The sequence below is a fragment of the Rhinoderma darwinii genome, chromosome 2 (assembly GCF_050947455.1).
Source record: "Rhinoderma darwinii isolate aRhiDar2 chromosome 2, aRhiDar2.hap1, whole genome shotgun sequence".
Taxonomy (NCBI): Eukaryota; Metazoa; Chordata; class Amphibia; order Anura; family Rhinodermatidae; genus Rhinoderma; species Rhinoderma darwinii.
The window spans coordinates 451495920-451784277 of NC_134688.1; the positions used below are offsets into that span (position 1 = coordinate 451495920).

The 288358-nt window shown below is 42.9% G+C and overlaps 4 protein-coding genes and 2 long non-coding RNA genes across 6 annotated transcripts; 3 read left to right on the top strand and 3 right to left on the bottom strand.

Annotated features, from left to right (window-relative positions):
- Positions 1–227: 227 nt before the first annotated feature.
- MRPL39 (mitochondrial ribosomal protein L39) lies at positions 228–74485 on the bottom strand. Its single transcript, XM_075850926.1, has 10 exons — positions 74319–74485; positions 73692–73898; positions 42860–42999; positions 38084–38183; positions 27024–27091; positions 20573–20685; positions 16886–16951; positions 15758–15911; positions 11670–11717; positions 228–352 (listed from the first exon to the last, which is right to left on the bottom strand). Exons 1-10 carry the CDS (start codon positions 74422–74424, stop codon positions 311–313), a joined length of 1044 nt encoding a protein of 347 aa, XP_075707041.1. The 5' UTR covers positions 74425–74485; the 3' UTR covers positions 228–310.
- Positions 74486–75179: 694 nt separating this feature from the next.
- Positions 75180–87087, top strand: LOC142741558 (uncharacterized). Its single transcript, XR_012881195.1, has 5 exons — positions 75180–75602; positions 79449–79511; positions 84052–84136; positions 86545–86623; positions 87055–87087. It is a non-coding gene; the product is annotated as an uncharacterized LOC142741558 (long non-coding RNA).
- A 22746-nt stretch (positions 87088–109833) lies between these two features.
- Positions 109834–206913, top strand: JAM2 (junctional adhesion molecule 2). The gene is made up of 10 exons (XM_075854513.1): positions 109834–109977; positions 166262–166327; positions 171198–171314; positions 172814–172963; positions 179428–179618; positions 182009–182111; positions 183418–183525; positions 198988–199000; positions 200924–200957; positions 203747–206913. Exons 1-10 carry the CDS (start codon positions 109926–109928, stop codon positions 203777–203779), a joined length of 867 nt encoding a protein of 288 aa, XP_075710628.1. The 5' UTR covers positions 109834–109925; the 3' UTR covers positions 203780–206913.
- Positions 206914–215625: 8712 nt separating this feature from the next.
- ATP5PF (ATP synthase peripheral stalk subunit F6) lies at positions 215626–229561 on the bottom strand. The gene is made up of 4 exons (XM_075854514.1): positions 229454–229561; positions 219088–219270; positions 216796–216920; positions 215626–215733 (listed from the first exon to the last, which is right to left on the bottom strand). The coding sequence occupies exons 2-4, from the start codon at positions 219255–219257 to the stop codon at positions 215705–215707; spliced, it is 324 nt and encodes a 107-aa protein (XP_075710629.1). The 5' UTR covers positions 219258–219270; positions 229454–229561; the 3' UTR covers positions 215626–215704.
- A 5117-nt stretch (positions 229562–234678) lies between these two features.
- Positions 234679–238592, top strand: RDH14 (retinol dehydrogenase 14). The gene is made up of 2 exons (XM_075850927.1): positions 234679–235119; positions 236536–238592. The coding sequence occupies exons 1-2, from the start codon at positions 234763–234765 to the stop codon at positions 237151–237153; spliced, it is 975 nt and encodes a 324-aa protein (XP_075707042.1). The 5' UTR covers positions 234679–234762; the 3' UTR covers positions 237154–238592.
- A 12032-nt stretch (positions 238593–250624) lies between these two features.
- LOC142741561 (uncharacterized) lies at positions 250625–251228 on the bottom strand. Its single transcript, XR_012881196.1, has 3 exons — positions 251126–251228; positions 250909–251037; positions 250625–250804 (listed from the first exon to the last, which is right to left on the bottom strand). It is a non-coding gene; the product is annotated as an uncharacterized LOC142741561 (long non-coding RNA).
- Positions 251229–288358: the final 37130 nt, after the last annotated feature.

Below are 288358 nucleotides of genomic sequence, written 5' to 3' on the forward strand. Positions count from 1 at the left end.
GCGTTAAAGAGCGGTTGAATACAGTCCTAGAAGACCTCAGTGTCATACACGACTTGGCAATCAGCTAACTTTTGATTTGCAACATATTTATTTCGGATGAATCTGAGAGCCGGTTTGATAGAAATGGACGTAAAACTAATTTTATGAAATTCGCTCACCTCTGATAATTATAACAATGTATTCAGGACACACAAAAAGCAACATATAAATCATAATAAGCATGAATCTTAAAGGGGAAGTGGTTTATTTGGAGTTAACTAAAATACAAAAAAAGAAAAAAGGGGAAAAAAACACAACCATGTTATCTGAATTATACAGCAGCTTCTGGCTCTTGACTCTGCTTCTCTGTGACCTGCGGGAAAGAAAATAGAATTGTAAACATACTTTAGCAAGTAAAATTATAAAGTTGTAATTATATATTCACGCCATGAACTATACGATCAAGCTTCCTGCCAAGGAATTTGTATGGGAGCGGAAGGGGGACACGAGAGACTGATATTCAGTTAAATGTAACAAAAATTGGCACACGTGGAAACGGGCTTCTAACCGCCCCAGTCACCCGGCCAAATGCAATTCTTCTACCTCCAGCCACGCTTGCAATATTTAATTTTTGAATCATAAATGACGTGCACTTCAGTACTATCAAACACCTCAGCAGATAAAAGCTGGAACACGATCATAGACCTGAAAGCTGCGGTGCCAAAAGCTGACCTAGAGATGCCGTGTGGGGGGTTTATACTTAGGCCTTATTCACACAAGCGTGTTTTGTGCTGTTTTAACAACGGACAACACACTGACCCATGCGATTCAATCGGGCTATTCACACATCCGTGTTTTATAAGATAGCGTGTCTGTTGCGAGAAACTGTTTTTTGCAGATGGGGAAAAGAAAACGGACAGCACACGGACGACATCCGTTGCTACAGAAATTACGAGAAAAATAAAAGTGAAACCAGGAAGTGCTCGCAGAGCAGTAAGATGGACGAGAAAGACAGAAGACACACAAAAACCACACGGACAGTCATATGCATGACAAGCTGCCCTTTTTTGCGGACTCAAATCGGACACACTCGTATGAATAAGGCCTCAGGCCAGGGCTACACCAAGATTTTTTTGTTAGGCTACTGATTGTTTTCAACTTTTAACCCCAAGGTGCACTCCGAAGCAACTGTATGTCCTGGTGGCCAGTGTCTTAGCGCACGAGGACGTACAGTTAATGCGTCGGTGACAGTGTGCACCGGGAGGCCAGCTGTCCCCAACAGCTGACACTCCACTGTTGTCGATCAGCGTCTCATTGCCGCTGATTTTTGCAATTAACCCCTTAAATGAGGCGATCGATTGCAATCGCCTCGTTTTAGGGGTTTCTAGCACATCGGCAAACCTCACAATGAAATCGTGAGGTTTGCCAATGGTTAGCAAGGCGACCGGAGGCCAAACAACGGCACTAGTGTCTGCCATGTACGGATGCCTATCAGGACCAGCCTCCCGATAAGCTTCCTGTCAGAGTGACAGGAAGTCACTGTGTCGTTCCCGATGCACACTGTCGGCAGCACCCATGCAATTGTGGGGGTTGCCAATGGTTGTGATGGCATCCGGAGGCCAGACAACGGCCTCCAGGTCTGCCAAGTATGGAAGCATATGAGGACCAGCGCGACTTTTTGTGTTAAGGTCTAGGATGGTTACAGAAACAGCGGAGGATGGCCACCTCTCCATTCATTGTCCTCCTGGATGTGGTGACTGCCTCATCAAGATAAAACAGGTCAGTAAGGTAAAGTTATAGTTGTGGGGTGAGATCCACTTTCAGGATGTGACTGAATATTTGCCACATGGAGTGTCAGTCTACTACTGCTCTGATCACCAACATCTCATCAGAAATATCTGGACATCGTATCTCTTAGTCGCATGGAGATGAAACTACCAACACATTTAAAAAAAAAACAACTCACATCCTTTGTAATGCTGGGTCCAGGACGTCCAGTGATTGTTGTAACCTGCAGCAACCTGCCAGTACTGATCCGGTCATTTCAGGCATTGACCGCATTTGTTGCTCTAGATTATGCAGAACGTTTATAGTGTCTGGACTATTTTGGAGACATAGCCGTAAAATATGCAGTAAATTATTCAAAAAGCTGCCGCGTCCTGTCAGCTAAACACACCCAAAATCGGGTCCTCTCAGCCAAACACGCCACTAGCTGCCTGGTCCTCTCAGCCAAACACGCCACTAGCTGCCTGGTCCTCTCAGCCAAACACGCCACTAGCTGCCGGGTCCTCTCAGCAAAATACACGCCACAAGCCCGATCCTTTCAGCCAAACAGGCCACAAGCTGGGGCATCTTCGCAAAATACGTCACTAGCTGGGGCATCCCAGTAAATGCACAAATTAGCCGAAACATTTCAGTCTTCGTTGCACCCCTTAAAAAGGCTCTGTCACCACATTAGAAGTGCCCTATCTGGTACATAATGTGAGCGGCGCTATAATGTAGATTACAGCAGTGTTATTAATTTGGAAAAACGATCATTTTTTATGGCGTTATGACCTATTTTAGCTTTATGCTAATCAGTTTCTTAATGACCAACTGGACGTGTTTTACTTTTTGACCAAGTGGGCGTTGTGGAGAGAAGTGTATGATGCTGACCAATCAGCGTCATAGACTTCTCTCAATTCATTCACTTGAGTAACGATAATGTGTATGTGGCTGCACATAGTGATCTAGTAAGATCACTATGTGCTCTGTAAATGAATGGAGAGAAGTGTATGACGCTGATTGGTTTTGAGGTGCGTGGAATAGATAGACTCTTCTTGGGGTGGAGAGGTGGGGATGTACGTTTGGCATTACTGAGGAAGGAAATTAAATGGATCACGTTACTTAACACTGTGGCACCGTTTGGTTTAAATGAGGCCACTAGTTTCAAGCCCTTTTTGTAATTTACAACTTTGCGTGAATTTTATTCCTCTAGAGGTTTTTTCTTGATATTTTTTATTTTACAGAGTATTTATTCAAGCTAGTGGGACTGTCTTTATGTGAATTCTATCGGATTGGAGAATAAGAATGCTGCTGCAATTCAAGCTGGTTTACTAATAAAGGACTGGATATGACTGTCTGTAAACTGTATATTAAGTACTTATTATATATTGTATGTGTATCTCTTGTACATTTGGCATATATTGCTTTGTCATTTCCTGCTTGCTGTAAACCCTGAATTGTGTTTTAGCTTTCTATATTTTTATTTTGAGTATTGTCGCTGCTTTCTCCTTCTTTTGGGGGATATTGTGTTACATCATGTTATATCAATTGTTCTCTAATATTGTGGCATTGATTTGGGAAACTTAAGCCGATTACAATAATTCAAAATAACTACAGCATTGAAGTGGAGACTCTTTCCTTTGATATCGGTTTGATAATGCAATACATTTTTATAGGCCTTTCTGCCCCGATCTTTATTTTTGGGCATTTAGTGCCATATCGTCTTAGTTTTTAGATTTTAGTTTTTGGTTTGCCTGTCACATGCTCATACATGTGGGGTAGACTTTCATATCAGGTCATTCAGCATGGTTTCCTTTCATTTATGAGGGTATATAGAGTATATTATTCATCGGATTGCTTTTATTTCTAAATATACATGTTTGTTTTATATTTATTTTTATATACATTTGTCTCCTGTCGTACATTGTGGCATTTGCCACATTTTGTCATTTAGAGACATTTATCATATATTATAATTCACTTATTTAATACTAGTCAATACGGTTATTTCACTTATGTACTTTATTACAAAATACATGTCTATATGTGTCATATTTTTAGAATTCTTTTTACATATATTTGTATGTTTGATATATTTTTATACATCTCTATGTATTTATTATGTAATTTGATATTTTGTCATTTATATTTTCACTATTTTCACATATATAATATATTAATTATTATATTCTTTGATGTATCACTACACATTTATTCGAGTATATATTTTTTATCACGATGAAATGCTTTTTGAGTAACTATATAGCACGTTTTTTGGTTTTGTGTCACATTTTTATTTTTATTGTTTATTTAGTATGTGCATTTTATTCACATCATTCATTTATTATTTATTCATGCATTTATTATTTCACTTTATAACATTTTTCGTCACTTCACTTTTGTATCGTATGAGCTGTATTTCATAAGTATATACCAGTTTCTTTTCTTTTTGATCTCTCATTCACATGCTCATGTTTGGGCATATTATTTCTTTTAAGGATATTATAATTTTCCCTCATCCCCCATATTCCATATCAGTCCCATTTATTGTAGTTCCCATACTCACATCGTGTGTTCTGTCATTTTGGTTGTCTTGACTGCGGTATGTGCACAGACGCTCGATCGCGCATGCGCTGTGGGACCCGCATCCGTGAGTGACGTTTAGTGTCTGGAGTTGTCATGGTGACTCATGCTTGAGGTCAGCATGCGGCACCTTGTTATCCTGACGTGCGGCGCGTCCTGTGATGCGTGCGTCTCTCGGCGGGCATGTCGAGCGCCGATTTGCGCTCATCACAGGTGAGCTTAACCATTCTTTATCTCTATATAAACCCATTAAGTTTTACTTAATGTAGCCTCCTGACGAAGCCAGTCTGTAGGGCGAAACGCGCGTCGAGGCGTTTATTCATCCATCTCCTTAGGAAGCCGGTTCCGCTCCCCATCATGTCTCAGGGTATGTGTTTGCCTTCATTTTTCTATCATTGATTTTTCCTGACGACTACCCCAGTTCATCGCTCTGGCTTCTTGTGCCTGTTTTTTATGTCAGGATTTTTCATGTCTATATTTGTGCACTATATAGGCAGTTAGGCGGCACTTCATTATATGTGGGTATGGTTATTCCATACGCACGTTTCATTGATCTCTCCCTGTGTGTTATGTGAGTGGTTCTCGGCCACTTATGGTTGGTTGACTCGGTTTGCCTATGGTCTTTTACATCTGACCTTACTGTTTATAAGGTACTGCATATATGCTTCATCCTTTTTTATTCCGTATTATATTCAATAAAGATTTTCTACTTTTGCATATAATTTAGCATATTATTTTATGTTCCCTTGTGGTTCGCGTTTAGGTTGTCTACTTGTATAAAAGGCACCCCCTGTTTACGCCATTGTTTTGGTTAGAGGTTCTTGCAGGTTGTTCACTTCTCTCCACAACGCCCACTTGGTCAAAAAGTAAAACACGCCAGTTGGTCATTAAGAAAGTCATTAGCATAAAGCTAAAATAGGTCATAACTATCAAAAATGATAGCTTTTCTAAATAAAAAGCACTGCTGTAATCTACATTACAGCGCCGATCACATTATGGGGGGCATACCAGTAATGGTATGTTACCACACTAAATACCTAGAGAAAGCCGACAGCTAGTGCAGGTCAGTAGAAGAAAGCTGCTTTGTGAGTAAGTTAACAATGGCAGAATGCGTTCTGATCTCAGGCAGATAAAGCCAGACATATAACGGAGGTACATTTAGGATTTCTCCGGGTGTTGGCCCATAGCTGTAATCTTACACATAGTATCAATTAGAATATAGGCGGTTTAGTAATGAAAAGTGAAATGGAAGGATATCACAATCTAAGGTAAAGCAAAAACAAAGAAAATACATGTAGAAATGGTGAAATGCAATGCTGGGCGCCTACAAACATAAAGTGCATTCTGTAGACTGGAGCTCGGCTTCTGCGGCTTCTCGGTGAATGTACAACTAATGTTTCCTGACAGGTCGCGCTCGCCTCAATCAATTGTTGTTTACAGACACAGTGAAATCCAGACAGACTCTTCCTTGTCAATAGTATTTCTGCCTCCAGCTATTGTTCCCAGACTCTTCATTCTTAAGTGCAACTTCAACAAACCTGAGAAAATATCCAAGCGGATCATTCAGATGGCTCGAGATAACCGAGACCGAAAATCCTCATTGTCCACCATTGATATATGTCATGCACACAGAAGAACGCGTGCATATCATTAGAGCACGGCTGCATGGATGAGAACGGATATTTAGCTGTCGAATGCTTATCCAGGTCATAGCAATCCATTGTATGAAGTGTCACTCAGTATCAGATGAAGCATTTGGTAAAATTGTGAAATTCATTGGTGAAGTGTAGAGGAGAGGTCAATAAAGTTGCAGGATTAAAAATCTCTCAAATGTTTAAAATCGTGGCACTAAAGAAAAAAAAAAATCAATAATCGTTGGTAACATTTAGTCAATAATGAATGGACATTACAACGTTTCAGCTACGGACGCGCAGCCTGAAGACATTGGGACTTCTGTATTAAAACTGGTGCAGATAAGAGAAGTTGCCCATAGAAAACAAAAATTATTTTTTTTTTTTATTTTTTTTTACCGCAGTTCAAAAGATGAAAGAAGTGATCTGATTGGTTGCAATAGGCAACTACTCAACGTCTTGTCTACACTAGACTTTATACAGGACGCCTGTCTTGCTCAACACTGCAGTCGTCCTTGGGGCTACAGACAGTCGAGCCGCCAACTTGAAGATGCCATGCCCTCCTCAGTGTATAGACCCGACATGACTCAGGGTCTCCTAGTAAATTTGTGGGTGGCTGCTCTTACGTGTTACATAAAAGTGATGAATCTCAGTAAGAAGAATTTCGCTGCCAAACTGAAGTCCTGACCAGTTATTCGTATTTATCTTTCAGCCAGGTTTCTATAGAACTAGTCTGGCCACCGTCTAATAAAGAGGTCTTCCCACTATAGACATTTATGGCATTTCCATAGGATATGCCATAAATGTCTGATAGATGCGAGTCCCCCCCACCGATCAAGAGAACGGCGAACGGAAGACATCCATACTGCCTGGTGAAGCGGCCACCGGTTCCAGGCAGGGTGTGAATGTAGAAGTGGCCGCACAACTTTTTGCGCTAAGGTCTAGGATGGTTACAGAGACAGCGGAGGATGGCCACCTCTCCATTCATTGTTCTCCTGGATGTGGTGACTGCCTCACCAAGAGAAACGGGAGTTAGGGGACCAGAGTCCTCCCAAAATGGTGGGGTCCTGTATGTGTAATCACTAGCTAACAGAAATTAATGTCATTTTAATATGCTGGAGCTATATAAGCAACAGGAAATAAACCTCCCGTGAATATGCCGTAAAGGTCTATGGCAGAACCAGCACTTTAAAGTTAGAGAGCCCCATGGGGATAAAGTCATACCTGTAATACCAGAGATACAAGAAATGGAAATCTTGGGCCCTGTTCACACTGAGTTTTTTTGCAGGCAGAAAATTCTGCCTGGACAAAATCAGCTCCGGTTTTTTAAAGTGGTTTTGCACCACAGGCGTTTGAGGCGTTTTTTTTTTTTGCCTCTTTCTTCAACAGTCAGGCTGTGTTCACACAGTTTTTTGCAGGAGGAAAATTCCTCCTGCAAAAACTGCTCCAGACGTTTTTTGCACAGGGGTTTGACAAAAACTTGTCGAAACACTCGTCGAGGCGTTTTTTTCCCATTTCTGACTGATTGCAATGGGGTTTTGGAGGCGGAAACCGCCTCAAGATAGGTCATGTTGGTTCTTTTTACCGCGAGGCGATTTTTCCGCTTGCGGTAAAGAAAACTCGTCCGCCTCCCATTGAAATCAATGGGAGGCATTTTCGGGCGGTTTTTGACTAAAAAAACCCAGTGTGAACAGGGCCTCAAAAGGAAAAAACCGCGAGCATTTTTTTTCGCAAAACAAATAAAAAAAACGGCACGCCCGTTTGCTGCGTTTTTTCCCATCTCCCATTAATTTCAATGGGGTTTTTGAGGCGGAAAACGCCTCAAGATAGGGCATGTCGCTGATCTTCCCCACGAGCAATTTATTCTGCTCGCGGGTAAAAAACGCCTCCCCCTCCTCCTTATAATAACCTCTGCCTTTTTACAACGCATAAGTAGCAAATGCCTAATAAATTGTTATCATATTAGGGAGCACTTCAAGAATAACTTTCCAGGCTATGTGGAATGTGACATTTCTAGTGGTTTCCCTGCAGAACGGTCAGCACTTGGTTTCACTGCAGCTTATGTTAGAAAGTTCACGGTCAAACCACAGGCCACCAAAAAGGGAAACTTCTATTCTGCCGACAGGACTGCAGGGCAAGTGTGAGGGACCTGAAAGTCCTCATACTGCAACATGTTGATTTTGGGTTACTCCAGGGGCTATAAGGATCAAATTCAATCGTAGATTATATTAGGGCATTGACATTTTTGCTGTTATTTTACATATTTTTAAAAAGCGGCTCCAAGCTGGACCCCCATTAAGAGCCAACCTTTTCTCCGATCTTACTGATGACCCTCCATCCCCGTCACATAGTGATGTGAATTACACGGTTTTGTTACAGATAAATAACATGTCAAACTCTCTAAGTTTTTCTCTTGTGGCCAAAGTTACAATGAAGCCCAACACCTTACATTGCCAATCGACATAGTCCACCAAACACTGTGCGGCGCTCTCCTGTAGCGATGCATCATGGAACAAAGACGAACTTCTGATCGAAAGAACTATAGAAAATGGCCAAAAATTGGATGTGTCCAGAATCTCCGCTCAAGGCAAACCACATATCTAAACGTAAAGGCCTTTGAAAGTGATTTTATAATAAAAAGGTCGATCAGTTTGTTTTGTGCAACTTTATAATTCGTTTATTAAAAATTATTTGACTCCCTATTCTGTATACAGAGCAGCTGTATCTTACGCTGAATCCTGTACCCCTCACGCTCAGGATCCACCTGTTATCCATCACATTGAAGTTCATAAGTTAGATGCGATCGATTCCAGGTGGATCCTGCGTGTAAGAGACACGCAGGACCCGCTGACACTGAACCCGGCAGTCCCGCGGTCCTGACAGATTCAGATCTTCGCGCTAGATACAGCTGCTCTGTATACAAACTAAAAATAATTTTCTAATTATAAAGTTGCACAAAACACAGACCTTTTTATAAATTAAAAAAATAAATAAAAGGTTTCGAAGGATTACATAGCATTTAAACTCGGTCTACAAATCTGACTGTTCAGTACAAGCATCAGAGAATAGAAAAGACTTGTTAGATCTATTTCATGATATGAGATCCCTCTGTGCACAGATTACATTCTTACACTAAAACAAGATATGTGTCATAAAATACAGGCAATAAACGCAATTGTGCCCTAAAGGGATAATAAAATATATACAAATATATATCATCCCCATGTCAAATAAAGGGAACATTTAAAGAAACTTCCTGAGTGTGATTTATGGTCACCGGTCAGGACATTATACAAGATCATATTATTTAGCAGCGTTAAAAAAGGGGTGGGGCTCCGACAACCTCTCTGAGTGCGCTTACACACATTACCCCTTTTCAGGTTCGGTAGGTGTCCGAGCAGCCAGGCTCACACTGATGACATTTTAAGGCGTAGCCAGTTAAAATGAAAGATCTAGCTAAAGTTGCCGGCCCACCCCCCAATATTCAACTTTCTTGCAGGTCTCTCCTGAAGCCTCTCACATCATAACCCACCTGGAGACCTGTATAGGAAATAACTTTGTAGCCAGTGTTATTTCTTGTACAGGTTTCTGAGCGGGTCAGGACAGCCGCTTCCCAGGACTTGAGAGTACAGGCCGGCCAGAAGACTACGGAGGATCACTAGGTTGGAATGGATTTGGTGAGTGGAGGGGGCATCTTAAGTCCTGCCGCTTTCACAAATCTATCGGGTCTCCAGGAAGAAAAGTTGCCCATGAGAAGTTATATGAAGCACTAAATAACATCATTCTAAAATAATATATGCATTTTGAAATAACCTACAGAGCAGTTTTGAGGCCGCTGACACCCTAAAAACCTCTGACGGATAGGAAGGACAATCCCAGAGAATCCTCCTCAGCCTGATAAATAGCAATTATATAATGTAAAGTTATGTATTTGTAATATATTATTTAAAGGGCTGGTCTCACAACAGACTAACTCTTTTATATGGCGATCATCACATCACAGTGGGTCTGGCTCTTTAACCCTCAGGCAAACTGCTAGTTTTGCTGGAGAAAGCCACGGCCAGTTAGACAAATGTAGACTAACACGTCGGTTAACTTAGCTTTGTTATTAGTCCTGGAAATGTATGAATAAAATTGACAACTTGGGAGTTACCATTCCCCTTGTCAATTAGGCGTTTCTCTGCAAAGTTTGATAGTGTCCAATCAGTGCAGACAGTATCAGAGTGTGGAGAGACACCCCTTTTGGCTAGAGTAATGGTAATGTCCAGTGGTCAATTTCGTCATGTTTCCTGGAGGAATAACAGAGGAACGGCAGAATGTAAAGAATACATTTACTGAGTCATGTCCGGATAGATGGCACGTCCTTTTCAAAGCAATCTCAAAGACTAAGCTTCCATGTTAAAGAGGCTCTGTCACCAGATTTTGCAACCCCTATCTGTTATTGCAGCAGATCGGCGCTGCAATGTAGATTACAGTAACGTTTTTATTTTTAAAAAACGAGCATTTTTGGCCAAGTTATGACCATTTTTGTAGTTATGCAAATGAGGCTTGCAAAAGTCCAAGTGGGTGTGTTTAAAAGTAAAAGTCCAAGTGGGCGTGTATTATGTGCGTACATCGGGGCGTTTTTAATACTTTCACTAGCTGGGCGCTCTGAAGAGAAGTAACATCCTCTTCTCTTCAGAACGCCCAGCTTGTGACAGTGCAGATCTGTGACGTCACTCACAGGTCCTGCATCGTGACGGCCACATCGGCACCAGAGGCTACAGTTGATTCTGCAGCAGCATCAGCGTTTGCAGGTAAGTCGATCTTACCTGCAAACGCTGATGCTGCTGCAGAATCAACTGTAGCCTCTGGTGCCGATGTGGCCGTCACGATGCAGGACCTGTGAGTGACGTCACAGATCTGCACTGCCAGAAGCTGGGCGTTCTGAAGAGAAGAGGATGTTACTTCTCTTCAGAGCGCCCAGCTAGTAAAAGTATTAAAAACGCCCCGATGTACGCACATAATACACGCCCACTTGGACTTTTACTTTTAAACACACCCACTTGGACTTTTGCAAGCCTCATTTGCATAACTACAAAAATGGTCATAACTTGGCCAAAAATGCTCGTTTTTTAAAAATAAAAACGTTACTGTAATCTACATTGCAGCGCCTATCTGCTGCAATAGCAGATAGGGGTTGCAAAATCTGGTGACAGAGCCTCTTTAAGTGACCTCTTTACATACACAGCTGGTGGCAGCCACTTTGTTAGCGCCACCAATACACAAGAACATGGAGCCAACCAATCGTTGTGAGTAATCCTGAGCGATGCCACTTCTAGGTGATGGGTACAATATAAAGGTCTCTAATACCAAGAGCGAATAAAATTCAAGCAGAATGTTGTTCCTAGGAATAAACATTTCCTAGGATTCAACTCCGGTTATTTTTGGTAGCAGAAGAGATTTTATATGTTACTTTACTACAAACTGTCTCATTTTACATGCCATGGGCAATAAACGTGAGGAATTATTCTGCTGCAGTCGGCATTGCCTATAACAAAATGCACTAAAAAAAAAGTCATGCAATCCGGTAGGCCATTTTATGGCTGCTCTTTTTTTTATCTAATTTCTCTCTGCGGTAGTTTATTTCATTAGAGTGTTTCATTAATCCTGACACAACAAACATGTCACGGCTTCTTTATCAGAATTTCATTGCCAGTTGCGTCATCTTACCGGTTTCTGGGCTCTCAGTCGTAATTTATTCCACACGGTGTGATGACCCTGCAGCAACAATGCGACAATTAGTCATGTTATTATCAATCCGAGCAACAACACAATATAAATACAAGACTTTACCACCGACCTTGAAAAGCTCCTTGATCGCTCTATAGAAAGCAGTGTTCTGGATTGTAAGACCCTATTCAAATTTTACAGATTTGACAAAGATAATGCGTCTAAATCCCCAAACTCCCTAACATCCCACCTCCAATGCAGCGGAAAGCAAATAATCAGCGAGAGGAAGGAGCATGTTCATTCTTCACATTGAATGCTGCTAATCCTGGTGCGGATCTGCGCTACATCCACTGCACGTCCGTGGCAGAAATAAGAGTGTCAGCCTCGGATTACTGCCTTTTGTATATACACGTCCGTTACGTACTGAACATACTCCTTATACGGTGAGCACAAGAGAAAGATGCGTGCACGGATCATATAGAGTCCCCAAGGGTCCATATATTACCGACCCATGGGCACTCCACGTGCCGCCATATGGTGACTCCGAGAGTTCCAGAAAACCATTCACTTCTCTTCTGCTCTCTCCACTTAAACAATCCTCCCTTTTCTCTACAATAAACTGCCTGCTCAGCGTGATCCTACAAAGCACGCAGAACAGAATCGCCTTCAACACTCAGAATTATTGAACCATATATAGAGCCTCTTGTATCTTATTAACCAAAGGAAAAAAAGCAAGAACAACAAGTGCGTTATTATTGCTCCCAGTACAACTGCACTCAGCAACAATCAAAAGAGTCAAAAGCTCGACCAGTCGGGGTTATCTGGAGTGTTCGTAAACAAATGTCCTATGTAATTACACCAATGGAAAGTAAAGCCAAAGTGTTACCATTCACACAATACAAGACTGATTGGAATTGTACTGAATAGCAAGACTGCAAAAATTGAGAAAAAAAAAAGTATATTAAATACTAAGTTATACACCACGTTCCAAATTATTATGCAGATGTTATTTTTCGCAGATTTTCCTAAATAGTCGATGCAAATGACAGTCAGTATAATCTTCAAGCCATCAACCGTTGGAGTATAATGCAAATTTTATTGAACAAATCTCCTAATGATAACAGATTTTTTTAGAAGTAAAAAACTCAAAATGCACTGTTTCACATTATTATGCACAACAGAGATCAAAACATTTTACAGGTTGTAAAGAGAACTAAAATGGTAATTTGTTGAATTTGCAGCATCGGGAGGTCATATTTACAGAAATCAAAAGCTCATTCAATAAAAAAAAAACTTAACAGGCCAAGTTACATGTTAACATAGGACCCCTTCTTTGATATCACCTTCACAATTCTTGCATCCATTGAATTTGTGAGTATTTGGACAGTTTCTGCTTGAATATCTTTGCAGGATGTCAGAATAGCCTCCCAGAGCTTCTGTTTTGATGTGAACTGCCTCCCACCCTCATAGATATTTTGCTTGAGGATGCTCCAAAGGTTCTCAATAGGGTTGAGGTCAGGGGAACATGGGGGCCACACCATGAGTTTCTCTCCTTTTATGCCCATAGCAGCCAATGACACAGAGGTGTTCTTTGCAGCATGAGATGGTGCATTGTCATGCATGAAGATAATTTTGCTACGGAAGGCACGGTTCTTTTTGTACCACGGAAGAAAGTGGTCTGTTATAAACTCTACGTACTTTGCAGAGGTCCTTTTCACACGGTCAGGGACCCTAAAGGGGCCTACCAGCTCTCTCCCCATGATTCCAGGCCAAAACATGACTCCGCCACCTCCTTGCCGACATCGCAGCCTTGTTGGGACATGGTAGCCATTCACCAACCATCCACTACTCCATCCATCTGGACCATCCAGAGTTGCATGGCACTCATCAGTAAACAACACGGTTTGAGAATTAGTCTTCATGTATTTCTGAGCCCACTGCAACCGTTTCTGCTTGTGAGCATTGTTTAGGGGTGGCCGAATAATAGCTTTATGAACACTTGCAAACCTCTGGAGGATCCTACATCTTGAGGTTCGCGGGACTCCAGAGGCACCAGCAGCTTCAAATACCTGTTTGCTGCTTTGCAATGGCATTTTAGCAGCTGCTCTCCTAATCCTATTAATTTGTCTGGCAGAAACCTTCCTCATTATGCCTTTATCTGAACGAACCCGTCTGTGCTGTGAGTCAGCCACAAATCTTTTCACAGTACGACGATCACGCTTACGTTTTCTTGAGATATCCAATGTTTTCATACCTTGTCCAAGGTATTGCACTATTTCACGCTTTTCGGCAGCAGAGAGATCCTTTTTCTTTCCCATATTGCTTGAAACCTGTGGCCTGCTTAATAATGTGGAGCGTCCTTCTTAAGTAGTTTTCCTTTGATTGGGCACACCTGGAAAACTAATTATCACAGGTGTCTGAGATTGATTACAATGATCCAAAGAGCCCTAAGACACAATACCATCCATGAGTTTAATTGAAAAACGAATAATTAAATGTTTATGACACTTAAATCCAATGTGCATAATAATTTGGAACACGGTGTATGTACACTTCCTACAACTTACATCTACCTACTGTACAAGATGCTCTTCTCTTAGTAGCGCAGCATTTTACTTTTTATAGCAGCAGTTTACGCTGTAGAGATACTGTAAAGATAGGTAGGATAGAAAGGATAGATGGCAAAAACTTTTTTCATCTGATCACCTGGTCACCCACCTACATACAAGTAATACACAGGCACTGCCTATGGTTTCCTCCATTCTTCTCTGCGTTCCACATCGGTCAATCTTGTAAATCCTACCCTCAGTCTTTTATGCCAAAAAATGTATCCCAGCACCAAGTTTCTTTATTCTATAATCTTATTTATTTTTCTGAACCTTACTTTCATTCACGCGGCTTATGCAAGTTTGCATATTTTCCAGATAATAAAAAGCCAAAGTTTTTTTGTTATTTATTAAAATAAGACAGTGTATCAGTGTGTTTGGCGCAACATTGTAATTACTTTTTATTAAAAATTATTTTTACTTTTTGAGACACAACTGCTCTGTATTCTATATAGAGAGCAGCTGTATCTAGCAGACCAGCGGCACTGACAGGTTCAGTGAAAGCGGGTCCTGCATGTTCATAACTCAGATATGATCAATTACAGGTGGATCCTGTGTGTCAGACACGCAGGAAACGCCGACACTGAACCAGTCAGTCCCGCTGACCTGGCGGATACAGGTTTCAGTGCAGGATACAGCTGCTCTGTATACAGCACACAGAGCAGCTGTATCTTAAAAAGTAAAAATTATTTTTTATAAAAAGTAATCACAAAGTTGCACCAAACACATTGATACACTTTTATTACGATTTTTTTTTATAATTTAGATATATAGTTTTCAAAGGTAGCCTTTAATGGCTACAAATAACAAAATACTAAGTACTTACCTGTTCTTTCCCCCCAGCAATCCAGATCACTGCGATTGTTTACATGCAGGCAGCGTGTGACCATGACCACTGCAGCCAATCAGAGTGCTGGGACCCCCACCGATCACGAGGACGGGGTTCTGAAGGGTTCCTCCTTACTGTACCCCTCCGTAGTGAGTAGCCTGAAGGGTGTGGCAGTCGAGCATGCGCCCACCACTCTATTTAATGTCTATGAGACTGAAGGAAACAGCCAAGTTCAGCTCTCAGCTGTTTCATCCATTCCCATAGACTTTGAATGAAGCAGCAGCGCAAATGCTCGACCGCTGCTCTATTCAATGTCGTTCGTGTTAAGCAGTGAGGAGGAACAGGGGGTTCGGGACCACCATTCTCACGATAGGCGGGGCAAATCAGACAATTATCACCTATCCTGTGGATAGGTGATAATTGTCGGTTCAAGGAATGCCCATTTAAGAGTTTGGCCTGCTAAAGAATCTGGATCAACTCGTTTAAATTTGTAGACCGAGTCCAAGACCCCCCCCCCCCCATCCCATATATATTTTTGTATTTTCAGGTAATCTATTTTGGTAAGTATTCTACACCAGTGAGTACAGATCACTAGACCCCTGAGGTTGCAATGTGAATCATGCATCATGGTTTATACAGACAAAGTGTCTTACCTTCAAGTGTCTGGGCAAGGAAAGACCCTGGAAGCGTCTAACATATTCGGAGGAGATGGTGGACAGGGGGTGGTGCGCAGTCACCTCATACTGCAAGCAAAAGCCGGTCCTGGGAATATGGGGACCATCACTGAGATCCACAAACTCGCCAAATCTGGATAATGACATGGATGTGCAATAAGTCTGCAAGCCTGAAAAAGATTCTTGTAATAGCTACTGTGTTTTTCTGAATAGAAGACTCACCAGTGTGTATATGAAAAATGTGTTATAAAGCAGGTCAAGTCTATTATAAGTCCATAATTAATAGAAACCGAATATGAAAAATCAGCTCAACATAGTCCATCATACCAGGGAACGCCACAAAACAACTAGCTGAAAAGAGTGGGCAGCCTCCTTGGGCAGTTCAGTCATTTTTGACGGCAAGAATTGTGCAGCATGCAATGCTATTCGTTCCGTAAAACGACAGAATCCTCAACAGAACCCTGATGGACCCCATAAGTCAGAAGCCACGACACAGATGTGAACAGGGTGTGATATTGCGGTAAAAGGAAAATGTCATTGGAGTACTGATAAGTTCTCCTTCTTTGCCCTTCTCTAATCTAGCATTTACTTAAAGGGGTTTTCCCACGAGGGGCATTTATGACATATCCACAGAAATATGGCAGAATGGCTGTTTTTTTCCCATTCCACACAAATATTTTTTGTTTTTAGTTTCCCAGTACATTATATTATTATAGTACCATTAAAAACTACAAACCATCCTGCAAAAAAAATAAAAAATAAATTTAAAAGTGTCGACAGAAAAATAAAAGAAGTTATGGCTCTTGGAATAGGAAGATTGAAAAAAAAAAAAGAAGAAAAACACAAAACTTGGCTGTTACTCCAAGGGGTTAAAATGGCCACTGGGGGAGGGAGGGGAGGGTGTAATTGCGCTCAGTAGCTCAGCTTTGATAGGGCCATGTAACCTTTCATGATTAAAGGTCGCCTTTAATATCAGTAATGTGTACGCTGATGCCTATGTACGCACAGCTAGGAATGCTGGGAAATTCTTTGATATTTTCTGCACAATTATATTTCGATGTTCTGATTTTCCCTCATATGTTCATGTAGATTCGGATAAATACCAACCTGTGCAGAGTTACCTTTCCCTGGGGGTGTTGTGCGGCCTTTTCTTCCAGCATCAGCAATTTGTATCTGAGGAAACAAAAAAGTCTCCGATTATTACAATGTATGATAAAACCCGCACAGGAGACTCGCAACCAACGGATGAGCGATGCCACAACAACGCCTGCAAAGTCGCCAGCGCCAGTTACTCATTCTTTTACCACTGCCCCCAGTTCTATTGATCTCTATTCATTTACCTAAACATGGACGCTGGGTATTTTTTTTTTTTGCCGACCTTAATATAGGTGTATTTTTTTCTCGTCCTATAATGATAGCGAGAATCTGGGGCACTTTGACAATTGCAGTTCAAACAAACTAGGGAAAATCTGCCAAAAATAATGGTCAAAGGTTACTCTTAAATATTCTGCAAAGATGACCAAAAGCGGGTCTGTCAGCAGAATATACTGACCTATGTAACATGTTGTCCCAATTGGATCAAATTGGAGCGCTGAAAGAATACACCGGACTCAAAGCTATGATGCCAATGGATTTATGAATGGACCCCCCCCCCCCCCGCACATCTCTGCGCTGACGGACAGGCTGACGTGTATAAATATATACACAGCAGCCTGTAAATCACCGGCCTGAGGGGCTTTAAGTGGGTTGTCCATGATTAGAAAAACATGGTTTCTTCTTCCAAAAACAGCACCCCACCTGTCCATGCGCTGTCTCTGCGATTACAGCTGTGCTCCATTGAAGAGGATGGGGCCGAGCTGTAATACCACACACAACCAGTAGACAGGTGTGGCACTGTTTTTAGAAAAAAAAGCAGCCATGTTTTTGTAATGCTGGACAACCCCTTTGAGGGACCTTTTACAGGCCCGACATGGGCCGTGAAAACTTGCGCTGATCGACAATACAGCGCGTCAATCGGCTGGTTTACTCCTTTCACAAGGAGCAATAAATCGGTAATGTATGGGGACAAATGATTTACTCGTCTCCATACATTTGCATCATGTTGGTAGCACATCTCATTGCTTACACAGGGAGATCTGCTGCCGACAAGCGACCATTTTATTGACCGCGTAAAAGAGCCGATCATCCGATGAACGGTTTGGTCTGGTTTAGATGAAACAATAATCGGGAACAAGCGCTCATATAAACGCTCATATAAACGCTTGTGTGCCCGAACATTGGCCCTTAAGAACATAAGAAACCCTGTCTGAAATAACCTGTGTAAGGCCGAGTTCACATAGAGGATTATTACACCGGGAATCTGCACCTAAATCAGGACAGAATACGCTGCAATTCTGCCACAAATTTTATACTAATAAATAGAATAGACTATTTTAAGACTTCAACCAAGTTTAGAAGGGATTTATAGATTTTTAATTTTTTTATTTTATAGGGAAAATGTTTTTTAATACACGGAAATCATTAAAAGACAGTATGAATCATTCCCTCTGATGCTCCAGCCCCCATTACTGCACGTCAACACAGAACGCCATGTGAACGAGGCCACAACAAGATAAAGTACAGTAGCTTGCTCTATGCGAATATGCTAAGCTGCGTCTGAAAGACCCGGATTTCCAGCTGCGCCCCTGATGTCATGTCACGTTCCTACAGGATTATAGATGGTAATAATATGAACAGCTCTTTACATCTTCCATATCGCTGCTTCCATGTGTCTAGAACCGTAATGGTCGTCTGTAGCAATGCTCATTTTACAGTAAAATTCCAATAATCCAGCATCCCTGGCACATGGAGACGGCAGGATTATTAACCATTAGACGTGTTGGCATTGCGAATCCTCGGCATCCCTGAAGGTATAGCCTGCATTCTCGTCTCTTCCAGAAGCCATGTGCGCTGGCGAGTGCAGGCGTGTCTTTCTATGAGGGTCTGCCCGCCAACATCAGCGTTAATCGGCATAGCAAGATGAGATGGTGTGGACTTTCCAGACTATGAGGCAAGTCTCTGTTAATCCGACACGGGACTATATTTGTCTGGTGTCATTATGGATTTTCCAACAATCAGGTTCCAGACAAATGTACGAGTCATTAGTGTCAATGCAACAGGATGTAGAGAGATTACAGCCGCACCGGGATACTGAACCTGACGGAGTCCAGCGTCCTCCCTGCCACATACAGAGTGTGATGGTTTGGGTGAGGATCCTGGTATATGTTTGGCACTGGGGGCACAGAAGCCTCCAGCTCAACTCAATCTAGTTCCGTATCAATACATTGTCCAGTCCTTTAAGACTAGGTACATTTGTCAGATTGGAGTCTGAGAAAACTTGGAGACAATCTCTGTCAGGACTGTAAGGGTATGTGCACATACACTAATTACGTCCGTAACTGACGGACGTATTTCGGCCGCAAGTCCCGGACCGAACTCAGTGCAGGGAGCCGGGCTCCTAGCATCATACATATGTACGACGCTAGCAGTCCCTGCCTCGCTGCAGGACAACTATCCCGTACTGTAATCATGTTTTCAGTACGGGACAGTTGTCCTGCAGCGAGGCAGGGACTCCTAGCATCGTACATAAGTATGATGCTAGGAGCCCGGCTCCCTGCACTGAGTTCGGTCCGGTACTTGCGGCCGAAATACGTCCGTCAATTACGGACGTAATTAGTGTGTGTGCACATACCCTAAATGTCAATTTTTAAGATGCCCGACAGTCATTTCTCCTGACTCCCCCATAAACATTCAGACTCGGGCAAGCCTAAAAAGGTTTGTTGGTTTTTTTTTAACGGGGAGAGCAGAATAAGCTGCTGAGACCCCTCTGGGCCTATGTCTGATGGGAACTAAGGATCGGGCACGTTGACGTCCAATATGCCGATCCTTCTATCCCCCTGTCGTTGTGAGAACCCTGTATACATTAGATTGTCTTATGTCATTGTTGCCACCTTCACCCATGGACTGCACTCACACATACTACATTCATGCATCATTCTTAGGATTTATTACGGGAGAACGAGAACACGAGAACACACACACGCGCACACACACACACACACACACACACACACACACTTTTAATGCCATTTACAGTGCAGTATAAATAACATGGTAAGATACCAACGCAGATCGGCTCCCGCCCTAGAGGACCAGGCGCATCCATTTATTATATGAACGGCCAATGATTTGATACATTTCCTCTGCAGCGACATTGTCGGGGGTGAAAGAAGCCGAACCCGCTGCTTCATTTAAAAAAAAAAGGGCTTTGTTTTTGTGAGACAACCCTATAAAAGACTTGCAATAATCCACCAAGGTGAAGCAAGCAAAAGGCGGCAGCGTTAGGCTATGTTCACACAGAGCTTTTTGACACGGAAACTGCACCAAAAAAACTCGTCAAAAACGGCCCGAAAATGCCACCCGTTGATTTCAATGGGAGGAAGGGGCGGTTTTCTTCGGGTGTTTCCGCCTCTGACCTCCCATTGACTTCAATGGAAGGCAGAGAAAGCGTATTTCGCGGCGTTTTATGCCCGCGGCTCTCATTGGCCGCGGGCGAAAAACACCATAAAAATCGGCGTGCAGAGAGAGGAAAATCTGCCTCAAACTTCCAAACGGAATTTTGAGGCCGAAATTCCGCCTGCAAAAAACTCTGTGTGAACCCGGCCTTCTTCTGCACATTATCTTCCACATTTATAACAACACTTATGTGCTTGTTCTGAAGAACAACCATTATAGTAAATGGTTTAAGTAACTTACGGATTGTATTGGAAGATTTCTCTGGCAGTTTTTTCCTCCATTTCCAAACACTCAAACGGCAAATCTTTGCTTATAAGTTTAAGCGCATCCTTGGTGAATGAATGGAGATTCTCCTATAGGAGACAAAGAAACAATATATACATTTGTGTCATATATTCCGTGAAGAGCAGTCATCTCCCACGACATGTCTGTTATAGGAAAGACTTCCCTATCAAATCACAAAACTGGAGCATCTTTGATAAGGCCCTGTTCACATAAGATTCTTGGCCGCTGCTTTAGCATAGATGCCATACATGTTAAAGTGAGTGTCACCAGAAATGTTCCTCTCAAACTAGGAATAGTGTAATATAACGTAGGCTCACCTCAATCTAACGTTATTTTTCCTTTTTCACATGGAGAAAACCATTTTATTCAGTATATGCAAATGGGTATTTTGGAGCAACGAGGGCGTCACCGTCGCTCCAAAATGCTCTGTCTTCTTTCCCCAGTCCAACCCTCCCTCCATTCCTTCTTTCAATGATTGACAGGGGCCCGGCAGTGTAATAGGCGAGTTCACGCCTGACCCTGTAGTCTCCTGAACAAGCGCGGCCCAGCTTCTTACTTGGCGCATGCGCAGTACACCGTTGACGTTCACCGGTCTAAATCGGCAGTAGTGCGCATGCGCGGATTACGTCCGACTACACCCGGAAGAGACCGAAGGGTATTTTCTCTCTAAAGGAGTCACTCATGTGAAAAAGGAAAAGATCGTTCGATTCAGGTGAGCCTACACTATATTACACTGTTGGTATGACTATGACATGCCAAACAGTGACATCCATCACCCATAGACTATTACAGCACACTTTTGTATACGTCGTGAAATGGTAATGAAGAGCGAAGGACGTAAATGAAACGTTTAGCGGATGCTTGTGTCGTAAGCCCAAAAAAATAAAAAATAAAGGACACTTTTGTGGCCTCCGTCGGGCCCATGCAGCCCTTTAGACACATTTAGCTTAAACATTGGGAGCTTTTCCTGGCATACATGCTACATCTAGGGCAAAAATGTGATGTGAATGGGACCTTAGACATCTGCATTGAGCTGTTTCTCGGTTATTCCTCCTGGAAATGTATGAAAAAGTGAAGTGGCTGAAGTGATCGCTGCTGTAGTTGCTAGAGCCCTATATACAGATCGCTGCATTGTGGGGTGGGAATATAATACAGATGGTATCTATACAAACTCTATTCAGCCATTTCTTAGAATTTGCTTTTATGGCTTACAATTTTTAATTGTCATTATAGCATTTGTCACTGAGCCTTCTCAGACTCCTCAATGGCATTCCTAGTACCTGGAAACCATCCCTCTGAGCCCTTCATGAGAAAGTGAATTAAATAATAAAATTCCTTTTGCTAGCACTAGAGGGAGCTCATGCAATACGGTTTTATTATTGAATTTAATAGGAGCTGTATAAATCCCTATGCAGTGAGCTCCCCCTAGTGGCAGTTGCGGGCAAAAAATAATTGTATCATTCAACTCTATGGCCATTTGTAAGGATTTGCAGATCTGTATTAGAAAAACAGAGCTCTGACCCCTGCCCTATATTACCTCCATTGAACCCCTGAAGCAACTGAAACCACTAGGAATATTAGATATTAACCACCATCCCCCAGGATAGGGGGGGCATGAAACAACATTTTTTTGCAAGTTGAAATTAGAAGACAACATACATTACTTAAGAGGACATGGTTCTTAATTTGCCTTATAGTCTAACTAGCTTTTATACCCGGCGTTGCTCGGCAGGTTGACTTAGGGTATGGATAGAGTAAAAGCTGACTATTTAAATACCGCTCAGTATGAATTTAATTGCTACCTCTCGATATACTAGAGAGTGTAAATAATGTTACTGGAAGCATAAAAGGCCTAAATCTGTAATGAATATATTGCTTCATTTAATTTCTAATTCACACGAGCGTATTTCACGTCCCTGTTACCCGCGTGAAAATAACGCACGTTACACGGACCTATGCAAGTCAATGGGGCCATTCAGACATCGTGTTTTTCACACAGTGTGTCCGCTGTGTGAAACTCACTGCATGTCCTATACTTGTGCGTTTTTTGCGCATCACGAACAGATTGAAGTCAATGGGTGCGTGAAAATCACGGACAGCACACGGACGCATATCAGTGTGCGGTGCGTGATTCACGCAACAGTTGCTAAAGGAATGATGAGAAAAAGAAAAACACCTCCTTCAGTTTATTTTGCTGGCGTAAAAAACGCATGACATACGGGCGTAAAAACCGCTGACAAGCACCATACACTGATGTCACATGGAACTGCAACGCAGGAAAAACGCTGCATTTTTTTACGCGCACAAAATGAACACGTTCGTGTGAATAAGGCCTTAAGCCTCATGCACACGGACGTAAAAACGCCCGTAATCACGGGCCGTAATTATAGGCACATAGACTTCTATTGGCCACTGGTACCTTCCCGTTTGATTACAGGATGGTGCCCGGGCCGTTGAAAAATATAGAACATGTCCTATTTCAGGCCGTGATTACGGCATGGGCAGGCCCGTATAAGGCCTCATGCCCACTTCAGTCTTTTTCTTCAGGGTGCTAGTCGTTTTTCAGATGGCTAGCACCCTGACCCATTCATTTCAATGGGGCCATGCACACTTCAGTTTTTTTGACGGTCCGTTGCTCCGTTCCGACAAAAGTAGAGCATGTCCTACTTTTGTCCGAGATTCCGTGACCGTGAGGCCCATGCAAGTCAATGGGGCCGTCAAAAAAACTGAAGGCACACGGAAGGCATCCGTGTGCCGTCCGTGTGTGACAGAGCCGTTGCCTAGCAACTGCCAGGCGGGCAGAGGTACACATACAGACAGATACTGCACTGCACTAAATCGGCAGCCCCTTCTCTATGTCAGCACGGATAGAGAGAAGAGGCTGCTGATCAGTGCTGGAACGCAGCGATATTAAGAAAAATAAGTTCATGCATACCCCGGCCGTTGTCTTGGTGACGCGTCCCTCTTCTGACATCCAGTCCGACCTCCCTGGATAACGCGGCAGTCCATGTGACCGCTGCAGCCTGTATAACTCTTTCATAACCCTGGACAGTGACTACCGCTGGACAGGGAATAGCATGTGCGGCGCTCACAATATCGTCTGCATAGTGTGAAAGGGTTTCAGTTTCCTCTCGGAAGTGTACACGGAGTACACACGGGAAGCACACGGTTCCAATCACGGACACACGGATCCGTGAAAAACAGCCGTGAAAACGGTGATGGAAGTGTGCATGAGGCCTAAAGTCTATAACGCTCCCGTAATTACGGGAGCGTTGCTAGGCGACGTCAGGGGATAGTCACTGTCCAGGGTGCTGAAAGAGTTAACTGATCGGCAGTAACTCTTTCAGCACCCGGGACAGTGACTACCGCTGGAGTTAAAAGTATTAAAAGTTAACTTACCCAGAACTCCCTGCTTCTTCCTCCAGTCCGGCTTCCCGGGATGACGTTGCATCCCATGTGACCGCTGCAGCCAATCACCCGCCAATCACAGGCAGCAGCGGTCACATGGACTGCTTTTAAACCAATGAAAAAAAATCGGGCTTCAAACAAACTTTCCAAAATATATATTAGATTTATTCCATTGTCCAATCTGAAAAGCAGCCGTATAATCAAAATGAGCTTTATTATCACGTCCATTTATTTGGGAACACAGGATTTACTTTCCCTTTCAATATTAAAATATTACATTTACCACCGTGACCACCAAAAATAATCCTCTACAGCCGCTATGACGGGGAATTAAAGCGCCCAGTGTAATTACTGTAGCAATATTTGTATTGAGATTGGCTATTGAAGCTGAATTGCTGCCTAAAATTAAATGAATTAAAAGGTTTTTTCTATTACTATATTTTTCTATTGTTACTATTCGGTAGTCAGAGGCCATTTCTACAGCAATACTTATCATATCGAGATGCTGCACTTGTAACTGCTATTTCTGGAGCACATATTATGGGTGTTCAGACTGAAAGAGCAATAGGGACACCCGCTGGAGGCACAAAATGAAGAATATCAACCTTTTTTCCGAATGATAGAAGCAACATAAAATGCATGAGATGCGGTACCAAAATAATTCAGAAAACAATCTTTTAAAAGTGACTCTTTACTCAAAGTGAATCTCCACCTACTAACATCATAATTTTTAGGTACCGCAATCTATGCTGCTCGATTTCTAATTATATTGTAATAAAGTTTGGGGCTCAGTTTTTCTGATGCAGAGTTCTAAATCTCCTACATAGATGTAAAGTTGAAAAATAACATGCCTGCAGCCACCACAAGAGGGAGCTAACTGCATAGTATCAATACATTGAACTCCAAAACAGTATGCAACAAGTGCCCTCTAGTGGTGGTGGCAGGCATACAATTTTAAGGCTCTGACCACATGAGCGTCTTGGCTACCATTTATAAAGCTGCTCTGCTGGATTCATTGTATGACGGGTACCAAAGGTGCCCAACACACCCCAATGACTATAAATGGGGTACATAGTGGTGTCTGTCGTTCTGAAGAATAGCACTGACAGAATTTGTGATCGAAGATTGGAATGGAATGTGTAAAGAGCGTTAATAAGATATAGCTCAGCAGAGAATTTGACAAAAAACAGAAAAAGAAAATTAAAAATATATATATATACATATGATGGTCATGGGTGGCAAATACATTTACATTTTCATATTGAAAGGGCAATAAGGTAAAAGTTCTATCCTGGGCAGAAAACGTTGTAGTCTCCATGCAGTACGTTGCCTCAAATCATCATTGTCCCAATTTTCTAGTCGACAAAAACTACATTTAAGCAAATATATAAAATGTAAAGATCCACTTATCCACAAAGATTACAGGCAAATGGCACGGTATCACCTGTAGAGCGTTGACCCAGCAGGCACCGGCTTTTTTGGAATAGAAATTAAAAAGTGGTTCTCCGCTTTGGACAATCCCTATCAGAAGGGTCCATTAACAATAAGCAGATCACAAGGGGTCCCGCAGTTGGGAACCCCAGCAATCAGGTGTAGTTAGCGGGAAAATGTTGGAGTAGGTGTTCAATTACTCTGCAGCGTCACCACAAGAGAAATTAAACATAAGGCCTCATGCATACGGCCGTGCCCATAATCACAGTCATTATAAAGTATAAGCAAAAGATAGGACATGTCCTATCATTTGCGGAAGGTTTCTACGGCATGGACACCTGTCCGTGAACAATATAAAGTGAATGGGTCCGTAACTGCGGATTGTAATTACATTTCGCAATTACGGACGATTTTTACGGTCGTGTACATGGGGCCTTACACAGTGCCCATTTATATAAATGGGTTGTCTGTTTAATGCAGGACAGGGCAGGCACTCCAGAGCGAGAGACCCTTTTTGTATCCGCTCTCTACTCTGGCCAAGACATGAGGATCGTGAACAGAGGACCCCCCCCCCCCCCCCTCTATTAACTCAGAACTCCCTAATAGGGTATATAAAAATGGGTTATGTGTCACTACACAAATTCAGCAGTAAGCGAGAATATTTAAGGGGGGTAGGTGTTCCCAGAAGTGTGTAATGTATGTGAAAGAGTGCGGCCCTTTTTTCCTAAACATAACTAATATTTCAACTTCAGGACTTTATTTGCTTTTACGTCAGACGCCAGAAACAGGCGCCAATTCTGAAATCCTGAATAATATGGGCAATCTCCTGCCACTGCAAGCACGCTGTCACTGAGAAGCATTACTCTAAACAGACAGCCACAATTATTGGCTCCAGCATCCTTGGAATCTGGATATAGCTGGTTATGGCCCATCTCCCCTAAGGAATCGCTTGGCCGTGATGAAACGCGTCGGGAGGTATTTCCACATTGAGAGAGGTTCCCCGGTCCCCTTACATCAACACAAATACGGATGACATCTAGCATCTAAATGGGTAGGGGGTATTGACCCCTGATCTTCAAGTACTCCATTAGTATTTGTATAAATGAAATAGAAGGGAAATATTCAACTAAATCCCGGTGAACACTCATTTTTCATTAAACCACGTATGAATTGCTGTCTAATTGGACCATTCAACCATATTGGATATACGCCATAAACAAATGCAAGAATCCATTAGCCGTGACTTTTTAACATATGTATGCACTATAGGTTTATGTTAACACTTTCTAAGACATTTTATGTGAAATTACAGTCAAGGTTATATTTTATACATAAACTCTGGATCTATTTTTTCTTTACTTGCCTTTAGACAGATCTTAGAAGTTAAAAAAAAAACTGCCCAAGCCCAGCAATGGAGTCAGAGCAATATAAGACGATCATCCAGATTAAGCTGTGTTGATGGCACCAGCGCACATCACCGCAGCTGTGATCACAGATAGTCCGTCTCATGAGTAGTGAAGACTGGAGGAAAAAAAAAATCTTACTATGCAAATTAAATCCCGCTCACCTTTGTCGGATTCCATTCGTCTAACCGGTTGTCCAGCACCACGTCATAGCAGAACGCTCCGGAGATCACTGCACAGAACACATTCAAGCGCACGTTGTTAGATGGATAACATTGTAATATTTGCTGCCACTAAATCTGGATTAGCTCGAGCGCTGGCGCGAACTAATGCACTGGCAGGAAAATAGAATGTGCTAAATATACATGTAGACATGCTAGAGGCTGCCAAGCTAAGCCTGTCAAAATGAGATTTGTCTAATGAAGAAGCCAGGCTTAGGTGTACGCAGGGCAAAGCGGGACATTTATCTTTCATGTAACAATATTTGCTAAAATACACACAGTTCTAATAAGCCATTTTCAGATTTGTGAATTTCAAGGAATTCAATGGAAAAGATTTGGGATGCTTTATACTTAACCCCTTCAGAACAAAGCCATTTTTTTTTTTTTTTTTTTCGTTTTTACAGCTTTTACCATGCAGTAAAAACGACAACTTAACTTTATTTTGTGGCTCAATACGATTACGGCGATACCAAATTTATATATATATTTTTTAAATATTTTACTACTGCTCCGTTCGGGGCCTCAGTCGCAGATCCGGCAGGGTTTACCGGAGAAAATAGCACAGCATGCTGCGCTATTGTGTCCAGTAAAATCACAGACACCACAACGGAATGCCGACGGAACCTAGTAAAGTCAGTGGGTTCCATCGGCAACCGGCGGTGTCCGTTGGTTCCGTTATTCCCTTGTTCTGCTCCTCTGACAGAGCCAAAAAATGGAATGGCACAGAGCAGGTGTGAACATAGCCTTATCTACTCTGCTTGCCTACTCTAACACTAAAAGGCACAGGGAATACAAAAGTATATACTTTCTATATACTTTGTAAATGTGTGTGTATATATATATATATATATATATATATATATATATATATATTACGCTTTTCTCTTGCCTTCTCTCAATCAGTCTGATTAGTTAATCATGGTGATCACATGCTCGGAAGCCAAACCAATTGGTTCGGCTAAAAGGGAGCAGGTTGCTGAGGACACTCACACTGCTGGCGTCAGAGCGCTCTCCTCAGCGCTATGCCAGCAGAAGCAGATGCCCCCTTGCTGCACGGGGTATATGCGGCTAGGATGTGAATCTACAGATTGTCGGCATGAAAGGGTTAATATAGAGCTGTCCCGTAGTAATCAATCAGAGGTGTAACTTTTTAATACGAAACTCCATCCTGATTTTGCATCTATGCACCAATTGCTCTGTGGGACCATTTCTAACACGGGAAAACAAAGTTGTAAGTAAATCTAACCAATTTAGTTGACTACTTCTGTCATGTTATTTTGATTCAGCCATTTCTTACACATTGCTTAGGCATATACCACATTGTCATAATTGTAGAAGAGAGAAAAGAGGAAGGTGGAGAGATAAAGGGGACGAGGAGGGATGAGGCTCTACTTTCTGCCTTTGTCTGAGATTTATGCTGTGAGAGGGGAGGGGGTGCAGCAGGGGCAGGCAGCAGATTGGCGAGAGCACTCCCCACCAAACATAGAGCGAAAACAAGCAATACAGAGGGGACAAAGAGACTCAAAATATGAAGTTTACACCAGTATATTCCAAACAACATTTCTGGCTGCTCTACATCTAATACAAACCTACAGCTGTCTAAAGCGACTATACACACTAGTGATTTTAACCGGCCGTTTTCCGAATGACTCCTTGTTCACAGTTGGTCTGTGAAGGCTATCGTTTTGGACCAAAATGCCTTAAGTTAAAAACAACAAATCGCTGATTGATCTCTGCCTTGATCTGTGGCCTTGTCTGGGCTTTCACTGTTGGCATGCCTTTCTATGGTTTGGAGTGAACGACACCTGCACACAACTGAAAAATCCAACACAGCAGATCAACTTCTGGACAGATATCAGTCTACAGTCAGGTGCCTGTCAAGCTCGTTAGGGTCACATATATGTCAATCTGCAGAAAACAAAAAAAGTCTAAATTGGCCTACTTGGACGCCTGAAATCTCGTGTATTGCCAGCTTGAGAGTGTTCATTGAAGTTATACTTAGCACAACTGTGGAAAATTATATAATTCCCTAAGGTTATAACCCATCTGTATGTGACATGTCATTCGGGATACACATCCACGGGGCTACTAATCATTTTTTATGCCATATATTCTTGTTTACTGCCTTCCTTTATTATCCGCACATTTTGAAAATCTGAACCAGTGATAAATAAGATTAAAAAAGTTAAAAGATAAAATCAAAACATTATTTACATCCTCTCAGGAGGAATGGAGATGTCAGACAGACATAAATAAGCAAGTCTCACCAACACAAACAATAATGAGCCAATGAACGGCCAATCTTCAAGGCCATCAGGATGAAGATCACAATATTTGAACAATTCTGAGCCAAAAAGTTGGATCGGGCGGATGTGGACTGTGAATGGCTTGCCTAAACCTCACCTTTTTATCTACTCTCTCTTTGAAGGTTAGCACCAAATGAAGTGGTTTTACGGGAGGACACCCTGTTGAGATATTGAGGATGACGTGTGAACTGTAAGCACAGGTGACGGGTCATGGAAGGGGAGTTTTTGTAAGTAAACCATCAAACTGCAATGATTTTCTACAAACAATGGCGTTCTGATCTGGATATACTTTTCTACCCAAAAGATGGCTGGTAGTATTTTTGCTCTCTTTAGGCAAACCTAGTCATTTTGACAGCAAACAAAAGAAAAAAAAGAAAAAGAATGATAAACCAACGGCCGTGTGGAACCTCCAGCCTTCAAGTAGAGAAAGAACTGTAAGAGAAAGGATTTCTCCTTTCTTGTCTAATAACACTACTGTACGACTACAGATATCAAACATAATATCACAACACACAAACCTAAATGACTGAGGACTTCTGCTTTAATCTTCCGATCTCCTGTGAAGTTTGAAGTGTATTTACAGAAGGGCACTCTTTGTATGGAGGGAACAAGGCTGCGCACGTTAAGCGATTTGAAACACCTTGATCATCTCTCGCACACAGTACTACTACGCCCCCAACGAAAAAACCGAAGACTAGAGGAATCTTCTAAGTACAGGCGTGGGGATGGCAGATGAAGCCTTCTGATGCTTGTAAATCTGTCATTAATTAATAATGTATTGCATTTCATTTCTTAATTCTGCATCGGCGTCGGAGATTATCAATTCTTTATAACACGCTGTTTATTGTTTTCATTACACAGATACAAAACAGACTTCGCTGCATGAGACTTCAAGGATTAAAAGTTTTCTTGTCTAGACTAAACTATCCTTACAGGCAGCCAGTGTAACTGGAATATGCATATGCACCGGACAGATGGATTTAAAGTGAAAATACTAGGGTCATGTAACATATCAGGACCGTAGATTCTTTCATTCTGGTTCTCCGTTTGCAAGTTTCCATAGTACTTTGCAACCTATTGGTACGTAACACTGCAGGAAATAACTACTGGAGAAGTTGCCAAAACAAGGCCCCCTTAGCACATCACTATTCAGCTATTGGCTGAAACTGCTCCTCGCAGACTTCCTGCTGTTCCCGCCCCCTGCATACACACAAAACGGATAATACTGAAAGTTCTCTACTTCATTTTAGCGGCTTCCTCTTGCATTTGGATCAGAAAGCAGGGAGAATTACATGGAAGAAAAATGGGTGCAGTGGGCAGGTAGAGAAGGAAGTCTGTGGGGTGAAGCTTCAACCAATCGCTGCAGAGCACTGAGTGATGTCAAAAGAACTCTCCAGTACAATACAGTTACGCAACAGTTTTGTTACAGTCTGTGGTTTTACTGGGGTTGTCTCAATAAAGAGAACCCATTTCATATTGGAGTCTTCACAGGTCTGGCTCCTGGCACAACCAAGAAAACAGCTGATTTGCCAGGTGAAGCTGCAGCCAGCCAGATGGAATACATAGCTGGCTAGAGTCTACCAGATGTGGTGCTTGCCTACCTGCATAACAGATATTAAATATTATAGAAACTGGTTTAAAATCTATTAAAAGATTGTGCCATGTAAAAAAAACTTCCTATTACCGAGATGAACTGAGACTGTACTTCTGTTATGCTGCTGGCAAATATTTCCTGATATTTGACCTGCTTACTAATTGCTCTCTTGTACTTCTAATCGCTATATGTGATCCAATAAAATACTTTTGCATACTTACTACAATATTGCTGGTCCCTATTGTCATATCATCAATAAAGTTTTATAGGTTATTTGTGGGAAAAAAAAAACATAAGAAATAGACCCTAGTAGCAAATGATTGGGTCAAAAGTCATCTCTAAATGTGGTCATCTTCTTCTGGAGTTTTAAAGTTCAATACTATGTAAAAGCCTGAGCCCAGCAGAGTACCTTTAGTACTCTGGTGGGCCATTCCGACCCTGGGAAGATCGCAGCATCAACAAGAGGTTTTCCCGACAATACAATGGTCTATCAGAGTCTCCAAATAATCCAATATCTGGTGTCAGCAGAAAAACTACATCAAACACGTTGGATTTTGCCTGTCCAGTCCTTTTGAGTGTACAGGTTCATGGGGACTCTGCGGTTTTAAAATACTAATAGCTTGTCCTGCTAGCAAAAAAATAGTAAAAAAAATATGTAACGCAAATAAATAATATTAAAAAATGTATAAGAAAGTACACCAAAAAATAAATAAAAAAATAAAAGTATTATTTTTACCATCATGCACATGAACACCAACACAGTTATATAGGCAGAGTTGTTATTCTTATTGCAAACCTGATGGCATGAACACTGTAATAATGTGCCAATCTATATGTACTAGAAACATCACCATTCACTGGCCACAGCGGTCACCTAACGTGTTGTCACTTTGGATGTCATGTCAGTGCACATGGAGGGAAGACTGCTGTGCCAGGGCCCCTAGGTCTGCCGTCTTTCTGCTCCTAATCAGCCAGATGCAGGGATTAATAGGAGCAGATGTAAAGTATCATACACTGCAATACAAAGGATCGCTTGTTCAAGTCCCCTAGTTAGACTTTAAAAAAAAAAAAAACCTTCTACCATTTTCCTTTTAAAATAATGTTACAAAAACAAAACAAAAAACACAAATACCGTAATTGGCATCGCTGCGTCTATAAAAGTACAAGCTATTCTAACCAGGTTATAAAACCTGCACGGTGAACGCCGTAAAAAAAATAAAAAATGAGAACCGCCAGCATTGCTATTTGTGGGTCACCTTAGCTCCCCAAAAAATTCAATAAAAAGCAATCATAATGACAACTGTAAATATTGGTGGAGGAGGGATAATGCTATTTGTTTTTCAGGGGTTGGTCTAGGTCCCTTAGGTCAAGTGAAGGGAAGTCTGAATGTTTCAGCATACCAAGACATTTTGGACAATTGTCTGCTTCCATCTTTATGGCAACAGTTCGGGGAAGACCCTTTTCTGTTCCAGCATGACTGTGCCCCAGTGCACAAAGCAAGGTCCATACATAAAAGACATGGTTAGGGGAGTTTGGTGTGGAAGAACTTGACTGGCTGCACTGAGCCCTGCCCTCAACCCCATCAAACACCCTGGGATGAGCTAAAACGGAGATAGTGAGCCAGGTCCTCTCATCTAAGAGTGGAAGCGGTTTAAGCTGCAAACGGGGGGGGGGGGGAGCAACTCCATATTAATGCCTATGGATTTAGAACAGGATGTCATTAAAGCGCCAGTAGGTGTCAATACTTTTGTCCATATAGTGGAGATCAGCGGCGAGAAAGAGCTTCTGCACTCAAACTGCAAAGTCTCAATGTATCCTAAGTGATGCAGCTTCACACTGCTCTCCCTGCATCCTGCTTGTGACATATTTCTCTGTCACTTCAGTCTTCACACAGGAAACAGTGATAAGTAGCATCTCCTACAAATACACTGGACTCTCTTCTCTGCACACAGTATACACCAGGGGTCTCAAACACGTGGCCCCTGAGACGCTCATCTGCAGCCCGTGGGGCACTGTAGCTCCCACGGGAGAGGAGAGAGCAGTCTGGAGGAGCATGCCAGCCTCCTTCATACCATCACACAGCCACCTGTAGTAGATGGCTCTATTGGGGCTCGCTCTAGGAGTGGAATCGCCAGCCAGAGCATTGCCGACGCTTTGGCCGGGGATTCCTCTGCTGGAGGAGCACCTGAAGTCACTGTCCACATATGGAGACTGAAGTCAGGGGCTTCCCCAGAGAACGAGTCCCAGAGCAGAGACTATACCAGTGCCCTGCTCTGGGGAAGCCACTGGCACCACTGTCCATATATGGACAGAGATGTCAGTAGCAGAGCTGGAGTCCCAGGAAGATCTGTTCAGGACTCCGGCTCTGGAAAGCCCCTGATATCACTGTCCATATATGGACAGTGATGTCAGGGGCTTCCCCAGAGCTCCGGAGCAAAGACTATACTAGCGCTCTCATCTGGGACTCCGATTCTGGGGTTTCCCCTGACATCACTGTCCATATATGGACAGTGATGTCAGGAGCAGAGCTGGTGTCCTAGGCAGAGTGCTAGTACCACTATGCCCCGGACTCCAGCTCTGGGGTTGCCCCTGACATCACATTCTAGTCCACGAGGATCTCCTGACGTCACGGTCTATGTACAGTCACGGTCTCTGGACAGTGACATCAGGGGCTCTTCCAGCAGGGGAATCCCCGGGCAAACTGTCCGCAACCCTCTGGCTGGGGATTCCACTTCTAGAGGGAGCCCCAAAAGAGCCATCTAAAGGGGATGGGTGCGTGCGGCCCCATCGACGGGGGAGGGGATGGGTGCGGCACCATCGACAGAGTGCACTGTGGCACCATCTAGGGGGAGTGGCACTATCTAAGAAGGGGCCAACTGAGCCGCCAGACTGCTTTTAGCAACACTTAAACTGGATTGTTAAAATACAAGTGGAGTAAACTCACCAATTTAATGAAAGTTTAAAGCTGCCAGGAGGGATTTGATGGGTAATGACGTAATCCTGTAGTTCACAGGAAGTCCTTCCTGTCTACACTATTTTGGTGGTCACACTGAGATTACATGACACCGGTGCCCATAAATAATACAAGGATGCAACGGAGCTGGGAAGAAAGAAATTACACTGCTAGAATATTGCTTACGAGTTAGCATTATATGTGCAAAAACACCATTGGCTGGAGTGCTTCTTTAATTTCCTCTGTGGTCACGCAGCAGGGTAATTGCACTCTCACTGCCAAGTTTCTCAACAGATTACGACTCATCACTGGGGGTTCCAGCAGAGGGACACTGTGATCAGATTATGGTCAACTGACCTTTGTAACAAATAGGGATTGTTCAAACTCAAGAACCCCTTTAAGGAATTATAAAATGGTCATGAACTAGAGAAGCAAAGTATATGATAAAATTACATATCTTTCATGACTGGACAATCCCTCTAAAAAAAAATAATATATATATATATATATATATTTAAATACAAATGGGGTGGTGCATAACAAAAGGATTTAAAGAGAAAAAAAAAAGACCAAATAGAATCCCTGTGTCATGTACTGCCCCCCTTCAGGCCATGGAAAAACACTGTATCCGTTTTACCAGGATAGTTGACTATGGAAGTCTGCAGTAAAAAAACCCAAAAAAACAGAATAATAATAAAAGCGGAGCGCCAAAGAATTAGATACCACCCTAAAAATAAAGACAACTTTGTTTTCCTGGTGTAGCCATCTAATCCATAAGCAGCATAAACCGTTCACCGGTAATGATCATAGAAAACATGAAACATGCCGGCTGTGCCTCGTCAATAATGTGCACGGGCGATGGCGTCAGGAGTCTGTAATAATATGTGGGAGAACAATCTCGTTATGCCAAATAGAGAACAAAAAACACAAAGGAACAACCCGTGACCCCAATCATGTCAATATGAAACGTGACAATTACTGAGGGAAGCATCCCAACACTGCAAATATACAAACATCCTGGAAGATGAATTATAAAGTGAGCCGGGTGAAGGCCTCATTATGACAGATGCCGGGTACAGGACGAGTAATGAGAAATCACAATGTGCAATTTCGCTTCCCTGGCACTGCCCACCTCATAGTACCCCTCTAATTACCAAGTCATTAGATTCCTTGTTTTCATGAACGTGCAGTAATAACCATGATAATCAACACCGCACAGACTCCTCACATTATTTCACATCATTCTCGATTTGTTTTCCATTTCTTTTTGCAGATTTGTACCCAATGCTGAAAATGTCAAAGGAAATTTCAGCAAATAAAAGCTCGTTTAATAAATAGTGATACAATCTTCCATTCCAATATACTTTCTGCATCAATTCCTCACGATCTTCAAAATCTCTGCTTGCAGTCATTAACCCCTTCCCGAACGCCTGGTGTCTTTTGACGGCATGTGGTGCAGGTCCCCAGTCTACAGCGACGTCTTTTGGCATCGCTGCAGAAAAGGCGTACAAGTGCTTCTGCGAGCGGTCGTTCTCTAAGCAGGAGCTGTAACTAGCCGTTCCTGTACTTCGAGAAGCCTTTTGAGTACAGCTGGGATCGGAGAAAAATTCAAACCCCAGTTGTTTAACCCTTTGAATGCTGTGGTCGCATGATAAAAGGGCAAATCTCCTCTCTTCGATCAGAGACTGAGGGAACCCCCTAAAAAGGACCCCAGAGCGGTTTGCCCAGTAAGCCTACAGTTAGGGCAGCACACTATGTGTTATAGTAACAGAGTATAATGTATTAGCATACAGGGGTACGCTAATACATTAGAAGTAGAAAATAAAGTTGTAGGGAAAGTTATCCTTTCATGGGATATAAAAAAAGAAAAAAAGTCTAAAAATTAAACAAATTATTTTGCATTAAATATATTTTATTGCCCATACTTTACAACAAAAAACCTACATATATGAGATATCTACACGACCGTAATAACCTGTAAAATTAATTAACGGGATAAAAAAAAAAAAAAAAAAACGCTTTTTCCTATATTCACACTGCAAAAATAAATTATATAACTTACGCAATAAACTTTTTCTACCCCCCCCCCCCCCCCAAATGCGCAGAAAAAAAACTACGAGTTGTCCCACATAAAACAAGGCCTCATATAGCCACATCAATATAAAAAAAAAAAAGTTATGGCTACTGAAAGGCGGAGAGGCAAAACCGAAAAAATGTGACAGTTATTATGGCCCTTTCAGGTCCTGTCATTAAGGGGTTAAAAATGACCCCTAAAGATTCTGGTCATGTTATGGACACAGGTGTGGGACGGATTACAGTATTTGTTTTAGGATAGGAACACACAACGTAGCAGCAATGTGGGTGAGATTTCAACAAATCTCATCGCCACACTGCGGTAAATGTCCGCCGAAATGTCCGCACATAAACTGACCTGCGGTGTGGTTACTTCAACCGCAGCAGGTCAATTAATCCTGCGGATACGCAACTCTTCTGTTGCGGGTTTACCGATTGAATTCAATGGGGTGCGTAAACCCGCAACAAAGCAGTGTGTGTTGTGATATTTGCGGCAGAATCACACCCATGCGTCGTAAAAATCGCAAGTACTAAAAAAAAAAAGATATACTTACCCAAAGTTCGCTGCTTCTTCCTCGGTCCACCCTCCCTGGATGACGTTGCGGGCCAAGTGACCGCCATGTAACGTTGCGGGCAATGTAAGTATGAAAGGTTTTGGTTTGTTTTTTTGGGGGAGGGGGGGGTGTTTCCGGCATCGCTTTGCAGCGGAAATTCCGCCGGAAAAACGCACCACAACGTGGTGCCATTTTCCGGATGCCATTCCCTGCGGGGTTCAGGGCTGATACGCTGCGCAGCTTAACGCGGCGCATCAGCACTGAATGCGTTGTGCGTGTTCCTACCCTTAGAGCGGTGTCTTGAAGCAAGCTGTGCACCTGGGAATCCATCACATGACCAAGAACAGAAATTTATCCCCAGGGAGTACGCAATAAAAGTGTCTATTGAATGACTGCAAGCAGAGTTCTTGACAATTTTAAGGAAATGAGTGTTTTTGGAAAATTCTATAACTTTTCATTACACAGTAAAAAAGGTTTTATTACATTTTAATTCCCCTTTAAACTTGATATCGCTCTCAATCCATTTAACCTTTTTAAAACCCCAATAAGCGCCACATGGTACAAAAATGGAGAAAGTGACATGTGACATTCTAAATCTTGCTCAGCAACGTACGACCGATATGAAAAAATGCACCAAATGGTTACACCATATTTATTATTGACACAATATAGTGGAATACATGCAATATATGTTGTGAGTTTTGCCAAATCTACTCTGTAAGGCCGCATGCACACCACCGTAGTTTTCATCCGTAATTACGGATAAAATTGCGGACCCATTCATTTGTATGAACTATGAACACCTTTCTGTATATTTACGGATGGGTGTCCGTTCCGTAGAAACGATTCGTAAAATTTAGAACACGTCCTATTATTGTCCGTAATTACGGCACGGACTCCCCATAGAACTCTATGGGCGCTTCCGTAATTACGGATGTGCAACCGTAGCCATCCGTAATTACGGAAGCGTTGCTATGCGAAGCCAGGGGATCACTCAATATTCCTCCCTGGATTTTTTTTGCGGATCTGTAAATACGGATGAACTACGGATGCACTAAAGACCGAATTTTCGGACAGCGTGCCGTATACGCGGAAGAGTTGCGGATGACTATAAATGGCTATAGATCAGTATTTGCGGACAGTAAAAATCATTACGGTCGTGTAAATGAGGCATAAAAGAGACCGGATTGCAGGATCAGACTACACAGAGTACTGAATTGTAGTCTGTAACCATGGCGACACATAGGACTGCATGTGGCAGGAAATTTTTTAATCAAGACGATTTGCTCTAACTGGATGAATTGAAGCAATGAAAAAAATGGCTAGAAAACTATACATATTTTTTAACATAATGAGAAGTTATTTATAGTATTGGGCCTCCAACTTCATCAGCACTCATAAGAACGTTCCAACTTTTTTTTTTTTTTTTCATCCTTCACGCATACTCAAGATTCTTCTGTCAAACACGTCAGTTCGTTCTACATGGAGTTCATTTCGTATATAAAAATAAAGCTGAACCTGACCTGGTATTTCTGGAGCTCTGACAAGAGTCACCATGTAGTCATCTTTGAACGCTTGCTCCAACACGTGTCCCAGTATGGCCGCACAGGAACGCCAGTAAGCCTGAAACCCACAACACCATTAATATGGCAAACGCATTGGTTTATTGGAGGAGATCTCTTAGACTTTATCAAACAAACACAGCAATGGCCGATATAAAAAGGAGACCACTATATAGTAAAACAAAGCTACACAGTGGAGTAAACTAAGAACAAATAAAACATTTACAGTGGTCCCGCATTATATTAAAATGGTATTCTAACTTCAAACCACATTCAACTTATAATGTCACATGTGATGATCTCCGAAGTATACAATTGGAAAGAGAATTGAGGAAAAACCCGGTTTTAGGCATTTTTCATTGAAACATCCCATTGTTCTGTTTCTACAGCTCCTATGAAGATCAATGCATATCCATTAGCATCCTTTGTAGTCTGATCCTGCAGCCATACTCCCTTCTATCGGTCCCCTACTTTTTACCAATGCACTTTCGGTATGCGGACAAGAAGTAGGGGACGGATAGAAGGGAGTATGGCTGCAGGATCAGACTACACAGGGTTTATTTGTAGTCTGTTACCTTGGAGACACATAGGACATGTTAGAGTACCACAGTAGGATATTTTTAATTTTAAGACAATTTGCAAAGTTGCTTCATTTTTCATTTCAGATGCTTAGGAGCAATTAAAAAATAAATAAAGGTTTCCAAAATTGGACATTAACGGCATACGCAGAATCCGGATTTCAAGTGATTCACGTGATTTGAATGGTAAATCCAAGTCTTTGTGAGGCTAATCTGCGTGTGGATCTACCACACATCCGTATCAGAAATTCAAGATCCGGCAGTAAGTACTTAACATAATCTTAGGTTACCATGTTTCTATGGACTTCTGGTAGAACATATAAGAGCAATTCCATAAAGCTGCCCATACATCGGAGACAGTGGTTGGTCTTTTCAGCTTACAGTTGTTGTTTATTTCATTAGAGAGAGAAAAAGAAGCCATTTCGAGATGCCTCGGTCAGTGGATTACCTTCTGTAGGAACAAAGATTCGGGTATGTTGATAGGCAACATGCTTGATTTCTTTTTAACCCAACATCTGCCGTCGGTGGACACGCAGATGGTCCCAATGCACGAGATGGTCAGCTGGCCCCTTCACGATCGGTGGGACGGCCACATTTTCGCTCATGATTTTACGTTAATAAAGCTTAATCACTGTATAAATAAACAGTTCTACAACTATCAAAGGCTGGCCATAAATTTTAGATAGATCTCGCCAACAGCTATGACTCCCCCAAACACAATAACGCTCGACTCCACTGTGTATGCGTGTGTTCCCAGAAAGAAAGTCGCTGTCAGACTCGTTTGGCAGCAGCTTATCCGATGTCAAACGAAAAGATCGGGCATGTTGAAATTCATTATGCCCGACCCATCTCTTCCCCCGATGGCAGAGGTCGGTGGAGAGAAGGGTCAGACATGTTGAATTTCTTTTTGTTCGTTATTGGAAAAGCTGGGATTGGATGAGTTGGGACACCGCCATACGCAGAGTGCTGGTCCTGCCGACATACTTCTAATGCATATGGCCAGCTTAAGGCTCTATTCATATCTGAATCTAAAAATTCCAGACAAAACAGCACAGCTTGCAGCGCTATTTTGTCCAGCAGAATGACGGGACCCATCAGTTCTTATGACAGAACAGAAAAACAAAAAACATATATGTGAACATAGCAAACTAATCTGGAAAATGGTGAGGAATTGGAGCACAAAGCACATGACCGTAGTGTTGCGGCCTCATACCATCCGCAATTGCGGACAGTATAGGACACATTCTATCCTGTGGGCCAGTGCACACAACCGTGGTTACCGTGGTCCGTTCATTGTCCGTGAGCCTGGACCGCAAAAAAAATAGGACAAGCCATTTAATGGGCCGCATTTGTGTTCCGGGCTCCTTAACGTCAATGCACATCTTGTGTGTGCACGGTCCGTGATTGCGGATGGCCCACAGATGACACTCCTCGGGCCGCCTGTGCCGCCGTGTGCATGAGGAATTTATTCAGCTGTTAGTGAATGAGAACACTTGTTTACATTCAGAGGCTGCAAACCCTGTACATACCTAGTTCTAGAAAAGTGGATACAATTGTAGTGCTCTGTGAGCTACACAGTCTTGACTCCCCAACTGATACAGTGTAGCAAACTGGCAGAGAGATTTGTGAAGTAGTTCGCTCACAGAGCATTGCCCAGGCTGGATATACTTCTATCCACTTCTCACCTGAGAGCAGGGCTATACATATATACCGTTTGCAGCCTGTGAATGTAAAATTCTCATTCATTGACCGCAAAGTAAAAAGGTCTTGAAAATGGTGAGGAGTTTAAAAACAAAGTATAATAGAAAGTTCTAGAACTTGTTCCCTTTTATAGGTCGGTGTAAACATGGCAGCAATCGGATGACAAACGAGAAAACGCAGGTTTGTTGCTGATCAAATCTTTTTATGCTGCCATAAACATGACCGTTGATCGTCAGCACATCTCCCTGTTTAAATGGGAATGAGCGGACAATATGCAAACTGTGTGGAGACGAATGACTGAATTACCAATCATTCATCACCATATAGCCACGATCATTGCTCCAGGTCAATGGTGCAAACAAACGCCAAGCTGTTATAGTCAATTGACGCTCTTTTACCAGGCAACGACCTATGTATAAGGGTCCTAACTCTTTCGTTTTATAAAACCGGAAATCCCTTTAAGGCCCCAAATATGTTGATAATATCCATTTCTAAGAAAAAAATTCATCATGCAACTTATTTTCCAATGATTCGATGCACAACAGCACTGCACTATTTGGGAGGATCCTAAACCTCTGGTCATTCGGAGCCTCCTGGTTCAGGAAAACAATGCCCGAATTGTAGCACTTCTGTGTAACCCACACAGGCAGAACAGCAGAACCAAGGGAGACAAACGTGTAACTAAAAAGCAGCATATTAGCCCCCCAGATCATCTGCGAACAGTGGTCCCGATACAAGGAGAAGACAGGAATACTTATCCTACAGTATATTATCACCTTACACAGCGCACTTACATCCAAACACAGTCCAGGTATTGATAATTGGTCAATAGAGACGATCGTTTATTCCCGCTGACGCGTTTGTTCCCATTTGTAAAACAGAACCATATCAAATCACTGCAACCGCATGAGAAATGTCGTGTGTGATTATACACAGGACTATAGGACTTCCTATTGAACAAAATGACACAAAAGGGAGACATGTTGGTAGGGGAGATTTGCACAAAAAATCCTATAACTGATCGTTGTCAATTATCCTGTTGCATTGATCACAGCGAGGAGTGAAAAGGTCTTGTAGGGATCAGATACCGGTTAGTCCTATTGAGGTTGTTGGAAGCCTTTGTGTTTCTAGATGAAGTGTTGATAAATAACCTTATAGACACCTTGTTTACCGGCAGAAATCTGCCACAGGGACAAGTCGTGTCAGAAGGGAGGAGGGGGTACTGCTCACAGAGCCGAGAATGAGACACAGCAACGGAAGATGCAGCAACGGAAGCTGATGAACATCTGGGAATGGGGGGGGAATGATATCGGAGCTCACCAAAGCACTGCTTTAGGAGGAAAATATATTCCTAAATTATTAGCTTTGGTTTGATAATTTGCTTTAGAAACAATTTTCTGTGTGGGGAATACCCCTTTTTAAAAAAAAAAAAAAAGCCGTGCAAAGCTGGACATACACTTCTAGTAAAAAGCCAGATTTCTGCTACCTTCTTTATCCCCCGAACACAGACCACTAGATGGCAATCTTTATACAGCCATATATGGCTTCTTCTGACATACAGAGCGCCCCCTAGTGGTGGCAAGTCTCCCATAGAGACGGATCGAAACGTTACCTGCCTGGGGTGAATAAACACACCACTTTCCTTGGAGTGCGGGCGCTACATTTTTTGGGGGGGGATTTTGGGATTTCACTAACAAGTGTTCCTAGCCTCAACCTAGGAGGCCTGCACCCACTGCGGTCGCTGTGCTGCTTTATTCTTTTGCTCAATATATATATGCATGCTTGACAAAGATCCCACTGAGTTGGATCGAAACGTTGCCTGCCTGTGGGGTGATTAAAACACATCACCGTTTTCATCCTCTACTTTGGAGTGCTGCCTCTACACACATACATACGATATTACTGCAGTAAGGCATCCTGGTGTTCATTAAAGCCTTTGTCTAGTGGAATGCTATGGAGAATAAGGCCTGATGAACATGACCGTGTGTGCAGTCCGTTTTCACAGACCCGATTTACCCTCTAATGTGAATGGGTCCGTGAAGACTATCGGATGCCGTGAAAAGCAGCCTGAGTGGCACTCGTTCGTGTGCAACTAGCCTAAGGACATTGTAGGGGGGGGAACCTTGCTGGGCAGGGGGCGGCGCCAACAAACCACTATGCCTTCTGCAGGGTATTTCAATAATTTCAATACAGGGCTAGGGCAGCAAACTGAATCTTTGCCCTTGGTGAAGAAAGACCTAGCTACAACCATAGCTGTACTCTATTAGTACATATCAGTTCTGTGGAGTATTAACAGGACACATTTCTATTTCACCACCATGAATATTTCCGGACTCCAGGAGTCCAATGATATCTGAAACAAATATTAATAGGACTGAGTAAACAGCTTCAATGTTTTTACAGCATTCTCCGATCACATTTCATAAGGCACAATGGGGAGTACATTACATATACCGACCTTATTCACCTCCTCTGGATCGTCATCCTTGAATGTAAGAAACTGTATATTGCAGGATTTAGTCAGAGGTTTGTACATATCCCAAAGCTCTCCATTGACCAGGGCCAGCACAGATTTTGTACAGTACCACTCACTGAGATCTGTAACCAGAAAAAATACCATATTACACAGTGAAAGGACACGGCTCATGTAACACCCACCCCACAGCTTCATAGTCGACAACAGAGAGTGAACTCAAAACTTTTACTCCGCTGGATCAACTTTTAGGTTATTACTGGAATTAAGCCACACAAATTTAAAGTTGAAAAAATGCAAAGCAACAGCACGACGCCACCAGGGGACGGACAGAGCGAAGGCACGGTGCCACCAGGGGACGGACAGAGCGAAGGCACGGTGCCACCAGGGGACGGACAGAGCGAAGGCACGGTGCCACCAGGGGACGGACAGAGCGAAGGCACGGTGCCACCAGGGGACGGACAGAGCGAAGGCACGCTGCCACCAGGGGACGGACAGAGCGAAGGCACGCTGCCACCAGGGGACGGACAGAGCGAAGGCACGCTGCCACCAGGGGACGGACAGAGCGAAGGCACGCTGCCACCAGGGGACGGACAGAGCGAAGGCAAGCTGCCACCAGGGGACGGACAGAGCGAAGGCACGGCGCCACCAGGGGACGGACAGAGCGAAGGCACGGCGCCACCAGGGGACGGACAGAGCGAAGGCACGGCGCCACCAGGGGACGGACAGAGCGAAGGCACGGCGCCACCAGGGGACGGACAGAGCGAAGGCACGGTGCCACCAGGGGACGGACAGAGCGAAGGCACGGTGCCACCAGGGGACGGACAGAGCGAAGGCACGGTGCCACCAGGGGACGGACAGAGCGAAGGCACGGTGCCACCAGGGGACGGACAGAGCGAAGGCACGGTGCCACCAGGGGACGGACAGAGCGAAGGCACGGTGCCACCAGGGGACGGACAGAGCGAAGGCATGGTGCCACCAGGGGACGGACAGAGCGAAGGCATGGTGCCACCAGGGGACGGACAGAGCGAAGGCATGGTGCCACCAGGGGACGGACAGAGCGAAGGCATGGTGCCACCAGGGGACGGACAAAGTGACAGCAAGCTGCCACTAGGAGGCTCATAGATCGAAGGCAAGCCACCAGGGGGCTCGCAGAGTGACGACACGCTGCCAACCAGTGGACTCAGAGTGACAGCAAGTCGTTACTTGTATAGGGTGGTGGCTGAAAATCTTTACAGCTAAACTTGCTTAGTAAAAGCTTTCCAACATATATTAAACAGGAATATAAATTAAAAAAAAAAAAAAGAACAGACCCTGTTGATATGGATGAAAGAGTGAAAACCTACTGATCTCTCCCAAGTATTTAAATTTACACTTAGAAGTAATTTTGTTTTCGCTCTTATTCCAGTCTGGCACTTCAGTTCGCTGCAGACATGCATTATGAATGCTCTATACTCTGCTCTCTGCCTAATTTATGTTTTTAATTCAGATTACATAATATTCTTTTTACATCTTCTGTATTTTACCAGCCTTTTTGGAGTAAATAGAAACCGCTCTTCTGCTTGGCGGAGAGATGGCCCCTATGAACAAAAGAATTCACAGCATCCAAGATTGGGGAAATCTTTACATTAACAACAAAACAATCAATTTTAATTATGGAGGTGAACCTGGCTAAACAAGATTAATTGTATCCGTCAATAGGCCCCACCGGACACACATGTAGATGTTAAGTAACTGCTTAGGGATCATTGACCCATCATCTTGATGTAAGGAAAGCAGCAAATTTGTGGTCTGAATGAACCAAACATCATCATTAATCACTTTTACTTTAGTCACAGATGTAAAGAATATATTTAATTACAAAAATGTCCATATGTCCTTTTCTCGATCTCCGGTCATGATACAGGACTATCACAGTGATTTGCAGTGTACCTCATTGGATCAGGGTGGCGAGTGTCACAAAATATTTTTATCTATCTGACTTCTATTAAAGCGGCATCCAGAATTTTTTAAAAAAAGTTCTTTTTTTTTTTCCCAGAAACAGCACCACTCTTGTCCCAGGGATGAGTCTGGTATTGCAGATTAGTCTCTTTCTGCTTGGATGGGGATGAACTGCAATACCAGACACCGCTGATGGACAAGGGTGGCGCGGTTTCTGGAAAAAAATAAAAAAGCAGAGCCATCTTTCTAGCCCTGGAGGATCTTGCAGGCAGAAAAAAATATCTGCCTCAAAATTCTTTCAGGAATTTTTAGGCAGATTTTGACCTGCCTGCACTTTCTTGCCGCGATTTTCACGGCGTTTTTCACACGTGGCCCTCGAAGAAAAAAAAAGACGCACCGGAAAAAATGCTTTCAATGCCTCTCATTGATTTTAGTGGGAAGTCAGAGGCGGAACCGCACCAAGAAAGAACATGGCATTTATTTTTTTCCCGTGAGCGGCTAAAAGCTATTGAAAAATCAAAAGGAGGCAGTTTCGGCTGTTTTTTGGCACCGATTCTGACCCGTTTTCCGCATCAAAAGACTCTGCGGGAAATGGGTCTTAGGCTGGGTTCACACGACCTATTTTCAGACGTAGTATTATGCCTCGTTTTACGTCTGAAAATAGGGCTCCAATACGTCGGCAAACATCTGCCCATTCATTTGAATGGGTTTGCCGACGTACTGTGCAGACGACCTGTCATTTACGCGTCGTCGTTTGACGCGTAAAAATACAGCCTCGTCAAAGAAGTGCGGGACACTTCTATACATTATATGCGGGACACTTCTATACATTATATGCGGGACACTTCTATACATTATATGCGGGACACTTCTATACATTATATGCGGGACACTTCTATACATTATATGCGGGACACTTCTATACATTATATGCGGGACACTTCTATACATTATATGCGGGACACTTCTATACATTATATGCGGGACACTTATATACATTATATGCGGGGCACTTATATACATTATATGCAGGACACTTATATACATTATATGCAGGACACTTATATACATTATATGCGGGACACTTCTATACATTATATGCGGGACACTTCTATACATTATATGCGGGACACTTATATACATTATATGCGGGGCACTTATATACATTATATGCAGGACACTTATATACATTATATGCGGGACACTTCTATACATTATATGCGGGACACTTCTATACATTATATGCGGGACACTTATATACATTATATGCGGGACACTTATATACATTATATGCGGGACACTTATATACATTATATGCGGGACACTTATATACATTATATGCAGGACACTTATATACATTATATGCGGGACACTTCTATACATTATATGCGGGACACTTATATACATTATATGCGGGACACTTATATACATTATATGCAGGACACTTATATACATTATATGCAGGACACTTCTATACATTATATGCAGGACACTTATATACATTATATGCAGGACACTTATATACATTATATGCAGGACACTTATATACATTATATGCGGGACACTTATATACATTATATGCGGGACACTTATATACATTATATGCAGGACACTTATATACATTATATGCGGGACACTTATATACATTATATGCGGGACACTTATATACATTATATGCAGGACACTTCTATACATTATATGCAGGACACTTATATACATTATATGCAGGACACTTATATACATTATATGCGGGACACTTATATACATTATATGCAGGGCACTTATATACATTATATGCGGGACACTTCTATACATTATATGCAGGACACTTCTATACATTATATGCAGGACACTTATATACATTATATGCAGGGCACTTATATACATTATATGCAGGGCACTTATATACATTATATGCAGGACACTTATATACATTATATGCGGGACACTTATATACATTATATGCAGGACACTTCTATACATTATATGCGGGACACTTCTATACATTATATGCGGGACACTTCTATACATTATATGCGGGACACTTCTATACATTATATGCGGGACACTTCTATACATTATATGCGGGACACTTCTATACATTATATGCAGGACACTTATATACATTATATGCGGGGCACTTATATACATTATATGCAGGACACTTATATACATTATATGCAGGGCACTTATATACATTATATGCGGGACACTTATATACATTATATGCGGGACACTTATATACATTATATGCAGGACACTTCTATACATTATATGCAGGACACTTATATACATTATATGCAGGACACTTCTATACATTATATGCAGGACACTTATATACATTATATGCGGGACACTTCTATACATTATATGCGGGACACTTCTATACATTATATGCGGGACACTTCTATACATTATATGCGGGACACTTCTATACATTATATGCGGGACACTTCTATACATTATATGCGGGACACTTCTATACATTATATGCGGGACACTTCTATACATTATATGCGGGACACTTCTATACATTATATGCGGGACACTTATATACATTATATGCGGGACACTTATATACATTATATGCGGGACACTTATATACATTATATGCGGGACACTTACATACATTATATGCAGGACACTTCTTTGAAACGTAATTTGAGCCGTTCTTCATTGAAGTCAATGAAGAGCAGCTCAAGATTTACGAGCGTCAAAGACGCATAATGCGAGGAGGAGCTTTTACGTCTGAAACGAGGCAGCTGTTTTCTCCTGAAAACAGTGTCTTTTCAGACGTAAAAGCCTCTCATCGTGTGCACATACCCTTAAGGTTTTGTCTCATCTAGACAATAGTTTATATTTCCTACTAGGGCATATGAACGCCTTACATGGAGGTCTTCATCTCCGACCGAGTGGAGAGCTCTGGCAGACTCGTGGGGGGGGGCTGTATTACATGGTCGTTTACTTAATTTACTGCAAGGGGAATGTGCAGGGGTAAGCTGCTTCTCCTGGCAATAACAGATGAGCGGGGGAATATCTGGGTGCTAGAACCATCATCTCAGCGGGGAGAGGGGTGGAAATTAAAAGTGAGTTGTCAGGACGAGACAGAGATTCTTGGAACATGTATTTTGTTTCTCTCCTCAGTCATCCATGCAGCACGGTATTACCCCTTGAAGAAAGGCTTCTAGACGGGAATCTCTCTTTTTTCATGTAAAACTAGAGAAACACGGGGAGCTCCTAGATTTAGAAGGGCACAGTAGTTGGGATTTGCGTGGCATAGATTTTTAATCTGGCATGGTGCATAATAACCTAAACCCTTAACGACACAAGCGATTTTGGCTTTGAGGAAAAGCCATAAAGTTTTACTTTGTGATTTACATACGTATATGGGAGCTTGTTTTTGCCAGAATTTGTATTATCTATTAGCATATTTGGGGGGAGGTGTAAAAACAGTAACAGGGATACTAAATATGTATCGTTTCTTTAGGTTTGATCACTGGAAAAAAAACTTATTTATTTTGGTTTATTTTTTTTAACAACTTTATTAACCCCTTCCCGCACCTGGACGTAACTGTACGTCCAGGTGAGCAGTAACTTTGCGCACCTTGGCGTACAGTTACGTCCGCGCTTTAACAGTTAACCGCCGCGCGGCGCTACACCGCAGCGGCGGTTAACTGTGCAGGGTGTCAGCCCTGCTCTCCCCGTTGCCGATCAGCGGCCTGTCGCCGCTGAAATCGGCAATTAACCCCTTCGATGCGGTGGTCGATTGCGATCACCACATCGAAGAGGTTTACAGCGGATCGGCAGCCCCCCACATGTATTTGCGGGGGCTGGCGATCCTTATCACGGCAATCGGAGGTCAGATAATGACCTCCGGGTTGCCATGTACGGAAGCCTCGGAGGATCAGCCCCCGGCCGGTCCTCCGATGCTTCCTGTCAGTGTGACTGTCACGTCACAATGACAGTTAGAACACATTACACTACGTGTGTAGTGTAATGTATTCCAGCAGCGATCAGAGCTGCCAGTCTAAGTGTCCCCTAGTGGGACAAGTAAAAAAAGTAAAAAAAAGATAATAAAAATGTTTTTAAAAAGTGTAAAAATAAAAGTTAGAAGTGACATAAACAAAGAATGCTTTTTTTCCTATAATAAGTCTTTTATTATAGGAAAAAAATTAACACGTTAAAAAAAGTACACATATTTGGTATCGCCGCGTTCGTAACGACCCCAACTATAAAACTGTAATATTATTTTTCCCGCACGGTGAACACCGCAAAAAAAATAAACAAAAAACAGTGCCCGAATCACAATTTTTTGGTTACCAACCCTCCCAAAATATACAATAAAAAGTGATCAAAAAGTCGCACGTACGCCAAAATGGTACCAATACAAACTACATCCCGTCCCGCAAAAAACAAGCCCTTACATCGCTTTTTTGACTGAAAAATAAAAACGTTATGGCTCTCAGAATAGGGTGACACAAAAATGTATTTATTTTATAAATAAGTGATTTTATTGCACAAACGCTGCAAAACATAACAAAATTATATACATCTGGTATCGCTGTAATCGTATCGACCCGCAGAATAAAGTATAATGGTCATTTATAGCCCAGGGTGAAGGCCATAAAAAAACGAATAAAAAACATTGTCAGAATTGATGGTTTTTGGTCACCTTGCTTGCCAAAAAATGGAATAAAACGTGATCAAAAAAATTTCTGGTACCCCAAAATGGTACCAATGAAAACTACAGATTGTCCCGCAAAGAATAAACCCTCACACAGCTCCGGTGGAGAAAAAATAAAACCGTTCTGGCTCTCAGAATATGGCGATGCAAAATGTGCGGAGTGTTCCAAAAGCAGATAAGATTGGGCGCCATTTACCAGTGCGACACCGGCCACACATCTGCGGATTATTATTTATTTACTGCATTATTATACCCTCTTATTATACCCTGATGTACCCCGCACAGATAACATGTACCCTGATGTACCCCGCACAGATAACATGTACCCTGATGTACCCCGCACAGATTACATATGCCCCCACATAACAAACTGAAACACCAGTAAAACCCCAAACAGAACAACTACCAAGCTACATCTGCGCCCCAAAAGCCAAATGACGCTCCCTCCCTTCTGAGCCCTGCAGCGTGCCCAAACACCAGTTTACGTCAACAGATATGGCATCGCCATACCCGGGAGAACCCGGTTAATATTTTATGAGGTATTTGTCTTCAGTGGCACAAACTGGGCATAACATATAGTGCACTAAAGTGGCATATGAGTGGAAAATTGTAATTTTCACTCCGCACCATGCGCTGCGCATTAACCCCTTCGCGCACCACAACATAGCATGTCTTAGTGTGGGGGGTGATGTATGGAGCGTCTCACGTGAAAAATAAAGAATTTAAAACGGCAAAATCGCTGTTTTTTTGGTCACCTTCGCTCTAGCTAAAAATGTAATAAAAAGTGCTCAAACAGTTGTATGTACCAAAAAATGGTACCAATAAAAACGACCGCTCGTCCCTCAATAAATAAGCCCTCATACCGCTCTATTGACTGAAAAATAAAAAAGTTGTGGCTCTTCGAACGCGGGGAGGAAAAAACTAAAAAGGAAAAGAAAAAAATGGATCAGTCCAGAAAGGGTTAATTACTTTCTAATGAAAAACCATTTATGACCACACGTGGGGTATTGCCGTACTCGGGAGAAATTGCTTTACAAATGTTGGGCAGCTTTTACCCCCTTTATCCTTTGTAAAATTTAAAAAAATGCAACATTTTAGTGGAAGAAATGTTGATATTCATTTTCATGGCCCAATTCTAATAAATCCTGCAAAAGACTTGTGGGGTCTAAATGCCCACTATACCCCTAGATAGATTCTTTAAGTGGTGTAATTTCCACTTTTGGTGGGTTTCCACTGTTTTGGCCTCTCAGGGGCTTTGCAAATGCGACATGGCACCCAAAAACCATTTCAGCTAAATTTGAGCTCCCAAAGCCAAATAGCGCTCCTTCCCTTCTAAGCCCCGCTGTGGGTCCAAACAGCACTTTATTACCACATATGGCGTATTTACGTAATCGGGAGAAATGGTTTTACAAATGTTGGGGTGCTTTTTCGCCTTTATTCCTTGTAAAAATTAAAAATGACTACCTTTTTTCAGAAAAAAAGTCGATTTTTACCTTTACAGAATAATTCCAATGAATTCAGCAAAACAACCGTGTGGTCAAAATGCTAACTTTACCCCTAGAAAAATTCCTTGATGAGTGTAGTTTCCAAAATGGGGTCACTTTCCGGGGGATTCCACTATTTTGTTCCCTCCAGTGCAATTCAAACGCGACATGGCACTGAAAACTATACCAGCAAAATCAGAATTTCAAAATCCAAATGGTGCTCCTTCCCTTCTGAGTCCTGCTGTGGGTCCAAACAGCAGTTTATTACCACATATGGGGTATTGCTATAATCAGGAGAAATTGCTTTACATATGTTGGGGTGTTTTTTCTCTTTTATTCCTTGAAAAAATTACAAATTTCTACGTTTTTTCAGAAAAAAAGTAGATTTTCACCTTCACAAACTAATTCAAATAAATTTAGCAAAAAAAACTGTGGGTTCAAAATGCTAATTATACCCCTAGATAAATTCCCTGAGGGGTGTAGTTTCCAAAATGAGGTCACTTTTGGGGGTCTTTATTGTTTTGGCCCCACAAGACCTCTTCAAACCTGACATGGTACCTAAAATATATGCTAGAAAAAAGGAGGCCCCAAAATCCACTAGGTGCTCCTTTGCTTCTGAGGCCGGTGTTTCAGTCCATGACCGCACTAGGGCCACATGTGGGGTATTTCTAAAAACTGCAGAATCTGGGCAATAAATAATAAGTTAAATTTCTCGGGTAAAACCTCCTGTGGTATAGAAATTTTTTTATTACAAATGAATTTTGTAAAAAAAAAATGAAATTTGTAACTTTCACCTCTACTTTGCTTTAATTCCTGTGAAACGCCTAAAGGGTTAATACACTTTCTGAATGCTGTTTTGAATACTTTGAGGGGTCCAGTTTTCAAAATGGGGTGATTTATGGGGACTTTCTAATATATAAGGTCCTCAAAGCCACTTCAGAACTGAACTGGTCCTTGTAAAAATCACCTTTTGAAATTTTCTTGAAAATATGAGAAATCGCTGCTAAAGTTCTAAGTCTTGTAACGTCCTAGAAAAATAAAACAATGTTCAAAAAACGATGCAAACATAAAGTAGACATATGGGTGATGTTAACTAGTGACTATTTTGTGTGGTATTACTATCTGTTTCACAAGCAGATACATTTAAATTGAGAAAAATGCAAATTTTTGCAAATTTTCTCCAAATCTTGGTGTTTTTTACAAATAAATATTGAATTTATCAACCAAATTTTTTCACTAACATAAAGTACAATATGTCACGAGAAAACAATCTCAGAATCGCTTGGATAGGTAAAAGCATTCCGGAGTTATTACCACATAAAGTGACACATGTCAGATTTGAAAAATCGGCTTCGTCCTGAAGGCCAAAACAGGCTCAGTCCTGAAGGGGTTAAAGTGTACCTAAGTTTTCATAATACATGGTCATAAGTAAGTGTGTACATGAGCAATAACACTACTTCTGGCTATTATATGACTTGTATTCTGCATTAATTAGCAGTTTTCCCCTATGCAGCCTATGTCTCTAATTTTGTTTTCTTTGAGCTAGTGGGCGGAGCCTAGCTGCCATCACGCCTTCTATACACTGCACACAGAGATAGGAGAGCAGTATTCTACTCTTCTATATCTATCACATATTTATATACTGGTGCAGCAGCATAGATATCATACATGAGCAGTGTAGCTGGGAATCCAGCACTGGCGCGAGATATCCCACTTACCAGGAAGCTGCATTATCGGTCTTTGTATTTTTCATTCTGCTCCTACCTCCCCTGTCCATAGACTTGTATAAGCAGTATATCTCTCCCTGCTTCCTACTCCCCTCTCCATAGACTTGTATGGGTATTAGGTCTGTGTCTCTCTGTCTCTCTGTCTGCTCCTCCTGCTACCCTCTCCATAGACTTGTATAGGCAGGCTCTGAAGAGACACCCACATTTCATACAGTCCGTCTTCTTTGCTCTGCAACCAGGGACAGATTTTGCATGACAACAGGGGGTGGACAGCAGATTACAGGAAGGAGGACAGCTAGTGACTTCACACAAAATTTGAATGGATGAAAACACAATTTTATCAGTAAGTAAATTACAAAGTGGATATAGATCATGTATATTATTCGATTAGAATAAATTGTTTAAAAGTTAGCGTCCATTTAAACGTTATCTTTTTTTTTTTTGTCCTATTAGGGAACTTTTACTTTTAACAAATAACGCGTGTAATACCGCTGTATTCAAAGGTCTTCGTGACTGTCCACGAAAAACTGACACGCACCTTGCAGGCAAAGCCTAAGTCACGGCCTAATTTGCAACTATATATAGCAGACATTGGGTCTTTTCTAAGGTCCCTGGCTGTCATATTTAGACTCGGCCCAGAGATTGAGTTACTGAGGGAGACGATGGAGAGTTGAAAAGAGCCTGGGGTTGACCACAGCATCTAAGGAATTGAACGGCTGAGATTTGAGGTCTCTGATCTCAGAAGTTGATGTTAATCTATGTACATTTAAGCCGGTGGTCCTCTATGGCAGGCTTCCAGCTCCATAAATGCATGGCGGCCAAGTGGTTAAAGAATTCTCTAGGAAATAACACCATTGGCTTATCCTTAGGAAATGTCATTAATGTGTTATCTGTAGGAGTCAACCGCAGTCCCTTCATTGCTGTCCCTATGAATGCAGTGGTGTCTGGTACTGCAGCACAGGACCATTTAAAGAGGCTCTGTCACCAGATTTTGCAACCCCTATCTCCTATTGCAGCAGATCGGCGCTGCAATGTAGATAAGAGTAACGTTTTTTCTTTTTCAAAAACGAGCATTTTTGGCCAAGTTATGACCATTTTTATATTTATACAAATGAGCCTTTCTTATGTACAACTGGGCGTGTTTAAAGTTATGTCCAACTGGGTGTGTATTGTGTTCGTTACATCTGGGCATTTTTACTTGTTTTACTAGCTGGGCGTTGTGAATGGAAGTGTATGATGCTGACGAATCAGTGACCAATCAGCATCATCCACTTCTCTTCGTTACCACCCAGCTTCTGGCAGTGCAGACACACAGCGTGTCCTCGCTCATCCGACGCGATGAAGTTCCAGTGGGAGGAAGTGAGTGACGTCACAGCGTGATCTCGCGAGGACACGCTGTGTCTGTGCACTGCCAGAAGCTGGGTGGTAACGAAGAGAAGTGGATGATGATGATTCGTCAGCATCATACACTTCCATTCACAACGCCCAGCTAGTAAAACAAGTAAACACACCCAGATGTACACACACAATACACACCCAGATGTACACACACAATACACGCCCACTTGTACATAACTTTAAACACGCCCAGTTGTACATAAGAAAGGCTCATTTTCATAAATATAAAAATAGTCATAACTTGGCCAAAAATGCTCGTTTTTGAAAAAAAAAAACGTTACTGTTATCTACATTGCAGCGCCGATCTGCTGCAATAGGAGATAGGGGTTTGAAAATCTGGTGACAGAGCCTCTTTAAGTGAATGTTGCTTTCTGCATTGCATTCAACAAAACTCTACAAAGTAAGCTCCCCCTAGTGGTGGCTGCAGACAGCCATACATTTATTATGCAACTATCAATTCATTTCTATTTCTTGGTGTGTTTTATATATTTATAGATAAAAAATTGTTATGGCCTGAGACTAATTGAATGGCACAGAGATATCGTTGCTTACCAGTGAATGGAAAGGTTGCTCTACATAAACATTAGGTCTCAAAAACAATACCTCCTCTATTTGCAGGCCATACAAATAATTTAACACGGGATACTATGCTAAGGACATTTAATATTCCGATTTACTGAGATTTAATGTTTTTCTATCACAGCTGTACAAAGGAGTCGTAAATGCTGGTGTGAAACAGTCTTTTCTGCGGAGTGAAAGTATTTATTAATGCCTTTCTATAAAATCCTCTCCACAGAATTCCCCCAAGGGCAAGATGATTTGAGCCCACACGATTGATTGAAGTGATTGCAATTAAAAAAAATAAAAAATTTCCCCCCAAAAAATTAAAAATAAAATAACATTAGCTGGAAAGAAAACTCAACTGTAAAGCAGGTTTGGTATAACGGCTAACAAAAATTAAATTAGAAATTTAATTGCATTTTTCTGGTAATATTCATTTAATTAACCGTTGCTACCTAATTAATTTGGAATTATTAACAAAAGGCCAGTTAACTGAACTATGAAAATTTTACAGGAGGCGATAGCCATTTCTGATATATTTGGCTGCTCCCGCGTAAGTATAGGTCACCGAACGCGGTATTAACACGCTAACAATATTACATTTTCCCTCTACGTATTATGAATCCAGACTGAGCCAAAGCATTATTCAATTGTATCGCAATAAAAAAGGATTTTTAAAGCTTTTTACTCCAAAGTCAGTCAATGACATTGGTCGAGAAGTATATAATCTGCGAGATGTTATTGTGGGAGAGGGTAATTAGCAATCCTAGGAAAGTGTGGTATAAATGACCATAGTATAAACAGGCGAGTAAGAGGTACAGACAAAGAATAATGGGAAAAAAAGATATAATAATAATAAAAGTCAAAGTGCTGCATGCAGCTCCACAAGATCTCTGAACCCGGCCATTATATTACCCAAGGATTTAACGTAGAGAAAAACTATTTGATTTTTCTTTTTATTTCTTGTTTTTTTCCTTTAGGCCAAATTCACACTTTTTGGCAGTGGAGCGGCGCAAAGCAAATACCACTACTACCTAGAAAAATAATGCGACAAAAACCACACATTAAAACGTTATTTTTTGGCCACAGCTCTGTCTATAAAGGGAATGTATCATCAGTAATTAACATATTTGAATCAGTTTCTTTTATTATGTTACTATCTTGTCTCTGTAGCCCACTTTTCAGCTTTGCTGCGCAGACTGGGAAAGTTCAGCAGAGTCATCTCATAATTAGATAGGGGATTTAAAGCACCACAACTTTCCATCAATGCGCCTCCCACCCGATTATCTATTCAGCACTGGACTACTTTTATGTATATTGTACTCAATTCCCTTCATTCCAGCCTCCTCTCTGCTTCTGATCAGACACCATCATGATTTTTAGATTTTACCTCATTCTGCTATCAATCCCGTGATGAGCATCACATGAGCAGCTAGAGCCAGTACCATTTCAGTCTGCTGGGGGGACAGTGTAATTATCCTTCCCTTTATATTCTCCTAAATAAGCTAAGAGACCATTAGTATAGAGTCAGGGAGGCTGAAATATGATCTTCTCCATTAGAATTGTGACAGGAGTCTTTCTAATGATCAGCAGTAACTCTGATAGGAGATTGTCGTCCCCCTGTGGAGAACTACAAAATCATCATACAGGAAGTTCCGATGCCCCGAGATAGTGACCACCTGGAGAGAACAGAAAGACAAGTAGTGCACGTCACTGAGATTATGTGTCCAAAAGAAGGAGGATTCCTTGTGTTTTAGGATAGAAAGGAATAACCAAATATTGTAATACTAGCAGAGTTATATCTATTGGGTGAATAGTTACATAGTGAAAGAAAAATCTGTTTCACTGGAGTGATTTTTTTAGGCCTAGTTCACACAGTGAAATTTTTTCAGGCAGAAAACAATCTGCCTCAAAATTTCTTCAGGAATTTTGAGGCAGATTTTGAATTACAAGCGTTGTTTTGATGCTTTTTTTTCCCCACGTTTTCTTGAAGCGTTTTTTGCCCGCAGCCGCTGAATTATTGCAAAAATGGCACAAAAAAAAAAGAACACGCTCAAAACAAGCGCCCCAGGTTTTTTCTGCCTCCCATTGATTTAAATGGGTGGTCAGAGGTGGAAATATATATATGATACTGTTTCGATACTGTTTCGATACCATGCACCCTGAAACGGTTCAATACCGTTATTTTATGCATTTCGATACTAAGCTGTGCGGCCGCAGCTTAGTATAGTAATACATGCATGTAGTTAGAGCGGGGCTGCGGCTGTGTGATCCAGTCATTGCCCCGATCCCGAGTCCTGACAAGTGCGCGCGTGGTCAGCTTGATGTGATGCGACCAGCACTGCACGAATGAGAACCGGCACTGAAGACAGAAGATGGCGGCCACACACTGATAAACACCCCCATGTTCTGTCTTCAGTGCCGGCGCTCATCAGTGCAGCGCTGGCCGCATCACCTCATGCTGACCGTGCGCACACACTTATTGTCAGGAGCGGGGCAATGGCTGTATTACACAGCCGCAGCCCCGCTCTAACGGCGGAGATAAAAGAAACCAGGGCTGTCTGATAGGGATGCACGATGCATCGAAACTTCGATACTGTTTCGATAATTTGTATCCCCAAACGGTTCGATACCATTGTTTCATGTATTTCGATACTGATCTGTGCGGCCGCACAGCTCAGTATAGTAACACATGAATGTTTTTAGAGCAGGGCTGCGGCTGTGTAATACAGCCATTGTATCGCTGCGGAGTCCTGACAAGTGCACGCCGTCAGGATGATGCGATGCGGCCAGCGCTGCACTAATGAGCGGCGGCACGGAAGACAGAACATGGCGGGCGCACTACAAAACACCCCCATGTTCTGTCCTCAGTGCCTGAACCGTTGCTCATTAGTGCAGCGCCGGCCGCATCACCTCATGCTAAACGTGCGCGCACTTACGGTCAGGAGCGAGGCAATCACTGTTACACAGCTGCAGCCCCGCTCTATAACGGCGGAGGTCAGAGAAACTTCTTATCTCCGCGGCTAATCCCCTGAATGCTGCGATTAAAGCGGACTGCAGAATTCAGAGGTAAATGAGAAGGGGGATGGCCCTTGGATCGTGTCACAGGGAATTCCTGTGACACGATTGAGGGACATACCATATGTGGGCAGACATCCCAGGGTCCATTGAAGGCCCCCAGGGCGGTCTTACCATATTTCCTGTTAGGGCATACTGAGGTATGCCCTAACAACTGCCTGTGTACTATCCGTACACCAGCTAATGTACTGGTATATAGATATAGGCCAGTACATTAAAGTTTAAAAATAAAAGTAAAAACAAAGTAATATTAAATCAAAAAAATACACACACACACTATTTTTACAATAAACATTAAAATAAGTCTCAATACATAAAATACACATATTCTGTGTTTTGCGCGGCCATAATAACCTTCACAACAATTTTTTTGCGTCATTTATGAGGTGTACGCTGTAAAAAAAATAATAAAAACTGCTTTCTATCACTTCTTATTGTGAAGCGCGTGGTGATATGAATTTAGTACCTCCATGTGCCTCACATTAATAGTAATTAACCCCATCATGTACCTCACACATTAAGCCAATGTTGTCCATTATGACTGAGGAACATGATGGGGTTAATTACTGTTAATGTGAGGCACACGGAGGTTCAAAATACCTCACACCTCGCGCCTCTCATCGGAAAATGAAAGACTTTTTTTTTTTTAATTATTATTGTTGGCAAAGTATAGTTTTGGTATCGAGTATCGCAATACTACACAAAGTATCGGTATCGAAGTCCAAAATTTGGTATCGTGACAACCGTATAGCTACAAGTGGGAGGAGATTCATAAGAACTGGTGACAACTTTCATACTAAATAGAATCTCTTAAGCAGCGGGCAGGGAATAAAGTGCTGCCGGTAATCTCCTAACTGTCCAAAAGTCTCCGCGACCCTACAAATTTATGCACAAATTGATTCCTGGCATTTTGGAGGCACAGCAGTAAAGTGAAGGTGCCGGACTCCTCGCACATTTATGACAAGAGATTTACAAATTGTACTTCTGAATGTTTCGCTGCCATCAAGAGCAGATAATACAATGTGCTTTTGTCTTCTCCTTGCTCTGAAATATTAACAATTTCTGGGCCTGTCATGAAGTAGTTGAGTGCTCTGTGCAGAGCTGAGTGATGTGACTCGGGCATTTCCTGTCATTGTTCTATACACGAGAGCCTGCCTCGTGCTATTTGTGCTAGCGGCCTATAATGGAAAGTCAGTTTGTGAACACCGCTGACCCGCACTATAGAATTGCCGTAAATTTCCTCAATCAGTGACAAGTAAGAAATTCAAGGACGGCCATTGTATGAAAGGCTAAATTTACGAATGGAAGGTCCAACCCATATAGAGAAAGAACATTTTTTTTTTATAAAGAAACATTTCTGTAGTGCATCATGGCCTTTTATTATATACCTGCATATTTAAGAGGGGTTATCCGGGGACCAAAAATTGCTTTGCATTCATATTTTTATATAAAAAGAAGTCACTTACGAATATACTATAATTAAAAATTCTGTACTAAATGGTGCTGTTCAAACCCAGTGAACTGTTCCCGGAAGTACTGGAGCTTTTCTAATATTGATGACGTGCCGACACGGCCCCTGAGGGCTTGCTGCCTGTGCTGTCCGTGTCGGCATGTTATTAGTGATGTTCTGCTCGGGAACTCCAGCTATAGGAAATCCCTGAAGTCATTGTCCATATATGGACAGTGACGTCGGCAGCAGTAGTGGAGTCCCCGAGCAGAGCATCAGCTGATGCTCTGCTCGGGAACTCCAGCTATTGGAAACCCCTGAAGTCATTGACCAAATGTCAGGAGCAGTGCTGGAGTCCCGAGCAAAGCGCTAGCTGATGCTCTGCTCGGGGAATCCAGTAATAGGCAATGTGACTGCCCCTTGCGGTCATGTCATTGGTAACACGCCAACACGAAACAGCACAGGCAGCAAGCCCTCAGTCACGTGGGGCCGTGTCGGCGCGTCATCAATCTTAGAAAAGCTCCAGGACTTCCGGGAACAGTTCACCGGGTTTGAACGGCACCATTTAGTACAGAATTTTTAAAGTACATTAGTGACGACTTTTTACATAAAAATATGGTCCCCAGATAACCCCTTTACAGTATTTCCACAAAAAATATAAAGCAAGCAGAACTCATGGATTAAATTTTAAAAAAATGCAACTATCATGATTCAATATTACATTTCTCAGTTAGATCTCCCAAAAAATAAACGTTACCAAAATTTGTGACTGTCCCATTCATCTGAATGGAGCTTGCAGAAATCCATGTGCTTGCCACCAAAACAACCCCATTCACATGAATGGAACAGATTTTCTGGTACAGAAATGTCTGCAACAAATCTGGCATATATGAATATAACCTGAAAGATAAAATGTGCATACCTGAGACTTTATACCCGTCTGAAAAGATATGAGAATATCCCCACCGATCACTAAGGGGCTTCGAGCAGTGAGGAGAAGTTTGACTGGATCGGTGGTCAAGCATGCGCAGTGCTGCTCCATTCGAAGTCTACGGTACTGATGGAGAGCGCCAAGTACATCGCTCGGCTCTTTCCGTCAGCCCCATAAACATTGAATAGAGCGGCACCGCTCATGCTCGACCGCCAATCCAGTCAAACTTCTCCTCACTGTGATTGGGCAGTGAGGAGGAACAAGGGGCTTCCTTTCTAGTTATCAGTCCGGTTCCCATATCCTTTAAATAGGTGAACAATTTAAATTTCTGGAAAATCCCTTTCTCAGGCCCTGAAGTAGACATAAGATAGGGCATACATTTTCTGAGAGGGTGGTGCATGACACTGGGATTCTCTCTTTGGCGTTCTTTGACATGCGTCGCCTCCTCAGTCCATGCACCAGGCATAACACATTTGATCACTTCATTACAAATGGCTTTTTTGTATTATATATTCAATACAACTCATATAATGCATAAGATAGCATTCACGTGTAATATTCAGGGTCAGCACGGCAAACTCTCCTGAAGTATTGTGTTCTCAAGGACACCCGCCATCATCAGGCGCTAACCGGTCTTTCAGCATGATCAGTACTCTCCTGTGGGCTGACCATGACACATAATAGGGCTCACAAAGTAAATGACATGTCATATTGTTCCTGAAGTGATGTGCATTTATCAAGTTATGGCAGAAATGTACGCCAAAGTATCTGAAGCTACACAAGTCATTTGTATGGAAACTTACGACGTTTCAAAGCCATAGAACTATTGAGCTCCACCATTGGCTCTTCAGGGGCTTATTATTAAATCACAAGTTTGTCTAAAAGCATGGAGGTGACGGACAATAATACTTGTGTTGACGCGTAGGAGTTCAAGGTTGTTTGATTGTAGGGAGTAAAATAACTTTTATACCTTGGCCAGATGATGTCATATAAAGCAAATTTTACATTATAAAGCATAGCTGTCTATTCTTCATTAAAGAACCCCCTCCATTACTCTGCCAGTCAACAGATACAGGACATGTTGATTTGGGTAGTAATTCCACTGTTTTGCTGCATGAAGGAATAAGTGCGGTTGCTGCAGGACTCACCACACAGGAGATGACATGGAGGCAAGTACTAAATGTACCTACATGTTTTACAGGGAGAGGCAGAGACAGGGAGGCTAGTACTATCTGTGCTTACATCATTGACAGAGGCAGTACTATCTCTACCAACATCTTTACAGGGAGAGGGAGAGACAGGGAGACTAGTACTATCTGTGCTTACATCATTGACAGAGGCAGTACTATCTGTACCTACATGCTTTACAGGGAGAGGGAGAGACAGGGAGGCTAGAACTATCTGTGCCTATATCCTATTTAAGAAGAGACCGGGGGCAGTACTATCTGTGCTTACATCATTTACAGAGATAGAGGCTGTTAGATCTGTGTGCCTACATCTATTACAGCGATAGGTGGAAACGGGGAGGCAGTACTATCTGTGCTTACATCATTTACAGAGATAGAGGCTGTTAGATCTGTGTGCCTACATCTATTACAGCGATAGGTGGAAACGGGGAGGCAGTACTATCTGTGCTTACATCATTTACAGAGATAGAGGCTGTTAGATCTGTGTGCCTACATCTATTACAGGGATAGGTGGAAACGGGGAGGCAGTACTATCTGTGCTTACATCATTTACAGACAGCACTATCTGTGCCTAAATCCTTTACAGAAAGAGTACTGCCTCCATGTCATTCACTATATGTGCCTATATCCCTTACAGGGAGAGGTAGAGACAGGGAGGCAGCCCTATCTGTGCTTGAATCCTTTACAAGAAGAGACCGTGATGTATTACTATATATGCCTACATTATTTATTTTTTACCGGGTCCACAATTCTCTGGAGAGTTATTGAAATTATACATCTAGAAATCAGAGCTCCATTCTTCTTTTATGGCGCTCTAAATCCGGTTTCCTTGCACACAGCAATAAAATTCTGGCTGTCTACAGCCACCACCAGGGGGAGCTCACTGAAGTCTGATTTATACAGTTCATATTAAAACGTAATAATACATCAGTCTTTAGTAAGCTTCTATGTAGCCCCCCAGTGGTGGATGTCAGAATTGTATCATTTAGAACGAAGGCTTTGTGAAAGTAAGCAGGGGGTCAGGAGCTCTAAAGAAAAATGTAAAAAAAAAAAAAAACACGCAGAACCGACCCCTATAAAGACATATTATGGAGTGAACCACCACTAAAGGTAGCCCCTTGTTCCTGAGCAACTGTAGGGTTACCAGATACTTGAGTAGGCAGGAGCTAGAAATTCATATTCACTTGCCCTATGTTTGCTAGCAGAATGCAGGCTGCCACATCACCCCAAAAAAATATTATTCATAATGTGAAAGCTACTGCTATACAGGGAGAGGTCCCTATACTAGGTATATATTAGTGAATTGTATGGATTATTATATAATGTTATAACAACTAGATTACAGATAACACAGTAAATGTTAGTTTGTGCTGCGGTGTAGAGTACATGTAATCTAGGAAAACAATGCATGAAGAAATGTTCGGGGTACAAAGAAGTTAATTTTATAGACTTCTTGTATATTTGTGCACGGCTCTAGTCTACAGTTATACCAAACCGTGGGAGGTGAGCGCCCTCAAGTGGCAGTCTCAGGTACTATTTATGCTTACTGCCTATTTGTAGAAAGATTTTAAAATGCTGAAAGGCGCTGTTCACACTAGTGCTGTACTGCATTAACGTCAGGTTTTGTTTCCTATTTGATAGAAAGAGTAGAGTAGTCTGCAGTCCTATTCTTACAGAAAAAAGAAAGGAATCCTGGCGGACCCATTAAAAGTCAAGTCAATAGGGTTCATCAGGATTTGCTGGGATTCATTTCAAAATAGATTCATCATAGCGGACATGGCATTGGTAAGAACTGAAGCCTTGGTGCTAATGTGAACAGAGCCTTACTCTTATTTATAATCGGCATTACATGGGGTAACTAATTCTTCCTCAGATAAGACTTTCTAGATGGGACCCAGTTCCTATTAGGCGCTATTCACATTAGGTTATGTTTTTCCAGAAGCCCCGACAGAGCTGACTGCTTCACACATGGAGGTTAAACAGTTTGGGGAGGGGGGTAACAGAGATCATGAAGCATTACATGACATCCATTCAAATCAATGGGCTGTCAGGGCATAAGGATAGATTTTTTTTTTTATTTCGATGCATCTAAAATGAAAAAGTGGAGCAACTTTGTCTTAATTAACCCCTGTTCTACAGCGGACACCCATCTGCAACGGCCAGGATCGGAGAGAACTCTGATCCCAGCCATTCAACAACATAGATGCCGTGGTAAATAGTGACCGCAGCATTTGAGCAGTTAGAAAGAGGAAGGCGGCGTCCTCTGTCCCCCATGCATGTGTATTGCATGAGCGATCCATACAGTAAAACAAAACTAAAAAAAGTCATTAAACTAAAACAAAAATAAATAAAATATAATAATAATAATACACACACACACACACAATGTAAAAAAAATAAAACCTATATGGCCATTTTTCACAAAAAATAATGTAAGCAATAAAAAAACAAAAATGGTACAGCTATAGATGCATCCATAAAAGTCCAAACTATTCAAATGTGACTTTATTTAGCCCGCTGGGTGAGCGCCGTAGGGGGAAAAAAAAAAATCTAATTGCTGTTTTTTTCTCACCTTGCATCCCAAAATAAATGGATTATAATGTGATCAAAAAGTGGTAACAAACACTCAGCTCGCCCCGCAAAACAACAAGATCACACTCCACTCCATCAACTCAAAAATATGTTATATGTCTCAGAATAATTCTCAAAGTGTTTTTACTTTGCAAAAGTAGTAAATGATTAAAAAACAAAAAAAAAACCACACTATATCAACTTGGTACTGCCGTAATCGCATTGACCGAACAGTAAATTCCATAAAAACGAAATTCCAAAAACTATGGTGGCGTTGCATTTCTTTCTAATGCCACCCCACAAAATAATTTTTAAAAAGTTTCTCCGTACATTATATGGTACCATTAAAAAAACACAACTCCTACCCCAAACAAACGGGATCTTGCCTTCCACAAACTTCTAAACTGACCCACAAACTCCAAGGGTCAAATTTCTCTATTTCAAAAATATTTACATCCCCCCCCCCCCCCCCATAGATTAGAGAAACTTTACAACAGGCTTTTTAGCATGGCTACCCTCCTTTCCCCAAACCCCCTCCCCTCTGTCAGATACATGGAGAGGACTACAAACCTTCCATAGGTCTTACATTTCACCGACCAACCAGGGGAATCAAAATGGTGATCTAACCCATGGATACCACTTTGGCAGACATCACACATGGTCTACGGTCATGTGAGACCCTCCAGTCCTTCTAAACTTCGTAATTTTACTCAAACACCTGACTAACTTTGTGCCCTTTGATGTTTTTTGGGGCTTAGGGTGGACCCTAAAATATATATATCTCTGTTACTGGGGTACAAAGAGACTACTACACATGGTTTCTGCTGCAGCTCGAAAATAGATTCTGCAGACGTGAATAGCTCCCCATATTCTCCCCCTTGCAAATTGTTCCTCAAAAAACTTTTTTTTTTTATTTAGGATCGACTGGGTGGAGGCAACAATTCAAAAAGCACAGTTCAAACGTTCTTTTAAGTTCGGGAAACTTTCATATCTTAGCCCTTTTTATTCAGGCTAAGATCAAGGAACACTTTAACAGGTTCCCGACCGCTGGCTGTGTTTTTACGGCCAGCGGTCAGGGTCTCTGAAGTCCGCCGTATAGACTAATAGTCTATACGGCGGCACTTCAGAGAGTGTGCACGCGCGATCGTATGAAGCCCCTCTCCAGATTCTCCTTATTGTAGGCTGACATAGACTGGGTCTTAGGCAAGGAGAGAGGGTATACTCTACCGCGAAGAGAAGACGAATCAGGAACCAAGTCGATAGGGGAATCATACGCTCGATGTGGAGGCAATGACTCTGCTTCCTTCTTGTTGAAGACATCTGAGAACAGAGAATAACAAGGAGGCAACCCTGCCAGTGACTGAAGCGGAGGAGACTGAGGCAGATGGACATGCACCAGACAGCGGTTCAGACACTTGGGGCCCCACTGGAGAACCTCTCCAGAGTTCCAATCCAAGACTGGGGAGTGTAGACGGAGCCAAGGCAAACCCAGCAGAACGGGGTTGACGGCCTTGGGCAGGACAAACAGGGAGATGAGTTCAAAGTGAAGGACTCTCACTTGGAGTCTAAACGGCTTGGTCACAGACAAAACTGGGTCAGGCAAAGGCAGTCCATCTACAGAGGCAACGATCAACGGCCTTTCCAGCAGAACAGTGGGCAACTGAAGAAGATCCACAAGGTCTTGGCAGATGAAATTGGCTGCAGAGCCAGAGTCCAGGTAGGGGCTTCTCGCCAGCAATGATGATCACGGGAACGAACAGTTTGGAGGAGAGTTCTCGATTAAACGCAGTATCGCCCAGGGTTGTCTCTCCAACCAATCCTAGGCGTTGGGGTTTTTTGGCTTCTGAGGACACAGACGCACGACATGGCCAGCGAGGCCGCAATATAAACAGAGTTCAGAGGGGCGCCTGCACCGTTTCTCTTGACCGGACAGTTTAAGCCGATCCACCTGCATCGGGACCTCGAGCGGAGCAGAAGAAGAAGGCAAGAGGGGTTGCTGGAAGTTGGGCGCCAGTCTAGGGAGCCATCTCTCCTGTCGAACCTCTTGAGATCGCTCTCTGAGCCTTTTGTCCACTCGAGTAGCAAGTAGCATCAGGTCATCCAAGGCAGCTGGTAGATCTCGAGCAGCAAGTTCGTCCTTGATCTCGGGCGATAGGCCATGCCAGAAGGATGCTACCAAGGACTCATTGTTCCAGAACAATTCTCCTGCCAGGGTCCGGAACTGGATGGTGTATTCGCCCACGGAGGCGTCCTCTTGGCGAAGGTTAAAGATAGCAGTGGCTTCCGATGAGACTCATCCAGGCTCTTTGAATACGGTACGGAACTAGCGCACGAACGCCTGGAAGTCTCGGGTCCCTGTCGTTCCCAGATAGGATTCGCCAACGCCAGGGCCTTGCCGGCAAGTAAAAGACATAATGAAGGCGATCCTGGCTCCGTCCGAAGGAAATGCTAGGGCGTGCAGAGTGAAGTGGATAAGGCATTGGTTCAGAAACCCCTTGCATGAACTTGCGTCTCCATGGAACAGAGGTGGCAATGGCAGCGAGAACCGAGGATCTGAACTGGAGCTGCCGGGAGGTGTAGCAGGAGGGTCGATCGGAGGACCTTGAATAAAAGCAGAGAAGGAAGTAGCCAGAGCCCCTAGCTGCTGTGCTATGGAGTCTACTGCCACAAGAACTTGATCCTGTCGTGCTCGCATGGCTTGGGAGGGTGACAAGACCTTGAATTGACCGGCGGTGACCATGGCCTGAGCGTACTGTCACGGTGCGGTGTGTGGACCCACTGGGCCGTACCACGTAGCGGGATAGCAGCTGGCCAACTAGGTACAAAACAATGTCTATACTCCAGAAAGGGTACCTGAGGCAATGTAGACAGTAGCGGAAGACACAACTTGACTTTCACTGTAGATGGCACAGTAGATACGATAGCACGGGATACAGGATACAGCCAGTAGGAACGGGTAACACTGGGAACTGGAAAACACTGGGAGACCATTTGCAAGCCAACCTTAAGGTATACAACAATGCTCAGGCAAGGATTAAGTGAGGAGAGCCCTTTTTATAGTCCAGCAGAATTATAGGTTAATTATCGACTAATGACAGCTGGACACGTACTGGCCCTTTAAGGCAGTGTGGGCGCGCGCCCTGCGGGAAACAGTCCCAGAACCCAGAAGTGAGTGCTGGCGTCTCCCTGGAGGGAGATTTCGCCGAGAACACAGATGTCCATGGCCGGGGCCGTCAGAGGGTAAGTCTGAACGACGGCCCTCGGCCATAGACGTTACACTGTGTGGTGGCCTCCGGGTCTGCCATGCACGGAAGACTATGAGGACCAGCCGGAGGCTGATCCTCATATGCTTCCTGTCAGTGTGACTCTCAGCGTCACACTGACAGTTTATAACACGTTACACTACCTAGGTAATGTATTATAGCAGCGATCAGTGCTGCCAGTGTTCACGTGAAAAGTAATACAAATGTTTTATAAAAGTGTAAAAATAAGTTACAAAAACATAAAATGCTTTTTTATCATAGGAAAAAAATGAAACCGTTAAAAGTACACATTTGGTATCACCGCATTCGTAACGACCCAAACTATGAAACTAGAATATTAAATTTCCCGCTAGGTGAACACCGCAAAAAAAATAACAATGCCAGAATCACTTTTTTTTGGTCATCACCCCACCCAAAATATAGAATAAAAGTCATCAAAAAGTCACATGTACCCCAAAATAGTACCAATAAAAACTACAACCCGTTCCGCAAAAAACAAGCCCTTACACAGCTTTTCTTACAGAAAAATAAAAAAGTTATGACTGTCAGAATATGGCGACAGAAATTGTGCAGAGTGTTTCAAAAGCGGATAAGATTGCGCACCATTTATCAGTGCGATATTGGCCACACATCTATGAATTATTATATATTTACTCAATTATTATACCCTCTTATTATGCCCTGATGTACTCTGCCCAGCTTACATATACCCTGATGTACTCCGCACAGCTTACATATACCCTGATGTACTCCGCCCAGCTTACATATACCCTGATGTACTCTGCACAGATTACATATACCCTGATGTACTCCGCCCAGCTTACATATACCCTGATGTACTCTGCACAGATTACATATACCCTGATGTACTCCACACAGCTTACATATACCCTGATGTACTCCGCACAGATTACATATACCCTGATGTACTCCTCACAGATTACATATACCCTGATGTACTCCGCACAGATTACATATACCCTGATGTACTCCTCACAGCTTACATATACCCTGATGTACTCCGCACAGGTTACATATACCCTGATGTACTCCGCACAGATTACATATACCCTGATGTACTCCACACAGCTTACATATACCCTGATGTACTCCGCACAGATTACATATACCCTGATGTACTCCGCACAGATTACATATACCCTGATGTACTCCTCACAGATTACATATACCCTGATGTACTCCGCACAGATTACATATACCCTGATGTACTCCGCACAGCTTACATATACCCTGATGTACTCCGCCTAGCTTACATATACCCTGATGTACTCCGCACAGCTTACATATACCCTGATGTACTCCGCACAGCTTACATATACCCTGATGTACTCCGCCTAGCTTACATATACCCTGATGTACTCCGCACAGCTTACATATACCCTGATGTACTCCGCACAGCTTACATATACCCTGATGTACTCCGCACAGCTTACATATACCCTGATGTACTCCGCACAGCTTACATATACCCTGATGTACTCCGCACAGCTTACATATACCCTGATGTACTCCGCACAGCTTACATATACCCTGATGTACTCCGCACAGCTTACATATACCCTGATGTACTCCACACAGATTACATATACCCTGATGTACTCCACACAGATTACATATACCCTGATGTACTCCGCCCAGATTACATATACCCTGATGTACTCCGCACAGTTTACATATACCCTGATGTACTCCACACAGATTACATATACCCTGATGTACTCCGCACAGCTTACATATACCCTGATGTACTCCTCACAGCTTACATATACCCTGATGTACTCCGCACAGCTTACATATACCGATGTACTCCGCACAGCTTACATATACCCTGATGTACTCCTCACAGCTTACATATACCCTGATGTACTCCTCACAGCTTACATATACCCTGATGTACTCCGCACAGCTTACATATACCCTGATGTACACCACACACTTACATATACCCTGATGTACTCCTCACAGCTTACATATACCCTGATGTACTTCGCACAGCTTACATATACCCTGATGTACTCCGCACAGATTACATATACCCTGATGTACTCCGCACAGCTTATATATACCCTAATGTACTCCGCACAGCTTATATATACCCTGATGTACTCCGCCCAGCTTACATATACCCTGATGTACTCCGCACAGCTTATATATACCCTGATGTACTCCGCACAGATTACATATACCCTGATGTATTCCGCACAGCTTACATATACCCTAATGTACTCCGCACAGCTTATATATACCCTGATGTACTCCGCCCAGCTTACATATACCCTGATGTACTCCGCACAGCTTATATATACCCTGATGTACTCCGCACAGCTTACATATATCCTAATGTACTCCGCATAGATTACATATACCCTAATGTACTCCGCATAGATTACATATACCCTGATGTACTCTGCACAGCTTACATATACCCTGATGTACTCCGCACAGCTTACATATACCCTGATGTACTCCGCACAGATTACATATACCCTGATGTACTCCTCACAGCTTACATATACCCTGATGTACTGCTCACAGCTTACATATACCCTGATGTACTCCGCACAGATTACATATACACTGATGTACACCACACACTTACATATACCCTGATGTACTCCTCACAGCTTACATATACCCTGATGTACACCACACACTTACATATACCCTGATGTACTCCTCACAGCTTACATATACCCTGATGTACTTCGCACAGCTTACATATACCCTGATGTACTCCGCACAGATTACATATACCCTGATGTACTCCGCACAGCTTATATATACCCTAATGTACTCCGCACAGCTTATATATACCCTGATGTACTCCGCCCAGCTTACATATACCCTGATGTACTCCGCCCAGCTTACATATACCCTGATGTACTCCGCACAGCTTATATATACCCTGATGTACTCCGCACAGATTACATATACCCTGATGTATTCCGCACAGCTTACATATACCCTAATGTACTCCGCACAGCTTATATATACCCTGATGTACTCCGCCCAGCTTACATATACCCTGATGTACTCCGCACAGCTTATATATACCCTGATGTACTCCGCACAGCTTACATATATCCTAATGTACTCCGCATAGATTACATATACCCTAATGTACTCCGCATAGATTACATATACCCTGATGTACTCTGCACAGCTTACATATACCCTGATGTACTCCGCACAGCTTACATATACCCTGATGTACTCCGCACAGATTACATATACCCTGATGTACTCCTCACAGCTTACATATACCCTGATGTACTGCTCACAGCTTACATATACCCTGATGTACTCCGCACAGCTTACATATACCCTAATGTACTCCGCACAGCTTATATATACCCTGATGTACTCCGCCCAGCTTACATATACCCTGATGTACTCCGCACAGCTTATATATACCCTGATGTACTCCGCACAGCTTACATATATCCTAATGTACTCCGCATAGATTACATATACCCTAATGTACTCCGCACAGCTTACATATACCCTGATGTACTCCGCACAACTTACATATACCCTGATGTACTCCGCACAGCTTACATATACCCTGATGTACTCCGCACAGTTTACATATACCCTGATGTACTCCGCACAGATTACATATACCCTGATGTACTCCTCACAGCTTACATATACCCTGATGTACTCCTCACAGCTTACATATATCCTGATGTACTATGGACAGCTTACATATACCCTGATGTACTCCGCACAGCTTACATATACCCTGATGTACTCCGCACAACTTACATATATCCTGATATACTCCTCACATATTACATATACCCTGATGTACTCCGCACAGATTACATATACCCTGATGTACTCCGCACAGCTTACATATACCCTGATGTACTCCGCACAGCTTACATATATCCTGATATACTCCTCACATATTACATATACCCTGATGTACTCCGCACAGATTACATATACCCTGATGTACTCCAAACAAAATACTACCAAGCAAAATCTGCGCTCCAAGAGCCAAATGGTGTTCCCCTGCTTCGGAGCCCAACAGCGTGCCAAAACACTAGTTTACATCCACATATATGATTTTTTATATCTGGGAGAACCCGCTCAACATTGTATGAGGTATTTGTTTTCAGTGGCACAATCTGGGCACAACATACTGTGCACTAAAATGGCATATCAGTGGAAAATTTTTAATTTTCACTTTGCACCATCTGCTGCGCATTAAGCCCTTCGCGCACCACGACTTAATAGCATGTCGTGGTGCGGGGGGTTATATATGTAGCGGGCTCACGTGCTGAGCCCGCTCCATATGCTGCAGGTGTCAGCTGTGTATTACTGGTGACACCCGGGAATAAGGGACAGGAACAGCGATCGCGCTGTTACAGGAGCCTGTAAAAATGACATTATACTGCAATACATTAGTATTGCAGTGAATTGTACCAGCGATCTAATGATCGCTGGTTCAAGTCCCCTAAGGGGACTAATAAAATGTGTAGAAAAAAAAAAAAACTAAATAAAGTTATTAGTGAAAAAAAACCCTTTCCCATTTTTCCTCTAAAGTAATGTAAAAAATAAAAAAGTCAACAAAATTGGTATCGCTGCATCCGTAAAAGTCTGAACTATTACAATATAGCGTTATTTAACTCGCACGGTCAACGACGTAAAAAATAAAGAATTTAAAATGCCAAAATCAGTTTTTTGGTCACCTTTAGCTTTTAAATTTTTTTTAATAAAAAGTGATCAAAAAGTTGTATCTACCAAAAAATGGTACCAATAAAAACTACAGCTCGTCCCACAAAAAATAAGCCCTCACACCGCTCAATCGACCGAAAAACAAAACAAGTTCCGGCTCTTGGACTGTGGTGAAACAAAACGCTTGTTTTTTTAATAAATAGTTTTTACTTTTACCGCGGAGTCGCAGCGAATCCGCCTCAAAAATCGCAACTCAAGGAAAAATTAAAAAAAACGTACTTTCCCAGAAGTCTCTCCTTCTTCCTGCAGTCCGGCCTCCTGGGATGACATTTCATCCAATGTGACATGCTGCAGCCAATCACAGGCTGCAGCGTCACATGGTCTGCAACGTCATCGTAGGAGGCCGGACTATGCGCAGAGAAGAGGGAGGGGGTAAGTATGAACGTTTTTATTTCTCCAGCACTTTTTTCCGCTGCAGAAATTTAGTTCGAAAAACCGCACCACAATGTCGTGGGATTTTTCAGACGCAGTGTGCTGCGGGTTTCAGGTCGGATACGCTGCGCAGTTTTTACACAGCGTATCCGACCCGTGGGAATACGGCCTAAGGCAATACCAAGCATGTGGTTTTAAACTGCTGTTTCGTAGACAGCAAGGCTCAGAAGAGAAGGAGCGCAGATTTTGCCGGAATGGGTTTTGGACACCATGTCGCACTGTAGGTAACAGTACAATGGAAACCTCAGAGAAGTGACACCTAGGGATGTAGTGATCACGTTGACCTTGCAGGTTTTGCAGTAATTACTGCACAATGGATGTTGCAGTGTGAAATTTGCAATATTTTCAGATATGCTATTCAGTGTCCAAATTGTGCCCTTGTGAAACGACAGCTCTAATTATTATGCAGCGTTTCCTGGTTTTAGAATCACCCTACACGTAGCCCTAATCTTTTGCCCGGACATACGACAGGGCTCAGAAGTGAGAGAGGACCCTGCACATTTCAGGCCCATTTTGGTGATTTACGCAGTATGTGTTTACAATCGCAGAGGCTCTGAAGTGAAATCATAAAAGAACCCCCCAAATAGTGACCCCATTTTAAAAACGACACCCCCTCAAGGTATTCATCGACTGTTTTTTCACGGCTATAGAACATGTCTTATCTTTCCATGGGTCACGGACAGGGCTCGGGCGGCACACACAGTCGTGTGCATTAGGGCTTACACAGAGAGGGCTGTCAATCACGGAGTGGGACCGCCCACTGGACTCCTAAGCTTATAAACAGCAGGGATTTAAAAGGTAACTAAACGTTCAACAAACTTCTGACATGTCATAGTGACATGTCAGAAGTTTTGATTGGTGGGGGTCCGAGCACTGAGACCCCCAGCAATCGCTAAAACGAAGCAGCAGAAGTGCTCGTGTGAGCGCGCGGCCGCTTCGTGTCTGTTCGGCTTTTTCCGGAAATCAATGTAGTGGTGTACGGACTCAATAGAAAGTCTATGAGCCTAATACTCCGCTACATCAGCTTTCCGGAAAAAGCCGAACTGACACGAAGCGGCCGAGCGCTCACACGAGCACTTCTGCTGCTTTGTTTTAGCGATTAGTGAGAGTCTCAGTGCTCGGACCCCCACCAATCAAAACTTCTGACATGTCACTATGACAACATGTCAGAAGTTTATTGAACGTTTAGTTACCCATTAAAGGCATAAATTACAAGTTATACTGAATCTTTCTCGCAAACTATAGATCAATCTTCTCAGCTCCACCTGCTTTATAACATAATGTCCTCAGATCAGACCACATTTATAGCGGGACAGGCTCGCGATACAAATAACAGGGATACTCACGCATGGCGCAGTTGAAGGGTGTGGACAGCCCTTTGTTCATCACAAACACGGTGCCCGGATCGATCTTTCCAACATGTTTGACCTCGATCTTCTCAGTGCGCGGATAAAGAGATAACTGCCTCTCCTTCTCCTTGTCGTACAGCTCGGACCGCCGCAGGAAAACTTCAGCCGCAGAAAGTTTAGTTGCTGTGGCCACAGAGTAAAATCCTGGAGGAAACATAAACATTAACGCAGATGTATCACAAGAACGTAAAAAACAAACTACCCAGAAGTCCAGCGCTGGTCCCCGGCCTCCATCTTCCTCTTACTGGCAGCCACAACCAGGGCTGCATATGAATAAGAGCAACCGGCACGTGACTGAGAGGATCTGCAGCACAGGGTTGTCACCCACAGGCTATATCTTTTGTTGCTAGGCAACATATTTGGGCCAAGTGGATGAAAAATTATTCTGAATGGTGCCTTCGATCCCAGCAGTCAGATATATCTAAAAACTTGAATATTATAATAATGCAGCATATATCCGGGCATGCTGGGACTTGTAGTTTTACAGGGGGAGATCCACAAGCTGCAGACCTCTGTATACACAGCTGAGTTATTACAGATCATAGCGTCCTCCTCGTCACTTACTCCTGCCACGCAGTACGCAGCTCCCCGCCATGACCGCTCCGCACCACATCCCGCACCGGCTTATACTGTTACTGTGACATTCACTGACAGCAACAGACACACACATGTACACGAGTCCGTACGCTAAACCTTCCCTCCCGGAAACAGAGAATCGGTGTGTAAGGTTCCGAGGTTCGCCATGCTGCCACCAGAGGGCGCGCCTTACCCGCAAGTGTAGGGAAGACACACGCTTCATAGCGTGTGACTCAAGGAGTCCTACAAGTGACACAGCTCGCAGCATACTTATAATATTAGGCTATACCCTCCAATATTCAGTAAGCAATAATAGTTGGTACACTGCCTGTGATTAGTAGCTCTAAGGTTGCTGTAAAAGAGAGTAGGATCCAGAACAGCATGCCAGGTCAAAATGACCCAAAGAGTTCCAACCACAGTTGCTCCATAATAATATGCCAGCAATAGATGTCCCCCATAACAGGGTGCCAGCCGCTGATGTCCCCAAAACAGGGTGCCAGCCGCTGATGTCCTCCATAACCAGGTGCCAGCCGCTGATGTCCCCAATAACGGGGTTCCAGCCGCTGATATCCCTACAAAGTGGTACCAGCCACAGATGCAGCATAGAAGCCCCACAACAATGCTTCAGCCTAGAGACCCCCCCCCCCCCCCCCCCAATGTTCACATAACTGAACAAAAAAAAAAGTTGAAGAGCTAAGGATCCATGACCTGCCATCCCTTATAAAAGGCCTTCATCCATTTTTTTATTTATTTAAGTTATGTAGCCGCTAAGGTGTGTATATTGATGTTCTGCAGCAGCTGGGGCACAGTACTCTATGCACAACTAAGAGTTGAACTGCATGTCAGTCAATCGGATTCACAGGGAAGGGATTTATTGCAAAAGTGATCTGCAAGACTGCAACAGACTGTTATTGCAGAGAGAGATAAGTAACACCTATGTAGCACCGCTTATCTCTGTAATCATCAGGCTCTGACATCAGAAGGTGGTGTCCGATATCTACACAGTTAATAAAACATCTACACTGAATGGCCACTTTATTAGAGACACCGGCCCTTTCACCATTGGAGCTTCACTTTATGGAGATTAGACCCGTGACCCCCGGATGCAGCATAAAATCAAGTGAGCACGTTTTCCGTGGATCAGTTTCAGTGTGAATCCACATTAGATTGGGAAATTTCAAGCGATTTGAGCGACTTCGAACGAGGTGTCTTATCATTCCTCCCAACCGTCCAGTATTCCGGACGGTGTCCCGCTGTCCCGGACGGCCGAGGGTATGTCCCGCTTTCAACTGTATCTGCATCCTCAGGATTTGGGGGCATTATATATATATATATATATATATATATATAATGTATATAGCGCTGAATCCTGTATCCGTCGGGTCAGCGGGACTGACTGATTCAGTGTCAGCGGGTCCTGCAGGATCGAGCTGTTACCGATCACATCTAAGTTCATAACTTAGATGTGATCGGTAATAGGCGACCTAATGGATTCAGGTCTCAGCGCTATATACAGCTGCTCTGTATACAGGATAAAAAGCAGCTGTATCTCAAAAAGTAACAATAATTTTCAATAAAATGTAATTAAAACTTGCACCAATCACATTGATAGGTATCTTTTTTGATATATATATATATATATATATATATATATATAAATTGTTTTTAAAGGTGTACATGGCCTTTAAACTGTAACTAAACTTTTATCATGTCATAGTGACATGTCCGAAGTTTTCATCGGTGGGGGACCGAGCACTGAGGCCCCCACCGATCGCTAAAACGAAGCAGCAGAAGTGCTCGGGTGAGCGCTGTGCTGCTTCATTTATGATCGACTTTCAGCCGAGTGAGCGATGTACGGACTCCTAGACTTTCTATTGAGCCCGTACACTGCTCCAAGGAAAGCCAAACAGAATTGAAGCGGCACACGCTCACCCGAGCACTTCTGCTGCTTCGTTTTAGCGGCTAGTGGGGGGTCTCAGTGTTCGGACCCCACTGATCAAAACTTCTGACATGTCAAATGTTTTTTAAAAAGTTGTTACACTTTAAAGAGAATCTTTCACCTGCCCATAGATGTGCATTTGAGTGCAGCATGTAATGGACAGGGCTGCACTCAAGTGGGGCACTTTACATTTTTTTTCCTACCCTCTTTCCTTACTTAGATATCGGTGCCGTAATATTTGACGCCCGATATTTAAATAACCCCATGAACTGCCAATGGGGCGGTAATTGGCAAGCGGGCGTGTAACATCGCTGTGACACTGTCCAATCAGCTACGTACAATGTCAACAGCAAGAGCTGGAGAGAGGAGAGCATGTGCACGCGCACGCTCTCACTCCAGCTCTCGGCAGGCAAGTACAAGACTGTGTGATCTCTCGCGAGAGATCAGTCTTATCGTCCTTGTCTGCCGAGAGCTAAAGAGTGAGAGCGTGCGTGCGCGCACAGCTCCGATGCCATGAAACAGAAGAAGGAGAATTCACACTCTTCTTCTCCTCATCTGTTCCGTAGTGGTGGCGGAGCTGCGCGCTCGCGCGCACGCGCTCTCTCTCCAGCTCTTGCTGTGGCACTGTCCGTAGCTGATTGGACAGTGTCACAGCGATGTTACAAGCCCCCTTGCCAATTATCTCCCCATTAACAGTTCATGGGGTTATTTAAATATCGGGCGCCAAATATTACAGCACCGATATCTAAATAACGAAGGAGGTTAGGAAAAAAAATGTAAAGTGCCCCAGAGTTTGTGCAGCCCTCCCCATTACATGCTGCACTCAGCTGTACATGTATGGGGAGGTGAAAGGTTCTCTTTAAAAGAAAGGTGTTATAATTTTTTTGTTTTATTTTATGGGCCTAATTTTTCTAATTATTTTAATATGTTCCCGAAGGTAGCTATTTATTCATATGTTTGTACTTTTGTGGGGGCAGCCATCTTTATTTTTATTTTTCATACTGCTCATTTTTGTTTTGCAGGTTCCGCTGGACTATTTGGACTACGTCTCTGTTTTTTAATACTTCATTACCGCCTTAGTAATGGCAGCTGTCTGATCGAGAGCGTCCATTACTAAGAAAGGGCTTAGTGTTAGCCAGTAATAAGGCTATCACTAACCTCTATTATTACCCCGGTACCCACCGCCACCAGGAGTACCAGGAAGAGCTGGGTACGATCCAGCACCCGACCGTCTGAAGAGAAGGGCGGGTACTGGGGTGGCCGCAGGCTGGTAATATCAGGCTCGGAATGGGCAAAAACCGTGGCCCTTCCCACCCTGGTAATGCTAGGCTGCTGCTGCTTTATAGTATCTGGCTGGCTATGAAAAATAGCGGGGATCTCACGTAATTTGTTTTCTATTATTTTGTTTTTTTTTAAATGACGTGGGGTTCCCGCTATTTTTCATAACCAGCCAGATACAACAAAGCAGCAGCAGCCTAGCATTAACAGGGTGGGAAGGGCCACGGTTTTTGTCCCTTCCCAGCCTGGTAAAACCAGCCTGTGGCCGCCCTGCTGCCTTACCATCGCTTCAGATGGTCGGGTACTGGATCGTACTCCCCTCGCGGCAGTGAAAACCGGGGTAATAATAGGGGTTAGTGATAGCCTTTTTACTGGTTAACACTAAGCCCCTTCTTAGTAATGGACGCTCTCAATCAGACAGCAGCCATTACTAAGGCCATAATAAAGTATTTAAAAAAAACGAGATAATAACAATTTTTTTTTATTGAAATCTAAACTCCCCCATGCAACCCTCTTTCACCATTTTATTTATTTAAAAAAAAAAAGTAGAACATCGAAGTAGTCAAATGAATCTACGACGAAGTCCAAACGGTCCAGGGGAAGCTACCAAAAAAGTTAGCAGTATAAACATTTTAAAAACTTGAATTTGTCACAATAGAAACTAGAGGTCAAGGAAAAATAATTTCCCTTCATGTAACTCTGCTTCCTGTCAACTGAAAAGTCATCCGCCAGAGGGAAAAATATTTCCCCATGGCGGAGTACAAGAAAGTCTAATTCCCAGGTGAGGCTTTCTTGTACTCCGCCATCAAGAAACATTTTTCCTACTGGCGGATGATCTTTCCATTGACAGGTAGCAGTGTTCTTCCGCAGCCTTGTTAGGGGGGTAAACCCGCCAATTGCCCAGTGCCCCCATATGGGCCGCTACTCTTGGGCCAGTGCTATGTGCTTGCCCCGCAGACTAAAATTTGCCAGCCAATCCCTGGCCATTGGCTCCCTGCTCCGCCATTTGCTCTTGTAGGCCACAGCCTGGTTTAGACCTGAGGCCTACAAGAGATCGGGAAAGAAATAGCTATTGCACCTTATCTTGTGTGACACAGAGGTTCTCCAGGCAGTTTGCAGCTGCCGACCGTGCCAGCCACACCATGTCCATGAGATGTTAATATACACCACATCTCAAATGCCACGCTAACCGACTCTGTACAATTTTAATCCATCGCAATGTTGTACGTTTACTCTTTTCTTATGGCACTCTATTTCTAAAGTTAAATAATAAAAGTTATATTTTAATATACTCAACAATTCAAATAGCAGCTGGGAAATTGGGATTTTTGTGCCTCTGCACACCTATTTGCCTCTTTACAAGAGATCGGGAGCACGCTGATGACATCAACTGCCCGGCCCGATGACATCACTGCATCATGCCGTCTACGCCGGGCCACTGAACTCAGTTAAAATTCATAAGTCTATTAGGTAATAAAAAGGGGGCATAAAAAAGTGGCATACAAAAGGGGGCATCCTTATTGTGGGGGCATAAAGCAGGCATTTGAGTGTGGCCGAAAAATTGGCATTAGTACTGAATGGGGGCATAAAAGGCCGCATTACTACTGAGTGGAGACATTATTTCTGTGGGGACATAAAGGGGGTATTAGTACTGAATGGGAATTCTTTTACTGGGTGAGGGTCCTAAAAGGGGCTCTATCACTGAGTAAGGTATAAAGGGGACACTAACACTGTGTAGGGGAACAAAAGTAGCACTTACTGCGGAACAAATGGGTGTGTGTACTATTACTGTGTGGGGCACCTAGTATAGTATGTATAGGGACTTTGTGTAAAGGTAGGGAATAGTTAGGGAGTGCGCTAGAAAAGCAAGGAGCTAACTATATCTGTGTCATATTCTGCAGGGCAAAGGAAATCGTGTCCAGGAGAAGTTGTCATTGCGTTCTTGGCTGGATGAAGAAGAAAAGGTAAAAGTGATCGACTTCAGTCTGAGAAGACGTCACCTGTGAGACACTCAATGTAACTATACTGTAATCACTTATATGGTCTTCAGATTTCCTGTTTATAACTGGCATCTACCTTTATATGGTCACTGTATGGTGGTAATATGGTGGTAATATATATCTATATATAGTGTGTTTTATTCACTAACAGTATCGTGGGTTTTTTTCTGACACTGTGTTTTAGTGATATGTGATCTTGTTTTTTTTCGGTATCAATATGGGGGTATTATTCAATCACTATATGGTTATGGTGTGGCGGCATTAATCAGTAACAGTATGGGAGTATTATTCAGTAACAGTATGGGAGTATTATTCAGTCACTATGTGGTTATGGTGTGGCGGTATTATTCAGTAACAGTATGGGGGTATTATTCAGACACTATGTGGTTATGGTGTGGCAGTATTATTCAGTAATAGTATGCTGGTATTATTCAGTCACTATGTGGTAATAATATGTTCTCATGGAGTGGAGGTATTATTCATTAACACTATGGTGGTATTATTCAGTCACTATGTGGTTATGGTGTGGAGGTATTATTCATTAACGCTATGGTGGTATTATTCAGTCACTATGTGGTAACATGTTCTCATGGAGTGGAGGTATTATTCATTAACGCTATGGTGGTATTATTCAGACACTATGTGGTAGTAATATGTTCTCATGGAGTGGAGGTATTATTCATTAACGCTATGGTGGTATTATTCAGTCACTATGTGGTAACATGTTCTCATGGAGTGGAGGTATTATTCATTAACGCTATGGTGGTATTATTCAGACACTATGTGGTAGTAATATGTTCTCATGGAGTGGAGGTATTATTCATTAACGCTATGGTGGTATTATTCAGACACTATGTGGTAGTAATATGTTCTCATGGAGTGGAGGTATTATTCATTAACGCTATGGTGGTATTATTCAGTCACTATGTGGTAACATGTTCTCATGGAGTGGAGGTATTATTCATTAACGCTATGGTGGTATTATTCAGACACTATGTGGTAGTAATATGTTCTCATGGAGTGGAGGTATTATTCATTAACGCTATGGTGGTATTATTCAGACACTATGTGGTAGTAATATGTTCTCATGGAGTGGAGGTATTATTCATTAACGCTATGGTGGTATTATTCAGACACTATGTGGTAATAATATGTTCTCATGGAGTGGAGGTATTATTCATTAACGCTATGGTGGTATTATTCAGACACTATGTGGTGGTAATATGCAGTCATGGTGTGGAAGTATTATTAAGCCACTATGTGCTTCAGTAACAGTATGGCGGTATTATTGGTAATGTTGGTCTTACAATCTATGTAAATTACTGTGGTGGGGGCTGTGGGGAAGTGTGAGTGGCAGCAGATGATCAGGCTAAGAGACAGTCCGCAGAGTGGCATGTGATGTACTTTGACATGCAGGTGATACTTACGTGTAGTGTGTGGGCCCATAACTTGTGGACCGCACAGGGCCAAAGATCATATTAATCCACCACTGGCATCGAGCCAGCACAGTCAGACCACAACTATAGAGAAGGTAGAGCAAAGAAACCAGCCCAGGACGTGCCGCTTCAAAACAGCGCTAAGCGCGACCCGTCCTGGACTGGCCTGAATGTAATTGCAGAGAGTGAAGCCGCAAATGAGACTGGCTGCCGAGGAGAGATATGGGGCAGTGCAGACCGTACTATTTGAACTGCACTGATTGGTAGTAAAAATAATTCTTGAAATCTTTTCTATACTTCAAACAGCACTTTAACAAATAAACATCAAATGTTTTCCTATTTAAAAAATTTATATATTGCGTGTTTGTTGTGTAAAGCTCGTAATGCAAAAACTCCGATAGATTTGGGGGGTGGACGCGCCTTTTTATAGTTCGCCTCAGGCAGCAGAGGGGCTAAGTTCACCCCTGCTCCAGGGGACTTGGTTAAAGCAGCCCATTTGGGGGTAGCCCAACAAAGGGGAATCGGGCAAGTTTTATTTCAATATACCCGATCCTTTTTTTTCTGTGAGAGATAAATTACCGCCAGAAGGATCTAGCAGAAGCTTATTCTCCTCACCCTACTGACGATCTTAGGGTGTATGTTTATAGGGGAGTCAGGAGAGATAGTTTCAGCTGAACAAATGTCCAATTATTATGGTCAGTTTTAGATAAATAAATATTATATTTTACAATTGCAGTTGTTACAATTTTGCAATCAGGCTACATGCACACGTTGCGTATTTTGCTGCGGAAAATATGCACCAAAACCGCAGCAGTACGCAGGAAATTCGCACATAAAAACCCCACTGGATTCTGCGTTGTTTGATGCGTTTTTTGTTGCGTTTTTGTGGGGGGTTTTAAGCGTTTTTCTGGGCGTTTTCATGTTGCGGGTTTTGGTCCGATTTTCCATAGCACTAGGCACATACAATTTGTAAGCGGAAACGCAAGATAAATTGACATGCTGCGGATTTTAAAATTTACGTCCTGAAAAATGCCGCAGCTTGTACATGAGATTTCCAGGAATCTCATTGACTATGCTGGTACTGTATGACGATGCAGATTTGCCGCACACAAATCCGCGCCGAAAACCCGCATGTAATACACATCGTGTGCATTGATCCCCAGAATGAGCACTTGTACGCCACCATGATGCAGTTTGATGGAAATATTATTTTCTGTCTACTTTAACTGTCAAGAAATGTAAATGCGCCGAGATAACGGCTGAAATCGAAGACCCTTGTACTTGACATAAAACCTCAGCGGTAACGTTATGTGCAGCGTTGTAACCAGCATCCCGGCTCATAGCAGTGTCCTAAAATAAGCCCCGTGATGTTTGTGTTAATATCCTAAATATTGTGTCTCCCTCTGAGATATGACTTAAACATAGAAATGACGCGTCTGGTCTTTGTCAGCTTGTATATAGCTACACTCGCTCCGTGTTTATGTATGGTAAGTCTATATGTAAGATGATGAATTCTCCTTAATTATTCTAAATGGCCTCTTTATAATTGGAGAATATGACTGGGCTTGTAGTGGCTGAAAAGTTGTAGGAAAAGCCATTCGACTTACATGTTTGTACATGTTAAGAAATACATATAAATATATACAGTGTGTATGTGGATAGATATATATATATATATATATATATATATATACAGTGAGAGAAAAAGAGCACAGAAGCAGCACTCAAAGAAAAAATGTGAAGTTTATTCACCCAACAAATGCGACGTTTCACTTCCTCAATGGAAGCATTTATATACAGTATATGTATATATATTGTGTGTGTGTATTCATGGGATTGATGATAGTCTTGCAGGGCTTATTTAGGGATTTTTTTTATGCAGTGATACATATTTCATGCGTGTCGGGGGGGGGGGGTACATTCAAATCACAGAGCCCTATAGCAAAAGTCAGATTTACATAACCACTCCCCGCCAAAAGAAGCACGATCAGAGACGGGGTCAACGTCTTCTCTGATTGTCGGCGTTTCCATTTATTTTTCCTCAGCATCTGGCCCAGACCTTCTTCCAGGCATCTTTCAGCTATGACTCACCTTCTGCCACCCCCAAAATTGGGTCTTCTGTGCTGTCCCCTCGGGTTAAGTTCACACATATCGGATTTGCTGCAAAAAAAAAAAATGCCCCTAGAAAGCCATAAGCAAATCCGCAGCTGCAAATCCGCACAAAATCATGCAGGATTTGGCGAGGATATCCCTGTAGTCAAACAGCTGGGTGTCTCAAAAAAACTATACTCACCTCCCTCTTGCTCCCGTGGCAGCCCTTACCTAGTCCAGTGCCGATCTCCGTACACTCCAGCAATGACAAGACACGTCAGCGCTCGAGGCTAGGTGTACAGACCGAGGATGCGTTGCCACGTTAGCGCCAGGGAAAGTGAATATAGTTGTTTTTTTTACTCAGATTTTAGTATAGTGTTCTTTTAATTTTAAACTTATCTGGACTAGCGGATTTTGCTGCAGATCCGCAAGTAATCTGCAGCGAAATCCGCGACAACAGGATCTTCTTCTGGATTTCTTCTTCCCTATTGAATTTAATAGGGAAAATTCGCAACAAATCCCTGCACTTTGCGCAGCAGAATTTGACATGCTGCAGATTTAAAATTCTGCACTGCAGGTCAGTTTCTACGTGGAAAATTTCCACAGCATGTGGATGACATTTGAATCCCATCCACTTTGCGCCACATGCTCGAACAGAAAATCTTCAGCCAAACCGTCACATGTGAACGTAACCTAATATTGTGCTTGTTGTACCGCCTTGCACCCTGCCCGCTTTGCCCTGTGTATGCATAAAGGGGGCCCCCCACGTATTGTGCTTGCTGCCCCACCATGTACAGTACCTTTGGTGGACCAACACGAATATATAAAAGCGCATTTCCTTCTAAAAACAAAACTCTGACAGTCTCTGTGGCATATATAATGGTGGTTGTATTAGTCATCCAGCTTTTCTGAAAAAAAAAAAAAAAACGTAGAACTAAGAAATAGCTGAATTTTTTTTATTTCTTTTTTCGTTTTAGAACAAGAGATGAGAGATGACAACAATATGGACAATGCATCAATCAATTTCCGTGGAAGGGTCAATTAGAAAAATGGAGATATACAGTAAGCAAAGTAGCAATGAGAATATAATCAGCTTGCATTGTAATAGTGGGGTGTGATAGTGGAGACCCTGCAGGAATGTCACGGTGACACATAAAACTAAGCATGAAGTTAGAGTGCCGACTTTAACTTTTACTTTGCATTTAAAAATAGATACAATCCTTTTGCCGCTGCTAATGGTAGACACGGCCACATGAATTTTGGACATTTCTTCCCACTCTGGGAGGCACAAAAATTGGTTCTGAAAATGATGTACAATCTTCTCACTACTGGGACGCTCTGACTTATGATTCAGCTAGGCAATATGGCTGGCTTGTTCCGATGACACCGGCAGATGTTGGGCTGAGTGCACCCCTCCTTGATACAAGGGCTATACTGCCTTAGGCAGGGGCATGGCTAAGGGGGGCAGGCGGGCCCGGGCGCAACTAGGAGGTAAGAATGAGGGGGTGCTGGGTCGGGAGGCACAGGCATAGTTGCTAACAGTCCCAAATTCGCCGGACCTGTCCTAAATTTGCAGAGACAGTCCTGGCAAATTACTGTTCCGGACGTGTCCCAGCAACTGCCATATTCAACTTTATCTTTGTCCTCGGGATACAGCTACACTTGAATATTATGACAGAGGAGGAAACTATCAGCTCCCTTTTCTGCCGTTTACCCATCCTGGAGCAGAATCTCCAGCCAGAACGTTGCGGTCACTCTGGTTGGGTATTCCACTCCTAGAGGGAACCCCTGATGTCCCTTTCCATATATGGACAGTGAAATCAGGAGGTCCTCCTGGAGCGGAATCCCCAGCCAGAGGGTCGGCAACGCACTGGCTGGGGATTCCACTCCTAGAGGGAGCCCCAATGGCGCTATCTACAGGTAGGGCTGTGTAGTGCTGTCTATAAGGGGGAGATGTGTCAGTATCTACAAGAGTGGGAGTGTGGCAGTATATACTAGGGGGGATTGTGGAAGTATCTACTAGGGGGAGTGTTGCAAAACCTAGAAATGGGGGGTATGTTAGGCACTATCTGCAAGGGGGTGTGGCAATATCTACAAGGGTGGTACTGTGTGGCAGTATCTACAAGAGGGGCTGTATGGCAGTATCTACAAGGGGGGTGTCGCTATCTACAAGAGGAGGCTGTTGATTATGTCACCATATTGTAATGACGGGGTAGGGAGACAGACAGGTGAGCCCTAATCTACCCGCCACTCAGTCCCTGCCTACTTGCAACGGCCCATCCTAGGCGACGGCGTACAACTTGGCGACGGTCCCTACGCTCAATAAGTGCACGACAGACAAACAGACAAGGGTACACAGAAGCTAAGGGAAATGAGGCAGTTGCCCACGGCAACACAGTGAGCAACAAGAGTAGTGAACGAGCCGAGTCAAACCAGGAGTGCACGAGGTACAAATCGCAGAGCAGGAGCGTAGTCAGTAAAGCCAGGGTCAAAAATGAAGCAAGGTCAATAATCATAGCAGGAGCAGCAGAGCCAGGAAACAGAAAAGAATCACTGGCAAAGGAGGAGCAGGAAATGCAGGTATAAATAGACAGAGGGCGGGAGCTAGCTCCGTCTGGCCAGACTGTGATAGGCTCTCCCACTCCTAAGCCTCCCAGCCTGACTGGTAGAAGATCGTGTCACTCTCTCAGACTTAGGAGCAAGTGCAGACTGATTACCCATGGGCGAAACAAGTAGAAATATCGAGGCACTCACCGGATTGCAACAAACTTCTTTATTTCTGGATCTCGGTCAGGATGTGGAATTAATTCCACATCCTGACCGAGCTCCAGAAATAAAGAAGTTTGTTGCAATCCGGTGAGTGCCTCAATATTTCTACTTGTTTCATTCAAGTTCCATTGTGCTGTACTGATCGATGAGCACCCCTAGGCAACGTAGCTGTTACCATCAGCAAAGATAAGAAGACCATTTTTATATGCTCCGTTTATACCAGTGATTCTGGTTCAGCAGTGCCAGCCGTTTTTTCCTTCTATTTAACCTGATTACCCATGGGCGTCGACACAGAAGCTGTGTCTGGCAGATCCTTTACACATATAGTCTCATTAGCCCCAGTTAAAAGAAAAGAAGTTGGGGGGTACCAAACTGAATCTTTGCCCCGGGTTCAAGAGAATTTAACTACGCCTCTAGCCTTAGGCCTGGTAGGCCTCAAGATGGTGGCTGCTACTGCCTGCTTTCGACCTGCAACCCCCTGTGTTCACCATCAACCTCAGAGTAGTAATTGCAGTCATAAAATGATGTCCAGACCGTACAGCCCAGCGCCTAAAATTTACAAGTGAACAGGACAAGCACCTGCCTAACTGGTTAAAAAAAATTCAAAGACAATTAATGCATTTTGCTTACGGAGTCTTTGTTGTTAGATATACACCATTGCAGCTACTTCATTTTCTAAATACTGTGGTTTTATTCCCCAGATGTTACAGAATCATAACCAAACCTGCATTTAAAAAATCTGCACGTTTCGGAGCTGAAATCTCCCTGTGTTCGTTGAGGGTCAGTATCTGCTTGTTCTGTGATTTGCATTCTGGGATTTTTTAGCCTATGCCGCATACACTGGACAGTATTCTGTTTCAGGAAAACCTAACTACATTATAGGAGGTCAGATAAGATGATTGGGGGTGTCTGTCTACAAGCTTGCTGACTATTTCTAATAATAAATCGCAGAATTGTGAATGCAGCTCTGGACTATAATATAGGCTGTAACTCTGGATCAGTACGAGATAAGTAAAGAAGAGGCCGTACTGAAAGAAGAAAAAAAGGAATAAGGGAAGGCATCCATGACTAAAATAGATGGGAGGGACACAGAGTTGGCTGGCCTATGAGAGGAAAGGGGGGGGGGGACAGCAGGAGGGCTTGAGTGAGAAGGGGTGGGGATTGAAGGGGATGTACCTGTTTCCTGTTTGTGCTCTCCCTCTCTTCGCCAGGACACAGAAGCAGGAACATGTTCCCGCCCGCCCGCCCTGATGTGGATCGGTTGACCGCGGCAAAAGGTTGCTGCGGATGGTGGTTCTTCTCGTCAAAGTTTATTTGCTTATTGACATTTGTCTTTGGGGGAGGTTAAATTTTGTCATTGCAGCTGCGGGGGGGAGTCCTTGAAGTAGGTCGTAAAAAGTGGTGGGGGGGAATGCATCACGGGATGCACCCCCAATTTGTCGGCTTCTTAGGGTGTTACCCCTTTTGAAAGCTGGGTTATATATATTTATATATATATGGTGGTCATCTGCAAAAAGGTAATTTGGTGCTCCTGGGCCGGGTTACGGCTGGGGGTAAGGTATTTGTGGGCAGATGGCCAAAATTAAGTATCGGTGGCTTCAAGGACTTGCCCCTGTCATTCTGGTTGGTTTATAATGTTATGACCCTGATAGGGTCGCAGTGGGTTATTTGTTGTTATGATGTATCCCCTTTTTTGGGGATTCAAAAATTATGGTATTTAAAGTTATTGTTATTTAAATAATAAACGGCTGCTGTGGCCATTAAAATCCAACTCTGTTTCAGTGTCTGCTTTGGGAGGGTAGATTTACATAAGGGGAGAAGCGACTCGACTTATTTGAGTCATGCAATGTGTTTACAAAGTTACTCATCTTTTCATGTAGATTACATCTTAGAACTTGCCTTATTTGTATTCCATATCTGTGATCCTATGACAACACAGACATGGTACATGTAGACAGGGCCGCCATCAGGGGGGTATTAGGGGTAGTGGTGTGAGGGGCCCGGCCAAACCTAACTGAAAGGGGGGCCCGGCAACTGCCGCAACATTCTTTTGGTAGGAAAAAACGGGCCCCTGTAATGGGGCCCGTTTTTTTCACCAAAAGAATGTCGTGAGCTGCTGCTGCTGCTGCTGCGGGCCCCCTCCCCTCGTCATGGGGGGCCGTCAAACAGTCCGCCCGCAGCGCGCACCCGATCGCGCGCACAAGGAAACTCCCGCGCGTGCGCACTCGCGAGCGCGCACCCACGAACGCCCGCACCCGCGATCGGCCGCGCGCGCACCCGCGATCGGCCGCGCGCGCACCCGCGATCGGCCGCGCGCGCACCCGCGAACGATGCGCGCGCAGCCGCGGACACACATGGACAAAACTTACCTGGAGCCTGGCTGGAGGTGAAGGACTGGACGTCTGGACCGAAGACCTCGCCTGGAAGACATCGCCGGAAGAGGACTTGAGTGGGAGCAGCTCTTCTGACACGGTGAGTAAATTATCTCAAAGTGCTGTTTATGTATGGCCCTGTTCACACAGTATTTTGCAGGCAAAAAAAAATCTGGCTCAAAATTCCTTAAAGAATTTTGAGGCAGATTTTGACCTGCCCACACTATCTTGCCGCGTTTTTTTGCTGTGTTTTTTGCTCGCGGCGATTGAGGACAGCAGACAAAAAACGCAGCGAAAAATGCATTTTCTGCCTCCCATTGATTTCGATGGCAGGTCAGAGGCGGAACCGCGGCAAGAAAGGACGTGCTGCTTTTTCTTTTTTCCGCAACTGGCTCCCATTGATTTCAGATTAAATCAATGGGAGGCGGTTTTGGAAGTTGTTTGGTGCTGATTCTGACGCAGTGTCCGGGTCATTATCAAGGCCCAAAAACTCTGTGAACTGGGCCTTATTGTTAGGGCTTATTCAGACGAACGTGTAGTACATCCGTGCAACGTGCGTGATTTTCACGCGCCTGGCACGGACCTATGTTACTCTATGGGGCCGTTCAGACTGTCAGTGATTTTCACGCAGCGTGTGTCCGTGTGTCCGCTGCGTAAAACTCACGACATGTCCGATATTTGTGCATTGTTCGCGCATCACGCACCCATTGAAGTCAATGGGTGGGTGAAAATCACGCCCAGCACTTCCGCAGCCGTATAAACTATGAATGAAAACAGAAAAGCACCACGTGCTACAAACATACAAACAGTGTCATAATGATGGCGGCTGCGCGGAAATCACACAGCCGCGCATCATACGCTGCTGACACACGGAGCTGTTATGACCTTTTGCATGCACAAAACGCCACGTTTTTTGCGCGTGCAAAAAGCACATGCTCGTGTGAATCCGGCCTTAGGGTAGGAACACACTAGGCATGAACACTGCGGATTTTATGCAACACATTTTATTGTGGATAATCCGCAGCGTATCACAGTCGCAGCAGAGTGGATGAGATTAGAACAAATCTCATCCACACGCTGCAAAAAAAATGGACCTGCAGTGTGACTTTTGGCTTTTTAAGCCGCAGCATGTCAATGTATTCTGTGGAATCGCTGCTCCTCTGTTGCGGAAATGCTGCGGTTCTGCCGCAAAAATCACACATGAGAAGAAAAAAAGGTACTTTTTTAAATTGATAAAGTTTAGACTTACCCCGGCCGTAGTCCTGGTGACGCGATCCTCTATTCTTAGCGCAGCCCGGCCTCCTGTCATGACGTTTCATCCCATGTGACTGCTGCAGCGGTCACATGGTCTACAGCGTCATCCCAAGAGGCGGGGCTACGTTCAGAAGAGAGAGATGCGTCACCAGGACTACGGCCGGGGCAAGTCTAAACTTTTTTTTCCCTGCAGGATTCCCGCAGCGGACACGCCTCACCAAACCTGAGCCACTATTTGGTGCGGTTTTGCTGGCAGAATTCCCTGCGGCTACCGGGGCGGATAAGCTGTGTCGCTTTACTCAGCATATCCGCCTAGTGTGTCCCTTATGATGTCGCTCCTGGAGCTGCTGCCGGTCTCTAAATAGGCAATTGGTTCAGTAGAATTTGGAATTATTTTTTTTTTGTGAACCAGCTTAAAAAAATACAAAACTTTTGTGTTAGGGCCTGTTCACATCACCGTTCGCTTCCGTTCCGGGGTTCCGTCTGAGGTTTCTGTCGGGTGAACCCCGCAACGGAAAGTGAAAGTGACAGCACAGCTTCCGTTTCCATCACCATTAGCGCAGTCGACTGCGCTATTGATTCCGTCCGAAAACCAGCCGGAATGGTGACGAACGGAAACCATTAGCGATGTTTCCGTCACCATTGAGATCAATGGTGACTGAAACGGAAGCTGTGCTGTCACTTTCACTTTCCGTTGCGGGGTTCACCCGACAGAAACCTCAGACGGAACGGAAGCGAACGGTGATGTGAACAGGCCCTAACACAAAAGTTTTGTATTTTTTTAAGCTGGTTCACAAAAAAAAAATAATTCCAAATTCTACTGAACCAACTGCCTATTTAGAGACCGGCAGCAGCTCCAGGAGCGACATCATAAGGGACACACTAGGCGGACACACTGAGTAAAACTACACAGCTTATCCGCCCCGGTAGCCGCAGGGAATTCTGCCAGCAAAACCGCACCAAATAGTGGCGCAGGTTTCGGGAGGCGTGTCCGCTGCGGGAATCCTGCAGGGAAAAAAAAGTTTAGACTTGCCCCGGCCGTAGTTTAGGTGACGCGTCTCTCTCTTCTGAACGTAGCCCCGCCTCCTGGGATGACGCTGTAGACCATGTGACCTGCAGCAGTCACATGGGATGAAACGTCATGACAGGAGGCCGAGCTGCGCTAAGAATAGAGGATCGCGTCACCAGGACTACGGCCGGGGTAAGTCTAAACTTTTTTATAAATTTTAAAAAGTGCCTTTTTATTTTTTCTCATTTGTGATTTTTGCGGCAGAACCGCGGCATTTCCACAACAGAGGAGCGGCGATTCCACAGAATACATTGACACGCTGCGGCTTAAAAAGTCACACTGCAGGTCCATTATTTTTGCAGCGTGTGGATGAGATTTGTTTAAACCTCATCCCCTCTGCTGCGACTGTAATACGCTGCGGATTATCCACAATAAAATGTGTTGCATAAAATCCGCAGCGTTCATGCCTAGTGTGTTCCTACCCTAAGGCCGGATTTACACGAGCGTGTGCTTTTTGCACGCGCAAAAACGTGGCGTTTTGCGCTTGCAAAAGGTCCATAAGAGCTCCGTGTGTCAGCAGCGTATGATGCGTGGCTGTGTGATTTTCGCGCAGCCGCCATCATTATGACACTGTTTGTATGTTTGTAGCACGCGGTGCTTTTCTGTTTTCATTCATAGTTTATACGGCTGCGGAAGTGCTGGCCGTGATTTTCACGCACCCATTGACTTCAATGGGTGCGTGATGCGCGAACAATGCACAAATATCGGACATGTCGTGAGTTTTACGCAGCGGACACACGGACACACGCTGCGTGAAAATCACTGACAGTCTGAACGGCCCCATAGAGTAACATAGGTCCGTGCGAGGCACGTGAAAATCACGCGCGTTGCACGGATGTATTACACGTTCGTCTGAATAAGCCCTAACAATAAGGCCCAGTTCACAGAGTTTTTGGGCCTTGATATTGACTCGGACACTGCGTCAGAATCAGCACCAAAAAACTTCCAAAACCGCCTCCCATTGATTTAATCTGAAATCAATGGGAGCTAGTCGCGGAAAAAAGAAAAAGCAGCACGTCCTTTCTTGCCGCGGTTCCGCCTCTGACCTGCCATCGAAATCAATGGGAGGCAGAAAATGCATTTTTCGCTGCGTTTTCTGTCTGCTGTCCTCAATCGCCACAGGCAAAAAACGCGGCAAGATAGTGTGGGCAGGTCAAAATCTGCCTCAAAATTCGGTGCGCGGTTCCAGGCGGTCGCCGGTGCGCATGCGCGGGAGTTTGCGGGTGCGCGTGATCGGTCGCACGGGCGGCGGTGTTTGACGGCCCCCATGACGACCCCCATGCTACCCAGGGCCGCCATCAGGGGGGGTATTAGGGGTACTGATGTGAGAGGCCCGGCCAAACCTAATTGAAAGGGGGGCCCGCAGCTCATGACATTCTTTTGGTGAAAAAAACGGGCCCCATTGCAGGGGCCTGTTTTTTTTCTACCAAAGGCAAGTCGCGGCAGTTTGCCGGGCCCCCCTTTCAATTAGGTTTGGCCGGGCCTCTCACATCAGTACTCCTAATACCCCCCCCTGATGGCGGCCCTGGGTACCATGATATAGTGCTGGACGGAGTACCGTTAACAGGCGGTGCCACAGTAGGGGGGCCCCGAAAATTTAGCTGTAGGGGGCCCTGAAATTCCTGATGGCGGCCCTGCATGTAGAACAGAACAAGAATCTGCTGTGTCCTACAACAATTATCTGTAATCCCTGTTTTGTTTTATGAACCTAAACTATATCTGGAGCTGCTCATTCCTGCTCCGCACAAGATGTCATTGCGGTAAATGTAAACATCTCACGTCTCAATCTATACTGCACTAACATGGGCCGGAGAAGTAAACTGTGCCATTTCTACTGATAAATGATGCTGATTATTTTTTTGCTTAGGTCTGAGTTTACTGAAGATTTACAACTTGCACTGATGTGTTTTAGGAAACTGTACTAGACTTCAAAAGGGCTCTGCAAAAATAAGTAACAAATTGACTTTAACTGTGGGGTTTACTAGCATAAATTAGGAAAGCTCACTGAGATTTATGCTGAAATTTACCATAAAGCACATGACATGGAAAATAAAGGCAGCACGTACCTAGTTTGAAGCATGGATTGTGCAGCATGGTTATTTTGCACCCAGTAGGTGGCAAACGCATACCTACCAACTATCAAGTATTGCAGAGACAACAGATGTGTAAGCCACACCTCAAACCCCGCCAAATCCCCACCAATAAACACCCAGCTCAGCCCACGCAGTATAATGCCCCCATAGAACCCCCCACACACAGTATAATGCCCCACACACAGTATAATGCCCACATAACTGCATCAGATACAGTATAATGCCCTCATAGTGCCCCACACAGTGTAATGCCCCCATAGTGCCTCCCACACAGTATAATGCCAAATAGTTTCCCCCACGAACTATAACTCCCCCATAGCTGCCCCATACAATATAATGCCCCATAAATGCACCCATACAGTATAATGCCCTATAGATAACCCTATACAGTATAATGACCCATAGCTGCCCCCATACAGTATAATGCACTCATAGCTGCCCCATACAGTATAATGCCCCCGTAACTGCCCCATACAATGTAATGCCCCATAGCTGCCCTATAAAGTATAATGCCTCATAGCTGCCCCTATACAGTATAATGCCCACACAGCTGCAACCATACAGTATATTGCCCCCATAGATGCCACCATACAGTATAATGCCCGCATAGTGCTTAATAAAAAATAAAACTAAATACTCACATAGCACTGTTCCCATGACAAGAGGAGTACATTCCTCTGCTCTTTGCTATGAATGGCTCGGCGCAGACAGGAAGTAATGTCACTGTATCACGCCTGTCTGTGTCGAGCCACTCACGGCCGGCGTTCAGTGGCTATAGGGGTCGCAACAGTCACAGTTGCAACCAGGCACCTAGGAAATAGAAAACACAGCGCCACATAGTGTAGATTACCCGGGCAATAGAGGTACAATATCCAAAAATCCAAATAGGTGCTCACCTAGGATAAGAGGACAGCGGACAGTTGAGAGAATAGTTGCTGCTGCTGCCAGGACTCAGTGCTGGTGTTCCAAGGAAAACCGCAGAGGATATGCTGATGTACAGAAAAAACAGAGTCTCCAAGGGCGCTGCTGCAATTATCCTGCACTGCTCCTCCACATCTTCCGCTCACACTGGGCCGAAAACCACTTTCGGCCCAGTGTGAGCGGAAGATGTGGAGGAGCAGTGCAGGATAATTGCAGCAGCGCCCTTGGAGACTCTGTTTTTTCTGTACATCAGCAAACCAGGCACCTAAGCGCTGACCGCGCTGTTCCCACTCCAACTGTATCTGCATCCTCAGGAAGCAGGTACATTTCAATTCAATGCTGGAGCATCGCTCCAGCATTCACAGTGCCGTGAGCGGCTCGGCGCAGGCAGACGTGATTTAGTGATGTCGTCACGCCTGTCTGCACCAAGTCACTCACAGCACAGTGCAGAGAAGAAGGATCTTCTCCCCCTGTCGTGGGAACGGGGATAGGTAAGTAATTATGTTATAATTTTTCTATTAGGTACATATGGGGGCTGATATGGTAGCTGCTGAGGGAGCATTACACTGTACTGGAAAGCTATGGGGCATTATACTGTATGGGGCATTATACTGTATGGGGGCATTATACTGTATGGGAAAGCTATGGAGGGCATTATACTGTATGGGACAGCTATGGGGGCATTAAACTGTATGGGGCATTATACTGTATGGGGCAGCTATGGGGGCAGTATACTGTATGGGGGCATTATATTGTATGGGACAGCTATGGGGGGCATTATACGATATAAGACAGCTATGGGGGCATTATACTGTATGGGGCAACTATGGGGGGCATTATACTGTATGGGGGCATTATACTGTTATACTGTATGTGGCAGCTATGAAGGCCATTATACTGTATGGGGGCATTATACTGCATGGGGCAGCTATGAGGGACATTATACTGTATGGGGGGAATTACACTGTATGTGGCAGCTATGGGGGGCATTATAGTGTATGGGGGGCATTATACTGTATGGGGCAGCTATGAGGGGCATTATGTTGTGTCACGGTATGTAGACCCACTAGACCGCACCACTGTAGCAGGGAGGCAGCTGGCCAAATAACAGGGAACCCCAGCAATACAAAGTCCCGCATAAGGGTACCTGGATAGGTCAGACAGTGGCCGCAGCTCTGGCACGTATGGAGGTGGGTGCAGCAGGTAACGCCAGACGTGGAGGATAACAGCAGGTGCCGCAGGTTTGCGCCAGACGTGGCAAATCCCTCTGGACGTGGCAGATGACACAGGACGTGGTGGATGACACAGGACGTGGCAAACAACAGCAGGTGCAGTAGACACGACTCCAACTAGTAGGCACAGGAACAAGAACACAGCACGGGATACAGGAACAGGTAACAGGGCACGGGTAACAACTGGAACGGGAAACACTAAGGGACCATTTGCAAGACAGACTTGGTATATACTAATAACGCTCAGGCAAGGTTCAGACGGGCTGCGGCCTTCTTATAGTCCAGGAAATCGTGTGTTGATGATGATGATTTTCTTTATGTGCGCGCTGGCCCTTTAAGAGCGGGCACGAGCGTGCGTGCGCACCCTATGGGACACAGCGGACCGGAGCAGAAGTGAGCGCTGGCGTCTCCTGGGAAGGAGATGGGGACCAGCGCTCACAGATCCATAGCCGCGGACGTCAGGAGGTGAGTAGACCCGACAGCCCACTGCCATGGACGCTACATATTGCATGGGGTGCATTATACTGTATGGGGAGAGCTATAGGTAGCAATATACTGTGAGGGCAGCTATGGGGGGCATTATAGTGTGGGGGCAGCTATGGGGGGCAGTACACTGTGGGGGGCAGTATGGAGAGCATTATACGGTATGGGGCAGCTATGGGTAGCAATATACTGTGGGGGCAGCTATGTGGGGCATTATAGTGTGGGGGCAGTTTTGGGGGGGCATTATACTGTGTGTGGGGGCAGCTATGGGGGGCAGTACACTGTGTGGGGGGAGTATGGAGAGCATTATACGGTATGGGGCAGCTATGGGTAGCAATATACTGTGTGGTGGCATTATACTGTGGGAGCAGCTATGGGGAGGCAGTATACTGTGGGGGCAACTATGGGTGGCAATAAACTATGGGGGCATTATACTGTGGGGGCAGCTATGGGGGCATTATATTATGGGGGCAGCTAGGGGCAGCATTTTACTGTGTGGGGGCAGCTATGGGGCATTATAATGTGTGGGCAGCTATTGGGGGCATTATACTGAGTGGGGGCAACTATGGGGTATTATACTGTGGGGGGCAGCTATGGGGGGCATTATACTGTGTGAGGGCAGCTATGGGGGGCATTATACTGTGTGGGGGCAGCTATGGGGGGCATTATACTGTGTGGGGGCAGCTATGGGGGGCATTATACTGTGTGGGGGCAGCTATGGGGGGCATTATACTGTGTGGGGGCAGCTATGGGGGGCATTATACTGTGTGGGGGACAGCTTAGTACAGCGCCGCTTGCAGGTCAACAGTGATACAAAGCGACATATTTTGTAAAAAAACAGAAAAACATTTGTAATTGAAAGTGATGAAATAAAAAATAATAAATTACTTACAAGAAAAATATGTAGGGGAAAATTATTATTTTTAAACAATTAAAAATTTTAATACAATTTTTAAATTTGAGTGAACTTGGGAATAACCCTTTACTCGCCATATTACCATATAATGTAAGCCAACATTGCAGAATGGAAACGTGGAACAAGATTGTCTACAGAGCCGCAAGAAAATCTGAAGAGTCGGCTTCAACATTCATGTGACATAGAACCGAACTGAGAAAACAAAGCAAATCATCACGTGACTGAAACATGAGACAAAGTTTACACCGTCTGATTGAATAATCCCCCTCTGCTGAGTTATAGATGTCAGGGACCAATTTTCTAGCCTAGAACTTTCGTAAACGGCCCAAATTCTCAAAGATTTAGACTTTTGGGCTGTTTCCACTGCTCTTGTCACTTTAAAAAGGTGGGTGGTGCTTTTCGAAATGAGGTGTGGTCATCCGCAGCTCGCCGCATTTACTCTAATTTGAGCGAGAAACTAGATTTCATAAAGTGACGCAAAGAGAGCCGAAGATGCGACACATTTATTAAGAGGTGTGTACCTCTTAGGGTATGATAAATGGCACATGCTAGGTGGAGGGTCCTGTTACAAATTTTGCATTGGGGCCCAGGAGCTTCAGCAGAGGAGAGAATAAAGAATAAAGAAATACATCAGAAGTGAAAGTCAGAATATATACATCCCACTGAAGCCTATACTACTGTGTGCATTAGACACAGTATGTATAAAAACTGCTTATAGGAAGTGACCTACCGACCCTATAATACTGCACACACAAAATCAAAAACGTCTGAAAATACGGAGCTGTTTTCAAGGGAAAACAGCTCCTGATTTTGAGAAGTTTTTTAAGCCACTCACGTATTTCACGGCCGTTTTTGGAGCTGTTTTTCTATAGAGTCAATGTATAACTCATCCAAAAATGGCTCAAGAAGTGACATGCACTTCTCTTTCGCAGCCGTTTTTTTACGCGGCCGTTTTGACAAACGGCCGTGTAAAAAAACAGCCTGTCGGAACAGAACGCCGTTTTTACCATTGAAATCAATGGGCAGATGTTTGGAGGCGTTCTGCTTCAGATTTTTCGGCCGTTTACGGCCCGAAAAACGTCAGAAAATAAGCTGTGTGAACATACCCTCAATAAATTTGTTACATCTTAGGGCATGGCCACACGTGGCGGATTTCCTCCGCAACTGTCCGCATCAATGCTGCACCTAATCCGGGTTGCGGATTACGGCTGCGGATCTGCCCAAAATGTGCAGAAAATTGATGCGGACTGGCTGCTGCGGACTGCGGAAAAAGTGCTTCCCTTCTCTCTATCAGTGCAGGATAGAGAGAAGGGACAGCACTTTCCCTAGTGAAAGTAAACGAATTTCATACTTACCGGCCGTTGTCTTGGTGACGCGTCCCTCTTTCGGCATCCAGCCCGACCTCCCTGGATGACGCGCCAGTCCATGTGACCGCTGCAGCCTGTGCTTGGCCTGTGATTGGCTGCAGCCGTCACTTAGACTGAAACGTCATCCTGGGAGGCCGGACTGGAGACAGAAGCAGGGAGTTCTCGGTAAGTATGAACTTATATTTTTTTACAGGTTGCTGTATATTGGGATCGGTAGTCACTGTCCCGGGTGCAGAAACAGTTACTGCCGATCGCTTAACTCTTTCAGCACCCTGGACAGTGACTATTTACAGACGTCTCCTAGCAACGCTCCCGTCATTACGGGAGCCCCATTGACTTCCTCAGTCTGGCTGTAGACCTAGAAATACATAGGTCCAGCCAGAATGAAGAAATGTCAAGTTAAAAAAGCAAGACGGATCCGCAGCACACATAACATGTGCATGACAGCTGCGGACTTCATTGCGGAAATTAGAATCTCCATTGAAGTCAATGGAGAAATTCCGCCATGAGTCCGCCACTGCTCCGCAACAGACAGAGCATGCTGCGGACACCAAATTCCGCTCCGGAGCCTATGCTCCGCAGCGGAATTTTACGCATCGTCTAAACGAACACTGCTAAATTAAAGTGGAAGTCAATGGACAAACGGCTCCGCTGCGGATTAACGCTGCGGAGTGTCCGCAGCGGAATTTAAGTGAAATTCCGCCACGTGTGAACCCAGCCTTACTATAGCTTGTTTCTTTTTAAGACTGGCGCATAAGTCTCCCCCTATATGTGTCCTGTTAGGGTATGTTCACACGGCCTATTTTCGGCCGTTTTTCGGGCCGCAAACGCACGAAAAACGGCTGAAAAATCGGAAGCAGAACGCCTCCAAACATCTGCCCATTGATATGAATGGGAAAACGGCGTTTTCCGCGGTGTTTTTTTATGCGTAAAAAAACAGCCGCGAAAAAGAAGTGCAGGACACTTGTTGGGACGTTTTTGGAGCCGTTTTCCATAGACTCTATTGAAAAAAGCTCCAAAAACGGCCGTAAAAAAACGCTGCGAAAAACGCAGCGAAAGTCGCGAGTGGCTTAAAAAACTTCTGAAAATCAGGAGCTGTTTTCCCTTGAAAACAGCTTCGTATTTTGAGACGTTTTTGCTCACTGCGTGTGAACATACCCTTATAGGTAAGGCCTTATGCACACAGCAGTATTTTGGTCAGTTTTTGCTCCAGTATTTGTAGGCCAAAACTAGGAGTGGGTCCAAAACACAGAAGAGGTGGAAATGTTCCTCAGTGTAGGTTGCACTCCTGGTTTTGGCTTACAAAGGCCCAGTTGAGACAGTGTTTTTTGGCGTGGAAACGCAAAATCGGTGCAAAAAAAGGCATGCGGAAAAAAAGTGTCATGCCCATCTTAGAGCGATTTCCACCTCTAAACGCCCCCTGAAATCAATGGGAGGTAGAAAAAAAATGTACTGTCCGTTTTGAAGTTTTTTTTAAATTGTTCTTTGACCAAAAAACGCCTGAGGTTTTTGCATTTGCTTAAGGGATTATTTACACGAACGTGTAATACTTCCGTGCAACGCGCGTGATTTTCGCGCGTGTTGTACGCACCTATATTAGTCTATGGGGCCGTGCAGACAGTCCGTGATTTTTGCGCAGCGTGAGTCTGTTGCGTAAAACTCACGTCATGTCCTATATTTGTGCATTGTTCGCGCATCACGCACCCATTGAAGTCGGTTTTCATCGGTGGGGGACCGAGCACTGAGGCCCCCACCGATCGCTAAAACGAAGCAGCAGAAGTGCTCGGGTGAGCGCTGTGCCGCTTCATTTATGATCGACTTTCAGCCGAGTGAGCGGTGTACGGACTCCTAGACATTCTATTGAGCCCGTACACTGCTCCAAGGAAAGCCAAACAGAATTGAAGCGGCACACGCTCACCCGAGCACTTCTGCTGCTTCGTTTTAGCGACTAGTGGGGGGTCTCAGTGTTCGGACCCCACTGATCAAAACTTCTGACATGTCAAAAGTTTTTAAAAAAGTTGTTACACTTTAAAGAGAATCTTTCACCTGCCCACAGATTTGCATGTGAGTGCAGCATGTAATGGTCAGGGCTGCACAAACTCTGGGGCACTTTACATTTTTTTTTCCTACCCTCTTTCCTTACTTAGATATCGGTGCTGTAATGTTTGGCGCCGATATTTAAATAACCCCATGAACTGCCAATGGGGCGGTAATTGGCAAGGGGACGTGTAACATCGCTGTGACACTGTCCAATCAGCTACGTACAATGTCAACAGCAAGAGCTGGAGAGAGGAGAGCATGTGCGCGCGCACGCTCTCACTCTTCAGCTCTTCACTCTTTCACTCTTCAGGTGAGAGATCAGTCTTGTCGTCCTTGTCTGCCGAGAGCTAAAGAGTGAGAGCGTGCGTGCGCGCACAGCTCTGATGCCATGGAACAGAAGAAGAAGAATTCACACTCTTCTTCTGTTCCTTAGTGGTGGCGGAGCTGCGCGCTCTCGCGTGCACGCGCTCTCTATCCAGCTCTTGCTCTGAAACTGTCTGTAGCTGATTGGACAGTGTCACAGAGATGTTACACCCCCCCTTGCCAATTACCTCCCCATTGACAGTTCATGGGATTATTTAAATATCGGGCACCAAATATTACAGCACCGATATCTAAATAACGAAGGAGGCTAGGAAAAAAATGGAATGTGCCCCAGAGTTTGTGCAGCCCTCCCCATTACATGCTGCACTCAGCTGTACATGTATGGGGAGGTGAAAGGTTCTCTTTAAAAGAAAGGTGTTATAATTTATTTATTTTTTATTTGATATGTTTTATTTTATGGGCCTAATTTTTCTCATTATTTTAATATGTTCCCGAAGGTAGCTATTTATTCATATGTTTGTACGTCTGTGGGGGCAGCCATCTTTATTTTTAGTTTTCATACTGCTAATTTTTGTTTTGTAGGTTCCGCTGGACCATTTGGACTACGTCGTAGATTCGTTGGACTACTTCGCTGATTTAAGCTTTTTTTCTTTTTTTTTTTAATAAAATGGTTAAAGTGGATTGTGTGGAAGAGTTGTCATTTCAATAAAATAAATGTCTTTATGTCTCTGTTTTTTAATACTTCATTACTGCCTTAGTAATGGCTGCTGTCTGATTGAGAGCGTCCATTACTAAGAAGGGGCTTAGTGTTAGCCAGTAATAAGGCCGTCACTAACCCCTATTATTACCCCGGTACCCACCGCCACCAGGAGTACCGGGAAGAGCTGGGTACGATCCAGCACCCGACCGTCTGAAGAGAAGGGCACTTGGGTGGCCGCAGGCTGGTACTATCAGGCTAGGAAGGGCCAAAAACCATGGCCCTTCCCACCCTGGTGATGCTAGGCTGCTGCTTTATTGTATCTGGCTGGCTATGAAAAATTGAGGGGATCTCACGTAATTTTTTTTTCAATTTATTTTAAAAAAATGACGAGGGGTTTCCCCAATTTTTCATAACCAGCCAGATACAATAAAGCAGCTGCAGCCTAGCATCCCCAGGGTGGGAAGGGCCACTTTTTTGGCCCTTCCCAGCCTGATAATACCAGCCTGCGGCCTAACAGTCGTTTCAGATGGCCAGGTACTGAATCGTACTTGACTCTTCCCGGTATCACTGGCGGCAGTGGGAACCGGGGTAATAATAGGGGTTAGTGATAGCCTTTTTACTGGCTAATGCTAAGCCCCAGCCTTAGTAATTGAACGCTGTCAATCAGACAGCTGCCATTACTAAGGCCATAATAAAGTATTAAAAAAAAACAGACATAAGATTTTTTTTTTATTGAAATCAAAACTCCCCCATGCAACCCTCTTTCACAATTTTTTTTATTTTTAAAGTAGATCATTGAAGTAGTCCAATGAATCTACGACGTAGTCCAAACGGTCCAGCGGAACCTACCAAAAAAAAGTTAGCAGTATAAAATGTAAAAAAAAAAATAATTTGCCACAATAGAAACCCCTGCTCCGCCGTTTGCTCTTGTAGGCCACAGCCTGGTTTAGGCCCGAGGCCTACAAGAGATCGGGAGCACGCTGATGACGTCAACTGCCCGGCACGATGACGTCACTGCATCATGCCGTCCACGCCGGGCCACTGAACTCGGTTAAAAATCATAAGTCAATTAGGTAATAAAAAGGGGGCATAGAAGATGTTAAACCATTTTCAGTGTTAATGCTGCGTTGCTGATCTATGATACTAAAGTAATACAGTAAAAAGAGTTCTTTAAATCTTCTCTATACATTAAACAGCACTTTACGAATAAACAACAAATGTTTTCCTATTTAATTTTTTTTTATATATTGCGTGTTTGATGTGTAAAGGTAGTAATGAGAAAACTCTGATAGATTGGGGGGGGGCGCCTTTTTATAGTTCGCCTCAGGCAGCAGAGGGGCTAGGTTCACCCCTGAGTGCAGGACACTTCTTTGAAACGTAATTTGAGCCGTTCTTCATTGAAGTCAATGAAGAACAGCTCAAGATTACGGACGTCAAAGATGCCTCGCATAATACGAGGAGGAGCTTTTACGTATGAAACGAGGCAGCTGTTTTCTCCTGAAAACAGTCTGTCTTTTCAGATGTAAAAGCCAGTTCTCGTGTGCACATACCCTCCAAAATCAGCCTGAAAATAAGCCGTGTGAACATACTATGAGGGTATGTTCACACAGCTTATTTTCAGACGTTTTTCGGGGCGTGAACCCCCCTGAGAAACGGCTGAAAAGACGGAAACTGAACTCCTCTAAACATCTGTCCATTGATTTCAATGGGAAAAACTGCATTTCGTTCCGACAGGGCCCCGTAAAAACGAAGTGCATGTCACTTCTGGAGCAGTTTTTGGAGCTGTTTTTGTGTTGTGTCAATAGAAAAACAGCTCCAAAAACGGCTGCAAAACACGCATCAAAATACATTTGATGCTTATAAAACGGCTGAAAATCAGCTCCGTATTTTACAGCCGTTTTTCGTTTTGCATGTGAATATACCCTAAATGTGAGGAATTGCTTGGAGTACATACACGCATGGCACATTTTTTGCAAAATTTACTACGATTTTCCCATACATCTGAATGGGGTTTGTAAAAATCCATGCACATGCTGCAGAAACAACGCAATTGAAATGTATAAAAAATATTTTTTTAGTTGCAGAAATTTGTGTAACAAATCTGCTTTATGTGGAAACAACCTTAGGCCACCTTTACAAACATGATTTTTAGCGTTGCTATAATTGCTAAAAGTGAATAAAGATACTCCAGATCTCCCCATATCCTACCAGATCTCTCCTAATTTCATAATAATCCCCAGATCGCCCACCCATTGCCCCAGTGAAATTACGAACAATACCCCCAGATGGCCCCATCATTACCCAGTGAGAGGACATTGAGCCGAGTCAGTGTCCAGTATGACCCCCCAGATCGCCTGCCTTAACTGTTGCTGTGGCACCTACAGTGACAGTTTTACACAGTGACCCAGTCAGTTCCATCCCGCTCCTACATTTTTGCGAGCACCAGTTTTTTTTTCTAGTTCATAAAAAATAAAAATAAAAATGATATAAAATTTTTTTTTCTTAGGGACTGTTACATTTTAGGGTTACGATAAAAAACATAGATACACAGTATAATATATATATGTACAGTTAGGCCCATAATTATTTGGACAGTGACACAATCTTCATGATTTGGGCTCTGCTGCCATTTCAAATGAAACAACTGAGATGCAATTGAAGTGTAGACTTTCAGGTTTAATTCAAGGGGTTGAACAAAAATATCCTGTGAAACGTTTAGGAATTGCAACCATTTTTCTACACAGCCGCCTCATCTCAGGGGCTCAAAGGTAATTGAACAAATTAACATTACCGTAAATACAATGTTTTTTTTAATACTTTGTAGAGAATCCTTTGCAGGCAATGACGGCCTGAAGTCTGGAACCCATGGACATCACCACACGCTGGGTTTCCTCCTTTGTGATGCTTTGCCGGGCATTTACAGCCGCGTCTTCAGTTGTTGCTTGTTTGTGGGTCTTTCTGCCTTAAGTTTTGTATTAAGCAAGTGAAATGCAGCTCGATCAGGTGGAGATCTGGTGATTCACTCGGCCATTGCAGAATATTCCACTTCTTTGCCTTAAAAACTCCTGGGTGGCTTTTGCAGTATGTTTTGGGTCATTGTCCATCTGTCCTGTGAAGCGACGTCCAATCACCTTGCTGCACTTGGTTGAATCGGAGCAGAAAGTAAATCCCTGAACACTTCAGAATTCATCCAGCTGCTTCTGTCTTCAGTCACATCATCAATAAATACTAGTGACCCAGTGCCTTTAGCAGCCATGCATGCCCATGCCATCACACTGCCCCCACCATGCCATCACACTGCCCCCACCATGCCATCACACTACCTCCACCATGCCATCACACTGCCCCCACCATGCCATCACACTGCCTCCACCATGCCATCACACTGCCCCCACCATGCCATCACACTGCCCCCACCATGCCATCACACTGCCTCCACCATGTTTTACAGAGGATGTGGTGTGCTTTGTATCATGAGCCGTTCCAAGCCTTCTCCATACTTTCTTCCTCCCATCATTCTGGTACAGGTTGATCTTAGTTTCATGCTGTTCCAGAACTCGGCGGCTTCTTTACATGTTGTTTGGCAAAGTCTAATCTGGTCTTTCTATTTTGAGGCTGATTAATGGTTTGCACCTTGTGGTGAACCCTCTGTATTTGCTCTCATGAAGTCTTCTCTTTATGGTAGACTTAGATGCTGATACACCTACTTCCAGGAGAGTGTTCTTCACTTGGGTAGATGTTGTAAAGGGGTTTTTCTTCACCATGGAAAGGATTCTGTGATCATCCACCACTGTTATCTTCCGTGGATGACCAGGCATTTTGGAGTTCACGAGATCACCAGTACGCTCTTTTTCTTCAAGAATGTAGCAAACTGTTGATTTGGCCAATCCTAACATTTGTACTCGCTCTCTGATGGATTTCTTCATTTTTTTCAGCATTGGTCTGTTTGTCTTGCATTGAGAGCTCCTTTGACGTCATGTTGTGGGTTCACAGCAACAGCTTTCAAATGCAAATAACACACCTGGAATCAACTCCAGACCTTTCACCTGCTTAATTGATGATGGATTAACGAGGGAATAGCCCATGCAGCCCATTAAATAGCTTTTGAGATAATTGTCCAATTACCTTTGGTCCCTTGAAAAAGAGGCAGCTACATATTAAAGAGCTGTAATTCCTAGACCTTTCCTCAAATTAGGTTGTGAAACCCTCAAATTAAAGCCGAGAGTCTGCACTTTAAGCCCATTTTGATTATATAACTGTATATTCAATATGTTTTGGTAAACCGCTAAAACGCCAAAACTTCTGTCACTGTCCAAATAATTCTGGACCTAACTGTATATATATATATATATAGAACACACACATAAAAAAAGTTTATACTTACAAAATTATATCTGTTAGATTATAGTATAGTATACATTACTGCAATATGGCGCAGAAATGTTATAGCCCAGAGGGGGCATACGCTATGTTGTGCTTGGATACAGACTCTGCTAGCGGGGAAGAAATGCAGTTCGCGCTGACATCTTCGACTAGTGAATCTGATGAACCCCCCAGCGGTGCAGAAGAGTTGCTGGTTCTGATCTGCCAGACGATAGTGAGGCGATATGGATGCCTGATACAAATGATGCACCCCAGGTTCCTGACTTCACTGCATCCTCGGGAATCCAAGTAGAGACCATAGGGTTCAGAGACAAATTTTTTCAAATAATTTTTCTCCGCTGAATATATCAATTCAATGGATGAACAGACCAGTTTATATGCAGAGCAATTTCTCGCCCGCAAATCCATGTCCTATTATATCAAAGGAGAAATTTGGATCCCCACAAACTCAGAGGAGCTTTGCAAATTTTGGGGCCTGTTACTGAATATGGGCCTCATAAAGAAACCCAGCATTAGGGACTATTGGTCCTCTGATGTCCTTTATAATACCCCCTTTATCGCACCATTATGAGCAGAAAAAGATTTGAGGACACCCTCAAATTCCTGCACTATACGGATAATACCCGCTTCCCACCCCCCGATTATCCAAATTATGACAGGTTATATAAAATAAGGCCTGTCATCAAACATTTTAATTTTAAATTTGCACAGATTTACACCCCAGATAAAAATATTGCGGTCGACGAGTCTCACGTAAGTTTCAAAGGGAGGCTCCACTTCCGTTAATACCTCCCGAATAAAATGGCCCAGTATGGAATAAAACTATATAAGATCTGTGAAAGTGCCACCGGGTACAAACATTGTTTCAGAATTTATAAGGGAAAGGATTCCAAAATTGATCCCCCAGAGTGTCCTGACCCCCTTCCCTGGGTGTCAGCGGAAAAATTGTCTGGGATCTTATACACCTGCTACTTGGCCAGGGATATCATGTCTATGTAGACAATTTTTATAATAGCATCCCTCTCCAAAGGGGCCTTTTATCAAGAGCGACAGTAACCTTTGGCACAATAAGAAAAAATCAAAAGGGCCTCCCAAAAACCCTCCTGGACCAGACTTTGCCAAAAGGAGAGAGCAAAGCAATGTGCAGCGAGAATATGCTGCTAGTGAAATATAAGGATAAGAAAGATGTCTACATTTTATCTAGCTTCCATAAGGATAGCCGCATCCACGTTCCAGTTCATGGCTCCAGCAACACAACTTCCAAGCCTGCCTGCGTACTGGATTATAACCGCTTTATCGGTGGGGTAGATCTATCTGATCAGGTCATAAAGCCGAATAGTGCCATGCGGAAAAGTAAGACCTGGTACAAGAAGCTGGCAGTCCACCTCACCCAAATAGCAATGTATACTGCGTCTGTGGTGTTCATATACGCAGCCAATCAAAATACTTTTGTCCAATTTCAGGAGACAATTATGAAGGCCCTTTTATTTAGCAACACAGAAGGGAGGGCACTTCTTCCTTAGGTTCCAGTTGCCGTATAATCCCAGGCCAGCACTTTCCCTCAGTAATACCCCCACTGAGAACAAGGCCCCAGAAAAAATGCCGAGTGTTTTCCAAAAAAAGGCTTTAGAAAAGACTCTATCGAGCCATGCCCCACAAAGCCAGGCCTATTCATCAATGAATGCTTTAAAATTCACCATACCTCCACAGAGTTTTACATTATTTTATTTATACACCCATTCATTTAACAAATTGGCCATTCTAAATTGATTTTTGAAGCTGAGTAATTTTATTTTCATATATTTTTGTCCACTTACTACAATTTAAAAAACGTAAACAAAACTAAAAATTCTCACTATACCCCTAGATGAATACCTACGTGATTTCACATTATAATGTCACACCAAATGAAAATATTTTTGAAAAGCCCCTAACAAAATTTCTCATTATACCCCTAGATGAATACCTTGAAGGGTAGAGTTTACAAAATAAGGTCAGTTGGAATCACTGAAATACCATACTGGAGATAAAAATTGAATTTTTTATTTGACAGCATCATTTCATATAAATGTAATATTCCTTCAATACATAATTTTTGTCATAATTTTACTGAGTTTGCCTATTATTATAACTATGTCCTGCCATATAAAGCTGTTCTATTAATTCTTATAAACTGTTTGGTGATATGGGCATAGTTCTTTATATTTGGAGGTTACTCAATTTACGAGCTGTTCCTGATCAATACGTTATGGGCTTTTTTTATTGTTTTGTTCATGTTTTTGTACAACCTGTTAAACCCGAAAATACTTCCAGGAAAGGTGACAATATCTTAGGGGAGTAGTGATCCTTTACTGTCCATAAAGATGGTGTTGGACACTGCCCTTTTATATATTCTGTAGGTGATTGGTTGTTTTGCGCAAATTACAGTTCCTACTTTGACGGGCAGGGACCTGTAATGCTGTGCCAACGTCCCTTGGCACGTTCGTCTCTGATATAGAGATTGATGGGGCTAAAGAGACGTTGTATGACCAGTCCCTTTGAAAAAAAGAAGTGACATTATAATGCCCTGTTCTTTCGTCCTGTGAACATGCTCAAGTTCTAAACTTTTTACTCCAGTTCTCAAATATATTGCCCTTCAGTCCAATACAGTTCTAATTTTAATTCTCCCTGCTTTAACTGTTCTTAACAGCTGTGGACTGACACATTTGTTGGTCATCTGCTTTGTTGGCACGACATAGTTATATACACTGGCACTTCTACGGGTTAATATGCTGTGGAAGGCAACCATGCCCCAAAAATAATAGATTTGATTAAAAAAAAAATGACCACCTAAATCCCATGATTCCGGCTATGAAAACCTAGCGGTCCAAACACTCATTATACCACTAGATGAATATCTTAGGGGGTGTAGTTTCAAAATGGGGTCACTTCTAGGGGTGTCACATCGTTATGCCAGCTCAAATCCTTTACAGGCATGGAGTGGGGCCTAGAAGTCAAAGTCAAGCTAAAATTATGTCCTGAAAAGCCAAAAGGAGCTCCTTGGCTTTGGGGCCGCACTGTGTGGGCATGCAGCAGATTACGGCCTAAGAGGGGGCATTTCTGAACACAGGAGAAAGTGGGCAATAAATGTTGGGGTGCCTTTAATCCGTTTCATGTACTATGTTGGAAAAGTATGTCCTATAAATGACGAATTTGTGAAAAAAAATGAAAATGTAATTTTTTACACCAACATTACATAAATTCTTGCACAGTCTTGCACAAAAATGTTGAGCTGAAAAAATGCAATACACCCCCCATTACGGGGTGTAGTTTTAAAAAGGGTATAATTTTTGGGGCGTTCCTTATGTTCTGGCACCTCGAAGCCTCCGCAAACCTTGCTTGGTGCATGAAAACAAAGTGTTCTTCAGAATTTTCAAAATTACCTTTACAAATTGAAGCTATGTCATACATTTAAACATTGAAAATATTTCAAATACATTGCTGTTAAAATAAAGTAGACATATGGAAGTATACATTTTATAACACATTAGTACATAAATATGTGAGATATTAGAGTTTGATAATTAATTCACTGTAAGATTGATAGAGAATGTCGTTCAATATATTTGTTAATAATAGATTCACCGCCTGAAAGAACGATTAAAAGAAAAATGTAAAAATTTATTATTGGTTAATTTAAAATATGGCTCAACCGGCCACTATATCCAGAAAACAGGCACAAGCAAGTGGTAGGCGAAAGGGAAAGTGTCCAGGGGTGATGGTGAGTATCTAACACCCAGAGACCACCTCTCCCTACTTGTTTTATAAATATTCGCTACACTCTTGCCAACAATTTCAATTGACCCTACGCGTTTCACTATCACCACCAGCGTGATACATCATCAGGGATTCATAGAAACATTGATTCTTTATTTTTTTTAAACGGAACACCGGATATCACTGTTCATGTGCTGATTTGAGCCTCCAGGCGCGTGTACGACTCTGATGTAATGGCAGCCGGTTGAGCCATATTTTAAATTAACCAATAATATATTAGAGTTTGAAATAGAAAATAAATAATTTTTCCAAAAATGTTTCCTTATTTTTGCATTTTAATAAACAAATACAAATCGGCCTACTTTTACCACATGAATATAGCTCAATATGTCACACAAAAAAAGAACATTGTCAGAATCAACCGGGATACACGAAGGCATTACAGAGTTATTTTGCAAAATGTTCACGCAGCCCAGATTTAAAAAATAATCTATCTTGGTCCTTGAGGCCAAAACAGGCTCAGTCCTTAAGGGGTTAATCTTGCACTGCTTTTGAAGTTTCTGTGATTTTTGTTCTCGAGTCAAAAAGTAACAGTAAAATTCCATTGTCTCTTTCTTGGAATCTGTATGTGCGAGCTATTGCTTTATGTTACCATCCAGACAAATACCACAGGGACACATTTTTGGCATATGTCGAATCCATAGAAGTCTATGAATACATTCAGAATACCTAAGGCCCCATTCACACGGCAGTATTTTTTATAGATTTAAGAGAATAATATCCAATTTAATTCTCCCATTGTAGTCTATGGACTATTGAACCATGAAAATTAATTCACTCATTTCTACCCTGGTCATGAAGTGGTTAAAGACCTTTAAAAATCATTTCCAATCCCTCTGAGCCCCCCTCTGAGCCCTCCACCATGGTAAAGCCTGCCGGCGAGCCCCTGTACTGCACAGCCCAGCTGACACTTGTGGAATCCGCAGCGATGCAATGCCTAGATGTAGCTGTAGAGGGCGCTGCGGAGCCGCATTCCCAGCGCTTCCTATTCATGCTGTTAGACCTCCCCGTTAGAAGCCGCAGCAGTGTCGGTCGCATTGACTCTCAGTAGTGGCTGCTGCCCTGGATCTGAACTCTCTGCTCCTCTGTCCTCACTTATATCTCGGGAGAAGATGTGGCTCCCGGCTTGGCTCTTCTTTCTGGGACACTTTGTTGCTCTTTGCTGTAAGTTTTTGGGGGTTTCTCTCTATTTTTCAGGGCTCCTTTCACTTTGTGCTATTGAGTTGTGAACAGGTCTCTGCTTTGTGTTTCTACCATTGTCCTGGGAGTGGGGGGGGGGGGGAGGGGGGGCAGCTAGAAGGGGGGAAAGACCACAGCAAGCTCCGCTACATACAATCTGGCAATATGTAAGCATGTGTATCACTTGTCCTGCTGAAATATGGAAACATTGTATCCTCGCAATCTATCATCCTATTATATTATGCTGACTTGTATACAGTGTCATGTAAATGAAGCTATGCCAGGCTCTGCGGTGCGCAGTCATCATATCAGAGGAGGTGGCATAGACTTCACTGGCAGCTAAGGGGTTAACACAGTATTTTGGCGTATTTTCTTTATTATTAGACCTGGACTGTATGGCAACTTTTACATAAGTCCCACAAGGGTCTAACAACTTTATTTTAGAAGACGGCATGTTGGGCAGATTGTGCTACTCATTGCATTCCTAGGACCAAAAGCATTTTGCCCCTTTAGATGCCCGTCCAAAGTTCTGGTGTAGCCCAAGCTTTATTTTTGTATTATGATTATATTAGAGGATTATATACCACAGGCAGAATAGGGTTAAAAATAAGCCCTATGCCCATTGTTAGGTGCTTGGTTGTAGGTGGCATGATGGGATTTTTGTGCCAATTCAGTTGCTGCTTTTTGTTCTGCAATAGAATTCAATGTAAAAGTCGGGTTAATGTGACTTATGGCCATGAACGATGCTTGACTTATGATGCCACACAATATTGGGTACCCAAGATCACCATGCCGCCTTAGTCTTATGGCTAGTTGATGACCTAAGTTGCCACTAGATCTATGGCATCATGTATTTTGTCATATACCCGGAGTGCCCTTCGCGGTAGAATACTTGCTGCAAATATATACGTTGTACCAGCTGCACGTTACATTTATTACTCGAGGGATTCCATTACTATAATCCACAGTCCTGCGGCACGGTTGCATGGAGCAATCGGCACTGATATGTCACCATGTGGTGCCTCCGCGTGCCATCATATTACAGAGGTATTCTCCCCTAGAAGCACGTACAGTGGCCCCATGGATTTTTACAGGTACCATATCACAACTCGGAGCTCGTACGGGTCCATGATACGGTCGCGTGCGTTAGACTTTATTTTGCGCTGCTGCAACATCAAACTTTTTCCTTTTGGGTCTAGGCCAATATCGGAAATGTAGTGAAGTGGCAGAGAAGGGGTTACATGCGCCTGCCGTCCATTATATGAAGTGCTCGGTTCTATACTGATGTGCGTCTTGATTTATTACTTGGGTGATAAAGCGCAGTCTGTGCTAAAACTGGATTTGGTATCCGTGAATTGGATTCTATTGCAAGAGGCTCTGAAATTCTGTTATTTCTGTAGAAATGCCGTCTAGTAGAGTCTTCTAGGGATCGCTGCCCAGAGGAGTCAGCGCCAGCTTAGCTTGGCACATCTCTTTATTCCGAGCTGCTGTAACATCACACATTTTTCTATAGTCGCAGATATTTAGTGTGCACTTCCAGTAAACCCACTTTTTCCACCGCCCCCCCGGCACTAACTTGCAATAAACTTTAAGCTAAATCACGTGGCGGAAAGCCGAGCCTGATATATTAAAGTGAAGTCCTCAGTGTCACAGGAAACGGCGTTATAAACTGGCACAATACGGTGCTGGTCTTATACAGGAATAAGGAAACCTTTCCCTGAGTGATGGACGAGAGATCGTGCTATTCAATGATTCCGCTTTGCAACACAGGATTTATTCTGATTAAGTGATTTAAATGCCATTAAAAAAAAATAAAAATAAATGCAGGACATATTGCCAATGTGTTTTTTGGATCAGGCAAAAAATCAAACTATGGAGGTCTATGTAAGAAAAGCGCCAGTAACTAGCCAAAAAACCATCAAACCAACTGCATGCTGCGAATGCAAAAAACGCAAGACAAAAGAGAAAAAAACTCAACAAAAAACCTGCACTGTTTGTAGTACATTTAATATTTCCCCGTTGACTTCCAGCTACGATCCGGCCATTGTATATTTTGCCAAACAAAAACGGCAGGGGAGAATCCACAAATAACATGCCGTTTTCCGTGAGGACGCTGTGTGTGAACACACCCTTAATGGCAGCTAAGAAGGGTAAGTGGGTGTTTGGGTGAGAGCGCACATAGCAGCCGATGTGGGCAAAAAAACACAATAGCCTGTATTTGTACCGCAAATCGGCACGGTTTTGCAATTCCGCTTTATACCTGTGTGTTTTTTGCAGGTAAAAAAACTGTCCGCTACTTGTGGCCTTACCCTAAACCGCACTGGCCATACCTCAGCCAATAGGCCGCACAACTTGCATTTTACAAATAAAACAATGCCTAGAGCCCCCCTTTATGTCATCAGTGTTGTACAGTCCAAAGTAAAAGCAAAATCATGACATGAATCAGCGGTGATATCGGCCTTCATCTGATCACACGGAGGCCTTAAGCTTTCTCACTCATGTGTGATCCTAAATATGCTGTTTGGAAATGTGACCCCCGAGCTTAACGCCGTCTGCGGGATTCCAATCCGTGGAATGAAATAGTCCCAAATAATTACCCGCAGGTCCCCCCAGACACACTGCACATGTCCTACCCTCACATTCAGCAATGGCAGAGACAACTGCTCTGCTTGCAATTGTCCCATTGTCACCTTGTATTTGAATAATTTGTGGAATGTCGAGCGTCTCGTGGTTTGTCTAGTACGATGCTGGATGTAAATATGTGACAGAATATAGTGGTGCTGAGGCGGCGGAGAGCGAGCGCTTCTTTATAACCGGCAGCATCCTGTGGTGTGGAGGCTCTGTAACACTGACTGGAAACCAATGACCAGACATTTCTAAAATATAAAAGTCCCCGACATCCTTACTACTGGATACTGGACGCTGACATCATTCCGCTCACACACAACTGCGCATAACCATGTGTATGGATGAACATGTTCTCTAACCTGAGGCGTTCCAAAACTACAACTCCCATCATTCTCTGAGAGCTTGCAGCTGTATTTTTATTTAGACTAATTGTAACGCTGTGATAAAACCATGTCCAGTTGTGATTTGAAAATGTTATATATGTCATAACTTCAGACCGCATGATTAATTTATTTTTTTCTGCAGCAATTCCGTTGTGTGTGGACAGGCCCTAATACAGACCCAGCAAAGTAAATGACATTTCAACAAATCCCTACATGTTGCAGATTTTTTCATCTGCACGTAAATTGACCTGCGGTCCGTATTTTAAAATCCACAGCATGTCCATTTATCTTGCGTTTCTGCTTGCGAATTGTATCTGACTAAAATCCACAGCATAAAAATGCACCTATTTCTGCATTAAGGGCTTGTCCACACACAACGGAATTGCTGCAGAAAATTTCTGCAGCAATTCCGTTGAAAAACGCAGACATTCCGCTGCGGCAAAAAGGCACTATTTCCTGCGGTTTTTACGGCCGAAAATTGTGCGTATTTTGCTGCGTTTTTTTCACAATGTTGGGAGATGGAGACGTCTCCTCTGAAAAACGCAGCAATTCTGCACACGTTCCTGCTGCGGTCCGGAAAATACGCACCACAGGTCAATTTCTGCTCAGAATTTTTACGCAGCGTGCGGATGAGATTTGTTCAATCTTGTCCACTATGCTGCTACTGTGTTCTGCTGCGTTTTTTCTATCCGAAATTGCAGCCAGAAAAAACGCGTCAATTCTTCAGCGTGTGGACGAGCCCTAAAAATGTAAAAAACCGCACCTAAATACGCATAAAACAAATGCACTCTTAGGCCGGATTTACACGAGCGTGTGCGTTTTGCGCGCGCAAAAGGTCCATAACAGCTCCGTGTGTCAGCGGCGTATGATGCGTGGCTGCGTGATTTTCGCGCAGCCGCCATCATTATGACACTCTGTTTGTATGTTTGTAGCACGTGGTGCTTTTCTGTTTTCATTCATAGTTTTTACTGCTGTTGCGCGAATCACGCGCGTCCCACGGAAGTGCTTCTGTGTGCTGCGCGTGATTTTCACGTACCCATTGACTTCAATGGGTGCATGATGCGTGAAAAATGCACAAATATCGGACATGTCGTGAGTTTTACGCAGCGGACACACGCGTGAAAATCACGGACTGTCTAAACGGCCCCATTGACGAACATAGGTCCATGCGAGGCGCGTGAAAATCACGCACGTTGCACGGACGTATTATACGTTCGTCTGAATAAGCCCTTAGGTGCAGATTTTGCCTGTGGAATTACCTGCGCTTACTTGTGGTTTTTATGACGATTTTCTGCACCAAATTCTGCAACATGCGCATGTAGTCTGAGGGGATGTTCACACAAACTATTTTCAGCTGTTTTTCGAGTCGTAAATGCCCCGAAAAACTGCTAAAAATACGGGGGCTGAACGCCTCCAAACATCTGCCCATTTATTTAAATGCGAAAAACGGCATTCCGTTCCCACGGGGTGTTTTTTTTACGTGCCGTTCTTACAAATGGTGCATAAAAAAAATGCCCCGTTACAAAAAACCGCATGTTGCTTTTTGAGACGTTTTTGGAGACGTTTTTCATTGGCTCAAATGAAAAACAGCTTCAAAAACGGCCGTAAAAAACGCAAGTTGCTTAAAAAACGGCTGAAAATCAGGGGCTGTTTCCCTTGAAAACAGCTCCATATTTACAGCCGTTTTTTGTTAAGCGTGTGAACATGGCCTTAGGATGGTTTTAATCCCTAGGTCGACATTCAGTCCTCAAAAAAGACATAGTGATGATATGTTGAGTTGCACCAAATGACAACCACAGCTCTGCTACACCATTCGTGTATAGGAATGTGTATTCAGTCATTTCTTGCCATGTACCCAGAGTTTGAAAAAAATAAATAAATTAAATTCTAATTTTCTAAGCGCCTTATACCCAAAATGACTGGATTTTTCAGACTATGTTAATAATTATTGGTTGCCCCAACCACTTAGTTATCCCGTCCATCCTTATATACCATTGAGTATAAGATAGTTTAAATTCCTTTGAATTAGTTGGACATTTTTGGGGATAGTAGGGGGGTGGTAGTGTTTTTATAGCTACTATTTGCAAACAGATGTCTTGCCGGCCCGTCAGACTGGGCTAAGAAAGGCGGCGGACACTGGTGGTGGACAGGTGGCTACTCGTGAGGTTTAGATTCATCCGTGTTCCCATGTGCAGTGTGTGGCACATATCAAAGTACGAGGGACAATGTTTAGGGCCAAATGATGTCGTGTGGACTATGGAAATGGCAAAAAGTGGCATGATTGTGTTGTAATGAATTTGATCTATACGAGCAGATATATCGGGTTTATTCTGTGTAATGGCAACGAGTGTAAAACACGTAATTGTTATGTTGTTAGATTAGATGACTGCGTAGTAATGTAATATAAAATAATAGTGGAATGATGGTATACGGCTCTGAGAAAAGGAGATGGAGATTGTATGTAGATCACATTTAAATATAGTTTTAGAGGGACAATAAAGTTAGAAAGGACCTGTGACCTTTCCGGACATGACGCTTTTAGTAATTACTTGTATTTGCCATTAAATCACAATTCTGGGACATGTTGTTAGAACTCTGCGTTGTGCCATTCCTCCTGTTATTCCTCCTAGAAATTTATAAAAATATTGACAACTGGGTGTTACCATTCCTCTTGTCAAATCGGAGCTTGTCCCTAGACAGCCTCACTCTGTCAGCACTGACTAGACAGGGTCAGTCTGTATGGGGACAAAACCCCAACTGGTAATTCACAGTTGTCAATTTCATCTTAAATTTCTAGGAGGGATAACAGAGGAACAGCACAACGTAGAGTTCTAAGAAAAGATGCTCTAGATTTATTATTTCAAGGGAAATACAAGTATTTACTAAAACAGACATGTTAGGGCCAGTTCACACAAGTTTTTTAACAATTTTTTTGACGCGGAATCTGCGTCGGAAAACCCGTAAAAAACGGCAAAAAATGCCTCCCATTGATTTCAATGGGAGGCGGAGGCGTTTTTTTCCCGCAAGCGGAAAAACCGTCTCGCAGGAAGAAGAAGCGACATGCCCTATCTTCGGGCGTTTACGTCTTTGACCTCCCATTGACATCAATGGGAGGCAGAGAAAGCGTATTTCGCTGCGTTTTTTGCCCGCGGCTCTCAATGGCAGAGCAAAATCTGCCTCAAAATTCAAAACAGAATTTTGAGGCAGATTTTCCACCTGCAAAAAACTCTGTGTGAACCCAGCCTACGGACCTTTGTAATTCAATGTGGCCGTTCACACAGCCGTTGTTTCAATGGACCGCGTGAAGGGTCCGTGAGAAAGTAGGACATGTCCCATTTTTTCACGCGTCACGCATCCCTCCATAGACTCTCATCTATGAGGGATGCGTCCTGCAGCGCAGAGCACGATGCACCTCGGACGTGAAAAACTACCGTTCCGGGATGCGCAATGCTCATGTAAATAAGGCCTTAGAAGAGATGACCGATCCTCTCAAGAATAAATAATACTGACAAGACATGATATTATCTCCCTCTCTATATATTTATATTTAGTCCTTCTTAATTAATTAGAATATCATCAAAAAGTTAATTTATTTCAGTAATTCAGTTCAAAAAGTGAAACTCATATATTACAGTGAAGGAAATAAGTATTTGATCCCTTGCTGATTTTGTAAGTTTGCCCACTGTCAAAGACATGAACAGTCTAGAATTTTTAGCCTAGGTTAATTTTACCAGTGAGAGATAGATTATATTAAAAAAAAAACAGAAAATCACATAGTCCAAATTATATATATTTATTTGCATTGTGCACAGAGAAATAAGTATTTGATCCCTTTGGCAAACAAGACTTAATACTTGTTGGCAAAACCCTTGTTGGCAAGCACAGCAGTCAGACGTTTTTTGTAGTTGATGATGAGGTTTGCACACATGTTAGATGGAATTTTGGCCCACTCCTCTTTGCAGATCATCTGTAAATCATTAAGATTTCGAGGCTGTCGCTTGGCAACTCGGACCTTCAGCTCCCTCCATAAGTTTTCGATGGGATTAAGGTCTGGAGACTGGCTAGGCCACTCCATGACCTTAATGTGCTTCTTTTTGAGCCACTCCTTTGTTGCCTTGGCTGTATGTTTCGGGTCATTGTCGTGCTGGAAGACCCAGCCACGAGCCATTTTTAATGTCCTGGTGGAGGGAAGGAGGTTGTCACTCAGGATTTGACGGTACATGGCTCCATCCATTCTCCCATTGATGCGGTGAAGTAGTCCTGTGCCCTTAGCAGAGAAACACCCCCAAAACATATCCACCTCCATGCTTGACAGTGGGGACGGTGTTCTTTGGGTCATAGGCAGCATTTCTCTTCCTCCAAACACGACGAGTTGAGTTAATGCCAAAGAGCTCCATTTTAGTCTCATCTGACCACAGCACCTTCTCCCAATCACTCTCAGAATCATCCAGATGTTCATTTGCAAACTTCAGATGGGCCTGTACATGTGCCTTCTTGAGCAGGGGGACCTTGCGGGCACTGCAGGATTTTAATCCATTACGGCGTAATGTGTTACCAATGGTTTTCTTGGTGACTGTGGTCCCAGCTGCCTTGAGATCATTAACAAGTTCCCCCCGTGTAGTTTTCGGCTGAGCTCTCACCTTCCTCAGGATCAAGGATACCCCACGAGGTGAGATTTTGCATGGAGCCCCAGATCGATGTCGATTGACAGTCATTTTGTATGTCTTCCATTTTCTTACTATTGCACCAACAGTTGTCTCCTTCTCACCCAGCGTCTTACTTATGGTTTTGTAGCCCATTCCAGCCTTGTGCAGGTCTATGATCTTGTCCCTGACATCCTTAGAAAGCTCTTTGGTCTTGCCCATGTTGTAGAGCAGGGGTCTCAAGCACGCGGCCCGCGGGCCGCATGCGGCCCCTGGAGCTGTCATCTGCGGCCCGCGGGACACAGAGCCGCTAGTATCGGCTCTGCTCCGAGACTCTGGAATTCCCTGACATCGCTGTCCACATATCAACAGCGATGTCTGGGGCTTCCCCAGAGCCGGAGTCCCAAGCAGAGCACTGGTGTCGGCTCTGCTCCAGGACTCTATGGAATTCCCTGACATCGCTGCCCATATATGGACAGTGTGTCAGGGTCTTGCCCAGAGCGGAGCAGAACGCTGGTGTCGGCTCTGCTCCTGGACTCTGTGGCATTCCCTGACATGGCTGTCCACATATGAACAGCGATGTCTGGGGCTTCCCCAGAGCCGGGGTCCCGAGCAGAGCGCTGGTGTCGGCTCTGCTCCGGGACTCTGTGGAATTCCCTGACATCGCTGCCCATATATGGACAGTGTGTCAGGGTCTTCCCCAGAGCGGAGTCCCGGGCAGAGCGCTATTATCGGCTCTGCTCCGGGACTCTGGGGAAGCCTCTGACATCGCTGTCCATACATCGACAATGATGTCAGGGGCTTCCCCAGAGCAGGAGTCCCAGTGATGTCAGGAGCACAGCTGGAGTCCCAGGAAGAGCCTACTGCCTGGGACTCCAGCTCTGGGCAAGCCCCTGACATCACTGGGGCAGCCTCTACAGAGGGCACTGGGGCAGCCTCTACAGAGGGCACGGGGGCAGCCTCTACAGAGGGCACGGGGGCAGCCTCTACAGAGGGCACTGGGGCAGCCTCTACAGAGGGCACTGGGGCAGCCTCTACAGAGGGCACTGGGGCAGCCTCTACAGAGGGCACTGGGGCAGCCTCTACAGAGGGCACTTTGGCAGCCTCTACAGAGGGCACTGTGGCAACCTCTACAGAGGGCACTGTGGCAGCCTCTACAGAGGGCACTGTGGCAGCCTCTACAGAGGGCACTGTGGCAGCCTCTACAGAGGGCACTGTGGCAGCCTCTACAGAGGGCACTGTGGCGTTATCTACAAGTGGGTGTGTGACAGTATCTGAAGAGGACACTGGCATTATCTAGAGGTGTGTTGCATTATCTACAGAGGGCACTGTGGCCTTATCTACAGAGGGCACTGTGGCCTTATCTACAGAGGGCACTGTGGCCTTATCTACAGAGGGCACTGTGGCCTTATCTACAGAGGGCACTGTGGCCTTATCTACAGAGGGCACTGTGGCCTTATCTACAGAGGGCACTGTGGCCTTATCTACAGAGGGCACTGTGGCCTTATCTACAGAGGGCACTGTGGCCTTATCTACAGAGGGCACTGTGGCCTTATTTACAGAGGGCACTGTGGCCTTATCTACAGAGGGCACTGTGGCCTTATCTAGGGGTGTGTTGCATTATCCACAGAGGGCACTGCGGCAGCATCCACAGAGGGCACTGCGGCAGCATCCACAGAGGGCACTGCGGCAGCATCCACAGAGGGCACTGCGGCACTATCTAAAAAGGGGCTGCCCAATCTTGACATGTGTGCTAACTGAGCCGCCGGACTGCATTTAGCGACACTTAAACTGGAAACCTGGATTGTTGAAATAAGCACGTGGAGAAATATCTCAAATTTTAAACCTAGCGCTATTATTATAGTAATGTAGTATTATTATTCTAGTAATATAGTGTTATAGTAGTTCAAATAACTACTTGATTAACAATAATTTTGTATTGTATCAAATTTGAAAGTAATGCGGCCCGTCAACTTCCCATTTTTTCTATATGCGGCCCACTTACCCGGCCGAGTTTGAGACCCCTGTTGTAGAAGTTAGAGTCAGACTGATTAATTGAGTCTGTGGACAGGAGTCTTTTATACAGGTGACCATGTAAGACAGCTGTCTTTAATGCAGGCACCAAGTTGATTTGGAGCGTGTAACTGGTCTGGAGGAGGCTGAACTCTTAATGGTTGGTAGGGGATCAAATACTGATTTCTCTGTGCACAATGCAAATAAATATATATCATTTTGACAATGTGATTTTCTGTGTTTTTTTTATATAATCTATCTCTCACTGGTAAAATTAACCTAGCCTAAAAATTCTAGACTGTTCATGTCTTTGACAGTGGGCAAACTTACAAAATCAGCAAGGGATCAAATACTTATTTCCTTCACTGTATATAGATTCATTACACAGTGATCTATTTCCAGCATTTTAATGTTGATGGTTATTAGTAAGTGTAAGTTCGTGCACTTAGCAAAAAAACATCTGAACATACTGAACTGTTTTCAAAGGAAAACCGCTCCTGATTTTCAGCCGTTTTTTATTCAAACTTGCGTTTTTCGCAGCTTTTTGTAAAGGCGTTTTTGGAGCTGTCTTTCTATAGAGTCAATGAAAAACGGCTTAAGAAGTGACATGCACTTCTTTTTCGCGGGCGTTCTTTAACGCGGCCATTTTCTAAAATGGCCACGTAAAAAAAACGCCCTGTCGGAACAGAACGCTGTGTTTTTCATTGAAATCAATGGGTAGATGTTTGGAGGCGTTCTGCTTCCGATTTTTCGGACGTTTACGGCACCAAAAACGTTCGAAAATAAGCCGTGTGAATATACCCTTGCAGTTAATGAAAACCCAAAATGTTGTGTCTCAGAAATAGGGATGGCACGATACCAGAATTTGGACTTCGATACCGATACTTCGTTTAGTATTGCGATTTCGATACCAATTTCGATACTTTTGCCAACAGTAATAAAAAAATAAATTCTTCCATTTTCTGATGTGAGGCGCGACGTGTGATGAATTTTGAACACGCCTCACATTAATAGTAATTAATCCCATCATGTTTCTCAGTAATAATGGGTTAATGTGTGAGGTACATGATGGGGTTAATTACTATTAATGTGAGGCACATGGAGGTTAAATTCAGCATCGCACCTCGCGCCTCACATTAATAAGTGAATGAAAGCCGTGTTTATTAATTTTTTTTACAGCGTACGCATCATAAATGATGCAAAAAAATTGTTGTCCGCGCCATTACTGAATGTGTATATTTTATGTATTGAGACTTATTTTAATGTTTATTGTAAAAAAGGCGAATGTGTATTTTTTTTTAATTTGAACAATATTTTGTTTTTACTTTATTTTTAAACTTTAATGTACTGACATATATCAGATATGTGCCAGTACATTAGCCTGTGGACAGATAACACACAGACATATATCAGATATGTGCCAGTACATTAGCCTGTGGACAGATAACACACAGACATATATCAGATATGTGCCAGTACATTAGCCTGTGGACAGATAGCACACAGGCAGTTGTTAGGACATACTTGGGTATGTCCTAACAACAGGAAATATGGTAAGACAGCCCTGGGGTCCGTCAATAGACCCTGGGCTGTCTGCCCATATATGGTATGATCGCGTCACAGGAATTCCCTGTGATGCGATCCAGGGGCATCCCCCCCTGCTCATTTTCTCCTGAATTCTGCAGTCAGCTGTGATCGCAGCATTCAGGGAAATAATGGCGGAGAGGAGAGGTTTCTCTGATCTCCGCCATTATAGAGCGGGGCTGCGGCTGTGTAATACAGCCATTGCCCCGCTCCTGAAAGGAAGTGCGCGCGCGGTCAGCATGAGGTGATGTGGCCGGCGCTTCACTAATGAGCGGCGGTTCAGGCACTGAAGACAGAACATGGGGGTGTTTTGCAGCACGCCCGCCATGTTCTGTCTTCAGTGCCGCCGCTCATAAGTACAGCGCTGGCCACATCGCATCATCCTGACCGTGCGCACATGCTATCAGGACTCAGGAGCGGGGCTGTGGCTGAATTACACAGCCGCAGCCGCGCTCCCATACATTCATGTATTACTATACCGAGCTGTGCGGCTGCGCAGCTCAGTATCGAAATACAGGAAATAGCGGTATCGAACCGTTTAGGGATGCAAAGTATCGAAACAGTATCGAAGTTTCGATGCACCGTACATCCCTACTCAGAAAATGTGAATATTATATAAGCCCAATTTAAAAAATTATTTTTTATGCGGAAATGTTGTCCTACTGAAAAGTATGTCCAGTATATGCCCTCAATACTTCAGCTCGTCTGCATTGTTGGGTCTGGTCTCTCACCTTCCTCTTGACAATTTCCTATAAATTCTCTATGGGGTTTAGGTCAGGCGAGTTTGCTGGCCAATCAGGCACAGTGGTACTGTGGTTAATAAACCAGGTATTGGTACTTTTGGCAGTGTGGACAGGTGCCAAGTCCTGCTGGAAAATGAAATCAGCTTCTCCATAAATCTTGTCAGCAGAGGGAAGCATGAAGTGATGGAGAATGTCCTGGTAGACATATTTTCTTTGTTAGGATCGTGGTTGAATTTGTGTTTTTCGCTGTGAATCACGGCAAAACCTCACCATTTTGTCGCAATTTTACAAAAATCATGGCAAAAAAAAGCACGCATTTTGCAGCAAACATGCATTTAAACCGCCGCCTGAGTACTCAGCCTTAAACGTTTCATATTCTGGGTGTAACACCCAGACCGCCTCGGTTCTACAGCGATATCTATGGTACTATAAATTGAGTTCAGTCCACGGGGGTCCAGGTGTTACATCTGGAATACGGACAGCCAGGCATGGGTACAATATGCTTGTCTAAATGAGGCTATAGGCTACTTTATGACTGGGAGGCAGCTTGCTATGGCAGAAACCTTCCGCCCACTGTCTACAATGGCGACCTAGATAAACGAACTCCTCGCTCCATTGTCTTTACAGCTGCGCATAAGAGAAGCTTTTTTTTGTCTTTGTTTTTTCATTCTAGATTTACTTTCTCTTTAAAGGAACTCGATCATGAAATCTCACATTTTTATATAATAGTGTTTTTAAAAACCTTTCTCTTTGCTTTCCACATGACAATTTTATATAAAAAGAAATTCCTGAAATACTTTGTTTCCCACCTGCTGCTTAACCGAAATAAAGTCTGCAGGTTCTGAACCTTTAGTTTATAGGAACAGCTGCTCATGCCATTCACTAAAGCCGAATTCAGACGACTGTAGTGTATGTCCGTGTGACGGCCAATAAAACAACGGTCATCACGCGGACGCATGTATGTCATTGACATACATGCGTCCGCGTGATGGCCGTTGTTTCAACGGACCGTGTGAAGGGGCCGTTGCCAAATAGAACATGTCCTATTTTCTTCCGTTTTCACGGATCCCTCAATAGACTCAAAGCTATGAGGATCCATGAAAGCGGGACCCACACGAGTGCAACTTGGATGTGAAAAACTCCCGTTTTTCACGTCCGAGTTTGCACTCGCAATTGAATCTGACCAAATATGTATGTTAATATTTCCTGTCGGTTTTTTTCATTATAGAAATGTACGGTAGCGGTCATGGGGGCAGGGATTTTTCTGGATTTCACGTCTGTCATCCCATTGAAGAACACTACAGTCAGCCTCATTATTTCCGGCTGTGCTTCTGTAGCACTCTCATTTTTTGTTTTTAATTACAGCATTTTTATACTCGCCCCTACCGCCAAAAAATCAAATGTTTACTGGTATGGTACATATGGAGGTAGCACACATGTTACGTAGCTTTAATGACAACAATTCTTGGAACATTTCTGAAAAATTTATAAAAAAATTCATCAAAATAAAACCATGAATAAAAAAAATGAAAAGCCACAAAAAACAATAAATAATACATAAAATTTTTAGATCACTTATCCTGGTCCCGGCACGAATTAGTCCCACACTGTTTTGCGTTTTCACGTTACTCTGTTGGTTCAGAAAAGGATGATGGGAGTCATTGTGAAACTTGTCGCTTATGTTTAGTGTTTGCTCACAATTCCCAGAATCCCCCCTGGTTGTGCCTCTTAACAAGAGGATGAATGAATGATTGGGCTGGTTCTTTTGTATTGTCCCTTTTTAGGCCAGGGCGGTCTATGGGAATGTTTCCCTGGACACTATAGAACATGTCCATGACATTTTAGTGTTTTCTCACTGATCTCCCACTGGGAATGTCCTGCCCCCCCCCCTCCCGCATACGCTTTGAAGAGCAGGTCGTTTACAGAATCGTTATATTCTATAATATCCATTGTAATATTATATGTAAAGGCACAGAACGATATCGTTATCAGCAATCGCTTAGTTCTATTAGACACCTAACAAATGGTACTATAATTTTCCATTCTTACACTGGAGAGCATCAAAAATTTAGGTAAAAACAATCCAAAATAAATGTTGTAGTTTAGCGTCTACTCAATCACTCTAATAACATAAAGCAATTCTTGTTACTTTTAGTTATTTTGTTTAATTCTTACTTATAATCACTAGGGGAGGGGCATATTATTTTCTTTTTAATTCAAATTTTATTGCAGTTTAAGAAGCAGACAATAAAAAATACAAATTATAGTCGATATACAAAAATTTGATCATCTGAAGGAAAAGTACAATACGATAAAAATTTGCAAATGTAATGATAACATTTTGTAAATGACAATAATAATCTTTATTTAGCGACCACAAATTCGAAGGTGCTTTAACCCCTTAATGACCAGACCATTTTGTGCGTTAATGACCAAGGATTATTTAGTTTTGGATGCTTATAATATATCGATTAACTTTTATTTTAGGAGAGTTTTGAAAATAAGCGGCTATTCCAGCATTGATTTTCATGTTATAAATTTACGCCGTTTACTATGCAGCGTAAATAACATGTTACCTTTATTCTATGGGTCGACACGATTACGGGGATACCAATCATATAAAGGTTTTATATGTTTTCTTACGTTTGAACAATAAAAACCCTTTTAGAAAAAAAATTCTTGTTTTTTACTTGACACATTCCAAGAGCCGTAACTTTTTTATTTTTCCGTCAATGTGGCGGTATGTGGGCTTGATTTTTGTGGGGCAAGGTGTAGTTTTCATTAGTACTATTTTGGGGTACATGGGACTTATTGATTGACTTTAATTTTATTTTTTTATGGGGGGAATGAGAGAAAAAAAAATGTTGCCGTTGTTTTTTGCACTTTTTTTGGGACACCGTTCATCCTGCGGTTTAATCAATGTGTTCATTTTATTGTTCGAGTGGTTACGATCGCGGCGATACCATATTTGTCATTTGTTTTGACACTTTTACTAAATAAAACCTTTTTTTTGGGGGGGGGGAAGTGGTTTTATTTTATTTTTATTTTTTTCATAAACTTTATTAAATTATTTAACTTTTTTTTTGTCCCACTAGGGGTATACCAAAGCATTATTGCCCATCAGGGTAAAACTGACAGGCAATATATTAGGCCACGCCTGTGGCAGATGCTGAAGGCAGACCTGGGGGCCTATGTTAGGCCCCCGGCTGCCATGGAAACCAAATGGCGCCCCGCGATTTCTTTGCGGGGGTGCCGTTGGGTAACAGAAAGAGCTCCCTCTGTCAAACACATTAGATGCCGCTGTCGCTATTGACAGCGGCATCTAATGGGTTAAACTGCCGGAATCAGAGCGCGCTTCGATTCTAGCAGCTGGGGCAGGAGCCAGGCTGTGTATAACAGCCGTGCTCCTGCCGCTGATCGCATGGGTACATTGGCAGAGGACAATGAGAGGACGGATATATCGTCCTTATGTGGGAACTAGCTCCTGCATAGGACGGACATATCCGTCCTTCGTCGTAAAGGCATTAAAGGGGTTCTCCGCTGTGGACAATCCCTACTTGTTAGAAAGGTCACTTGACAATAATCAGTTTGCAAAGTGTCCCCCTAATATATATGCACCCCAAAATGGTGCCTAAAAAATGACAACTCATCCCATTAAAAGCAAGTCCTCAGCTGTGTCAGTAAACCAAAAAGCAAAAAAAGTTATAGCTGCTTAAATGGAGCCTCAAAACACGAAAACTCATCTTATTAACAGCAACGCCTCATTCAGCTGTGTCAGCGAAAAAGTAAAAAAAGTTATAGTTGTTGGAATGCGGGGAAGCGAAAACCCCAAAAAATATTTTTGTCCTAAAAGGCTAAAATTGGCCACATCCTTAATAGGTCCCTCAGTTGTCCTGTTTTTGGATGTTAAAAATGCTATTGAACCGTTCCTGGGAATGTTGACGACAAACAATACAGTCACTATCAGGGCACGTTCAGACGTGGCGGAATTTCTCCGCTGCAAATGTTGGTGCAGATTTGGGGCATTTACGCAACGAATCTGCACCAACATTTGCATATTTGACAGGTAATTCAGACGTTGCAGAAAAGACAGCGAACTTGCCACAGATTTCAGTTTTTGCATTGCAAAGGCTGAAATACGCAGTGAAATTCCGCTTCTCCGCAACAGACAGTGCATGCTGCGGAGGGAAATTTCCGCACCACAGCCTATGGTCCGCAGCGGAGTTTTCCGCAACGTCTGAACTAACTTGCCGAAAAATGTATTGAAACGAATGTAAAAGACGGCCGCTGGAGAATTCCACTGCAATTCCGCCACGTCTGGCCGTGCCCTTACAGCCCCCACAGGGGTTATTACTTTCCCAGACTTTTAAACAAACTCACTTTTCATGTAGCAATGCATGCATTAAATATTTGTCACTCAGGACTCTAGGAAAGCTGAGTGACAATCCTTATTGGAAGGAAATTGCAGCTATATTGGTTGTGATCCAGGTTTCCCTGAGACTGATGTAAGTAAAAAACGACTGCATAGAATTTTTAACAACTGGTGATTTCTGAAAATGAAATCTTCTGGGGGTCCAGATATGTCTTTTCACACCAGTCCTATAAAATAAGATCTCGCCTGAAGTGAGACCAAGATATAGGGCCAGTTCACAATGACATTTTTGGTGCTGATTTTGATTGGCGTTGATTCGGAAACTGCGTCGGAATCCGTTCGAATAATATGGCAAAATCACCTCCCATTGATTTCAATGGGAGCCGTTTCTTTTTTCTTTTTTTACTGGGCTCGCTCGCAGGGAAAAAAGCGACATGTCTTTTCTTGCCGAAGTTCCGCCTCTGACCTCCCATTGAAATCACTTTTTGCACACGGTCCTCAATGGCTGCAGGTAAAAAAACGCAGCGAATAACGCCACAACAGCCAGAGCAAAAAAGAGCAGGCAGGTCAAAATCTGAAGGAATTTTGAGGCAGATTTTGACCTGCCTGCTCTTTTTTCTCTGGCTGTTGTGGCGTTATTCGCTGCGTTTTTTTACCTGCAGCCATATTTAAAGGGGCGGAGTTTGACAATTTTGCAGGAGCGCAGGCGAGGGTATAAAATAATAAGCGAACAGGAACTCACCCTTTCATACAGCGCGGCTCCTGCGCTGACAGCCCCATTCGCTGCCACTCCAGTCCCGGAATCTCCAGCTGCGGTCACGTGCAGTACATCACTGGCCTTATAGGTGATGCTGCCATGAACGGTATGTGACCACTGGGGTAGGTGACTGGCTGCAGTGGCACGTGACCATTGAGTGCCACATGAACGCAGCAGGATCTTTTAGGACTAAAGCAACGGCTAAGGTAGGGTGTCAGCGCCGGAGTTTTGCCCATTTAAAAGAATGAGTACCTGTTAGTTTATGATTTTATACCTTCCCCTGCCCTCTTGCAAAATTTTCAAATTCCCGGATAACCCCTTTATAGAGTAACTGACCTTTCACATAACACTTGATATGTCATAGGGACATATCACAAATTTTGATTGGTGGTGGTCCAGGTGCTGAGACCCCCACCGTCGTTGAAACAAGGGTGCAGAAGCGCTCAGCGCCTATGTGCAGCCTTCAGCCTAAGGAGGGGCGATGATCATAGCCGAAGGTTCACAGCGCTAAGCTGACCGCTTCTGCACCTACGTTTCAGCGATTGTGGAGGGTCTTAGCACCTGCACCCCCACTGATCAAAAATAATTGATTCCTTCTAATAAAAGCAGCACATTTCTTAGTACAAACATATTCTTATTATTTTCCAACCGCGACGAGGAATACCATCTTCAGTAAGCGCGTTTCTCGTCCTTCTAGGTTTAGTACATATTAGATATCATTATAGAATATCACTTGTGTACAGCGGCATCTTGTCCTCGCTAAGCATGTCCGAACATGAAATGCCATGCCGTTCTCATGCTGATATACTGACATTTATATATAGTACCACTTCTACCAATGCCCACAGCAATGTCTATATATATGAAGAGTATATATATATATAACCAGTTAAGATTTTTTTTTTTTAATTCTTGGGCTGGAGAAACATTTAAAAAATGTAGCGAGCTCGCTTGGTTGTACATGATGTATGGTGGAGGGGGAGATTTCAGCATGCATCAGGACAAGCTGTCAGCTATATGCATTTAAGAACATGACGTGGACATGTAAAGCTAATTGAAAGTGCGGTTTTATTAGGGTCACCTACATAAGTAAACCACTTTCGTTATGTCACGTCACCCAAATCCATACATCATCATTGATGGATGGGTGGAAGGTTGGGAAGAAGAAGGGCCAACAACATCATAAATCAGCAATTCAGTAGTCTTGACATTGTGTGGCCCATAGTAACCTGACCCCCTACATGTACTGTATACAGGGATGAGGCAATAATAGTGAAGAATATTACAGTCATTCCTTTCTGTAACATATTGACACATCTAAACAAATCTGTCTGCTATTAATTTTTCTATAATCATTATTGATCACAAAACCACAGGATTAGGTGATAAATATCTGATCGGTAGGGGTCCCACCACTGAAACCGCTACCGATCACAAGAACAGGCTGACCATGTTGTTCCTCGGAGCCTTCTAGGAATGGAGCGGTAGTGCCATGCTCAACCACCGCTCCATTCATTTCTATGGGGCTGCCGAGCGCTATCTTTGGCAGCCCCAAAGAAATGAGTGGAAGGTTGGCTGAGCATGCCCACTACCAGGCGCTTCAAGAAACGGCAAGGTAAGCTCGTGATCGTGCGGGTCCCACCAGTTACCCCCCCCCCCCCTACTGATCAGATATTTTATCACCTATCTTGTGGATAGGTGATAAATATTGATTATGGGAAAACCCCTTTAAAGGAGTTGTGTTTTAAAGACAGCCCCTTTACAATTGATTCTAGCCAAGCTTCAGAAGCCCCAACAATCCGCTATTATCATTTGGGTGAAGCTGTGTCTGTTCACACATTTGTCCTGCAGTAATCACTATGAAAGAAATGTAGCATTACAATCCAAATGAACGAGAGCAGCTCTTTTGCTCATAGAGGTGTTGCCCCTGGTAAACTGTTCATAGGGCATATATAAAGGGGTTTCTCCAGCTTTCCCACATTCCATTTGCTTGCTCTCAGTTCCCAACATTACAATATCTATGTTGTACTGGTCCTGAGTTATGGCCTGTATTATACTCTACAGCTTCATTCACAATTCTGCTGGTTGTTATTGAAAACAGTCAACAAACTGGTTGACAGACACACCCTTAACAGCTTAGCTGAGCTCCCATAATGCATTGGAATAGTTTGTTTCTCCTACATCAGATTACTGTACCGTGCCAATTATTATAGATGACACTTCCCAGAATGCAAATCACCAAAGTAAGCTTTATTCAGTCACTGAGCCACCAAGGAATGCTGAGAGATGAAGCCTTTAAAGTCTGCAGTATTGTGAATGCAGCTCTGGAGCATAATACAGGCTGTTAGTCAGGATCGGTACCAGATCGTAATATAATATGTTTAAAAAGTGACTCAACTTTTTATGTAGCGTGTATAAGGGTATGTGCACACAACGCCAAATACGTCTGAAATTACGGAGCTGTTTTCAGGAGAAAACGGCTCCTGAATTTTAGACTTTTTTACAAGTGCACGCGTCTTTCGCGGCGTCTTTTACAGACGTAATTGGAGCTGTTTTACATTGGAGTCAATGAAAAACGGCTCCAATTACGTTCCAAGAAGTGTCCTGCACTTCTTTTCCACGGGCGTAATTTTACGCACCGTCTTTTGACTGGTACGCGTAAAATGACAGCTCGTCTGCACAGAACATCGTAAGACCCATTGCAAGCAATAGGCAGATGTTTGGCGACATATTGGAGCCGTCTTTTTAGGCGTAATTCGAGGCGTAAAACGCCTCCATTACGTCTGAAAAGAGGTCGTGTGCACATACCCTAATGGTTAACATATGTTTTAAATAGAAAATTGATATAGTGTCAGCTTGTAAACAGTGTATAGTACTTAGATCACAGTCTGTATAGTCATTTGTGTTACTTGCAAATTAACACTTTGATCTGACCATATCATGTTAACATCGTGTATCTGGACTTTGCTAGAGATACACTTATTATACAGCGAGTAGAGAAAAAACCTGCAGTAATTAGGGAGAGTGGCAATAATTCAATCAACGGCGACTTATTATGCAGCTCCTCTTAGTCAGCAAATGCAGAATCTTTCTTGGATTCTAGATTTTAATTAATAAAACTGGAAGTGAATGGGTAGTTACCTATTTTCTTAGCCAAATATGCACATTGTTCTGAGTTACAGTAGATCATTAGACTTAATGGATTTCTTAAGAAAGGTTTGTGTTTCTTAAAGAGGCTCTGTCACCAGATTATAAGTGCCGTATCTCCTACATAATCTGATCTGCGCTGGAGTTTAGATAACAACACTTTTTTATTTTGAAAAACGATAATTTTTTAGCAAGTTATGAGCAATTTTAGATTTATGCTAATTAGTTTCTTAATGCCCAACTGGGCGTTTTTTTACTTTTGACCAAGTGGGCGTTGTAAAAAGGAGTGTATGACGCTGACCAATCAGCGTCATACACTTCTCTCCATTCATGTCCATTTGTATTCACAGCACAGCGTGATCTCGCGAGATCACGCTGTGCTGTCACATACACCCACATTAACTTTACTGAAGTGTCTTGAGAGTGAATAGACATTGCCTCCAGGCAGGATGCAATGTCTATTCAGACTCCCGACACTTCGGTAAAGTTTCTGTGGGGCTTAATCACACAGCACAGCATGATCTCGCGAGATCGTGCTGTGAATACAAATGGACATGAATGGAGAGAAGTGTATGACGCGGATTGGTCAGCATCATACACTTCTCTTTACAATGCCCACTTGGTCAAAAGTTAAAAAAACGCTCAGTTGGTCATTAAGAAACTAATTAGCATAAATCTAAAATTGTTCATAACTTGCTCAAAAATGATCGTTTTTCAAAATAAAAACCACTGTTATCTACATTACAGCGCCGATCACATTATGTAGAAGACAGGGCACTTATAATCTGGTGACAGAGCCTCTTTTTTTTTTTTAATATCTTTTTTATTATCAGTTTTCACATTTTCTTACAAACATTTCACGTAACAGTTACATCATGAGTGCGCAGCACTCTACTGTCATGGAATTAACTTTGAATTAACTTCAACATAACACATAAACATATAAACACATGAACATGGCATAATTGTCTATCTTCAGATGGACCGAAAGCATGACTTCCCCCAACCCCGACACGACCTAGGTCATCAATAAGTTTCTACTCATCCTTTTTCCCCCAGCTGATTCAGAGTTGCAACCCCCCTAAAGTGCCTGCCAAGAGCTGTGTACAATACCACTTTGTGTACTGGAAGGGCCTAACAATTTCCGCTATTTCGGCTGCTGTACATTGCGATTCTATAAATGTTTGCCACTTATCAAATAGCTTCTTGGTTCCCATTTCCTTCCTCCTTTCCACCTCCACCCTCTCAAGAACCAATAACTGTTTCAGCCGCGACACAATCATTTCTAAACCCGGCATGTCTGCCTCTAGCCATTTACTCAGGAGGCATCTCAAGGCTACCAGTAGAATCGTGTGCACCAGCGCTGGAGGTGATCTCACTCCTCGAACACCCTCTTCCTCCGGCGGCCGCGCCTGATGGAATAGTAGCGCTTGCGGCGTCATTGGGAGATTCGTTTTCCAATGGTCCTCAATATACTTCTGTACCATCCCCCAAAATCGTTTTGTGTGTACACACCCCCACACCCCATGCCACAAATTCGTCAGTGGTGTATTGCACTTGGGACAACTTGTAATGCGGTCAGGGAAAGATTGTGAAGGCAGAATATTAAAGCCATATATAGCTGCATGCATCAACTTAAAATAGGTTTCCCTCCAGCTCTCATTTATCACACTCTTCCGTACCGTCTCCCAACCCCCCAGTATGATCTCTCCTATACCTGGATCCTGAGTCCACCGTTCCCAGCTTTTAAAAACGAATCCTTGATTGCGGCCGAACAAAACCATCTTTCAATGCTCCATACAGTCCCGAAATGGTCGCCCTCCCAGTTGTTGGACCCATGACCTCATCCAGAGTGTGCGAGGTAGCTTCCTTACTCACATCCCTGAGCCTGGAGGTGCAGAATGCTCGTACCTGAAGTACTTGCAAAAAATTGACCCTCCCTGCTATGTGTCTGAGTTTAGTGGTGATTTCCTCCCCAGTTAACCACCTCTTTTCCTCTGTGTGCATAAGATCCCCTGCATTGCCCATGCCTACCCTCCCCCATGAGGCAATTCCGTCCCCCTTGTCTATTCCCGGTAAGAACTCTGGATGTCCGCTTAACGGCATATATTTCGAGACCAGGTGAGGCAGCCCAAACTGCTTACGTACCACTTTCCAAGCTAGAACTGTATCTCTCAATACAATGGAGGTTTTGAGACGGCACGGAAGAGAAGCAACTCTACAATGTAACAAAGCTTTTAGGTTCCAGGGTGAGGCATACTCCCCTTCTAGATCTAAGTTGGAATAATTGCTTGTCTCATGAAGCCAATCTACTACATGGCGAAAAAGACAGACCACGTTATAACCCCTGACATTCGGAAAGTTCACACCCCCTTCTTGTTTACCCATCATGAGCTTGGTAAGTGCTATGCGCGGCCTTTTTCCTGCCCATATAAATTTAGTCAATGAAGCCGTCAGTTTCGAGACATCCACATGCTTCAATAATAGAGGAAGGGTTTGAAAGGGGTATAGCAATCTGGGGAAACTAACCATCTTAATCAGATGGCATCTTCCCAGGAGGGACAACGGCAATTGCCCCCATCTAGTGAGTTCCGCTTGTATTTTTTTAATTAACGGGGGATAATTTAGGCCATACAGAGTGTCTGGTGCCCTCCCTATTTTGATACCCAGATAAGTAATGCAGTGCTCAACCGGTGATATCCCGCAACCCAATGATTGCCAAAAGGTGTTAGGCAATGGCCTGCCCAACTCCAGCAGTTCGCTCTTAGCTATGTTGACTTTATATCCGAACAGGGCTAATTTCACTGCACAAGACCCTACTTGAATGCCTCTGAACATATCCGATTCCTCCAGGTATCTAGCCATAGGTTCCAATGCCAGATTGAATAACAGGGGTGATAGGGGGCAACCCTGTCGTGTTCCTTTATGTAATTGGAAGGGATCTGATAGGAACCCTGAGGAGTGAACAAGTGCTTGCGGGCTATTGTAGACTCCCTTCAGGAAGACCCGGAAGTCTCCCTGAATGTTCATTTTGTCTAGCACCATCCCCAGCCATTCCCATTGTATATTATCAAATGCTTTCTCTGCGTCTAGCGCTAAAAGTGCCGGCCTAGTACCTGGCTGCGGATCATGCCTGACTGTTTCTAGCACCGTCAACACCTTGCGTAGATTTGTCACTGCTGCCCTGCCCTTTACAAAGCCTACTTGTGACTTTCCCACCAGTATGGGTAGATACATAGCCAGCCGATTGGCCAAAATTTTTGTAAGTAATTTCTGATCTTGGTCTATCAGTGAAATGGGACGGTACGACCCCGAGTCAAGAGGATTCTTCCCCTTCTTGGGTAGCACCTTTATATGCGCTACTTTAGCCTCTGCTGGTAAAGCCCCCGTGCTTAGTAAAATATTATAGTATGCCACCAAGGTAGGGCTGATTTCTTCTCTCAGAGATTTAAAAAACTCCCCTGTGAATCCATCCGGACCCGGGGCCTTTCCGTTAGATAAGGTCTTAATGGCGCTCCAGACTTCCTCTAATGTAATCTCTGCGCTCAAGTGACAATTTTGCTCCTGGGTGAGCCCTGGCAACTTCACCTTCTCCAAAAATTCCCTCCCTTTTTGGAGATCTATGGGTGTTTCTGAGTAAAGGGCTTGGTAGTACTTACTTAATATGGTATTGATATTTTTGGGGTCTGAGGTAGAAGTCCCATTTGACTCGTTAAGTGTTGATATGTGCGATGGTGCATACCTCCCTTTTGCTAATCGCGCTAATAATTTGCCCGCTTTATTGCCGAAACGCATTAAATCGGCATCAATTTGGACCGGTAAATACTCTCTCTTTTGTCTAACCATTGATCAAACTGTCGCTTGGCTTCCCTCCATTCCTCCCTCAATGGCAGTGATGGAGAGTGTAGAAATGCTGTGTATGCACACCGTAATCTGTCGCTCGCTGCCTTGTATCCTTCGGTCGTCTTACGTTTAAGATTAGACATATATTGCATGATTTTTCCTCGTATTACCGCTTTAGCTGTACGCCAATACAATGACGGTTCCGAGCGATGTGATACATTATCCCCATCAAATTCCATCCACCACTCCTTAAGCTTCTGTATAAAGCCCTCGTCCTTTGCCAGAAAGGCGGGAAACCTCCAGATAAAATCCGTTCCTCTAGCTACTGTGTCGGCCAAGGTAATGGTAACCGGAGCATGGTCCGAAATGACTAGATCTTCAATTGTCGCTTCACGTAAACGCCGCGATAATGCGTCACTAACTAGCAAGTAATCAATACGCGACCATGACTGATGAACATGGGAGAAATGTGTATATTCCCGCGCATCTGGGTGAAGACTCCTCCACGCATCTATTAGGGCCGTGTGTCTTAAAAAGTCGGGCAAGATCTTATCTCTATTTCTCTGCGAACTAGTCCCTGCGCTCCTATCTTCCTTTGAAGATCTTACAGTGTTAAGGTCTCCCCCTAGAATCAAAAACCTAGTGCGATCCTGCTGGAGTTGGGTTTCCAAATGACCAAAAAAAACAGTGTTAACCGTATTTGGGCCATACACATTATGAATACTGATGGTTTCCCCTGCATGCTCCATCACTAGATGGATCCAACGGCCCTCGTCATCCCGCTCCTGAGACACCAGTGTAAACACAAAATTTTTATGTACCAAAATTATAACTCCCGCCTTACCCTCCCTTGCCGACGAGCCAAAAACCTGCCCCACCCAGAATTTTTGCAAATACTTAAACTCCGGCTCGGTAAGGTGAGTTTCCTGCAATAGGGCCACATCTGGGTGCAATCTTTTCATGTGTCGTAAAAGTTTGGTCCGTTTCTGTGGGGATCTCAGCCCTTTAACGTTCGAAGAGACTATTTTCATGTTATTGGGCCATGTATAAGATGAGCTAAAGTGCCTAAAAGTCGTGCGGAGTTCGGGGAGTCAGATCCGTCTTTTTCCAAGAGCCATGTATAAACATTAACAACATAACCAAAACCCGGCTTATAAGCCAGAACCAACAAGGCCAACTGGCCCTTATCTAACGAAACCCTCAAATCACCTGCGGCAAGGGTTAGCAGCCCCTTCATACCCACTGGTGTACGTGACTTCACTTTTTTCTGTTATGTCAGAACACGCCCCTCCCTCCCCCTCCCCCCCAGCCTACACCTATGACTCCTTCCCTGAGGAAGTAACACCAGCCCTTGCCCCCTCATTACCTCTTTGTCGCCTGTGCACGCTCTTATACATTTCCATATCATCAATTTTAACATCCTAGCGTCCATTTGGATTATATCTTCATGACTTTTATGCAAACAGACTTAAAATCACATATCCACATAAATCTTGCTTTGCCTCAAGGTTTCCCTACCTCCTTTTCCCATATCTTCTATCACAATTTCCCCCAGTCTGCCATCTGTGACAGATACAGCTAATCCCTTGCGTGGGGGAGGCATTGTCTCATTCCCGGTCAGTCCCACCCACAAGGAAAAATCTCAGAGCCTGATCTAACTCCCTCACTAATCTCCTGTAGTGAAAACGCAGGGAAATACCAGAGTGCATACATTTCAACCTTATAACATTATAACAATAGGCCAGCTGTTGACCGGTACAGAGTGCCGTATACTACCGCCAACTATCTCCCTCAAAACTTTCAAATTATCTGTAAACTTATCTGTATCTGGTCAGAATCTGCAATTGGTCTACAGCGTCCACAAAATCATCATCACATCAGCTTAAATAAAATGTGTTGAAAAGATCTTCGTCCTTCAATCAGGAGACGTGGATCGGGTGCGGTCCCGCGTACGCCTCTGCGGTTTCGGAGAGTCCCCTCCATTTCCGGCTCGACCCCCCCGGGATCTTCCAGGTGTGGGCATTAAAGCTTCTGTCCAGGTTCGCTCCATATTTAGTCGGTTCCGTTTGGCTTCTCTCGACTTGCGGTTCGGACTGTGTACTGGACTGTGACTCTCCTCTTCCTGTGGTCTGCGCCTACAAAGCTCCGTAAGTGCGTCCTCCGCTTCCTGTGGCGTGGTGAAAACCTTGTTCCGCCCGTTCTCTTGAAACACCCGCAAGATTGCTGGGTACTGCAGTTTAAAACGTATTTTCGCTTGGAACAGCGCGGTGCAAATTTTGCTGAAAGCCCGCCTTCGTTTTGCAACTTCCGCCGAGAAATCCTCAAAAAGTAGCACTTTCATGCCCAGTATTTCCAAGGGACGCGATCTGCTGCGGAAAGCTTTCATAAGTGCCACCTTATCATTGTAATCCAACAGTTTAAAGATTACTTGTCTGGGACGAAGCGAACTGTGGTCGTCTGTTGCTGGGAGGTTTCTGGGGTCCGGCCCCACTCTGTGCGCCCTCTCCACCCGGCAGGGACGGGGAGGACCTAAAGCTTCTGGCAATGTCCTCTCACACACTCGTTGCAAATCAGAAGATATCACCGCTTCTTTCAGCCCCACCAGTCGCAGGTTGCTCCTCCTGGAGCGGTTTTCCAGATCCTCCACCTTGTCCCCCAACTGCGTAGTAACAGACAGCACCCCTCTGAGTTTGGATTGCAGACGCTCATTTTCCTCCTCCAGCAGCGTCATACGCTGCTCTAACTCATCAGCTCTGATAGTGACTTGTGCCAGCTCCGCATGCACGTGGTTTAGGGAATCTTGCACAGTTTTTTCCAGCGCCTTTTGCAGGTCTGGCGCTATCTGTTTGGCTACTTCTCGGGCCAGGGCTACATAATCAATGGCTGCAGGAAGAGCGGACATTATGTGCTCTGTCGGGCTTGAAAGCTGGGACTGATGGTGCTGCAGCTCATCTTCCTGTGTGTATAGCAGGGTCGCAGTGGCGGGAAGCGCCGCCATCTTACCTCCCTTTACCACGGCCGCGGCTGAGTCTTCCATGGCTGGCTTCTGCGCGCTTCTGAGGAGGTACCTGTCCATACAGGCACCACCTGTGATGATTCCGTGTGCAGGGCTGGTGACTTCACCGCTGATTGTCACCGCCGAAGCGACTATTATAAGCAAATAGGCTGGACGGGAGCGGGAGCTCAGTCACTCGCGTCCTGCATCTCCAGCGCCGGAACCGGAAGTCGTCGACAGAGCCTCTTTAAAGCAACTGTCCAGACGTGAGCCTTAAAATGATACGTAAGTTAGTACCTATAGCTAATGCTTACCTGATATTTATTTTCTGCAGTGCTTGCTACTTGGCTTCTTATTAGCTTGGCTACATTAGGGTAGAGCTGTGATCTGTGACTACAAGTTATAAACCGTGCCTAAAGGGAGTCTGAGGTAGTCTGAGACACGCCTCCTGCACCATCATTGGTTCAGGTCTTTGCTATCTTCCCCCCTGATTGGCTGCTGTGTATAAACGCAAATCAGGTCACTTCATAGAGAGCTGCATTATATTACAGTAATGGTGGAATACTAATAAATTACACATATTAAACCACCAGTTGAGGAAAAGATGAACATCAGGTCTTGCTGCACATATACGGAGCCTGGAGAGTCGCTTTAATAAATATCTTGTTTGTAGTGTTTTCTTGTGATGTTTCCTGAGGCCCATAAGACAGCTGTGCTACATTTGCCGTCCCTACGGTTGGACTTCTATCTGTCCATGTAAGGTCAGACTTATGTCTTCTAAAGTGGCACGACAGCTGATTAACTCTGAATATGCTGCACATCAGTCTCTTCCAGTCTTGACCCTCGGATGTATCTCACATATATAAGAGCTGTGATCATGTATTAAAATAAGTGCTGGAGGCTTTTCTTGTACTTTAAATGGGGTGGGGAAGCAGTACGGAACGGCATGGTGCTAAATGCGCCCGGGTCACTTTGAGGGCGGTCTTGACATTTCTGCCAACTTGAAAATTATATTCAGAAATAATCGCTTAGAAAATTGAGATCTTAAACTATCTTCTGCACAGTATCCATCTGACAGCCAGGAGGGATCAAGGACGGAGAACGTGATAAGTGCCTCAAGTCACTTGATGCTTATATGGAGGTGACGGAATCCTTCCTTGAGCCAATGTGCTGCTTGTATAGCTATGCACAACTTTTATCTATTTATTGAGCTTGAGTGTTTCTCAATTTACAGTCCTCAAGTACCCTCAACCGATCATGATTTGAGGATATCCATTCTTCGGTTGGACCAATATTGCGTCAAAGCCTGGGTTGACCGAAGGACCCTCAAGTGATTGATCAGTCCGACCCTGCTATGACGATTAATGGCCTGTGAAGGCAAAGCTCTATATTTCCCATAATGATGATGATAATCAGGCTATCTGTAGACACATTTTTCTTGTTGGAGATAATTAGGACTACATTTTTAATTTAGGCAATGTTCCTCATCCACCTACCCATGCGCAAGGTGCTGAGTCCAACAAACCTACAGAAAACATCTGCCAAATATAAGTGAATGATGTGATGTTGACCTTGAGTGAATAGGGTAACTTGCTGTTAACATAAGGTAGTAATTGTCGTCTTCTCATGGGAATCCGCAGGATGGTTTCAGATGTTTTCTCCAAGTATGTTGGACTGTGTGGTTAATATAAGAAGATTATAAGGTCTGGGCTCTTCTTGTCCTCCACCAAGTATGGTGAACTGTGTGGCCCTTGGGTAAAGTGATTACTTGCTCTGGGCTCTTCATCTCCTCTGTTTCACATACATTACTCACATTTAAATATCTTTTCTTCTAGTAGATGATATGGACTATAGAGTATTAAAACCTTTCTTGACTGCCCTTCTCAGAGGGCAGACTGGCCATATGAGGATACATTATATCAGCCAATGTTTCATAACCTCTTGAACAGTCCAAGGTGAAGAAGGAACATGGAGGGGTTATCACAGTTGGACAACCGTATCACAGTTAGGCCAGAATAAAGCTGGTAGCATCCCATAAATTCAGGTCAAACGCAGATGAATGGGGTTTCCCAGAGCCCATAACGGTGTTTGCCTCTAGCTAATAGAAGGGTATCCAGAATGGGCGACCTCCTTCTATCATCTCATCATACTAATCGGGTGTATGGGATGGGGCTGCCATAATCCTTTTTGAATGGAGTTCAAAAACTTTCCAAAAATTTTGTTCTCTTATTTGGACCAACATGAAGTGGGTTTTATGGACAAAGTAAATTCTGGGTCACAGCATTTTTTTTAATTCTGATTAGTAATAATTAACATTCTTCATGAAAGTCTTCATTTCCTGAGTCACTTTAACAGATGTCATAAACATAAATTTAGTGGGGTTTTTTTTAAATTGCAATTTTAGACATTTACACATGGCTATGAAAAAATGATTGCTGCGTTGACAAGCACTTTGATTCCATCTCCCATCCTTGTTTTCCGACCGTAATAAAGCTAAATATGCAGATTACAATGACATTGAGAGAGGTGGAGTTTATTTTTAGTTTGTTTAAAATTTGATTTCCATAATGTATTCTAGCGTGATACCTATACTGATCCGAACAAACTCACAGGCTCATACATGGTTAGACTTACCAAAAAGAGTAAAAATCTGTATGTGGGCAGTTCCCATCAGTTATGTATCATTTTGGATCCAAATCATATTGTTACACTTTTTTTTCTTTTTTCCACATTTGTACATTTTCACCATTTATTGGAGAGACCGTTGTGGGAGGACGACTCCGTACTAGATTTATAACTCAACTTAACCCCTTAATGACCAGCCTATTTTAGACCTTAATGACCAGGCTATTTTTTACGTTTTTCCATCGTCGCATTCCAAGAGCTGTAACTTTTTTATTTTTGCATCGACATAGCTGTATAAGGTCTTGTTTTTTTGCGGGACAAGTTGTATTTTTTAATAGCACCATTTTGAGGTACATATTATTTATTGATTAACTTTTATTAACTTTTTTGGGGGGGGGATAGAAAAAAATCTGAAATTTCGCCACTCTTTTTTGTCCTAAATCTACGCCGTTTACCGTGTGGTATAAATAACACAATAAGTTTATTCAGCGGGTTTTTACGATTGCAACGATACCAAATTTGTATAGATTTTGTATGTTTTACTACTTTTACACAGCAAAAACACATTTTTTTCAAAATTATTTGTTTTTGTGTCTCCATATTTGAAGAGCCGTAACGTTTTTATTTTTTCGCCGATGCAGTTGTATGAGGGCTTTTTTTTGCGGGACGACTTGTAGTTTTTATTGGTACCATTTTGGAGTAGATGCGACTTTTTGATCACTTTTTAATCACATTTTTTTAAAGTCAGGATTCACAGAAAACAGCAATTTTTCTGTCGTTTTTTATTTAATTTTTTACGGTGTTCACCGTGCGGGTTAAGTAATGTAATAGCTTTATAGTCGGGGTCGTTACGGACGCGGCGATACCAAATATGTGTAACTTTTTTACTTTATTTTGGTTTTTTAATAGTAAAGCAGTTTCTAAGGGGAAAAAGTGGGTTTTTCATTTTTTTTTCACATTTGTTTTTTAAATTAACTTTATTAAACTTTTTTTTTAACTTTTTTACTAGTCCCACTAGGGGACTATAATATGCGATTCTCCGATCGCTATTATAATACACTGCAATACTTTTGTATTGCAGTGTATTACTGCCTGTCCGTTTAAAACGGACAGGCATCTGCTAGGTCATGCCTGCGGCATGATCTGGCAGGCATTCATTACAGGCAGACCTGGGGGCCTTTATTAGGCCCCCCGGCTGCCATGGGAGACACTGACACTCGGCGATCTTATCGCCGGGTGTCGGTGGGATGAGAGGGAGCTCCCTCCCTCTCTCCAAAACCACTCAGATGCGGTGCTCGCTATTGAGCACCGCATCTGAGGGGTTAAACGGGTGAGATCGATACTAATATCGATCTCCCCCGGCAGAGCAGGGACGCCCCCAGCCCTCAGCTTCCTCTGGCAGCTGAGAGCAGTGAGATTTGACAGCTCCCTGCTCTGTTTACTTATTCCGATGCCGCGACGTAAAAAGGCTATGGCATCGGAATAAGGCCCATTAGTGACCGACGTAGAAACACGATGGGCCGGTCACTAACGGGTTAAAGGGAATGTCTCTAATGTATTTAATATTAGTTTCAATACTTAGATTTACGTATGTAGAAGAGAAATAATGTTTTGTTCTGTGTATTTTCTTTATTTTTTTAAATGTAACTATTTTTTTTTTTTTTTAATTATTTTCAGTACAGCAGGGTGTGTTCTTTATGGCCGCTCAAGTGAATGGGAGTAAATTGACAGATAAGTGTCATAGATTATTAGTCTCCAGGAAGTGGTGCAGTACAGTCCCTGTCCCAAACAAGGATTGATGGGGGAGCAGCATACAGAGCCTTATCTGTGTGTATAGATTTACTAACCTGCGTTATCTAGAACTCCATTAGTATAACCGCTGTCTTTAAGCTGCTCTTCCTCTAATAATAATGAGATGACTTGTCTCATGCTGTCCCAGTCTATATAGCAAAGCTGACAAGTGAGCTACAGAAGAAGGAAGCGTCCGTTCATTGTCTGCTCTAGAGACCAGTGTAAAAACGGGAATACTTCAAGATTTTTTTATTAAAGTGGAAACTCAAATAAAAACGCCACCAACATTCTTTTAAAAATAGGTTTATAATAGAAACCTGATTTAAATAATATGTAACCTTCTGATCATATATTCTCTTTAAACTATTTGATGGTCATTTGGGCTAATTGAACTGTTTAAAAAGGATCTGTCAGCTGTTCTGAAATGTCTATTTTAGTAAACACTTGTATTTCCCATGCAATAACAATTCTGAGACATATTTACTTAGAACTCTGAATTGTGGCATTCCTCTATTATTCCTCCGGGAAATGTATGAAAAAATTACCAACTATGCAATACAATTCCTATTGTCAAAAAGGTGTGTTTCCAAACCTTTTAACATAGAGAAACTCTTGGGAAAAAAAAAATCTTATCTCGGGGAACCCCTGACAATTAATAATTTTCAAAAGAGAAAAAGTCTAAAACAAGTAATACAAATAAAATAATATAAATACAACCTTTCCCACTTTAAAGGGGTTATCAAGGTTGGGGGCTATTTTTTTTATACTGATGACCTATCCACCTATAGCCTGTAGAGTAGCGCCAGGTAAAAGAACTTTAAGGGCACATTTAGACGTGTCAGAATTTTTCCGCTGAAAATGTTTCTGCAGATTCTTTGTGAATTTGCCGCAACATTTTAATATTTGACAGGTAATTCAGACGTTGTGGATATCACGGCAGACTTGCTGCAGATTTCAGCCTTTGCAATGCAAATGCTGAGATCCGCAGTGAAAGTCCGTTTCTTCTCCGCAACATAATGTGCATTCTGCGGAGGGAAAATTCTGCACCGCAGCCTAAATTCCGCACAGTTATTTTCCGCAACGTCTGAACTAACTTTCCTAAAAATGTATAGAAAACAAATCTAAAAAACGGCTGCTGCAGAATTCCACTGCGGACTGTCCACAGCACTGTGTAGAAGAGATCAGAGAAGATAGAAGCAGTGAAAGAGACCCGACATTCAGCTGCCCGATCGCTCAGGCAGCAAGCTAAAACACGCGCCGTAAATAGTTTATGGCGCGGGCTTAAGGACCCTGACTGCCGGCCGTAAATACACAACCAGCGGTCGGGAACCGGTTAATAATACTCACAAAATGTCAGGTACAAACAAGCATATCAATTTTAAATCACGGCAGGCCAAGTAACTGCCCAACCCTGGGTCAGACATTAGACTTTATCGGCTGATCGTTGCCCTGTTTACATAGGGCAATGATCAAGAATGAGCGTTCATGTCAGTGGCCCATGTGAAAGTGACTTAAAGACTATGTACACCTTTGAAACCGTGTTTGTGTTTTTTTTTTATAAAAATGTCTATCAGTGTGTTTGGTTCAACTTTCAAAATACTTTTTATGAAAAATGTATTTAACTTTTGAGATACAACTTGTCACGTAGGGTTTGTGGACCCACTGGGCCGTACCGCCTTGGCGGTATGGCAGCTGGCCAACAGGGCGTAGGTCAAAGTCTATAGTTCGTATAGAGTACCTGTGGCAGCTCGGTCAGTAGCAAGGCAGGCTCGGCTAGGACTAGACAGCGGGTAGACGTTAGGCGTGAAGTAGCAGGACAGGCGTAGAATACAGCACAGCATGACTACAGCACAGCACGGGACTTGACCAGGATAGCACGGGATACAGGAAACACTGGGAACTGGAAAACACTGGCAGACAAACTAGGAAATAACAAACAACAATCAGGCATCGAAGCAAGGGGCTGAGCCCCTCTTATAGTCCAGGGCACTCATGGGAGGATTAAACATTAAAGTCCGGTGCGCGCGCTGCCCCTTTAAGGGCGGGCACTAACGTGCCTACGGGACCCGGCCGAGGTGAGTGGAAGTGAGAGCTGAGGAGGAGACGGGCCAGCGCTCGCAGACCCATGGCTGCGGCCGTCAGGAGGAGAGTGAACCTGACGGCCCGCAGCCACGGACATGACACAGCTGCTTTGTATCCTGTATACAGAGCAGCTGTATCGTGTGCTGAGACCTGAATCCATCAGGACCGCGTCACTGACCGGTTCAGTGAAAGCGAGGATCCATCTGTAATCGATCACATTTAAGTTATGAACTCAGATGTGATCGTCAAGTGCTCGATCTTGCGTGTTAGAGACATGCAGGACCTGCTGACACTGAACCCGTCAGTACCGCTTACCTGACATACAGGTTTCAGTGCTAGGTACAATTGCTCTGTATACAGGAGACAAAGCAGCTGTATTTCAAAAAGTAAAAATAATTTTTAATAATATGTAATTAGAAAATTGCACCAAACACACTGATAGACATTTGTGTGTGTGTGTGTGTGTGTGTGTGTGTGTGTGTGTGTGTATATATATATATATATGTATAGTGTGTGTCCTCAGTGACTTTATTTTATTTACTATAACAGACCACTTTCAGGGAATTCACAGGTTTTTTTGAGACCTGTCAGAGAATATTGGTGGTGTTCCATGAACTAAGTCCATGGATGTCCTGAAGAATGTTTTGATGTAGTTGGTAATGCACAAAATATAATTTTCGGATGTAGGGCCGGTTCACATCAGCGTCAGGCTTCCATTCATGGGTTACGTTCGACCTTTCCGTCGGAGGAACCGATGAACGGAAATCCAAACAGAAAGCATAGCGTTCCGTAAGGTACCATAACGTAGTCGACTATGTTTCTGCTGAAGAAAGAAAATCTTACAAAACGGAAACAAACGGAAACCAATTGCAACGGAAGAATTACCACTGAAATCAATGGTAATGTAAACGGAAGCTATGGTTTCTGTTTGGCTTTCCATTTATCGGTCCATTGACGGAAAGTTCTAGCGGAACCCATCAACGGAAGCCCGACGCCGATGTGAACACACCCTAATTTTAGGGTTTAGGGTAAACTGCAACTTCTTTGGCAGCAGTTGGCAGTTTGTTTTTGTTCTCTTCTCTATATTGCACTTGGCTATATGTGTGTTACCCAATGCAGTGTCTATGGGTTAGTATGGTACATAGGTGGCAGTGGTACCACCCTGCAGTGGCTTCTGGAACAGTGACAGCACTTGCCAAAAGTGATACAGTACACCGATTCAGATAGTGGTCCCTTTGTGCACTATTGTCATGTGACTTGTAGGCTTCTCATGGTTTAGGTTCTTAGGCACTCTCCGTTTTCCAATCATTCCTTTTTGCCCCTGAGGACAAAATTGTATTTAGCTGCACATCGCAAAATGTATTGGCCTGTTCAGAAACTGTGTATATGTACAAACATTTCTCATCTCTGTGCACAAATCCATAGTCTTTTGCTAAAAAAAACCAAACTAACATGCACAAACATAGTCACGGAAAGATGCTGCACTGATACTGTGAAATGTATTCAACTTTTTTCAAGCTTTCTGTGCATTCACTTTAGTGCCGAGACTAGCGTTCTGCGTGAGAGGGTGCCCAGCGGGAGAACCTCAGGGAGCGGCTCCGCTCCAGGACTATGTATTTATCAGCCAGGTTGTGACCACAAGTCGTTATGAGGAGGGAATGTAATGAATAACAAAATAAATAACTATAAATAGGATTATCGTCCACAGATCAAAAAATAAAATATATTTTGTATAGTGAAAAAATATACAAATTTCCAATATACTTTCTGCGTAATTTTTTCAAGAGCTCTTCTTGCTGTCCTTCATTATGAACCTTCATTGTTAACTTCTAGGGGGATAATAGTCTGCCCTGGTCATGTACTCCTTACAAGACAGTCAATTTTATTTAACATGGGGATCCCATTAAATGACTGCAAGCAGAGATCTTAAAAAACACGAGGAATTAATACAGAAAGTATATAGAAAAGTTGTATCATTTTTTTTTTCCATTTTACCAAAAATATTTATTTGCTTAAACTGGAATACCCCTTTAATAATGGGTGTTGGGGCTTTGAGCGGGTTTTGAACTGGCGTATAGTGAATTTTGTGATCAAACTTGGATGTAGCTGCTGCTGAAGTTATTATGATTTTAGAAGCCTGGCTTTGTCGATTGAGAAAACAAAACATAGTCGACCTAGTGGAACAATGTTGGACCTCAAGTGGAGCATACAGCTTTTATAGCCGGCATTTCAAAGGATCTATGCAGTAACCCTGCTCCCTGACCAAACCGAGAATAATGTGGGCCCTTTTAATCACTGCAGTAAAGTAAGTGAGTCATGTACTGGCTCACCGTCAAACACTTTATTTTATCTTTTTTCTTCTTCTTCGCTGTAGCATGTTGGAAATTTAAGAACTAATCTAAAACACTGAGAGTAAATGATAAAAAGTTAAAGACGAAATCAGACATGAGACATAACCTGAAGCTCTTGGGCACCAATGCAAAATCTGTAATAGGGGCCCCCCTATCACCCTTGATTTGTAGTATTGGTATCCTTATATGGAGCAGAAGGACCCAGATGGATTTTTTGGGTTCCCCTCCTGCTCCTGCTCTCCCTCCGCACCCACTATAGTTACGCCCCTGAATATCTTTTAGAATGTTTCACTGGTTTTAAGCAAACAAAAATATGCATTTAGATACGAAACAATTTTAGTGGAAGAAAGGCCACCCATGCCTGTAGAACTACTTGAGAAATTCTGCACTGCTGGACCCTTCAGTTTCTGGGCATCACTAAGGGCCACTATTCCTATACCCTCACCAACGTAATTTTCTGATATTCATAAATTTGAGTACACATTAGTTCAGCCTAAATGCATTCAATGCTGGAAAATTCAGGTGTGATTTCAATTAACCCTAATATTCCACTCCTGACATGTCACACTAGTAGGAGTCCAGGAAGCTAAGGTACGAGGGGCTGTTTGTAGAGCTGCTATAGCTGTTCCTGTGCTTGCTGTGACATGGAGGAAACAAGGTGGTCACTGGTGATTTCATTTTCCTGACTAACAAAATAATAACTGTACGGTTCACGATTGTTTTGTATTTCTTTTATTTTTTTCTTTTAACCCCTTAATGACCAGCCTATTTTAGACCTTAATGACCAGGCCATTTTTTAAGTTTTTCCATCGTCGCATTCCAAGAGCTATAACCTTTTTATTTTTGCGTCGACATAGCTGTATAAGGTCTTGTTTTTTGCGGGACAAGTTGTATTTTTTAATAGCACCATTTTGGGGGACATTATTTATTGATTAACTTTTATTAACTTTTATTTGGGGGGAAATAGAAAAAAACCTGAAATTTTGCCACTCTTTTTTTGCGTCCTAAATCTACGCCGTTTACCGTGTGGTATAAATAACACAATAACTTTATTCAGCGGGTTGTTACGATTGCGACGATACCAAATTTGTATAGTTTTTGTATGTTTTACTACTTTTACACAGTAACAACGCTTTTTTTTCTAAATGATTTGTTTTTGTGTCTCCATATTTGAAGAGCCGTAACGGTTTTCTTTTTTCGCAGATGCAGTTGTATGAGGGCTTTTTTTTTGCGGGAAGACTTGTAGTTTTTATTGGTACCATTTTGGAGTAGATGCGACTTCTTGATCACTTTTTATCACATTTTTTTAAAGTCAGGATTCGCAGAAAACAGCAATTTTTCCATAGTTTTTTATTAAATTTTTTACGGCGTTCACCGTGCGGGTTAAATAATGTAATAGATTTATAGTCGGGGTCGTTACGAACGCAGCGATACCAAATATGTGTAACTTTTTAACTTTATTTTGTTTTTTTTTAATAGTAAAGCATTTTGTAAGGGGAAAAAGTGGGTTTTTCATTTTTTTTCAATTTTTTTTTCAAATTAACTTTATTAAACTTTTTTTTCACTTTTTTACTAGTCCCACTAGGGGACTTTAATATGCGATTCTGCGATCGCATTTATAATACACTGCAATACTTTTATATTGCAGTGTATTACTGCCTGTCCGTTTAACACGGACAGGCATCTGCTAGGTCATGCCTGCGGCATGATCTAGCGGGCATTCTCTCCAGGCAGACCTGGGGGCCTTTATTAGGCCCCCGGCTGCCATTGGAGACACTCAGCGATCGTATCGCCGGGTGTCGGTTGGAGAGAGAGGGAGCTCCCTCCCTCTCTCCAAAACCACTCAGATGCGGTGTTCGCTATTGAGCACCGCATCTGAGGGGTTAAACGGGTGAGATCGATACTAATATCGATCTCACCCGGCAGAGCAGGGACGCTCCCAGCCCTCAGCTGCCTCTGGCAGCCGAGAGCAGGGAGATTTGACAGCTCCCTGCTCTGTTTACTTATTCCGATGCCGCGACGTAAAAAGTCTATGGCATCGTTAGTGACCAACGTAGAAACACGATGGGCCGGTCACTAACGGGTTAAATATTAAAGGCTATGGACACCTTTTGAGGGCATTTTTTTCCCATAAAGATCAGTCAGTGTGTTTAGTGTAACTTTGTAATTAGTCTTTATTAAAAAAATCGTTTTACTTTTTGAGATGCATCTGTTCTGTATTCTCTATACAGAGCAGCTGTATCACTCGTTTTACACTGAATCCGTCAGTCCCGCGGACCTGACGGGTTCAGTGTCGGCGGGTCCTGCACCTCCTGTGACACGCAGGATCCACCTGTAATCGATCACATCTAAGTTATGAACTTAGATTTGATGGATAATAGGTGGATCCTGTGTGTGAGAAGCATGCAGGACCCACAGACACTGAACCCGTCAGTCCTGCGGACCTGACGGGTACAGGATTTAGCGAACTATACAGCTGCTCTGTATACAATTTCTGTTTTAGTAAAAACTAATTATAAAGTTGACTGACACACAATGACTGACATTTTTATTTAAAAAAAATACATAAAAATGCCTTTTAAAGCTATACATGCTCCCATTTAAGAGCTTCTTCTCCTCCTATATTACAGTGACACAGTTTTGTGATTTACGGTTTGGATTTCAGGCCCAAGATGCATCCAGATGAGGCTCCACTTACAATATATTTCATTTTATATATATATATATATATATATATATATATATATATTATAATGAAATATATTGTAGTCAATAAAACCGATCCTGCTGGTAAAGTGGTGGCAATCAAATTTCACAGACTGCCCACTCATAATTGTTATTGCCTCTTCCCGGAACGCACGGCAAAATCTATGGTCGCAATGCATAGAGACACTCAAGAAGTAAACACTTACACTCCCCTGTCATAACAAACTTAGAGATGTTTGACATGTGAGCCTTAATTCACGGTATATCCGATGCACGTGGCATAAATCGCTACACTTGATTAATGAACACGGTAATGGAAATTCCCCTTTAGCGTTTAACCCCTTGGATACAATGTGTAATCTCATCCGTGCCTGTGTGTGTTTTATAATAATTCAACGTATATCTTGGCTTCTGAATAGCTACAAATGCAGCTCATGTAGTGACCAGAAAAGGGAAGCTGTTCTCAAATAATTCATAACTTCATTTACAATTCATAAAACACAATTCAAAAAGTATCTTTTAGTCCATAATGCAAAGAATCTGAAAAAAATAATAGTCCGTCTCAGGCCATAGAAATCCGTTATCCCTAATGGAACCAATCTAAACTGCCAATCGATTTATACACATAGAAGTATCCCACATGCGTAATATATCTAGTAAAAATCAAGAGTCATAGATCCAAAATGGCAGTAAAGTACAGAGAGCGCAAAAAAGTTAATGCAGGGATAGAGTATGACCTGGGGCTGACTGGACAACGATGCCTCGACCCGCGTTGTGTCGTCTGCTTATTCAAGGTGTGTGTAAATGAAATAAGTGTGAAGATGACTCGTTTCTTGGAGACTTCCCAGGCTTTCGATTGGTCTCCTGTAGTTCTAACTCTGCAGCTTTTTTGTTTTTTCACTCACTTGTATAAGTAATGGCACAATGTTTTTATAGAGGAGCTCCAAAGATCCTGAAGAGGTATGTACTGCATATTGTATTTTGAGTAAACTTGGCAGGAATAGCGTTGGGGTCCCGTTCTGACGTTCCGTCAGAGCATTCCGTCAGAACGGGACCCTGAACAGACACAAACTGACACAAACAGAAACCAGAGGTTTCCGTTTCCATCACCATTGATTTCAATGGTGACGGATCCGGTGCCCATGGTTTTCGTTTGTCTCTGTTGTGCATCGGACTCCGTCGTTTTGCCGGAAGCAATAGCGTAGTCGAAAGCAGTTGTTCCATTGCATGAAGGACACAATCGGTGCCCGACGGAACCCATGGACTTTAACGGGTTCTGTCTGGTTTCCGTCATGCTGTCTGTTGTTTTACTGGAAACAATAGCGCTTCATGTGAACAGAGCCTCCAACGCAGATGTGAACAGTGCCTTGCACTCACAATCCGCCTGTTAGGCTGAGCTTGGAGGGAGCTAATACAATAAAGAGATTTATCAGGAATACACATTTATAGCCTATCCTTAGAATAAGTAATTGATGTGTGATTGGCGGGTGACTTGGGCTGTGCTGCATCTGGAAAGACGGCAAAGGGGCTACGGCCCTTTCACTTTACTGATTGTTATAGGTTACTGACATAAACGCATTGGGCCCTGTCATAGCCCTAGAAGCCATTGCTCGGTCTCTCTCTGCTTCAGCGTAAGTTCAAGGTAAATCTACGCTTTAAAGATTAGTAATCCGTTACTGTTTTTGTGTGATGATAAAGGAGAATATATTCACATTGAGGTACAGTTGAGATCAGATCTAGAAGGCCACAATTGCATTCTTACATTAATAATACAGTCGTGTGCCGTTCCGCAGCTCATACAGACATCAGGTTATTTTATACGTTATATAGTCCTGATGCTGGTAAAATCCACTTGGAAATGACATCAACAAGATTTTAACGCATTTCAGAACAGCCATGTTTTCTCTCACAGTTATGAGTGTTTGAAACAATGATCTTACATGAATGTGGAGATGTAATGTTCCCTGGGACATATTTGGAGATAGCAACTTTGCTAGTCCATTTCTTTGTATTAATTTCATGACCTTCTAGGGAACTTTGTCTCGTAGGATCTTTCTTCATCTAGAGATGACTAGGAAAAGTAAGAAAAATAACCTGCAGATATCAGGGGTGTTAAAACTCAATACCAAAGAACATGGGATCCATTATAAAATGGCTGCAACCACTGGGTCCAGATGTAACAGGAAGAAGTAAGACTATCCCCACTCCTGAAAGATCTGTGTAGACCCCATGATGTGCCACAATCGGAGACAAACTCCGGTCTACGAGGTAACAAACGTTACATTAATATATAATCAGAATCCAATAAGAAAAAAATCTCAATAAAAGCTTTGAAATGAGCATTAAAAGGGTTGTACACCCACCGATCGCGAGATCCTGGGTCCTGATCCCCACCGCTCCATTCAATGTCTATGGGACTGACGGAAACATCCAAGCACTGTACTCCGCTATTCCATCATTCCCAGAGACATTGAATGGAGCAGGAGCACGCATTCTCGACCACCGCTCCATTGAATGTCCTCCTTACTGCGGTCACGACCCCCACTCTCGTGATTGGTGGGTGTCCCAGTGGTGAGGCCCTCAGCGATCAGACCATCAACACCTATTCTGCAGATAGTTGATAATTATCGAATCTGGTACAATTCTTTTAAAGGGGTTCTTCCGTCAAGACAACCTCAGTTTATATGACTTATCATGGCATATGAATATCATAGAGGACAATCCCCATCTGTAGGCTAGAGTGAGGAGCTGCTAAGTAAAAGCTACTCCTGCCCTGCGGGACTTTGTCCGGCCATGTATTTGTATGAAGACCATTTTAACAATCTCAGACGAGCCCTTTAACCCCATGACACATTATCACATACATATACGTGATAAGCGTTATAGAGAAGTATGGAGCACGCTCACGGGCCTAATCGCGCTGTTTCTGGTCGTTTAACCCCTCAAATGCTGCAGACCATCGTGACCGCCGCATCTGAGGCGTTGAAAAGAAGGGGGCGGCCCCCTCCGACAGCTCATCGGGGGTGCCGATGGTTGTCATGGCAGCCCAGGGGTCTAATGAAGGCCCCCAGGACTGCCTTAACTCTGTGTCTGTTAAGCTGTGTCTCAGAAGCCTGTGAATATGACAATATACTCCAATACATTAGTATTGAAGTGTACTGTCTAACGATCGCTGGTTCAAGTCCACTAGGGGGGCTAATAAAATGTGTAAAAATAAAAGTTTAATAAAGTTATTCGTAGTGAATTTATATTTTTTTTTAAATCCTTTTCTCATATTTCCTCTAAAGTAATGTAGAAAAAAATAAAATAAACAAAATTGGTATCACTGCGTCCATAAAAGTCTAAACTATTATAATATAGCTTTATTTAACTCGCACAGTGAACGCCGTAAAATACTAATTTAAAACTCCAAAACCGCTTTTTTTGGTCAGTTTAGCTGTCAAAAATGTTTTAATAAAAAGTGTTTAAAAAGTCATATGTAACAAATGGTACCAATAAAAACTACAGCTCGTCCCGCAATAAATAAGCCCTCATACCGATCAATCGACAAAAAAATTACAAAAGTTATGGCTCTCGGAATGTGGTGAAACAAAACCATTTTTTTGAACAAATAGTTTTTTCTTTGTGAAAGTAGTAAAATATATAAAAAAAACTCTATAAATTTGGTATCTCCATAATCGTATTGAGCCGCAGAATAAAGTGAAGTTGTCGTTTTTACCGCACGCTAAAAGCTGTGAAAACGAAAACCCCAAAAAAATTTGGGAATCACAGTTTTTTCCAATTTCAGCCTGCTAAGATTTTTTTTTTTCAGTTTCCCAGTACATTATATGGTACTTTAAATGGTGTCATTAGAAACGACAACACCTCCTGCAAAAAATAAGCCCTCGAACCACTCTGACTGAAAAATAAGTTATGGCTCTTGGAAGGCTGGGAGTGAAAATGAAAAATAAAAAAATGGCTTAGTCCTTTAGGCTGTTTTCTTGGACCGTCCTCTGACATCCATATACCCTATTAGGGTTTGTCCAGATGGTACAAACCCTTTAATTACTATTTTATATGTTATTTCTATACAGGGTGATGTCATCACTTGAAACAAAGCCATGAAAGGTTAGATGGTACTGTACTCCAAAAAAATTCTCCTGTTCTGCTGTGTTTTTTTTCTTTTATCATGCAATATACACATCACATATTGTGAAGAAGTTTTACTTTTAGTACATTAAGGTCTGTACTGCCAATGCATATGCCCTGCTATATCTCCCTGGAAATTACTGATGTTGACAACCATGAGAAGGGTAATTAAGACCTATGACGATCATTCTAGTGATCCTAAATTCCCAGGAAAGTGGCTTTTTTAATGACCCCTGTCTTTAACGTTGTTTTCATACCATGACGGGCTATTTAGGTCTGACTGCTATGTACTCCACACTAAGTGATAACACACGGGACCTAAATTTAAACACAAAACAAAAGAAAAGTGTCACATAAAATATGCCCCGTCACCAGCTGTTACATTCCTGTCTAGGAAGCAAAAGAGGAGGTAAAAAAAGGGAATATTCTAGTCTAGAGCAAAGTTTCCTACGGACACAGACAAGAACCACCATCTACCAGGACTCAAGCTGACACTTCATTTAGATCATTTTCTTGTTTAGCCTAATATTTGGAAGTAAAATCAGATTTAGGGTGACCAGATTGCTGAGATGCCTTTTGTGGCTGGCATTCCTGGGCTTCTCCACATACCACATAGTTGTGATGAGCCGGTAGCAGCATCTTGACGCATTCCTCAAAATCCAAGGATACATTTACGGCCAACGTCATTAGAGATGCCACCTGGCCCTAGGTTTAGAGCAGAACATACGTCACTGGCTGCTGTCGGTATCCAAATCAAGTGTTCCGCTGAATGCCAAGCCTCCTGGTCTAGTTATGGAGTGTAGAAGGTTCCTCCATAAAGCCTTGATAGGAAGGAGATGGTCATTTTCTGAAGTCAACCAGTATTCCGATCAGGCTTTATTCACACTTAGACTAAAAGATATGGAATTGGATAACTGATGTTACAATATTATCTTATGTAAAACAAAAGTACATTACGTGTTCAGTTTTTTTTGTATAGGGCTATATTGTATAACATTAAAAGGCTTTTCACATCACAGACAGCCGGTCTGGCACCCTTGACCCCAGGAAATATCAAATTTTCCCTGCAACGGCCACTAAAGGAGAAATGTAGTATTACATGTGGCCGTTCAAATTGTTAGTGACTTTCCTCTCGGGCTCATAGTAGGGGTTTCTCTATAAAATATATTTTATCTGTCAGATTGTCAAGTGTGTAGTGTCTTACAAAGTAAGACAAAAGCCGAGGGGCCCCTGCATGTTGGCAATGCAAGGAAATTTCTACAAATGGTAAATTTGTTGCACAAATGTATTTAACTGAAATCCGTTTTTCACATCTGAATGGGGCTGTTTCTGCAGCATGTGCATGTATTTTACAAACCACAGTCACAAAAATCACTTCAATAAATCTGCCCTGTGTGAACATATCGTAAAAAGTTTGTCTGCTTTAGACAATCCCTACTTATTAGAAACGTACTTTGGCAATACGCTGATAATAAATTTTCACCTGCCGGAACTCCCAGCGATCAGCTTTAATGAATTGGAAACCTGGCAGTAAGTGTTCATTTTCCCTGCAGCGCCACCACAAGGGGAAATAAAATATCATATGCCATTCAAATCAATGGGTCGTCTAGGTAATAGAGGACAGGTCCTCCACAGCGAGAGATGCTCTTTGTAATCGCTCTTCATTCTGACCAAGTGATGAGGATCCTGAACAAGGCCCCCTACTCTATGAACTCAGAATTACATAATAGGATATATAAAAATGGCCTTTCTAAACTGGACAAGCACTTTAAGGGGAGTAAAACAATAGGTACAAGCTTTGTGCATTGGAACAACCATTTGCACCAATGTTCTAGTGGCAAAACTACCGCAGTAGCAGATATTGCGGCCGGGGTCTCAAGTTAATTTAAAAAAAGTAATTGTAAGTAAAAAAAAAAAAACACGTGCATTTTTTCAAATAAATAAACTTTATTAAATATAATTTTTAAAATAGAATATACACATTCGGCAACATATAGCTACGCCAAACAAAAAATAAAGTTACGACCGCCGGAATGGCAAGAGAAAACACAAAAAAATTGTCCTGGTCCTTGAATGGAGCTGATAAATGTTTATGCTTGAAAGGGGGGGGGTCATTCAAAATGTAATACTAAAAGTTCTCCGTTATGTCCACTGCTAGAGAAATGTGCGGCTATCCCCAACTTCCCCTGACGATAACAGCAGATCGGTGGAGGTTTCAGCAGCGGGCACTCATTAAGAGAAGACCTTTAAGCTTAAAGGGGTTTTCATCACCATGGCGACAAGAAACAAACAAATCATAATTTATTCAAATATTTATTCAAATATTATTTTTGTAATTTTTGATTTACAACCAGCTTATATTCTCTTACATTAAAAAGCCCTGATGTTGCTGAATATTTTATTTTCTTGTTTTCTAAAAGATAAATTACGTCAAGGAAAATGACACTTGATGAGATCTGCAGTTCTCACCCGTTTCTTTGTTCGGCTTAGGTCATTCAAGGTTGATACAAAAATGTAACTGGAAAATGTGTTGTATTTTTAGCAGGTGTTAATTTCACTTAATATTTCATGTGATTTTCAGAATGATATAAACCTTTACATCTGTAGACTGGTTATACGTTTATCATCTTCACATTTTCCCTGATACCTTCTATGTTTGTCATGGCTTTATCTATTTTAGACTACCCTTGACTTAGGGTATGTGTGATGCCAACAATTTGTTGTTGGGGCCCTTGAATTAAGCATTTATCCTATACTTAGGTGGTCCGACCTTTCAGTCTGCCCTATTGGCATATAAGAGAACTCGTGTTGGCATCTTTCTGTTCCAAGTGCTTTTAGAAAATCTATAGCTGGCATTAGACATTACATTTTTGTCGATGGGATCCACCAACAATGTATGGGACAGCCTCCCTGTCATGTCAGGGGAAACGGGGATCGCACCGGTTAGTTTGGCAGCTGCTTATCGCTTATTCTTTATGGAATTAACAAACTTAGCCAAACAGACGTATCAATAAGTGTGTCAAGAAGATCGCTGGACAGGTGTCTTAGTTCTATGGTCAGCATTATCTTTGTGTGCAATTATTACAGCAGAGTTTACAATGCAATTAAAGAGGTTTTCCCACTATCGGAAGTAATGGCATATTCGGTAGTGGTCTAACTACAAGGACCATCATCGATGAGAAAGTGATGGTCATTGTAGTTGGACCATCACCAATGAGAAAGTGATGGTGGTGGTCCAACTACAAGGACCATCACTTCTACATCCGTGGTGGTCCCTGTAGTTGGACCATCACAGATGAAGTGATGGTGGTCCAACTACAAGGACCCCCACTGATCCTCAGAATGAAGAGGTGCAATGCCAGTTAAGCGTTGCCGTTCCTTTATCAATTTTCCCTGTACAGCAACTCTCTCAGCCATACACTGAGATGAAAAATTTCATATTGGACCCCTGTCCATTAATTTTCAGGATCATCAGAGGTCCCACCAATATGCCACTTGCAATATGCCATAGCAGATGGGAATACCCCATTAAAAATGGACAATTACATATCTTGCATATCTATTTGGTTAATCATTTCTCTGAGCCCAAAGCATCCCAGCCCAACACTGTAGCTGGAGGTAAAGATGTAGCAGAGCTGTAGTTGTTAATACAAGTTTAAACATTTATGTTTATACATAAAGATAACCTATTATGTTAAACTGCAGTCCTATGTAAAACCACATACAAGACATGTTTATATCTCCATAAATTGTGTACATTGCTAACCTCAGCTCTGCTACATACCTATCAATATCAGAACCTGTTTATATTATCTATATGTAGAGACTCATTCTAACTTGTTGAAGATGTAGTTTGTGAAACCTGCTTCTCTTTCTATATATGGAAGGATTGTTCTTGATATACAGACCCTGTATATGTGTCCCGTCCTCTCACGCGCACCGTGCAAATTTATTTACTGTGCTCTGACAAAAATGAGAACATAAGACTGGTGAGGACAAGACTTCTACTGGGAGAACTTCATACGTAGAGCACGCTGGAATAACACATCCCGCCTGGTGGCAAAATGATTCTCTGCAGATTATTCTTCTTCTGTCGTGACCCAGTGACAGTGAATGTAAGGTCTGCTCCGAAATCTTTGTTTATATGTAAAAAGAGATAAAGATGAGAGAAAATTCCTGAGGATTCAGAAATAGGCAAGAAATGTTTATAAATATCAGGGGTCTGTTACCAAGGACTCCTGGACACCGGTGTATTTGATATGCATATTTTATTCAGTGGAGTCATACACATGGTCAGATTCAGGGGCATAATAAGTAACCATAGGGCCCTCTAGACAAACTTGGAATAAGGCCCGACTCCACCATGACCGATTTCTGGACATTGAATGCTCATGGTTATTTTGTTCTCCGCTCACCCACTCCCTACTGATTTTTCTTGGTCTATCATTAATCTGTGTTGAATTTTTCACTGCCCCTTCCTTTGTCTAAAGTGACCACTTTTGGCCCCTAGTGGAGATGGACTCCCTTGGCTGCTAGGCCCCATAGCAGCTGCTATTCCGGCAACCCTGTTAGCTATCCCCATAGCCAGATTTTTTTTACATCTGTATTTAAAATATGTAACGTCTTATTTTTGGTCATATTATATCTACTGGTCTGGATTACAAACCAATAGTGGACTTGTAAGAAGGTCAGTGTTTAGTGAGTGGGGCCCTTAACCCTGACACGGGAGCCCACCCGAGGATGGTGCAGTAATGGAAGACACTGTAAAGTTCAAAGAAACAAGACTTTAACTCTGGCTGGAGCACAAAACTTAATAGACAACAGTGGTACTTAGTGTAGCAGTTGGGTTGGCACACAGCTTGGTGGTTAAAGTCTCAGAAGGGCAATTAGATTGGCAGTTAGTCTCTGAAGGGCGCTTAGCTTGGTGGTTACAGCTATGGTCCTCGGTCACACATGCAGACAGGGGGGACTAGGCCTTCACCCGCCCACAATACAGGATACACACTGGGTGAGGTCCAAAACCACATGCAGGATACACACACAGAGCGTCTTCTGGTCACTGAGCACTCTCGCTGGCACACCCAAGTTAGGCCCCATGCACACGACCGTGCCCGCAATCACGTCCCGCGATTGCGGGCACGGCCGGCCGCCGACTGACAGCCGCATTTTCGGGCCGTGCTCCCATACAAAGTATGGGAGCACGGCCCGCAAAATGCGAAAGAACGGACATGTTCCATAATTCCCGGAACATTTCCATGGCACTGACACCCTTCCGTAGTGCTACAGAAAGGTGTCAGTGTTCAATGAAAGTGAATGGCTCCGTTTTTGCGGACCGCACTTGCGGTCCGCAAAAACTGAGGTTTTTTGCTGTCGTGTGCATGGGGCCTTACATAGCACTCTAGTTAGGGTCATGATGCTGGAAGTAGTCTGAAACCACACAGCAGAACACCCAGGGTTTGCCTTTTCAGCAACGAATACTGTCACGATCCAATCCTCCTCCGATTCTCTGTCATTCCATCAGTCCCGAGCGTACTTCACTTGCACCTGACAGACTCTCTCTATACGCTCTCCAATCATAATTGATACTCTGAGTCTGGCTTCACAATTGCACGGAGACTGTATGGTGCCACGCTACTGCACCCGTCTTCCTGACCAGAGACCTTGCCAACCCAGCATGGCAGTCTGTAAACAGAGCAAACCTCACAACCTATCTTAAAGGTACAATACCTGTGATCAAAAATGTGTACGGCAATGTTTACGGGGTGCTGAACAATGTGTACTATGTGGTGTTTCCATAATGCACCATGTTCTCCTGTTGAAGCAATGGCAGGGGAGAATACCTACAGTGAAGGAAATAAGTATTTGATCCCTTGCTGATTTTGTAAGTTTGCCCACTGTCAAAGACATGAACAGTCTAGAATTTTTAGGCTAGGTTAATTTTACCAGTGAGAGATAAGAAAATCACATAGTCAAAATTATATATATTTATTTGCATTGTGCACAGAGAAATAAGTATTTGATCCCTTTGGCAAACAAGACTTAATACTTGGTGGCAAAACCCTTGTTGGCAAGCACAGCAGTCAGACGTTTTTTGTAGTTGATGATGAGATTTGCACACATGTTAGATGGAATTTTGGCCCACTCCTCTTTGCAGATCATCTGTAAATCATTAAGATTTCGAGGCTGTCGCTTGGCAACTCGGATCTTCAGCTCCCTCCATAAGTTTTCGATGGGATTAAGGTCTGGAGACTGGCTAGGCCACTCGATGACCTTAATGTGCTTCTTTTTGATCCACTCCTTTGTTGCCTTGGCTGTATGTTTTGGGTCATTGTCATGCTGGAAAACCCAGCCACGAGCCATTTTTAATGTCCTGGTGGAGGGAAGAAGGTTGTCACTCAGGATTTGACGGTACATGGCTCCATCCATTCTCCCATTGATGCGGTGAAGTAGTCCTGTGCCCTTAGCAGAGAAACACCCTCAAAACATAATGTTTCCACCTCCATGCTTGACAGTGGGGACGGTGTTCTTTGGGTCATAGGCAGCATTTCTTTTCCTCCAAACACGGCGAGTTAAGTTAATGCCAAAGAGCTCAATTTTAGTCTCATCTGACCACAGCACCTTCTCCCAATCACTCTCAGAATCATCCAGATGTTCATTTGCAAACTTCAGACGGGCCTGTACATGTGCCTTCTTGAGCAGGGGGACCTTGCAGGCACTGCAGGATTTTAATTCATTACGGCGTAATGTGTTACCAATGGTTTTCTTGGCGACTGTGGTCCCAGCTGCCTTGAGATCATTAACAAGTTCCCCCGTGTAGTTTTCGGCTGAGCTCACACCTTCCTCAGGATCAAGGATACCCCCACGAGGTGAGATTTTGCATGGAGCCCAGATCGATGTCGATTGACAGTCATTTTGTATGTCTTCCATTTTCTTACTGTTGCACCAACAGTTGTCTCCTTCTCACCCAGCGTCTTACTTATGGTTTTGTAGCCCATTCCAGCCTTGTGCAGGTCTATGATCTTGTCCCTGACATCCTTAGAAAGCTCTTTGGTCTTGCCCATGTTGTAGAGGTTAGAGTCAGACTGATTAATTGAGTCTGTTTACAGGAGTCTTTTATACAGGTGACCATGTAAGAGCTGTCTTTAATGCAGGCACCAAGTTGATTTGGAGCGTGTAACTGGTCTGGAGGAGGCTGAACTCTTAATGGTTGGTAGGGGATCAAATACTTATTTCTCTGTGCACAATGCAAATAAATATATATAATTTTGACTATGTGATTTTCTGTTTTTTTTTATATAATCTATCTCTCACTGGTAAAATTAACCTAGCCTAAAAATTCTAGACTGTTCATGTCTTTGACAGTGGGCAAACTTACAAAATCAGCAAGGGATCAAATACTTATTTCCTTCACTGTATATAGTATAGGATGTGATGGAACGTGACACTTCAGCAGATTTTTCACGTAAATGAAGAACCTTACCGTAATCTTTGCAGCATTTTTATTAACATGGTGCCCATATTTTGTATTTTACGGTTTACATAACTTGCAGCTATACTGTACTTCAAATGGAAGAAATCTTTTTTTTTTAAGAAGGTTCCCAAACTGATAATGCGTGGTTAGTTTTCACGGCAGATTTTGTGAAAGACGGGTCTATTTAATTTGATCACATGCTTGCTTGGAAGCTTATGAAGCATGAACATTTTATTTGGTGTCCCTCTAGAATCAATTATCTACATCTCTGCAAATTTTACCATGGAGTTTCAGAGCCAAAATACAGAGTCCTTATAACGTCCTGCATTCCGGCCTAATCCCTGGAAGATAATTGCAAGAACATTCTAATTAAAAGTCTGGCATATTTACTAAGTGCTCTGATTGTACGGGAGGTGAAATGAACAGCCCAAGCATTAGCCAGCAGTGTCCCCTCACAGTTTAGGGTCATTGAGTAAGATATTTGCTGTGGCCTGGGGCTATGTATCTGGCTACTGAACTAACACAAATTGCTCTATTAGAGCATGGATTGCAGACGGATGTTCTCACACGTGAATTTTGGAACATAAAAATGAGAAAGGATGTTCAAGAAAAACCTCAGTTTACCCCATAATTTTGTCAGATGAGTCACATGTGGATCTGTAGTCCCCTGTTCCTATTCATCTTTCAGCTTCAGTAGCCATGTTTTTTTTTCTCACCAGCTTCTCTATTAGGAAGTTCCTGCCCTTGTTTCTTAAGGGTATGTTCACACAGAGTTTTTTGATGAGGAAACCGCGCCGCAAAACTCGTCAAAATTGGTTGAAAATGCCTCCCATTGATTTCAATGGGAGGCGGAGGCGTATTTTTCCCGCGAGCGGTAAAACCGTCTCGCGGGACAAAGAAGGGACATGCCCTATCTTCGGGCGTTTACGCCTCTGACCTCCAATTGACATCAATGGAAGGCAGAGAAAGCGTATTTCGCTGAGTTTTATGCCCACGGTGCTCAATGGCCGCGGGCGAAAAATGGCGCGAAAATTTTTGCGGCATGCAGACAGAGGAAAATATGCCTCAAACTTCAAAACTGAATTTTGAGGCAGAATTTCCGCCTGCAAAAAACTCAGCCTTATGCTGCAGCATGACTCACTTAAAGAAGCTCTGTCACCAGATTTAAGTTATGACCATTTTCGTATTTATGCAAATGAGGCTTGCAAAAGTACAACTGGGCGTGTTGAAAAGTAAAAGTACAAGTGGGCGTGTATTATGTGCGTACATCGGGGCGTGTTTACTACTTTTACTAGCTGGGCGTTCTGATGAGAAGTATCATCCACTTCTCTTCACAACGCCCAGCTTCTGGCAGTGCAGATCTGTGACGTCACTCACAGGTCCTGCATCGTGTCAGACGAGCGAGGACACATCGGCACCAGAGGCTACAGTTGATTCTGCAGCAGCATCAGCATTTGCAGGTAAGTAGCTACATCAACTTACCTGCAAACGCCGATGCTGCTGCAGAATCATCTGTAGCCTCTGGTGCCGGTGTCCTCGCTCGTCTGACACGATGCAGGACCTGTGAGTGACGTCACAGATCTGCACTGCCAGAAGCTGGGCGTTCTGAAGAGAAGTGGATGATACTTCTATACACAACGCCCAGCTAGTAAAAGTAGTAAACACGCCCCGATGTATGCACATAATACACGCCCAGTTGTACTTTTACTTTTCAACACGCCCAGTTGTACTTTTGCAAGCCTCATTTGCATAAATACAAAAATGGTCATAATTTGGCCAAAAATGCTCGTTTTTTAAAAATAAAAACGTTACTGTAATCTACATTGCAGCGCCGATCTGCTGCAATAGCAGATAGGGGTTGCAAAATCTGGTGACAGCCTCTTTAACAGGAGAGACAGGGAGGCAATGATATCTGTGCCTACATCATTTACAAAGAGACAAAAGCAATACTATCTGTGCCTACATCATTTAGATAGGGACATTGAGGTAGAACTATCTGTGCCTACATCATTTAAATAGAGACATTGAGGTAGTACTATCTGTGCCTACATCATTTACATAGAGACAGGGATGCTGTACTATCTGGTACCTCGATACTTTACATAGAGCCAGGGAGGCAGAACTATCTGTGCCTACAGGAAGAGGAAAGGAGTGAGCAGCTTTGTTCTCTTTACCTTGCACTGATCATAGAGGTCAGTGTAGGTCATGGAAGATCCATGTGAGCGCCCTCTGATGGCTGCTCGTGTGTCTTTTTCATGTCAGAGAGAAGGGGCATGTGCAGGGACAGCTAACTACAGATGAAAGCTGTGTCCAGGATTTTTTTTTTTACTCTATTGCAGAGCTCAGTGGCTCTTTGAATCACTTCGCCATGCACTGCCCCCTTAGGACCTGCACTAAACTAAACACAGTGTAACAGTTTTGCTCCGATAAAGGGGTGTTCCCATCTGGGACATTTATGGCACATCCACACGGTATGCCATAAATGTGAGGGTTTCATCTCTGGGACTCCCCTGTTTGGCACTTCACAGAGGAGGAGATGAGGTGGAGTAGTGGCTATGCATGTGGGCAGCTGTTTCCATTGTAGTTTATATGTGTCCATAACGCCCATAACTTAAAGTGGAGATCACCGCGCTGAACAAGGGACTAGGGGATCCTCATTCTCGGGAGTCCCATAAGTGAAACCCTCACCTATCAGACATTTATGACACACCTTGTGGAATTGCCAATAATGTCTTCGATAGGAATATTCCTTTAAAAAGTTGTGCACCCGATTTACAGAAAGAGTACTGTTTACCTGCCTCTATGTAAATGCCAAAGCCATATATAGTACTGCCTTCCTGTCTATCTGTGACATAGTCATTTACAGAAAAAACAGGTAAGCAGTACTATCTGTGCCTGCATCATTTACATAGAGACAGGGAGGCAGTACTATCTGTGCCTATATCATTTAAAGGAGAGACAGTGCCAGATTATTCTATAGACAAAAGGATTTGGCACAGATAGTAGCACCATACTACACTGAAACAAGCACAAAGATAGGGGTCAAATTGCTTACAAATAGGCCATTACTATGCAATGATTCCCAGTGCATATTTCTTTAAAAAAAAATAATTCAAAGAAGAAACACTATTCAAATACAAGTTGTAGGGTTGAGTAAAATATAGAGAAAACATTTGCATCAGAGATTTTCCCCTAATATAGAGATATTTCATTTGAAGGGGTTTCTGGGACTTTAATATCTGACTACTGGCACCCCTGCTGATCAGCAGAATATTTGAATGTCACCAAGCTGCAGTACTAGGCCTAGCCATAAATGTTTTTATGGCGCTGTGTCTGTGTAAACCATGATGGGGAGGTGGCTCTTGGTAAAAAAAACAAAAAACGCTGCATCCCCTAAATAGAGCCGATTGTCCCTCACCAATGAGTTATTGATGGCCTATCCTAACGGCCCATTAAGATTTTGGATTTCTTTAGAAGTCCTGTTGAACCCTCTCAACCTACTTGGAGCAACCCTGAGGGATGAAGCAAGGGGGTCTCCACATGCCTCATTTATGCCACTTATTTCAATTGATAAGCAAAAATCCCTTGAAAAAATGGTTCAGTGGGCAAAATGGCAACATTAAAATAGGCAAAGATCACTATACATGTCATGCAAGCTCAAGAAGTCTTTCATACTGTCTGTTCCAATTTAGTCTATTACACAGATACTGGGGACCGCGACGGCAGGGGGGAGCGGAGGAATGTTTTGATTATTTTCCATAGGGATATCTAGAAATCCACCTTTATTTTTTTGTAGCATTAACATTTGCAAGAGGTGGAATTGGGACAGAGACTAAATAAAAGCTTATCTAGTAATGACACTATAATAATAGTTACAATATATTTACCTATAAATTACATGTAAGGCCCCCTGCACACTGCCGTAGCCGCAATCTCGGTCCGTGATTATGGCCGCGGACAGTCGTCCGCATTTACGGGCCGTGCTCCCATTATAAAGTATGGTGGTGCGGTCCGTAAAATAAAAAAAATAGGACATGTCCTATTTTTTACGGAGGCTTCCTATGGCCCGGACTACTTCCCGTAAATCTATGGGAAAGTGTCCGTCGGCCGTAGAAATGAATGGGTCTATAATTACGGATGAAATCTACTGTGATTTGCATGCCCCTAAGGGAGACTTTTTTTTTCTTTTTTTAAAATATACAAAAAAAAAACATTGTTTGTAATGTTCTCCATACTCCTTTATACTTGGCAGGAGAATGGGTGACAAGGGGAAGGCAGGAAACAAGGTGGGACAGGGAGACCATGGGGTTTGTTTGTTTTATGCATCATGGAATCCGAGCAGTCATTGAGGAACAGGCAATTGTTGTGCCATCGAGGGCTCTCTTGGTTTGGTGGATCTCGTTAACATATGTAGCATGGAGAATCTCCTGAGCATAATGGATCTCCTCAGTGTATGGTGGATCTTATGAACATTCAGTGGATTTTTTGGAAGTTTGGTGGATCTCATTAATATAAGTTGCATGGTGGATCTGATGAGCATGATGGATCTTCTGAACATTTGGTGAATTTTATGAGCACATTGTGGTGGATCTCTTAAGCGTAAGATGAAACTCATGAACATACGGTAGATATTATGAAAGTTTTGGTGGATCTGATACGCTTATGGTGAATCTCAGATATTGAACATGAATTAAGCGGAGTTATACAACCTTCTTCAAAACTCATTGCCCATTAACTGTCTTCAGGTTCAATATTAATATCATATAATGCCACCTAGTAACACCCCACAATGATACCTTGTTAGTATAAATACCCGCAGGCATGTTGCCAGCCTAGTTAGATGTCTGTAGAACAGTGAAAACAGGAGCACTTGAACACTATTCACATGGTTCTTTATTCTTAGGGTTTGTTCACACGACTTATATTCAGCCGTTTTTTCAGGGCCGTAAACGCCCCCGAAAAACGTCTGAAAATACATAGGCTGAACACCTCCAAACATCCGCCCATTGAAATTTCAATGGGAAAAATGGCTTTCCGTTCCCACGGGGCGCTTTTTACGTGTCCGTTTTTAAAAATGGCGCGTAAAAAAAGCCCCGTAAAATAAAAGTGCATGTCACTTCTTGATCCGTTTTTCATTGTCTCAAAAAAAAATGCTCCAAAAACGGATGTACAATACGCATCAAAAAAACGTTTGATACTTAAAAAACGGCAGAAAATCAGAGGCTGTTTCCCTTGAAAACAGCTCCGTATTTTACAGCGGTTTTTTGTTTGCTGTGTGAACATACCCTTAAGCTGCTGTCACGGCCGTAATGTAACTGCATTTTAGGGTCCGTATTACGGCCGCAACACCCAGACGTCCCGAAACTCAACTGAACCAAACTTAGATCATCAAAGAATCCTATGGAGATCTAAGTTCAATTAAGTTGAACCACGGAAGATCGGGAGGGTGCGGCCGTAAAATGTGTTCACATTACTGCCATCTAAAAATGGCCTTACAGTGTTAAGTCTGAAGAAGGTTCATGTTGTGGGGCTGTTACTTGCTCCCAGTTTAGGCAGCTGACATGTTTACTATTGTGGGGGGAAGGAATTTTACTATTTGTGCATTTCAGTGTCAACCAGCCAAAATAGCCCCATGTGTTGACAGCTTTACTGGAGTTATGTTCTGACGAGAGATTCTGTTATAGGAGCCATGGCGTTAACAGATTGAATCACTAATATGGCCATCTAGTGGATCATGGCGTAGATAGTCCCTGTGGCCTTGATTCTCCTAAAACCGTTACATCTTGGTCACAGTTGCATTAATAGGAAAAATAATCCAGACATAAAGGATGTGGTGTAGTCTAGATGTTGCGTTATATTCTAATTTAGCAGACCCAGAATCCCTGTAGATAACCCCCATGGCATGAACCCACCATCAATGGATTTAGGCAGCGATTCCTTGCAGACAATTGTTGACTTGTACTGTGTATTGAATGACTCATCCGTTATTATCTGATATTTTTTACAGTTTTGGACGTGTCCGCCGTGATCGTGGAGTCTGAGAACTACGATGTGAAAGAACTTGAATTTGGAGGTACAAATGATTCGGAACTATCGGGCATATTTATATTTACATTGATCAATGCTTATGGCTCAATATCACACAATGTCATTTCTGCTAAAGATTTACTGTTTAAAACATGTAAAAATGTATAGTAAAGAGTTTGGTTAAACTAAGTGACATCCCATTTGTGACCTGTAATGGAAGCCATATTGAATGTTACACAGGTTTTCCAAAAATAGCTGTCAGAATATGCTGAGGGTTGTAGTTTCACCGTAGCTGAAGATCCACTAGTTGCAGAAAACTTATATAAATCATTCTGCATATATTGTACTATTTTACAATTAACTAAACTTTCAGAAAACGTCTGACATGTCATTGTGACATCAGAAGTTTTTAATCGGTGGGGGTCCGAGCACTGGGACCCCCACCGATCGCTAAAACGAAGCAGCAGAAGCGCTCGAGTGAGAACTGTACTGCTTCGTTTCTGAACAGGATACAACCAAGGGACCATTTGTTTGACTAACATGGGAAGACCATAACAGCAACGCTCAGGCAAGGAGACGAAGGGCAGAGCCCTTTTTAAAGAACAGGATGTAAGGGGATTGGAACTTTGCCCAGGTGCGCGCACTGGCCTTTCAAGGCTGGGAGCGCGCGCGCGCACCCTACAGGAAACAGAGGGGTGCTGCAGCCGCGTGTACCGACATTCTAGGGAGGGAGACGCCGGCATGAAGAAAGTGTCCTGTGGTCGCGGCTGTCAGTAAGTTGGACGTGCCGGCAGTCAGCGACCTCGGGCACAACACCCAACCAAGGGGAAAGACATTGTGGGCCGCATGTGGCTCCTGAGCCAAGTATTGTGCATATGTGCTATAAAGGGATTATCTACTACTGTATATGTTTTTAGTTGAAAACAACATTTACTTTACTGTATTCAGGAAAATATATTAAGCTACATAAATCAGTCATTCGGTAATCAATATTTCCGATCAATCTTATTTCCTAAGTGCTTCCCAGTTATTGCTATAGTGCGGACAAGGAATATCCCTTCTGGATCAGAAAATCAAAGGGTATTACGCCCTAAAATAAAAATAAAAAGTAATTGAGTTGCCCGTTTCTGTCAAGCTCAAGACTCCTTCTGTATCACTACATAATTGGGAAGACCTACCAAAAAGCTGGGTAACAACCCTATAGAATCTGTATTGGTGGCCTTATTACTTGTTGCCCAGTTTTCCCAGAAACAGATATAACTAAGATATGGCAAAATAGAACGTAAAATAACTCATCACCTGGATCTCACACAACTGTTTGATTATTTTTTTTTACACATATTTATATTTAACATCTAAAAGGGGGAAACTTACGTAATGGAAGAAGCGGGACCCCCTAACTCCTGTTGGCAATCAAAAGCGACTGGTGGCAGATGGTGACATATAGAATCAGATTAAGTAGAAAGGTGTCTTCACTCACCAGCCGTTGCCACCAGCCGTTCTGATTTGCCAAAGGGGGTCAGGAGACCCCATTCTACCGATAGTTGAATATGCCAAAAAATGTCTGCACTAGGAATAACCCTTTGTTGACCAAGTTGTCCAATCCATTTTGATCTCATAAAAATTAAGTGAAATCAAACAGTTCCAGAAATGCAAATATTAACTTGTACAGGCTTTGAGAAACTACAATTTGTGACCAGCATTGACTTGTAGTGTAGCAAAAAAGGACTTCAAAGGAGGTGGAGTGCACCCTCATGTGGGCGTGCCTGGGATGTTTTGCCGGTGTTCTTGGGTGGATCGGAAGGGTTTAAAGGGTATTCACATCTTTTTTAATGGAATTATTTATTTTTTTAAGCATTTTCTGTTAGAAATCACTTTTTTTTATTGACTTTTTTTATTTGTATTATTTTTTACTTTTTACGATGCAGCTTCAGTGTATCCTGTGTACTTAGAAGCTGTATCGTTCTGTCAACCGATTGCTTCAGTTTAGATGAGCTGACCGCTCGGCTGGGAGAAGGGTCCTGCATGACTCTGACACACAGGATCAACTTATATCGGTCGATATTACATTTTTACATAAAAGCCAATTAGAAAAGTAATTTAAAACACAAACACATTGATTTGATATCTATAAAAAAAATCCATTAAATGTTATACATAGCTTTTAAAATGTCTCTCAAATGGCAAGACAAATGTTGTGCTTGAGACTCCCGTGCAATTGTGGAATTATTCTGAATTGCCATTACTTTATAATACCGCTGTACTTATGTGCTGTACTTTTATGTGGCATTTTGTGGGCACTTTGAGCAGTCGGAAAGACGCGTCCGGTTTGCTTACCTATGCAATAACAACAGCAAGAATGCTCGGTCACTGTAATGGACTCCAGACTTATTAATTCATATTTAAACTTCAGGAAACCTTCAGCCTATTTTAGTTGTCTCCTTGCTGTACAATTCCCCTATGTCAGCAGTGAAATAACAGCAAGGTCAGGCTGCCTTCTGCAGAAACATCACCTTACACATTTCTGCTGGGTTACCATGGGTAGACTGTTCTATATTTCTGGAGCCTGGTCACATACCTATAGGAAGAGGTCTGGAGTCTTTTTTTTTTTTTTTATCTGTATTGCATTATTATCATATTTAAGTATTTGTTAATAAAACCTCAATCAGAGCAGTGTATAAGAATATAGTCATTTTATTGTGTTTGATTAAATGTCTCCGCAATGTGACAAATTCATAAAAATTTCCTACACTTGATATCACTTAAAAGGGCTTTCCCCTCACAGTAAGGGATGTCATATTGTTAGGATATGTAATAATTTACTAACTGTTTGAGGTCCAATGTGCAGGGAAAAACTGAAGGGGCCGGAGCACTAAACCAACGTTGCAGCCTTCTTAATCTCAAGATCAGTAAGAGTCCCTGCAGTTGGAGCCCCACCGAACAGGATAGGTAATGATGTCATACCCTAGCGAGGCATGTCGAGGAAAGCCTAAGTGATCACTACACCGTGTTCCAAATTATTATGCACATTGGATTTAAGTGTCATAAACATTTAATTATTAGTTTTTCAATGAAACTCATGGATGGTATTGTGTCTTAGGGCTCTTTGGATCATTGTAATCAATCTCAGACACCTGTGATAATTAGTTTGCCAGGTGTGCCCAATCAAAGGAAAACTACTTAAGAAGGACGTTCCACATTATTAAGCAGGCCACAGGTTTCAAGCAATATGGGAAAGAAAATGGATCTCTTTGCTGCCGAAAAGCGTGAAATAGTGCAATACCTTGAACAAGGTATGAAAACATTGAATATTTCAAGAAAACGTAAGCGTGATCATCGTACTGTGAAAAGATTTGTGGCTGATTCAGAGCACAGACGGGTTCGTTCAGATAAAGGCGTAATGAGGAAGGTTTCTGCCAGACAAATTAATAGGATTAGGAGAGCAGCTCCTCCAGAGGTTTGCAAGTGTGCATAAAGCTATTATTCGCCCACCCGTAAACAATGCTCACAAGCAGAAACGGTTGCAGTGGGCTCTGAAATACATGAAGACTAATTTTCAAACCGTGTCGTATACTAATGAGTGCCGTGCAACCCTGGATGCTCCAGATGGATGGAGTAGTGGATGGTTGGTGAATGGCCACCATGTCCCAACAAGGCTGCCACATCAGCAAGGAGGTGGCGGAGTCATGTTTTGGGCTGGAATCATGGGGAGAGAGCTGGTAGGCCCCTAAAGGGGCCCTGACGGTGTGAAAATGACCTCTGCAAAGTAAGTAGAGTTTATGACTGACCACTTTCTTCCATGGTACAAAAAGAAGAACCGTGCCTTCCGTAGGAAAATTATCTTCATGCATGACAATGCACCATCTCATGCTGCAAAGAACACCTCTGTGTCATTGGCTGCTATGGGCATAAAAGGAGAGAAACTCATGGTGTGGCCCCCATGTTCCCCTGACCTCAACCCTATTGAGAGCCTTTGGAGCATCCTCAAGCAAAATATCTATGAGGGTGGGAGGCAGTTCACATCAAAACAGAAGCTCTGGGAGGCTATTCTGACATCCTGCAAAGATATTCAAGCAGAAACTGTCCAAATACTCACAAATTCAATGGATGCAAGAATTGTGAAGGTGATATCAAAGAAGGGGTCCTATGTTAACATGTAACTTGGCCTGTTAATTATTTTTTTTTATTGAAAGAGCTTTTGATTTCTGTAAATATGACCTCCTGATGCTGCAAATTCAACAAATGACCATTTTAGTTCTCTTTACAACCTTTAAAATGTTTTGATCTTTGTTGTGCATAATAATGTGAAACAGTGCATTTTGAGTTTTTTACTTCTAAAAATAAATCTGTTATTAGGAGATTTGTTCAATAAAATTTGCATTATACTTCAACGGTTGATGGCTTGAAGATTATACTGACTGTCATTTGCATCGACTATTTAGGAAAATCATGGAAAAAATAAAATTTTCATAATAATTTGGAATGCGATGTAGTCTTAGCTGGGGGAAAATGTTCATCCAGGCAAAAGCTGAAATTCAGGCTCTTTTCTGGTGTGAAGGTGCTCACCCCACCCCTAAATTTATACTTGTCTGGTCTGTGCCCTCGGAGAGTATTTTCCTGTACCTGAGAGAGTTAGCAGGCTACAGGAGGGACCTGCAAAAAGACCCCCATGGATCTCTGGATCAGCTACAACCAGGTAAGTATGCATTTTGAAATGGGGTAGGCACTTCTGGGCAAAGCTGAAAATTCATGGTCATTTTATGTTTTAATTGCTGCCATATAAATAAGACACGTGTCAGGGCCCCTTCATTCTAGTAACATGCTAAAACTGGAAGGTTACCCTGTTCTATTTTTTAGGTCAATTGAGGAAATGATGTGTTGTCTTTTCTAATTGTTGTCTTGTTTATTCCTTGTAGAGACAATCCTCACCTGCAAATACCGACTAGAAAGAGAACAGGTCGTCAGATTAGAATGGAAGAAAGTCGATCTTAATGGGGACGTCTCCTTTGTCTTCTATAATAACTCATTGGCAGGTAAAGCAGTGTCATCTTATACAAACTTCTTAATGAGAATGTGTGACAACAAACTATCGCAAAAGAACTTCAGGACAGGTAGTGAAAACTGGGGACAGAGTCTAAGGGATTTAGCATCTTCACCTTAAAAAGCCCCAAATGGGGGTATGGACTTTAGCACAGGGAATCCCCAGTTCACGTCTTCAGATTAGCAACTACTGACCACTTGCAGATGGTACACAGAAGCGAGGTATTGAATTGTAGGGTGCAAGAATCGACATTCAACTCATGGTCAGGGCAGGGGATTACCAATTAATACAGTTACACATATACGGGTCAGAACAGGTGGCGATCAGAAAACAAAGTTGATAAACACACCTTCACAGTAAACCGAAACCTTATTGCTCAGGCAATGTGAAGGTGGCAAATGCAGATATGTATATCTGCATCCTCAGGCCGGGCGTTGTCCGAAAACCCGGACCGCAAAAAGCTAGGACAAGTCATTATACGGTCCGGGTTTGTGGTCCGGGCTCATTGAAATCAATGTGTGCACGGTCCGTGATTTGCGGGCGGCCCGCGGATGATACTCCGCGGCTGTCCATGCCGCAATCATGGGCTGTGCTCACTGCTACGGTCGTGTGCATGAGGCCTTAGAAGTAGTAGAAAAAAAGCAGGTGCCGTCGCACCATGGTGGCGGGGAGCAGAGGGGAACACCGGCCGTGGCAATCTCCTTACACAGACTGCTTTTTCTTGATATGGAAGTCTTTCTGCTCATAACACAGAAGTGCTATATGCATCACCGGTACTGGTGCTAAACCTATCTAAATAAAGCCTAATTCCTCCCGAAAAACTCCCCTTCACCAATCCAACAGAGCCCTCACTCAGTACATATTATCACCATTTTTATAAACTCATCTGCTTTCCATCCCCTAGTTTAACCACATGTGAACTTAGCCCAGGACTGCGGGTCATCATCTATAACCGCTTCTTTCTTCATGGGTGGAGCCTCCGTAGTCCCTGAAGACAGGAAGTGATGTCATTTGATTGATAGATGCAGAAGGGAGGACATTTATTTGGTCCAGAAGGGGGCATAACGAAGACAAATGACTACAATCATGTTACATGGTGTGCTGTGTCTGATATACAAGTCATGTGGTGTTTTTCTCATTGAATTGAGGCTTTATAATACTGTGCAAAGGTTTAAGGAGGCTTTAACTCATGGCACAAAAAAAAAAAGCTAAGTACAGCTAACAAAATGACTGAGAAAATGAACTCATTTTACCACTGACTGTTCATCGGTATATGTATAATCGGGTAATCTCTTCTGGGGTGCCAAAGACTAAGAACTTTTCTTTCTAGTGCCATGGTATATCACATGATCACCATTGGCACTGTCCTATTATAGAGATCTTTATCTGGACTTCAGTGTTGGGAATTTTAAAAAAGAACCAAAAAAATCAGACCTGCTTAATCATCTCATACATACTTACACATTCTTTGTATTTATCCTGTGCCAACAGCTTATTTACAGAAGCGAGTGGAGATGATGGGCCCCAGTATTCGGTTCAAGAATCTCAGCAGAGGAGATTCAGGACAATATCGCTGTGAAGTCAGTGCACCTCTAGACAGAAAGAACTTCCAAGAAATCATCATTAACTTAGCTGTATTAGGTGAGTGAAATACGTAATGTATAAGTGACCTTAAAGATGTTCTCTACCTAAATGGATTTTTACAACAAAAAACTGTAAGAAAAAGTAGCTTCGGGTCAGTCAAGCCTCCCTGCCCCCTAAGCTTAGTGGCAATTTTGCCTCAAGTTTAGTAGTCTGAGTCAGACTGGTTGCTAGGGAGACATACTGCCTGACAACTGCATGTAAAAGTTATTAGCTGTAAGGCAGTGTACCCTAAGCAGCCATATTTTGATGTATGCAATTCTTGGGACCTTGCCTAAACAGGAACACAAACTTCAGCTTACTTGCTACGACCCTAGTCATGCCTCCTTACTCTATGGTGTCCTCGCCTTGCCGTATGGCTGTCCTCTCAATTGAGAACATTCTCGTGATTAGTCGGGCTTCCAGAGACATGGCATCACTACTAGTATCTACACATTTTAATGACATGTCTACGACATAAGACAAAAATGTTTGATCAGACAACCCTTTGGCGGTCCTCTGGGGATTTTAAGGGTTTACATATGTTTCATGTCAATGAAATCCCAGACGAAAGATCTCAGGGATTGTATTAAGTGTATGTCTATGTCCATACAATGTATGATTCTGGAGACCAAACTAAACTTCCCAAGGGTGTAACTATAATTTCCTACAACATCTAACATATCATTGGTTGGCGTCCAGGCGGGTGATGAGACCTCCACTGATTGCTGTAATGAAGAAGACATCTCCTGAGTTTATTCATAAGTGGTGAAGATGGGCCATAAACAGTCTATTGTAAGATTACAGTGTATGGCCTGTCCTCACCCCTCCTGAGTGACGTCGAGAGCCAATTGGAGACCCCATTAAAACAGCAACACAGATTGCACCAAAGACGTGTTTTTTGCCATGGCTTTTAAAGGTGCATTAACCTGAGCTTGTGAACTCCGTCTTATGATACAGTCCTGAGCTGCCAGTCTGCTGTAAAGCTCCAGCTGGTGGGTGTTGTGCCAGCAGTAACCTCCGCATTGTCTGCCCAATATTCCAAGGAGCAGAGGGACGGGGCCCTAGTAACTCACAACACAGCTTCCAAAATCACTCCTGCCAAGGTTTGTGTAACAGAAAGAGGCCAGGGTTTTACCACTATTTATAGTCCTGCCTAACTATGCCCATTGCATCATAAATAATACTAGGTAGAAAATTATTAATAAATGAAAAAACTTTAAATCATCATCATGAAAAAAAACAACCGCTTTAGATTTCACTACTTAAAAATGAACTTCCACCTAATGTACCTGATATAAAGTAAATCCGGATCTCAACCCCATAAAAATTCTGTGGTGGGATCTTACAGGGTAACTAAACGTTCAACAAACTTCTGATATGTCATAGTGACATGTCAGAAGTTTTGATTGGTGGGGGTCTGAGCACTGAGACCTCCACCAATCGCTGAAACGAAGCGGTAGAAGCACTCGTGTGAGCGCGGAGCCGCTTAGTTTATGATCGGCTTATTCGGGAAATCGATGTAGCAGTGTACGGGCTTAATAGAAAGTGTATGAGCCCGTACTCCGCTACATCGGCTTTCCAGAAAAAGCCGAACAGAAATGAAGCGGCTCAGCACTAACACACGTGTGCTCCTGCTGCTTAGTTTCAGCGACTGGTCTGGTGGAGGTCTCAGTGCTTGGACCCCCACCAATCAAAACTTCTGACATGTCACAATGACATATCAGAAGTTTGTTGAACGTTTAGTTACCATTTAAAGGGGTTATCCAGTATTTGAGAATATGACTGCTTTCTTACAAAAACAGTGCCACACCTGTCCACAGGTGGTATTGCAGCTCAAAGGCATTCTCTTCAATGGAGCTGAGCTGCAATACCAGACAAAACCCATGGACAAGTGTAGCGCTGTTTCAGGAAGACGACAGCCATGTTTTTCTAATCTTGTACCACTACTTTAAAAGTGCTGAATGTCCTCAGATAACACTGACATGAAGCACCGCTGTAAGGAATATCACGGCCAACATTTCTTCAACAGCTGCAGAAGATGACTTCATGTTACTGCTGCTTAAACTAGTTCTATCTGTAACTGCATCATGGGGTGCACTTACTTCTAATGCCTAATTATACAGTGATGTGCCTTGTGCACCTGCTATAACAGGTAGATTTTCCATTGCAGACTTTAGGTATTGGATTCAGCTCCCGTGGGAGGTGTAATGGCAGCCATATTGATTGTCATAGCTTTTCAAGAAATATGGCCCCTTACCACCCACAACACAGGGTTTTGATTTGTATTTTTTCTTTATCTTAGCACATTATTTTAAAACTTTTTTTTAACTATTATTTTGTTTTTGTAACTTTTTTCCACCCCAAATCACTCAAATTAAAAAATAATATACACTTTCTATCAATATTTCTAGCACCTCGCTATCCTCTCTAATGCGATGACTAGGCCAAATTAGCTCTGTGTCCATAGTGATGTCATGTCACGCCCGCATCGTCGAATGGTCGCAGGACGCTACATCCCTATGCACATAGCAGTTGATTCAGAGTGTGAAATCTTTAAAGGTGCCTACAGAAAACTTGGCCTGTAGCAGAAGTAAAAGCACCCGATATTTCAAAATGGTCCTTTCTCAAATAGAGGGAGGAATTCCTTTTTTTAAACATAGCGCAAGTTTATTTATTTCCAAGCAACACGTTTCAGAGTGTTTTTCAGATCAAATTACAAACTCATCTCTGCTACATCTGTGTATTATTTGTGTATTGCGTGTTGTAAACTCCGCAGAGGGTTTCATTGGAAGGACCGGAGTACGAAGTGTTCCACCGTTAAAAGCGCGTTTCTCGTATATTTTATTTGGCCGAGTACAATTGTGCTGCTCCGGCTTTAACATGTCTGGCTGAAATGTTTTAAAGCTTTTTTTTTACTTTGAACATGTGAAAACGAATCTGGTTTTATTTGTCAGGTTGCCAATTTTCCCTTTTGTGTCTTATCCAGGAAAAACTATAGTTTTTTTCTTCTTTTTTTGTTAATCTCCCTTTTAACATTCTGGACAAGTAAATATAATCATTCCTGCAAATGGCCTCTTACAGTTGTCTCCAGTCTGTGTGTCTCTCCAGCTGTGGTGGAATTACAACTTCCATCATCTTCTGTCAGAGCATGCTAGGAGCTGTGATATTACAGAAGTTCAGGAGACACCGGTTTCGGATCACTGGTCTATGATGATGATGATGTTGTTTCTGACATAATCTGACATCATCCGCTTTATATAGAATATATACATTAATGGGAGCCATGTGATTGTCTTGGTCAGGGAAGGGATGTAATCTGTAAAACTATTGGTTATTGAAGTAATTTATGAGTTATACTTTGTATGTTCAGAGCTGCATTAAAGGGTTATTCCAGCCTCCAGCATTTTTTATGCTAGATCGGTGGGGGTCCGACCGCTGGGAAACCCACGGATCGCCAGGTTCCCCTGTTCCCCCCCCCAGTTCCAAGATGGCGGCAAGGAGGAGTTTGAATGGAGCGGGACCGCACATGCCCGTCCTCCACTCCATTCGAACTCCTCCAAGCCGACGCCTTACGGCTGAGGAGATCGAAGTGCCGGTTCTGGCAAACGTTCGGGATCCCAGCCACCGGACTCCCACCGATCAAGCAGTTTTAACCTTTCCAGTGGATAGGTGAAAAATGCTGGTGGCTGGAATACCCTTACAACAATTCTGCTGGCTTCATAGCTAAAATATCCTAGCATTCCTTGCTGGTTCAGTGTCTGCACAGAGCTTGCTCTGGTGATTTTATCTTCTGCAAAGTGTATTCTTTACACCAACCATGATTACTGACGAGTTTCACGACATAAAATGAGCTCAGATAACCTGTTGGATCTCTCTATGGATAAATGTGATGACTGAATTGCGAATGCAGCTCTGGAGTATAAAATAGCTATTACTCAGGATCATTACGAGATAAGTAATGTATTTATGTAGATTATTTCTATATCTGTACAGTCACATGCTGTCCAAAGGTGAACATTTAAGGAGCATTTACACCAAGACCGATTCATAGTAACTACCTGACAATGCTCAATTAAGCCAACAATCTGCTTCTTGTACAGTGATCCTTCCAAAAAAACATTTAGCTAAAGAGCACTTCATTACATAATGGAAATGCTGGCAGTTAATGCAGAAAGGAAATCACCTATCTTCCTTCCTTGGAAGGGTAAATACAAGATGAATTGGACAATACAGCCTAAAATTTATGGGTTATGCAAACCGGAGAAAATTTCAAGTGCACCCTTTCACTGCCCCCAACAGATGCAGCCTTATTGTTGGATATGACCGCATTTATGAGGGTTCACAAAACCGAGCTGATTCTAATCTATGAAGATTACCACGTGTATATATCTGAGAAATTCGGAGACTCCTTTTAGGGGAAGAGTTGAGTTAATCAGAAACTCTAAATTTGAAGCTAATTTAAAGAAAATCTCATACAGGTCTGATTGATAACTTTCCTACGGAGTTTCCCTTAAAAAGTTATCACATTTCAAACAATTCCATAAAATGTATAATATTATTATTTAAATAACCCTGTTAGACAGTGACGTACGTAGACGAGAGGGGTCCTTATAGCAAAGATCAAATTAGGCCCCCTTTAATTGTACTGGGTTTTGCCATCCAGAGCAGAAGAGCCTGGTGTTTATTTCCCCTCCACGCCTTTCCATGACCCTTGGGGCAATTACTCCACCTCTTTGTTTGCTAACAATGCGGTTACTCATCTTGCACAGGTTTACACCACCCAATAGCAAAGGAGACGCGACCAACTAAGATTTGGCTCCATCTCTCCAAGGACCCCATAGCAGCCACATGGTCTGCGTCTATGGTGTGTTCACCCTCGCCCATAGAGCTGCCCTAAGCAGAATACACTGCAGTTGCCGTCTGTTATAACGTGTATGTGGATTTCAATACATATTAGGGGATTGCTAGTTATGCCATCCTGTAACCAGGGGTTTAACTATAGGGGATGCAAAGGAAGCAGTTGCCCCTGGACCCAGAAGCCTGAGTGGACCCAAAAGTTCCTTCTGCCCATATGAGAAGACCATTAGTATAAATGAAGCCTCATAATGTGGGGTCCTGTTCCATATTTTGCACTGGGGCCCGGGAGCTTTACTCTGTTTCATATTTTTGTGTGGCCTCTAACCCCTAATGTAATAACATACGGCTCTGCGATTTTTGCTGTACCCAGGGTGCCATATTTGTACTTTTATCTATTGTTTTCCTACTGACATTTTACAGACATGAAACGCAGTGTAACTTGACTTTGATTTTGTCTACATCCAGTCTAAAATAAATATTTATGCTGCCAGCTACATGTTCATGAGCTGGAGAGGAAACCATCCTCTAAAAATAAAAGTGGTGGGGGGGAGGTATTTTGTTGAAAATCTAAACATACCAAGCTGACGAATTATCCGCCATTTTTCATTGGGGTCCTGCAGAGACATCACAGACCCGACGTTCATTTATCTTCTAGGTCTTTTTATAAATGTTATTCTCAGATGAATACTTTATTTTTAATTTCTTTTTCGGAGCAGCATCCTGAGCTCAGAAATAACTGTCACAACAACCTGTATTATATTCCTCTATTATTCTGACTTTGTGCTATATTCTTCTTAGCTCTAAGTTTTAATCTAACCGTAGCCCCTGCTGGTTCAGTATCTGTACAGAGTAATATCTGATTTGTGTACAGTAGTTTCTACACAAGGCACTGTACATTAGTCTAACGTAAAAACATTGGATTTCCATTTGTACTACGATGTTTAGCAGGAGGTGAGTATTTTACCTACAGACTCTTTCACATATATTACACTAGGCTTCACCCCCCCCCCCCACTCTTTTCTGTTTTGTTTAAGGAAAAAACTATCTCCCTTAATAAAGTGCAAAATAGTTATAGGAGCTCAGCTAAGCTGTTAGGGGTGTGTCTGTCAGCATAATGTTGACAGATTCTAGGTAGCAACCAACAGAATTCTGAATGCATTATTAAAAATGAACATGATTTTACTTAAAATCAGTATGTGATAAGTAAAGCAGTTGCTTAAATAGTCATATTCAAAAGTGCTATAATGGAAAGTGGTCAGAGGCTGTCCGTTGCCAGCGAAACAAGGCAAATATGGGCAACGCTTGAGATAGTGGATTCACTACTTGATTTTTTTCTGATTTCTTTGTGATCAGTAGTCAATAGAGACCTTGGTCTCTCAAGGCTGAAGGAGGACGCTAGGCCCAAGAATCACATGACTATGGTGGTATTCACATTTTTTTCTTGCAGTATTTGTCATCATAACAATAATTTGTGCTTCATCCTCAATACTATGTGTTTTCTATCTTGTATTATTGACCTGATAAAAGGTTTCTGTTTTAGTCGTTTTCTAACCTCTAAATAGAAATAAAAGAGCAGTTATCACCAATATTATTATAATTAACGTCCCTATTTCCTTTATAAACAGTGGCTCCTAGCGTCCCAATGTGCGACATTCCTAGCACAGCCATGAGCGGAAGTGTGGTGGAGCTCACGTGTCGAGAGAAGGAAGGAAATCCGGCATCGGAGTACAAGTGGTTTAAGAATGGCCTCGCCTTAGAACTAAGTGTCAAAGCAACCAATGCAACATATAAAGTGGATAAAGCTACGGGCACTCTGGTAAGTACTCCTGAAGGCAGCCTTTTTCCTGAATTAAAGGGACTCTGTCACCAGACTGTAAAATGCTCTAATAAGCTAATAATACTGACCTAGTGGGTGTATATTTGTGCACTAAACAGTCCCCCAGAGTGTTCACCAGAGACCTAGGAAATAACTTGCCACTTATCTCTCTCCATTTTATGAGCTCTCTCAGCCATTAAGGACTGAGAGGGTCAGGTGACAAACATTTTAGCAGCCGTAACTGCTAAGGTTCGGGAAGAGCCTCATTTCTAAAGTCAGGTGGGTGTGGGTCTTTTATAATTACATCTCTGTATGTGAATGCACATGTTTGCTTTAAATAGGCCCATAATGTACTAATCAAATGTTGTATAGGGGGTGCAAAGGTTGCAGTTGCACAAGGGCCCAAGCGTCTGAAGGGCCCAATGGGCCCTCTGCCACATTGGAAACCAGTACTACAATGGTGGGGGGGGGGGGGGCTGGTATAGATTAGGGTCAAGGAGCTTCAAGTAACACCTCCTTAGAAAACTGTGAAGATACCCCAATCTAAAGGGCGCTTGCCTTGGTCACAGGTTCTCAATAACAGAGAATTGCTCCTCTAAATTCATAGCCTGTGAACAAAATGTCTGATCTCATAAAGTATTAAATAAAATACTCCATTTAATCGCCTTCTTCCTTTTGACTTGCCAAATAGCATTATAATTGTTATCATGGTCCACAAAATGGCCGGCACCATTGTGAATATGCGATGTGAATAACTTTTGTTGAATTGACCGTATTAGTATAGAGTTATTGCACTGGAGAGTTTATTTTTGACCTCCCACCCTCCGCTATACCAGGACCGTTGGGTGAGGCAAAACATGCATGGCAACTGGCAGGAACTGAATAAAAGACCAAACCTTAAGGGAACATATGAGCTACTATATATATATATATATATATATATATATCACATTGCTTGCAAGGTGCTGGAACTGTGATCCCCTTCTGATCCTATGTGGCCAAATGCCTCAGCTGAGGTCTACTGGACGGACGGACGGACGGACGTGTGTGTGTGTGTTCAACTTTTTTTTTAACGCTTAGTGGACGGGCTTGTATGGCTGCCATGTAATACTACATATCTCCTGCAGTGGCCGCTGCAGGGTAAATAAATGACTAGTCACATTTTCTCTTTGCTTAGAGATTCAGAAGTCGGACCAACAGCAATCCGCTAATAACCGGGCCAGCTTCATTCCTAAAATGGGGTGTCATGGTGAAACTACCCTTTTAATTCAAAGGGTTGAAGGAATGCGTGTGAACAAGGCTGACAGATGGCCATAAACACCATAAGATGGCCAGATACATTATTCGATTTTGCCGGTTTTACTTGAAATTGCTATCAGTCTGACTATAAGGGCCTCCAGACAGGAAAACTTTGATCTTGCTGGTTCAGAGACAATCAGCACCTGAGAATTCTGGCAGCCACTCATCTGCCCCTGATCTATTTAAATAACCAATAAGGATATGAAGCTGATAGCAGTTCTAAAGTCTATAGCCAGCTGGATACTATCAATTAGTAAAGAATAAACCATTTGCCGGTTCACAATTTAAAGGAACACCCCAGCTAAAACTGTGTTATGCCTAGTGAAGGGCAGACCATGACACATGAATTGATTACACTCAAAAAAGATAACCCCTGTGTCATGCTCCGCCCCTTCAAGCCCTGCACTTGGCATCACACAGTGTTACGTTAAAATTAAATAGGTTCAGTTGAGAGCTCAGACATCAGTTATCTTTCTCATTTTTATAAAGTTACATATGAGTGAATGGAGATTTAGAGGGGTTGTCAAGGATTCAAAATATGGACCTGATTTATTTATTCTTTTCAGAAACCGCGCCACCTTTGTCCATTGACTGTCTGGTATTGCAGCTCATCCCAACTGAAAACACATTTCTAATCCTGGACAACACATTTAAGAACACTTTACATTTTTTGGAAAATTTTTTGGTCTCTTAATTGACTACAATAAAAGAAACGAAAATATACAAAATTTTGCCTCAACATAACCACCATGACTGTGTGTAGGCTAGGCCTGAGACGCCATGAATGTCTTTGTATGCTATGTACTCTCTTACTGGCACATCGAGCACAGTAACCGGATTTAGGCTACACTGACATTTTTTGTAGCGCTACTGAATGAATTTTGAGCCACAGCTGCAGTCTAAATGAATACATTGAGTTGCATGCAATCTTGTGGACTGCAGCTGTCACTCAAGAGTTAAAATCCGCACCATGAAAAGTCTAGGTGTATCCCTGGCCTTACTCTACAGTCCTAGATTGACTTCTTACCGTTTTAATTAGTATCAGGGAGTATTGATCTGTGTAATGAATCACAATCTCTCTCTTCTACCAGCACTTCAATACAGTGACAAAGGAGGATACAGGAGAATATTACTGCGAGGCCAATAATCGGATCGGAAAACCACAGAGGTGTCCGGCAAAGAGAATGCAAGTGGGTAAGTAGCCTGTCTGTATTCATGGAAACGTCAGATGGTTTCTATGGAGATAATATAATTTGTGCTAACATTATATTGTGAGCTTTTTTTTTTTCCTTATTATTCTTGACACTTCTACCTTTTTACAAGTGAGTTTTATAGACTTTTCTATTACTTTCCCATAATCCAGAATATTCGATAATCCATCATTTTGCACCCGTTGATGTCAGATTAAAAGAATTTGACTCAAAAGAGATAGATATATATCGATGTTGCCTAATATTACATTACAGGGTCTGTTTTACTTTTGCAACCAATTTTGCATCTTCATGGTTACAGTCAGACTACATAAAATATCCGTGTGTAGTCTGACCCTGCGGTCAAGTTTCACTCTTTTCTCTCTGCCTCCTCCCACACTGTCTAAGGTCACATAGGTTTGCATAGGAGCTGTAGACAAAAAGCGGTAGACTTTTATTGAAGACTATTTGCAAAGTTTTGTATTTTAGATGTAACAAAAAAACTGTAATGTCGGGGTAAGGAAACAGACAAGTGAGCCCTAATCTACCCGCCACTCAGTCCCTGCCTACTTGCAACAACCCGCCCTAGGCGACGGGGTACAACTGGGCGACGGTCCCTACGCTCAATAAGTGGCCAACAGACAAGGGTACACAGAAGCAAAGGAAAAGGGGCAGTTGCCCACGGTAACACCGCAAGCAACAAGAGTGGTGAACGAGCCGAGTCAAACCAGGAGTGTACGAGGTACCAAACGCAGAGCAGGAGAGTAGTCAGTAAGCCAGGGTCAATATGAAGCAGGGTCAAATGGTTAAAGAAGCTGCAGCAGGGCCAGGAAACAAAACAAGAATCACAAGCAAGGAGGAACAGGAAAGGCAGGTATAAATAGACCGAGGGCGGGAGCTAGCTCCCTCTGGCCAGGCTGTGATAGGCTCTCCCACTCCTAAGCCTGCCATCCTGAGTGGTGGAAGATGGAGTCAGTCTCACATACATAGAAGCAGGTGCAGGCTGATTACCTTTGGGCGTGGATACAGACGCTGTGCCTGGCAGATCCTTAACAAAAACTTTCAAAAATATACATACACTTCATTTCTAGTGCTAATATTCAAGTCTTCTATTAATCACATTCAGAGATGCGGGGAATATTTAATTCAGTGCGGTATCCCTGCAAATCTGTCAGGAGACTGTGACCGCCGTAAAACAGCCTGAAGGCCATGGCAGATTTGTGGGGGAGATGTAAGGAGTTTGTATTTCACTGACCCCTGCATTTCTACATCAGGGGGCGCACATTTATTATTTGTTTCTTGTTATGCAGATGACTTGAATTTGGCTGGAATCATATCGGCGGTAGTAATCATCTCTCTTCTTCTTATCCTATGTGGCTGCGGGGTCTGCTACGCACAGAGAAGGGGATATTTCTCAGGTAAGTTACATGTAACATATTATTAGTAGAGACTCAGGAATCCCTGCTATCGTGAACGTTCCATAACTTCTTTAAATCTTGGTTTTGGTTATTTTTGGAAACTTGAATAGATGTCAACTCCTAGATGCCCTTCTTAAAGTATAACTATGGCAACAAGACAGAAAGTTTTCTGTAACCAACTCTTCTGTCCTCTTCCGAACTGCACATTTAAAAAATAAAACAATACTTACCTTTTTAATAGAAATCTAGTGGTGTAAGATAGATATTAGATAAATAGATAGATAGATATTAGATAAATAGATAGATATTAGATAGAGAGAGAGATAGATAGATAGAGATAGATAGATAGATAGATAGATAGATAGATAGATGATAGATAGATAGATAGATAGATAGATAGATAGATAGATATGAGATAGATAGATAGATAGATAGATAGATAGATAGATAGATAGATAGATAGATAGATAGATAGATAGATAGATATGAGATAGATAGATATTGGATGGATGATTATTAGATAGATAGACATTCATTAGATAGAACTTTTATAGTTGTTCATTGTTGCATGACCCCTCCCTATTCCCAGTTTGGTCATATTTATTTTTTGACATCTTCGATATGTTACATTGTAAAAGATAAGTGTGAAATTATTATGTGAAGGGAGTGGTAAAATATAAAGCGCCAGAGTTCTAATTAGTTGCAGCTCGTATTAACTTGGGAATGGGGTGCGGCCGGTTGTATTATTAGTATTGGAAAATAAAATGTATTGAGAAATGTTTCCTTGTGACTTACATTGTACTTAGTAATGAACCAGGGTCCTGTAGAGTGGGAAAAAAACATTATTAATGTGTCTTCACAGACCTGAAGAACTTCTGTTTGTCAGTACAGATATATATATTTTTAATTAATGCTAGTTTTTGTATAATCTTGACTTGATGGGGTCCGTTGTGGTTACATCGCAGTTCTGGTATTTTTTTTAACTACAAGAATAGTGCTGCAGATTACGCTATTCTTACCGCCAAACATAGTGGGGGGCCTGAAACCCTTTCAGCATAAACAGGGCCTTAAAGGGTTATTCACATCTAAGACATTTAGGGGACATCCACAAAATAAAGATAGATAGATATGAGATAGATAGATAAATAGATAGATAGATAGATAGATAGATAGATAGATAGATAGATAGATAGATAGATAGATAGACAGACAGACAGACAGACAGACAGACGGATGGATGGAGGTCCCCCCTTAAAGTAGAATCCTACAAAAATTATTTCTCATGACTTTGGGGGAATGGGGGGCTTGTAGATAAATTAATCAAAGCTGAGCTAATTAATGTGTATATATATATATGTGTGTATATATGAATCCTCGAAGGAACAGACTTCCCATTTCACTCTTCCAAACCAGGAAAAGGGTTCACTATTCTACAAAGAGCCAAGAGGAGTCCCAGCTTCGTGCAGCACGCGCTAGGGTCATAGGCGGGTTTGCACGTCTTGTGGTTCGGGGCACCAAACTGATTATTTTTCCCTGATGAAGGAAAAACTAGCTATACCTCCGTCTTCCTAGTTTAATAATAAAATACCAGAGGTCACAATATAAGGCCTCTGCAGGTGTCATTGGCTTTTATAAAGGCATTTTCACATTTTAAATGGGCCTGATGTGTTTCTACGCATGAGACTAAATGCTGAGCTGGAGGAGATCAAAGCCATGGCATTATCCTTGGAAGCACCACCACGCCACCCTTCATAACCCTCCCTCCCCCTTATAAGGCCCCCTAGATCTCCACTTCTCACATTGTAGGGCCGCTACATAAAGAGCTCCATCTGCTGCAGAGCGTCTGCTAATCACGAGCGCCGTCACTATGGAAACCAGGACACGCCTCCAGCTCCCTCACCAGTCCCAGCGCTGTGACTTGCCTGAAGAGAGAACCCAAGACCGCTCACACTGGGGAACACCGGCAACCCACATAGACAGACATGGAAGGGACGGGGGACACCGGACATGAGGTGTTCCCCAAGACAGTGATGGGAGGACTAGTCCCCCCACCTTACATGTATATACTTATACAATGTACCTGTGTCACATAGGTAGAGTATATACCTATTTATAATCCACACAGGTTTAGTATATACACATATATAATCCACAAAGGTACAGTATATATCCATATATAATCCACACAGGTACAGTATATATCCATATATAATCCACACAGGTACAGTATATATCCATATATAATCCACAAAGGTACAGTATATATCCATATATAATCCACACAGGTACAGTATATATACATAGATAATCCGCACAGGTACAGTATATACACATATATAATCCACACAGGTACAGTATATATACATATATAATCCACACAGGTACAGTATATATCCATATATAATACACACAGGTACAGTATATATCCATATATAATCCACACAGGTACAGTATATATCCATATATAATCCACACAGGTACAGTATATACACATATATAATCCACACAGGTACAGTATATACACATATATAATCCACACAGGTACAGTATATATCCATATATAATACACACAGGTACAGTATATATCCATATATAATCCACACAGGTACAGTATATATCCATATATAATCCACACAGGTACAGTATATACACATATATAATCCACACAGGTACAGTATATACACATATATAATCCACACAGGTACAGTATATACACATATATAATCCACAAAGGTACAGTATATATCCATATATAATCCACACAGGTACAGTATATATCCATATATAATCCACACAGGTACAGTATATATCCATATATAATCCACAAAGGTACAGTATATATCCATATATAATCCACACAGGTACAGTATATATACATAGATAATCCGCACAGGTACAGTATATACACATATATAATCCACACAGGTACAGTATATATACATATATAATCCACACAGGTACAGTATATATCCATATATAATACACACAGGTACAGTATATATCCATATATAATCCACACAGGTACAGTATATATCCATATATAATCCACACAGGTACAGTATATACACATATATAATCCACACAGGTACAGTATATACACATATATAATCCACACAGGTACAGTATATATCCATATATAATACACACAGGTACAGTATATATCCATATATAATCCACACAGGTACAGTATATATCCATATATAATCCACACAGGTACAGTATATACACATATATAATCCACACAGGTACAGTATATACACATATATAATCCACACAGGTACAGTATATATCCATATATAATCCACACCGGTACAGTATATATCCATATATAATCCACACAGGTACAGTATATATACATATATAATCCACACAGGTACAGTATATATCCATATATAATCCACACAGGTACAGTATATACACATATATATAATCCACACAGGTACAGTATATATCCATATATAATCCACACAGGTACAGTATATATCCATATAGAATCCACACAGGTACAGTATATATACTTATATAATCCACACAGGTACAGTATATATACATATATAATTCACACAGGTACAGTATATACACATATATAATCCACACAGGTACAGTATATACACATGTATAATCCACACAGGTACAGTATATACACATGTATAATCCACACAGGTACAGTATATACACATATATAATCCACACAGGTACAGTATATATCCATATATAATCCACACAGGTACAGTATATACACATATATAATCCAAACAGGTACAGTATATATCCATATATAATCCACACCGGTACAGTATATATCCATATATAATCCACACAGCTACAGTATATACACATATATAATCTGCACAGGTACAGTATATATACATATATATAATCCACACAGGTACAGTATATACACATGTATAATCCACACAGGTACAGTATATACACATATATAATCCACACAGGTACAGTATATACACATATATAATCCACACAGGTACAGTATATATCCATATATAATCCACACAGGTACAGTATATATCCATATATAATCCACACAGCTACAGTATATACACATATATAATCCACACAGGTACAGTATATATCCATATATAATCCACACAGGTACAGTATATGTCCATATTTAATCCACACAGGTACAGTATATATCCATATATAACCCGCACAGGTACAGTATATACACATATATAACCCACACAGGTACAGTATATATACATATATATAATCCACACAGGTACAGTATATATACAGTGAAGGAAATAAGTATTTGATCTCTTGCTGATTTTGTAAATTTGCCCACTGTCAAAGACATGAACAGTCTAGAATTAACCTAGCCTAAAAATTCTAGACTGTTCATGTCTTTGACAGTGGGCAAACGTACAAAATCAGCAAGGGATCAAATACTTATTTCCTTCACTGTACATATTTAATCCGCACAGGTACAGTATATACACATATATAACCCGCACAGGTACAGTATATACACATATATAACCCACACAGGTACAGTATATACACATATATAACCCACACAGGTACAGTATATATCCATATATAACCCGCACAGGTACAGTATATACACATATATAATCCGCACAGGTACAGTATATACACATATATAACCCACACAGGTACAGTATATATCCATCTTTAATCCGCACAGGTACAGTATATATCCATATTTAACCCACACAGGTACAGTATATATACATATATAATCCACACAGGTACAGTATATATACATATATAACCCACACAGGTACAGTATATATACATATATAATCCACACAGGTACAGTATATATATGCCTTCATAGAGGAGGTGAAACGTTGTGGTTCCATGTTGGATGAATAAATTCACTTTATTTGAGTGCTGCTTCACGTTCTCTTTTTTGGATATCTAACACATAAGGAGAGGTCACTCCTTTATTTTTGAAGCTTTGCACCAGCCTAGTCAGGCATTTGTTCACAGTGCTGCTCCAATCCTCTGCTTTTTTCTATATATATATACATATATAATCCACACAGGTACAGTATATATCCATATATACACACCGGTACATATTATACATGGGTATACACTACCTGTAATACAAATTTAACGAAAATAATGTACTCCTCGTCATAATAAAACTCTTTAAAAACATTAAGGAGTATTTTTATTCTGCGTGCGACTCCTGATTATATCTACGGTGAAGAACACCGGACACCGGACAATAGGAGAGACGGAGGTAACTGCACAATTCCATGCCGTAACGGTCTGTGAAAAACTGGTGGGCAACCCCCATGGCCACTGTCATTTTGGCAATAGTGATTGTCACCTCTGAATATTTGGGAGGAAGACCAGACAGGAAACAATATGATTTGCAATGAAAGAATCCCAGCTGTGTACGGAGCACGTCACTCACTCCTGACTAGGACACTCTATGGCCTTTTGCCATCCAAGGTTTGGAGCTGTGTCAGACGTCCCTTCAGCTCTCTCAGACTTAGTGTCCTTCTCCAAGAAGCGTTCTGCTGGATTCATATCTTATTTCTGTAAAATCCTCATTAATCATCATTTCAGAATGGCCTATAGCCAGAGGTGCAAGATGACTGGATGCCTGGCAATGGATTGGCAGCTGTTTTTCATAAATTAAAGGGGTTGTCTCATCAGTACGGGTCCCGCTCCCGGCACACCACAGAAAAAAAAAGATGATTTTCATGGGCGGCTGCGACCAGCCAAGCATTCCCCCTATAGTGTCTCCTGCAGGGCAAATATAGTATTACATGGCAGTCTGCCAGATGAATAGTCGTCCATGTAAAACGAGAACTGCTCAAGTCCGCCAAAACAGGAGCCGCTTGTATGGAGTGGCTCTCCATTCTGGACTATAGAGGGGGGACCCCCTATTATGATGATCATAATCCCTTATAGGGTGTATGGACAGGGGTTGTCTTCATGACACAATCCCTTTAACTGTATCGTAATAATACTAAACGAAAGTCAGGCTACTCTTGGGATAGTTCAGTATCTTACCATTATTAGGGTACCGGATACTATAATGTAAGGAGATGTATATGCTGATATATTCTCTCTCACTACAATATAAGTAATGTTCTGGGTGAGGGATAAAGAAATAACAATTGCTTCTGAGACCTTCTGCTTCTCCACTTTCCACATTTGAATGTAAAGCTTCTAATCTCCGTGATCCCAAGATTTCAGACCATATTTACACGAGGTGTATTTTTTTTAAATTGTTCCTAATACAATATACCGTAAGTGGATGATGATGCTTAATTCTTTCTGAGTTGCTATTTACAGTAAACAGTCGTCCCATTTAGAAAATAACATTAATCTCCAGTAAAATATGATTTCCTGCGATTTGTAATTTCAGACCGTTGTGGTGATGAAGTCGTGCAGTCATATGATCGAAAAATACAGATAAAAGTATAATTCATAGTTGAAAAAAAATGATTGTTTATTCATAATGAGCTAAACCACCTCCCTTATTAGATGTAAACTGCAGTTTTAAGCCTCATGCACATGGCAGAACCGCAGGCAAAGGAGCCTGAATGGCAGACACGTAGACATTAGGGCTACAGGCATTCTGTGTGCCGCTGTATGGTGCCTCCTACGGCACTGTATTAGTGTTAAGGATCTGCCAGGCACAGCTTCTGTATCCACGCCCATAGGTAATCAGCCTGCACCTGCTTCTATGTCTGTGAGACTGACTCCATCTTCCACCACTCAGGATGGCAGGCTTAGGAGTGGGAGAGCCTATCACAGCCTGGCCAGACTCAGCTAGCTCCCGCCCTCTGTCTATTTATACCTGCCTTTCCTGTTCCTCCTTGCTTGTGATTCTTGTTTTGTTTCCTGGCCCTGCTGCAGCTTCTTTAACCATTTGCTCTGCGTTTGGTACCTCGTACACTCCTGGTTTGACTCGGCTTGTTCACTACTCTCCTGCTCTGCGTTTGGTACCTCGTACACTCCTGGTTTGACTCGGCTCGTTCACCACTCTTGTTGCTCGCGGTGTTGCCGTGGGCAACTGCCCCTTTTCCCTTGCTTCTGTGTACCCTTGTCTGTTTGTCTGTCGGGCACTTATTGAGCGTAGGGACCGCCGCCCAGTTGTACCCCGTCGCCTAGGGCGGATCGTTGCAAGTAGGCAGGGACTGAGTGGCGGGTAGATTAGGGCTCACTTGTCTGTTTCCTTACCCCAACATTACAATTAGAGGTATTTTCCTTAAAGGTATGTAGACCTTTGAAATCTTTTTTTTTTATTTTTATTAAAAATGTGTATCAGTGTGTTTTTTGCAATCTTTCTAAATACTTTTTATTAAAAGTTATTTACTTTTTGAGATAAAGCTGCTTTGTATCCTGTATACAGAGCAGCTGTATCTTGCGCTGAGACCTGAATCAGTCTGGTCAGCGGCACTGACGGGTCCAGCATCCGCAGGTCCTGCGTGTCTCTGACACGCAGGATCGAGCTGTTACCGATCACATCTAAGTTCATAACTTAGATGTGATCGATAACCGGTGGATCCTGTGTGTCCACTGTCACTGAACCCATTAGTCCCACTGATCTGACTGATTCAGGTCTTAGCACAAGATACAGCTGCTTTGTATACAGGATACAAAGCAGCTGTGTCTCTAAGTAAAATAATATTTAATTAAAAGTATTTAGAAAATTGCACAAAACACACTGATAGAAAGATTTTAAATGTGTATATAGCCTTTAAGGTCCTTTCAGACGACCGAATACTGGCGACCTGAAAACGAGAGCTGATTGACGATACAGCACATAGATCGGCGCTTGTTTGCTCCATTCACAAGGAGCAAACGTCGGTTATGTATGTGTCGACGAACGATCGTTATTCCGATCCTTTGTCCCCATGAATTTGCCTCATGTTGGCAGCATATATCTATGTTTACACAGGGAGATCTGCTGCCGACTAGCAATCATTTATTGGTTAGCATTAAATATTTGGTCAGCCTCATCGGCTGATCTTTGCCCTGTTTACACAAGGCAATGATCGGGAATGAGCATTCGTACGAGCGCTCCTTCAACCGATCATTGGTCCGTGTAAAAGGCCCTTTAGTAGCAATGCTTGTGGAAGAGAATACCTTTTGTGATACAGCATTTGATGGGACATGCCATGTGGCATACAGAGGAACAGTATGGCCCATAGACTGAGCTGTAATTCGCCTATGTGCATGAGCTATTACACTAATCCCTGGCGATCAGTAGTTATTGCCAGAAAAAGCTACGTCTGGCCAGGCGTTTCAAATGAATGGCCATCCATGTAATGCATGGACTCGCCGGGTCCCCTAGTGGGGTAGCCGCTCTTAGGGCTCGTCCATGCGTAACAGAATTGCTGCGTTTTTTCCGGCCGGAATTTGGGCCGGATTAAACTTAGCAGCATAGTGGGTGAGATTTAACAAATCTCATCCACATGCTGCGTAAATTTTCCGAGCCGAAATGTACCTGCGGTGTGTATTTATCGGACCACAGCATGTCAATTCCTGCTACGGAAAGTGTCCAGAATTGCTGCGTTTTTCAGAGGAGATGCCACCATCTCCCAACATTGGGAAAAACGCAGCAATTTACTCACCATTTTCTTCCGCAAAAACCGCAGGAAATGGTGCGTTTTTGCCGCAGTGGAAAGCCTTTGACTTTCAATGGAATTGCCGCAGAAATTTTCTGTAGCAATTCCGTTGTGTGTGGACAAGCCCTTAGGGTATGTGCACACGGTAACAGGCTTTTACGTCTGAAAAGACAGACTGTTTTCAGGAGAAAACAGCTGCCTCGTTTCAGACGTAAATGCTCCTCCTCGTATTTTGCGAGGCTTCTCTTTCAGCCATAAATTTTGAGCTGTGCTTCATTGAGTTCAATGAAGAACGGCTCAAATTACGTCTGAAAGAAGTGTCCTGCATATAATGTATATAAGTGCCCCGCATATAATGTATATAAGTGTCCTGCATATAATGTATAGAAGTGTCCTGCATATAATGTATATAAGTGTCCCGCATATAATGTATAGAAGTGTCCTGCATATAATGTATAGAAGTGTCCCGCATATAATGTATATAAGTGTCCCGCATATAATGTATATAAGTGTCCTGCATATAATGTATATAAGTGTCCCGCATATAATGTATATAAGTGTCCCGCATATAATGTATACAAGTGTCCCGCATATAATGTATACAAGTGTCCTGCATATAATGTATATAAGTGTCCCGCATATAATGTATATAAGTGTCCTGCATATAATGTATAGAAGTGTCCCGCATATAATGTATATAAGTGTCCCGCATATAATGTATATAAGTGTCCCGCATATAATGTATATAAGTGTCCCGCATATAATGTATATAAGTGTCCCGCATATAATGTATATAAGTGTCCCGCATATAATGTATATAAGTGTCCCGCATATAATGTATAGAAGTGTCCCGCATATAATGTATATAGGTGTCCCGCATATAATGTATATAAGTGTCCCGCATATAATGTATATAAGTGTCCCGCATATAATGTATATAAGTGTCCCGCATATAATGTATATAAGTGTCCCGCATATAATGTATATAAGTGTCCCGCATATAATGTATATAAGTGTCCCGCATATAATGTATATAAGTGTCCCGCATATAATGTATATAAGTGTCCCGCATATAATGTATATAAGTGTCCCGCATATAATGTATATAAGTGTCCCGCATATAATGTATATAAGTGTCCTGCATATAATGTATATAAGTGCCCCGCATATAATGTATATAAGTGTCCCGCATATAATGTATAGAAGTGTCCCGCATATAATGTATATAAGTGTCCCGCATATAATGTATAGAAGTGTCCCGCATATAATGTATATAAGTGTCCCGCATATAATGTATATAAGTGTCCCGCATATAATGTATATAAGTGTCCTGCATATAATGTATATAAGTGTCCTGCATATAATGTATATAAGTGTCCCGCATATAATGTATATAAGTGCCCCGCATATAATGTATAGAAGTGTCCCGCATATAATGTATATAAGTGTCCCGCATATAATGTATAGAAGTGTCCCGCATATAATGTATATAAGTGTCCTGCATATAATGTATATAAGTGTCCCGCATATAATGTATAGAAGTGTCCCGCATATAATGTATATAAGTGTCCCGCATATAATGTATAGAAGTGTCCTGCATATAATGTATATAAGTGTCCTGCATATAATGTATAGAAGTGTCCTGCACTTCTTTTGACGAGGCTGTATTTTTAAGCGTCGTCGTTTGACAGCTGTCAAACGACGACGCATAAATGACAGGTCGTCGGCACAGTACGTCGGCAAACCCATTCAAATGAATGGGCAGATGTTTGCCGACGTATTGTAGCCGTATTTTCAGACGTAAAACGAAGCATAATACGCCTCATCTACGTCTGAAAATAGGTCGTGTGAACCCAGCCTTACAGAGAAGCTCTCTAGCTTGGGACTCCCCCTATGAGCCAGAATAGAGACACCCCCTTTATCACATCTATATGTCATAATAGATAACCCCATGCGACAACATGTTTTTAACGTAGGAATCATATTGCGTACCAGTGGTCCAATCCCTGAGACTACGGTATTCCTTCATGCGGATCGGCCCTAAAATAAACTGTTAAAAACAACAACAAAAACGTTGCTGGTAAATAAAACATCTCTATCTACAAATGAAATTCAGAGAGATGCACAATAAAGGTTGCCGATGTTATAAAATATACAAACTATAACCAGAGATGTTTATTATACCTAAAGAACATTGAAGATGTTCTATAAATACGTGGAAACGTTCTGCTAACTCACCCCAGATGTGGAGATCAGTGCCGAGGGACTACGGATGTGTCATTTATAGGAGATCCCAATTACTGTTCTTGTAGCCTTTATAATGAAGCAGCTTTTACCCTAAAATCCAAAAGTCACCAGGAAAGGAAAGGTCATCAATGCCAATGTGTATTCCAGAAAAGTCGCTGCAAAAATAATTTTCAACCATTTCTTTCTGTGACTGGCTGCCATTATTACCACCGGATTGAAATTTCCACAATGGAAAGTCCGTCTAGTTATGCATTAATAATTTCTCTAATCCCCCACATCTGGAGAAGCCCGGTGACCACCATTGTAGGGGGCCGTGTTTATAGCCACGACCTGACAGTAGCACAGGATGTATATATATATATATATATATATATATATATATACTGGACATCTTGTTTCATATGGAGGAATTATTTTTTTTTTTTTACATAACGTTTTTAAAGTTCATTGTACACGGAAGGGACAATACATTGTATATGTAATAAGATGATGACGAAGAACTCTTTTTGTTCTTGTGAAGAAAAAAAAAGAGCAAAACATGTTGACGCCCCGAGAATTCGATATGATGTCAAACAATACACAAAGGCAGGAAACTGTGTGCAGTAGGAAGTGACAGAGTGTAAGCTCCGCAGGCAGCATCCCTGCATTACAGGGGAGATCCATGTGTGATGTATTATGGGAGCCCGCAGAGCAGGAATACTTGTACGAGACAAGCGCCTGCACTGGATCTTGTACATGATGACAGGAGGAGAAGATGTTTTCAGTTAAATGTCTACAAAGCATCTGACATAGTTTTACTTCTCTGGTTTACTAACCCCATATAGTCCTCCTAAATCCTGACATAGCAAAGTGCACCTAAAACCATGCAATTATACAGCAGAGTGCCCCCATGAACGGTGCCAGCAGAGTGCCCCCATGAACGGTGCCAGCAGAGTGCCCCCATGAACGGTGCCAGCAGAGTGCCCCCATGAACGGTGCCAGCAGAGTGCCCCCATGAACGGTGCCAGCAGAGTGCCAGCAGAGTGCCAGCAGAGTGCCCCCATGAACGGTGCCAGCAAAGTGTTCCCATAAACAATGTCGGCAAAGCATTATCGGGTCTATCAGTGTGTTTTGTGCAACTTTTTTAAAATCGTTTTTATTAAAAATTATTTTTACTTTTTGAGATACAGCTGTTTTGTATCCTGTATACAGAGCAGCTGTATCTTACGCTAAGACCTGAATCCGTCAGGTCCACGGGACTGATGGTTTCAGTGCCAGCGGGTCCACGAAGGATCCACCTGTAATCGATCACATGTACATTATGAACTTAGATGTGATCGGCATCAGCATAATCCTGTGTGTCAGAAACACTTTCACTGAAAGCGTCAGTCCCACGGACCTGACCGGTACAGGATTCAGCGTAAGGGCCTGTGCACATCAGCGTCGGGGTTCCACTAGACCTTTCCGTTGGAGGAACCCATCAACGGAAAGGCAAAGGGAAACCATAGCTTCCGTTTGCATTACCATTGATTTCAATGGTAATGCTCCCGTTGTAAATGGTTCCGCTTGCTTACGTTCGGTTTCTGTTTTTTTATGGCGGAAACAATAGCGCAGCCGTCTATGCATAAATGTTGTGTGTAGCACAGGCAGGCAGCACAGGGTGAATGGTGGCGCAGGGAGCTGACGGCTCCCTGCTTTACTATTGTATTCAACTGTATTTGAAACCACGACAGCGCACGAAATCCGTTACTGCCCCGCTGGATCCAGGACTGTTGGGAGGCATGGGTTATCTGTTACCATGGAGACGCATATTCTCTATCATTTTAGATGCTTTAAAACAATAAAAAGAAAGGTTGGTTGCAAAGGTGGACGTAGCCTTCAAGCTGGTCCAGGGGCTTTCCAGTAATAAGTATAGGGAATTGCTGTATATGGCTCAATATAGCACATTTCATATAGAATAACTTTCATTTAAAGTTCAGAGGCCAAAGGAAAAACTGGAGTTTGTGTGGTGTTTATCCCCAGTGGCATATGTGAAAAATAAAAAAGTAAAAACATCCCAAAAAATGAACGCAAAAAACATTCACAGATTAAACAATCAAAGAAAAACAATGCAATGGAATGCAACATTTATTGGAACAAAAACTTCACAGGAACCCCAAGATTTCCTTCTTCAGAGGTGTAATTAGTGCTTCAAAATCCGCTCTGCGTGAGGAATCTGTTACATTAGTAACCAGCGCCCCCTGCTGGTGACGACATAAAGCAGCACAAAATCATGTTTAGACTCTTCAATGTAAAGTGCAGGAAATAATAGAAAAACAAGCTAATCCCTATAATATACAGACTAATAACAGCTGTACAGTTTAGGCCCCATTCACATCACATTTGTGCTCTCCGCCGAGCGTATACGTTTTAAAACACTAAAAAAGTATTGAAACGTATAGCTCGGCGTATACATAGACTATAATGGATCAAATGTAGACCAAAATAGCACCCGTTTGGTCTATGTTTGTCATGGTTTACGCTGGGGTACTGTTTTTTGAAAGTACTGAAAAGCGTGGTCTGCTACGCTATTCTGTACTTCAGAAGAAAGATATACGCGATGTAACGTTTTTTTTTAGCATTGATCTCAATGGACGACGTATGCAAACGTAATGCTATACATTTGTATCCGTTTACATACAGTAAATCTATCTGTTTTTTTTTATTTTTTTCTATCAGTGTTCACTTTAAAAAAACAAAAACATATATGCTTTTTTTAGGTAAAAAACGAACAGAAACGTATACCGAAATATGAGTATAGTCTAAACGTACACGCTATAAAAAACACAGACGTAAACAGAAAATGGTACACGTTTGTATATGTTTTCAATGGTCCATGTTTTTATTAAAAAAACGTATATGCCCAGCGGATAGCACAAACGCGATGTGAATGGGGCCGTAGGCTCCGTTCCGTCAGGTTTCCGTTTTTTTACTGAAGCAGTAGCGTAGTCTGGACCTTTCATTTTTGTTTTTTTTACATTGAAGTCAATGGATGACGGATACAAACGGATGGCATATCCGTTTGTATCTTTTATGCAATACATTTAACAGATCCATTTTTTCCTGCACATGCACAGACTAAAAATGAAAGCAAAAAAGATGCAAAGATAAAAACGGATCTGTTAAAAACGGAGTAAAACTGATGACAAACTGACACGGAAAGAAAAGTCAGTTTTTTGACGAATCCAGTAAACTGATCCGTCAAAAAAAAAACATTTAAGGGCCTGTTCACATCACCGTTCGCTTTCCGTTCCGGGGTTCCGTCGGAGGTTTCCGTCGGGTGAACCCCACAACGGAAAGTGAAAGTGAAACCACAGCTTCCGTTTCCATCACCATTGATAGCAATGGTTTCCGTTCGTCACCATTCCGGCAGGTTTCCGGTTTTCCAACGGAATCAATAGCGCAGTCGACTCCGCTATTGATTCTGGAAACCTCCGACGGAACCCTGGAACGGAAAGCGAATGGTGATGTGAACAGGCCCTTACCTTCCGTTGCATTCAGTCTGGCATCCGTCAGTCTGTATGTTTTTTTTTTCATTTCAACAGATCCGCTAAAACGGATGTTGCAACGCAGATGTGAACGAAGCCTTACATGCCTAAATAAAACCGCCATACTGCGCCCACTACACTGTAAATAAATGAAAACCTTCTTACAAAGGCCAAGTAACATTTTGGTGGTATTGTCGGGTATTCTATGGCAGTGTCCAAATAATACCACCATGCGGATCCCAATAGTGCCATTATGTTATGCCCAAACAATATAATTTTACCATACAGTGTCCATAATATGCCTAAATAAAACCACCTTACTATGCCCATCCTACAGCGCCTACAATAAAAACCTCAATACAATGCTGAAATATTACAGTAATAATATAATAATGGTGCAATAGTCTAAAGCTACAACCATACAGTGCCCCAATAATAGTGCCCGCAGTCTCCCAATAATTGTATTATTTGGGCCCTATATAATGCTATAATTGAAGTTGTCGTGTATATGTATTCCAATATTAATATTATTTATGATGTTACCTAGTGGTATATATTTTTTTTTTTTCGGGGACTGTGTGTCGGGGGGGACGGGACCAATTACCCGCACAGAGTATTCAGATACAGGACTTGGGCAGGGAACTTTATCTTTGCTTCTGGTTCACTTAGCTGGGACTTTGCCTCATGATACCCTTTGTTGGTGGGGTGGATCCTGAGTTGTGATCACTAGTTGTATAATTATTAGGCCGAATTCAGACGACCATAGTATACGTCCATATGACTGTCGTTAAAACAACGGCCGCCACCCGGACACGTATTTCACCGGGGCCGTTCACACAGCCGTTGTGTCCACGGATCAAGTGAAGGGTGCGTTGAAAAATAGAACATGTCCTATTTTCTTCCGTTTTCAAGGATCCCTCCTTAGGCTCAAGTCTATGGGGATCCGTGAAAACGGGACCCGCACGTTTGCACTCATTCTTGTGAATCTGGCCTAATTTCTGTGCGATTCCTCATACAGAAGTTACCGATACTTTATTGGTATTACTCGCTATTTGCTTATAGGTCGCATGACATGTCGTCCCTTTAATTCTTTTTTTTTTTTTTTTTTTGTCTCCTTACAGGTGGAAAATCTAAGTGAGTATTTTATTTTCTATCACTTTGTTAATGGATGGTTGGGACATAAGAGCTACACATCGTTCATTCTACATCCATCACTCCCGGGACCAAAAAATGCCAATAATAATATAACCATAGTGTAAAAATAAAAGGATATTCGGCGTCAGGAGAAAGTTTTCCATGATCTGATTATAATTAATTCAGTCGTGTTACGAGCTGGAAAGATGGGAAAATTGATAAGGACTCCTGCTCAGTGACTGGTTCCTAGACTGCAGCCTGCGCACAGCAGCTTATCCGTAACTTGTCACATTCGTTTATGAAGTCCAAATAACTTTTTAAACAGTGTTGATTAAACATCTCTTACCGTTTTGTGTATACAGCCCCTATGCAGACCTATGTGTCTCAATTATAACAGACTACAAACAAATCTTGTGTAATCCTGCAGTCATGCGTTACTCCTCATCCGACCGTTTGCTAATCTATGGACAGTAGAAGAGGAGGCAGATGGGAGGGAGTAACACATAAAAGCAGGATCTGCCGCGCACAGTAAGGCTGGGTTCACACAACCTATTTTCAGACGTATTGGAGGCGTTTTACACTTTGAAATACGTCTGAAAACAAGCCTCGAATACGTCAGCAAACATCTGCCCATTCATTTCAATGGGTTTGCCAACGTACTGTGCCGACGACCTGTAATTTTACGCGTCGCTGTCAAAAGACGGCGCGTAAAATAACAGCCTCGTCAAAGAACTGCAGGACACTTCTTGGGACATAATTTGAGCTGTTTTTCACTGACTTCAATGAAGAACAGCTCCAAATTACGTCCGTAATGGACGCCTCGCAAAATGCGAGTACGAGCAATTACGTCTGAAATGCGTCCTGAAAACAGCTCCGTAATTTCAGCCGTAATTGACGTTATCGTGTGCACATCACCTATCTGTTTGTAGTCTGTTACCATGGTGGTTTGCATAGGAGCTGTAGACACAAAATGTTTATTATTTTTTTTCTTTATTAAACACTATTTGCAAAGTTGTTTCTTTTTATTCTTATTTTAGATGCATTGGAGCAACACAAAAATGGTTGCAAAGGTGGTAAATGGAGGGCTTGAAATCAGGGCCTAACAATATAGGTCCAGGCCCCTGTGCTGGGCAACGGACACACCCTTCCAGATCGTAGATATAAAAAAAAAAAATCACTTACTTACTGTTCTTCCCTTCTCTGCAGGAGGCTTGCCCAGGATGCCCATCAGATCAGACGCCGGCATAGGTCTGCACAGCACACAACGTCCTGACGCTGGACAATGTGGTCTGTGTCACTGACGCTGCCCGGTATCAGGACCTTCAATGTGCTCTGGCGCAGACCTTATCCGGAGTCTGATGCGGCAGCCTGAGGGGTATCCGGGGCAGGTCTCCTTCCCCTCCCGTCGCACCCTCTGTAACCGCGATCAATACGGCCCTTCTTAGAATGGATGCAGATGCAAGAGGGCGGGAATGGATTTCAGTTACCCTGTTATTGAAAGAATTGTCTGTGCTCTATGGCAGAACACAGGCGAAAGTAGTGGGTATGTTCACACAGAGTATTTTGGCGCTGTTTTTTCCTGCTAGCGGTAAAAAATGCTCGCAGGAAAGTGATGCGACATGCCCTTTGGCCGTTTCTGTCTCTGACCTCCTACTGACATTAATGAGAAGCAGAGAAAGCGGTTTTCGCAATGTTATTTGCCCGCGGCGCTCAATGGCCGTGGCTGAAAAACTTAGGCATGGCAAAATCTGCCCCAAAATTCCTTTTTTGCCTGCAAAAAAACTCTGTGTGAACGGAGCCTTATATCCTGAATAATAACATCACTATCTGGAGGAATTTTATAGATACTGTATATACTGTGGATATGTTGGCATTTAGACTTTAGTATTTCAATTTCTCTCTTTTTTTTTTCTTATCTAGCAGGAAGGAACACAATTCCACATCGCTGGCAGAAAGTGTAAGTATCTTTCATAGTTTATCTAATTGTGGGAATTGTGAGTTTAGCAAACTTGTGTCAGTCTGGTATAGCTTCCTCTTAAATACATGGGATGAATAATCTGGGGTGGGGGGGGTGTTGTGGTATTATAAATCAGACATTGATGTTCGTATCTCCAGACCTCAGGGCAGAGGCGTTAGTACAAGATTTTAAACGCCAATGCAAAACTTGTAGCAGGACCCTATACCTACAATGTGACATTTATAATACCGGTGTTTTCTTGTATGGCAGAGGGGCCTTTGGCACCAGGGACCGGGTGCTACTACTGCATCCGCTATAGGTACTCCTCTGCCTCAGGGGCTCTTACCAATGACTTACTCCATGACCTGAAACTATCAGCACCCACACACGAAGAGGAACCGCCTGATCCACTGTATAAATAAACACCCCCCCCCCCCCCTACATGATCAATACGGTGGGGGCATTTCTTTATACCAGGCGTGGTACGAGGGGTAACCAGAGTGGACAGTCACCATAAGGGGGGGCAAATCCTGGTTTTAGGAAAAGAAACTACTATGTATTTCGACTAAGTTAGACATAAATAGCGTTTTTGTTTGAGGCGTTTTTGCAGCATTTTTTGGGTCAGTGGAGTTTTTATTAATATGCGCCATGCTCTAAGTATGGTGGGGTTTTTTTGGCGTATTTTCCATAGGCTTCTCTATAGGTCATGTTTTGAAACGCTGGAAAACGATGTGTGCAGGAAACCTAAAGGCAATCTCTATTTGGAGCACAATGTCTTACCTCGCAGCACAGATAACTAACCGTTTTTGTTTTGCACCTTTTATCCTGGGGTTTCTAAGTTGTTGTTAGGGTCAGTTCACACGTAGCTTAAGAACTGCAGATTTTCCGCAATGGATTTAGTTACGGAAAATCTGCAGCATAATACTGTAGCAGCAGAGTGGATGAGATTTGAACAAAACGTTTGGAAATTGACCTGCAATGCGTTTTTTTAATCCGCAGCATGTCCATTGTATTTGCGTAAACGCTGCTTATTTTTTGCGGGATTTCCACAACAGATCCTGCAACAAATAGGAGATGTTTCATTTCACATGCTGCGAAATCGCAGCGATTCCACCACAAAAAAACGAAACTCAGAAAAAAAATAAACTTATACTTACCCAGAAGTGTTTTTCTTCTTCTAGGCCGGCCTCCTGGGATGACATTTCATCCCATGTGACAGCTGCAGCCAATCACAGGCTGCAGCGATCATATGGGATGAAATTTTATCTCAGGAGGGTGGGCAGCAGGACGGCGGAGGGACGCACCGCCATGGCTACGTAAGCATGTAGCTTTTTTTCAGGTGCAGTTTTCCGCAGTGGACATTCCGGACATAAAACTGCATCATATATTGGTGCGGTTTTTCGTCCGGAATTCCCTGCAGCACACATGGCAGATACGCTGCGTATCCGCCCTGTGTGAACATAGACTTAAAATGAACATAAAAAGTGGAGTACTATTGTAAATACTTTCCTTACTCATCTTGTAATTCTAAATGATTAATTACATGATATTTTCTAAATTTGTACATGTATAAAGCTAAATTCAGATTTCTGCTGATTTCCTATTACCAGAGCACAGTGCATTGTGGGAGCTCAAAGGGTAGTTATATTCCTAGAATTGAAAGGATTGTCTTGTTCAGATTACTAATTTACTAAACAAAAACCTGTCCTGACGTGGCCGCGATGCTGACGTCGGGCAGTCCGGTCACTAAACACCCCTTCTTGGCCTGATTGGCGTCCCCTAGGCCATGCTACGTCATAACAAGTCAGCCGGGGGGATGTCAATCAAGCCGGGATGGTCACGTCTAGTGACTGGACTGCCCGACTCTAGCCTCGTGGCCATTTCCAGATGACATTTCATAGGTAATTCGTTTACGCGCTGTTGGTTTTCTAGGTTATGTTGCATCACATGCACGTCAGGTATTATAGCACAGAGTCTGTTTAGGAGGCTAAAAAAACAAGACCGGTTCCATTTAATAGACAGAAATAATCTGTATATTGACAGAGCGAAGAGCTCATACAAAAAGTGTCCCTTGTTCTGGAAGACGCACACGTCCATTACACGAAGAGCCCTTTGGCCCTGTTCACACACTTTTTTGCAGGCAGAAAATTCTGCCTGGAAAAATCAGCTCCGTTTTGTTTGTTTGTTTGGTTCTGCACCAAAGGCATTTTTTGACACTTTTTTTTTACCACTTTCTTTCTTTAAAAACGCCTCCACCTCCCATTGAAATCAATAGGAGGCAATTTTGGATGTTTTTCGCCGCGCTTTCTGCTACAAAATACTCTGTGTGAACAGGGCCTTTGATTTTAGTAGGCGCTGTGCAATGCTAATCATTTCCCTTGTGGTGGCGTTATAAGGAAATAAAACACTTGCTGCCAAGTTTCCCCATCACATCTGATTTCTGGGCGTCTCAGCAGTGGCACAACTTGTGACCACTTTATCGTCAGGGCACCTTTCTAATGAAAAAGGATTGTCCAAAGTGGACAACCCCTTTAAGCTATTAGATCACATGTCTGAGTGGGGATGGAGCTAAGCTGCTCTTTTTTCCATGCAAACCATCAAAATTCTGAAAGCAGCAAAAACGTAAATGGAAGAAAAGCCATAAAATAGCCCAAAATCAGTAAAAAAACAGTAAAGAAAATATGCAGATTTAAATGGTAAAACAGTTTTTGAAAATGGATTTTCACATTTTATACGGCTGTTTTATATAATAAGCGTTTATAAACATAAAGCATCTTTCTATTCCGCAGGATTTCAAGCACACAAAGTCCTTTGTGATATGAGAAGATATTTTGCAATGGCGGCCATTATAACTACTATCTTACCCGGATGGCGCATTGCGAATATAAAAGACTTAAAAAAGTATCTATTTTTACATGAACGGAATGTAATCGACCATATTCTGAGGAGAAAACAGGATTTTTGTGCTTTAATCTTGATTGGAGAAACAGTTCAGCTGAACCTATTGAGTATCTTCCTACGGAGGCAGCCGCCATTATGACCGCAAAAGATATTACGCCGTCACTTGGAAGCGCGTCTGCCGGGAAAGACATTTTCAGCTTGTATTGTTCTAGTAGCTATTTTTACACAAGTTAAACAATGCTGTCGTACGTGTATATAAAGCAATGTATTGCTATATCATATTGTGTGGCCTAACATAGAACAGATACTATCTAATGTGTAGTCATGTTAACCCATACAGGAAAAAAGCTTTATTAATAGGCAACTTACTAGAAAAAGAAGACATTAGTTATAGTTTTATATAGTCTATACAATACTTTACAATTATTTTAAGACATATATATATATATATATATATATATATATATATATATATATATATATATATATATGTAAAGTGCTGTGTACACAATGGGGGAGATATATCAAAACTGGTGCAAAGAAGAAGTGGAGTAGTTGCCCATGGCAACCAATCAGATTCCACCTCTCATTTTTCAAAGGCCTTTTGGAAAATGAAAGCAGCTACCTGATTGGTTACCATGGGCTCTATTGAAATGATCCTTGTAGGTGCAGGCTGTACTACAGCTTTGATAAAGGACTTTTATAAATGCGTGTTGGCGGTGGGCATTCATAAGCATGATGTTGGCAGCAAATGACATTTTTAGAAAGAAAAATACTGTAGCATAAGGGCTTATGCACACGGCCGTAATATGGCTGCATTTTGTACGGAGCTGTCGTAGGGCTTCCATAGAGATGCGTACTGTATGCCACTATATGAAAGCGGAGGCAGTAAAGAGATTTTTGTATCATGCTCAGTATATACAGAGCATTGCTTCTAGGGGAGAATAACTCCATACACATGGAGTCCTACAGTGCCTGTATGGTAACCTCCGTGCCAGTGTGCATGAGCCCTAAATCTCGAAATAATTTGCCATAATGCAGTGGTACAAGGAGCCTTTCCTTCACCTTGGGTAAATATTAAGTTTGCTGTCCAAGTCATAAATTTAATTAGGCCTAGGCAGTGTCTTGTTGGTACCCAGCCTAGCAGCCAGTATGGCTTGTTGGTACACGGCCTAGCAGCCAGTATGGCTTGTTGGTACCCAGCCTAGCAGCCAGTATGGCTTGTTGGTACACGGCCTAGCAGCCAGTATGGCTTGTTGGTACCCAGCCTAGCAGCCAGTATGGTTTGTTGGTACACGGCCTAGCAGCCAGTATGGCTTGTTGGTACCCAGCCTAGCAGCCAGTATGGCTTGTTGGTACATGGCCTAGCAGCCAGTATGGCTTGTTGGTACCCACTCTAGCAGCCAGTATGGCTTGTTGGTACCCAGCCTAGCAGCCAGTATGGCTTGTTGGTACCCAGCCTAGCAGCCAGTATGGCTTGTTGGTACATGGCCTAGCAGCCAGTATGGCTTGTTGGTACCCACTCTAGCAGCCAGTATGCAGGGCACATGCTCCTCCAGCCCTTCCTGGCTATGCCCCTGGACAGTGTATCCAAGTGGGGGGCAGATTACAAACTGGAAAAACTCAAATCTCCAGCTGAAAGTAAAAATTAAGAGAATAGAAAAATGTCACATACAAAAACTTTTACACCCTACCGGATCAATTAGTATTAAATAGCGGTAATAACCCTCCATCTAGCACTAAATCTGAAAAACTGCCTTATATGCATCAGCAATGTTTGTTCTATTGTTCATATTTTGATCGGATAAGCTGCATTCTGTGTATATATTTTTCTTGTGTTTGTAGGCTTTATAATCCTAATCAAAACTATATCCAATAGTAACGGTCAATGGAGTCGGATAATAATTTCACTTCCGTTCCAAATTTCTGCCAGAATTCTTGATATATTTGCTTATATACAGTTTTTTTTTTGTTTTCTTTTAATGGTCTATTCTAAAAACATGGACAATCAAGATGCGAGGGCTTGTGTATCAAAACGGTCAGAAAAAATATGTATTTTCCACCACAGCTACCAGTCACATTTCATACCTCATGGCTTTGATCAGGACAATTTTTGGATCTATAGTAGGTGTAGTCTAATTATATGCCTTATGATAGAGATGAACCTTTAAGAAAATGAAGACCTGAAGTTTGGCCTGGTTGGGATCTTCCTTAGCAGTAAAAGCGGGGTTAATATCATCTTTCAAATGAAGTAATACATGTCTAGATCATAAATATCTATAACTATCTGAACACACCAAAAATGTGTAAATATGTTCTTAGCTAATAGGAAAATAACATTCAGTACACAGCAGCTACTTCATACTAGATATGCTCAGGTGCCATATATATGGCTACCAACATTGACTGATTGTTAGAGAAAAAAAAAAAAGTTAACATGTGAAGCTCGTATTCTTGACCCTCTAAGTTTGACTTACCTGGGTATTCATGATGTGGAGATCTTTGGGTTCTCCATGCCGGCTTCCTCCAGATCTTGGCCCCTTCACCTATATAGTGGTGTCATGTTCCTGTCCCCTGTATAAATAAATACTCCCAAGACCCAATAACTAACTAAGGGAGGAAGGGGTGGATTACGATATACTCCATATAGCTGGCCCGAATAACCCCAAGATTGCTTTTTTTGCCTGACACCAAGTAAATATGCAGTGTGGACTGGTCATCTTGGTCCAGCGGAGAAAATTAGACCAACAGATATACAGAACAAATGCATGTCTGCTTTTATTTGCATTGTATCATTATTTTAATACAGGTCGTATCGTTAAGAAAGACTTGATCGTTATTTGTAAAATAACCCACAAATGTAATAAACCCCACAGCAAGTGACCTGCTCTGCTGAAAACTTCTGACGGGCTTGTCTTCTGCCAGGCCTTATGTTCTCTATTGTCGATGGGGCGACATGGTGATCTTCTAAACCTCTGCTGGGCCAATCAGACCCTGTAGGTATGAGGGTATGTTCACACGAGGTCATTACGTCCGTAATTGACGGACGTATTTCGGCCGCAAGTACCGGAGCGAACACAGTGCAGGGAGCTGGGCTCCTAGCATCATAGTTATGTACGACGCTAGGAGTCCCTGCCGCGCTGCAAGACAACTGTCTCGTACTGAAAACATGATTACAGAACGGGACAGTTGTCCTGCAGCGAGGCAGGGACTCCTAGCGTCGTACATAACTATGATGCTAGGAGCCCGGCTCCCTGCAGTGTGTTCGGTCCGGGACTTGCGGCCGAAATACGTCCGTCAATTACGGACGTAATGACCTTGTGTGAACATACCCTGACTGTGGGGACGAGAAATCAGGCCTAATGGAGTGCTTGAATGCTTCTCACTCCTGATCGGAGAAGAACCGTACATATCACACCTAGCATTATAGATTGTTTTAGGCCATCCTTATATTGCTCATAAATCTACTTTTAGATCAAGATAGGCTTAGAGGATTGATATCCCAGTAAGGGTTTTCTGCATTTTGGATTTTTCATTTTATTGGACAACCCGGTATCAACCAAGTGTAGACCGTTCTCTTCTCAACCCAAAGCCAGACACTTAAACACGTTGGACAGTCTGTGACTCGATGAGAGACTTGTTCACGTCTGGACAAGAAGTTTAGATGGTGCAGTCCTATCATTTCTATAATGGTATTTATTTATAGTGTAAGGGCTTGTGCATATTACAGCCAGTGATTAGCATGGGGATATATCCAAGCTGAATTACAAACCATATGCCACTCAAAATGGCACCTATGGGGGTTGACATCTTTTAACTATGGTGCAAAAACTCCAGGTTGAGCTTTCTCATCAGGAACTTTTTACGGTGCCCTACAGTATAAACACAAGGTAGACCTCTAAATCCTCCTTAAACTGCTTCAATGAAAATAAATATATTCTAGAATTGAAATTTGTCAATGAAAACCAAAAACATCCCCCATCTGCAAAGAGCACTGTTGTACCCTTGTGGCCAAGGCTTTCGATATGAAGCATTGCGGGTACCTATCGTGTGCCGGTCACTGGTATTAGCATGTACAACCCCGTATCAATGAAAATTATTCCATCTTGCTAAAAAAATATTTTTCTTTGAAATTTTATTTTTGTTTAAGAATAATAAATGTGCCTTAAGTTAAAGTTCACATTCGAATGTATACATTATTATTCTACTGACTATATATAGGTTGCCTGACCTCACAGGCCTGTAAAGTTTGATATGTTTGTTTGCTTCGGATATGAATTGCACTATAGCGTCTCAAGGACGTCTGTTTCTGCATATTCATCTTCCATTGTGCATGCTCGTAAGATGAAGATCTAGATCGCTTAGCACTTTTTGAAGGTTGTAGAATATAGAACATGATGTAGAATACTGTCCGAAATAAAGTTTTTTCTTTTTGGTACAGCTTTTGTCTTTGTATTTGTTAATTTTATATCTTTTAGGAGTGGCATAAAAGCAGAGGCCCCCCATGCAATTAAATTATGAGACCCCTGTGCTAAAATAGCTCAGCATAGAGTACACCCTTAAAGGGGTTGTATGAGATTAGAAAAATATGGCTGTTTTCTGCAAGAAACAGCACCACTCTCGTCCATGCGTTGTAGCTGGTATTGCAACTCTTGACTTGAATAAGGTTTAGCTGCAATACCAAACCCGGCCTATGGACAAAGAGTGGTGCTGTTTCTGGAAAAGAGCAGCCATGTTTTTCTAATCTCATACAATCCCTTTAACCCTAATCTCATGAACGATCCACCAGTAATTGTGAGCTGTGAAATTCATTACGTCCGTTCCTTACATGCAATCTAATAGTCTGAAGCTGCTTTTTTTTGAGGACAGTGGCCCCCTTATCTACGCACCTGTACAGGTTGCACATATGTTATGCCTGTTTCTGTCTTTTAGTAAAATGAATGGCTACTACTAGTTATGCATTATCTAAGACTACGGCTAGATGCATACTCTAAGGCCCCATGCACATGAACGTGTTTTTGCATCCGCAATGAATTGCGGACCTCTTTATTTCTATGAGCCCATGCACACGACCGTGGTTTCCACAGTCCGTGCATTGGCCAGGAGCCCGGACCGCAAAAAAATAGGACAAGTCATTATACGGTCCGGATTTGTGGTCCAGGCTCATTGAAATCAATGTGTGCACGGCCCGCAAATTGCATGCTAACTGCACTTTCAAAAAACGATTTTTTGTTGTAGAGACCTATCAGAAGTTTTGATTGGTGGGGGTCCAGGTGCTAAGACCCCCACCGTTACTGAAATGGAGGTACAGAAGCGCTCAGCTGAGCGCTATGAACTTTTGGCTGTGATCGGTTATCCTCGTCAGGCTGAAAATGGCCTTACAAAGAAAGTCTATGAGTCCATCTTAAGCCTAATGAGGAGCGCTGATCACAGACGAAGGTGCAGTGCTCAGCTGAGCGCTCCTGCCCCTCTGTTTCAGCCACAATACCCATCAATGAAAACTACTGACCTGTCTCTTTTTGAAAGCGCAGATACTTTTTTAAACTCCGAAAACAAAACAAAAAAACACCCAAGATACTAGCACAAACAATGAATTCAAAATTCTGCATGCTACAGAGCTGAAATCGCCAAGCATTTCTTGTTAACTCACTACTGCACAGACCTTGTTCTGGAGATTGGCTCTCTCGAAAGTGTAGTCTTTACACCAAGCATGGTACAGTAATCTGATGTAGAGAACTGAACTGCCCCCGCCCTATATTATAGAAGCTCCGCTAAGCTTTTAGGGATTTATCTCTCCCATGGTGTCCAAAGCTAAGCAAATGCTTGAAATAACAATCATGTTGGCCTCTGGACTCCCAGACATATGGAGAATAAATAGTGTTGTGGAAAGAAGTTAAAGGGAACCTGTCACCAGCATTTCACCTATTAAACCAGCAATACCTGGGGGGTAGTGGGTGAAAAATAATTTCTATAATTCTCTTCTTAGACGGCTCTGTAGCTTTAGTATTCAGTTTTTTATTGTTCCCACACCGTATGCAAATGAGCATAAAAGAGTCAAATCTTCGTTTGAAGAGAGTCAAATCTTCATTCCTCAAGTCTTTCCGAGTTTACCCGCCGCCTCTTTACTTTTGATTGGCAGCTCCTCGCCTCCCCCCAGCACACAAAATCCCGCGCTTGTGCATTGATGTTCTCTTCTGGGGTGTGCGTAAAACAGGACACCGGATTATTACAATAAGGGTATGTGCACACACACTAATTACGTCCGTAATTGACGGACGTATTTCGGCCGCAAGTCCCGGACCGAACACAGTGCAGGGAGCCGGGCTCCTAGCATCATACTTATGTACGATGCTAGGAGTCCCTGCCTCGCTGCAGGACAACTGTCCCGTACTGAAAACATGATTACAGTACGGGACAGTTGTCCTGCAGCGAGGCAGGGACTCCTAGCATCGTACATAAGTATGATGCTAGGAGCCCGGCTCCCTGCAGTGTGTTCGGTCCGGTACTTGCGGCCGAAATACGTCCGTCCATTACGGACGTAATTAGTGTGTGTGCACATACCCTAAAAGGCGCAAAATGTTTGCAGACCGTTATTTATAGTTGGAGGAGGAATTTAGGAGAGGGGATAACGGCAATGAAATTTTGATAGCAGCGGCCACTGAGGGATAAGTAAAGTTCAATAGATAAAATGCTGGTGACCGGTTCCCTAACTGCTGGGTTATCCTGCGATGACTTATGCACCGAAGACTTCTATTACTTTTCATCTATCAATGAACACCGATAACTGATCTACGCAATCAACTAGCGTCACTAAGATACTCAATAATTCTGCATCGCAAAAAGGCCGTAGGCACAAACGGCGAATCTTGGCCCCGGCAGTGTACTCCCCATATATCTGCAGCATCACTCATCTCTCTGGTACTGCACGGTCCCAGGGCACCTTCTAGGACCTGCAATGCCCACCATCATGCCCCGAAGCAGGAGTGTAGAACTGATTTAGTCCTAAGATGTGCGTTGACTGATTTGCACAAGTGTTCAGTGATTGGGCAGTAGTGTCCCTGGGTACTTTAGTAAGTTTCCACTGGTGACGTTGTAAAATATAAAAAATATATTGTAAAACCTTTTGCCTTTTTAAAACTGGCGCCATGGTCTGTCAGTGGGAAGCTACTATGAGACGTGGCGCTGTGAATATAGGACACGAATGATAGGTTTTGCATGTTAAAGGGAATGTGTCGCAAATTAAACCTTTTTTTTTTAAGTGTCGTTACTTATTTCTATTATATTTTTTAAGTTTTTTGCTGTATTTTTTTTTTTTTCCGTATGGTGGAAAGTATTAAAAATTAAATAATTTGACATGTTTTCCAATGTTGGCCACCAGGGGGAGCACTTCCCAGAATTACAGCAAGGTGAATAAGGCAAAGCAACCTGACTCACAGCTGCTGTAAATGTGGGAGGGAACCTTTTTGGTGACACTGTTCCTTTAAGGGAAACATCACCCTGCTGTTATGTCCTACATAATACTTGTTGGCCTTTTTAAAGGACGGCATCTTTAATAGTAAATATGGCATCAAGTTCTGCCTGTGGGTCGATGTTGCAGTGTCATTTTTTTATGCCTATATAGGAAAATCAAATTGGAGTCATTCACAGAAAGATAAGTAACACTCCTCATTTATTATGTCTTCACCTACGACAAGTAGAGGAGCGCTCCACATCTTCCACGAAAATATACCATTCCCATAGAAGACGGCCTTATAAATCTTCAATATGGCGGCCTCCGCTGGGACTAGGTCATGGGGACAAATCCAGGCATGATCAGGTGACAGCCGAGTACATGGCGGTATTCTCACTTCTCACCCTGTGAATCGCAGCTCAACACGGATGACAGAGCGGCATAGCCGTCATAGAAGATTTGTGGAAATGAATGAGTAGAAAATAACTCGGCCAAATTTAGAAGGCTGTATCGGTATATTTTATTAGCGTCTAGCTTCACACCAGGAGAAACTATAACCGTCCATTCGAAATAGCCTATAATGAATTTCAAGATTGACAGAGCTACGCCCTGGATATGGAGTTGAAGTAAATTTGGAAAAAGAATCTGTCCGAGCCAACAAATATTTGAAGAGCCTACATGAAGCAGACTATACAACGCTGATGTTACACATAGCAGACTATTCATATCTCATTTGGTTGTTCCCAGAATTCATAAAGTGAGACATTATTTCTAAAAATGGCTCTGACAGAACTAGCGGGGTATTTCGAGAGGTGACACAAGTTTTTCCTCCCTACAAGAATACCTTTCCAATTAAGAGATTCCTGTAACTAAAAATGGATTCCATCATCAACACCAAACAGAAGAGCCGCCTTGGTCTACATATTTATACACTACATGGCCAGGAGTACGTGGACACCGGAATATCACATCCATATCTGGTTCCAAAACATGGACGTCAGTATGGAGTTGGTCCTCTGCCCCATTAGCGGTCCACTCTTCTGAAGTCTGACAGGATTTTGGAATAAAGCAGGGGAAGTGGTTGGCATCCACAAGGGCATTAGTGAGATTTTTTTATTTTTTTTTAGCGTATACCACAGATCATGAAAGGAAATACACCCCAACTCACAATGAGCCAAGGTAGGCTACATTCACATCTGCGCTAGGGTCCCGTTCCAACTGAGCTTTCCGTCAGAACAGGACCCTGACTGACACAAACGGAAACCAAAGGTTTCTGTTTCCATCACCATTTTTCAATGGTGACGGATCCAGTGCCAATGGTTTCCATTTGTCTCAGTTATGCAGGGGTTTTGACGGAATCAATAGTGTAGTCGACTACGGAACGTCAGAGCGGGACCCTAGCGTAGATGTGAACGAAGCCGTACATGGACAGCCTAGAGCGGTCAACAAAAAAAGGATGTCAATACTCAGTAATAAGGAGATACAATATGGGGTCCTCAACTGACGTGCCATTACATGATACACAGGGGGAGCAAATTTTGTCAAATTTCACAAGGCACCCCCTGCTGAAGAATGGCAAGTTGTGAATGAAAAGATTATCATGTATCTGGCTATATAGCGAGTACTGAAAGTCAAGCAGCTTCAGCCAAAACAGGAAGACGAGAGGTCTACATAGAATCCCAAAAAAAATGAGCATTGCGGGAGGTCATTATGGGAGATGTTCAAGATTTATTGGGTCTAATCTACATTAGACAAGGCGTCTCTGGAATCCATGGCCAGAAAAGTGTTGGTGACCTCCTCCCAATTGTCTTCATAACAAACCAAAAGGTGTTAATGGAGATGTCAAGAAACGGTCAAGTTTTTAATAATTTTTCTATAGACGTCCCTTTGTGTACCACAACCATTATTCTACGCCCGCCAAACTTTACAATTGGCAACGCACATATCAGGAAGAGTTTTTCTAGTATTCCCCAAACCATGTGCATCAGTGGTGAAGCGCGAGTCATTACTCCAGTAAAGCACTTCACGTCAGCAAAAAAAAAAAAAAAGGAATGGACTGTGTGTAGCGTCAGTGCGGTCTCCGTAATCATCCGTTTTTCTCCTCTGCGATCACTTTCTTGTTTTACTTTTTTTCTATGGCAACTGATGGCTAAAAAAACCAGACCGCACACATCCATTTGCTGTACGTTGTTTTCACGCACCCATAGACTTTGATGAGCGAGTCTGATCCGCAAACACAGACCAGAATAGGACATGCGGTGAGTTTCAGGCAACAGACACACTCCATGAAAAAAAAAACAAGGATGTGTGAATAGGTCCATTGAACGGCCTTGTTTAGTATGCGGTCATTTCGTTTCTGTGTATAAGACCAGTGTGGATTTGCACATCGTGTATTTGTTGCAGATTTTCTTAACCAAAGCCACAAGTGGATCCAGGCGGAAGGAGAAGTATAAGTTGTTCCTTTATATTTCCCATTTCTTTTGAGAGCGCTTCTGGCTTTGGCTCAAAAATCTGCAACAAATACAGGATGTGTGAATAAGGCCTTAGGTTACAGTCACACCACAAAAAATGTATTCTAGCCCCAATAGGTGGTTGCAGATGACTAGAAGTAATTTTAAAAAGGTACAACGTGATTGTAGCTTTGAATACTACAAATTTGTGACAAGATTGCAGTGGATACGGCTCGCGGTGGCTTTGGAAAGATGAACGCACCTTAATGGAGCGATCGCATCCTGTGAGACCAGGAAAGCATTTCCCTGTCCTCGGCTCTAAATATACAGCTCATGCCCAGAGCCATGCCACACTCATGAACATGAACCTTTAAAGATTTTTCCAGGACAAAACTACAGATGAGCCTATCCTTTGGATCAGTGGGGTCCGGCTCCTGGGAGCCTTACCCGTCAGTGCAATAAATAGGCCACAGAAGTATCATGGTTCACATACGGAAAGAAAAAATAAGCGGCATGTAGGACCTCTGCACATCATGTCTACATCTTATGTCTATCCTTACAACACCACCAAATGGTCTGATAAGATGTAAGGGGTGATAAGACGAGTACTCCTCATCTTCTCAACACCACCTACATGCGGCACTCACAGGACGTGCACCCTCCCCGAGTCATAAGGGGGGGGGGGGGGAATAACATGAAGAAAAATTCCTGCAGTTACAGAAGGTTGTACAGGGAGAGGTGACTAACAGGCTGTCATTTCTCTTTCAGCAACTTTTGAACTTGCACCCCAACTTCAAACAAGTGCTGCACCCCAAATACTCCTTTGTTCTTTGAAAGGCAAGATTCTGGGCTTTAATACGACATTAGGATCTGAGCTTTATTCCTTATATTCTAGTCTACAAGTCACCGTGTATTACTTAGGTCATTGGCAGTGAAAGGGATTAAGCCGCTCATCTAACGCCAGATTCACACAGTGCAGATTATAAGTCACAGGAGAAAACAGAATCTCCAGCAATAAATACCTGCACAATACAAGTCATATTTCATCACAGATAGAAAAACAAACAAACAAACCCAGCATAGTATAGAACAGTTTGTTGCCACCTGCTGGTCAAAACTGGCACTAACAGTGTACCACCACAAAGATGATACAATGTAACTAGGTCTTGCTAAAAGTACATTTTTTTCCCCGTTTCTAAGCCTACCCAAATATTGTTCTTTTTTTTGTGACAATGTGATTTCACGTTCTAAAAAAAAAAGTTTTTATTTTGTTTGTTAAATTGGAAGTAACTAAAAAGATAGCTGGTTCAATCAAGAACATTTTACACCAAAAATGAATTCGGCCATCCATTGCGATGACAAACTTGTAGCGTCATACGGGCCAAAATCCCATTTTAGTTTTGGGTGCATCTCCCTCCCTTAGTCTTCACGTGGAAACGGCATCAAGGGCAAGTTCAGAATTTGTGTTGTGCCATCCAACTATTGTAAAGAGAAAAAGTGGCAAGAAATCTCACAAAAACACCACACCAGGTACAAGGTCACGCTGAGGTCTGGGAAAAATGTGTGAATTTGGCTGTAGGGATATGTATTAAAGAGAAAATATAAAGCATCAGCCTCTGAGTTACCATCATTAGACGCTCTAGTGCCGGGGGCAGCAGCCTGCGGCCCTCCAGCTGATGTGAAACTACAACTTCCAGCATGCCCTGACAGACCAAGGCTTTATTATTCCAGCCAGTCAGGGCAAGGTGGCTGAGCCCTCAAAGCAAAACAGACCAGCAGGAGCTCCTGTGCGGGCACTTCTATGCCATTTATTTGCCCTCTAATTGGCTTTGGTCGTTGGAAGAAAAAAAACAGACGACCCTGAAAGTCAACACCAAAGTGGTTTATTAATTTACTAGAAACACGGATGAGACCGGTGACATTTGTACTTGTATCCCAGAGTCCGATCACTTCTGCACCTCCTCCAGTTTTGGTTCTGAAATACAAAAAGAGCTCAATGTGAATACATATAAATCGGAGTAAATGTTCAGGACGTGGACTTAGACTCCAGAGGGAATAAGGAGGTCAGTTTAAAGGGAACGTGTCACCAATTAATAAAGAGGGTGATCATAGTACGATTCTTTAGCGGGCCAAAAGGAGTCACAGCTACGCCCATGTGGCACTATAATTGGCAAGTCACCATAGCACCTGCTGAAGTAAATTAGCCGTAAAATGCTCATTATCAGAGGTCTGTCTGGTGACCGATTCCCTTTAGTTTATGTTCAGGATTTTATGAGATTTAGGCGTGGATTTCATACCTAAATCCTCATGAAATCTGCTAACGCTCCGTATCTAATGCAAGTGAATGGGTTTTTTGGGGGTTTTTTTTTATACCCCATTCACATGCTCCGTATAAAAGTATCATTGCAGATTTTTAATCTGCAAGAATAATGAGCGTGTTTATTATTCTCGCAGAATCACAGAAAAACTGCGGATGAGCCCCATTGATTGACAAAAGGGCTCATCTTTGGCCGATCTGCCGGCACATCCTTGGCCGATCTGCCGGCACATCCGTGGCAAAAATATGAGTATCCGCTTTGGATTTCTGTGGCAGATTCTGTGTAAAATACCTGCCAGGACTTGAACGTGTGAATACATGGCAAGAGGATTTATCAGTTCTAAAGTAGATTTGAAATATTGGAGGGAGGGTTACCGAAACTAAATTTAGTGATCGAATTCTTCAGAACTTAAACAAGAGTGCCATGCGGTCAGTCCCATGCCCTTGTCAGACTGGGGTAGCATCCCTCTAAGCATCTGTGCATGGAAATAGACTTACTACAATAACCCAGAGATCCTTCAGATCAATGGCCAAATTGATTATACCCCCTCAATGTGGAGGAAGGAGCTGGAGGTCCTCTGCCAATCAGAAGTCTCATAAGCTTCACATCACAGCTCATGCCAGCAGTATAGAAGTGAGGACAGCCTGGTGACTGTTCACACTATAGAGAAGAAATACTATATTATACATTACAGGATGGCATAATAAAAAAATACTAACCTTCAAACTTAAAGTCTGGAAATTTCTCCAAGTTTCCCCCTCCATATAACCTCTGCAATTTGCTTACGTCTTCATTGAGATCTCTCTGGTACTCTGCGCCGCCATCGACAGCACCACCGGTTTTTCTACAAAAGTTTATATCATTTACTTTATTCGGATTGAAGTTGCAAGAAAAATAAATAAATAAACATTGCACTGCTCAATTTACGTCCGAGTTCCCATGGGTCGGATACGCTGCATAAAAGTACACTGTATCTGCAGGGAATTCCGCTGGTAAAACCGCACCAAATTGTCTCCGCTGTGGAAACTAGTGCGTGGAGAAAAAAAAAGGGGCTATACTTACCCCCAGACCTCTGTTCTCTGCACAGTCCAACCTCCTAGTATGACAATGCAGCCTGTGATTGGCTGCAGCTGTCACATGGGATGCCAAGTCATCCTAGGAGGCTGCCCTGGATGGAGAACAAAGGAACGCATCGCTATGACAACAGCCTGGGGTAAGTATTGGCTTTTATTTTATTTATTTAAAACCAAACCAGGTGCGTTTGTTTTCTCATTTGCAATTTTTGCAGCGGAATCACTTTGCTGCGGAAAAAGTCACAGCTTCATATTTGTTGCAGGTTTTACATCCCCATTGAATTCAATTAGGAAAACCCGCAACCAAAGAGCAACGAATCCACAGAATACATGGACATGCCGCGGATTCAACATCCGCACCGCAGGTCAATTTATAAACGTTTTCGCTGCAGATTTTTTTCTGTAACGTGCGCATAGGAATTGTTCAAAACTCATTGACTTTGCTGCTACCGTAAATGCTGCGGAACCTCTGCATAGAATTCTGCAGCGTTTACGCTACATGGGAACCCCGCCTACAAGAATGTATCCAAGTCTGCACCGCTGCAAACTACGAGGGCTAACAGCCCGTACAGATCTAGCAGGTGCATGAAACGCAGCACTGGGCCTGAAAGACACTGAAATACTCGGAGTCATGGTAAAAATCACAGTATTTCTGCATGCACTATAAGAAACAAGGTCAGGGGCATCCACATGACCTTCACCTACTGTTGTTGGAATCTCCCATGAACTGCAATTGGACTTACGACGCATAGACGTGAACACGAAAATAATAAACCAGACTGGGAGGATCAAAGTGACCCGTTAAGTCTAGCGATCCGCGGGGGACACAGACGGCCTCAGATGACAACTTCTGACATGTCTAAATGGCATGTCAGGAGATGTTCAAGGTTAGGGCTCCACGGTGTCAACGGCAATTTGCTGTAAAATGTGGTAATTACCTCGACTTGAATGCGAATTCAATATTTCTGTATGAGAAAGAAAGTAACAAGGAATCTGGCGGCCAACACAAAAGTAAATTGTCACTTTTTTCCCCGTAGGGAAACTTTGAAGCCGTGCAAGAGTTGCAATAAGGGCTCCTGCACACATCAGAGGACTGTGCAAGGAACCTACATGGCTCCGGAGTAGGGACTCGTACTCCCATGTGCACCTCCATACCGGCTCCGGATGTCTGGAGATGTTCTGCCCTAGGAGAATTGCTTCTAGGGCAGAACATCTCCGTACATACGACTCTGACGCAGCGTGCCATAGAGAATCCAACAGAAAAATCCTACATATGAAACCAGAAACATACAGAGCTGAAATAAGAGGGATCATGACCACTATGGCAGCCCTAATATGTGTACATGAGCCCTAATGCCACGATTTTACTGCAACATTTGATAGAACTCTCTCCATGTGCCAGATTATGCAATGATACCGGCACGAGAGATGCATTTCTGTATAACTAGGCAGATTTGCTGCTCAGGACCTTGGAAAAGCTGGATGACCAGCCTTGTGGGAGCTTTAATGGCAGATATTAGTGGTCACAAAGCTTTTTATTCTAGAAACAGGCATTACTAAGCCCCTTCACATACGCCTGGCAATCCGGTTGGGTTTCCCTCCGGCGTGGTACAGAAATGCCAGAGGGCAACTGATGCCAGAATTGATCCCAAGCTTTCCTATGGGAGCGGTTCGGACATCCGATGTCTCCTCATGCCGGACATTTTCTGTTCCATTGCGGAGGCAGAACCAGTGCTCACAATGCCCCATCAGTTGTGTCCGGCTCGAGTATAAAACAACTGGACGGACACAACTGATATATGTGAACCAGGCCAAAGAGAGGGCTGGACAGAATTTTTCCAACTTCACAAAAGAGGATGACCATGACTTTGTTGGTGTTTATTTGAGGACACACTCTACATAATAGCGGGCTGTGCTCGGAGATCCACAATCACTTACTGGCTCTTTGTCCTGTAGTCCTGGATTTTATCAACAAAAATTTTCTGAATAGGATCCAACTCCTTAGTCTTGTTGAAGGCAATGGCAGTCAGTCCAATATTCCTTCTCAAGTGGAGGGAGACTGAGGAGCGAAGAACAGAGGAGAAGCGGAAAAGCTGCTGGAGAACCATGATGTCACGTTACCTACAAGGAAAACAGTGACTGGGTCACTACAATAATAATTCACATCTGTCGTCATACATATAGCAGCAAACTTCACAAGCGATCTTAAAGGAATGCGAAAAAAAAATCCTGGAATAAATGGCGCAGTGAAATCCGGATGATCTAAAAGTGCGCGTACAAAGATGTATGCCGTGTTAGGGAACTGGCGATAATCTAACGTATATGTGGTCCCTCAGCGGCAGACTGCAGACAAAGAAGGCTCAAGTATGTGGAATTTCAATGTGCCTGATCCTTTGTCCTGCCGGGAGAGAAGCTGCCACGGAGGACGCTCGTCTGCCTCTTCTGCATTGAATAAACATGCATGCTGGGGAAGGGTCAAGCGTACGTTTTAGGCGAGGTTGGGGGAGAAAGATGGCGGACGAGCAATCAGAGATATTATGTGTAAGGGAAAATTCGATTGGGGACTTGCTCATGTCCTTTATTTTTCAGACCATTTGAAAGAAAGACAAGCATGTAAAGTACAGTGTAACAGCAAAAATGACAAGGATCCCTTAAGCAAACTATCATAAAACTTTTGACATGTCAGAGAAGTTTAATAGAGACCCCCACCGATCGTTTAAAGAGGCTCTGTCACCACATTATAAGTGCCCTGTCTCATACATAAGGAGATGGGCGCTATAATGTAGGTGACAGCAGTGCTTTTTATTTAATAAAACGATCTATTTTCACCACTTTATTAGCGATTTTAGATTTATGCTAATGAGTTTCTTAATGCCCAACTGGGCGTATTTTTACTTTAGACCAAGTGGGCATTGTACCGAGGAGCGTATGACGCTGACCAATCAGTGACCAATCAGCGTCATGCACTCCTCTCCATTCATTTAGGCAGCGCATAGGGATCCTGCTAGATCCTTATGTGATGTCTTATACTAACACATTAACAATACTGAAGTGGTTAGACAGTGAATAGACATTTCACGGGATGTCCATTCACAATCTCTGCACTTCGTTACTGTTTCTGTGGTAGTTACAGCAGAGGAAGCGTGATCTCGTTGTAACCTGTTATTTACAGCGAGATCTCACGAGATTACGCTTCCACTGCTGTAACTACCACAGACAGAGTAACGAAGTGCAGAGATTGTGAATAGACATCCCGTGAAAATAGCAATTAGACCTACCGGTAATTGTATTTCCAGGAATCCATCATGACAGCACTACAGGAGGTTGCCCTATTGACCTCTGTAGGGACAGGAAGAGAGAGGTTAAAAGGCCCCTCCCACCACCCACTTGCCAGTGTTTTTCAATTACTACACCAGGATGGATGCAACCCTATTTTATTTCTAGGGATAATAACTTACATGTTAAATGCACAACTCAGAATTCAATCAGGGAGGGAATATAATGGTGCTGTCATGATGGATTCCTGGAAATACAATTACCGGTAGGTCTAATTGCTATTTTCCAGTACATCCCTCATGACAGCACTACAGGAGCAATACCAGATTATAATGCTCAGGGCGGGACTACGGATTGAAGGACTTTGCGTCCAAAACATAAATCCGTATCGGACAGAACATCGAGCCTATAAGGTTTGCAAAACGTATGATGGCTTGACCAAGTGGCAGCTCTGCAGATTTGGTCCATAGAGGCTTCTCTTCTTTCTGCCCAGGATGCCGACACTGCCCTCATTGAATGGGCTTTAATGCCTTGTGGGGCACATAGTCCTTGGGACTTGTAGGCTTCTTGTATGGTAGTTTTTACCCATCTCGCTAGAGAGCCTTTTGAGGCTTTCTTTCCTCTATTCTTTCCCCCAAACAGGACAAATAGATTTTTATCTTGTCTCCAAGAGGAGGTTCTATCCAGATACTGAAGAATTGTTCACCTGACATCCAGGCAATGGAATTTTTCTTCTTGTTGGTTTTTTGGATCTGGATAAAAGGAAGGTAGAATTATTTCTTGTTCTCTATGGAAAGCAGTAGATACCTTTGGAATAAAGGAAGGGTCCAGCTTTAGGATGATCTTATCCTCCTGTACTTTTAGGTAGGGTTCTATGATTGACAGAGATTGGATTTCTCCAATCCTTCTTGCTGAAGTAATAGCGACTAAGAATGCAGCTTTTAGAGTTAAAAAGTGCATACTAATTGTGTCGAGCGGCTCAAAGGGGGGATCACAAAGAGTCGTTAACACCACATTCAAATCCCAGGTAGGAACGGATTTCTTTAGGGAAGGTTTCAGTTTAGAGACCGCTTGGGTGAATCTTCTGATCCACCGATGTTCAGCCAGAGGAGTGTTAAAAAAAATTACCTAAGGCTGAAATCTGTACTTTTAAAAGGTACTAGGGCTAAGTCCTTTTTTGAATCCCGATTGTAAAAAATCTAGGATTTTTGCAATGTTGGGAAAAAAGGGGTTTGGTCCTTGGGTTCCATGCCAGGAACAGAATTTCTTCCAAATCTTTTGATAGATTTTAGAGGTAACTTCTTTATGACTTAACAAGATAGTTGAAATTACCTCATCTGACAGACCGTGGTTCCTCAAGATCTGCATTTCAGGATCCAGGCTGACAACTTCAGAGTTTCTATTCCCTGGAAGAATAAGGGACCCTGGGAGAGAAGATTCTCCTTGACTGGGAGCATGATAGGGTCTTCCAACGCTAGGTATTGTACGATTGGAAACCAACTTCTTTTTGGCCAATAGGGAAGAATAATGATGAGCTTTGTCAAATCTTCCTGGATTTTTCTTAATACCATTGGTATTAGAGGAAATGGAGGAAAGGCATAGGCCAGCTCCATGTCCAAGGGTTGGAACAATGCATCTACTCCCAATGGGTTGTCTCTGAGATTCAGGGAGAAGAATGTCTCTACTTGAGTGTTTTTCCTCGTGGCAAACAGGTCTATTTGTGGATAACCCCAATTTTGGGTTAGGGACAGAAAGACTTCCCTGTTTAGGGACCATTCTCCAGGGTCTACTTTTTCCCCGACTCAGGAAATCTGCGGATAGGTTCTCTGAGCCTTTTAGGTGGACTGCCGTGACTGATAGGACGTTTTCTTCTGCCCAACTGAAAATTTGTGCAGAGAGGGCCTGAAGAAGAGTGTGTCTTGTTCCCCCTTGATGGCGAAGAAAGGACACTGCTGTCGTGTTGTCCGATAAAATTCTTATATGCTTCCCTTTTATGGTGGGTGAAGCTCTTATAAGTGTCTCCCATACGGCTCTTAGTTCTTTGAAGTTTGAGGACATCATCCATGTGCCCTGAAAGTGTTGGTCTTGGAATACTGACCCCCAGCCGTGTTTGCTGGCATCTGTGGTAATCACTACATAAGGAGACGTTCTCCAGGGGACTCCCTTGTCTATGTTGTCTGTGCAGAGCCACCACAGGAGGGATGATTTCACAGTCTCAGAAATTTGAATTTTTAAATTCAGGGAGTTTTGTTTTCGATCCCACTGGGACAAGATCAGATTCTGTAAGGGTCTGGAGTGAAATTGGCTCCATGGAATAGATTGAATGCAAGACGTCATCATTCCCAACATCCGCATACATTCCCTTATGGAACAGGCGTCTTTCCCCCAAAATTTCCTTACTTCTGCCAGTAGGAGTATTTGTTTCTCTCTTGGGAGGAAGGAGTCTAGCAGTACTCCTAAGAAGACCTTCTGTTTCTGGGGAGGAAGACTCTACTTCTGAAAGTTGATTATCCATCCCAATTCCTGTAGTAGGGAAAGAACCTGTGACCGATGACTGATTAAGATAGCCGGAGTATCTGCTGTCAACAAGAAGTCGTCTAGATATGGGATAATTACTATACCTTGACTTCTTATGAATGCCATGATCTCTGCCATAATTTTCGTAAAAATTCTGGGGGCGGAGGAAAGGCCGAAGGGGAGGCAGACAAACTGGAAGTGGAGAATGGAAGGACCGTCCTGAATTGCGAATCTGAGGAATCTCTGGTACGCGGGGTGGATAGGAACGTGATAATACGCATCCTTTAAATCGATCGTACACATTGATGCCTCTTCCCTTATTAGAGGAATAGTCGATCTGATAGACTCCATCTTGAATTTTCGATATTTCACCCATTTGTTTAGGACCTTCAGGTTGATTATTGTCCTGTAGGAACCGTTTGGTTTTTTGACCAAGAAGATTTTTGAATAGTGGCCTTTGCATATTTCGTTGTGGGGAACTGGAGAAATGGCTCTCAATCTGAGTAGTTTCTGGACGTCCTGGATAAGGATCTGATGAAGATCTTTTGCTTGGTACTGGGTTATTAGGAATTTCTCTGGAGGAAAATTCTATTTTGTATCCTTCTTCTATGATCTTTAGAACCCAGGGGTTCTGGGTTATTCTCGACCATTTGGGATAAAATTGTAGGAGTCTTCCCCCCATGCTCTTGGCGTTATTGCTTTGAGGGCTGGAATGAATTATTTGGGTTAAGGAGATATCCTCGACCCCTTTTTCCTTTGGGGTAACTCCAGCGACCGGACTTCCCTTTCCCGCTGTAGTTCTGTGAGGTAGGATCCCTCTGTTGGCGAAATCTTCCAAACTGAGGGGGTTTTCTTGGTTTCTCTTCAGGAAACCCCTTTTTTCTATCTGTTGCACTCTCCAGCATGCTATCGAGGAGAGGACCGAACATCAGAGACCCTGTAAATGGGATAGAACACAACTTGTTCTTGGACTTCGTATCTCCTGACCACATTTTGAGCCATAATGCTCTTCTAGCAGCATTTGAGAGAGCCCCATTCCTGGCAGCAAATCTAATAGATTCCGCTGAAGCGTCTACCAAGAATCCGGTTGCCATTTTTAGTAAAGGTAGAGATTCTAATAGATCTTGTCGTGATGTCTTCATCATCAAATGGGTCTCTAGCTGGTTTAGCCATATAACCATTGCTCTTGCTACTGATGTGGCCGCGATATTAGTTGAGATCAAGGCAGAGGAAGATTCCCACGCTCTTTTCAGTAGTCCGTCTGCCTTTTGGTCCATGGCGTCCCTCAACCCTGGCTACTGGGACATCTACTTTTGGGATCTCATCCCAAGGCTTATTGTCCTCTGGATCAAAGAGAAGTCTGTTTTTAAAATCTCTTGAAATGAAGAGCCTTTTTTCTGAATCTTCCCATTCAGTTGTCGCCATTCTTTTGAGATTTTCGTTTACCGGAAAAACCCTTGTTTTCTTTCCCGTTAGACCTCCAAACATCTCATCCTGGATGGTATGTGGTTGGTCTTCTTCGGGAATATCCATAGTTTCCCGTATTGCTTGAATTAAGGTATCCGACATCTCGGAAGAGAAGAAATTTTTTTTCTCTTGAGTGGAAGAAGTTGAAGGTAAGAGTTCCTCTCTTTCTTCTAACTCATCCTCCGATAGGTAATAACACTCCTGCTCAGAGTCAGACCCCTGAGAGGGGGGACAATATTTTTGATCCACTTCAATCCGTGGTCTTTTTGCTCGGGAGTGTGAGGGACTTTCTTGCGGAGGGGCGAGGGAGGCTACTGACTGACACACTTCTTCACGAATCATAGTCCTAAGTTCAGACATGAACGTTGGTTGTTCCTCCTTTAGTATTTTTGCAATACAATCCTGACACAATTGTTTCCTATGGGACTCTGGCAATTTTTTTGCACAAGTCGCACATTTTTTAACCTTCTTTTTATCAGTTTGTCTCTGAGAGGAATCTTTTTCCTAGAGAAAACAGAAGGTAGGTAAAGTATGGTGTACATACATAAGGGGTCATACCCTTCCCCAAGGGTGAGACTCACGTGACCCCGGGACATATCTGGAGTTCCATCAGGACAAGGAAGTTCCATACCGCGACAGGTAACAGGCAATGCAATATGCAATCCACAAAAAAAAAAAAAATCCAAGTTAGAGTTATCAGCTCTAACTACATACCTGTGCGTGTCCCTTTAAATGCGGCGGTTTGAATTTCCCGCCTTCCAAGATGGCCGCGGACCGGAAGTAGCCCAACGTCATTTCCGGTCGGCTATACGTCCAGCGTGTTCCTGGAGTGCAGCCGCCATAGCCGGCGACTGAGGCTTGCTATGCGGTGCAGCGAGGAACCCTGCCGGTGCGTCCATGTTTATGGAGCTGCCGGTCCCCGCCTGGTCAGCGGCCCGGCCGAAGCCTGCTTGGGAAACCCCAGCCCCCACACACTACCGGAACCGGATTCCTTAGGTAGGTGTCTCAGGGAGGGAGCTAAGGGACCCCTCGCTTGAGGGGTGTTAGCCTGGGCTTTAGGGGGAAGAGAAGGGGGAGTGCACGGACCACCCGATCTTGCCCCCTGCCCGAGTTTCTTTCCTGCACTAACACAGGAGCGACGCTCTCTGCTCCTGACCCTGTGGGGACAGGAAGAACACTGGCAAGTGGGTGGTGGGAGGGGCCTTTTAACCTCTGTCTTCCTGTCCCTACAGAGGTCAATAGGGCAACCTCCTGTAGTGCTGTCATGAGGGATGTACTGGAAATGTCTATTGACTGTCTAAACACTTCAGTATAGTTAATGTGTTAGTATAAGACAGCACATAAGGATCTAACAGGATCCCTATGCGCTGAGTAAATGTATGGAGAGGAGTGTATGACGCTGATTGGTCACTGATTGGTCAGCGTCATACACTCCTCTGTACAACGCCCACTTGGTCTAAAGTAAAAATACGCCCAGTTGGGCATTAAGCAACTCATTAGCATAAATCTAAAATCGCTAATAAAGTGGTTTAAAATAGATAGTTTTTCTAAATAAAAAGCACTGCTGTCACCTACATTACAGCGCCCATCTCCTTCTGTAGGAGACAGGGCACTTATAATGTGGTGACAGAATCTCTTTAAACAAAGCTGTAGAAATGCCCAGGTGGGCGCTGTGCCGCTTTGTTTCTGATTGGCTTTGCTTGGGTCTCCTCTGAAAGCCGAGCAAGAGGTGTATGGGCTCAAAAGTAGCACAGCACTCACCTGAGTTTTATTTTAGCGATCGGTGGGGGTCTCATCACATGGACCCCCACTGATAAAACCTTCTGAAACGTCAAAACTTTTATGAAAGTTTGGTTACACTTTAAACCAGGGGTCTCAAACTCGGCAGGGTAAGTGGGCCGCATATAGAAAAAATGGGAAGTGGTCGGCCGCATTACTTTCAAATTTGATACAATACAAAATTATTGTTAATAAATTATTTGAACTACAATAACACTATATTACAATAATAATAATAATACATTACTATAATAATAATAATAATAATAATAATGCATTACTATAATAATAATAGCGCTAGGTTTAAAATTTTAGATATTTCTTCCCGTGCTTATTTCAACAATCCAGTTTTCCAGTTTAAGTGTCGCTAAATGCAGTCCGGCAGCTCAGTTGGCAGCGTTTGGCAGACACACGCCCTCCGCAGATGCTGCCACAGTGCCCTCCGCAGATGCTGCCACAGTGCCCTCCGCAGATGCTGCCACAGTGCCCTCCGCAGATGCTGCCACAGTGATGTCAGGGGCTTGCCCAGAGCTGGAGTCCCGAAGCAGAGCCGCTTCTAGCACTCTGCCTGGGATTCCAGCTCTGCTCCTGACATCACTGTCCATATATGGACAGTGTGTCAGGGTCTTCCCCAGAGCTGGAGTCCCGGGCAGAGCGCTAGTAGGCTCTTCCTGGGACTCCAGCTGTGGTCCTGACATCACTGGGACTCCTGCTCTGGGGAAGCCCCCGACAATGATGTATGGACAGTGATGTCAGGGAATTCCACAGAGTCCTGTACTAGCGCTCTGCCCGGGACTCCGCTCTGGGGAAGACACTGCACACTGTCCATACATGGACAGCGATATCAGGGATTTCCACAGAGTCCCGGAGCAGAGCCTGTACTAGAGCTCTGCACTGGACTCCGGCTCTGGGGAAGCCCCAGACATCGCGTGTCCAAACATGGACACCGATGTCAGGGAATTCGACAGAGTCCCGGAGCAGAGCCTGTACTAGCGCTCTACCCGGGACTCCGCTCTGGGGAAGACCCTGACACACTGTCCATATATGGACAGCGATGTCAGGGAATTCGACAGAGTCCCGGTGCAGAGCCTGTACTAGCGCTCTACCCGGGACTCCGCTCTGGGGAAGACCCTTACACACTGTCCATATATGGACAGCGATGTCAGGGAATTCCACAGAGTCCCGGAGCAGAGCCGATACTAGTGCTCTGCACGGGACTCCGGCTCTGGGGAAGCCCCAGACATCGCTGTTCATATGTGGACAGAGAAGTCAGGGAATTCCAGAGTCGGGCCGCCTGCTTGAGACCCCTGCTTTAAACAGTGCAGCCAAATACGAGGTATCCAATGAAAAGGGGTTGTATTGCAGTAATTGAAGAAAAGTTCTTTCACACAGGCCAATAATCGCATGACTCGTTTGTCAGCTGACTGGATCTATTATGCGGCCAAGAAAAACTATTGCTTGTTGGCAGCACATCTCCCCGTGTAGACAGGGTATGCGGTGCTGACACGATGCAAAATGTATGGGGATGGACGATCGTATCAGCGATCATTTCCCCATACATTCCGATCATTGCTGGAATGGAGCAAACAACATGCTGTATGTCGATCGCCACTCATTTACCGGTAAGAATCTGCCCATGTAAAACCAGCTTAAAGGCTATGTACACCTTTGAAAGAGATTTTCTTTAATAAAAATGTATTTGGTGAAAATTTCTAATTAATTTTTATTAAAAATCTTTACTTTTTGAGATACAGCTGCTCTGTATCCTGTATACAGAGCAGCTGTATCTAGCTCTGAATCCATCAGGTCAGCGGGTTCTGCGTGTCGGTTATGAACTTAGATGTGATCGGTAACAGCTCGATCCTGCCTGTCAGAAAGACGCAGGACCCGCTGTGAGGCTGGGTTCACACGACCACTTTAACGTCCGTAATCGACGGACGTATTTCGGGCGGAAGTCCCGGACCGAACTCAGTGCAGGGAGCTGGGCTCCTAGCATCATAGTTATGTACGATGCTAGGAGTCCCTGCCTCTCCGTGGAACTACTGTCCCGTACTGAAAACATGATTACAGTACGGGACAGCTGTCCTGCAGAGAGGCAGGGACTCCTAGCATCGTACATCACTATGATGCTAGGAGCCCGGCTCCCTGCACTGAGTTCGGTCCGGGACTTCCGCCCGAAATACGTCCGTCCATTACGGACGTTAAAGTGGTCGTGTGAACCCAGCCTAACTGAACCGGTCAGTCCAGCTGACCTGACAGATACAGGATTCAGCTGCTCTGTATACAGGAGACAGAGCAGCTGTAACTCAAAGAGTACATTTTTTTTTAATAAAAACTAAAACTTGCACCAAACACACGGAGAGACTTTTTTCGAAGGTGTACATAGCCTTTAAGACCGAGATGCAATACCAGACGCTGCCCGCAGATAACGGTGGCGCTTTTAGAAAACGTGTATGAGCCAGGATGGCTGTGACACCAGAGCTGTCAAAATTACCAGATGACACCACCGCACAGCATTCCCAATCCTGTACAGTATAAAAATAAGTCAGCGCAATCTGGACGGCTTTGGGCATAAAATTGCACAGAAAAAAAAAAAGAACCTGGTTGGGAGACATAATTATGAAGGTCACAGACCAGGTTTTTATATATATATATATATATATATATATAGGCCACTAGAGACGGTTATAACTGACTATACAGCTGTGGCATCGTAACATCGTCTTCTATAGAGGATGAGAGGTATGATGCAATTTGGTTGTGCCAGTTATGCCCATGTCTGACATTTCCTGGCACATGACCGTTCCCATTCGCCCCCAGTCTATACCCCGTCACCTTCAGGGCAGAGGTTGAATGACAATCACTATAAAAAAGACCCATCTCCCTGTTGATCCCATATCCAGGGCTGACACTTTGTCACACAACCTCAGCTGTGATACAGCAGTCGTGTTCCACAGACATAAAGTGACATATGAGGGCGCCATGAACGTGACTGCAATGGAGTTTTATTTTCCATCCATAAAGGTATAACCCCCACCTCATATAATCGGGCACCTATGTAAAGGAAGTCCAAGGCTACACATAAGTGACATGGGGGGGGGGGGAGGCCGATGTACGGAGGAGAATTACAAGCAGTCAGGTTCAGCTCAGAAGCCGGAGACGATGAGCGAGACAGACACACAGCACAGGCCTCAAACATAACATCAGCAGAGTCCGACGACCCCTCTGACCGTTCCCCCGTAGTACAGCGCATTCACCGGCTCACCTCTCCCTGGGCACAGAAGAGCGGTCACCTTGCTGTCCTATCACCGTGTGCAGCACTGTGATGACGTCTGACGTACAACACGCTGGGTGAAAGCTCCGCCCCCTACGGTGACGTGCTTTAGGCCAAAACATCTCAGTGTCCTGCGCATGTGCGGAGTACTATTGCTTATCTAGTCCAATCATATTGTAATAGAGGGCTGCTCTGTTGTTCGCGCACTACAAGTCCCAGAAACCTCCGCTTTCACACAGAGAGTGCGCAGTCCTGACCATATAACTGTTTCGTCATTTACACCAAAGACCCATAAATATATATCAATGTGTTGTCTTCTTTTGTCAGATTCTTCAAATGATTATTCTTCCGTCTCCGGAAAAGCTGAATATGTCCACCAATACAACTCCCATGCAGCATTAATGCTATTCCTAAATAGTTTTTCCTTCCATGAGCCTGGAAGAGCTGGGTTATATCCATGGAAGCTGGGGGGGGGGGGGGGGGGGGACTCTCATTGTCATCATTTCCTTGTCTCATGTCTAAGCTTTCTGCATAGTTACACAGGAAGCCGGTGCTGCAGCTCAATAAAGGGTCTCCCACTTTTCATGTCCTCTGACATAGGTCGGTGAGCTGGGACACCCCCGTGCATTGTAGATGGCCCTGTCCCTGTCCCTTTGGTCCCTATTTCCGGCATACACTGTGACATGTACTTAGAGGAACAATGAATGTCTTTTTATAGTCGCCGCTGGTCCTGCAGGAACCTCCCGACACAATTGAAGGAATTTGACCTTTCACCAAAGTGCCGGGACCTTACAGACCTCTTCCAATATAATCTTCTAAGTTACATGTTGGTAGATGTAAAAATCAGAGCGCCCCTTTAACATTCACACTCTGGCACCTGTCTGCCAATGAGAAAGCAGTGTCCTCCGCAAACAGGAACCATCAATAGGCACGCGCACATGTCCCGATAATAGGATTTCTTTTAAATGTATTAAAGATGTGGCCGTCACACACCTCTCATGTTGTCACCTTGCTCTTCCGGACTCCTGAATGATAAATCTGTTAGGCCTGAGTTACACGAGCGTGTGCGTTTTGCGCACACAAAAAATGCTGCGTTTTGCGTGCGCAAAAGGCACTTAACAGCTCCGTTTGTCATCAGCGTATGATGTGCGGCTGCGTGATTTTCGCGCAGCCGCCATCATTATGACACTCCGTTTGGATGTTTGTAAACAGAAAAGCACGTGGTGCTTTTCTGTTTACATTCATTCTTTTACTGCTGTTGCGCGAATAACGTGCGTCACACTGAAGTGCTTCCCTGTGACCTGCGTGATTTTCACGCACCCATTGACTTCAATGGGTGTGTGATCTGTGAAAAATGCAGAAATATAGGACATGTCGTGTGTTTTTTTCAGCGGACTCACGCTGCGCAAAACTCACGGACTGTCTGCATGCCCCATAGACTTACATAGGTCCGTACGACGCGTGAAAAGCACGCGCGTCGCACAGACGTATATCACGCTCCTGTAAACGAGGCCTAATACAGTACCAGAATAGGCAATGATATTCCAGGGAATCTCATGTCCACGCTGCGGTATTTTTCATAACGTAAATTGATCCGCGGTGCGTATTTTCGAAACTGCGGCATATCCTGTGATTCCGCTTGCGAATTCTATGTCCCTAGTTATGCCTAAACACGCAGCAAAACCCGCAGCATGAAAACACCGCAAATTTCTGCAGCAAAATGTAAAAACCGCACCGAAAAACACATAAAAAAACGCACCTTCAGGTGGGTTTTTTTGCTGCGAATTTCTAGTGGTTTCCTGCGTATTTTCCGCAGCAAAATACGCAACGTGTGCATGTAGCCTTAGGGCTTATTCAGGGGAACGTTAAAATCGTGTGTGTGACGGACGTTTTTTTATCGGCCGTCACACAGCTGCATGTATTTTTATGGACAGTGTTTTAACGGACAGTGTGAAGGACCCGTGAGAAAATGGCGTCCTATTTTTGTCCATGTTTACGGATCCCTCAATAGACCCAAGATTATGAGGAATCCATGAAAACAGGTCCCGCGCCGGTGCAAATCGGCCATGAAAAACAGCCGCTTTTCACGACCGATTTGACACACATTCGTCTGAATAAAGACAATGATGTTTTTAAACTTGCTTTTTCTGGTGCAAAATATCGGTGTAGATGTAGGTCAGTCGTGAAGTGGACAAATGTTTAAGATACTTCGCCAAATTTATCATACTATGTGTGCTATATTGATTCATTTGCTAAGAAAACTCTGGGGAAGGTTCACACTTTGTGGAGTCTGTTCATATTTATGTGTGTTTTCGGGCATAATTTGACAGGAGGATTTTTTTTGTACCCCATTCACATGCTCCAGAAAAAATCTTCGGAGAACGACTGTTTTATAATCTGAGGAATGTTCATTATTTATGCAGATTCTGGGCTAAAAAGGGAAAATTTGCTGTAGAGTTTCCAGAAAATCTGCAGCAAATATCTGATTTCAACAAATCCGCACGCATATTAGGCTGGATTCACACGAGCATGTTCGGTCCGTAAAGGACGGAACTTATTTCGGCCGCAAGTCCCGGACCGAACACACTGCAGGGAGCCGGGCTCCTAGCATCATAGTGATGTACGACGCTAGGAGTCCCTGCCTCTCCGTGGTACTACTGTCCCGTACTGTCCGCACCGCAGGTCAATTTAGTAACGTGTAGATAGAGAATACTTGACATTTCATTTTCTTTACTAATACGGTATAAGGGCGGATTCACACGAACGTGATTTGCGTCCGTGCAGCCCACATGATTTTCACGCGGGTCACACGGACCTATGCAAGTCTATGGGGCAGTGCAGACTGTCCGTGAGTTTTGCTCAGCGTGAGTCCGCTGCGTAAAACTCGCGACATGTTCTATATTTCTGCGTTTTTCGCGCATCACGCACCCATTGAAGTCAATGGGTGCTTGAAAATCACACATGCCCCATGGAAGCACTTCCGTGGGACAAGCGTGATTCGCGCAACAGCAGTAAAAGAATGAATGTAAACAGAAAAGCACCATGTGTTTCTGTTTACAAACATCCAAACGGAGTGTCATAATGATGGCGGCTGCGTGAAAAGCACGCAGCCACGCATCCATATGAACAGGACACACGGAGCTGACAAGTGCCTTTTGCGCGCGCAAGACGCAGCAAATTTTACGCGCGCAAAACGCACACGTTCGTCTGAATCTGGCCTTACGCTGTGGATTTGCAGCGGCAAATCCGGACGTCATACGCATCGTGTGCATGTGGCCTTATAGAATAGAGTCTGTGGCTACTAATGAACATGCTGCAGATTTTAAAATTATTGTTAAGTTATTCCGCACAGATATTTTCCTATAAAAGGCCCCATCCATTACTGATTTGCTTTTTGAAAATCCTGACTGTGAACATGGCCTTGCAGTTGCCCATAGCACAGGGGCGTCACTAGCACCGGGCCTCCAGGGCCCAAGCCCCGGATCTTTGGCCTGGATCCCAGGGCGACTGCTGCTACAGGGTTCGCAGCGGTCGCAATTGCAACCGGGCCGTGGCCCCCGCACCGCGTCTATAAAAATTTACTATAGTAACTGGGGCCTATGTCATAAAATACACGGGCCCCTGTTACTACAGTAATAACACCATATTTACCCTCCTTCCCGAGCGCAGCGGAAGTCCTAACGTCTTCTCACGTCACGACGCTGTGCGCCGTGCGTCATGACCCTGGATGGTGTCGAGACATCCGCTGCATCCGGAGCCCAAGAGTTGGGTAAGTGAAACATCATTACTGCTTGCTGGGGTCCTGTATCTATGCCTGCGTTGTGGTAGGCTTAGATACAGTGTATGACAGACAGTATCACACATTAAGGGTATGTTCACACGGCGAGGGTCCGTAACGGCTGAAATTACGGCGATGTTTCAGCCTGAAAACATCCCCTGTAATTTCAGCCGTACCGGCATGTGCAGGCGCTTGAACGCCGCGTCAATTACGGCCGTAATTAGCGCTGCTATTCATTGGAGTCAATGAATAGCGGCTCCAATTACGGCCAAAGAAGTGACAGGTCACTTCTTCTACGCGGGCGTCTATTTACGCGCCGTCATTTGACAGCGGCGCGTAAATATACGCCTCGTGTGAACAGACAAACGTCTGCCCATTGCTTTCAATGGGCAGATGTTTGTCAGCGCTATTGAGGCGCTATTTTCAGACGTAATTCGGGGCAAAAACGCCCGAATTACGTCCGTAAATAGGCCGTGTGAACATACCCTAACCCTGTATCTAAGCCTACAACATTGTAGGCTTAGATACAGGGCCCCAGCAGACAGTAATCTTATACTGTATAAGATTACTGTCTGCTGGGGCGCAGTATCTAAGCCTAACTTGTGGTAGGCTTAGATACGGGGCCCATCAGACAGGATAACACATGGTGACGGAAAAAAACACCGCGAACGGCCGCTGCGTTTTTTTGACTCGTTTTATAGCAAAAGCCGCTCCCGTTTTTTCCCCTTGCCTGTTTAAGGGTATGTGCACACACACTAATTACGTCCGTAATTTACGGACGTATTTCGGCCGCAAGTACCGGACCGAACACAGTGCAGGGAGCCGGGCTTCTAGCATCATGCTTATGTACGATGCTAGGAGTCCCTGCCTCGCTGCAGGACAACTGTCACGTACTGAAAACATGATTACAGTACGGGACAGTTGTCCGGCAGCGAGGCAGGGACTCCTAGCGTCGTACATAAGTATGATGCTAGGAGCCCGGCTCCTTGCACTGTGTTCGGTCCGGGACTTGCGGCCGAAATACGTCCGTCAATTACGGACGTAATTAGTGTGTGTGCACATACCCTAAGAAAGATTTAAATAAAAGCGTCAGAAAACAAGCCAAAAAACACGTAAAAATTCGCAACAAAACCCGCCTGTGGCGCAAAACCACTTTAAAAAAAACAGAGCTGATTTTTCCAGGCAGAATTTTCTGCCTGCAAAAAACTGTGTGAACAGGGCCTTAGTCTTTTAGATATGCTGTCTCCGATATGTATGTAAAAATTTATTTATTTTTAGGGGGGGGGAATATATGTCTCGGGTCTTGTGTCCTGAACTTTTAAGACCCTAGCAACGCCCCTGCCATAGCAACCAATTAGATGAGCTCTTTCATTTTCTAACCTGCACTAGTAATGACAGCTGTACTCTTATTGGTTGCTCTGGCGACGGCCTCACATTTGTACAGTCCCATATATGCCCCAAGTTCTTCTATAACAGGTGACATATTATCTACACTCCTGCCAGGCTTTTGCCCACAACCAGCATGGCGGGCGGCACCTCTGCGCTGATGGTAGCGGCGGCCGTAGCGTTGGGCGGCGGGCTCATCTTCGTAGCTCGCCGACTCATGAGTAGCAGCAGCGCCCTGGCTGCGGCCTCCGCTCTTATGCGGGGCAAGACGGTGATCATCACTGGGGCCAACTGCGGTATAGGCCGGGCTACTGCGGCGGAGCTGCTCAGACAGCAGGCCCGGGTCATACTAGCGTGCCGGGACCCGGAGCGTGCGGAGGAGGCAGCGAGGGAACTGCGGGAGGAGACCGGGGACAGCGGGGAGATCGTGGTGAAGCAGCTGGACCTGAGCTCCCTGAAGTCAGTGCGGCGCTTCTGTCAGGAGGTGCTGAGGGTACGTGACATATCATTTATCTGTACAGTGCTCGGTGTGATGTATGAGAATGTGTATACCTTGTAGCTGTATATATAATGTAGTGTGTGTGTGTGTGTGTGTGTGCGCTGTATATGTAGTGTGTGTGTGTATATGTAGTGTGAGTGTGTGTGTATATGTAGTGTGTGTGTGTGCTGTATATGTAGTGTGTGTGTGCGCTGTATATGTAGTGTGTGCGCTGTGTGTGTGCTGTATATGTAGTGTGTGTGCGCTGTGTGTGTGCTGTATATGTAGTGTGTGTGCGCTGTATATGTAGTGTGTGTGTGCGCTGTATATGTAGTGTGTGTGTGCGCTGTATATGTAGTGTGTGCGCGCTGTATATGTAGTGTGTGTGTGTGCGCTGTATATGTAGTGTGTGTGTGCGCTGTATATGTAGTGTGTGTGCGCTGTATATGTAGTGTGTGCGCGCTGTATATGTAGTGTGCGCGCTGTATATGTAGTGTGCGCGCTGTATATGTAGTGTGCGCGCTGTATATGTAGTGTGCGCGCTGTATATGTAGTGTGTGTGTGTGCGCACTGTATATGTAGTGTGCGTGCTGTATATGTAGTGTGCGTGCTGTATATGTAGTGTGCGCGCTGTATATGTAGTGTGCGCGCTGTATATGTAGTGTGTGTGTGTGCGCGCTGTATATGTAGTGTGTGTGTGTGCGCGCTGTATATGTAGTGTGTGTGTGTGTGCGCGCTGTATATGTAGTGTGTGTGTGTGTGCGCGCTGTATATGTAGTGTGTGTGTGTGTGCGCGCTGTATATGTAGTGTGTGTGTGTGCGCGCGCTGTATGTGTGTATGTATACCCTATGTGTATGTCTACAGTGTGTATGTGTATATATACTGTGGAGGATAATGCTATTTCTCTTTGTCAGAGTGTAGTGTCCGGGCTGTGGCTCATCTGATGGCCATCCTGTTAGTGCAGCGCTTTCCCTGGTATTGCTTTTGTCTAGTTGATATCTGAATAGTTTCTGGTTTTGACAACATTCCCATCTGCAGCAAGAATAAGGAGCTGAGCAGTTTCTATCCGGATACCGGAGGTAGAATATAAAAGACCCTCTAGTGGCCATCAGACTGCTCCAGACTGCAGGACAAAGAGAGATGGGTGGGGGGTTTCCTTTCTGTTGGGGGAGCAAAGTGAAAAATAAAGTTTGCACCCACTAGGGTGGTCTTCAACTTGCGGCTCTTCAGCTGTTGCTAAACTACAACTCCCATCATGCCCTGACAGCCTGTGACATGAGCCGCAGCTTGGGGACCACTGCACCAGGACAACAAGGACCAGGAAAGCTCCTTCAGGACAATGTGGAGGCCTCCAAATGGTGTAATATCCACATATTGATAAAATGCCTTATGAGTAGGTTTCATTTTTCTTTTTCCAATTTGCTTTGCAGGAAGAACCTGCACTTGACGTTCTTATCAACAATGCCGGCGTCTTCCAGTGCCCCTATATGAAGACTGAGGATGGCTTTGAGATGCAATTTGGGGTGAACCACCTGGGTCACTTCCTGCTCACTCATCTGCTGCTCGGCCTCATGAAAAGCTCTGCCCCCAGCAGGATTGTGGTCGTCTCCTCGAAGCTTTACAAATACGGAGAAATCAACTTTGACGATTTAAACAGTGAAAGGAGCTACAGCCGAAGCTTTGCCTATAGCCGCAGCAAGCTGGCCAATATCTTGTTCACTAGAGAGCTGGCCAGACGCCTGGAAGGGACCGGCGTCACCGTCAATGTACTTCATCCCGGAATAGTCAGAACCAATTTAGGAAGGCATATTAATATTCCCGTCTTGGTAAAACCCCTATTCAATGTTGTGTCTTGGGCTTTCTTTAAATCCCCTGTGGAAGGAGCTCAGACCTCCGTCTTTTTGGCCTCCTCTCCAGAAGTGGAAGGCGTATCCGGAAAATATTTTGGGGACTGCAAAGAGGAAGATCTTTTACCAAAAGCTATGGATGATTTGGTTGCCAGAAAGCTCTGGGATATAAGTGAAGTTCTGGTTGGACTTATTAAATAGGGTTGAGAACTAATCAGATGTCGAGTACCATCCAATCACCAGAGGAGAAACTGATGGAAATACTATTAAGCACTTTCCCTTAAATCGATTTCAAATCTAAAGGTGATTTTACACGGGTAGATTTCGCCTGAAAACGAGCGCCGAACGACAATACAGTTTGTCAATCGGAGGCAGGCTGCTCATTCAAACGGAGCAATAATCGTTAGTATGGGGACGATCGACCCATTGGTCCCCATGCATTTGCATCTTATCGCCAGCACATCCACTGCTGCCGACTAGCGTCCGTTTTTCTGGCTGCATAAAAGATGCAATCAGCCGATGAACCGGCGTTTTTCTCGTTCATCAGCTGATGTTTGCCCTGTTTACACAGAGAAGTGATCAGGGACAAGCATTCCCGTGATCATTGCCCCGTGTAAAAGGGCGTGAAGTCCTTGTGTCGTCCTCGACTGCCAGGTTAACAATTCTTCTTCCTGTATATAGAATGTCCAATATTAAAGGAGAAATGCTGTCCAAATGATCCTCTGATGTGTCATACTGTAGGTACATGTGAGAAGACGTCTGCGATCTACGACCACCACTGGTCTCCAGAATGAAAGGGCTTTGTAAAGTGATGCAACCCCTTTACCACTGATCAAAATCTGACATAACATTGTAAGAAAATCGCCTTCTGTCATTTGCATTTGGGCCAGGAGAAAGTCCAGATACAACATTGTATTGATGAGGGCAGCTTCCCCCGAGTCATGGAGGGATTACTTACAGCTTGTAATTCTGTGACCGATTTTCTTTAAAGGGCTTGTCCGTCCGTCCGTCCGTCCCCCCCCCCCCCCCCCCAGAAATGGTGTCACTCTTGCCCATGGGCTGTGTCTGGTATTGCAGCTCATCCCCAATCTGCTGAATACTGCCATGCCATGAATTATTTTTATTTTTTTCTAAACCTGGACCACCCCAATCAAGATGATTCCTGCATGGATTTGTTCATACAATCAATATCAGCCATCGTAGGAAGATTGTGAAGATAAATATTTTCATGACATTGATCATTTGCATAGAACGTGTTATGTGAATATATAATGTGTGTTGTGCTTCCATGGGGCCTGCAATGTGTTTTAGAATTTTAGATAAGTTATGAAGTGTCATAAGTGGATACCATGGACTCCATGTATTTAATGCACTGTACAACTTTTATTAAACGGGTCATTAAACCGGTAGCATTTTCTATTGGATACGGTTGTGTTAAATCTCTTTATAGGGTTTTACTAAAGTTAAAGGGTAAGTAAACTTTAAAAAAAACTTTTGACATGTCAGTCGTTTTGATCGGTGGGGGTCCGAGCACTGAGACCTCCACCGATCGCTAAAACTAAGCAGCGGAAGTGCTCAGGTGAGTGCTGTGCCGCTTTGTTTCTGATCGGCTTTTCTTGGAGCGGTGAATGGGCTCGTTTATTTATTTTTTTTAATAAAAATGTGTGTCAATGTGTGTATATTATTTTCACTTTTTGAGATACAGCTGCTTTGTATCCTGTATACAGAGTGGCTGTATCTTTCACTGAAACCTGAATCCATCAGGTCAGCGGGACTGACGGGTCCAGTGTCAGTGGGTCCTGCGTGTCTAACACAGGATCAAGTCGTTATCTATCACATCGAAGTTCATAACTTGGATGTCTCTGACACTGAACCCATCAGTCCCGCCAACCTGACGGATTCAGGTCTCCTAACTAGATACAGCTGTTCTGTATACAGAATACAAAGCAGCTGTATCTCAAAAAGTAAAAATTATTTTTAATAAAAACTAATCAGAAAGTTGTACACACTCACACTTATTTTATATTTTTTTATAAAAAACAACTTTTTCAAAGGTGTACTTGGCTTTTAACCTTTTCAGGACCAGACTAATTTTCGTTTTTACGCTTTTGTTTTTTCCTCCCCACCTTCAAAAAGCCATAACTGTTTTCTTTTTTTTTCGTTGACACATCCGTATGAGGGCTTAATATTTACGGGACAAGTTGTACTTTCTAAAGGTTCTATTTATTATGTGTGATGTACTGAGAAGCTGGGAAAAAATGCAGAATGGGGTGGAATTGGAAAAAAAACAGCAGCGCTGCCATTTTCTTATGGGTTTCTTTTTCATGTACGATGAAAATGACATGTTACCTTTATTCTGCAAGTCCGTACCAAATTTATATAGTTTTTGTTATGTTTTAGTACCTTTAACACCTTCCCGCTCCTGGACGTACTATTACGTCATGGCAGCTGTATCGTTTGCGCTCCATGACCTAATAGTACGTCTCGGGAGTAACGGCTGTTTCGGCCGTCCTCCCGACACATACAGGAGCTGTGACAGCTGCTGTCTCGTACAGCAGCTGTCACAGCTCCTACAGCGGGGACCGATCGCTGTGTCCCCGCTGATTAACCCCTTAAAAGCCGCGCTCTATAGAGATCGCGGCTTTTTAGGGGTTAAGCTACCATCGCCGGCCTGCTACACGATAGCGGCCGGCGATGGTTACTATGGCAACCGGACACCAAACAATGGCGTCCGGCTATGCCATAGACGGAAGCCTAGTGGGCCATAGACGGAAGCCTGACGTTGTCAGGACCCACTATGCTTGATGTCAGTGAGTAGCTGACAGTTCTAATACACTGCACTACGCATGTAGTGCACTGTATTAGAATTGCGATCAGGGTCTCCTGCCCTCAAGTCCCCTAGTGGGATAAAGTTAAAAAAAGATGTGTAAAAATAAGAAAATAAAAGTTTTAAAAGTAAAAATCCCCCTTTTTCCCTTATCAGTCCTTTTATTATTAATAAAAACATATAAACAAACAAATAAACTATACATAATTGGTATCGCCGCGTCCGTAACGGCCTAAACTACAAAATTATTGCGTTATTTATCCTGCAGGGTGAACGCCGTAAAAGAAAATAATAATAATAAACCGTATCACAATTGTTTGGTCACTTCACCTCCCAAAAAATGGAATAAAAAGAGATCAAAAAGTCGCATGTACCTAAAAATGGTCCTGATCGAAACTACAGTTCGTTACGCAAAAAATAAGTCCTCGCACGACTTTATTGATTGAAAAATAAAAAAGTTCAGGCTCTTAGAATAAGGTAACACAAAAAGTAAATGATTTTTTACAAAACTTATTTTATTGTGCAAACGCCATAAGACATAAAAAAAAACTATAAACATCTGGTATCGCCGTGATCGTATCGCCCCGCAGAATAAAGTGAATATGTCATTTATAGCGCACGGTGAACGCTGTAGAAAAAAAACAAAAAAAAAACAATAGTAGAATTGCTGTTTTTTAGTCACCACGCCACCTAAAAATAGAATAAAAACTGATCAAAAAGCTGCATGCACCCCAAGAAAACTACAATGGATTCCTCAAGGGGTCTAGTTTCCAAATTGGGGTCACTTTTGGGGGGTTCCCAATGCTTTGGCACCACAAGACCTCTTCAAACCGGACATGGTGCCTAATAAAAAAGAGGCCTCAAAATCCACTAGGTGCTCCTTTGCTTCAGAGGCCGGTGTTTCAGTCCATTACCGCACTAGGGCCACATGTGGGATATTTCTCAAAACTGCAGAATCTGGGCAATAAGTATTAAGTTGCGTTTCTCTGATAAATCCTTTTGTGTTATAAAAAAAAAATGGTATAAAGTAGATTTTCTGACAAAAAAAAATATGAAAATTTCACCTCTACTTTGCTCTAAATTTCTGTGAAACACCTAAAGGGTTCATAAACTTTCTAAATGCTGTTGTGAATACTTTGAGGGGTCTAGTTTCTAAAATGGGGTGTTTGATAGGGGTTTCTAATATATGGGCCCCTCAAAGCAACTTCAGAACTGAACTGGAACCTAAAAAAATAAATCAATTAGGCAGTTACTTCGCTTCTCACATTATACTGATAATGAGTCGTGCCCACCCCGAGATTACCCCAGTTTTGACCATTTGTATAAACGGAGACCCCTATTACACCGTTCCAGTGCCCGGTTTTCCCAAGCATACACCCCGAGAAGTGTATTTCTATTGATGAGTCCCTGGTACATTTTAAAGGGAGGGTTCAATTCCGCGAGTACCTGCCGGGTAAGGGCAAGGTATGGCGTGAAGATGTATAAGCTGTGCGAGAGTGTATCAGGGTATACTTACAGGTTTAGGATATATGAAGGGAAGGCCACCCCCAAACCAGACTGCATCCTGGACTACAATAGGTACATGGGAGGGATGGACTTGTAAGATCAAATCCTGAAGCCCTACAGCGCCATGCGGTGTGGTATAAGAAGCTGGCCGGGCACATCATACAGATGGCATTGTACAATGCGTACATACTACGTCGATGTGCAGGCCAGACGGGAACTTTCCTGGAATTTCAAGAGGTGATTATCAAGAACCTAATCTTTAGGGACCAAGAAGGGGGGGCACCCAGTACTTCTGGAAGCGAGACCACACGCATCGTACCAGGGCAACACTTTCCAGGAGAAGTTCCCCAAACTGGCAAGAAGGGAAAAAGTCAAAAGAGGTGCAAAGTCTGCTATAAGAGGGGGATAAGGGAGGACACAATATATCAATGTGACACGTGTCCCGAATAACCAGAGCTCTGTATGAAAGAGTTTTAAAATTTATCATACATCCCTTGGTTTATAATTTACCCCAATTTTACTTACCCTGGTGCACTCCGCACAGCTTATCCTCCCTCGTCTTTCCCCTCTGAGCCCTGCTGTGTGTCCAGGCAGCTGATAACAGTCACATGTAGGGTATTTCCATACCCGGGAGAACCCACATTACAGTTTATGGGGTGTAGGTCTCCAGTCAAAATGTTCACTACACCTCTAGATGAATGCCTTAAGGGTGTAGTTTTTAAAACGGGGTCACTTCTTGCGGGTTTCAACTGTACTAGTACCTCAGGGGCTTCTGCACACATGACTTTGCACTAGAAAATCCCCAGTAGGCCAAATGGTGGTCCTTTCCTTCTGAGCCCCCCCATGGGCCCAAACGGCAGATTATCACCACAAATGGGGTATTGCGGCACTCAGAACAAATTGCGCAACAGAATGGGGTATTTTGTTTCTTGTGAAAATAGGAAATTTTCAGCCAAAACTACATATTATTTGAAAAAAATAATTTTGTTTTAATTCCCAGCCCAATTCAAATAAGTTCTGTGAAAAAACTATGGGGTCAAAATGGTCACAACACCCATAAATGAATTCCTTGAGGGGTGTAGTTTCCAAAATGGGGTCACTTCTGGTGGGTTTCCATTGCTTTGATACCTCTGGGGCTCTGCAAATGCGACATGGCACCCGAAAACCAATCCAGCAAAATCTGGACTCCAAAGAACACACAGCGCTCCTTTCCTTCTGAGCCCTCCCATGGGCCCAAACGGCAGTTTATCACCACAAATGGGGTATTGCCGCACTCGGGACAAATTGGGCAACAAAATGGGGTATTTTGTTCCCTGTGAAAATAAGAAATTTTGATCACAAATGACATTTTATTGGAAAAAATGAAATTTTTTTCATTTCACAGCCCAATTTAAATACGCGCTGTGAAAAAACTGTGCGGTCAAAATGGTAACAACAACCATAAATGAATTCCTTGAGGGGTGTAGTTTCCAAAATGGGGTCACTATTGGGGGATTCCTACTGTTTTGGCACCTCAACACCTTTTCAAACCTGGCATGCTGCCTAAAATATATTCTAATAAAAAAGAGGCCTCAAAATGCACTAGGTGCTTCTTTGCTTCTAGGGCTTGTGTTTTAGTCCACGAGCGCAGTAGGGCCACATGTGGGACATTTCTAAAAACTGCAGAATCTGGACAATACATATTTAGTAGTGTTTCTCTGGTAAAACCTTCTGTGTTACAGAAAAAAAATGAATAAAATTGAAATTCAGCAAGAAAAATGAAATTTGCAAATTTCACCTCCACTTTGCTTTAATTCCTGTGAAATGCCTGAAGGGTTAAAAAACTTTCTAAATGCTGTTTTGAATACTTTGAGGGGTCTAGTTTTTAAAATGGGGTGTTTTATGGGGGTTTCTAATACATAGGCCCCTCAAAGCCACTTCAGAACTCAAGAGGTACCTTAAAAAAAAAAGGCTTTTGAAATTTTCTTAAAAATATGAGAAATTGCTGTTTATGTTCTAAGCCTTGTAACGTCCAAGAAAAATAAAATAATGTTCAAAAAACGATGCCAATCTAAAGTAGACATATGGGAAATGTGAACTAGTAACTATTTTGGGTGGTATAACCGTCTGTTTTACAAGCAGATGCATTTAAATTCTGAAAAATGCTATTTTTTCAAAATTTTCTCTAAATTTTGCAATTTTTCACCAATAAACGCTGAATATATCGACCAAATTTTATCACGAACATGAAGCCCAATGTGTCACGAGAAAACAATCTCAGAATCGCTTGGATAGGTTTAAGCATTCCGACGTTATTACCACATAAAGTGAAATATGTCCGATTTGAAAAATGGGCTCTGAGCCTTAAAGGAACAGTGTCATCACAAATTTTTTTTTCATATGTTCAAGATGTTAGTGCTTTATTAAAAACGTTTATATTTATTTGTGTGTTTGTGTTTTACTTTTTCTTATTTTTACACTTTTTCTTCCCTATGGGGGCTGCCATTTTTTGTTCCATTTCTGTCTGTGTCGATTAACGACACATACAGACATGGAATACGGCAGCCACAGTCCCATAGGGACTGCGAACGGCTCCCGTCCCATTCACTTGTGTGTACGGCGTCTGTGTGGGAACTGCGCATTCGCCGCTCCCACACAGTCCAATTTGAAATTGGCGCCGTCCGGCGCCATTTTCCTGTGGACCGGAAGTCGCGGCCGGACAGTAATATTACTACTTCCGGTCGCGGCTTCCGGACTTGTGCACTTGGACCAGCGGCAGCAGACGGAGCGGACGGGCCGGAGGGAGCCGCAGCGGCAGGAGCAGGTAAGAGATTTCAATGTATGTTCGTGTTTGTGTGTGTTTACTACTGTATGTAAACCTACTACACTGTGTGTTAGCGCAAAAAATGGCGACACACAGTGTAGGAGGTTACACCGTTCAAACCCCTCGTTTATCCCGGCACTAGCCAGGATAAAGGAGGGGGGGATGCTGAGAGCTCACTAGAGCGAGGGCTTTTTACCCAATTTTGCAGCAGAAAAGCTATGTGGTTGCTTTACCACATGCTTTTGGGAATGGCTCCATCTAGTGACCAGAAATGGTAAATACTATAAATTTGAATCCAATTGAATCCAATTTATAATATTTCCTGACTCGTGAAAAAAATAAAAAAAATTTGAACAATGTTTAATCACCCACACACTAAATGTTTAATTTAAAAAAAAACAACATGTTTTTCTGGCAACACATTGCCTTTAAGGCCCAAGCTAGGCTGCGTCCTTAAGGGGTTACATTTTTTTTTAAAATGTTTGAAAGAAACCAAACATTTTTTGCATCGCCATATTGTGACACCCATAACTTTTTTATAGAGCTGTGTAAGGCATCTTTTTATACGTGGAACGATGTAGTTTATTAATGCCATTTGGAGGAATTTCTGGCTTTTCGATAACTTTTTATTCCTTTTTTTTTTTTGTGGGGTTTGAAGTAGCAAAAAAACCTGCAATTCAGTCATTTTGACCGTTTTTGTTTTTTTTTGCCTGCATGACGTTTCACCGTACTGGATAAATCTTTTATAGTTCGGCCGTTTTTGGATGCGGGGATACCTAATGTTTTTATGTTTATTTTTGTTTATTTGTGCTCTAGTGAAAGGGGGTGATATGAATTTTTGAAGCTAAAGCACTGAAAACATAATTACAGTACAGGACAGTTTTCCCGCAGCGAGGCAGCGACTCCTACGTCATATATAACTATAACGATAAGAGCCCGACTCCCTGCAGTGTGTTCGGTCCGGGAAATACTGCCGACATACGGTCAGTATATCGTGGACCGAACACGCTCGTGTGAATCTGGCCTAAGAATGGCATAGTGTACGTTGCATGGTATAAAGAAGAGACTGATTAATCTCGTTTCTTTTGTGTCCACTCCTGTGTTAGGCTGAAAAACAAAACGTCACCAGAAAGCTGGCGTAGAAACGTTAATAATTTCCCCCTAATGGGTCACACTTCTAAAAAGTTTTGCAGCTTTTTGGCATAGCTGTGGATGAAAAAAAAAAAAAAAAAAAAAAAAGGTATGTGCAATATATTCATAAAGCATCTGGCCACTATGTTTGGTACATTTTCCTTGTGTTTCACATATTTCATTTTCAGGGTTTGGTTTAATTGTGCCGTATTGATAAGCTGCAGCCGGCTTTTTTACTGCAAAGAAATAGTTAAAATGCCCGTAACAAAACAGACCATGCGTACATTGTTAACCCCTTTCCGACATCCGTCGTATATATGCATGGCGCACGTCTGATGGGGGGGGAGAATGGAGCGGGAACACGGGCAAGCCCGCTCCATAGAACGTGTGTTGGCTGTGTGTTACAGCCGACACTTGAGGGTAACGAGCGGAACCCTGCTCGAGCGCGATCCTGCTAGTTTATCCCGTTAAATGCCATGGTCAATAGAGACTGCAGCATTTAAATGACTAGAAGTGGCGGCGGTTCCCTGTGAAGTTGCAAGGCCACCCCCCCCCCCCCCCTGCAATATGATCGCGGGGGAGGACTTTGGTTGGCATCCTCTGGCAAGGCTTCATTGGAGCGTGTCAGTGTATTGACATACTGTAATAAGTTAATATTGCAGTATATCACACAATCGGCGGTTCAAGTCCCCTAGGGGACAAGTAAAAAGAAACAGTAAAATTAAATGGTAAAAAAAAACAAAAAAACTTTTCCCTCAAGCACAATGTCAAAAAAACAACATAACTGGTATTGATGTGTTCGTAAAAGTCTGAACTATTACAATATATCATTATTTAGTCCACATGGTAAACGCCATTTAAAAATGGCAGAATTTCTGTTTTTTGGTCATTTCATCTCCCACAAAAAATAGAATAAAAAGTCTCATGTATCCCAAAATGGTACCAATAGAAACTACGGCTCGCCCCGCAAAAAAAAAGCCCTCATACCGCTCAATCGATATCGGTATAAAAAAAGTTATGGCTCTTAGACTATGGGGACAAAACACAAGTTTTATTTTAAACAATCCGTTTTTTCCTTGTAAAAGTAGTAAAACATAAGTTTTGTGTTTTACTAGGATGTGTGCCCGCCTACTAGAATTGTGTACCAACGTGCACGGGGGCAACCATTGGGAAAAATACAACCACAGGGAGGTTATTGGCTCATGTGGGAAGGAGATATCTGTCTATTTGTGATATATGATGGACCCGAACAAAAGAAATCAACCCAAAAACTGTAGAATAAATACACAGAACAATTTTGTTTTTTTTGTTAAATAGCCAAAATTTTATTTTGGCAATATATGGGAAACCCCCGACTCACGAAGAGTCACCCTCCAGCACTCAGGAGAGGAAAAACCCCCTGTGGGGGAAACCTCTAGGGAAACCATGGCTGGAGGATTGCCCTTCCTCTGGGCTTAGGAGGTTAACGCCAACTAATAATTCATCATAAATAGTGGTAGCGCTGTGATCTTGGGTGAAGGGGCTTCACATCCAGGTCCGCATCTTGTGGGGTCTTCAAGGTCCCCAGGCTCATCAAATATGGCGCTGCACGTGGTGGTTTGGTCTTTTACAGAATCTTTCATGGCTTCTTTATGACCTAATCATATGTATGATGTCATCAGCACAGATGTCATGGTTACTACAGGTGATGCATGTCCCATTCATTAAGAAGTCACGCACAGAATCCTGAAGAATTAACCCTTTAATGACTGCCTATGTTCCTTACTACAGAGGCCACTTGTCACCAGGCAGACCCCACTCATAAGACGTCCTAATAAATAGAAGATAAGTTATTAGATGTGATTTTATACCCTATTCACATGCAGTGTAAAAAAATCAGCTCAGGATAATGACTACAATGCAGATTTTAAAATCTGCTGCATTCTTATTATTTGCGTGGATACCACATGGAAAAGCCGTGTATTAGCCCCATCAAATTACAATAGGGCAAATCCTCACGTGGATCCTCTGGTACATCCACAGCAGAAAGTCTTAAAGTGTAATTACATTTTCAACAAACTTCTGATGTGCCATAGTGACGTGTCAGAAGTTTTGATTGGTGGGGGTCCGAGCACTGAGACCTCCACCAATCGCTAAAACGAAGCGGCTTTAGTGCACGTGTGAGCGCTCCGACGATTCGTTTCTGTTCGGCTGAGCGCTCACACGTGTTCTTCTTCTGCTGCTTCGTTTCAGCGATTGGTGGAGGTCTCAGTGTTCAGACCCCCACCATTTAAGACTTTTGACACGTTACTATGACATGTCAGAAGTTTGAATTTTAATTTCTGCCAGCAGGTACTTATAAATATCCATCCAATGGCAATTCCTGAACGTGTGAACATAGCTTAACAGATGCCTGTGTAATGTCCGTGGCTGCGGGCTGTAAGCTCCAGCCTCCCGCTGACAGCCGCGGCCACGAGTCGGCAAGCGCTGGCCCCAGCCTCCTCCTCAGGAGACGCCAGCGCTTGCATCCACTCACCTCCGCCGGAGCCCGCAGAGTCCGCGCGCACGCTCGTCCCCGCTCTTAAAGGGGCAGCGCGCGCACCGGACATCTTGAACGACCTTTGACCCGTGAGTACCCTGGGCTATAAGAGGGGTCCAGCCCCCTAGTTCGATGCCTGAGCGTTGTTAGTTTTCCCAGTCTGTCTTGCAAATGGTCCCTTAATGACTCCCGTTCCTGTTGTTACCCGTACCTTGTTCCCCGTTCCTGTTTCCCGTGCTTTGCCCTAGTATCTAGTCGTGCCACGTCCAGAGGAATCTGTCACGTCCCGTGTCATCTGCCACGTCCGGAGGAATCCGCTACTTTCTGTGTCATCTGCCACGTCCGGAGGAATCCGCCACGTCCTGTGTCATCTGCCACGTCCGGAGGAATCCGCCACGTCCGGAGGAATCCACCACGTCCTGTGTTATCTGCCACATCCGGAGGAATCCGCCACGTCTGGCGCAACTTGCAGCTCCTGTGTCATCCGCCACGTTTGGCGCCATCTGCTGCACCCATCTCATCTGTGCCAGAGCTGCGGCCAGCATCTGGACTATTCAGGTACCCTTGTGCGGGACATTGGATTTCTGGGGTGTCCTGTTGTTTGGCCAGCTGCCTCCCCGCTGCGGCGGCACGGCCTAGTGGGTCCACTAACCCGCTTCGTGACAGCCTGTACATCTTACCTGTACAGGTATTACCTTACTGTTTTATATAGACATGACAGTACACTATTTAAAAAAAAATATATATATAGTCACGGCATCACTGTCTATATATGGACAGTGATGTAAGAAAGAGAGGAGTCCCAGGCACAGCGTTAGCGGCTCTGCTCCGGGACTCCGTCTCTGGGAAAGCCCCTGACATCGCTGTCCATATATAGACAGTGATGTCAGGACCAGAGCAGCTTCCCAGCCTACCGTAGCTATAGGGGTCGCAACTGCGACTGGGCCCCTAAGCCTGGGGGGCCCACGGTGCCCCCGTTGCCACACAGCGCTGGCCCTCTTCCAACTGAGCCAGCGTCAGCAGAACGCAGATTCAGTTGGGTTGAATGCTGGAGCCTCGCTCCAGCATTCACTGTGCCGTGAGCAGCTCGGCGCAGGCGGGCGCGATGTAGTGACGTCATCGCCTGTCTGCGCCGAGTCACTCACAGGACAGTGCAGAGGAGGTGAAGGATCCTCCACCCGTCGTGGGAACGGGAATAGGTAAGTAATTACGTTATTATTTTTCTATTCGGTACATATGAGGGCATTATACTGGGTATGGTAGGGGGGGTCATATTGTAGCTGCTGAGGGGGCATTATACTGTATGCAGGGCATTATACTGTATACTAATGGGTCACGTTTATAAAAGGTTTTGCAGCTTTTTGGCATAACTGGGTTTAACTCCTACCTGCACCACGACGTAATAGCACATTGTGGCGCGGGCGGGGTGGTGTTTATAGCGTGCTTACTCGCTGTGCCGGCTACGTACGCAGCAGGTGTCGGCTGTATTAAAGCTGACACGCGTAACTAACGGCCAGGAACAGCGTGATCCCTGTTGGTTTAACCCCTTAGATGCTGCGATCAATCGCAGCATCTAAGATGTTAGAGGGGGGTGTCCCCCTCCGATAGCTCATGGCCCCTCCCTCCCTCGGGACATGATCAGAGAGCGCCAATGGTTGTCAGGACAGCCCAGGGGCCTAGTGAAGGCCCTCAGGACGGGCCTTTCTTCATCTCCTCTTAAGCCCTGCCTCTGGTACCAATAGAAATTACAGCTCGCCCTGCAAAAAATTAGTCCTCCATAAAGCTCAATAGGCGGAAAAATAAAAAAGTTATGGCTCAGAATATGGTGGCAATTATTTATTTTTTTAACAATCAGTTTTTTCCTTGTAAAAGTAGTAAAACCAAAAATTTATATATATATATATATATATATATATATATTTGGTATCGCCGTAATCGTATTAACCCGCATAATAAAGTTAACATGCCGTTTTTACCACACGTTGAATGCCATAAAAACAAAACATTGAGGAGTCGTTGTTTTTTTTTTCTATTCCACCCACAATTTTTTTTTTCCAGTTTCCCATGACGTTATATTGTACAATAAATGGTGCCGTAAAAAAATACAACTCCTCCCGCAAAAAATAAGCCCTCATATGGCTTTCTCGACTGAGAAATGTAAAAAGTTATGGGTTTTGGAAGGTGGGGAGTTAAAATTGAAAACGAAAATCCCAAAAATGGCTGTGACGGGAAAGGGTTAAAAAGTATGGTCACCATATTTATAATAGTGTTCGACATTTTTCATTTTGGTGGTTTGGTTTAATTTGTTGCAAACGTTGTGCCGTAATGATAAACTGCAAGAGGCTTTGTAGATGCTAAAAGTCCAACTGCCTGTGCCAGAACAGACCCGGCATACATGATTAAAGGGTTTTTGTATGGCGGCACAATGTTGTTGCAGCACGTTATCTGTCTTGTAAGACTGGGCAGATATCAGTGAGTATGCTCAAACATATAGAACTCATGAATCCTTGTAAAAGTTTTGGAAATTTGACGCACGGCTTGTCACATTTGCACTGTATCTGCCAACAAAATATAAGCTTCCTGTAAAGTTCTATAACGGGTTGGCAACCTACAGCACTTGTACCACAGCTGGCACACGGGGCCTTGATCACCTGGCACACTGTCCCCGTGTCAAGGGCAATGTTCCCTCGAAGTCTTGGACGCTCCTGAGCGGAGCAGGACTAGTCTCCATCAATGGTGGGCGATCTGATGACCAAATGTAATACCCCCAGTAAATGCTAATATAGTGACTAAATAAGAGAAGAAAACTAATTTTAAATTAGTTTTAATTACTTTTTTAAATACTATAATATTACAAGTGCAGCAGTAAAATAGACCGTTATAAACATCACTAATAGGCATCCATGAAAGAATCGCTCTTTACACCACTGTCCCCTGTGTGGCAAAAAAACAAAAAAAAGTGTACCATCTTATTCCTCTAGATGTTAATCATGATCTCTTTCTCCATTGGAACTAGGCAAGGATGCAAACCAAAAACATTACCTGATGCGGAGAGAAGTAAAACAACCTAGTGGAGGAAAAGAGAAACAATTCTGTAGAACGCATCAATAAGTAGCACCAAAAAATAAAAATAAATAAAGAAGCTCTAGCCTCTTATCTTAAACTACTTACCAAATGAAGCTCCTGTCCACAATTTATTATTCCTCTCAGAGTAAACACATGTAGGCAACACCAAAAGGCCAGTAACAGGAGTAACATCTTAAACATTAAGTCCCTTTATGCTGGGAAAAGCAAAACCACCTAGTGGGACAAAAGAGGAACAATTCTGTAAAACACATCAATAAGCAACACTAAAAAAATAAAGAAGCTATAGCCTTAATCTACTTACCAATTGATATGAAGTTCCCGTCCATCTTGCATTATCCCTCCCCGAGTAAACACATGTAGGCAACACCAAAAGGCCAGTAACAGGATTAACGTCTTTAACATCAAGTCCCTTTATGCTGGGAAAAGCAAAACCACCTAGTGGGACAAAAGAGGAACAATTGTGTCACGATCCGTAGGTATGTGGACCCACTAGGCCGTAGCGGAGTAGCAGCTGGTGAAACAACAGTCCTAGTACAATAGTACCTTTAATAGTCCAGACCGTAATGGAGGCTCGGCACAGATGAACTTGTAGACACCAGACGTGGTGTATATCGGCAGGCGTGACCGGTAACACAACACGACTCCAACAGGTTAAGGCACAGGAACAGATATAGCACAGGATACAGGTAGCAGGGCATGGGAACAACGGGAAAAGGATAACACTAAGGGACCATTTGCTAAGACTAACATGGGTAAACACAACAACGCTCAGGCAATGGGTGAAAGGGCAGAGCCCTTTTTATAGTCCAGGGTGATCATGGGTTAGTTGATAGTTATTTTCATGTGTGCGCGCTGGCCCTTTAAGGCCGGGCATGAGCGCGTGCGTTCTACTAATCAAATAAAACAATTGCAATACACCAAATACGCCCTATATTAAAGTGGACTCTAAATAAAGAAATTCCCTGTCCAAAATTATTAACTAGATTTCTACGCTATGTATATAATTACATAAGCGTACATACCTACCTACCTACCTACCTACCTACCTACCTACCTACCCACACATTATATTTCACTCACCCATTACGTATAGACCTATATGTGCACATTCAATATCCTTAGCATGCTCAGCCCATTTAGTTACACTGTGCACTGTGAGAAGGGTGGAGGACAGTGTGGCGTACGCAGTAAGCTTTGACAAGTCTCCCGGCTAATGCACGGTTATGGTGCCAGAACCGAGCTCAGTACATATATACAACACCAGAACAGAGCTCAGTACATATATACAACACCAGAACCGAGCTCAGTACATATATACAACACCAGAACAGAGCTCAGTACATATATACAACACCAGAACTGAGCTCAGTACATCTATACAACACCAGAACCAAGCTCAGTACATATATTCAGCACCAGAACAAAGCACAGTACATAAGTACAGCACCAGAACAAAGCTCATTACATATATACAGCATCGGAACAAAGCTCAGTACAAATATACAACTCTAGACTGATATCCCTCATAATTTTATTCCGCAAAATCCATAGAATATATACGAATGCAGTTTCAGAAGCAGGTGCAGGGGTTTCAGAAATATGAATACAACAGTCACAGAAATTTCTGCAACAAATTTGGCCCCTTTCAATATACCCGAATGGAAATATTTCTGTTTAAATCTTTTCTTAAAATGTTTATTTGAGCACCTGGTGACCGGGTGGAGTGGCGCAGTTGGATGCAGGGAGGCACTGTCAATTGCAGCAATGTGGCAGCAACGTCATGGTCTTTCTTACTGCCGGTCCATCTCTGACCTCCCATTGTAATCAATGGGAGGCAGAGAAAGCGTTTTTCACAGCATTTTTTGGCTGCGAATAACGCCGCAAAAGCCAAGGCACGAAAGTGCAGGCAGGTGAAAATCTGCCTCAAAATTCCTGAAGGAATTTTGAGGAAAATTTTTCTGCTTGCAAAAAAAAGGTTTGTGTGAACAGAGATAGCAATTTTACCCTGGGGAAAAGGGAAAGGTAAGCAAGGTGTATGCTGAGCGGATGTGCTGCTCCATCAAAGGCAGCGAGCAAGGTACATTCAAGGCAAGTGAGGTGTATCATTAATACTGAGGGTCAGGCCCCTCAGGGAGGTGGTTCATGGCAGGTGAAAAGTCACCTCGTTGCCCACAAGACATATCAGTGGCGCTGAAGGTGGTGTAATTACGGCCAGGTTAATGACAGTTGCTGCCTTATTGCCAACCAGGCGACACATGGCATGGTCAGTTCAGAGAAAAAAAAGTCATTAATCAATTATAGCAAGGCATTAGGGTGCAGCAGGGAAGGTTGTGTGGTGCAGAAAAAGAAATAAAAAAGAAATAAATAAACATACGATCCATTATCCACCATTTTAAATTACCTGGTCCCTGAGAATCAGAACTTCTGCACACACAGAACACAGCTCAGCTTACAAAAAGGCGGAAATAACTGGTCCTCGCTACTAGATCCCTTAAATAGACATACCCTAACACTGCCCACCAATCCAAAATGAAATTATTCAATGAACTACCTGCCCCCCACCTCCAACCCTTCCCTGCCTGTCTGCTATTGGCTGGCAGGTTATGACATGATAAGCTGCCAGCCAATAGAAAACTAATGAAGGCAGTGCTGGCAGAAGCTGTGCCAGTACTGTGGAACGTAATGACGGGCACAGTGGGAGGAGACCGCATGCATACATACAGCAGGCAGCAGCCATAGTACTTATTTCTTTTTGAAATCACAAAAAAAAATTATTTTTATTTTGAAGATATGCATAAACATGACAATATTCACATAACCAATAAGTGAATACAACACACAAAACAGAAGTACCAATGGTATAACACGTGCTGATTTTTGACACCATACAGATCATCATTACATTGACATATTGGCTCCAAACTATGTAGGCCAGAGCATTCGTATGCCCCCGACAAGGAGAATTCAAGACCAGTCAAATACTCCCACCCGCCCGGCATAAAACAAGTACCACCGGTCCTCCAGCTCATTCCAGGACTCCTCTCGTATGGAATGAAGGGTACATCCCAAGCAAATACCCCCTACTCCCTATAATGTGAACTCTGGATCCAGTAGGACCAAGCATTCTTAAATTTGGAAATTTGGAGATGCTGAGACGCAATCATTCTTTCATGCATACAGATCGAGTTGACCAAGTTAATCATTTCTTGCACATGAGGTTGCACATTAGACTTCCAATGTCTCGTTAGGATTAGTTTTGTAGCCATAAAGATATGTGCAATGATAGTCCGCGCGGTGCCCGGGAAATCTCCTATGCCTATTAGCAATAATGCCAATTTTGGTGTAAGGGGAAAACTCAGTTTCGCAACCGATTGTGCTCCATGGTGGGCTGCTAGCCATAATGGTTTAATTGTGGGACATGTCCACAAGATGTGCAAGAGAGTTCCTGGGTCACCACATCTCATCCAACAGAAAACAGAGGTTGCTGGGAACATTAAATGAAGTCTAGAGGGAGTGAAGTACCATCTCATGCTAGTCTTAACGATTGCTTCCTGAAATGAGGTACATCTAAACAACTTATACACACATTGAAATGTTCTCCTCCATTGGTCATCAGTAAAGGACAACCCCAAATCCCTTTCCCACTTAAGCATGGCAGCAGTTTTCGTAAATTCACACTTATCCCCTAGTACATTATAATAAAACGAGATCCCCTTACATTTCCCACGAGAGGAAACAAGGTGCCGAATAACCTCCCCCGCAACACAATTAGATTTTGGGACAGAACGCTGGAGGAAATCTCTCACCTGTAAAAACCTATAGAATTCCTCACTAGAGAGGCCAAATCTGGTCCTAAGGTCTTGGAAATGTAGTGTGTCGTGTCTGTTATATAGATCATGTATCGAGCCAATACCCAGATCTCTCCAGTTAGATAGGTAAAGATACGGGATCTGATCTTCTAGGAAGGATAGAGGAACATGTTTTAGCGGGACCCGTGAGTCCTGTGAGAATGTGGATATAAAGTGAAGCCATATATTGTTGGTTATTGTGATTGAAGTGAGGCATGTGGGCTTGTTTACGCGATGCCATAGAGTATTTACCATAAGGGACTGTAATGATTTGCACCCACCAATATGCATCTCAATATCCACCCATTGTTTGTCCCCAGGGTTCTTCCACCAAAAGGATAGCTGGTCCAGAATACACACCCTATAATAATCTTTAAGATTAGGCATCCCAATTCCCCCAACCCTCCTATGTTTATTAAGGAGTGTCGCCGCAATAAGAGGACGTTTGTTGTTCCACACAAATTTTAAAAGCATGCTATGAGCTTGCGAAAAGAAGGATTGTGGAATATGGATCGGTAGGGTCCTAAAGAGATAGAGCAAATTGGGGAGAATCAGTATTTTATACGCTGCCACCCTCCCGAACCATGATATAATAAATTTAGAGTATTTGGAAATGTCTTCACGTAGGACCGCCAACATGGGGGGAACATTTTTCTGGTAGGTCTTGTTGGAATGGAAGGTCAAATGAATGCTCAGGTAAGAGATTTCCTCACTACGCCAATCCAATTCAAATGTACTTTTCAACCTCGAGAGATGGTGCGGAGACACATGCATGGGTAGAATCTGAGATTTGTCCCTGTTCAATTTATAATATGATATTCGACTATATTGGTCTAGCACATCAAAGGTTGCAGCAAGAGAGGCTAGGGGATTCGTGGACACCAACATGACGTCATCTGCGAACAATGCTACTTTATGTGTGGACCCACCCACCCTAACCCCAGAGATATTAGTGGAACTTCGAAGCATGTCTGCCAGGGCTTCAATGGACAAAATAAAAAATATTGGGGAGAGAGGACATCCCTGTCTAGTACCATTTGTTATATCGAACGTATCCGACAGGGTGCTGTATACATAGACACTAGCAGCTGGGTTGGAGTATAGAGCCCGGATTGCAGAATATAATGAGCCCCCAAATCCAAATCTCGTCAGAACAGAAAAAGCATAATCCCAATTCACCCTGTCGAATGCCTTTTCTGCGTCCAGGGAGAGGAATGCAGCGGGGGAGAGAGACTTCTCAACTATCTGCAACAAGGAGAGGAATCTTCTTGTGTTATCTGGAGCCTGTCTGCCCTGTACAAAGCCTGTTTGATAATTTTTAACAAGGAGGGGGATTATGGACAATAAGTGGTTAGCTAGTATTTTAGCGTATATCTTCACATCACCATTTAATAAGGAAATGGGTCGATAATTGGAGGTGGAATCAGTTGGTTTCCCTGGCTTGGATAACGTGACAATAAGAACTGTTAGCATCTCTTTAGGAAATGATCCAGTTGATATTGCCAGGTGAAACATCGGTAACATATGGTCAATCAGGATGGTCTCAAAAGCTTTATACACTGCGTTCCAAATTATTATGCAAATGTTATTTTTTGCTGACTTTCCTAAATAGTCGATGCAAATGACAGTCAGTATAATCTTCAAGCCATCAACCGTTGGAGTATAATGCAAATTTTATTGAACAAATCTCCTAATGATAACAGATTTTTTTTTAGAAGTAAAAAACTCAAAATGCACTGTTTCACATTATTATGCACAACAGAGATCAAAACATTTTAAAGGTTGTAAAGAGAACTAAAATGGTAATTTGTTGAATTTGCAGCATCAGGAGTTCATATTTACAGAAATCAAAAGCTCATTCAATCAAAAAAAAAATTAACAGGCCAAGTTACATGTTAACATAGGACCCCTTCTTTGATATCACCTTCACAATTCTTGCATCCATTAAATTTGTGAGTATTTGGACAGTTTCTGCTTGAATATCTTTACAGGATGTCAGAATAGCCTCCCAGAGCTTCTGTTTTGATGTGAACTGCCTCCCACCCTCATAGATATTTTGCTTGATGATGCTCCAAAGGTTCTCAATAGGGTTGAGGTCAGGGGAACATGGGGGCCACACCATGAGTTTCTCTCCTTTTATGCCCATAGCAGCCAATGACACAGAGGTATTCTTTGCAGCATGAAATGGTGCATTGTCATGCATGAAGATAATTTTGCATGATTCCAGCCCAAAACATGACTCCGCCACCTCCTTGCTGACGTCGCAGCCTTGTTGGGACATGGTGGCCATTCACCAACCACCCACTACTCCATCCATCTGGACCATCCAGGTTTTTCAGTAAACAACACGGTTTGAAAATTAGTCTTCATGTATTTCTGAGCCCATTGCAACCGTTTCTGCTTGTGAGCATTGTTTAGTGGTGGCTGAATAATAGCTTTATGCACACTTGCAAACCTCTGGAGGATCCTACACCTTGAGGTTCACGGGACTCCAGAGGCAACAGCGGCTTCAAATACTTGTTTGCTGCTTTGCAATGGCATTTTAGCAGCTGCTCTCCTAATCCTATTAATTTGTCTGGCAGAAACCTTCCTCATTATGCCTTTATCTGAACGAACCCGTCTGTGCTCTGAATCAGCCACAAATCTTTTCACAGTACGATGATCACGCTTAAGTTTTCTTGAAATAGCCAATGTTTTCATACCTTGTCCAAGGTATTGCACTATTTCACGCTTTTCGGCAGCAAAAAGATCCTTTTTCTTTCCCATACTGCTTGAAACCTGTGGCCTGCTTAATAATGTGGAAAGTCCTTCTTAAAGAGGCTCTGTCACCAGATTTTGCAGCCCCTATCTGCTATTGCAGCAGATAGGCGCTGCAATGTAGATTACAGTAACGTTTTTATTTTTAAAAAACGAGCATTTTTGGTCAAGTTATGACCATTTTTGTAGTTATGCAAATGAGGCTTGCAAAAGTCCAAGTGGGTGTGTTTAAAAGTAAAAGTCCAAGTGGGCGTGTATTAGGTGCGTACATCGGGGCGTTTTTAATACTTTTACTAGCTGAGCGCTCTGAAGAGAAGTATCATCCACTGCTCTTCAGAACGCCCAGCTTCTGGCAGTGCAGACACAGCCGTGTTCTCGAGAGATCACGCTGTGTCGTCACTCACAGGTCCTGCATCGTGTCAGACGAGCGAGGACACCGGCACCAGAGGCTTCAGTTGATGCTGCAGCAGCATCGGCGTTTGCAGGTAAGTCGATGTAGCTACTTACCTGCAAACGCTGATGCTGCTGCAGAATCAACTGTAGCCTCTGGTGCCGACACGATGCAGGACCTGTGAGTGACGACACAGCGTGATCTCTCGAGAACACGGCTGTGTCTGCACTGCCAGAAGCTGGGCGTTCTGAAGAGAAGTGGATGATACTTCTCTTCAGAGCGCCCAGCTAGTAAAAGTATTAAAAACGCCCCGATGTACGCACATAATACACGCCCACTTGGACTTTTACTTTTAAACACACCCACTTGGACTTTTGCAAGCCTCATTTGCATAACTACAAAAATGGTCATAACTTGGCCAAAAATGCTTGTTTTTTAAAAAATAAAAACGTTACTGTAATCTACATTGCAGCGCCTATCTGCTGCAATAGCAGATAGGGGTTGCAAAATCTGGTGACAGAGCCTCTTTAAAGGAACAGTGTCATCACAAATTATTTTTTTATATGTTAAAGATGTTAGTGCTTTATTAAAAACGTTTATATTCATTTGTGTGTTTGTGTTTTACTTTTTCTTATTTTTACACTTTTTCTTCCCTATGGGGGCTGCCATTTTTTGTTCCATTTCTGTGTGTGTCGATTAACGACACATACAGACATGGAATACGGCAGCCACAGTCCCATAGGGACTGCGAACGGCTCCCGTCCCATTGACTGCAGTGTACGGCGTCTGTGTGGGAACTGCGCATGCGCCGCTCCCACACAGTCCTATTCGAAATTGGCGCCGTCCGGCGCCATTTTCCTGTGGACCGGAAGTCGCGGCCGGACAGTAATATTACTACTTCCGGTCGCGGCTTCCGGATTTGTGCACTTGCACCAGCGGCAGCAAACGGAGCGGACGGGCCGGAGGGAGCCGCGGCGGCAGGAGCAGGTAAGAGATTTCAATGTATGTTCGTGTTTGTGTGTGTTTACTACTGTATGTAAACCTACTACACTGTGGGTTAGCTCAAAAAATGGCGACACACAGTGTAGGAGGTTACATCGTTCAAACCCCTCGTTTATCCCGGCACTAGCCAGGATAAAGGAGGGGGGGATGCTGAGAGCTCACTAGAGCGAGAGCTTTTAACCCAATGTTGCAATGCTGCAATTTTGGGAACAGCTCCATCTAGTGACCAAAAATGGGTAGTATTATAAATTAGAAATAATTTATAATATTTCCTGGAGTCGTGCAAAAAAATAAAAAAAATTTGAACAATGTTTAATCACCCACACACTAAATGTTTAATTTTTTTTAAAAAAACATGTTTTTCTGGCAACACATTCCCTTTAAGTAGTTTTCCTTTGATTGGGCACACCTGGCAAACTAATTATCACAGGTGTCTGAGATTGATTACAATGATCCAAAGAGCCCTAAGACACAATACCATCCATGAGTTTAATTGAAAAACTAATAATTAAATGTTTATGACACTTAAATCCAATGTGCATAATAATTTGGAACACGGTGTATGTATTGAGCTTGGTTCTGGTGCTGAATTTATGTACTGAGCTTGGTTCTGGAGTTGTATATATGTGCTGAGTTTGGTTCTGGTGTACATGTGTATGAGTTTGGTTCTGTTGCTGTATACATGTACTGAGTTTGGTTCTGTTGTTGTATATGTGTATGAGCTTTGTTCTGATGCTGTATATATGTACTGAGCTTGGCTCTGATGTTGTATTTATTTACTAAGCTTGGTTCTGGTGCTGTATATATGTTCTGAGCTTCTTTGGTGCTGTATATATGTATTGAGCTTGGTTCTGGAGTTTTATATATGTTCTGAGCTTCTCTTAGGTGCTGTTTATGTATTGAGCTTGGTTGTTAAGATGAAGATAACTCCAGAACCAAGCTCAGTACATATATATATACAGCACCAGAACAAAGCTCAGTACACATATACAGCACCAGTACAAGTACAGCTCAGTACAGAGATAATTTGCAAGTTTAGTTTAACCCCTGCCATATAAGTTTGTACGGAATAAAACTACAGCTCCCAGTATAGCCAGAACGATGGTAAGGATATGCTGGGAGTTGCGGTTTCACAAAAAAGAACGATACACACATCAGCTCGCTGCAGATCATACAGTGACTACAGTACTGAGCAGTCACAGGAAGAATAAACATTTACATTTAGTGACTCACCGGTGACGACTTCTCAGATTCTAGTTGTTCTCTTTACTTTTCCATCTGGTCCAGAACTCTATGATTGCCTCCTGGCCATGACCCATTTCTGCGGAAATGGGTACATTTGCTCAATTAGATGTCTTCGGAAGCTCACTTTTTCAACATTTCTGCACCTATAAACGAAGAGCAAATTCTTATGGTGCCACACTCTATGCCACTAAATATAATAGTATCATACAATGTGTCACCGAATATAATAGTGCTACACACTGTGCCCCTGAATCAGGGGCGTAGCTAAAGGCTCATGCAAATGTTCGTATTGGGCCCCCCACCCGCAAACTTCTCATGGCCGATGGTCCGCAGCTATCAGCTGCATCGCTGGGTCTCCTAAGTGACCCAACAATGCAGCACTAGCAGCCAGGGGCATCACTAAGGACTTAAAATGTCAGGGGAAATAGCCCCAATACATATGTATCCGCCCAAAAAAAAATGTGTGTGTGTGTGTGTGTATAGGAGACAGCATAGCATATCTATAGCACTGAAGCTAGAACAGAATTAAATTTATGTCTGACAAGTTGGGCGGAAAAAAGTCTGCGTTGGTCACAACATAAGTTTTTTACACAAGGGGATAAACCGGGAACATTACTCTCTAGACGCCTCACGCCCCGATTTAACACCTCAACACCACCGAAACTGCGATTGGCGGATGGATCTTTATCACAGAATCCCACAAAAGTTGTAAAGGCCTTTCAGGATTTTTATTCAGCGTTGTACTCAGCTCCACCTCAGTTTGATAAAAATAAGGCTAGGGTCTTGTTGGAAAAAACATTCCCTACTAAACTTTCCCAAGGGGATAGAGAAACACTGGATGCTGAATTTAGATTGGAGGAGGTATTGGATGTTATTAAAAATCTGAAGGCTCACAAAGCCCCGGGGCCAGATGGGTTTTCCTCAGGTTATTACAAACACTTTAGGGAGGTCCTGGCCCCGCACATGGTTGAATTGTTCAATGCTTATCGGGAGGGTAACAATTTGCCCCCTTTTTCGAATCTAGCCTATATACATCTTATCCCCAAGCCTCATAAGGATCATACGGATCAGGCTAACTATCGCCCGATATCCCTTCTTGATGTGGATCTTAAGATTATGACAAAAATTCTGGCGGTTAGATTGAATTCATTCCTAGCCACATATATACATAAGGATCAGGCGGGATTTATACCCCTCCGCCAGGCGGAAGACCAGACGAGACGGGCTGTGGACATTATCTCAGCTGTTCGTTCGGGGTGGGATGGCACTTCCGGACGTCAAAGTATGTTATTAAGCCTTGACCTCCAGAAAGCCTTTGACTCGCTATCCTGGGACTATTTGTTTTATGTCCTTGAGAGAATGGGCTTCGGTACGGGATTTTTGTCTATTCTTAAGATCTTATATTGTCTTCCTACAGCAAAAATAAATTCTAGGGGATTTATGTCGGGAGCTTTTCCAATATGCAGAGGAACGCGACAGGGGTGCCCGCTATCGCCTTCCCTGTTTGCGCTGGCTATTGAGCCATTGGCCAACCTCATACGAGATTCTCCCGACATTAGGGGGGTGAAGGTGGGAGGAGTAGAACACAAATGTGCCTTGTTTGCGGATGACATACTGCTTTTCATATCGACACCTCTCACATCATTGCCGAATCTCTTTCATATTCTTGATCAGTTTGGCAAGCTGTCTGGGCTTAAGGTCAATCACTCCAAGTCGGTGGCAATGAACCTTACATTGCCAATAGGGGTAGTGAAGCTCCTAAAAATTAACTTTGATTTTCATTGGGATGCACGTAGATTGACGTATTTGGGTATTAAATTGACACCTACCATAGAGTCCCTTTACGAGAACAATTTCCCTCCACTTTTTCAACAAATAGCTACGGATCTCACTAGATGGTCCCCTCTTAATCTTTCATGGTTTGGCCGCATTGCCTCCATCAAAATGACGATATTGCCCAGATTGCTATATTATTTTCGCACGCTCCCTATTGTGGTCCCTCAGAAGGCGCTTAGACAAATCCAAGGGCTCATCATGGGGTTTATTTGGGGTTCTAAAAGACCGAGAATACAGAGACAAACTTTATTCACCCCTAAAACGGCGGGGGGTCTGGGGGTTCCCAATATCCAACAATACTATCACGCAGCACGTCTGGCGCAATTTACAGATATGTATGCGAGACCATACTGTCCCCAGTGGACGCAAATTGAGACGAACGCATGTACCAGTTTCCCGCTGGAAACGCTACTGTGGATGGAGTCCTCGGACAGGCCTCCGGTTCTCTCCCCTGTGCTTTCTCAGATGTTACAGCTGTGGGACTCGCTTAGAAAGAGATTCCATATTAAATCACCCCATAATCCGCTCATGACCATCACGGGTAATTCTGCCTTTCCTCCGGGTCTGCGTAGAATGGAATTCCGGTGGTGGCTCAATAAGGGGTTTTACAGGATTAAGGACTTTTTTGTAGGGGGGGACATCAGAACTCTGGATTACTTTAAGGACTCACACTCGATGCCCCCATCGGAGCATTTTAGATATATCCAGATACACCACTTCTTGTTGAACTGGAAATACAGGAGGGGGGACATCAGCACATTGACCACTTTTGAACGGCTGTGTTGGCTTTCTGGCTTACGACATAAAATTTCCACGATATATTCCGATCTGGTTACTCCGGAAGGTAAACTCCCTTACATGACACGATGGGAACATGATCTAGGTACGGGAGTGGAATTGGAGCAGTGGCGGGAGATGGCATGTACGACCTCAAAACTATCTATCAATACATCCCTGGTGGAAGCGGGTTATAAAGTATTAATGAGATGGTATATGGTCCCTACTCGTATAGCTCGCTTTAACCCATTGGTGGATAAGCACTGCTTTAGACAATGTGGTGCGGAGGGTACACTAATGCATATTCTATGGGAGTGTCCAGTGGTTGCCACATTTTGGAACCAGGTATACCAGCTTATTAACACAGTGATCCAAGTCAAACCCCCCAGGGATGTGATTACGGCTCTGCTATGCGGTCCTATTCCCGAGGTTCGGGCCCCCGCATGTAAATTTCTCCGATATGTGTTTCTGGCAGCTAAAATAACTATTGCTAGGGCCTGGCGAACACCCACGTTGTCTATGGATATGTTGATCGCTAAGATCTCATGGATAATGGTTAATGACCGCCTAACACATCAGCTGGCGGGTACATTAGACAAATTTGATGCCATTTGGGACCCATGGAGGAACCACACATTTTCGTGAATACATAGAGATGGTTAGGAGACCCTTCTACCCTACACCTTTCCTTCCCCCCCTCCTTATCCTTCTTTTGTTTATTGTGTGTGTTTTGTTTCTCTCTCTTATATTTTTTCCTTAGAGGCCATGTTAAGGTACTCTATAAAGCAATGTGATGTCAAGATTGGTTACCTATGTTAGTAATGAAGGCATTTATATACTATATATTTGGCAGAAGTGTTGACATCATGAATGATATATAATGTGAGATTTATTGGAGACCATGTTGGTCTAATACTTTGTTTAATTGTATTATTGATATGCAAAAGTTGAGACTCTGCGAGTCTGTGTTATTATTATATTACAAAAAACTGTTTAATAAAAAACTATTGAAAACATATCTATAGCACTACGACCCTATAAACTATGGATAGGATTAGATACATTGGCTCAGCAGACAGAATCACACATGATAGGATTAGATACAACAGCTCAGCAGACAGTATCACACATGATGGGATTAGATACAGTAGCTCAGCAGACAGTATCACACATGATAGGATTAGATACAATGGCTCAGCAGACAGTATCACACATGATAGGATTAGATACAGTGGCTCAGCAGACAGTATCACACATGATAGGATTAGATACAGTGGCTCAGCAGACAGTATCACACATGATTGGATTAAATACACAGCTCAGCAGACAGTATCACACGATAGGATTAGATACAGTAGCTCGGCAGACATTATCACACATGATAGGAATAGATACAGTGGCTCAGCAGACAGTATCACACATGATAGGATTAGATACAGTGGCTCAGCAGACAGTATCACACATGATAGGATTAGATACAGTGGCTCAGCAGACAGTATCACACATGATTGGATTAGATATAGGGCCCAGCTCGCTGACATTGCGGCTCCTGCGCTGGACCCAGGAAAGGTAAGAATAATAATTGTTTTGCTTCTTTATGTGTTACTAATTATTTTTGTGTTTTTTTACAAGTTTGATCGTTGGACTACGTCGGGTTCGAGGACTACTAATGGGGATTGTGTTTTTTATTTCAATAAAATATTTTTTCTATATGCTTGTATTTTTTTAAACGTTATTATTACCGCCTTAGTAATGGCCGCTGACTGATTGACAACCTCCATTACTAAGGCGGGGCTTAATGTTAGCAGGTTCAGAGGTTAACACTAACCCCCATTATTACCCCGGTACCCACCGCCACCAGGGGTACTGGGAAGAGCCGGGTACGAACCAGTACCCGACCATCTGTAGTGACGGTCAGGCACCGGGGCGGCTGCAGGCTGGTAGTATTAGGCTTGTAATTCTAGCCTGCTGCTGCTGTGTTGTATCTTGCTGGTTATGATATAGTCCGCTATATAGTCCCCTGTAGCAACTGTTCCCTATATAGTCCCCTGTAGCTACTGTTCCCTATATAGTCCCCTGTAGCTACTATTTCCTACGGTATGGTGGTGTTATCCAGTCACGGTATGGTGGCCTTATCCAGTCACGGTATGGTGGACTTATCCAGTCATGGTATGGTGGTGTTATCCAGTCACGGTATGGTGGTGTTATCCTGTCACGGTATGGTGGACTTATCCAGTCACGGTATGGTGGTGTTATCCAGTCACAGTATGGTGGTGTTATCCAGTCACAGTATGGTGGTGTTATCCAGTCACTGTATGGTGGTGTTATCCAGTCACGGTATGGTGGTGTTATCCAGTCACGGTATGGTGGTGTTATCCAGTCATGGTATGGTGGTGTTATCCAGTCATGTCAGTGCTGTTTGAATGCAGTTTTTAGTGCATTTTATAAAAAGGCTGGATATATTCATAAATTGCCAATATGCCGGATAATGATCATATTACATCCCGCAATCCTTACAAGGAGATAAGGCTAGGGGTGTTTTCACTCTTTCTGTATCGATCTCAGAGATTTCTGATGTTGTGTCCCTAAAGGCAGATAGTATTTTATGGTCAATGTGGATGACCTTTTAAAAATTTATCCTGTGGCAGACATTACATGGGCACCATGACAAGAGTTATTAAATGTCCTATCATCCACACAGACCCCGGTATAGAAAAAGTGTTGAAATTTTATCCAGTGTGAAATTAATGGCAGTGATGTATGTTGTGACAGATTTACCATGCGATGTATATGGTGACAGATTTACCATGTGATGTATGTGGTGAAAAATTTACCATGTGATCAATTTGTCACAATATATGTCAATAAAAAAGCAGAGCGTTCACTTAGATATTGGATAAAATGATGCCACTTTGTACACCTGTGGGTCAATATCTTAACCTAAGGATGTGTGTCCACCTATTGTAATTCTGTACTAATGTAAACAGGGGACAACCATTGGGGCAAATACACAACCACATGGAGGTTATCAGCTCATGTGGGAGGGAGATATCTGTCTATTTGTGATATGTGATGGACCCAAAAAAAAGAAATCAAACCAAAAACTGTAGAATAAATAGGCAAAATTTTATTTTGGCAATATATGGGAAACCCCCGACTCCCGAAGAGTCACCCTCCAGCACTCAGGAGAGGAAAAAATCCCTGTGGGGGAAACCTCTAGGGAAACCATGGTTGGAGGATTGCCCTTCCTCTGGGCTTAGGAGGTTTACGCCAACTAATAATTACGCCAACTAATAATTCATCATAAATAGTGGTAGCGCTGTGATCTTGGGTGAAGGGGCTTCACATCCCGGTCCGTGTCTTGTGGGGTCTTCAAGGTCTTGAGGTGCATCAAATATGGCGCTGCACGTGGTTGTCTGGTCTTTTACAGAATCTTCTTTCATGGGTTCTTTATGATATAAACATATGTATGATGTCATCAGCACAGTTGTCATTGTTACTACAGGTGTTTATTACTTTATGCATGTCCCATTCATTATGAAGTCATGCACAGAATCCTGAAGTATTAACCCTTTAATGACTGCCTGTGCCCTACTACAGAGACAGGTATAATGCACTTGTCACCGGACAGACCCCACTCATAAGACGTCCTAATAAATAGAAGATAACAAGTTATTAGATGTGATATGCACTTTAATGTATAATAATCTTTTTGCCGAGAGGGCTCTTTTGCCACCTCCTCATTCTTGGAGCTATGTAGGCAGGGGAAACAGGCACATAAGTCCATTTGTGGCATGTGATTTGTGTAAATAGATCTGGTGTAATGACAGGGATAGGGAAACCGACAAATGAGCCCTAATCTACCCGCCACTCAGTCCCTGCCTACTTGCAACGACCCGCCCTAGGCGACGGGGTACAACTGGGCGACGGTCCCTACACTCAATAAGTGCACGACAGACAAGGAAACACAGAACAAAGGGAAACGGGGCAGTTGCCCACGGCAGCACCGTGAGCAACAAGAGTAGTAAACGAGTCAAACCAGGAGAGTACGAGGTGCCAAACGTAGAGCAGGAGAGGAGTGAACAAGCCGAGTCAAACCAGGAGTGTACGAGGTACCAAACGCAGTGCAGAAGAGTAGTCAGTAAGCCAGGGTCAATACGAAGCAGGGACAAGTAGTTCAATAAGCTGCAGCAGGGCCAGGAAACCAACAGAGAAGAATCACAAGCAAGGAGGAACAGGAAAGGCAGGTATAAATAGACAGAGGGCGGGAGCTAGCTCCCTCTGGCCAGGCTGTGATAGGCTCTCCCACTCCTAAGCCTGCCATCCTGAGTGGTGGAAGATGGAGTCAGTCTCACAGACATAGAAGCAGGTGCAGACTGATTACCTATGGGCGTGGATACAGAAGCTGTGCCTGGCAGATCCTTAACATCTGGTACATTTATTTTCAATATGTGAATTAAAACATGTAGACAAACTGCACCCACTAACTTCTCTACATGCCTTAACCCCTTCCCGACATTTGCCATAAATATACGTCATGGAAAGCCAGTGCTTCCCGCAAAATGTCGTATACTTACGCCAAATGTTTGGCACCGGATCAGAAGCTGAGTCGGTGCCATCATCGTCGGATCTCAGCTGTATCTTACAGCTGACATCCGACTGTAACGGCGGGGACCGAAATTAGCTTCGATCCCCGCCATTAACCCCTTAAGTGCAGCGCTCAAACGCGATCGCTGCACTTAAGGTGTTTGCAGCTCATCGGAACCCCAGCAATGAAATTGCCGGGGTTCCGGTGGCTGCAATGGCAACCGGAGGCCTAATACTGGCCTCCCGGTCTGCCTTGCATCGAAGCCGGTCAAGATCCGCCCGGCGGCGGAGCCTGATCGGCTTCTGTAGCTGCCGGCAAGATGGCGCCGGGTCAGGAGCTGATCCGGCGTCATCAGCGGTGGAAGTCAGCTGTACTGTACAGCTGACGTCCACCTGTAACGGCAGGAACCGGAGCTAGCTCCGATCCCTGCCATTAACCCCTTCGATGCAGCAATCGAAAGCGATTTCTGCATCGTAGTGGTTACTAGCAGATCGCCAGCCCTGTCAGGCAATCAGGACTGGCGACTGCTGTTATGGCAACAGGAGACACAATGGTCTCCTGCTCTGCCATTACGGAAGACGATTTAGGCCCCGCCGGGAGGCGAAGCCTAATCGGCTTGCTGTCAGTGAATGACTGACAGATCTAATACATTGCACTACATAGGTAGTGCAATGTATTAGAAAAAAATAAATCTGACCGTTGGACCTTCAAGTCCCCTAGTGGGACTTGAGAAAAAGTGTCAAAAAAGTATAAAAAAGTGTAAAAAAATGTGCAAAAAATAAAAGTTTGAAAACAATAAAAGTTTCAAGTAATCAAATAAAACACAATCCCCCTTTTACTCTTATCAAGTCCTTTATTATTGAAAAATAATAATAAACCATATGTATTTGGTATCGCCACGACCGTAACGACCTGAGATATCAAAATATTATATTATTTATTGCACGCGGTGAACAGCGTAAAAAAAAAACGTAAAAAACTTTACCAGAGTTTCTGTTTTTTGGTCACTTTGCCCTACAAATATTAGAATAAAAAGTGATAAAAAAGTCGCATGTATCCAAAAATGGTACCTATAAAAACTATAGCTCGTCCCGCAAAAAACAAGCCCTCATACACCTCCGTCGACAAAAAAAATGTAAAAGTTATGGTTCTCACAACTTGGCGATAGAAAAAATACATTCTTTTTACAAAAGTAATTTTATTGTGCAAAAAGTTGTAAAACATAAAAAAGTCCTATAAAATAGGTATCGCCGGAATCGTACTAACCCGCAGAATAAAGTTAACATGTAATTTATAACGCATGGTGAACGCTGTATAAAAAAAACGAAAAAAGCTGTGCCAGAATTGCGTTTTTTTGTTTACCTGGCATCCCAAAAAATAGGATAAAAGGTGATCAAAAAGTTGCATGTACCCCAAAATGGTACCAATAATAACTACAGCTCGTCCCGCAACAAACCAGCCCTCATACCGCTACGTCTATGAAAAATAAAATTAGTTATGGCTCCAATAAGTCAGGAAATAAAAAAATATGCAGTTGTGCCCGAGGAGAAACATTTCTTCTGTTTCAAGAGGCGATTTATCAAGGACCTAAAATTAGGGAACCAGGAAGGGGAGAGCCCAAACATATCCGCTGGAAGCGACGGTCCCCGTATTATACCAGGACAACACTTTCCCAGCAAAATTCCCCAAACTACAAAGGTGCGGAGTGTGGACCAAAAGGGGGATAAGAAATGACACCATTTATCAGTGCGACACCGGCCTGTGCAGAAAGGATTGCTTCACAGCGTAACACACATCTATGGATTATTTTATTATTTTTTTTTACCCCATTATTATACCACCTGACTATGCCCCTTATATACTCTGCCCCGCTTACATGTACCCCCACATTATAAATGGAAACACCAGCAATACTCAAACAAATATAGTACCAAGCAAAATCCGCTCTCCAAAAGCCAAATGGTGCTCCCTCGGCTCTGAACCCTACAGTGTGCCCAAACAGCAGTTTCCTTCAACATATATGGCATCGTCATACCCGGGAGAACCCTTTTAACAATTTTTGGGGTGTGTGTCTCCAGTGGCATAAGCTTGGCATGACATATTTGCCACTGAATGGCATATCTAGGGAAAAATATAAATTTTTAATTTGCACCATCCGCAGTGCATTCATTTATGGAAAAGACCTGTGGGGTGAAAATGCTCACTACACCCCTTAATAAATGCCTTGAGGGGTGCAGTTTCCATAATGGGGTCACTTCTCAGGGGTTTCTTTTTATTATTTCACATCTGAGCCTCTGCAGTTGTGAACCAATACTTTGTAAATCGCCAAATTAGGCCTCCACTCCGCATGGTACTCTTCACTCCTGAGCCCTGTCATATGTCCAGGCAAAAGATTAGGGCCACATGTAGGTTGTTTCTAAAACCGGGAAACACCGCATAATAATTATAGAGCTGTCTTGTTATGGTGGCACAAGCCGGGCACCACATATTGGCATATCTATGGAAAAAAATCCCATTTTCACTCTGCAACATCGAGTGCACACTAATTTCTACAAAACACCGGCAGGGTTAAAATGCTTACTACACCCCTTGGTAAATTCATTGAGGAGTGTAGTTTCCAAAATGAGGTCATTTCTGGGGGGTTTCCACTGTTTTGGGCCCACAGGCGCCCAGAAACCAATCCAGCAACATCTGCACTCCAAATGGCGGTCCTTCCCTTCTGAGCCCTGCCGTTTGCCCAAACAGCAGTTTATGACCACATATGGGGTATTGCCGTACTCGGGAGAAATTGCTTTACAAATGTTGGGTTCTTTTTTTCCTTTATTTGTTGAGAAAATGAAAAAATTTGCGCTAAAGCTACGTCTTATTGAAGAAAAAGGACTGTTTTTATTTTCACTGCCTAATTCTAATAAATTCTATGAAACATCTGTGGGGTCAAAATGCTTACTACACCCCTAGATGAATTCCTCAAGAGGTGTAGTTTCCTAAATGGAGTCCCTTTTTGGGCGTTTTCATTGTTTTGTCCCCTCAGGGGCTTTGCAAATGTGACATGGCCTCCGCAAACCATTCCTGCTAAATGTGATCTCAAAAAGCCAAATAGTGCTCTTTCCCTTCAAAGCCCTGCCGTGTGTCCAAACAGCCGTTTATTACCACATGTGGGGTATTGTTTTACTCGGGAGAAATTGCTTTACAAATTTTGTGGTGCTTTTTCTCCTTGAGTCCTTGTGGAAATGAGAAAAAATTAGCTAAACCTACATTTTCTTTGAAAAAATGTAGATTGTCATTTTCAGGGCCTACTTTTAATAATTTCTGCAAAAAACCTGTGGAGTCAAAACACTCACTATACCCCTAGATCATTTCCTCAATGGGTGTAGTTTCCAAAATGCGGTCAATTGTGGGGGGTTTCCACTGTTTTGTCCCCTCAGGGGCTTTGTAAATGTGACATGGTCTCCGCAAACCATTCCTGCTAAATGTGAACTCCAAAAGCCAAATGGCACTCTTTCACTTCTAAGCCCTGCCGTGTGTCCAAACATCCGTTTATTACCACATGTGGGGTATTGTTTTACTCGGGAGAAATTGCTTTACAAATTTTGCGGTGCTTTTTCTCCTTTAGTCCTTGTAGAAATGAGAAAAAATTAGCTAAACCTACATTTTCTTTGAAAAAATTTTGATTATCATTTTCACAGCCTACTTCCAATAATTTATGCAAAAAACCTGTGGGGTCAAAACGCTCACTATACCCCTAGATAATTTCCTCAATGAGTGTAGTTTCCGAAATGGGGTCACTTGTGGGGGGTTTCCACTGTTTTGTCCCCTCAGGGGCTTTGTAAATGTGACATGGCCTTCGCAAACCATTCCTGCTAAATTTGAGCTCCAAAAGCCAAATGGCGCTCTTTCCCTTCTAAGCCCTGCCGTGTGTCCAAATATCCATTTATTACCACATGTGGGGTATTGTTTTACTCGGGAGAAATTGCTTTACACATTTTGCGGTGCTTTTTCTCCTTTAGTCCTTGTGGAAATTAGAAAAAAAATCGCTAAACCTACATTTTCTTTGAAGAAATGTCGATTTTAATTTTTACTGCCTACTTCCAATAATTTCTGTAAAAAACCTGTGCGGTCAAAATTCTCACTACACCCCTAGATAATTTCCTTGAGGTGTCTAGTTTCCCAGATGGGGTCAGTTTTGGGGGATTTTTACTGTTTTAGCACTGCAAGAGCCCTTCAAACCTGACATGGTGCCTAAAATATATTCTAACAAAAATAAGGCCCCAAAATCCACTAGGTGTTCCTTTGCTTCTGAGGCCGGTGCTTCATTCCAGTAGCACGCTACGGCCACATGTGGGATATTTCCTAAAACTGCAGAAACTGGGCAACAAATATTGAGTTGCATTTCTCTGGTAAAACCTTCTGTGTTATAAAAAAAATAGTATTAAAAATTTATTTCTGCAAAAAAATATGAAATTTGTAAATTTCACCTCTACATTGCTTTAATTCCTGTGAAATGTGTAAAGGGTTAAGACATTTTCTAAATGCTGTTTTGAATACTTTGAGGGGTGAAGTTTTTAAAATGGGGTGACTTTTTGGGGGTTTCTAATATATAAGGCCCTCAAAACCACTTCACAACTGAACTGGCCCCTGTAAAAATAGCCTTTTGAAATTTTCTTGAAAATGTGAGAAATTGCTGCTAAAGTTCTAAGCCTTGTGAGGTCATAGAAAAATTAAAAAAAACGATGCCAATCTAAAGTAGACATATGGGTGATGTTAATTAGCAACAATTTTGTGTGTTATAACTGCCTGTCTTACAAGCAGATACATTTAAATTGAGAAAAATGCTAATTTTTGCAATTTTTCGCTAATTTTTGGTGTTTTTCACAATTAAATACTGAACATATCGAGCAAATTTTGCCAGTATCTTAAAGTCCAATGTGTCACGAGAAAACAATCTCAGAATCGCTTGGATAGGTGAAAGCATTCCGGAGTTATTACCACATAAAGTGACACATGTCAGATTTGAAAAATGAGGCTCTGTCAGGTGGCTAAAGAAGGAAGGGATTAAAGGGGTTGTCCAGTTTTTATTTATTTATTTATTTATTTATAGAATAGGAAATCATACCGTTTTTTTTAACATACATGTATTAGAAATTCCGCTCACATACTTGTATTGTACCAGTGCAGTAGGCCCCTGTCTCTTCACAGTAGAATGGTACAGTCCACAGATTAGTCCCGTGTAATGCATTCACAGGCCAGCTGAACATTTGACCGCACAGGTTTTTGTGGTAATAACTCCGGAATGCTTTCACCTATCCAAGCGATTCCGAGACTGTTTTCTCGTGACATATTGTACTTGATGTTAGTGAAAAAATTTGGTCGATAAATTCAGTATTTATTTGTGAAAAACACAATAATTTAGAGAAAATTTGTGAAAATTAGCATTTTTTAAAATTTAAATGTATCTGCTTGTAAGATAGTAATACCACACAAAATAGTTACTAGTTAACATCCCCCATATGTCTACTTTACGTTTGCATCGTTTTTTGAACGTCCTTTTATTTTTCTAGGACGTTACAAGGCTTAGAACTTTAGCAGCAATTTTCACATTTTCAAGAAAATTTCAAAAGGCTATTTTTACCGGGACCAGTTCAGTTCTGAAGTGGCTTTGAAGGCCTTACGATTTAGAAACCCCCCATAAATCACCCCATTTTAAAAAATGCACCCCTCAAAGTATTCAAAACAGCATTCAAAAAGTTTCTTAACCCTTTAGGCGTTTCACAGGAATTAAAGCAAAATAGATGTGAAATGTACTAATTTCAATTTTTTTTTTCAAAAATTTATTTGTAATAAAAAAAATTGTACCACAGAAGGTTTTAGCCAAGAATTGCAACTCAATATTTATTACCCTGATTCTACAGTTTCTATAAATATCTAACATGTGGCCCTAGTGTCCTCTTGGACTGAAACACGGACCTCAGAAGCAAAGGATCACCTAGAGGATTTTGGGGCCTCCTTTTTTTAGAATATATTTTAGGCACCGTGTCAGGTTTGAAGAGGTCTTGTGGTGCCAAAACAATGGACAGCCCCCAAAAGTGACCCCATTTTGGAAACTACACCCCTCAGGGAATTTATCGAGGGGTGTAGTTAGCATTTTAACCCCACAGGTTTTGTGCTTAATTTATTGGAAAAAGTCTGTAAATTTGAAAATCCACCTTTTTTCAGGAAAAAACATAGAATTTTTTAATTTTTCCAAGGAATAAAGGAGAAAAAGAACCCCAGCGTATCAAAAGCACTTTCTCCCAATTACAGCAATACTCCATATGTGGTAATAAACTGCTGTTTGGACCCACGGCAGGACTCAGAAGGGAAACAGCGGCATTTGGATTTTGGAGCACGAATTTTGCTGGAATGATTTTCGGTGCCATGTCATGTTTGCAACGTCCTGGAGGGACCAAAACAGTGGAAACACCCCAAAAGTGACCCCATTTTGGAAACTACACCCCTCAAGGAATTTTGCTAGGGGTATAGTTAGCATTTTGACCCCACAGGTTCCTTGCAGAATTTAGTGGAATTCGGCCGTGAATATGAAAATCGACTTTTTTTCTTAGAAAACTTAGAAATGTTTCATTTTTACTAGGAATAAAGGAGAAAAAGAACCCCAAAATTTGTAAAGCAACTTCTCCCGATTACGGGAATACCTCATATGTGGTAATAAACTGCTGTTTGGACCCACGGCAGGGCTCAGAAGAGAAACAGCGCCATTTGGATTTTGGAGTCCAGATTTTGCTGGATTGGTTTTCGGTGACATGTCGCGTTTGCAACTTCCTGGAGGGACCAAAACAGTGGAAACCCCCAAAAGATATCCCATTTTGGAAACTACACCCCTCAAGGAATTTTCCTACAGGTTTTTTACGGAATTTGTTGGAGTTAGTCTGTGCAGATGAAAATCAACTTTTTTTCTGAAAAAACATAGACATTTTTAATTTTTACAAAAAATAAAGGAGAAAAAGCACCCCAACATTTGTAAAGCAATTTCTCCCGATTATGGAAATACCCCATGTGTGGTATTAAATTGCTGTTTGGACCCACGACAGGGTTCAGAAGAGAAGTAGTGCTATTTGGAGCTCAGATTTGTCTGGAATGGTTTTCGGGTGCCATGTCGCATTTGCAGAGCTACTGAGGTACAAGTACAGTGGAAACCCCCAGGAAGTGACCCCATTTTGTAAACTACACTCCATAAGAAATGTATTTAGGGGTGTAGTGAGCATTTTGACTCGAAAGGTGCTTCTTAGAAGTTATAAACACTGGGCCGTGAAAATGCAGAATTTAATTTTCTCCAATAAAGCGTTGCTTTATCCTCAAATTTTTCTTTTATACAAGGGTAATTTAAAAAAAAAGCACCCCAAAATTTGTTGTGCAATTTCTCCGGATAAGGCCAATACCCCATATGTGGCCATTAACTGCTGCCTGGGCACACTGTAGGGCTCAGAAGGGAAGGCCCACCATTTTGTTTTTGGATCTTGTGCTGAATAATACTCCATATATGATTTTTACACAGTTCCAGTAGGTTTCTAGGGCCTACTTTTTATGTGGATGATTTTTAAGCAACACCTTATGTTTGAAGGGGCTCCAGAACATAAAGTAAGTTCAAGAAATGCCTCATTTAATAAAATTTAACCCTTCAAAGCACAGTATTTATCTAAGGGTATAATGGGAATTTGTATTTTTGGGGGGGGGGGTGGCGGGGTGTGGTATTATTGAGATATCAAATTAATTTGGAAAATAAATGCCCAGGGGTTATGTAAGAAATGAATGGAATGGATGTGATGTCATTGGAGTAGTAAAAATTAGATTTAACGAATATTAACAGAGGTGTGATAAAAACGGAAGCATTCTCCGATGCAGAGGCCCGGTTTAGAGGGACAGGTCATACAGTAGTGAGTGGTGTCTTTCCTAATCCCTCTGCTTGAGCAAACTCGACACCTTTTCTGGGGTTTTGTTTTTTTTTCTGTGGGGGGAAGTACTCCCGGGAAATGCTGGCCATGTATTATTCTGGAGATCCCAGAAGTGCTGCTGCCTTCACTGCTGCCCTCTGCTTCCTGGTCTCCAAAAATCATTTTTTTAATAATTTTTTCTTGGAATCGCAGGAAAGTCTCCGTATTGTCTGCTGTTCTGTAGAGAACAAAGGCGTTATAGAGTGCCACTTGGGTGAGGTATACGGCCAATTTTTTTACACCACACCTTAGATTTTCTTAGGGCACTGTAGGGCTGCAGTACCTGGTCCGAAATATCCACCCCTCCCATGAATTGGTTATAGTCCTGGATGCACACAGGCTTGGTGGTCTGCTCGGTGGCTCCTCTGACTGGAACTGGGGTGGATCGATCAGCATGCAGTGTGGTCAAAACAAAGACATCACGCTTGTCTTTATATTTGACAAGCATCACATTTTCGGAGCAAACAGCCCTGCTTTCCCCACGGAGCAGTGTTTGCTCTATAAAGGACTTGGGGAGATCCTTTTGATTTCGACGAATTGTGCCACATGCTAGTGAGCCCCTGGCAGAAAGGCACTTCAGGAGGGGGACGCTGTTGTAAAAATTGTCCACATACAAGTGGTATCCTTGGTCTAGTATGGGGTGGAGCAAATCCCATACTATCCTCCCACTTATTCCTAGGACAGGGAGACAGTTTGGTGGCTCGATCTTTGAATCCTTCCCTTCATATACACGAAAGCGCAGTGTATACCCAGACACACTTTCGCAGGCCTTATACAGCTTCACGCCATACCTAGCCCTTTTATTGGGCAGGTACTGGCGGAAGTGTAATCTGCTTTTAAAGTGGACTAGGGATTCGTCCACTGCTAGGCATTTTTGGGGCGTATAGACCTGACTGAATTTTAAGTTGTAGTGGTCAACTACTGGCCTAACTTTATAGAGTCTATCATAATTGGGGTCGTTTGGGGGTGGGCACTCATCATTATTGTTGTAGTGAATGAATTTTAATAAAATTTCAAAACGGGTCCTGGGCATGGCAAGAAAATAAAGAGGGGAATGATAAAGGATGTCTCTGTTCCAATAGGAACATATTGTCGGTTTTTTGGTAATGCCCATACTCAATAGAAGTCCCCAGAACTTGCGGATTTCAGTGGGGTTTGTGGGGGTCCATTTTTGGGGCCTGGCATAAAAACTATTTGGATTGCGGGAAATAAATTGCTCCGAATATATGTTCGTTTGTGCCACAATCAATTTTACAAGGTGAAGAACAGTTGGAAATAGTTAATTTCACTGAAACCTGCGGTATCTACATTGATGCCTGGAGTTGCAGTGAATTCATGCACCTGGGGCACAAAATTATCTGCGGGGATCCATGTGGAGTCAGCTGTACTGGGCTGCGATTGTGCACTACTGACGCCTACCCTTGGACGCCTACGTGCCGGTTCATCAGTAGATGAGTCACTAGACGAAGAGGACACTAAAAATGTTACCTCATCCCCACTACCAGAATCAGAGTCCTCAAAGAGCATGGCACATGCCTCTTTGGCAGTATACAGACGCTTAGTCATTTTTTTTTCTTCTGTAAACTTAGTAACAAGTATCACAGGCGTTGAAAGTAACGTAAAACTTTTTTTGTGTTTTTTTATTTTTTATTTTATAAAATAACTAATTCCCTAAAACCAAGGTATTTTTTTTTAATCTATCTACAAAAACTCCCGTGTAACAGGTGTCAAACACAGGTGGATGGAGTTTGGTATGTCCCAATTAGGCGCAGAATACAGGAGGGTAGCGATAAGACAATGAAGGGGTGAATTTATTTTACACCTCACTTTTCACACACGTCAGTGGGCAGTGATTTGCAGGTATCACAGGTTAATTACAGGTGGGCAGTGATTTGCAGGGATCACAGGTGATACTGGTGGCAGAGTGATGATGAGGCTGATTGGTGCCAATCAGGCACAGGAGGGCGGCGAGTCAATGACGGGATTAATTTTTTTATTTTGAACGCTGGGCAGTAACAGACGTCTTGGTGCACAGGAGCCTGAATGCGGCACAGGGGGGCTGGATGCGGTGCAAGAGGCTGGATGCGGCGCACGAGGCTCGATGCGGCACACAAAGCTACCAGTCTTATTATAGGGCACCAAGGGTACTGTGGTACAGATGGCTGGTGATGGACACCTATATAGGGCACAGGACACCTATATAGGTCACAGGACACCTGTATAGGGCACAGGACACCTGTATAGGGCAAGGACACCTGTATAGAGCACAGGACACCTGTATAGAGCACAGGACAGGTATAGGGCACAGTAGATTGGCTGCTGGGTGATCCAGGGGTTAATTTATATGGTTAATTATTAATTTATACTCTAGCAATAGCTCCTTCTCTGATCGCTTCCCCGACAGAAGTGAAGCGGTCAGAGACGGAGACTACACTAAACTCCCCTCTCCAACTGTCATAATAAACTGTGATTGGTCCATCAGCAATCGCCGGCCGAGGACAGCTGTGATTGGTCCTCGGCCAGCATCCTCTGTTACTAGGCTGTCTTGGACAGCCGTATTTCCGGAAATGTAATGCATTCTAGTTGTCAAAGTCATACTAAGCTGTGATTGGTCCATCTGCACTGATGGACCAGTCACAGCGATCGCCGGCCGAGGACAGCTGTGATTGGTCCTCGGCCGGCATCCAGAGTTGCTAGGCTGTCTCTGACAGCCGTCTTTTTTAAACATCCGCCGCACCAGGACGCGCGGCGGAAGTTTAAATCGTTCGAAACGTCAGACTAAGCTGTGATTGGTCCATCTGCACTGATGGACCTATCACAGCCATCGCCGGCCGAGGACAGCTGTGATTGGTCCTCGGCAGGCATCCTCAGCTGCTAGGCTGTCTCGGACAGCTGTCTGTTTTAAACTGCCGCCGCCCAGTGCGGCGACAGTTTAAAGCGTTCACGTAACTGTACGTGGAAATGCGGGAACAGACCGCATCCCATCACGTACAGTTACGTGAAATTGCGGGAAGGGCTTAATAGGCTGCCTGTCAGTGGAAAAATCACAATTACAATACACTGCACTACATAAGTAGCTGTGTATTATAACTGCAAAAAAAAATTATTTTTTTTTAAAAAGAAGAAATTTGAATTCTCAAGTTTAAAAAAAAAAAAAATTAGTTTTTTTCCTTTTCAGGTTCTTTATAATTGAAAAAAAATGTAAAAGAAGATTTGAAAGAAGAAACTATACATACAAATATGATACTTGTCCCGCGTGGTAAACGTGGAAAAAAAAAACAAATGGCAGAATTGCTCATTTTGGTGAACTTGATTTTAAAAAAATGAAATAGAAAGTTAGCAGAAAGTCATATGTGCTCTACAATGCTACATACAATTACAGCTCGTCTCGCAAAAATCAAGCCCTCACACAGCTCCATTAACCCTTTCAGGACCAAGGGTCATTGATGTCTCAATGACCAGGCCTAAATTTAAAGTTTTGGCATACATTCTTTTAAACTGTCATAACTTCTGAACTACTTCGGATAACGTAACCATTTTTTAGGGGTTTTTTTTTTCGTAACAAATCACACTTTCAAAAAAATATATATTTTTACTACATAAGCAACACATATTTTATATTACAACGAAACAATTGATCAAAAAAGTGCCAGATTTAGTGTAATTTATTAAATTACACTAATTAGTTCATGTATGACTTAATTAACTAACAATTTATGATCACGCTAACTAACCTACTATTCCTGCCTGCCTATTCTAACACTAAGGGGCACAGGGAATACAAAGCATATACTTTCTATATACTTTGTAAATGTATATATATTTATATGTGTGTATGTATATATATATATATATATATATATATATATAAAAAAATTATGTATACGTGCATATATATATATATATATATATATATATATATACACACACACACTTGTATGTAATGCTTTTATTTAGTTGCCTTCTGTCTTCTCTCGATCAGTCTCCTTCTCTCTGAAACACTGTGACAGAGTGAAGGGGGCTGAGAGGAGAAGACAAGTGGGAAAAGTTTGTAAACAAACTTTTCAGAGATCACCATGATTGGTTAATCATGGTGATCACATGCTCTGTAGCCGAAAGAAACGGTTCGGCTGTCAGAGAACAGGTTACTGGGAAGCCGGGGACACTGACACCGCCGGCGTCAGAGCGATCTCCCCAGCACTATGCTGGCAGATGCAGAGGTCTGTAGATTCACGCCCTGGCTGCACGGAGTATATGCGGATAGGACGTGAATCTACTGATTGTTGGCATGAAAGGGCTAATGGAAAAATGCCATAACAATGAAACCCAAAATTTCCGCCCTAAAAAAAGTTAATATAAAAGTTTTTCAATGCATTATATGTTTTGCAAAATGATGTCACTAAAAAACACAACCCGCAAAAAAAAGCCCTCATACGGCTTTTTCAACAGAAAAATTAAAACGCTATGATTCTTGGAGCTCAATGATGCGAAATGACGAGCTTATACGGCCAGGAGTTTCTCGCATAAAACCCCACGTCATCATTTGCTGGACCCCACAGGTGGACCCCATAGATACAGCGGAGATTATGACGTTTTGGGGTGTTGTGCTGTGTAAACACATTGCCAATAAAGACAAAAAATACCCTTTTCCCGCAACACTGAATTGACGTAATGAGTTAGTTAAAAGGAAAATTTTATTTACAGATACTTAGCCTCAATTGTTTTAAATTGTATCTGAGAACTGCCTTGTATATAAATCTATCGGAGTCTGCATATACGCAGTGCTATAGAACAAAATCCCACTGATGAGTAGAAAGGTGCTTGGACAGCGTCTGCAGATAGTCCAGTGTGTACACAGATCGCACATTGCATTTAGCCCCTTGGCGACATGTCGCGTACATGTACGTAACAGCCGTCAAGAAGTATGGAGCGGGCTCACAGACTGAGCACGCTCCATACTCAGCAAGTTACGGCCATATGTTACAGCCGACACCTCACTGCAATGGACGGGATCGGAGATAACTCCGATCCCATCTGTTCAACTACCTAGATGTTGTGGTTAATAGCATCTAAGCTGTTAGAAAGATGGGTGCAGCACTCTCCGACAGACCATCGGCCCATGAGGATGAGGGCTTGTTTTTTTCGGGACTAGTTGTAGATTTTCAAGGCGCCATTTATTGTTCCATATAATGTACTAAGAAACTGGAAAAAACATTCTTTGTGGAGTGGAATGAGAAAAAAAACACGAATTCCTCCATAGTTTTTTGGGTTTTGTTTTTACAGCGTTTACTGTGCAGTAAAAACGTCTTCTTTGTCCACCTTTCCCAACAGTCCCTGCTACCTTTTGTCATCAATGCCCATGCCCCCACAGTGCCCCTGCCACCTTGTCCCCCAGTCACATGACCCCCACAGTACCCTTACCACCTTCTGTATCCCCCTCAGAGAACCTGCCAACTTTTGTCTTGCATGCCCCTGACCCCCCCTCACAAAGTGCCCCTGCCACCTGCTTTTCACCTCTACCATAACGGATCCCCTATCTCTTTCTGCACCCCTGCTCCTACAGAGCTCCTGCCACTTTATGCCCCCCCCCGTCCCATCCTGTATCCCTTCCACCTTCTGTACCCTTTTTCCCCTAAGAAAGTCCTTTCAACCTTTTGTCTTCGTAGTCCTTGCCCTCCCTCACAGAGCCCCTGCCACATATTCTTCTGTCCACTCTCCCTCAAACAGAAAACCGGTCTCTTTCTGTATTTTCTGTCCTCTCACAATGCCCCTGCCGCCCCACCTCCCAAAAATCGAATTCTACCTTGCATCTGCATACCTTCCGACTTTCAAGTGTCACCGAGGGGGACAACCGATGCGGCGCACGTAGCCACGACTCTAATCCCACCCAATCCCCGCCCATACACACCGCTTCAGCCGACATAGTATCATGCTCCCAAAGTGCCTCCCATACAGTATTATGCCAAATAGCTGCCCCCACACAGTGCAATGCCCTCCAGCTGCCACCATACAGTATAATGCCCCCATAGATGCACCCATGCAGTATAAAGCCAACACAGATGCCCCAATACAGTATAATGCCCACACAGATTCTCCCATGCAGTATAATGCCCAAAACAAATTATTCCCCCATACAGCATAATGCCCCATATCTGCCCCATGCAACATAATGTCCCATAGCTGCCCCATACAGTATAATACCCCCATACAGTATAATGCCCACACAGATGCCCCCATATAGTATAATGCCCCATAGCTTCCCCATACAGTATGATGCCCCATAGCTTCCCCATACCGTATGATGCCCCATAGCTGCCCCATACAGCTTAATGCCCCCATACAGCTGAATGCCCCTATAGCTGCCCCATACAGTATAATGCCCCCTAGCTGCCCTTATACAGTATAATGCTCCCAAAGCTGCTCCTAGTGCCAGTGCCCTTGTAGATAGTGCCACAATGCCCATGTAGATAGTGCCCCTATATATTGCCAGTGTCCATGTTGCTAGTGCCACACCCCCCATGAAGATAGCGCCACCCCCCCTGTAGATAGCGCCACCAAACCCCCCTGTAGATAGCACCATTGGGACTCACTCTAGGAGCAGAATCCCTAGCCAGAGCATAGGCCGAGGATTCCGCTCCTAGAGGGAAGCCCTGATGTCACTGTCCATATATGGACAGTGACGTCGGTGGCTACTGATTTAGCAGACTCCCGTTGTCGACCCTGGTTGGGGATTCCGCTCCAGGAGGAACCCCTGACGTCAATGTCCGCATATGGACAGTGACCTCAGGGGTTTCCTCTAGGAGCGGAAATCATCGGCAACAGAGATTCCGCTCAATCAGTAGCCACTGACGTCACTGTCCATATATGGACAGTGACGTCAAGGGCTTCCCAGAGCACAACGCTTAAAGTAGCGCTGTGCCCAGGGAGTCCTATGCTCTGAACTACTTCTGAAGCAGGGAGCTGATGGTTCTCTGCTTCAGCATTGGGTTCAACTGTATCTGCGTCCTGAGGACAGTTGACAGCGGGACATACTCCCGGCCGCCCAGAACAGCGGGACACCGCTTGGAATCCAGGACTGTCCCGCTGAATCCGGGAAGGCTGGAAGGTATGCATCTGACCCGCCTGCAAACTTGTGTTTCCTCTTAACCTCTCCGTACCGCCCATAAGGGGGGCCCAGACTTCTTCGCAGTATGGGGCCCATGAATTGCTGGTGGCAGCCCTGCAGATGGCACTGTGTAGGGCACAATCTACAGGAAGAACTATGTGGGGCACTGTGTGGGGCAATATCTACAGAGGGCACTACCTACAGGCAGCACTGTATGAGGCACTGTCTACCAGGCACACCTTCTACAGGGTAATTGTGTGTGCATTGTCTACAGGGAGCACTGTGTGGGGCATTAGCTACAGGGGGCACTGTGTGTGGTACTGTCTACAGGGGGCATTATGTGTGGCAGGTTTATTTGTATTGGGCACTGCCTATGGCACTATTTTCAGGGGGCACAGCGTGTAGTGCTATTATTATGGGACACTTAGTTACATAGTTACATAGTTACATAGTTAGTACGGCTGAAAAAAGACACATGTCCATCAAGTTCAACCAAGGGAAGGGAAAAGGGAAGGAAAAATTTCTACACATAGGAGCTAATATTTTTTTGTTCTAGGAAATTATCTAACCCTTTTTTAAAGCCATCTACTGTCCCTGCTGTGACCAGCTCCTGCGGTAGACTATTCCATAGATTCACAGTTCTCACTGTAAAGAAGCCTTGTCGCCTCTGCAGCTTGAACCTTTTTTTCTCCAGACGGAGGGAGTGCCCCCTTGTTTTTTGAGGGGGTTTTACAAGGAACAGGATTTGACCATATTTTTTGTATGTGCCATTAATATATTTATATAAGTTAATCATGTCCCCCCTTAGTCGTCTTTTTTCAAGGCTAAATAGGTTTAATTCTTTCAATCTTTCCTCATAACTTAAATTCTCCATGCCCCTAATTAGCTTCGTTGCTCTTCTTTGTATTTTTTCCAACTCCAGGGCATCCTTTCTATGAACTGGAGCCCAGAACTGGACTGCATATTCTAGATGAGGCCTCACTAATGCTTTGTAAAGTGGTAATATTACATCCCTGTCCCGCGAGTCCATGCCTCTTTTAATACACGACAATATCCTGCTGGCCTTTGAAGCAGCTGATTGACACTGCATGCTGTTATTGAGTTTATGATTTACAAGTACACCCAGATCCTTCTCAACAAGTGAATCCGCCAGTGTAGCGCCCCCTAGGACATATGATGCATGCAGGTTGTTGGTACCCAGATGCATAACTTTACATTTATCTACATTAAACTTCATCTGCCAAGTGGACGCCCAAACACTTAGTTTGTTTAAATCTGCCTGTAATTCATGAACATCTTCCATAGTCTGAACTATATTGCATAGCTTGGTGTCATCTGCAAAAATAGAAATAGTGCTATTAATCCCATCCTCTATATCATTAATAAATAAGTTGAATAATAGTGGTCCCAGCACTGAACCCTGGGGTACACCACTTATAACCGGTGACCATTCAGAGAAGGAATCATTGACCACAACTCTCTGGATACGGTCCTTGAGCCAATTCTCAATCCAATTACAAACTATATTTTCTAAACCTATAGTCCGTAATTTACCCATTAGGCGTCTATGGGGGACAGTGTCAAATGCCTTTGCAAAGTCCAAAAACACTAAATCCACAGCGGCCCCTCTGTCTAGACTTCTGCTTACCTCTTCATAAAAACAGATTAGGTTAGTTTGACAACTTCTGTCCTTAGTAAAACCGTGCTGGCTGTCACTTATAATGCTATTTATTGTCACATAATCCTGTATATAGTCCCTCAATAGCCCCTCAAACATTTTCCCCACGATGGATGTTAAGCTTACTGGTCTATAATTACCTGGGGAAGACCTAGAGCCCTTTTTGAAAATAGGCACCACATTTGCCCTGCGCCAGTCCCTTGGCACTATACCAGTCACTAGAGATTCTCTGAATATTATGAAAAGGGGGACAGAAATAACTGAACTAAGCTCTTTAAGAACTCTAGGGTGTAACCCATCTGGTCCCGGGGCCTTGTGTACATTTATTTTATTTAATTTAGCTTGGACCATATCTACATTCATCCAATTCAGTATATCAACTGATATATTAACAGCACTGGCACCGGCTACATCAGCTGCTCTTTCTTCTGTTGTATATACAGAGCTAAAGAACCCATTTAGTAACTCTGCCTTCTCTTGATCCCCTGTGATCAACTCCCCATTACCATTATCTAGGGGTCCCACATGTTCAGACCTGGGCTTTTTTGCATTTATATGCTTGAAGAATTTTTTGGGATTTTTTTTACTATCCTTGGCCACCTGCCTTTCATTTTGTATTTTTGCTAATTTTATTACATTTTTACAGATTTTATTAAGCTCTTTATATTTTACAAAGGCTACAGCTGTACCCTCAGATTTGTATTTTTTAAATGCCCTTTTTTTGTCATGTATTGCCCCTTTCACAGAAGGTGTAAGCCATGTGGGGTTTAATTTGAGTCGTTTATACTTGTTACCTGTAGGAATAAATTTTGCACTATAATTACCCAAGGTAGATTTGAAAATCTCCCATTTATCATTTGTTCCATTATTTGACATTAGTTCTTCCCAGTCTATATCCTGAATCACTGTGTGACACAATTGTATTCAGGGGCAGTGAGTGTGTTTTTCAGCCGACATTCATCTGTGTGTGGCCACCTTGAGGGTATGTTCACAAGGCCTATTTTCAGACTTTTTTTTGGGCAGTAAACGCCCCGAAAAATTGCTAAAATACGGGTGTTGAACGCCTCCAAACATCTGCCCATTGATTTCAATGGGAAAAACTGTGTTTCGTTTCCGACGGGGCGGTTTTTACGCACCGTTTGTAAAAATGGCACGCAAAAAAACGCCCTGTAAAAAAGAAGTGGATGTCACTTTTTAAGTCGTTTTTCATTTGGTCACTAGAAAAACAGCTCCAAAAACGGCCGTAAAAAATGCAAGATGCTTAAAAAACGGCTGAAAAACCATCAGGTCCCGGGGCTTTGTGCATTGGAAGGGATTTTATGGCCTTAATAATTTCATTAAGCAATATCGGAGAGTTAAGAGATTGTAAGGATTCTTCTGAGATTTTTGGTAGGTTTATTTGCTTAAGGAATTTGTCTATAAGTACTTGTGTAGGTTGAATTGTCTCTTTATCCTCTTTAAGATTGTATAACTTTTGATAGTAATCTTTGAAGGCGTTGGAAATACCTTTTGGGGACATTATCGTTTCCCCGGTCTTGGGATGTATAATTTTCTGAATTCTAGATTTTTGTGCTTGTTGCTTGATTCTTTTAGCTAATAAAGATCCTGCTTTATTATCTTGTGTATAATAATGCATTTTGGATCTCCTGAGTGTATGTTCGTATTTATGAAGTAATAAATTACGTAGATGAGTCCTTTCCTTTCCCAGTTCTGCCGAAGTGGAAAATGAATGGTTCTGTTTGTTTAGTGTTTCCAAATTTTGTATTTTTGCCATGGAGTTGTTAATTTGTAGCTCTCTCTCCTTTTTTAATCTGCTTCCTATTTTAATGAAGGACCCCCTAATATATGCTTTGTGGGCATTCCATAATGTAAATGGATTAACTTCTGAGATGTCATTAAAAGAGAAGTACTCTTCTATGTCTGAGGCAATATTTTTAGAGTGGATATCATGCGAGATTACATAAGAGTTTGCTCTCCAGATATAGTCATTTGTCTTCGGGAATTGTTCGGATATCGACATTGATATCGGCGCATGGTCAGTCCATTGTATATTTCCTATTTGAGTTTTGGTCACTCTCTCAATTAATAGTTTATCAATCAAGAATAGATCAATTCTTGAGTAGGTCTTATGCCGTGAAGAGTAATAGGAGTAATCTCTTTCTGATGCGTGTTGGATTCTCCATATATCAAAGAGGGAATTTAGTCTTAGGGATTTTTGAAGATCAAGATTTTGGTTTCTAGAGTTAGCTGTCGAATCTAATGAGTGATCTACTATTGAATTGAAGTCTCCACCTATTATCAAGTTCCCTTTCCTAATCTTTTGGGCTTTTTTGACTATTCTGTTTATAAAATGGATCTGTCTTCTGTTAGGGGCATACAAGTTTACTATTGTGTAATCTTGATTATTAATGGTACATACTAAGATAATATATCTACTTAGTGGGTCTATATACTGGTGGTGAATTGTAACCGCCAATGATGATTTAAAGGCAATAAGTACCCCTCTCTTTTTTTGAGGGTATGTTGAATATATCAAAGTAGGGTAGTCCCTATGTTGTAGGTGAGGAATATTATTTTCACTGATATGTGTTTCTTGTAGACAAATTATGTCACTTCCATGCTTTTTAGCTTCTCTCCAAAGGAGGGATCTTTTGAAAGGGGAGTTAATACCCCTAACGTTTAATGATAGTAAATTTATTCCCATTTTTGAGTGGGTAGTGTTTTGGTATTATCGAAGTAGGGCCAGGCATGATCTTAAGGGCAAAGACAGGGGTCTGATATTTCTTTGAACGCACACTTTTACAGGTTTGCAATAAATTACAGTCATTATGTAGATAACTGTCAGTACAAAAACATAACATCCCTACAACAATAACACAGAATAGGATGACTTCCAAGTCATTCGGTATCTTTACACGAACCGATATGTGGGGGAAAATTTTAAGTGGGAACATGTAATACCACATAATACATTATCATCATCAATTCTCAAAAAAAAAGTATTAGATTACCAGTGTAAAGTTAAGTCGGACCAATTCTTTGCCATTCACCATCTATTCTTGCCGGTGATCTTCTGGGAGAGTCCAGTGTAGGTGGTTCTGTAGAGATATTCCATAGCTTCAGTAGGGAATGTCCTTCAGTAACTGTTCTGGCCGTATGAACTGTGCCGTTACGATTTACCAGTATTTTCGTTGGATAACCCCATCTGTATGGAATATTATTTTTCCTCAATAATTCCGTTAGCGGTGCCATTTCTCTCCTTGCTTGTAAAGTGGCAGCTGATAAATCTTGAAACATCTTAAGATGAGAGTATGGTGAGGGTAGAGGCTGATGTATACGTGACGCATACATTAACTTTTCTTTCATTTGAAAAAAAGTAAATCTTGCTAGTACATCACGCGGTATGTTATTAGGTAGACTTTTAGGCTTTGGAACTCTGTGTGCGCGATCAATGCTAAGTTCATATTCAATAGTGTCTGGTAGGATACTCTTTATGAATTTTTGAATGTAATCTCTCAGATTTAGTCCAGCTATCGATTCCGGGATGCCCCTGAATTTTATGTTGTTTCTTCTGTCTCTATCTTCTGAATCTATCAGTTTCGCTTGGATTTTACTGACTTTCTCTTCCATGACTTTATGTGAGTCAACGAGATCATTATGTGCAGCGGCAAATGTCGCCATCTTGTTTTCTATGTGCGAGACTCTCTCTCCTACTTCAGACAATGATTTTTGAAAAGGCTGAACAATATTTGATATGTCATTGTGCAATGTGCTTCGGAGAGCTGACAGCATTTCTTTAAGCATGTTTTCTGAGACCACTTTGTTTGAAGTGTGGAAACTTTCAAAAGCGTCTGCTGCATCATTAGCATTAGCTTTATTTAAAGATGTAGGATCGTAGCTTACCTCAGAATCCTTGAGGTGATCGTCCATTTTCTGCTTCTGCTTAGCAGGGCTAGAGGACGGGGAGCAGGGTCCATTCCCTGACCTCTCCGGGCTCGGTAACCGGATCACTGTTGCGTGCTGTTTCAATATCATAGTATCGTCTCTTCCGGGTGTGCCTCGTGGGGACGCTGGCGCCATTTTAGTAATGGAGTACTTCACAGTACTCCTGGTTTGTGCCGTTCGTAGCCCTACACGAGGTGTCTGTATGCCTTCCGATATCTCTCTCGCTCTTGTACCTTTATCCAGCACTGTCTCCTCACCAGCGGTAAGTATCATTGGGGGTTTATCTGTGGGTAACGGAGCTGGACTTCGTGACCTCTCCTCATCGCCATCTTCCGGAGCTCTGTAATCACCTTCTTCCATTATGGATGAGTTCTGAT

Coding starts and splice junctions, on each gene's coding strand:
- MRPL39 (XM_075850926.1), bottom strand. CDS start 74,424: ATGTGTGTGTCTGTTGCTGTCAGTGAATGTCACAGTAACAGTATAAGC. Junction 73,899..74,318: donor CTGCGTACTGCGTGGCAGGA/GTAAGTGACGAG, acceptor TGTTTCCTCCAG/GATTTTACTCTGTGGCCACA. Junction 11,718..15,757: donor CCTTGCCCAGACACTTGAAG/GTAAGACACTTT, acceptor TTGTTGCTGCAG/GGTCATCACACCGTGTGGAA.
- JAM2 (XM_075854513.1), top strand. CDS start 109,926: ATGTGGCTCCCGGCTTGGCTCTTCTTTCTGGGACACTTTGTTGCTCTT. Junction 109,978..166,261: donor ACACTTTGTTGCTCTTTGCT/GTAAGTTTTTGG, acceptor TATTTTTTACAG/TTTTGGACGTGTCCGCCGTG. Junction 179,619..182,008: donor ATAAAGCTACGGGCACTCTG/GTAAGTACTCCT, acceptor CTCTTCTACCAG/CACTTCAATACAGTGACAAA.
- ATP5PF (XM_075854514.1), bottom strand. CDS start 219,257: ATGGTTCTCCAGCAGCTTTTCCGCTTCTCCTCTGTTCTTCGCTCCTCA. Junction 216,921..219,087: donor GACTACAGGACAAAGAGCCA/GTAAGTGATTGT, acceptor AAACTTTTGTAG/AAAAACCGGTGGTGCTGTCG. Junction 215,734..216,795: donor TCCAGACTTTAAGTTTGAAG/GTTAGTATTTTT, acceptor TTTGTATTTCAG/AACCAAAACTGGAGGAGGTG.
- RDH14 (XM_075850927.1), top strand. CDS start 234,763: ATGGCGGGCGGCACCTCTGCGCTGATGGTAGCGGCGGCCGTAGCGTTG. Junction 235,120..236,535: donor TCTGTCAGGAGGTGCTGAGG/GTACGTGACATA, acceptor TTTGCTTTGCAG/GAAGAACCTGCACTTGACGT.